Source organism: Phallusia mammillata, chromosome 2, assembly GCF_965637545.1.
Source record: "Phallusia mammillata chromosome 2, kaPhaMamm4.hap1.1, whole genome shotgun sequence".
Classification (NCBI taxonomy): domain Eukaryota; kingdom Metazoa; phylum Chordata; class Ascidiacea; order Phlebobranchia; family Ascidiidae; genus Phallusia; species Phallusia mammillata.
Window position 1 is genome coordinate 11,807,137 of NC_137253.1, and position 279,644 is coordinate 12,086,780.

At 36.9% G+C, this 279,644-nt stretch overlaps 29 protein-coding genes, 5 long non-coding RNA genes and 1 pseudogene across 47 annotated transcripts in view; 17 read left to right on the forward strand and 18 right to left on the reverse strand.

Moving 5' to 3' along the window:
• The window catches only part of LOC145214178 (choline/ethanolamine transporter flvcr2a-like), a 1,790-nt gene extending 1,470 nt beyond the window's left edge, over positions 1–320 (reverse strand). Inside the window, exon 1 of the mRNA XM_080082666.1 lies at positions 1–320. This exon is cut by the window's left edge and continues 1,470 nt beyond it. Within this exon, the coding sequence (XP_079938792.1) occupies positions 1–263 (263 nt within the window). The 5' untranslated portion in view covers positions 264–320.
• Positions 321–6,616: 6,296 nt separating this feature from the next.
• Positions 6,617–37,151, forward strand: LOC145214946 (C-myc promoter-binding protein-like). 4 transcript variants are annotated; one of them, XM_080083585.1, is made up of 40 exons: positions 6,617–6,888; positions 7,137–7,289; positions 7,671–7,765; positions 9,100–9,260; positions 9,476–9,545; positions 9,979–10,148; positions 10,544–10,788; positions 11,171–11,237; positions 12,071–12,129; positions 12,796–12,940; positions 13,376–13,551; positions 14,380–14,572; positions 15,650–15,767; positions 17,101–17,338; positions 17,797–18,019; positions 19,393–19,751; positions 20,159–20,451; positions 21,047–21,175; positions 21,771–22,067; positions 22,907–23,302; positions 23,728–23,801; positions 24,496–24,829; positions 25,257–25,431; positions 26,822–26,931; positions 26,998–27,114; positions 27,690–27,863; positions 28,429–28,568; positions 29,057–29,157; positions 29,405–29,579; positions 30,023–30,203; positions 31,054–31,134; positions 31,893–32,011; positions 32,506–32,627; positions 32,724–32,775; positions 33,338–33,711; positions 33,777–33,834; positions 34,296–34,520; positions 34,956–35,145; positions 35,517–35,726; positions 36,180–37,151. In XM_080083585.1, the coding sequence occupies exons 1-40, from the start codon at positions 6,731–6,733 to the stop codon at positions 36,320–36,322; spliced, it is 6,900 nt and encodes a 2,299-aa protein (XP_079939711.1). In that variant the 5' UTR covers positions 6,617–6,730; the 3' UTR covers positions 36,323–37,151. The 4 variants fall into 4 exon arrangements, with proteins under 4 accessions (XP_079939711.1, XP_079939713.1, XP_079939712.1 ...); XM_080083587.1 differs by having other exon boundaries at positions 22,907–23,020; XM_080083586.1 differs by having other exon boundaries at positions 20,159–20,397.
• Positions 37,152–37,212: 61 nt separating this feature from the next.
• LOC145214948 (uncharacterized) lies at positions 37,213–39,351 on the reverse strand. The gene is made up of 3 exons (XM_080083591.1): positions 37,858–39,351; positions 37,647–37,785; positions 37,213–37,587 (listed from the first exon to the last, which is right to left on the reverse strand). The coding sequence occupies exons 1-2, from the start codon at positions 38,444–38,446 to the stop codon at positions 37,673–37,675; spliced, it is 702 nt and encodes a 233-aa protein (XP_079939717.1). The 5' UTR covers positions 38,447–39,351; the 3' UTR covers positions 37,213–37,587; positions 37,647–37,672.
• A 599-nt stretch (positions 39,352–39,950) lies between these two features.
• On the forward strand, positions 39,951–44,804 carry LOC145214947 (arrestin domain-containing protein 17-like). The gene is made up of 8 exons (XM_080083590.1): positions 39,951–40,117; positions 40,177–40,299; positions 41,202–41,288; positions 41,489–41,625; positions 41,680–41,831; positions 41,961–42,216; positions 42,645–42,774; positions 43,452–44,804. Exons 1-8 carry the CDS (start codon positions 40,000–40,002, stop codon positions 43,667–43,669), a joined length of 1,221 nt encoding a protein of 406 aa, XP_079939716.1. The 5' UTR covers positions 39,951–39,999; the 3' UTR covers positions 43,670–44,804.
• A 1,350-nt stretch (positions 44,805–46,154) lies between these two features.
• LOC145214309 (argininosuccinate lyase-like) lies at positions 46,155–52,525 on the forward strand. Its single transcript, XM_080082809.1, has 11 exons — positions 46,155–46,211; positions 46,313–46,424; positions 46,498–46,681; positions 46,827–46,981; positions 47,048–47,202; positions 47,465–47,679; positions 48,102–48,301; positions 48,756–48,869; positions 49,491–49,601; positions 49,906–50,012; positions 51,671–52,525. The coding sequence occupies exons 2-11, from the start codon at positions 46,410–46,412 to the stop codon at positions 51,807–51,809; spliced, it is 1,395 nt and encodes a 464-aa protein (XP_079938935.1). The 5' UTR covers positions 46,155–46,211; positions 46,313–46,409; the 3' UTR covers positions 51,810–52,525.
• LOC145214310 (calcium homeostasis modulator protein 4-like) lies at positions 50,742–55,341 on the reverse strand. Its single transcript, XM_080082810.1, has 4 exons — positions 54,648–55,341; positions 53,923–54,100; positions 53,445–53,651; positions 50,742–52,881 (listed from the first exon to the last, which is right to left on the reverse strand). Exons 1-4 carry the CDS (start codon positions 55,028–55,030, stop codon positions 52,639–52,641), a joined length of 1,011 nt encoding a protein of 336 aa, XP_079938936.1. The 5' UTR covers positions 55,031–55,341; the 3' UTR covers positions 50,742–52,638.
• An 858-nt stretch (positions 55,342–56,199) lies between these two features.
• LOC145214618 (coiled-coil domain-containing protein 87-like) lies at positions 56,200–67,695 on the forward strand. The gene is made up of 22 exons (XM_080083176.1): positions 56,200–56,568; positions 56,927–57,097; positions 57,166–57,276; positions 57,568–57,707; positions 57,811–57,925; positions 58,127–58,258; positions 58,328–58,458; positions 58,652–58,730; positions 58,831–58,954; positions 59,343–59,502; positions 60,249–60,393; positions 60,508–60,637; positions 60,831–60,961; positions 61,344–61,475; positions 62,068–62,253; positions 62,615–62,715; positions 62,988–63,103; positions 63,318–63,450; positions 65,208–65,421; positions 65,822–65,936; positions 66,646–66,823; positions 67,418–67,695. The coding sequence occupies exons 1-22, from the start codon at positions 56,392–56,394 to the stop codon at positions 67,587–67,589; spliced, it is 3,093 nt and encodes a 1,030-aa protein (XP_079939302.1). The 5' UTR covers positions 56,200–56,391; the 3' UTR covers positions 67,590–67,695.
• Positions 67,696–69,551: 1,856 nt separating this feature from the next.
• LOC145214920 (uncharacterized) lies at positions 69,552–70,651 on the forward strand. Its single transcript, XM_080083543.1, has 3 exons — positions 69,552–69,789; positions 69,925–70,036; positions 70,094–70,651. Exons 1-3 carry the CDS (start codon positions 69,681–69,683, stop codon positions 70,266–70,268), a joined length of 396 nt encoding a protein of 131 aa, XP_079939669.1. The 5' UTR covers positions 69,552–69,680; the 3' UTR covers positions 70,269–70,651.
• A 13,890-nt stretch (positions 70,652–84,541) lies between these two features.
• On the reverse strand, positions 84,542–85,048 carry LOC145215514 (uncharacterized). The gene is made up of 3 exons (XR_013857319.1): positions 85,027–85,048; positions 84,822–84,912; positions 84,542–84,711 (listed from the first exon to the last, which is right to left on the reverse strand). It is a non-coding gene; the product is annotated as an uncharacterized LOC145215514 (long non-coding RNA).
• A 1,213-nt stretch (positions 85,049–86,261) lies between these two features.
• Positions 86,262–86,860, reverse strand: LOC145215375 (uncharacterized). Its single transcript, XR_013857290.1, has 3 exons — positions 86,750–86,860; positions 86,542–86,632; positions 86,262–86,431 (listed from the first exon to the last, which is right to left on the reverse strand). It is a non-coding gene; the product is annotated as an uncharacterized LOC145215375 (long non-coding RNA).
• A 1,188-nt stretch (positions 86,861–88,048) lies between these two features.
• Positions 88,049–88,523, reverse strand: LOC145212497 (uncharacterized). Its single transcript, XR_013856721.1, has 3 exons — positions 88,498–88,523; positions 88,293–88,383; positions 88,049–88,183 (listed from the first exon to the last, which is right to left on the reverse strand). It is a non-coding gene; the product is annotated as an uncharacterized LOC145212497 (long non-coding RNA).
• A 5,005-nt stretch (positions 88,524–93,528) lies between these two features.
• LOC145213925 (VWFA and cache domain-containing protein 1-like) lies at positions 93,529–102,281 on the forward strand. The gene is made up of 19 exons (XM_080082334.1): positions 93,529–93,621; positions 93,884–94,028; positions 94,169–94,240; positions 94,838–94,966; positions 95,030–95,091; positions 95,616–95,754; positions 96,078–96,227; positions 96,282–96,399; positions 96,642–96,753; positions 97,149–97,314; positions 97,760–97,896; positions 97,958–98,136; positions 98,681–98,791; positions 98,976–99,101; positions 99,626–99,815; positions 100,317–100,597; positions 100,734–100,849; positions 101,165–101,286; positions 101,619–102,281. The coding sequence occupies exons 1-19, from the start codon at positions 93,529–93,531 to the stop codon at positions 101,763–101,765; spliced, it is 2,595 nt and encodes an 864-aa protein (XP_079938460.1). The 3' UTR covers positions 101,766–102,281.
• Positions 102,282–102,310: 29 nt separating this feature from the next.
• On the forward strand, positions 102,311–109,443 carry LOC145212983 (VWFA and cache domain-containing protein 1-like). The gene is made up of 18 exons (XM_080081227.1): positions 102,311–102,466; positions 102,583–102,645; positions 102,718–102,879; positions 103,083–103,291; positions 103,461–103,620; positions 104,471–104,615; positions 104,953–105,027; positions 105,413–105,547; positions 105,982–106,043; positions 106,114–106,252; positions 106,769–106,918; positions 106,976–107,093; positions 107,569–107,680; positions 107,846–108,011; positions 108,176–108,312; positions 108,594–108,766; positions 109,133–109,249; positions 109,311–109,443. The coding sequence occupies exons 1-18, from the start codon at positions 102,311–102,313 to the stop codon at positions 109,441–109,443; spliced, it is 2,412 nt and encodes an 803-aa protein (XP_079937353.1).
• A 4,685-nt stretch (positions 109,444–114,128) lies between these two features.
• Positions 114,129–122,484, reverse strand: LOC145212984 (VWFA and cache domain-containing protein 1-like). Its single transcript, XM_080081228.1, has 18 exons — positions 122,475–122,484; positions 121,990–122,227; positions 121,536–121,698; positions 120,686–120,833; positions 120,169–120,240; positions 119,511–119,572; positions 119,311–119,449; positions 118,917–119,066; positions 118,589–118,706; positions 118,259–118,370; positions 117,884–118,049; positions 117,522–117,658; positions 116,931–117,109; positions 116,648–116,758; positions 116,237–116,365; positions 115,514–115,703; positions 115,005–115,184; positions 114,129–114,188 (listed from the first exon to the last, which is right to left on the reverse strand). The coding sequence occupies exons 1-18, from the start codon at positions 122,482–122,484 to the stop codon at positions 114,129–114,131; spliced, it is 2,364 nt and encodes a 787-aa protein (XP_079937354.1).
• A 10,324-nt stretch (positions 122,485–132,808) lies between these two features.
• LOC145212985 (putative aldolase class 2 protein PA3430) lies at positions 132,809–134,724 on the forward strand. The gene is made up of 6 exons (XM_080081230.1): positions 132,809–132,888; positions 132,947–133,059; positions 133,243–133,413; positions 133,797–133,937; positions 134,186–134,292; positions 134,566–134,724. Exons 1-6 carry the CDS (start codon positions 132,809–132,811, stop codon positions 134,722–134,724), a joined length of 771 nt encoding a protein of 256 aa, XP_079937356.1.
• Positions 134,725–134,903: 179 nt separating this feature from the next.
• Positions 134,904–145,080, reverse strand: LOC145212350 (VWFA and cache domain-containing protein 1-like). Of its 3 annotated transcripts, none has more exons than XM_080080457.1 (23): positions 144,900–145,080; positions 144,690–144,752; positions 144,388–144,549; positions 143,970–144,178; positions 143,254–143,416; positions 142,758–142,905; positions 142,548–142,619; positions 140,914–141,051; positions 140,697–140,758; positions 140,010–140,148; positions 139,778–139,927; positions 139,589–139,706; positions 139,278–139,389; positions 138,894–139,059; positions 138,622–138,758; positions 138,322–138,500; positions 138,134–138,244; positions 137,728–137,856; positions 137,334–137,523; positions 137,064–137,240; positions 136,725–136,819; positions 136,144–136,298; positions 134,904–136,022 (listed from the first exon to the last, which is right to left on the reverse strand). In XM_080080457.1, exons 1-23 carry the CDS (start codon positions 145,062–145,064, stop codon positions 135,931–135,933), a joined length of 3,132 nt encoding a protein of 1,043 aa, XP_079936583.1. In that variant the 5' UTR covers positions 145,065–145,080; the 3' UTR covers positions 134,904–135,930. The 3 variants fall into 3 exon arrangements, with proteins under 3 accessions (XP_079936583.1, XP_079936582.1, XP_079936581.1); XM_080080456.1 differs by having other exon boundaries at positions 136,144–136,304; positions 140,914–141,048; positions 144,900–145,079; XM_080080455.1 differs by having other exon boundaries at positions 136,144–136,304; positions 144,900–145,079.
• A 371-nt stretch (positions 145,081–145,451) lies between these two features.
• On the forward strand, positions 145,452–147,605 carry LOC145212354 (uncharacterized). The gene is made up of 4 exons (XR_013856677.1): positions 145,452–145,769; positions 146,097–146,225; positions 146,513–146,691; positions 147,087–147,605. It is a non-coding gene; the product is annotated as an uncharacterized LOC145212354 (long non-coding RNA).
• A 1,746-nt stretch (positions 147,606–149,351) lies between these two features.
• LOC145212353 (uncharacterized) lies at positions 149,352–151,399 on the forward strand. The gene has a single exon (XM_080080458.1). It carries the CDS (start codon positions 149,943–149,945, stop codon positions 151,014–151,016), a length of 1,074 nt encoding a protein of 357 aa, XP_079936584.1. The 5' UTR covers positions 149,352–149,942; the 3' UTR covers positions 151,017–151,399.
• Positions 151,400–152,121: 722 nt separating this feature from the next.
• On the reverse strand, positions 152,122–154,236 carry LOC145212355 (uncharacterized). The gene is made up of 4 exons (XR_013856678.1): positions 153,937–154,236; positions 153,474–153,602; positions 153,009–153,187; positions 152,122–152,618 (listed from the first exon to the last, which is right to left on the reverse strand). It is a non-coding gene; the product is annotated as an uncharacterized LOC145212355 (long non-coding RNA).
• A 2,769-nt stretch (positions 154,237–157,005) lies between these two features.
• LOC145212352 (VWFA and cache domain-containing protein 1-like) lies at positions 157,006–165,419 on the reverse strand (annotated as a pseudogene). The gene is made up of 19 exons (XR_013856675.1): positions 165,107–165,419; positions 164,392–164,539; positions 163,362–163,433; positions 162,827–162,961; positions 162,558–162,619; positions 162,120–162,258; positions 161,888–162,037; positions 161,687–161,804; positions 161,359–161,470; positions 160,986–161,151; positions 160,732–160,868; positions 159,776–159,954; positions 159,591–159,701; positions 159,056–159,184; positions 158,647–158,836; positions 158,366–158,545; positions 157,807–157,901; positions 157,372–157,530; positions 157,006–157,247 (listed from the first exon to the last, which is right to left on the reverse strand). The product of XR_013856675.1 is annotated as a VWFA and cache domain-containing protein 1-like (transcript).
• Positions 165,420–167,655: 2,236 nt separating this feature from the next.
• Positions 167,656–178,900, reverse strand: LOC145215149 (VWFA and cache domain-containing protein 1-like). The gene is made up of 24 exons (XM_080083804.1): positions 178,731–178,900; positions 178,510–178,572; positions 178,174–178,335; positions 177,316–177,524; positions 176,660–176,822; positions 176,242–176,389; positions 175,490–175,561; positions 174,368–174,502; positions 173,900–173,961; positions 173,522–173,660; positions 173,302–173,451; positions 173,101–173,218; positions 172,764–172,875; positions 172,331–172,496; positions 172,062–172,198; positions 171,777–171,955; positions 171,577–171,687; positions 171,344–171,472; positions 170,919–171,108; positions 170,208–170,387; positions 169,701–169,795; positions 169,170–169,312; positions 168,889–169,025; positions 167,656–168,664 (listed from the first exon to the last, which is right to left on the reverse strand). Exons 1-24 carry the CDS (start codon positions 178,884–178,886, stop codon positions 168,500–168,502), a joined length of 3,321 nt encoding a protein of 1,106 aa, XP_079939930.1. The 5' UTR covers positions 178,887–178,900; the 3' UTR covers positions 167,656–168,499.
• Positions 178,901–183,275: 4,375 nt separating this feature from the next.
• On the reverse strand, positions 183,276–194,098 carry LOC145214897 (VWFA and cache domain-containing protein 1-like). 3 transcript variants are annotated; one of them, XM_080083512.1, is made up of 24 exons: positions 193,870–194,098; positions 193,677–193,739; positions 193,159–193,320; positions 192,354–192,562; positions 191,544–191,706; positions 191,113–191,260; positions 190,149–190,220; positions 189,713–189,847; positions 189,228–189,289; positions 188,854–188,992; positions 188,598–188,747; positions 188,398–188,515; positions 188,186–188,297; positions 187,773–187,938; positions 187,524–187,660; positions 186,917–187,095; positions 186,680–186,790; positions 186,401–186,529; positions 185,943–186,132; positions 185,451–185,630; positions 184,821–184,936; positions 184,377–184,522; positions 183,970–184,106; positions 183,276–183,790 (listed from the first exon to the last, which is right to left on the reverse strand). In XM_080083512.1, exons 1-24 carry the CDS (start codon positions 194,023–194,025, stop codon positions 183,626–183,628), a joined length of 3,345 nt encoding a protein of 1,114 aa, XP_079939638.1. In that variant the 5' UTR covers positions 194,026–194,098; the 3' UTR covers positions 183,276–183,625. The 3 variants fall into 3 exon arrangements, with proteins under 3 accessions (XP_079939638.1, XP_079939639.1, XP_079939637.1); XM_080083513.1 differs by having other exon boundaries at positions 184,821–184,915; positions 189,713–189,850; XM_080083511.1 differs by having other exon boundaries at positions 189,713–189,850.
• Positions 194,099–200,729: 6,631 nt separating this feature from the next.
• Positions 200,730–213,354, forward strand: LOC145212486 (sodium/calcium exchanger 3-like). Of its 2 annotated transcripts, XM_080080617.1 has the most exons (19): positions 200,730–201,175; positions 201,544–201,853; positions 202,998–203,236; positions 203,571–203,662; positions 204,512–204,613; positions 204,828–204,932; positions 205,328–205,518; positions 206,190–206,210; positions 206,439–206,538; positions 206,996–207,143; positions 207,206–207,368; positions 208,013–208,136; positions 209,032–209,161; positions 209,705–209,804; positions 210,136–210,202; positions 210,733–210,931; positions 211,496–211,659; positions 211,974–212,132; positions 212,563–213,354. In XM_080080617.1, the coding sequence occupies exons 1-19, from the start codon at positions 200,948–200,950 to the stop codon at positions 212,687–212,689; spliced, it is 2,769 nt and encodes a 922-aa protein (XP_079936743.1). In that variant the 5' UTR covers positions 200,730–200,947; the 3' UTR covers positions 212,690–213,354. The 2 variants fall into 2 exon arrangements, with proteins under 2 accessions (XP_079936743.1, XP_079936744.1); XM_080080618.1 differs by lacking the exon at positions 206,190–206,210.
• On the reverse strand, positions 212,990–215,142 carry LOC145212491 (tRNA (guanine-N(7)-)-methyltransferase-like). 3 transcript variants are annotated; one of them, XR_013856719.1, is made up of 4 exons: positions 214,899–215,141; positions 214,689–214,796; positions 213,556–214,127; positions 212,990–213,356 (listed from the first exon to the last, which is right to left on the reverse strand). XR_013856719.1 is itself a non-coding variant. In XM_080080624.1 (4 exons), the coding sequence occupies exons 1-3, from the start codon at positions 215,076–215,078 to the stop codon at positions 213,657–213,659; spliced, it is 759 nt and encodes a 252-aa protein (XP_079936750.1). In that variant the 5' UTR covers positions 215,079–215,142; the 3' UTR covers positions 212,990–213,356; positions 213,616–213,656. The 3 variants fall into 3 exon arrangements, 2 of the variants coding, with proteins under 2 accessions (XP_079936750.1, XP_079936749.1); XM_080080624.1 differs by having other exon boundaries at positions 213,616–214,127; positions 214,899–215,142; XM_080080623.1 differs by having other exon boundaries at positions 212,990–214,127.
• LOC145212487 (ATP-binding cassette sub-family F member 1-like) lies at positions 215,133–217,695 on the reverse strand. Its single transcript, XM_080080619.1, has one exon. It carries the CDS (start codon positions 217,554–217,556, stop codon positions 215,487–215,489), a length of 2,070 nt encoding a protein of 689 aa, XP_079936745.1. The 5' UTR covers positions 217,557–217,695; the 3' UTR covers positions 215,133–215,486.
• Positions 217,696–218,659: 964 nt separating this feature from the next.
• LOC145212489 (S-adenosylmethionine sensor upstream of mTORC1-like) lies at positions 218,660–221,062 on the forward strand. Of its 2 annotated transcripts, none has more exons than XM_080080621.1 (7): positions 218,660–218,827; positions 218,919–219,049; positions 219,175–219,365; positions 219,447–219,561; positions 219,631–219,726; positions 219,923–220,104; positions 220,596–221,062. In XM_080080621.1, the coding sequence occupies exons 1-7, from the start codon at positions 218,758–218,760 to the stop codon at positions 220,816–220,818; spliced, it is 1,008 nt and encodes a 335-aa protein (XP_079936747.1). In that variant the 5' UTR covers positions 218,660–218,757; the 3' UTR covers positions 220,819–221,062. The 2 variants fall into 2 exon arrangements, with proteins under 2 accessions (XP_079936747.1, XP_079936748.1); XM_080080622.1 differs by having other exon boundaries at positions 218,662–218,827; positions 219,187–219,365.
• Positions 221,063–221,220: 158 nt separating this feature from the next.
• On the forward strand, positions 221,221–226,993 carry LOC145212488 (plasma kallikrein-like). Its single transcript, XM_080080620.1, has 13 exons — positions 221,221–221,799; positions 222,254–222,309; positions 222,553–222,657; positions 223,020–223,136; positions 223,210–223,368; positions 223,799–223,920; positions 223,992–224,077; positions 224,507–224,609; positions 224,818–224,983; positions 225,271–225,429; positions 225,763–225,939; positions 226,053–226,190; positions 226,515–226,993. The coding sequence occupies exons 1-13, from the start codon at positions 221,621–221,623 to the stop codon at positions 226,640–226,642; spliced, it is 1,695 nt and encodes a 564-aa protein (XP_079936746.1). The 5' UTR covers positions 221,221–221,620; the 3' UTR covers positions 226,643–226,993.
• Positions 226,994–227,058: 65 nt separating this feature from the next.
• On the forward strand, positions 227,059–230,557 carry LOC145212986 (uncharacterized). The gene is made up of 6 exons (XM_080081231.1): positions 227,059–227,713; positions 228,220–228,442; positions 228,502–228,623; positions 229,181–229,350; positions 229,690–229,916; positions 230,380–230,557. Exons 1-6 carry the CDS (start codon positions 227,593–227,595, stop codon positions 230,555–230,557), a joined length of 1,041 nt encoding a protein of 346 aa, XP_079937357.1. The 5' UTR covers positions 227,059–227,592.
• Positions 230,558–230,767: 210 nt separating this feature from the next.
• LOC145214202 (myotubularin-related protein 10-like) lies at positions 230,768–243,356 on the reverse strand. 2 transcript variants are annotated; one of them, XM_080082691.1, is made up of 19 exons: positions 243,079–243,356; positions 242,549–242,656; positions 242,325–242,432; positions 242,194–242,263; positions 241,520–241,656; positions 241,091–241,181; positions 240,887–241,004; positions 240,303–240,390; positions 240,010–240,146; positions 239,409–239,491; positions 238,350–238,499; positions 236,786–237,003; positions 236,202–236,381; positions 235,556–235,647; positions 234,691–235,151; positions 234,203–234,363; positions 233,513–233,717; positions 232,612–232,934; positions 230,768–232,386 (listed from the first exon to the last, which is right to left on the reverse strand). In XM_080082691.1, the coding sequence occupies exons 1-18, from the start codon at positions 243,130–243,132 to the stop codon at positions 232,645–232,647; spliced, it is 2,751 nt and encodes a 916-aa protein (XP_079938817.1). In that variant the 5' UTR covers positions 243,133–243,356; the 3' UTR covers positions 230,768–232,386; positions 232,612–232,644. The 2 variants fall into 2 exon arrangements, with proteins under 2 accessions (XP_079938817.1, XP_079938816.1); XM_080082690.1 differs by having other exon boundaries at positions 230,768–232,934.
• Positions 243,357–244,239: 883 nt separating this feature from the next.
• On the forward strand, positions 244,240–247,877 carry LOC145213897 (pro-cathepsin H-like). The gene is made up of 9 exons (XM_080082309.1): positions 244,240–244,415; positions 244,611–244,754; positions 245,226–245,398; positions 245,461–245,609; positions 245,703–245,784; positions 245,920–245,988; positions 246,059–246,165; positions 246,493–246,624; positions 246,872–247,877. The coding sequence occupies exons 1-9, from the start codon at positions 244,313–244,315 to the stop codon at positions 246,942–246,944; spliced, it is 1,032 nt and encodes a 343-aa protein (XP_079938435.1). The 5' UTR covers positions 244,240–244,312; the 3' UTR covers positions 246,945–247,877.
• LOC145213896 (fructose-1,6-bisphosphatase isozyme 2-like) lies at positions 247,547–251,666 on the reverse strand. Its single transcript, XM_080082308.1, has 7 exons — positions 251,494–251,666; positions 251,202–251,364; positions 250,856–250,948; positions 250,183–250,323; positions 249,786–249,923; positions 249,284–249,403; positions 247,547–248,659 (listed from the first exon to the last, which is right to left on the reverse strand). Exons 1-7 carry the CDS (start codon positions 251,664–251,666, stop codon positions 248,453–248,455), a joined length of 1,035 nt encoding a protein of 344 aa, XP_079938434.1. The 3' UTR covers positions 247,547–248,452.
• Positions 251,667–251,707: 41 nt separating this feature from the next.
• Positions 251,708–252,818, reverse strand: LOC145213898 (tRNA N(3)-cytidine methyltransferase METTL2-like). The gene has a single exon (XM_080082310.1). The coding sequence runs from the start codon at positions 252,735–252,737 to the stop codon at positions 251,754–251,756; it is 984 nt and encodes a 327-aa protein (XP_079938436.1). The 5' UTR covers positions 252,738–252,818; the 3' UTR covers positions 251,708–251,753.
• A 930-nt stretch (positions 252,819–253,748) lies between these two features.
• Positions 253,749–266,178, reverse strand: LOC145212987 (uncharacterized). Its single transcript, XM_080081232.1, has 41 exons — positions 266,134–266,178; positions 265,516–265,727; positions 265,245–265,317; positions 265,022–265,161; positions 264,830–264,952; positions 264,648–264,759; positions 264,504–264,580; positions 264,274–264,391; positions 263,882–264,084; positions 263,505–263,603; positions 263,272–263,377; positions 262,831–262,988; positions 262,648–262,768; positions 262,236–262,303; positions 262,080–262,164; positions 261,915–262,024; positions 261,161–261,262; positions 260,954–261,050; positions 260,701–260,810; positions 260,142–260,264; positions 259,964–260,081; positions 259,663–259,781; positions 259,449–259,571; positions 259,059–259,125; positions 258,887–258,996; positions 258,731–258,823; positions 258,470–258,584; positions 258,108–258,247; positions 257,577–257,756; positions 257,158–257,389; positions 256,923–256,969; positions 256,800–256,849; positions 256,632–256,672; positions 256,455–256,550; positions 256,010–256,132; positions 255,834–255,941; positions 255,517–255,572; positions 255,315–255,402; positions 254,940–255,016; positions 254,603–254,729; positions 253,749–254,056 (listed from the first exon to the last, which is right to left on the reverse strand). Exons 1-41 carry the CDS (start codon positions 266,176–266,178, stop codon positions 253,832–253,834), a joined length of 4,617 nt encoding a protein of 1,538 aa, XP_079937358.1. The 3' UTR covers positions 253,749–253,831.
• A 4,215-nt stretch (positions 266,179–270,393) lies between these two features.
• Positions 270,394–272,930, forward strand: LOC145212988 (uncharacterized). The gene is made up of 7 exons (XM_080081233.1): positions 270,394–270,572; positions 270,642–270,679; positions 270,747–270,836; positions 271,250–271,380; positions 271,454–271,609; positions 271,957–272,095; positions 272,779–272,930. The coding sequence occupies exons 1-7, from the start codon at positions 270,394–270,396 to the stop codon at positions 272,928–272,930; spliced, it is 885 nt and encodes a 294-aa protein (XP_079937359.1).
• Positions 272,931–273,883: 953 nt separating this feature from the next.
• On the forward strand, positions 273,884–277,868 carry LOC145212989 (uncharacterized). Its single transcript, XM_080081234.1, has 5 exons — positions 273,884–273,902; positions 273,967–274,056; positions 275,801–275,892; positions 277,145–277,283; positions 277,717–277,868. Exons 1-5 carry the CDS (start codon positions 273,884–273,886, stop codon positions 277,866–277,868), a joined length of 492 nt encoding a protein of 163 aa, XP_079937360.1.
• The last annotated feature ends 1,776 nt before the right edge of the window (positions 277,869–279,644 follow it).

The following is a 279,644-nucleotide window of genomic DNA, read 5'->3' on the forward strand; positions in this document are numbered from 1 at the left end:
ACAAGTACAAGTCCTTTTAGTCCAATTTTATCCTTGAAAATGAGAAAGGCAAGGGGGAATGTTATGACTATAGCGCTGATGTTTCTTGCGTTGGTGATCCAATCCACTGTTGCTGGAGTTGATTTGAAGAACTCAACGTAAAACCAGTTGATTTGTCCGTAACTGGCAAATGATATTCCGGCACAAAATTGTAGAACAAATAATCCGAAAAGAAATGCCCATCTTCGTTTATACAACTTAAATTGCTCTTGAATAACATCCATAGCTATTGAAATATTTAGTTTTATGAAAAATGCTAAGTCTATTTTCAGTTTGACCTGCAATTTCTACGAAGAAACAACTGAGCGTAAATATCTAGTAACAAATGAAACCTAACGTCTGACCTTTTTTCGCGTGAAAATCCAATGTAAATTCTGCGTTAAACAATAATCTGGCAACCAAATGCTAGATGGATATGGTTTGTCACGACACATGCAACTGAGAATGAATGGTTGTGAATGTTTACAGATTCATTTGTTAGCCTCTTCCCACAGGATGGACTGACAGCTAAAGATTTCCTTGAAAATTATCTACACGTGCTAGCGGATTTTAAGCGTCGCTCAACATTTGTTTTCATTTTGATAATTTTTCAGTCATTTAAGAAGATTTACCAAGATGAATTTATGCAACTTTTAATAAAAAAAATTTATGCAACACCAAATCTTCACATTGAAGCAAGTCTTCGAGAAATCATGGGAATATGCCAAAGACGTATTCGCATGTTTCGTCGACCTTGAGAAGGCATTTGATCGGATTCCTCGAGAACAGCTTTGGGGAGTACTACAGGAACATGGCATCAATGGCCAGCTGTTGCTGGCCATTAAATCATTTTACAATCAGCCCGAGGATTGTGTTCGCGTGAACGGCAAACAAACTAAACCATTCCATGTGGGGGTTGGTCTTCGGCAAGGATGTGTATTGTCACCACTTCTTTTCGTTATCTACATGAACTGGATTGACAAGTGCAGCCAAACTGATGATTGTGTCACGATTGGAAGCTTTAAAATTAGTCGTTTGCTTTTTGCAGATGATCTGGTTTTGCTTGCTTCTGCTGAATCTGGCCTCCAACACTCATTAAACAGCTTTGCTGCTGCATGTAACACCGCAGGGATGAAAATCAGCACAAGGAAAACTGAGGTACTCCGTCTTTCCAGAAAACCTGATCAGTGCGATTTACAAGTAGATGGAGTTTCACTGAAACAGGTAGAGAAGTTTACATATCTTGGGGTCACATTTACAATTGATGGGAGACAAGACACCGAAATTGATGTCAGAACTGGAAAAGCAAGCTCTGTGATGAGAGCATTGCAGCTTTCGGTTGTCATGAAACGAGAATTGTCGAAGAAGGCGAAGATGGCGGTATTTAAAACCATCTTCATTCCCATACTCACTTATGGTCATGAGGCGTGGATCATGACCGAGAAGGTGCGATCACAACTACAAGCATCTGAAATGAGGTTTTTGCGTAGGGTTGAACGGGTTACTTTACTTGACAAAGTACGTAGCTCCGAAATCCGCAAATCTCTAAGCGTCGATCCTCTACTTCTCAAAATCGAACGATCCCAGCTGAAATGGTTTGGCCATGTTCACAGAATGCCTCAGAAAAGGCTTCCCAAACAATCTCTGTTGGCAAAACCAAAAGGGAAGCGGCCCACTGGACGACCTCGAACTCGATGGTTAGATCAAGTTAAAAGCCTGGCCTGGAATCGCTTGGGAATTTATCCGGATGAACTGAAGGAAGTGGTGACTGACCGTGAAGTGTGGAGGCTCAATCTTGAGCTGCTGCCCCCGCGACCCTCAAAAGGATTAAGCGGGAAAGAAAAATGATGATGATGAATTTATGCAACACAAATGTGGCCGAGAATAAGGTAAGACCATAATTAAGCCAGTTTTTTTCCTAATTTGGCCGAACCAGAAAAACTCGACTTAAAGGTCTGGTCCATAGCTAATGAAAGGTTTTACAATTGTACAAAATCTTTCGGCTGCTCTTGCAAATATGGTCAGTTGCCCAGAAAAAAAGAAACAAAGCATTATTGACAACTCCAAAATTGTGCCCAATACTTTTATGGGGACAAGTCGAAGTCGTTATTTTATTGTTACTGTTGGCTAAATTTTTGATATCTAATCGCTGTGAAATTAAAATCAACTACAAAAAAAAAACGTTCGCCATAAAACGCGTCGACAGACTTCTGGCGCTTAGGCATCGGCGCGTTTTTCTTGGAAACAATGATGAGCTTTTAAGTTTAACAATGGAAAGGAAGAAAAGCAAAAACAGAGCATTAGTTCTTTGTTGCAAGCTAAGAAACTTTGATTTGTTGAAATCCAAACACTATGTGTTCTGTGGACGGATAAAATGTCTCTGATTTATAACATCAGCATTTCAATACATTTTATCAGAAATATTTTTGCAGCCTGTACTATTATTAAAAGGGCGTTTGAAGATCGGATTATAGTATTCGACAATCAAGGAAATATAAGATTTGGAACAGTGATGTAAACTACACAGCACCTGGAGTTATACAAACAAAGGGGGGCTGTTTCTATTTGGACTATTTGTTCTGCAGGGTTTTGGCGGAATATCATTCAGTTACGGGCAAGTGAATAGTTTTTACGTTAAGTTCTTCAATGCAACTCCAGCACAAGTGGATTGGATTACCAACGCAAGAAATATCAGCGCCATATTTATCACATTTCCTCTTGCCTTTAGCACTTATACTAGTCAGCGCCGGCAGTTTGACAATCGGTCTTCTGTTTGTTACTTTGTCTTTCATCCAACGTTCGTAGTTTGCTCTGATAGTACTTGGGCAAATCTTTTGTGAACTGTCAGCAACTGTAGGTTTGGGGGTGCCTTCCTCTTTTGCAGTTTTGTTCGATTGACTGTGACCTTTAAGATCGTTTTGTACTTCTTGACATGCGGTTGCTTTTCAGATGGCCTGTCTATAAATCTTTTACTGAACATTATTGGAGACTTGGGCGCTCGCTAACTGCATCCACAAGATGCTAATTACAACGGCCTGTAAGGACAATTTGTTTTTATGTGCAAACTGCCAGTTGCAAACTGACACGTGTTTTTTAAGATAAGGACTCTGAATCTGTCGCAAAACAAAATCGGGAACAAAGAAATGAATCTACAACAATATAAGTTAAAAACGCAATGGTTATTGATTAAATTTCAAATCACTCGAAAACCGGTAAACACAACAACAATATAAAAACGCAATGGTTATTAATTAAAAATCGCCAACTACTCAACTAAAGGATTTCTCACTAACTAGGAACTAGGATATAGTCTCCATTTTGGAATAAAAAAAAACATAAAATATATCTCTTCTACGTTTGAACATGTTCTGTTCGTACTGGTAGGATACAATTGCCTTGTACCCCCGTGAGTCGCATATAAGAAATCTCAATCTCTCTCGCAACAATTAAGTTTGGAGACTTGGGAGCCACTTGTGGCTTGCCCGTTGCATTTGTAATATACAAGAATTGAAGCTGTGAGATTGTGGTATCGGTTTTCTTGGCACCGAAGCACTCACCAAAACGATAAAAAATCTGGAAAGGCCAGAAAGGGCTATGTCGATGATCGTGTTGTATCAATGTTTTGAGTGAAATATGAAATAACACCCCAACCTGTATTCGTTTTGAAGTTGTCAACTTTTTCGCACATTGTGTATGTACGACTTTAGGAAATTGGTAACATTGATTTTCTGATTTTTTTCCTATGCCTATTTACTATGAAACTAATTTGTGGACTTCAGAATTTAATGTTACAAAACCTGTTTAGCTTAAGGCGCTTGATTTGTCGTGGAACAAGATTGGAGACGAGGGAACAAAATACCTGACTAACGGCGTCCACAACATTGAAAACCTCTCATCTCACTGGCCAAATGTGGCATTGGGTCGAATGGAGTAAACGCACTTTGCAGCAAAATCTGTATGCTGCAACAACCGATATGTAGCAGTTATTTACGTTTTGTCTCGTTTGATTTATCGCAGTGTTTCCCAAAATTTTTCTACACACGTACCATTTGGAGGTTTCATACAGTGTTCACGTGAAAAAATATGTTCGAGTACCACTCATATCCAGAAAAAACACTACACTACAGAAGTACAGTTCTCGTATTGCAACAAAAACGTGTGAAACGGAAAAATACTTATGGTGCAAAATTTCACTTTTCCTCATATTGCATCATTCAAAATTTTTTTAAATATAATCATCGCTTCAAAACGCAATTGTCTGTTAAAGTCATTTGCACTTAAACAACACCATTCTAAAACATGGCCTATGCAAGTTTGTGATATCAATTCTATGAAGAAGAAAAAACACCTCCTTTCGTTTAGGTGCAAAAATTGGACCTTTCGCAGAACACCGGTCTTGCAGACGAAACATCCCAGGCGTTGGCTGATTGTGCACACAATGTCGCGATTCTTGACATCAGCTGGTGTGGGTTTCAGAAAGCAGGCCGGAACCTAATCAAATGTAAATCACAAGGAATCGTTTACGACAAGTCGTTTACAGTTTTTTTTTTTACAAAATGAGCGTTATTTGTCGTTCGTCCGCTGTGCATGGCTTTGGACATGACTTTTTGTTTAGTGACGAATGTAACGGCCCAAAAAGACGTAAAAAGCAAAAAGTTTCGGCAAATGCTCATGCCCATGGTGGGATTCAAATTTTTGGTCAGCCGTTTCTATCACAAAAGTAATATTTTTAGTCGGTTCTGTTACGAAAAGTCCATTGACAGTAACCAGTAATGCTAACCGGTTCGCTGATCTCATAACATTTCGTGAGACGGTTCTATAGAACCGGTGCGAACCGCCTGAATCTCACCACTGCTCATGCCATCCTCAGTGATATGAGAGGTCACATCGGGTACACCCGAAACACTTAAGTCACATAAAAAGATTGAAAAAAGTGGGAAATATAAGCGTCGCGTAAAAATGATTTTATTGTTTTTTGGTGTGTGCATTTTACGTGGATAACACTGCAACAAAATGGATAAAAAGTGTGTTTAATGGGCACATGGTAGAGATGTTTCATGTGTTTGTTTCGTTATTAGTATCGTTGGGGTATATGACTACTAAATTTAGGCTACCGTGCGCACTCTAAGTTCGTCGTCAAGCTTCTGTTTAATAAATCATTGTTTGTTCATTTTTTCCGTTTTGGCTGAATAGGCTAGGTGTCATCAATGACACCATTCAAATTATTGGATTATCTTAGTCTGAGCAATGTCCCTCAATGGGATGGCGTTTGCAAACGACGTATACACAATTACAAACAAATTTTAGGAGATAGTTTTTGACAACTCAACGTCTAAAAAAATTAATTCAAAGAAACAAAAATTAGAAAGGAAAGATTAACCCGAGGCAAGAGTTTGTCTCTCGAAAGTGATTAAGCAGATTTCAAACCGGTTTGCAGCCCAAACTTTACTGTTTCTTAAAACAGAAAGCGGCGCTTTCACAAACCAAATTTTGTTATACTTTGTAGACACGCTTGCAGGCTGATCACACGAAAGCAGTCAAAAAGAAAGTTAATTTGAAACATTATTTTGGTATGTTTGTATTTTATTATTCAGTCCCAAAACAGCAGAGACTGTTGGAATTTTAAAATATTCAATATTTTGCCGCACACTGTGTACCAAGCATAGAAAACCTACTATAATTCACGCTTCGTTGCTAGATCAGTGTTCGTTGCCCCTTGGCCGAAAGACGTCACGCTTGGTGTATGTCTACTCAAGATTTCATCCGAAATCAAGAATGGAGAATTTTCTCCAGGAGAAACGACGTTGTAGTGATTCATTGGTTGGATGCATAGCTTCGATACTACCACGGAATATTGTTCTCACGATTAGTTAAATATTTTTTCACATTGTCTGTCACACAGTCACACTCATGAGGTACGGATAAGAGATATATGAATAAAATCGAACAACGCTTTTGACTGTATGTGTTATTCATTTGTGGTTATAATATAACATAAAGCCGTGTATTAGAAGATTAAAAAAATCTGTTCAGGATAATGTTTGTTTTTGCAATTGTGTTATTATTTTTTTGTTACTGTAATGGAATTTAAGTGAGACAGATCTGAGACAAACACAGAATAAGGTATTTGGGTTGGGTTCATGAAAAAATACTGGAACACTTGGATTGATTGGTGCACTATTACACTGAATGATGTTAAGGTGCACCAAGCACAAGCAGTTGGAATAAATTAATGTATGTTGTAAGGTTCCTGGTTACATTATATTATAATTATATGCAAAGTAACATTTTATTGCTTTTTCCAATATTCAGCATTTTTCAAGTATTGCTGAGTTAAAACACCCAATACTAAAGGTCAGCATTTCCTCTCTGTTTTACCAACATCGCTGTTTCAAGACTATTATAATCTGAGAAACAAACTATAGTTTGTATATGCTTTAGTAATGTATTACTCTTTTAATATGATGACAACAGCGATTGCGAAATGTTTGTTGTACAATGTATGCTCTATACTTATGTTTGTGTCTGGAGTTCCTATCTTTAGATATAGTCACTGAACATAAATTTATAGCTGGAATCAGACCTGAAGCGTTCACGATTTTGTATATTTGCGGATTACTTTTTAGATTTAAGCGACATAGCTAAAACAAAATATTAAATTTTACACCAAATTTGTGACTCTTCTGTATGGATTAATTTTACTGTTGACAAAATGTCTGAGGAATACCCGAAAATTGCTGAATATTTTGTTGTTGCTGGATTAACTGAAAGTTCCAAACCCTTGGAGGAAGATTTAGCATTTCCTAATGCCAAGCACAAGCTGAGTGACCAAAGAAAAGACCCAATAACGGACATTTCAGTGATTGACAGGTAAAAATCATGTTTAGTAAGGTGTACTGCACAAGAGCTGCTTCTGAGATTAGCAATGTTGCAGCATGTAGTGTTTCCATAAAGTTGTCACATCCAAAAAAGTAAAAATTTGCTGTTGTATGTGATTGTTGCAGTTGTAGGTCTTGTGTGATGCCATGGTTTAAGTTAAATTTAGGGATCACAGTGCATTACAATATATATTATGAGAAAATAACTGATAAGGCCTTTAATGCACATCATGTGTGTAGGACACTTGAAGAGACATGTCCACAAGGTTTCACATGCATTGAGCAAACACCAACTGGCCTTTTTGCTGATTTGAACCATGGAAGCCTAACAGCACATAATCTGTTGCTATGTTACCGAAGGGGCAAAGATAAGCCTCCTCTTATTGATCTTGGGTAAGTGTTCCATGTATCTACATGTTTCACAGCGTAAGATAGAATTTTTGATTGATATTTACCATTAGAAAAAATCACATGTCCCAGGTATACAAGCTTAAGTATAACTAAATCTGTTTTAATGTATATACTAGTATATACTTGTTCGAAACTAAAAACAAAGCAATGCAATATATAATGTTTAATGTTCAAAAAAATATGTAAAAAATGTTCATTGAAATGTAAATAGAATAAGTTTGAAACATATGACTAGGCATAAAGTATTGGTTCTGTATTGGAGAACCGATTTATTGATCAATTGAACATCCTGCTTGTGTTTTAAATCATTTGCATTTAATTAAAAATTAAAGGCTGACTTGGTGTTATTCAAATTTTTGACAGGGTTTTCTATGAGGGTTTGGAGACCGTTCGACCTGGTATAGAAATTCTGGAAACCACCCCTGCAGGAAAGTCTGCTAATGTCAACAACAAAAGTGGTAAGCTCATAAATGCACTAATGGCTTACCCTGATAATATGCAAATGAAAATCAGAGCTATAGGGCATTTGATTTAGGTGTACATTTGCTCCAAGTTATATATACCATTTTTGTTTAGTGTAACTTGGATCAAACTTTTTTTTAAATGTGTGAAAACATAAACTAGCAAATCATTTGAAGATAACCTGATTAGTCAGGTTAAATCAGTGATTCCCAAATTTTCTGTGATCATGTACCATGTTAAGATTACGCATCGCAATGGCGTACCTCTTATTCGTAAAAAGGTATTTTTTATTTGACTACTGTTACATTTTGAATCTAAAAATTCTATAACAACATCCGACTAATGTGAGGCAAAACGTCATTTGACACAATATTTTGTACATCATGTTTTTCGACATCAGCTATCACATTGTACAAAAAGAATTTAAAATTATTACATTTCAACACTTTTTGCACTTGCAGTATACATTAATATCCGGAAAACTTGTTTAATGGTGACAGCATAATCGTAGTTATGACAAAACAGTTTAAGACAAAACATTTTGTTTGCAAATAGTTACTAGCGTCCTAATTTTGCACCTGCATAGCATGTGATATGCAACCCAGTGTTTTAAGTAACAAACATTTAATGTCAGAATAAGTGATTTGTGTGCAAAAATATGGAATAATTTAATTAAATAGGTATTCCCGTACCACCAGGAATGGCATCACTAATGGTACACAGACCACCGGTTGGGTATCACTAGGTTATACAAAAGGGTACCCGACAAAAACGTCGTATTACATTTGAGACATGCATGCATTTACTAACGCTTCAACAAAAGCATGTGCAGAGGTGATGTAATGTCTGTCACAAAAACTTCAGTGACTTCCTGTTTAAATGTTCTGTTAACCAAAACAGTGCAGGGCTTATATATGAGCCTCTGGCACTGATGTGGTTACAAATCTGCGGCATTTTAACTATTTTACTGCAGTTAATGATATACTAAGTCGTTATCTTGGCCCAATTCTTGTTTGCCCCCAGGCTATTATGCTTGAGTAATTTGACATAAGCCACACTGGCTTTAAAATATGACACAAAGCATGTACTATTTGTACATTTGGATGGGATGTATGTAATTACCCAATTCATTAAAATCATTGATAGTGACACACACAGCAAAAATGTTATGTTGATCATAAAGGTTAATCCTACATCACAAGTTGTACATAAATCTACAGGTTAATATCTTTTGTAAGCAATTTTTTCACATTTTAAACGTGTACATTTACTTGTATCCAATGCAGCAAAATGGTGTAGTTTTAAATTGAAGCTTGTTTGTGATTTTCAGGCATGGGCAGCCACCCGATTTATTTAACGTATCGTCGAGCAAAGGAATCGGCCCCACAGAATGCCTTAGTTGTCACTGATATATGCATCATCATCACCAACAAAGGGGAAAAGGCACCATATGCATTCTGTCAGATCCCCAAGAACTTAAATAAAGGCCTGGTATGTGACACTTTTAAGTAAATCTAAGTTGAAGTCTTTTTTATAGTACAATTACAGTAGAAGTTTGCTCAGAATAATCAGACTTTGTGGTATATATAAAAGGAAACATGTATTAACTTTGTAAATACATTTCTGATGCCTAATTTTAGTCATGTAAAATTTTCCAACCTGACTGTGTTGTGGTTAAAATCAATGACACTTGATTCTCATTATAGATTGGCTCCAGTGTTCATCTGTGCTACAAAAAATCCATGAGACAAGTTGACTCGCTGCCATTTAAAGCCGGTAAGTTAAGCCTAACGGCAAATAAAATCCCCACGCAGTCAGCAGGTGGTTCTCAATTACGCAAGATTTCTTAAAGCTGTATCGAGACTCCCATTCATACTCATACAGTATTTATGGATGTGTTGCCACACAAAGTTGTGCCTCTTGGGCACTTGTTAATTTTGTGCTCTGTCTTTGGACCTCATCAATAATGCATGGACATAAACGAGAGGCTTGTCACTATCTGCCAATAAACTGCTGCTGCCTAAACAATATATTCTACACTCAGTTCTATCATAAACTATCAGAACATTTATTTACACAAGATTTTTTTTAAAAAGTAATAAAACTATAAACCGAGAAAAAAAATAGAACTGTTTTATCCAAATTGGTGAAACTTGTAAACTTTTGTTTGTGTTGGTTTCTGGCAAAAAAATATGTTTTGTTTTCACAGGTTTCATGGGAAGATATCCCGCCGAAGACACTGGTTCTTTTGCATTACCTGCCACTGTCCCTCTTTTCTGCCTACCTATGGGTGCCACCATTGAGTGCTGGTCGAGTAAAACTAGACATCCCCTGCCAACATTCTCATCATTCGTTTTAACAACTGAAACATCAGAAAAGGTAATTTTATTTTCTCAAGTTTTCAACAGTCAAGGATTGTGTTGGACTGGGTAGTTCAGTGCATTATATACTACAGCTAACCCCTTTGTCAGCTTAGTAACCGAAGTTTGCATAAATGCTAAAAGCCAAAATATTTCAAATCTGCATATCCTAATCCCCACTTTTTTGTTGTTAACTTTGTGTGTGCTGCAAGGTAAAAATTAAGATACTACTGCATGTATGATTGGTTCCAACTGACCCTGTACAATTATAGTAACATAAATATTTGTCATAGTATTTCAAATGACATTTAAGCTTACAAAATCAAAAATATTTTTTTGTGTTTGTTGCAATGCACCAAGTGCTTGGGACTGCTCTTAAATGCTTCCTTCATGTATTGAATCATTATTACACAGGTCTTTTGTGCTGTTGTTTCCTTTTATGAAAGTTATCCGGAAGAGAAACTGACCGATGAGCAACGCTACAAATTGGGCCTCCTTAGGGGTGATGGGCAAAGGTCACGGACCGTCAAAACTGTCCACACCAACAAAGCTATATGTCTGCTGTCTCGCTGGCCTATGTTCGCAGCCTTTAGGGATGTACTCATGTACTTATATCGACTTACAGTGTCACCTATCGCTCATCCTATTCCAGTAGAAAGGTAAATTCATTGGCTAAATTTTTATCTGTTATGGCACTTATACTGTGTGATTTTTATTCTTTTGGTTGATCTTTAACCAAAGTTAATCGAGGAAACTCAACTGCACAACAACTATTTCCTGTTTCGTACTACAAGCCATGGTGCTGTGAGTTTTATTTGGCAGCATAGACAGGAAATGTTGTAGCAATAAATTGCTTTAAGTTGCCTAGTGACATAAAAACAAGTTGAAATGTATACAGAAGATTTTATTTTCTAAATTTCTTGTACAACATATATTACAAAAATCTATCTTAAACATAAGCATTTTCAGCTCAAAATTGTTTTTTATTGATTGATGATATGTTCTTGTGAGGCTTGCCAAATAATATAATTTTCCTTTCAGACACATTGCCCATTTCATGCACAATGTACCCTTTCCAACCTCCCAGCGTCCAAGAGTCCAATACCAGGTAATCTATTGTACTGCAATGTAACATGTTTTGATATTGAATTGTTTGACATTAAACTATAAATACTGTGATGGATCCAAAAATTTTGTTTTTAAAGTTAATTTTAAAAGCTGTGAAACTATAAAAGGTGTAGTTAATCAACTTTTGTTAATATTATATATAAAAAAAATTCTGGTTTACTTTTACATGCTTGTAACCTGTTGACGTAGAAAATATATCTTTGCACCTGACATATGTGTTGTCTGCAAATATCTCATACCAACCCCTATTGACCATTTGCACAACAACCCGTCTAAAAGTCAACATTGTTATTAACTTTGTCAGCATTGTAAATCTGCATTAAGTGTGCAAAAGGACTGTAAACATGTCAATTATGCTTCAACTGATTGTTGTTCTCAGTTTTTATTGCTTTACAACTTATTGTATGTGCCATGAAAAAGGCAGTTTTTTTCCAGATGGTATGTGTGAATCACAGCACAGTTTGTCAATATTATTGGCACATTGTCCCCTTATATTGACAAGTTGACCTATTTATCAGTTTATAATGAACCAAGATGCATTTCTATGTTCTTATAGCATCTGGGAAATGGGTTGTAAAGCTTTACATAAACCTCAGTTCTTGAATTTGTTATATTTTTTGATAAAAGTGTGATTAAACCTGTCTGAGAAAAACAATTACAAAACAAAGATAAGCATTTTAAGTTTTTTTTCACTACAAGTTGACACAAACACTTTAACTAGATTATTGCAGCGTGGGTTGATTTGATCTAATAAAATTTGATGCTTGTAAAGACAAATTCATATACTCACATTGTGTTTTTTTTATGGTTTAGATGTCACCAATGCACACAACAATCCTAACAAGGCCACAGATTACACCAATTCCTTTGAGGTAAGATTAACTAATCCTATTAGGTCTTAATCCCCTTGTTCTTGTAAGATCATTTAACCCCATGTAATATCTTTAAACCTCATGTCACTGTCCAATTGTTCAGTATTTTGCTTAGTAGTGCCTCTGGCCATCTGGTTTGCTACATGTGGTATCAGTGTGTCAACAGGACACATATAACGTGATAAGAAAACCCTCTAGGCACTTCAGTTTGTGGTGTATTTTTGACAAGGCTAATTTAAATCCAGTTCTGTTGCATTTACAAAACAAATTGTCACTGTATATGTTTCATTTCCTAAAGTTTTGTTGTTCGTCTGTTTTCTTTGATGTAAGGATTGTAAAAATCAATAAAAATCCCCAACAAACCGAAATTTAATGATGAAAATAACAGCCCAAGAAGACATAAAAAGTGATAAGCTTTATTGTTTAAACGTTTCGGCTAATGCTCATGTCATCATCAGTAATACCAAGATACACATTGGTTGCGCCCGTTTATATCCATGTGAGACATGTAAAGATTGATAAAAAAATGTGAAACAAGATTCATTTAAAACGATAGATAAACTATTTGGGCCATTGTTTTCATCATTAAACTTATGAACAGCTCCACATATAGTGTTCCATATCTAAGTTTTGTCAGGAAATTTTTTAATAGATTTTGATTTACAGTGGTGCTTCATTTCTTGCCCTTCTTGATGACCTGGGACCAGAAAACACAATAACTTTACTTGTTCTGGCTTTGACTGAACACAAGATTGTAATTCATTCCTTGAGACCAGCTGAAATCACTTGTGTGGCTGAGGCTCTGATAACAGTGAGATACCTCCTTTATTCCTATGTTTGTCAATTAACTATTCCGTTTTTACAAATTGCTTTATCGCTGTTCATTTGTTACATATTTTAAGAACATTTATTTGCAAACCAGTGACATTTCCTGTACTTTAATCTCCATTTGGGTGTTGATCTGCTATAAATAAATACAAAACATGGATTAAACATGCTTATAATTGTAGGCAATGACATGGCAAATAAAGTGTTTTTCTTGCGTTAAACCGAGTTTTAAAAAATACACTTTAGGCTTTTATATCAGTGGTATGTAATGGAATTTTCTGTGTTTTTTTAACATTGACTTTATTTCATATAAATCACAACACCAAAAAGTCTTAAGATTGCCATTCAACAATATGTCATCAAGCATTTATAACTCGGTATTTTATTACATCTTTTAAACAAAAATATGTTTTTGCAGTTGCTTTTTCCGTTCAAATGGCAATGTACGTATGTTCCACTCTGTCCATTAGAGATGGGTTATGTACTTGAGGCTCCATGTCCATTTATTGTTGGTGTGGATTCACGCTACTTTGACCTGTATGAGCCCCCACCTGATGTAGCATGTGTTAATTTGGACACCAACAGCATAACAGTGTAAGTAGTAACTGACTATTACAGGGCTTGTGCCCCTAAGCGGCAATGTTTACAATTGTGCTTTACAGTCTCATTAACTTATGAGGGTTTTTATGGTGATGGACTAAATATATTTTGACTTATTTCTCAGAAAACTCATAAACTGTAAATGGTCTGAACGACTTATTGCAAAGTGGCCAAGTAAAGTGGGTAGAATGGGGACATATTATTGCCTAAAGCATTTAAAATATCTTACATAACTGTTTTACGCCAATGTTCTTTTTATGGCCCATTTTTTTATTAACAACTTTTTTAACAACTTTTATGAATGGTTTATTGGCAATAGTGGCGCACCTTTATCAACCATGATAGTGAGGTCTGACTAAACATGTTTGGCCTAAAAAGCACTTTAAACTGGATGAACTGAAATCTATGTGTACAAAAACAAAACGGTTATCCACAAGAAAATATTTCTGCTTTAATTTTCATTAAAAGTGATTATTGGTACTTATGACGTTTAGAGGTATTTGTGGATTAAAACTAACTTAGTTTTTTGCACTTAGTTTTGAACACCTATTTACGAAAATGTTTTGACAAATCACAGTATGCGAGGCCTGAATTGAGTCCCGGGAAGACTAATATCTTGGGTCCAACCCCAGGCTAGCCTATACCCTGTCATTTTCTAACCTAAATCTTGCCATATAGTGAAACCTTCACTGGGGCTGGTGAACTGTGGTTTATATTAGAGAGTACCGTGATCATGCATAGATGCTTCAGGGTTGATCCCAGTAATGAATTTATGTTCATCTTAACATTGTGACAAAATTTATACCATAAAATTTATTTCAGTATAGAAGAAAAACTCAGCTGGAAGGTTTTGCCCAAGAAGCCTGCCAAGTATTTGCGTTCTGTGCTGCAGAAATACTTTAAAGAAGTAAAGGAATGTCCCAGGGAGGAATCTACAGGAGCTGGTGGAGGTTCGATGCTTGATCCTGACATGACAAGGCAGGAGAGACACAGACAGCTTGACCTTGCTGTACAGGTACGATCTAGAAATTCAATAGACTTTTGAATAGCATAATTTACATATAAAGGACTAACTTTTATTGTTTTCACAAGTCTTGGTAGCAAATTCTTTTGTGTTTGCCTATTTGAATGAGGAAAAAAATGACAATCACAAGTTAAATGAATACCTTTTTGTTTAGAGAAAGTTTTAGCAGGGCTTTACGAATGGCATTAATTTTTCCTTTTTATGTAAGGCAGAAGTCCTGCATATTGCTTTTAATAGCCCCTTATGCTTGATTGTGTACCTTTGGTTTATGACCAGGTTCAAATCAAAGTTAGATTTCTAAAAAGTCTAGAAAATATTTAAGCCTACATAAGTTAAAAAATCAATGGGTGTTATGCTTTCTTTTCAATCTTCAACATTTTTTTATGATTTGATTAGATGGTGTTAAGTTAATGAAAGGTACTTTGGTGGTAATATGGTTAACAAATAGCAAATTAAAGCACATTCTTTACATGGTCAGTTACCAGTGGCAAAACTTGTTTTGTGTTACTTGTAATTTTCTATGTCGCTCAATGTGTAATGACTAGAGCTAAAAGAATATTGAATACAATAGCTTTCTCCAGACTGTGTAGTGTAAAGAAATGTTCCTTCACCCACTTTCATGGCTTTTACCTTTCAGTTGCCATGTTACTGTACTGTATAATCTTGATGTTTTAAGCCGTTAAGGCAAAAGAAAATTCGTCCAAATTTTTTTAAATTTTTTTTTGACTTCATTAAAAAAGTATGTTAAAGCTTTTTACTGTATATATTTAATTCCTAGGGTTAGAAACAGTAGTTTCTTGAAAACTTGTAATTACAACTTAGGACTGTGCTATGTTTTAGAATACCGGTTGTGGTACATGTTTATCCTTTTACTACAAATTAGGTTGACATAGTAGGCCATTTTCTCAACCTTACTTCACAGGAGTTTTTGTGTATCAAATCTTTTCTTTCAAATTTTGTTTTTCAATTAAAACAAATTTTCTTTCAAAATTGTGAAGGCATTTATCCCACTGTTTGGTATATCACACTACACCGTCATTGATTAGCAGTATTATAATCTTATTACAGGAAGCAGTGTTGAAAATGATGTGCGCTATTATGAAGGGTTACAGACAATTTCTTCTTCCCATCACTGAAGCACCAAGTGTGGGCACAACTGACCCCAGCTCTCTGTTTAACATCCAAGGCAAGTTTATGAGCCACAATCGCTGTGTCTAAAAGGTTGTGTAAGCTGGTACCATTAGAAACCAGTTAATATTGGGAGTTTTTTTGGGAGAATAATTATGTCCAAGTTTTCAATATAGGGTGTTTGCTGGATGTCTGTCTCTTCAAACAACAGCATTTTAATGTTTCTTCTAAACCAGTGGTTCTCAACCGGGGGTCCGCCAAGCGTTTTCAGGGGGTCCGCGACAACTTCTTAATTCCCGCAAAACAAGATTAATCAATCGCTATTTGAAAAAAATCGCTTTGGCATTTAAAAAATTGCATGAAACTTGTTTGAAAACATTCTTCATAGGCGACAAACCACAGTGCATTATGACATCTAAACCCCATTGTGATGCAGACGCAAATTGTCAGTGGAAAACAACGTCACATTACACTGTAATGGCTCTTTCTTATTGATTCCCGATGTCGCAACCTAGAAAAAGGGATTACAATTTTGGTCCAGAACGTAATGTGGTTGTAACTTTATGCAACATGTTTTGGTTGCTTGTTAATAAAAAAGGACAAAAATACCTAAAACTTCTAAGGGGTCCGCAATTAGACTACGGCACCGAAAAGGGTCCACAAAGGCGAAAAGGTTGAGAACCACTGTCCTAAACTATATTCAGTCAAAAAGCATCTTCCATTATAAAGCCACTGAAATACGTAGTTTTTGGTGTATTATAGGCTGGTTTTATTTCCATAGCTGCCATAAACAGGTCATGCCACTTTCCTTTTAGTTCCTTTTTACATTTCTAATGTATAATTCAGATGTACAGCAATACATCTCAACCACAATGTCATATTAAGAATAAATATAAGTGGAAATAATAAAATGAATCTCTACAACATACACCAGCAGTGTTTTTTTAAGGTGTTTTGGGGGACCGAAATGGTCCCCCAAATTTCTCCAGCGGTTTCCCAAAATTTGCCAGTAGCCTAATAAATAATTCGTTTAAGCAAATATGGCTATTTTTTGGTATTTAAATGAAACACTTGCGGTCTCTTAAAACTACTTAGCGGTCAACCAAACCAAACCTTAAAAAAAACCCTGTACACCAGTATTGCGTTTAACTTTGCCAAACAACACCTATTTTCTAAGCACATTTTTAACCTACACAATGAACAGACAAGCAAGTCAAAAGTAAAAAACAACAACTCTGACATGATTTCGATCAGAATCGTATGCCTTCTTTGTTTATAGTTAAGAGTTTTCACAAAACTGAATTTTATACCCATTTTGAAAAACTCCTTTCCTAATACCTGATTTTAAACTCCTACGTAAATGAGTTAAAATAGGAAGTTTTCGTTGGCAGAGTTTATTCGGAGTCGAGAGCGAGCGAGTCAACGTTTCTTTACTCAACTCTCGGGCACACAACTTTTTTCCTCTTTCATCGAGGAACGATCTCTGACGTCATTTGCCGGTGGGGAGGGAGACCTCGCAGCGGGTCGCTCATCCAGTTTGGTGTTTTTCGACGAATGCATCGACCGCTTAACACCTGAACACGCATCTGATAATGTTCGTCTTATTGAGGCTGATGACTCCTTGAAGAGGTAAAATGTATAGAAATTTTCGTTTAACTGTGTCTTTGAATGTTTGTGAGCTAAACAAATGCCGACAAAACATTTAAAGGCATAAGAAAAATCAAACCTACTAAGGTTTCTATTTCTTAATTGGAAAAAAACATTGCACGCTTCTGTTCTGTAGGCAATGTATTCTCTTGCACCCATTATCAGTTTACCCTTACCAAAGTTTGACCCCGGATGACCCAGCAGTTTACCTACAGGCCCCCAAAACGTAGTTTTTTGTAAAATAGTTGTACTTACTAAAGTACAGGATCTGGAAGTTTTATCCTTTGAAACTGGATGCTGCACTGTAAAGTAGAATTTTGCAAACATTTAGCTGGATTTAGCACCGATGTAGCCTGAAATACTCCCTTTGGGTTTACTGGTTTATGATATCAAAAACACAATCCCCCATGTGCTAAAATTTTAATATTATTTGCATACAGTGAACATACGGTGATGATAATGCCCCCGGATGAATACGGTTTACCAGCAGGGGTGGGTTACCAATATACAACTTTTCCTGAGCTGCAGGATGAGCTCTTTTTTCTCGGCGAGGACGAAGCCGAGAGCGATCCTCGCAACGGGAGTATGAGCAGACAAAGACGAAAATCTGATACCTTTACTTTTGGCCGACGAACGAAGCAGGAAGTGAGAACACTGCATAAGGTAAATTTGACTTGCTGTCAATGCTATATAGGCCGATACGTACGATGTAGAATTGATGAATCATTAAAGTGTACCGAAATACTGTATCCTGTTTTTACTTTGTCGAAAACAAAAACTGATTGTAGTGATACTGGAAAATGGTTACTATCTGACGCACTGTTTTGCGTTGTGCGTGTGTCAGAATGTTAAACAGGCCTGAAACTGGGACTCAAACCCAAAAGTACGAACCCGAAAACGGAAAGTTGTTTTGTGCATTTAGCCTCAATGTTGCTAAAATTGCGCCACAAATGAGGCTTAGTGCATTGTCGGGCCCAAATTAAAAGCAGAACCGAACCTGCCCGATTTACAAGCGTGTGTCGAAATTTGGATTTATGTAACTGTTTCTAATATTGCAACATAAAAACACGTGTAAGATACCACGTCAGCAAACACGCGAAATATGAATCAAACTACTGAATATGGCTAAACCTTATGCTCGCTTGTAAACAAATTGATTTTGCTGTGTGAAGCCGGAAGAAAATGTCTCGTCATGATTTTATTGTTACGATTTTTGCCGTCCTTCCGGATGAATAATGATTTACTGTTTACGTTTGAAACGTGGTTGTCAAAAGAACGCAATATGGGTCGTAATAACATTACAGAATATCTAGCAGTGATATCAACAAATTACAGCTAACAATAAATGGCCAGTAACTCGGATAAGCTGTTTCGTACTGAATATTCAATATATTATATGCAACTATTTCCAGTTTATTACCAAATAGTTAACATTCCCGAAAAGGCATCATGGACTCCAGTTGAGATCCACTGACATGCACCCAAAAATAAATTTAGCCTACAGTGCAATTTAAACCCACTACGTCAGACTATAATGTTCATTAGCGTTATGCAAGTACTACGTGGTTAGGGTAGGTGTCAGGAGACTGTGTGATCACATGTATTTAGAGGTGATAACATGGAAGGTTACGTAATGTGGCATTACGTAAACCAAAGAATAACGTCACGATGTAACGATCAATCAAACATGTTTCCCATCATACTTCCTCCCGAAAACACAGCTTGCCTGGATGAGTTGTTGTGTGCATTTGAATTTAAGGCGCCGAGTTGTCACAAAACAAGCTGCATTTGCAACGACCTTAGATCTTTTCTCTATAATATACCTTGTTGTATTTTTGATGACTAATGGTCTGTGATAAGTTGTTTTTCTGTTTCGTTTGATTTACTAAAATGCGTGAATTGTATTAAAACAAAATTTCGTTTTAAAAATATGCACAATCTTCTAGTTTACGCTGTGTTACATTCATACCTGCTTGATATTACATTTACCAATAACAAACCCCATACCTAACCTTACATTTCAATCCGTTTCGCAGCTCTCTCGTCTTCACAACGGAGACCCGCAGCTCTGGGCCCGTCTTCTCCTCAGCCACACATACGGCGGATGGTTCGCTTGTCTTCCAGCCTTTGTGCAGGGTTGCAGACACAAATCGGCTGCTCTGCGTACAGCCCACGATGCCCTATTCGCCCTGAAAGAAAAGGAATGCTTCCCGCTACCAGATGAAACCTACTACCGCATGTTACTGCATCTCTGTGCTGTGTACAATAAACCCGCGCTCGCCGTTCGAGTGTTTCAGTTCGTTAAGAAGTCGGGAGCCCAGCTGAGTGCGATTACGTATGGATTGTACAACAAGGCTGTTTTGGAAGGAACCTGGCCAACGTCAAATAGAGATGGGTAAGCCGTTTTTTTATATTTGTTTTGTTTAGTTTAAATATGCGATAAACGGTCCTAAATAAAAACATGATTACTCCTTACCATTAAAGTGAAATATATTTTGCATATTTGGCAGTTTTTGGGGCAAATGCGCTGCTCAATTTAAGAGTTTTGAATATAATGCTTACTCCATGTCCACCTAGTCCTATCTGCAAGCAATGCTGTTTGTCATAAAATCTAAAATTTCAGTAATTTTCCAGCGATCTTTTGCACTCATTGCGGGTCAAACATTACCAGTTTGGAATATTATAACTTCGAACCCATAGTTACAAACCTTTTTCACAGAACGAACCTTCTTTCAAAATGACCATAAGTTCACAATAATCTAATAAATTACGAGCCTAACACAGCCTTTATCAAAATCCTAGGTACATGCTTTGGCAAAAGCTGCGCAACGTGTTTCTCGCCACCAAGAAATTCCGTTACGGACTGAGGAGGCGCTCGAGTGCAGTTGGGAGCTCCGATGTCAGTTCAGATTTCGACACAACAAGCCGTACCAGCTTGGACAGCAGTCCGCCAGCCTCTTCCACTGAAAAATCTTCACCGGAGAAGCAAATGCCCGTGGAAAGGTCTGAGGTGCTGACGGATGGTCAAAACGCAGTAGGAGGCAAGTCTAAACTTTTCCTCGCTGACTCGCATGAAGAAGAATGCAAAAGTACAGGTACTTGCTGGTGGTGGAATTTCCCAAGTTGTGACCTGCATTTCAGGAACAGTGTAGAGATAGCTTTGTGTGATAACAAGTTATACAAGTATTTAAAGCCAGGAGATTGTCAGTTGCATTATTTTTGAAATCAAACGTATCCACAAGACAAAAAAACGTTCCCAGTCTTAAGTTATATAAAACAGGCTTGATTTTGGCCTGAATTTACATCCGGGATGATTTTGTCACAATGTAAAACTTCATGATGGTAAATCTAACTTTGGAGCCTTATTCCGGCTTTATTAAAAAAACGTTCTTGGGCTTGGGCGTTAGTATTCGTGTCCCAATTTCGTCCCGCTTATAAAACAGGTCGACTTAATTCAAATTTATTGTACCAGAATAGAGAAAAATAGCTTTAATAACGGCTTGAGGCTTTATGATAACAGAACTATTTCTGAAAGCTCCTCTTACTTTATATTTCATTGTGAAAATCTTTTACCGATTCTTTATGTGTGGGGTTTCATTTTTGTTTTTTTAAACCGAAATAACGTAACTAATTGTGCCATGGTGTTTGGTTATATGCAAACAACGTTAATAGCTTTTTTAACCATTGTAGGTGGCCAGAGTGATCACGGTTACAACTCGATGCCAAAAGACTTGATACGACGCGGATCGCCACATAAATATGTGAAACCTGAAGTAGCGAAGAATGAAAATGAGATAGCGGGGATCAGCAGCACAAAAGGTCGGTACATGTTGTATAATGACAAAATACCAATCTGCTTGTCTTCACCCAAATCATGTTCTAAAATAAGCTGCAGACAGTGCACACTGTTCCAAGGTGCACACTGTTCCACTGTTACACTGTTTCCAACACTGTTCGAAGGTCTCATCAGCGCAGCTGGTGACAAGAGATAGGCCGTATTGGCTAGTGCAGCCATCCAACGGCACTCCAGTTTGTTGGTAGTAACTGGTCAAAAAGCCATGCTGCAGTAACGAGACCTTTTATAGGTGGAAACAGTGTGGATTGTCAGTGTGACAGCTTATCATTTATTGACTTGATAATTTGTTCCAAAATGTTGTTTAAGCTGTTCGGGTTGTTTAAGAGCTACAAACAAAAGCATTACCATTAGCTTTAGCTTTAACTCTAAGTTCCACAGCGCTGGTTGGCCACCAAAGTAAGAATTTTCCATTTTCTACAAAAAGATAAGTTTCTTAATAACATTGTAACTCTGCAAGTTTGGCTAACGTCCATTGTTACGCAATCGCCTTTCGTATGTATGCTGGGTCAAAATCTCAAAGACACTTTAATTGAAATGAAGTTGATTTTTTTTTCCAAGACCTTGCCAACGACGAAAAATCCAGCGGTGCTGAAACAACAGGCAGTCTTATCAGTCTCACAGATTCGGGCGAAGTTCTTCATACTGTCGAAAATCGCCGAGGTGTGGCGCTAGAGAGGACGATGTCGGGCCGCATAGTGGAACCACCGACCACATTGGATATACCTTCAATGAACAGTGACACCCTGACCGTGCAACAATCATCAGATCCTGGCCTAAGAAGCGACGAGACTCTAGTTAATGGAGACGGCGGAGAAGCTTTTTTCCCTGTCCTGGATGTTGCAGAAGCTAAAAAGGGTAAGTGCTTGTAAATATATATGGCAAATTGGGGTAATGCTATGAGCGCAATGCTTCGTCCTGCAATAGCTGCTTAATTTTGCTAAATCTGTTTTGTTTTTGAACAAAAATAACTTATAGGTTGTTCAATATAAGCAACTTGTTTACACAAAAAAACAAGAGGCCTTTATTAGTAATTGTAAAGATGGTATGTAGTAAGGATACGTTGCTTTCGAGCAAATTAGCTGATAAATGTCCGGTGATGTACAAATTTAACAAAACTATTGGGGGATTCGAGTCTGGACCCTTAGTTAGTAAAATTTAAGCATCGATTTGACTTACTGATAAACCAACAACGGAATGTGTTTCTTTGTTGTAATGTGTATAGGAACATAGTGGTGTTAGAATTTAGAACGGTTGTGTGTTACAAGTAAATGTAATTGTATGTTTGATACTGGTGGTGGTTAATTAAAGTCTGTAAATATACTAAAACAATGCAGTACTAATTTCAATGCTGTCTAACCACAGAAAAAATATGTGAGCGACAAAAATCTTGCTGAAAACATTAAAACAAACTTGCAAAAATAAGATCAAATTCAGTGCAAAAAAAGATTCAAAGTTTCGACAAAAAAGCATAATTATAAATTTGAGTTATATATATGGTTAAAACAAGATCTTTGCTGTTCATTTCATTCCCGCAACCAAACCAGAATGCAAACATTTCCATTTTGCACGTGACCACCATCAACCAATCGTCAACCACCACATCACACCTACCACTGTTGCTTTGTTAACCCAAACAGCAAAAAACGCCACTAACCCTTACCGCGTTTTAACACCACTCACATATCACGGCGCAGACGGTATTGCTTCTCCACATCGACCTCGCAGCTCCCCAGTCTCCCCGGGAACTCATCGAAAACCCGGTCGATCAACTTCGATAGTCAAGTCGACAGGCAGCGCCTCCAACGGTGGTGGGTCAAATGAAGATGTCCCTGTTACGTGTGAACATGTCGTAGACGTAGTTGTCACTAACGTCCAGCCAGTGGACAACCCAGTACCGGTCACTAACAACGTGGTTTCAGTACACGCACGCCCCACTAACACTGATGACGTAATTTCACCTTCTCTGACGTCACCGCGTAATACTAAGCTTTTCTGGCGGTTAAACGCACCGCCTCCATTGTTAGAAGTCACCCCTTGCGATGACGCCTCATCAGAATCAAAAACAAATCGTGCTTTGCTTGGTGTTAAAGGTAGAACTTGCTTGGCTTGCTCAAATTTTGCATGGGCTTCTTGTTTTGCTTTTACGCTTTGCTGCTGTGGCATGTTGCATGTATTCACAAAAGTTATGCGAACGAGTTTTTAAGAGACATTAATGGAAGAGTAATTTTGCTGTTTCCTGGTCAGAAAAACAAGTACATTTCACTTTTCGGCATGACTTTTTTCAGTTTACAACGAAATTGTTTACATTTACAACGATTTTTCAATTGGAAACTACAAGATGGGTTGTGTATAGTGGTGTGAAATGCTTAAAAAACCCAATTATGATTTTTTTGACCAAACATATTTTTTGGAATTTGAGTTCAGTTTTATACGGATTGTGGTTGTTTTTGCGAGTGAGAATGAATTTTCACTACAAGAAAACTAATTGCACAACTAATTTAACTTTGTGCCTTAGGTTTGTCTCCAACTCCATTGATGTCACCCACACTTCCAGCAGACAATGTGTTCAACGACAAACCAGAAACTGAGGTAAGGTATACGGAATATTTTCTGCCAAGGACCAAATACGTGTAGTAGTTATTTGGCTATTGCGTAGTCAATTTGGAAAATTAAATGTGATTTACGGACTTGTGTACATGATTATATTCGGTGCATGAAATATCGTTTGGGTTACATTTGTTTTTTGGAAAGATGACCTTTAAACTTTGCTGAAAGGATTTTTGTAGTTACTGTCACATTAATATGAAATAATTGTCAATGGTTCTTATCGATTTTTTTATTTGGAGAGTGTATGTAGCACTTCATACCAATTCTCCGTGTATGCGTATATATAAATATTTCGACACCGAGTACGAGTATCGATACCACTAAAATCGTTCGATACCATCGATACTGAGTACCGAGTACTCCTCCTATCACTAGTAGTTGAGGACCAATGCAAAGCCGGTGTAAGTAATTTGCAGCTCAATTAAATTTGTTTAAAAGGTGCTCGATATATATATTGCGGAGATGAACCAACCTTTCGTTAAATTTGCATAGTCACCATAGTACGCCAGACCTATTAAAATCGTGATACCGTATTTTTACGTTTAGAATCAACCATTTCTTGTACTAATGCAAATCCACAGCTTGGCAGTTTTTAAGTGTTTTTGTACCGTTAGGTCCAAACGCACACCCTTAAATCGCCACACTTGGTGTGCATTCATCCCTTGTTTCATCACAGGTTGAAACAGCTGAAACTGAAGAAGTTAACCACGCGGACACAACAGAAGACGACAGCAACAACAAAACGCCAAACCAGGAAAGTCTATTAGACGTGGTTGGAGAACTGCCCAGTGCTTCTCCCAGTACACCAGAGATCGCCAACCATTTCAGCGGGGATTCAAAGTTTCTTTCAAGTCTCAGCGACTCCGACCAGAAGCGCTACCAGGAGCTCTGCTGCCACCGAGCGGCGAGTGTCGATGCTGAGCACAAGGACTGCAAGCGCACACGTCACGGCTCTTTGCTGTTCCAACAGAAAATGGCAAGAGGAAGGTCAAGCTCAGCCTTGTATGGTGGTAAGTTGCGTAAAAAAGAAAATTAAAGCGCCTTACTTTCATTAGATTTAAAGGCTCATAAAGAATTTTATCTTACATTAGCTTGGGCCCAAACTTATACTAGCTTGAAGGCCCAAAAACACTATATTCTTTTGTTGCGCAGTACATGTTTTTAAAATATGCATCTTTACTCTTCCTTAAACTGTTTACTATATTTTACCAACTTGACCGAAGTACTGTGAGTTTTGTAAGTGAAATCTTGAAGTTCGTAATGAAATAGTGTAGCTTGCCTCTCTATAAGTTAGAATATCAATAACCTTCCTAAACCGTGTACCACTTTAATGGAAATTGTCCACTAAACCTTGGATATAACATAACGCAAGGTTTTCAGTTCGTTTTTGACTTATTCCCAAACCAAATGTCCATGCAATCTTCCGTATATTCGCAGGTGGGGGTGGTATCAGTCCGTTAGTTGGACAGAAATCGTTTTCCGAGTTCAGTTCATCATACGGCGGCAACAGTCCACTCATTTCACCAACATCACGCAACAACTTCGATAATCTGACAGCAGAAGATATTGTGTCTCCATCAGGTTCGCCACGACACGCTCCTCTCGGTCCCAGGTGCGTTTAATGCAGGGGTCTCCAACTCGACCTTGTCCAGGGCCAATTTTCACTCTAGGTCAGCTGCTCCCCCACTAAAGTTTTTGGTTCTTTAGTGGTTGACGGCGCTGTTTTTGTTGACCTTTCAAGAGGCTATGTCTTTACAATCCTACTTGCATGTATTTCACCACAAATAACAATGAAAGCAATTGTTTGCGCATAATCCTAATCTTAGGTTTGTCTGTGATGTCACAAACTGCTCTTGGATTATTGAGATGTGTTACCATTACCAAGCAAATAATATTTAAGTGAAATAAATCCTAAATGCAGTAGTGGTAAAAGTAAAAATTACTTTCAGCAGCTTATAATATTTCGTAATGCGAAAGTGTTAATTGGTTCGGGCAGCGAGTTTAATTTATTTCTTATGGAAATGAAATGGTTTGGAAACCACAATCTATGCGGCCTACTCAAGTGTCAATAAAATGTTGGTTGGTCTTCATCAACGTAAACGTTCCTCATCCATAAGCTAAACCTATGCGGCAAACACAAAGAACTGAACGGATTCTGAAGTATACGCTTTGATGATTAGACTAAGTTCGCATTATTTCATTATAATTGTGTATCACAAAGGTTGATTTTTTTTAAAGTAGTGATATATGGGTGTGAGATAAAGTTCCATAACTTTTCCTTTGTTAAACACTCTACGGGTGAGTAAAACAAAAAAGTTTGTCATATTTAACGAGATATTAATATTTTTTTCTTTTGCTTATGACGCCGCGGGCCACGGAAAATTGCCTCGCGGGCCATTGCCTGGTTTAATGCATTGAATTCCAAACTTAAAAACACTTTTTAAAATTAAAACAGAGCGCTTCATTGGGCCATCAACGTGGTAAATGCGAGAAAACGTATTTTTAAAACCGGAATGCGTGATCGAAAAGTTCATGTTTAGTATATTTTTTGGATTAAACACTTAAGTAAGGTTGGGTACCACCTGAAAGTTTCATAGTTGGGAAACTGGTTTATTGTATTGCCTTTCACCATCATGTTTAGATGCATATATCCGGCGTTGCAGCCCATGTACCGTAGTTTTTGCATTTTGCTTTTCAAAAACTTTGCTTTGTGTTATGTTGGTAATTGTCGTTATGTTTGGTAATTGATGAGTAAACGGATAAGGAAAATCACTTGCAATAGGCTTAATAGTTACTCAGACCCGCCATAATGATCATTTTGTTGCGCCGTCATAGAAAACTCTAGTTTGCGGTGGGATTCGAACCCACGACGCATGTCTATGTAGTACATTAAAGTTCATATAATTTGGAATTTTTATGCAATTCCGTCCGTCTCTATTGTGAGAGAACAAAATGCGTCGTGAAACTTAAACTTCACGGCTTCACTTGATACATGTTTACAGATCTCCCAGTGGCAGTATTCTGAAATCGCTGCAATCTCCCAGTCGCCATCACGCAACGTCAAACTCGCCAAAGTACAGAAGGCGAAACACGGCATCAAGCAAAACAATAGGTAGGTAACAAGTACTGTGCTTAGTTTTACAACTCAGTCTTTAATCACATTGTTTTCTTTCTATAGGAACCAACTCGCTTGTGGTAGTGGACGGGGTTGCCATGCTAACGAGCACACCCATGAGGCCGGTTGCGGCTTCTGACAAGTTTGAGCAACACCCCTTACTGGAAGGAGACCAAGAAGGTACAACTTGTTTGAACTTGTAAATAAATACATCGACGGTGGAATGATCAGGACACCAAAAGCACTTTGGTTGTGCAGTTATCCTGACTGTACACTTTGTATTTGTTGAAAATTGTTGATTACGATGAATGTAACAAATTATACACCCTTAAAATTAACTTTACGTCGTAAAAGACGTTTTTTGACAAAGCATATACGTTTAGATAAGACCGTAAACTTCGGTTAATCCCGACCCGTTTGGACCAAACAAGTTGTCCGAATTAGGCGAAGATTCGAATTTACCGATGTCGATTATTTAAAGCTTACCGCATTACAAATGGTTTTCACTTCAAGTTTTGTCCCAATTACGCGAAGTTCCGAATTAACCGTGGTTTATTGTATTAAAACAAACTTTAACACGACGGTATTAATTTTTTTAATTAATATCTTCCAAAAACTCCTAGTTTTGCAATCTGCCTCTGTGTCAATAGCAGTTATTGGCATGTCTACACTCACTTATACCACAAATGGCTTTTTTATGTATCGTGTCTGATTAACTTAGATTGCCCAAATAACCGTGTATTGTATGAATATAGATGCTGATACCGGAGCTTTATCGAACAACATCGACGTTTCCACATCAACAGCGCCTAAACAGATAGTAGAGCGAAAAGATATCAGCAACTTAGACGAAGATCCGTTATCACCGTCGTACAATGAACCTAGTCCTCTTATGCTGGTTGACGAGGCATATGACCGACAAGTCAAAGGTACAGACTAATCCGGTTAATCGCATAACCAATTTTCCTCAGCTTATTTATGCAATTATCAGATTTAGATTATGCGACTAGGCGAACGATTTTATAACTGTTAGAGACTTTTACCAACTAAATGCAAATTAAACGGGTTATGCGATTAACCGATATGCAGTTAACCGAATTCGTTTGAATTTAATTCTGAATGCTATTTGAAAGTTTTTTTTCTTCTCTAAAATGCGTATTTCGTTGTGTCTTACATAGTTTTTCATAACCAGAACATATTTACTACATACTATAACCTCGGTTCATCCGGACCCGGTTGGAACAAAAAAATTGCCCGGAATAGGCGAAGATCCGGATTAACCAATGTCGATTAGTTAAAGCCTTACCACATTACAATCATTTGTACCTCCAGTTTTGTAAGAATTATGCGAAGATCCGGATTAACCGAATCCGGTTTAACCCAGATTTACTGTATATTGCTTCAAAACAAAAATTTCGAAAATAAAGTAAAAACCGTTTTAATTACAGACACTTTATACTTTTTCTTGCTAAAAGCATTTCTTTTGTGTTTTAGATCTGTCGTCTAACAACTTAAGTCGCCACTTGGTGGACGAGATTGAAGACCACTTGCAAAGAGACGCGATTATTCGAAGCGAATCAGATGCCACGAATCTTAAAGAGCAGCAAGAGAGAATTGCCCAACAAAGCGACGAAGTAAGTTTTGGGGGCTCAAAGACATGTTCCTTTAAATCAGCGGTTCTCAAACTGGGGTCCGCGGTCCTTTGTGGGCCCGTGAGGCAATTTTTGGGGGATCGCGAAGTGGTTAAAAGTATTTCTATAATCTTATTTAGCGTCAGTTTGTGCCACTGAATAAGTTTAAATCAAATTAGAATTGAGGATCGACTGTCTCCATTGCTAAGCAATAGCCTTTATTGAATAACAACTATCAAAAATACAATTGTTCACGCACAATCGTAATGCTTTTATTTTGTCTGTGATGTCACAAGCTGTCTTTGGATCATTATTATGCGCAATTTTGCGTAACTAGCTAAAATCCTGCAATCAACTTTCGTTTCTCTGAAATACACATTCCAGCTAAAGGACCGCGAGCCCTCGAAATAATGGCAAAGGGACCGTTTTGAAAAAATAATGAAAAAGTTTGAGAACCACTGCTTTAAATAAAAAATCATTGTTTTTCGCAGAATTTGTCGGAAGAAAAAGATCGCTCCCTGCATAGAAAGGCCAGTCTTCCTTCTCACAGCCCAAACATGACCAGGAAAAATTCACCTGTACCTCTTACTAGGTAACAAACGTAAATTTCTTCTACAGTGTTTTACGTGTTCAAATAGAGCAGTTCGATTTAGAATTTGCGACACAGAGTTTTACAAACGGATGCGTTCCACATAAACGGTATTTTTTTCAAATTTAAACAATTTCGGATATGTTTGTTGGTTCTGTTAGTATTTTATTTTTTAGGATGAATGCTTAAGGTTTGAAATAATTCTGCCAAAAATGTCAGCCTTTTGATTTTCAAAATTCTTTTCTCGTAGGTCATCCACTTTAGACAACACGTCATCGTGGTTTACCTCGGGGTCAAAGTTCAACAGCCTGCTTAAAGCCACTACGGTTGGCATGGCAACGAAGGCGAAGAAGGTTGCAAGTACCCTAGCTAAAGACCTGAACGAAACGATGCAAGCTAGTTTGGCGTATTACACCCCTGAAAAGGTCAGTGACTATGTTATCCGAGGAAGCAATGCGTGCTGAGATTGATCAAAACACGTGTTTTTCAGTTTTTGATTTTAATATAACTGAATTTAGGGAGAAAATCAGCGTTTCATCGACGTTTTAATGCTGTAAGAATTCCACCAAAGCATTTGTGCCTGGTTTGACATGTAAATGCATTGTCATCTATATTCATTCTAATAAGTCTTGTGGTTTTATGTGTTTCAAGGAACAGTACAAAAGAATCTGTTTGTAAATAGGATAAGTCTGGTCCATATTGCTCAAACGACTCGATTTTGGTTTTGTATAACGTTTAAAATCATAATGTCTGCTTTTTCCAGTGAATAAAAAGGAAACAAATTAACAGACCGTAAATAGTGTAGTTTTTTAACTTCTTTAAAAGCATTTTTGTTGAACTTTCATTCATGTCGTTTACTTCATTTCAGCTGAAAGATTCGTTGTCGGACCTGAGTTTCCGCAGTTCGCAGGAGGACATGATGCGTGCGGGATTGGACGGTCCAAGCAGCAGGAAACAGTTGCTGGGAGTGAAGGGTGTGGATCAGTACAGCAGTCAGACAAGTCTCCGAAGCAGTGAGAGCATTCACAGTGGTCTGGACGCTAAACCAGGTAAACCGACTTTGAATATGTTTAAAAAGTGGTTTCACAACTGCAGACATTGTGAAATGGAAAACTTTCTCAATTTGTCAGTAATTGGTTTGAAATATACAAACCTTGGTTGGTTCGAAGTTTGAATTGTGCCGTACATATTTATTGAGAAGTATCTGAATATTTATTGAAACCCGTTCGGCGACACCCCATAAAAGCATCGCTATACGTGCGTAGCATCACTGCAGGTAAGTGTATGGTCAGATACATGTGCTGGTTTAAAACGTGGTTTGGAAAACCCATTCCTGAAGGTGACTGTCAGAACACTCATAACTACACTAAATTAAACTGTGATAAAAATTTGTCGAGCGAAATCCGTACTCTAATGCAGGGGTCGGCAACCTTTTTTGTACTGCGGACCGTTTTTGAAACTAAAATTTTATCGCGGACCGGCCTCAAAAAACTACATATATTTAGCAATAAAAACGCCTAAATGAGTTTATCATCCCCGGGACACATGGGCAAAATGTTTAATAGCATTTAACCTGAAAACCTATACGGACCGGTAACGAAATCCTCGCGGACCGGGACCGGTACCAGGCCGCGGACCGGCGGTTGCCGACCACTGCTCTAATGCACAAAGCCATTTTTGGCTGGAGCTCGACAGGTATATGAATAACCTGAATAACTATTCCAGGCGATACCATGGTGATACACGGTATTTCCACAATCAACAAACCCCTATAACACCCATTGGCCCATAGATCTGTGACATCAAAATACTTTTTAACACTTATACTTGATACTTGGTGGCCCACTAAACAAAGCATATCTTGATGAGCAAGCTTATAGAGAATCGTGTATGTTTTAGGAAGCGAAAAAGTACAGAGGCGTAAAGGCGGAAGAAAAAATCCAAGGAGATTGGAGAGACCACTCAGTATGCCACATGTTGGTAAGTACAGTAGCACTACACTGTAAGAAAAATAAATCACAATTAGTAGTCTATAAAGCATATTTTATGGAGGTACATCAAGTACATTAAAAAATATCGACGCTTTATACAATACCATAAGTCACAAGCATTGCTTTTGCCAAAAACACACCTAACCCTATTATTATTATTAGTGATCAGTTATTATGGGTCCCCTTCTATGAAGAGGACACATTGTTTTTGTCCGTATTTTTTTTTCTTTTTTCTGTCTAACGCCGGTTTGTTAAACGCATTTGGTCAACTTTTAGTTAAGTTAATGCTTTGTAAACTTTTAAAGTTAAGTTAATGCTTTGTGAAAAATTTGTCCTTAAGAATCTAAAAATAACCGCAACATAGGTTTACCGTTTTACCCTGACATAGGTTTGCCGTAAATACGCGTGTGGGGACCCATTCGTTTTTGCTTGCAAAAACAATCATATATGTAGATAAAATTGTGTATAATATAGTAAATTGGTTAATATCTTATAGAATATATAAAATGGAAGTATATCAGAAAGCCACTTTTCTAGTGTTTCTTTGCACTTGTCATATACACCAATTGTAAAGTATTGCCGAATAGATTAAGCCACTTTTATGTTAGTCAGATATAAATGATGTTAAATAGTGCCCACATTCCGCATTTACAATCTTGACCTACTTAGCCGCGGCAGTTAACAAAGCATGACCAAACAAATGACGTAACGCATTCGTAACATTCCTCTCCATTCATTACCTCGCAGACCTTGGTGGTATGGGGATGAGAGCGCCTCTAGCGAGTTCGTATCTCTCTGTGCCCGATGGCAGCGCCACATCGCCAGATCCAAACATCACAGCTTCCATGCTGTCACTTAATACAAAGGTAAGGGTTTACTAATTTCTTAACGAGGCTACACTACTGTTTTGTTGGGTAGGAAATGAATTGGGCACTGCCAGATCATGATACAGCGTGAAACGGTACAACTGTCTTAAGGGACGCAGTTGTACTGTTTTAGTTAACCGGCTATTCATTTAACAATAATTTAACTCAAATAATGCAATTCAGAACAATATCAGGTAGAAGTTTTGAAAAGATGCTTCTTGCATAGCTCATTGGTTTACGAAACAATGTTTCGAAAAAAATGGCTTAATTTGTGACAAAATTCCTACCATACAATTCAAAAAACGTCGACAAAACTTGGCTATACGCCGTTAACGAAGTAAGATTGGCCTGGCCTTTGCACTCTTTAATAAGCTTTCAGATTTGCAAGCGTTTTGAGAACTCATGATCGTAGATGTATAACACATTTATAATATTTTCAAATAGTAAAATACATATAAAGTTAACATATGAAACACAATTGTTTTTTCTTGTAGGGTAATTGCGACGTTGATGTGATCATCAGCAGTTGCTCGAAGTGTCACAAATGTGGTTCGCTTATTTATGACGAAGAAATAATGGCTGGATGGATTGCCGACGAATCAAATCTTAATACCCAGTAAGTTTGCAATACTAAAATACACAACACATTTTTTTCTGCTATGCTAATCTGAAGTATATATCATATAAACTCATATTCTTTCTTTTCTTTCAGCTGCCCGTTTTGCAATTCGCTGTTCGTCCCGTTCCTTAACATTGAGATTAAGGTAAGTTTGCTGAGAAGTAGTTGTGTTTTTGTCTGCGAGTTTCGCTTTGACATGATGGAAGTTTGTTGTATCCATACGCCATGACAAATCTGCAGCACACGAAAAGTAGATAATAGTATTTTTATTGTGTCGATGATGCATGCTTTTTATACAGTAATAGTATATACCCACTAAGCCAGTGGTTCTCAACCTTATACTGATCGCGTTATTTTCTTGTGCTGCGCACCACCTAAACCCTGTTGGAATGGGTAGACCATGCGATAGGCCTATCCTTGTCGATTAGGACAACATAATTTTTGAAACCAGCAATGTGAGCTTTTCCAAAAGAATGTCCAAGAGACGAGTTTTAGCCAAAACCTGGATTATTCGGATTAGTTAAGTTGCATTTCATGATTTGACTATGGCGAAAAGCTACTCGCGTACCACCTCGAAAGCTCCGGTGTACCACTAACGGTACGCGTACCGCAGTTTGAGAACCACTGCACTACACGAAACAACTTCAAGAAAAAAAATTTGGAACTTCTGACCCCAGTTCAAAGTTCTTAACATTTTTGTAACACAGGATTACCGGGTCTCAGAGCAACGAACTTTATCCCAACAACACCTTCACCAACCAACATCACCCACCTCCACTGTATCTGAGCGTTCAAGCCAAGCTAGTGGGGACGCCCCTCGAACCCATACGGGCCCCACACGCTCAACAGAAAACCCCCCACTTGCGTCTGAACATTTTGCTGGGGACTTTGCTTTACCCCTAACCCCCGACCTCACCCAATCTGATAATGACCAGAGTGGGGTGAATATGGGCGCCAAAGGTGAGAAACCACAAACTGACCCTCTTCTTACCCCACCCCGTACCCCCGCTGAAGGACAAGTACAAAGCTTGAATGAAGAGGGCCATGAAGAAACAGATGCGACTACTCCACAAAACACTGGGTATGTAGTATATGTGACAGTAAACACAGCACCTTTTTTCTTCAAATCTTGTTTGTTTTTTGCAGTGATATGTTACCGGGAGGTGAAGTGAGTGATCTGTCCCACCCGCTATCTGCAAGCGAGGTAAATATCAAACACCAAATGTTGTTAAACCTATCTGGGGGGTTTTCTCTGTGTATTGTGTCATGCGTCTTAAATAATGCCAAAAACGCCAGTCACCTCCAAAAAATTGATGTTATTTGAGGGGGTAATTTACCTTATTACAGCAAAAAAACATTTTTCCTTCATTTTAGTAACTAAACTGTGGTTCTCAAACTTTTAAGCATGCGGCGCATTAAAGAATTAAATATTCAATCCGCGGCATACTTCACAGGTAAACATAACGAAAGTTGTGCAAAGCATAGTAATTTTCAACTATATTTTGGTGGGTAAACTGGGAAAATCTCTCACGGCACACTAGTGTGTCCCGGCACACAGTTTGAGAATAACTGGGCTAACAATTGATATTTTTAAATGACCTCTAAGGAGAGAGATTTTTGTTTTGGTGAATATACGTTACTTTATTGCTACTTTTCGTGTTTTAGGACCTACAGCGTTCATCCTCCAGTCTTAGTGACAATCCGCCATCTTCTGTCCAATCAGCGCCTTCCGCTATGTTGGCACCAGTCATACTCGACCCTGTTACCGTTCCCTATCTAAGCTCACTGGTCTTGCGTAAAGAACTGGAAAGTTTGCTGGAAAACGAGGGATCCCGTGTCCTTATGGAATCCGCCTTTGTTGATCATCATCCAATCATATACTGGAATTTGGTAAGCGCTGTTTGTTGAAAAATGCATACTCGCTATTTTAACAAATACTTAAATAAGGAAAATAATGGATTTTGTGTTTCGGCCGATTTTCAGTAACGACCTTACAAAACTGTACTGTGATTTGAATGGTATTCAGTAAGCCCGTCAGTTTAAATCTTTGTTTTCAAAAACGGTGATTTTTTCCTATTTGTTAAGGTGTATTAAGATTACAAGTTGTTGTAAGCTGTAACAGTTGTATTGTAAAAGTTATATTTTGTTGAAGTAGTATTTTGCATTTCTCAGACTAAGCATGTCCAAGGGTTTCTGGTTTGTGGGGGCTACAAAATATTCTTGCCTTTAATGTAAACCAATAAAAAAACTAGATTTTGCAGTTCTAATTTCACAAAACAGGTCAGTTATCCAAAAAGCAAAATTTATCGACATTCATTTTCTCAGGTGTGGTATTTTCGGCGTTTGAATCTTCACACAAACCTGTACAACCTTCTGCTCGAGTCGCAACTGCTTCGTGCGCAATCCAACGTTTCCAATAAAACGAAGGGCGTCGTCACTTTCCATCTGATGTGGGATAACATCAAGTTACACGGGGATGCAGAAAAGTCGCCCCTTTACTTTGTTTGGCACCAACGTAAGTCCTTGTGCTTTATTAGACCAATTGTAACTGCAAAAAAATCGTTTAACCTTGCAGAATTTAGACTAGTTTTCGCCACAGTTGCTTTTCCAAAAGATCATAGACACAGTTTTAAAATGTAAAAAATAACGCAACTTGACTATTGTGATGTCATATGTAAAGTAGCGTCCTGAAACCCAAGCATTTACGTAAGATATTCCGTTTAGCATTCCATTTTTTTTGTTTTAGAACTTGCGATTTTGCCAATCATTAACGAGTGTTTTATATAACTTACTACACCAATTGGACAAACACTGCATAAAATTGTTTTAACCCGATGCTATTTCAGAGCGTCCACTTACCTAAGCCTAATCGTTTCACTTGTTTAGTGGCAAACAACAGCGCTATGGATTCCTACCCACATTACTCAGTGTCGTTCCTCGAGAACATCCGGGACAGTATAATGCAAGATGATGTACGAAGTCCGCTGGTGGCAGTCATACACGAACTGAACGCACAGAGTGGAATCCGAAGGAGCGCCTACAGGGAGATCCTGTACATGGTGATCGTTGCACTCGGCAAAGAGTCCATTGATGTTGGTCAGTATCTACAGCATTTATCGTTGTTTTGGGGCCGGGAGTTTGTGTTTTTGTTAGTGTAACTCGATGTCAAATATGCAGTAAACCTCGGTTGAATCCGATTCGATTAATCCGGGTATTCGCCCAATTCGGTCAAAGCTCGAGGTACAAATGATTTGTAATGTTGTAAGGCTTAAACTATTCGACATCGATCAATCTGGATCTCCGCCTAAACCGGACAATTTGTTTGGTCTAAACGGGTCCGGATTAACCGTGGTTCACTACATTTGTTGCATTTTTTATGCAAAGAGTAATTTAATATGACCAAAAAATAAAATTACAGTTGGCTAAAGAAACCTCTGTCCCCAAAATTAGGTTCTCGAACCTTTGGGTAGTTAAATGTTAGGTTGTAGCAGTTACAAGCAACCGTACCACATTTGTATTAAAATCAACCAACGTAAAAATAATTTTCAGCCGCCTTTGATCGGGAATACATCCGTGCGTACGAGGCCCTATCACCTTCGGAGCGAGCTCAGGCAAAAAAATGCGACCGTCCTCCGAGCGAACACGCGATGAGCTGTCGAAACATCTTCGGCGAGTTAGATCTCTACGAATGATCCTTAACGGTGCTGAACATGCCAATTTAGCAAAGCTTGCAGTTAAAAGGAGTTCAAATGCTGATGGTTAGACAACCCAAGTGGAGCCAATCGTCACTGTGACGTACCTGGTGCTATTTCGCTGCGTCATGTTTTTTTTGTGTTTTTCATGTGCCAGTCATGGTCCATGCATTATCGCCGCGATTTGTTTTTAGATGCTAGTAACTATATTTGTGCATTCGTCCCATTTTTTGTCAATTTCTCGCTTATCTGAGCCGATTTTACAGTACCGCTTATATGCATTAACCCTTGAGCATCCATGCAGGGTGATTTATTGCCAGTCATTAACCGAAATTGCGCCGACGCATATGATCAAGTGCACAGACTGCCAGCTAACTGCCCTGTTTTTCTGCTCTGGGTGTCGCAACAGCCATACTGTACCCCATAAAACATCTTTGCAGTTTTTTTTTAAGTATTTAAATGTTGCACAATGAAAACACCTTGAGAAAAATTGGTTTCGTCAAATTGAAATCTAACATGTGATCAAAAATGTAAAACTACAATTGATTATGTAAACCGTTATTTGCTTCTAAAGTGTCTTTTTTGACCCTAACCAACATTACAGTAAAAACTAATCCAAAACGTTTTGTTTTTGTGTTGACTAAATAATTGCCTGGCGATTGATTGAATTTGTGTACTTTTCAATGCTGTATGGTGTAAAAATGCTGGTTAGTTTTTCTTCCTATCAATCGCAAAAAACAAGGGCCTTGACTGGCCATTGCTTTGCTTTATCATCTGTTCGCCACGCTGCTTTACATTTTTTAACAAATAAACCTGGAGGAATAGTGTGTCTGTGTGTACCATATTTTTTGTTGTACCTGCAGGTAGAACTGTGATGCAAATGATTACTGCTTGTGATTTAAATCAGGTAAAAAAGAGACCTGCAGTTATTATTTGACAATGTATGTAAAACTAGATTAAGCCTCTGAAAATAATTTGTGAAGACTGCAAATGATCAAGGTAATTTCATCTCGGTAAATACATTGCCATATTTTTATCGTGGTAATTCTTGCCGAGCAATTCCACTGCTTAATGTTTTATTGTGTAAATCACCCAGGAAACACAGACACCGTCTTTGGGAACCATATACTGGTCATGTAAGTGTGTACACAAATAGTGGGTTAGCACTAGAAATCTTTGTTATCAATTGGATCACTCTATTTCAGTACAATTTCTGATTTTTCTTAGTCCTCTTCATGATCCTTTATCAATATTTGGGTCATGCCCTGAAATAAAATGCCCAATTTTAATATTTGAGATAGATAGAAACAAAAATTGTAACGACCTTCCAATGTGATGGCAATTCTTAGATTAAATTTTTCGAAGATCAAGTTTTGCAATGTTGCATAGTTCCAATAAAAGATCATCACTAAATGACTTCAACTGGTTACCACACAACAACAAAACATAGAGCTGAGTTGCTCCTGTAGCAAAAAAAGAAAAAGTATCGTGGAACAGAGAAAAGAGTGAAATAATATTTATCCGCAACAATATACCTGAAAGCGTAGTTGGCATCACATCAATTTTATTGTAATTTAGGTTTAAGAACTTTAGCTGCTGTAATTGGCCAACATTTGGAAATACAGAAAATTCATTCTCACAGCAGTTCAGCCAGTTTAGGTTTCTTAACGAAAGAAACTCTTTTGGCAAAGTTTGTAGTTTGTTTTTCTTCAAACCGACATGCTGCAGTGCTATTAGATTGCCAACCTCTTTTGGTAGTTCAAAGAGTTGACATTCATTCAACCATAAATGTTTGAGGCAGCATAGATCGCCAATCTCGGGAGGAAGGACCCCAATGTTGTTTTTACTTATACTTAAAATCTTCAATGCTTTAAATCGACCAAAATCAGCAGGAAATACTGTCAAATTGTTGTCGTCTAATATCAACTCAGTAACAGTATTAGACAATGAAAGCAGCTCAACAGGTGGAAATAACAACTTGTTATTGTTTAGAAGGACAACTTTTATCCACTTTAATAATTTAATTTTGGGGGGCAGAATTCTAAGTTGTCTATGGCTCAAATTGATGCAAATCTGATGTTTGTTGATGTTGTCATTTATAATCGCTTCCACAAACTCATCCATCTATCTTCACAGTCTAATATACTCAACAGTTATATAGGTCATTTTGGTTAAAAACTATAGGTAATCATCTAAAAATTTTGCTTGCAAACTAAAAATTTCGAATGACAGAAATTTCCAAATTATCACACATATCACAAAAAGTTTAAACTGTTCACCAAACTACGGCTGGGAGGCCATTTCATTCCGCCCCCGACCACATTTTTTGGTTTGCTAAATCATATCGATAACTTTGTAACATTTAAAAATTAATCTACTCATACGTAAGTTTCCCTGCGAAATGTAGAATTGATATTACCTAGTTTCATACGATTACAATGCCAATGATTAATACAAAGCCAGTTTGCTACCTCACAGACAAGAATTGTGCGCAAGCAATTGCTTTTATAATATACAAGTGTTGCTCGTAAGATGAACTTAACTATACGGTTTAAAAGTCACTTCACCAGATTTTGAATAGGATTGTATAGCGCCCATAAAAAAATCGCCTCGCTGGCTAAGTTTGGAAAGACGGTACTAGGGCATGTGAACTATGCGGCCCGCATGAATCATTGTTAAACTTATCCGGCCCGCATAAAAGTTTGGTGAACCCTGTCCTTGGCTGTAAGAAAACTATGCACAAACATAATGAATGCATTTGCACTAGCTCTGAAGCTTTGTCATTTGTGGTAATGCAGCAGAAGTGCTTGCTTTTGTATTGTTTGTTTTTTTTGTAGTTAGTGCCGTCAATAGTGGTTAGCGTAACCGCCTTTTGGTTTACAAGCTTGTGGCTAGTGGGTTCTAAGTTCTAACCCTGTTTTGGTCAATTATTTTTCCCTGAGCAAGACGTTTAACTAGCGCTGCTTGAACCTTGTGGACCATTATGATTGCAATACCCCTGTTCGCATCCGATCTGGTGGTAGGTTTAAATACTAGAACAACACTGATCGATTAACAACAATAACAAAAACCGAGAAAACTCTACATAATGGTTTTGTAAATGATATTTTGCAAACAATTCCGAACTTTTTTCTTATCTTATTTTTGTTGATGTTAATTGTCATGGTAGAAACACTATATTTTGCTAAGTAGGAAAACACGTTTCCCACAAACAAATTATTATCGATCCGAAAATTTGGAATTTATATTTCGCCTGAAGCATTTTCATTGCTAGATGTCTAGTTGAATAAGGAACTGACGGTATGTGGATTTGACCACACATGAATACCACACAGGGTTAACGCCAACTTGTCCTGCACAAAACTCAGTTATTGTTTCTGTAAACATATTGTGACGTCATTGGTACTTTTCCCAGCGGGTGCTTTCCTTAATTTATTTACGTGTCGTTAGTGCATGGACAGCAAAGATTTTGATCAGTGGTTCTAAATTACTTTTTCAGTGCTAATGTCAAACATTTTTCTGTGCTAATGAAAAAAAAATGTTTTACATCATGTTTATTCTATAGCATAGGTTGTCATATAAAGACTAAAATAAAAAAATGAGTAAAAACTCTAGTTTTCCTAAAACTTAACTTATTTCTATTCTAAATAGTTCTATTAAGTGGAAAAAGAACAAATATGGGTAGGATCAGCAACATAGTGATTGCTATTGCAAATGGACGGGATACATTTCAACCTGGCAAGTTTGTAGAAGGGAATGTTTTGATCAAAATTACGAAAGCGGTCAAAATTTGCAGTAAGGTTTTACCAAAATATCAGTCTTAACTGATTTATCACATGTTTACTTGTTTGCAGAAATAATTATCAGAATGGTGGGAAAGTGCAAGACAAAATGGAAAACAGGATCTGGTGACAATGAAAAGTCATACAAGGGAAAAGAACTATATTGCAATTTAGATACTGTTCTTTGGGGCTCAGGTTTGTTCGGTTATCATTTAAGAAATTGTGGTGTATATTTTGGGAGATAATTTACCTGTTTAGGAATGTGTTGTTTATGGTCTTCTGCTATTGCCCACTGATTGTACCACAAAGTTTAATTGCATATAACGGGTGGTACTATAGTACTATAGTATTTATAAATACTGGATGTGACCGCATGTGACCACATGTGATTGCATGTTACCGCATGTGACCACATGATATTCCGCTTAAAATACTGCATTGTATGTGAAATGTGGAAATACAAGCCCAACAAGGGTAAAATAAACCAGTTTATAGTGTTATTTTATTTATAAACTCTTACCCAACCCGAATAGCTCTAACCGTTAGCACTTTCAAAAGTCCGCAAAATTATACTTTCGTAAAAGCATATTCGAGTTCTTTACAACTTCCCGTTTTGTGATAACATGCGGTATACCATGAGGTAACATGCGCTATCATGCGGTAACATGTGGTAGCATGCGGTGCTTATGACCAGGGTTGCCATTGACATGGACCCCAAAATAAGGACAACTGAAAAATTTAATTTTTGTAATAAATGAGACAAACATTTTAAACAAATTTTTGCATTTATATGTGCCATGACATATCACATGTCATATATAGTGCCTACTGAGTACTTGCAGTGTTAACTTTAACATATCCTTATGATTAATTCTTACAATAATGTCATATATATACAGCATCATTTCCTCAAAACAATTTACAATACAGATTCTTCAAATAATTTTCCGCATCCTCCATGATCGACTTGATATCAGTTCAAGATTAACCAGTCGATTGTGATCAACGATCATGTATTAATTGTAGCCCACAACCCTGTATATGCGGTGTATATATTTTGTCATCCACTGGTCATCAGTTTTGCTTTTATGGTGCAGATCAGCAAGAAACACAAATGGCAGCTGGTGACTTCAGCAAACCATTTCGTTTTCGGTTACCTCGTGACTGTCCATCAACTTTTAGCAGTAAGTTTTTGTCATGTACATTTTAAGCCATGTGAGTGCCATGATAAATCATTCCACATTTAAGCCAGAACCACATAGTATAATGACTTGATAAAGCAGATAGAGTTTAAAGTGCTTTCAATGATGTAATAGCAAATTTCTTTACTGTATTTGCAAGTTGCAATGAAAATATATATATTGCCTGTGTTTTCTTTTTGCAGCTAAACATGGTGATGTGTGGTATGTACTTGAAGTAGTGTGCACTTTCCCTGGCATTATGTCAGTAGACCAAGAACATACTTTGCCTATTCGAGTATATGACAATGTTAACCTATCAGCTGACCCCCAAACAGCAGAAGTAAGTATGTTTTTTGTACTTTAATGATGATACTGTTTTAAATTTTTTGTTTAGTTGGTATGTAGACCTCTTCAAATAAAAGATGAACAAAAAGAGGATTCATGTTGCTGCAGCGATGTTTCTGTTACCACAGATGTGACGTTGGATAAGAGCGCCTATGCCCCAGGGGATACTATAATTTTAAATGGATACATAGAAAATGGGTGGTATGTACTACAAATATATCATTTTGTGTTTCACTTCTTCATCTTGATTAAAAAATCAATTTAATCTGTTTTTTTTTCTCTATTGGAGAAAGAGCCAGCAAAGTTTTCACTTATTTCCTATGTTGTTAGCTCTTCGCCTATGCCATACACAATTGTGTTAAAGCAACAAGTGATTTGCTATGGCACACGCTCTGATTTTTCCTTTACCTCCTCTGGAAACCTAAAAAGCAAGGAGAAAACGGAAGAAGTGGTATCATGGAAGGGGCAAAAAATTCCCACTCGATCCAGAAAAGTTTTCCAAAATGAGGAGACAATGAAAATACCAGACATTGTGGCATCAGATCTTCGAAATTGCAGACTCATTACAGTTGGATACTATCTAAAAGTAAGTGTAGATTTTTGTTCTTTGTTCTTAGGTGATATATTGTCTCCACATTACCAGAGTATTTCTCAAGTAAATTGTGCAGTAATTGTGTTGATAATGAAATATATGGCTGATACTAGTACATATTTTACAAGATAATCATGTGAAAAAGTTAACAAAAATCATGAAACTGTTTTACTGTTCGAATGCTTCATACGTAACATATTTTTTTTTAAACGGCAATAATGATTAAAGTGCATGATCTAGTACTTTTTTTTTATATACTTTTTTGGTTGGTACATTGTAAAGTGTTTCAAAGAATTTTTGTAACTTTTAATTGGATTTACCCATTTCCACTTCGTAAGCCCCAAAATATTTGATTTTGGCTGTCTTTAATACCTTTTTATTATCAATTGAATACTATTGATTGTGCTGTATGCTTTTTTAAGATAAAAGGAATTATGCCAGGCTCCTGTTGCGATTTGACATTTGAGTTGAAGAAAGTTCCCATAGTGATCGGTGGTCGTCCAAGATTCCAAGGTCCTAACTCCAGTGTTCCTCCAACTGCTCCGTCTTTGGGTAAATGATCATTTTTTTAAATGGGAGGTTATTGAATGTCCCTTAGTTTGTTTTTAACTGTTTATTTTTACTTTGTTGCAGCTTTGCTTTATGCCATTTATTGTTGCAGTGGTTCTTAATCTTTTTGATTCTCTTAACCCAAAATGTGTGATGAAGTGTACCCTTTTAACACTTGACAAAAACAAATCAATTTAATAATTGTTTCCAACCTCCACCAGGAAAATTTACTTTCTCATAAATAAATTTAATAGGCAATTGTTTTAAAACCGTTTATAATATCCCCATACCTTGGTGCTTTGTACCCTCTGGTGGTACTTGTTATCCTTTTAAAGAATCCCTGTAATAATGACTTTGACCAAATGGTTAGTGCAAACACCTTGTGTATTTTGGCTGCTTGTGTTTCCCTCAGCAAGCATTCTCGAGCTTGCGAACTCGAGCGGCATTGCTCCAACCCAGTGCTACTTGATAGGTTGAACTATTTTCTGGGTACAAGTCGAAAAAATCAAATAAAAATTGATTTAACAAACTTACAATAAAACAGGCAACTTGGCGGCGGACTCTTTGTAAGCATAAAACATTCAGGTGTTGCCTGCCCACCGAGGATAAAAAGGAAACAAACAAACTACAATTTACTTTCCTTGGTGTGACATCTGTCTAAAAAAAATTTCGCTGTTCAGATCTCCCATCATATAATACACTTGAACCATCTGCCCCAACACCTGGAGATATAGTTGAAGTAAAGATCAATGATACAGAACCACCTCCACCAAGCTATGAAGACTCTGTAGGAAATGTGGCTTACACTGCTCCATCTCAACAAGAGATAACTCGAGATAACGTACCATCACAAACTACTTACTATGATTGGAGCCAATCAGCATTTACCTACAATTAATGGTGCTTTTATACCCATATGCATTTTTGTGCCAACGGTATATACAACTAGTTCATGCTTTTGTTTTTTCATATTTTTGGTTGGCCATGTCAGTTGAAAATTGCAACTTTAACCAATGATGCCTTTTGTTTTTGTAATTTTACAGTAGTAACCCTTCTTACATTGAAGAGAAGTAATTTTGAGTCTGTATCATATTGCAAGGCATTTTTTACCTGTCTACTTTTTATTTCTTAACGAACCGAGTTTCAACTAAGTGAATGTGTTTAATTGTCCTGTTTTCTACTCTACTGCTGTACATAAGTTACCTATCATGTCCATGACATCTACGCTTTGTACATCAACTTATTTGCTGCATGTTATCAGTGCATATCCCTTCATGTCAAACTATATTGCATTTCACATGTGTTGCATTATATAATGTATGTTTTTACTGTAGCCTGAAGTGTTGCCTTTTTTGCAAGACTAAAGTGTTCTAGTTAAAACCTGTTTTTTTAAGATATGTAATGTAATGTCATCCATTTATCACTCTTCAAACTGCTATCCAGAAGGAAACTTCATTCAGTTATTATTCTGTTTTTATATGATTTACTAGTTTTAAAGTTCTCAAGGTTTGTATCATGACTGAATTTGTATTCTCGGTCTTCTTTCATCACTTGTGAATTTCACAACTGCCTCTTTGTATTTTAGGCTGTTTGTAACAAATTGTATTGCATTAATAAGTCTTTTTCTGAACCCAATAAACATCCTATGTTGTATTTTGATCCTATACTTAAAACATACTCATCATTTCACATGTGATTCCACACACCGTCTATCTTATTTATGTTTAGCGACATTTTTCACCCATTTTAGTACAGTTATTTTGACAATTCATTTTCACATTTAATTGTTTTATTGTGATGCTTTCAGTTTCAATTGTATCATTGTAATCTTCGTAAATTTGTAACCAATTTCACCAAAACCTTAAGTTTATGATAAACTATTCATATGCCTACGATTATTTTTCATTTTAATTCTCATTGTTTGCTCGAATTCCTGGTGCCAAAATTGTTTGCAGCTAGATATTTTATTTGTTTTTTTACAAGTAACCGTCAACAGGAAGTTGCATGTCGGTGTCATTATATTTTCTCCATGACTTGCTTGTGTCTAAGTCAGGGGTGGGCAAACTTTTCAGTGCAAGGGTCGCATTCAAAGGTTTTTAATCTTATGGGGCCGCATAGTATTTTACCAATGGCTTGCTTGTTTTTTGTTTTAAAATAACTTGTGTAAAGAATGAGGTTTATATCATATATATATATACCATTTTAAGTCGCCTAATGCTCAGATTGATAATTTCTAACTTGGTTCATTAGTTTAGCTGAATGGAGCTAACTGTTTATGACGTCATAAACTGTATTGTGACGATTGCGCTGCCTGTTTTTCGCATTGTTTGCACACAATAAGCACATAAAAAGCCTGGCGCATATGGTCACTAGGCTGGTAATCTTTTTTCCAGTCTCACGAAATCTGTTTTTAGCAGTTTGAAAATCAAAATATTAGGCAATATAGTTTTAGTTACGTCACGGCCGCCAGTACATGTATTTTAACATACATGGCCACGACCGCACAAACTCGTCTCCGCGGCCGCACAAACTCGTCTCCGCGGCCGCCTGTCGCCTTACGGCCGCACGTTGTGTACCCCTGATTTAGCCCAAAATATTAACATAGTATATTTTCAGCTAAGTGCAAATACGTTTGTTGTCACTTTAATGATTGTACACACATTGGTTGAAACGCTACAATTGAAATTGTTTTAAAAAATAAACAAGCATTTGTTTCAACATAGGCTACACCACGTTTTTTGTTAATAAATTCCTTGCGCTAACAATTAACAATGCGAGCCGCTTTTAGTAGCCTTGTTTAAATGTTGGTTTGCAAAGAACTGCAACGACCTATAAACTTGATCCAAAGTGACCAAAGTGTTGGCGTCAAATTTTGACAAATACACACTTGTATAGGGATAGATTACTATATCAAGTAATTATGTACACGTGGCATAAATTATATGCAGCAGATTTGCGTCAACGATTTAATTCCCCGCACAGAAACACAACTATGAACCAATTTGTCCGTTTAAAATACATTAAAACGGCAGAGGCTATGGAAACAACACTGTAACGTAAACATTGCAAATATCGTTAAAGTCGCTTGTTATAGACATTTGCATCGACTATTCTAACTTTCCTTCTTGGGGCATTATCGTTTTTCAGTCATCACGTTTTTCGAGATTTTTTTTTTAATTTTGCGGTACTTGTAGCAGAACCGGGTTTCAAACAAGTTTATGAGCAAAATGTGACAAATGTTAGGAGTTCGGCGAGCATACATATAAATGCATGTAGGTATCACTTTGTGTTTGAAAATAGGTGAGGTTTAGTTGATGTAAATGGAGTTTATAATGTGGCTTAACGGTTGCACGTTGCTGGTTATGCACGCCTGATTTGGGCGATCTTATTGCTACTGATCTTTAACGAAATGTAACAAGCAGAGCAAACTACTGAACAAAGTGAGCTTTTGTTTATCACGACTGAATGCAAAATATAGGCGAACCCAGTGTAATAAAAAGCTGTACATACGAATAAATAATTACATTGTTTAATTTTTAAGACCACAACCGAAGTAATTTCCCGTTAGGTACTTTCCCTCGATTTAGTTTCAGGCAATCTTTGACAGTTCCCGTTTTATTTGGACAAAGAAATTTAAAATGTCATCACAAAAGGTTTGCAAAAGTTTATAATTTAGATTAGTATATTAGGAAAAGAAATATGTGGTATGTTTTTCCTTCTTGACAGCACAACAAATTGTGGGGAGGTCGATTCGATGGCCGAACAGACCAATTGATGGAAAGTTTCAATGCCTCAATTAGTTACGATAAACGTTTGTGGAAAGCAGATATTGCTGGCAGCAAAGTGTATTCCCTTGCTTTATCAAAATGTGGACTTATTTCGGAACATGAACAACTTGCTATACACGATGGTGAGAATTTAAAATCAATTTTCATTTGAAATATTGTTTAAATTGCGACTTTTCGTCAAGAAAAAGTTTTTTTAGATCCGTTTGTTATTTACAGTTTTTTTGTATTTTGTAAATTTTATTCTGTGTTTTGTGTGACTGCTTGTAGGACTGTCTAAAGTTGGTGAGGAATGGAGCGAAGGAACTTTCCAGATCATTGAATCTGATGAAGACATTCACACAGCAAATGAACGGAGATTGTCTGAAGTTATTGGTGCCAATATTGCAGGAAAATTACACACTGGTCGAAGTCGAAATGACCAGGTGGCTACCAGGAGATTAGAAAATTCTTACATGCACAGTGATAACTAATGCAAACAACTCTTTAAGGTAGCAGTGGACACTCGACTGTGGCTTAGAGATGAGATTGATAAAATATCCAAGCATGTAGCAACACTGATAAATAACATAACAAATCGAGCAGAGAAAGATGTGGATGTTTTATTTCCAGGCTATACGCATATGCAGCGTGCTCAGCCAATCAGGTTTGTGTTTAAAAAGCAGATTGAAAACGGCAATTTTGAAAATCATTTTAAACTGGACTATTGCTGTTTTTCTTTTTTAAATTAAAAATTGGATTTTAAAACTTGGCATGTAAAATTTTAAAAACAAACATTGTAAAATTTGAAATTGAATCTGTTTCACATTATTTTGCTTGATTTGAACCCATTTTGTATTCACATGAGATGTTGTTTTCCTGGCCAACAGCTTATTTTGCCTCGTAAAGAACATTTTTATATATTTTAGATGGAGCCACTGGCTTATGAGCTATGCTGTAAACTTTTTGCGACAACAAAACAAACTTCAGGAAATTCGTAAGCGAGTTAATATCTTGCCACTGGGAAGTGGAGCCTTGGCCGGAAATCCATTTAATGTGGATCGAGAACTAATGGCAAAGGAACTTGGGTTTGATGAAATTAGTTGGAACAGTTTGGATGCTACTGGTGGCAGAGACTACATAGGTAGAGTGTATGTGACTACTTTTTGTCAAAAATTCATGTTTACATATAACCTACTTGTGAAATGATTAAAAGTCATTACAAAATCACCTTGGGACACTACATACGGATCTGTTCAAGTTTATGATGAATATAACCAAATAGACTTAAAAAGCGGGATGCTTTATTTTTCAAACTTTTCGGCAAATGCTTATGCCATCATCAGTGGTATGAAGGCCACATCAGTTACACCATATACATTTAAGTCACATGAAGGATTGATAAAAAGGTAGGACACAAGCGTCACATAAAAACAATAGATAAAAAAGGTGCGCAGAACTCAGGTGTATGCCACCATTTTTATCCAAATAAAATAGAATTGTATTTGCTGAAAAACCAAAACAATGTAATAAAACTGATTCCCTGTCAATGTATCTTTCTAACAGCTGAAGTTTTGTTCTGGGCTTCACAAGTCAGCTGTACATTAAGTCGCCTCGCAGAAGACCTCATTTTGTACAGTACAAAGGAATTTGCCTTTGTTACGCTTTCTGATGCGTACAGCACTGGTAGCAGCTTAATGCCACAGAAAAAGAATCCTGACAGTTTGGAACTTATTCGAGGAAAAGCTGGAACAATTATTGGAAAGGTATTAATTACTGCTGACAAAATATAGTTTTTGTGAGTGCAATCTAATAAACTAAACCTAAATTGTTGTGCGATTCTTATGTAATGCACAATGCTTTTTATCGTCAACATTAAACTTGGTTAGCAATTGCTAACATATATATTATGAACCAAAATATGGATAAAATCTTGAAAAGACTAGCTATTATTGCTGCCTTATTATTTTGTAGCAAAGTTTTCTTTTTTAGTTTTTAATTCCTATATTTTGTACAATTTGTATTCAATCTTTTGTGCATGTGTGCTTTATTTGCTGTACTTTCCAAACATTACAACGTGTTACCTACAAATATGTTGAGCACATCATCTGTTTAGTTGCATAATCCTAAATATCATGAATTATTTATTTTGATTTGACTAGGCTTATTTGCCGATACCATATGTCACACATGTTCACACTCTATTTTTGTATTTACAAGTGCACTGGATTTATGGTGACAATAAAAGGACTTCCAAGCACCTACAACAAAGATTTGCAGGAAGATAAAATCGCTCTTTTTGAAGTTTGTGATGCAATCAGTGCTGTACTACAGGTGGATATCCTACTGTGTTAATAGAATGTCAATATGCTGCTGTATACATTAAAACAAACTTGTCATACAAACTATTGCATGTGTCACAAACATTTTTGGAAGGATGCTTTTCTCTGCTTGTCAATTTATATGAGTAGTGGATGTTAAAGAGTAATTAGAATGTTGTGATGCCACTATTTTATGCTTATTCATGTCTAACGAAGCTTGGGATTTCTCTGTCTTTGCCACCTTATAATCACAGGTTTACGGTTAAGCATTGTTTTGTTTGTTTGTTTGTATCATTTTTATCCTCGGTGGGCGGGCAATGCCTGAATGTGTTTTTCTCACAATGAGTCCGCCATCGAGCTACCTGTTTTATTGCAAGTCCGTTTCATTTTTTATTGGATTTTTTCGGTTTTAGGCAGTTGGTGACTCGAATTTAGTTCAACCCATTGGGAACCACTGGGTTGGAGCAATGCCGCTTAATTTTCTTAAATTTTCTTACCGAGATAGGATTATCATAGTCAAGCTTCTGCATAAATTGATTTACTATTACTTTTTATCCAATTTCCACATTTTTTTCCAAAAAAATACCGGAAACCAGTGTAGAATGTTGACAAAACATTTCCGTTGATTTTGCAGATATCAGCTGGTGTCATTGAAACTTTGTCCATTGATAGTGATCAAATGAAAAAAGCTTTGAGCTTGGGGATGTTAGCTACTGATGTAGCATACTACCTTGTTCGCAAAGGGGTAAGTCTTAGTACATCTACCAACAGTGTGCAACTTATTTAAATTTTAAACTGCAAATAATGACATTACAGAAGGATGATTTCATAAAACCAATTGATATATTCTATTTACTCCATGTCCAATTAACCTTTAGGGGACCTCTTTTCAGGTTAAGAACAACTGAATTAGATAATATTGTTTGTGTGTTTGTAATGATTTGATTTGAATAATATTATACCTAAACAAGAATGCAACAACAATTTTTGAGTTATTTTGGTTTATGATACACTTCAGTCTTTGCATAAAATGTACATTTTAACACTAGGTTCCATTTCGTGAAGCCCATTCATTATCTGGCATGGTAGTAAAAAAGGCTGAGACAGATCATTGTGAAATGAATGAGATTCCACTGACTGATCTTAAAACAATCAGGTAAACAGAGTTGTACCATACATTTTTCCATAATGAAGAATAACCTAGGGTGACTTCCATTTGTTTACTTATTTAATATTTATCTCTATAGCTCCTTTCTTATTTCGCCAATGATTGGACTGTCTAAGAGCTACCTTCTTATGGCATTGCATTAAGTTTTGTAAGGAGGATGGTTGCTAATGTGTTATCATGCAGATGCATTTCAGTTGTTTTTCGTTATGTCTCAATTGCACTTCTCAAGCAACAGTCATTCGTTGTGTTGTTTTTTAACTTGCAGATTTTAAGTTACCAACAAATGTTTTAATGTTTGTGGTGGTTTAAAGGCAAGGTAAAATACTCCATATTTTTTAAAGTTGATACTTCAACTTAGGATTGGTTTGACATGATTGGATGGCAGGCTGCTCCTTCATATATCACAAGTTCTTTTTACTTTGTTGCATTCCAAACACATATATATTGAAATAACCAGTAGGGATGGGCCGAGCCGAGCCGAGCCAGTACCCGAGTACTCGGTACCGAGCGTCGCTGTTTTTAATCCTCGGTGCTCGGCCGAGCAGTTGCACAAATTGACCCGAGCGTTAAATTTGCATATTCAGCTAACATATGTAACGAGCGTTAAATTTGCCCTGCTAACATATGTAACTAGTGTTCCAAAGGGTGTCTATAAACAAAAACGAATGATTTTTAAATGCACTCTGATGGTGGAAAAACGCGTACTTAAAGGGCATGTACAGCTTAATAAAACACCGCCGGTGACGTAAGAGGCCTTGTAGAGCTAAAACGTAGAAAGGGGATTTTTTGTGACGTCATAATGCACCGAGCATGCTCGGCCGAGCACCGAGCATTAAAGTGAGATGCTCGGTGCTCGACCAAACAGAACACTTGCAGTTTCGGCACATCCCTAATAACCAGTATTATTTTGAGCCACAATGATAACAAAAGATAGCACCAGGGCATTGATCTGCTCAGAAACAAAACAAGAATCAGGACTCCTTGCCGGCCTGGCACCAAAATAGCTTAGCCGACCACATTCCATTTAGAATTCGGCTGTGTGGGCTGCTTAACCTGTATTCGCATTTGGCCTGTTGGTTGCAGTTTTTACGTGCTCTAACTCAGTGTGTCCAACCTTTTTTAAAAGCGACCCCAAATTAAGAGAAAATGAAATCAGCATTTACATGCGACCCCATTTTTTTCGATTATTGCGCTCAAATGTTAGAACCCAAAAGTTTCATTTAAATTGGCCAATCTAATTCGCCTTAAAGCTCATGCAGAAATCAGTAAATTTATGTAATTTACTTGTGTATTTTTGCCTGTACCTGCTGTATTATTTTGGTCACAATATGTCATTCATGGGGCTCTATCACTTAACAATGGGTTGGACAACTTGTGTTTTATATAGATTTGGGTCGCAACCTATCGGTTTTTAAGTATTGCATCACAATAATTAAATTGTGACACAAGAGGTGCCAAGCTGTACTGCTAAACATGAGAAAAGGTTGCGAACTAGAAGAAAAACGTATCATTTTTGGGGTAATAAATTTAACCGCCAATAAATTGAATTTATAGCAACCCGTGTAAAAGCTTAGGGGCCCCACTTGGGGTCGCGACCTACAGGTTGAAGACTACTGCTCAACTCACTGGTATGCTTTGTTTCACAGTGAGCATTTTGATGAAGATGTTGTTGGTGTTTGGAATTTTGAAAATTCCGTAGAGCAGTATCAAGCACCAGGTGGCACTAGTAAGTCAAGTGTGTTGGACCAAATTGCCAAGGTGCGTCAAAATTTGGTCACACATTAATACCTTTTTCTATTCTGGAAAGTTCCTGTAGTGAAATAGTTGCAGTAAGAGTGTACAGCTGTTATCTCTGAGTGATTTTAAATGAATTGATTTTCTGCGCTTTAGTTACTTCCTGCTTTTTGCTGCAATCCATATAGTTGTTTTGTCGATTCATATTAATGAAATTTCTCATGTTAGCTTTTTATTTAGCTATTATTGTTTGCATATATTGTAATATCAAGTGCTTATCATACTACCATCTGCTTATGCTTTTACATACCGTAACTGTGTGTTAACTATTTTTACTTAACCAGTGTGATAAACTACTTGAATGTATTTGCACAAATGTGAAAATTTTAAAGACATTATGTGTAGGTGTGGGATTTAAACCCTTTTCCTCAATTAACGGCTTAAAATAGGCCTAAATTTTATTGGCAACATGTGTGTTATGCGAAACTTCCTACATTTAAAAAAAATACTTTGAACTTTTAGTTAAAATCCCAAATCTTATAGTGTACAATGTTTGATTTTTGATTTGCAAGACATTTTGATATAAAAGCCTGTTTTAGCATGAATTATTTTGTCAAAATGAGAATGTCCCTCATTAACGTAACTTTACAGTTTACAGGTATGTTCATTTACACTGTTCAAAAACGTGTGCAATGTAAATTGGTTTGTAACGGTTATTAGTTCGCCGCCAAGTAGTACAAACGCAATAAACTTCTTCATAATTGTAAGGTGTTTTTACGTGCAACGATTTGACCAACCGTATATTTGCTGGTAGAGAGCTCTGCGAGCCTGCTACCAACTTTTAAGCCTACCAAATGACTTAAAAACAAAAAACGAGATTTCACAACTTAAAACCGTTTATCTCTTCTGCTTTTGTGTGAGAGTAATCCTCAAGCTGTTCAACCAGAGTGTTGGTGCTAGGACTTGTTTCCAAAACTCCGAAATTGCTGTAGCGACTTCGCTGCACGATCACGTCGACCAGCGGTTTTCCCAAGCATTTTGCTTCGACTATTTTCAACCAGGTCTCGTCGTTAAATTCAAGGTTTTGAAAGTGATCTGTAATGCCACGTGTCTCCTCGTCAACCTGGTTAGGTAGAAAAAAGGTAAAATAGCTCAATTTTAAAACATTGAACCTTTACATGCAGTTTAAAGTAAAGTACAGGTAGTGTTAAAGTAAACTACAGGTAGTAAACTACAGGTAAAGTATCGACCTATAAGGTGTCATTAGTGCTTACGGCAAAAAGACGTTGATCGTATAGGCCAGGGGTGTCCAACTCAAACACAGCGCCGTGGCAATTTTGGTTTTAAAAAATAATCGCGTGCCAACGTTTGGTACTTTTTGCAAACCATGTCTTAAATGTCTCAGCTGTTCGGACTCAATCCAGTTATTTGGTCAATATGCACTGGTAGGACATTGTATGTTATTGATACGCGCATGTAGCTGAGACTATACGCGTGCAAATTGCATGGGTTTCCTTTGGCATGAAACCAATGATATTTTAAAGACCAAGTGCAGCATTCCATTAAGTGGGTCATGTCAGCCAGTTCGGTTAAATCAAACATTAAAATGTTATGGATTTACAGGCACTTCCATGGCTAATTTTGACTAAAATCCCGGCTTGCTGATGATATAACCAAGCAACATACCTTGTTTCTGATTGCAGCCTCCAGTTTTCGCTCCTCCAATTCCCTGTACATTGTGTCGTATCTGTCCCTGTAGTAGGTCTTCGTAAAGCAGCACCTCATCACACTGAAGACCAGAACCATAGAGACACTGAACATCACCACCAGAATCCAACCAATCAGCTTCGAGGCACTTTTCGCGCGACTGTACTCATCCGAATACGGGAGAGTCTATATGTACAGAAAAGATTTACAGGTAAATGTTGATTTTTAACCGTCAATTCTACGCAGGAATGGCCTCACTTTATTCCATGTCGGTGCCATTTCTACTGACTTGTATACTTGATTTTTTACTCCAAAGTCAAAACGGGCTATGTTACAGTGTAACATGGAATTGCTTCTCGAAAAGCTAGAGATACCGTTATTGGCCCTTTCGTAGTTCCGAAATAGAAGCATTTTTTTATAATACTTTTTGGAAGTGAATTTGGACGGTACTACTTACATCCTCGCATTTAGTGCCATTTGTTTTGAACTCATATGGAAGCGTCGACATTGCGCATGCGTAGTAGTCTCCTTCTATGAAAGTAACAGCGATCCAAGCTGATGGTGCGATAAGTGCGGTGAAGGTAGTCACGCTGAAACACATGCAAGTGAAGCCAGTCCAACCTCTCCAGCGCCCCCTGTCGACATGGAAATGTGTTGTAAAGTAGTAGACATTTATTTCGACATGTTATGTACAACTATAAAGTGGAGCAAAATGTTTGCAACCTCAGACCAGTTAATTTAATGTGCGCTCTTGGATTGCAGCACTCTATTTTCCTATAGATTTTATCCATAAAATGCATGGTTTTTTACTTTACTACGTGAAGTAGGTACGCAATAATCTAATGTCAGCAGTCATTCCTGTAGAGCAAAAAAAAGATAAGTCGGGCATTTCAAAAAAATTCTCAGTCACCCTGACAGTGCAAACAAAAGGGAGAGAGCAAGAGATAGAGGAAAAGAAAATAAGAGAGAAGTCTTACTCACACAGTGCCAAGTTAGATCTTTACGCCCGAATTAAACCAGTTAAAAATTAACATTTTTGAATAAATAGGATGTTTAGTAGGTTTTGAACCAGTTTTCTCAATACATTTTTATTCTTGTTTGTTGTCGATGCAGCTCCCTCAATAAATTAACAACGTGGCGCCATGAAGCATATCTGTCGTCTGGCTCGGCAAAACGTTTTACCTGTAACATTTTCCAGTGAAAACCTTCCAAACATCTGGATTCCACATCACTCCTACCACTAACAACGCCATCGCTGGTAAGAAAATGTAAGTCCAACCGAACGAGCTGTTTTTCAAATACTTGCACTGCTTCGCTGGTTTACCACAATTCTCTTCTACAGTACGTGGGGAAACGCATGGGCATTTGAAGTAATAGTGAATGATAAGTTCAAATGTTATAACTGTCAAAACGACTGCGGTATGTACAATGACCTCTTGAAAGTAGATTATCCTTTCTCTCATAGGTTTCAGTTCATACACTTTTGTCATTGACGGTTTCATTTTGTTGTTGTTATACACGCTTATGTTTCGAGATTGCCTGCTTAGATAATGAAGAAAAATCATCTGTTCAACGCGGTGTTGTAGACGCTTATGTTGTTTGCGAAAAAATCGATCTTGTTGACTAAAATATGTGCCTTATTCCGAACTGCGATTACGGCTTTTTAATGGATGTCCAAATACGGTTTTGCCCGGCAATGGCGATTTACCAGTGTAAACAACGATTTTTGGATTGTCAAACAATGTAGCAATTTTACCCCATAAAGATTTTTTAACAAATTTGTACATTAAAAGAATGGACACGTAGAGTTGGCATTATTATTCTTTTTATCAAAATATATGGCAAGAAAATCACAAAATGTCTAAACAATGCTGGAATTAAACACAACTAATAAATTGTGGCCTATATAACTTCTAAAGTGTAAATGTTCACAAATGGCACGAACACCAAAGATACATCTCAACTGACCTACATTTGTCTTTTGTTAGCCTACTATACATACCATATATCAGTAACTTTTTGACGCCTGTTTGCCTACAAACGCTGATATTTTGTAATTTCTATACTCATCGTTTACCTTCACAACCACATACAAGGCAGAAACCACTGCTTTTTCACCACTACGACGTCCATTAACAAACAATTCCACCCCGGACACAAAGTGTCTTTACACAATTTATGCCTGGCAACTATCCAGCAAGTTGACAAACTTCCACGGCAAATAGCCGAGTGGAAATTATTTCTGCATCGTGGACCTTACTTTGCAACGACCGGTAGCTCTGGCATTGGATATTTTTCGAAGTAAAAAGTAAAACAGACTGACCGAAACTTAAGTGTGCATATTGACATAAGTAAAGCTGTCAGGCATTGTCAAAAAGGCAAATTGATTTGGTAAACATTTTTATTTGTCAATTCGATGGAAGTCTATAACATTTATGAGCCTAAACTACCGTTTCGAACATGTATTTTTGATTAGGCTATAGTTTCTCCCGGAAGCGAGTGCGATTGTGCGAATCATTGCATTACCTCTACTATGCATATTTTCCCGCTTAATAGTTTTTTGGTCATGTAGCCTATCTGTTTAAAAAGTGCGATGTGACTGGGATGACACCGATTTTGTGCAACTATTTCCCCCTAAAAGTGCCCCCCACACTAAAAAAGTTTTTGGGATTTGGGAAATCCCCATTTATTCTTTGCTAGGTGTCACTAGAGGTGTTGTGGTCACCAAGGAGACATGACACCATTTTTAGGTAAGTTCTACAAACGCAAACTTGTTTTTCTTTTTAGAGAAATACCACATATGATGTGACATCAATTAGATTTAGAAAGAAAAAACAAAGCTCTTTTGTCTGCTAAACAAAGGCACCAAGGAGCCAATGACAAAATTTGACTTGCTGTTTTGGCCGTCAAAGTTTTGCACAAAATTATGACTACCACCAAAGATCCTGTTTCTGTGGCTGATTACAATGTCAATAAGAGACATGTGTTCCATGGAAGAAAACAACGTGGAATGTATGAACTTGACTACTTGCCAAACACGAAATTGGAAGAACAAAAGAAGTGTTTCAATGATTTGGGTTCCTTGTCACTATTTAAAGCAGAGGTAACACTCTTTGTGACATAAATATTTTATATCATTGAGTCCAAAACTTTTTTACTTGGTTTTGTGCAGTACATATGTACCACCGATATTCAGAAAGCTCTTGCATACCACACCAACATACATACTGATAAACATCACAATATTATCTCTATAATGCATCTGTTTAATAGGTGGAATCTATTTTAAGGATACATACACATTTTTGTAGAGATCTCTTCATTTTAAATTGATGCAAAACTATTTTACTAATTAATGTGAAATTGTGGCCTGACAGTTTGTCTGTCAACATAATTATGTGTTGGTTTAACAATGTCAGATTTGGCCAAAAATTAAACTAATGGTATATATATACAATTAGGCTCAAGAAAGTGTTGTAAAAGTTGATGTTGGAGAAAGACCAGTCACACCCATCAATGAAGCAATTCGCTCTGTTCCCAAAACTTTTACCATGTTATGCAAACATATTCGTCGAAGAATTAATCCAAGACCACAGTGGGAGCATATTTCAGTTGAGGATCAGAGAAGCCTCGTAAGAAAATACATTTATATTTATGCAAGTGTAAAATTATCAAACTTTCTGATGGGATTTTTTTTCAGGGTGCTGTAATTTTGGGTGAAGTGAATGCTGTATGGCCAACGTTTAGTAGACAAGTAGAAGACCCATTTTTGACAGATCGCCAAAATAAGGAACTACAAAGAAGAATAACGGTTAGTTAAATGTGTTTCTAGTTATCGCATGGATTAAATTTTGATTTGGCAAAAATATGAATCAAATAAACTAAAAAAGCTTTGTAATCGGTTTTGGTCATTAGAATAGTTTAAACCATAAAACATCTATTGGTTAATAATGATATGGTAAAAACAAGATTGTGTTTGTTTACAGTAAGTTGGTTTGTATTTTAAATGTTCAGAAAATATTTGCATTACCCTTTTCAAATTTTTCCCAGTATTAAACATAAAATGTAACCTCAAAAGTTTATTTTTTTACTTGTATTTAAGGTACATGTGGTCACTGTATGTGAACAACTTTTTCTTTATTATTGTGCCCAAGTAAAAGTTCTCAATGCAAGAGGAATTTTTAGTGAAGCTGCAAATCTATCAAGAATTCGTGGACAACTAGCACTTGATGCAGACAAATAGTAAGTGATGCCTTCCGTCTTAAGTGTACCATCAAAATATGTATTGATGTTTTATTAAAATCCATAATGCTGTTTTATTTTTGATAATTTTTGTTTTTTTTAGTTTGAATTTACTTTCTGTGAGGAGACACATAATCTCTGATCTAAAGAAAACATCAGGAGATGATTCAATGATGTTAACCAAAAAGAAAGATCCAGTTACACCTCTGCCTCCTAAAGTAAACTTAAACATAATTGCAACTTTGTTTTAACTTAAAAATCCAAAGTTGTGTAGTCACAAATGTAAAGGTACTACACATTTTTTGCTGACGTGTCATTTGAATCATTAAGTTTTTAAATTATTGGATTCAGCAATGATTTTTTAAATACAAGCTGGTCATCAGCAATGCTGCTATTAACACACACTTTTGTGTTCACAGTCTCCAAGTCACCTTTCTTTCCGTAGTCTATTTCGAAGTAGTCGACCTAAAGAACACAAACAATATGAATTTAAAATGGGGGTAGAGCTCAAGGACTTGAGAAGTAAAATGCCTGCTATCAATATGGACCAGGTAAAAACAAAATCATAACTGGCCACACAATTTATCTATTTTATTTTACACTTTTATAAAACCATTTAGGCTATTTCGTTATTGCCAAAACATCGAATATTTGTTGATGATGAAGAAGAGATTGATGAAAGTTTAATGGCTGGTTATGCAGATCAAATGTCAACCTACAGAACTGAAAGTCCACAACCCAATTATAAAAGGTAAATTTCTGCACGTATTCCATTGCTTATATTTGGCTGTAATGGGTTCAGTCATTCTTGGATTTTGCACACTTTTTTTCTTACTGCATGAGGCGTGTTTTGTAATACATTTATACTTAGGTTCAGTGCATGTTGAATTGCATATAAAGTTGAATAAAAAATGGTTAAATAAATCATTGTTTGTGGGTTGTAGTATTTTCAAGAAGTGGGCATCTGAACCTATGTTGGATATCCCAAGTTTGTTGCTCGATTCTTCCAAAAAAGACAGAGAGGTAATCTAAATTGTTATCACTTTTTATAATTTATGTGTAAAGTTTATCTGGTCCTTATAATAAACCATATTTAAAAAATCTAATCATAATTTTTATAAAGGAATTGGAAAGTCCTCTTGCACGATCCAGAATGCAGTTCAGTCCTCAGAATCCTCCTTCAGCTGCACAGAAGCAGATGATTACAACTAGAATGATTTCAAGTGCACCTCATTTCCGTGGAAAAGGTATGTCCATTTATTTATTTCTTTAATGCATAAAGCTACTTTATTTCAAAATAATATTAGTGTATTTTTCCTGCACAATATCTTGTCCATTAGTTGTTTTTTCTCACAATGAGTCCATAGTATTGCTGCTTGTTTTTTGCATGGTCATTTTATTTGTTTTTTTTGGAGTCAGCGACTTAAATTTATTTCATCCCTTCGTCTTGGAACAATGCAGCATAAGTTTTGCTCAGGAAAACACAAGAGGTAAAGATGGGCAAAAATCCATAAACTCGTGAGCACAAGGCAGTTGCTTTGACAACTCGCCAAATCATCTGTTGTTGCTCCATCACTTTTATAGTTTGGCATGAACCCCCGAAAAGTATTGCAGAAACCATTTGGTTTGTTGTAGGATCAAAGGAAACCACAGCACTTATGGCACCATCAGGAGTGTTGGATCCAAAACAAGACCTTGCAAACTTAATTGCAAAACAAAATAATGTTATGGCAAGTTGTCCCAGCAGTGATGATGAAGAAAAGGACATTCCTCCACTCATACAAGCAATCACAAGGTCAACTCTAAAACTTCACTTTTTAACTTTCTTCTGGTACCTGAAACTATTCAACAGTTTTTTTCCCTGTTAAACCCCACCCTCTTTGCCACGGGTGGTTAATTTTAGATCTCAACTTAACTGCTACCACCAACATCACATTTCTATATGTCACAGCCGGGCTATGGATGAAACTATAAACTTTGTATATATTATTGCTTTAGTAATCTACTTGTCTGGTTTGACAAATGTTCTCTGCCCAGTCCTAATTCTAAATGTGACAATCTCATCCTCCTACTTGAATCCTGTCATTTAACACCTAGTAATGTATCCACCAATTGTGCCAATCAATATTTTTTGATTTATAATGTCCCACATTACACAGCATTTTGGGGCTTGGTGATTATTGTTGCTTGAGTGCAATAGTTTTACCATGATTTCTTTTACCAAGCAAAAAAAAACTTAACTCATCTTACTATGGCAGTGGTTCCCAACCTTTGTTAACAACCTCATTACTTAACACCACAAAACATTTTTATTTTTCCCCACTAGACTACATAGTAGATGCTCAACCATGCAAAGTTGTTTAAAGTTGGGTCGTTTACCAACTTCATAGGTTATATTCCCAATGCTAAAGTGCCTTTTTACAAACCACATGATCTCGCTTGATTGGAAACCACTGTACTATGGTCTTATTATTAATGGAATTTCTTAGGAATTAGAAATAAAACACAGCGCATTTGACAAGGTTTTGATTTTCACTATAGGAGAGAGGAACAGGAAGAAAAAGTAAAGAAATTACATCAGCAAGAAGCTGATCTTGATGAAAGAAAACGAATATTTGATGAGGAGGAAAATCGATCACTCCCAGAACCAATCTATCCACAACCACCTACTGTGCAAGTTAAACTGGTGAGAAAAGTGCCTGACATTTGTTGATAGACCAAAAGATTTGCATATGATTTTCTTTTAAATGCTTAAAAATCTGAAACGTGTTCATTTTAGCCAAAACTTTTAATGTTTCAGCCTGGACATGTCAATCCTTTGGATCACAGTTCAATAACAATTAGAACATCGGATATACACATTCCTGATAAAGTGGACTTGCCTACTGTTGCACTGGAAATGTATGGGCCACTATATAATGATCTCACAGGTAGATATCAAGTTTTCTTCAAAAAATATGTCGCAGTGATCAAGTACTTGCATTTAGGAATTCTTTGCATCATATATAGTGTGTTTCACCTAGCAAAGAGTTGAAAATTTGGATTGTGGCTGAAAATCTTGTGTCATATTGTGAAGTAGGGACATTATATTCCCGTTTTTAATTTTTACCTTGTTTTTACCAGGTGAAATATCTCCTGCCACTGTAAAAGAATTAGATGCTAATCTATTCCAAGGCGAAGAATTAAAGGAAGTTTACGATGAGATTATAAAAACCGTCCCAAATCTTCACCTGCGTATGGATAATGATCCCATGGTTCGTTGTATGTTTCGACTTGTCATCTGCTTCAGGATGGCTTTAGGATGCAGGTCAAATGCAGCCCATTAAATAGAAGTTGTGGGGCTCGCGGATACGTTTGGATTTTAAATGAAGTGTGGTCCGCTAAAAGATTTCAATGCAGTGCTAGCAAGCGACCAATGCGTCTATTTTGTATGCACCCTTCCGCAAAGGCCAAATCCTGAGAGAATACGTTGCCTTGACCATTAACTTAATTTAATCGGAAGATAGATCAAGTTTTTCGACAAAAAAAGTTTGTTTTTTGAAAATAATGCGTCGCTTTAACCATTAATTGACCCTGTCTATCAACCCCGAGATTAGGTTTAAGTATGCCGACGTAATAAGTTGTTTTTCATGTCAGGTGATAAAACCGACAGAGGAAGTGAATCTGAGTCAAGTTCTTGCATCAAGTTCTCTTGTTCGTCCTCGGTCTCAGCAAATTATTAATCCCGACCTCACAAAGTTCGGTCTTCGTCCACCCTGGGGAGAAGAGGTTAGAGTTGAATAAAATACTAGTTCTTACAAATAAATATCTAAAATTAAAATGATAATTCGTGTGGGTAATAACGGCAACATAGTTAAATCGACCTTGCATGCTAATAAAAGGTTGAAATTTGGATTCCTGTAAACTTTTGCTTTTTAATATTCCAATGATTATTTAAAAAATTCGGATATCACGTAATTTAACTATTTTTTGAATAAAACAGCGAAAGTTATGAATGTATGTAAATCGAACTTCTGACAGTGCATGTTTAATAAGGTCACATCAGTGCAACTAGTGAAAAGATGTTGACATAATAGGCTAGTCATCTAGTGTAATGACATTAACTTCCAGTTTGTTGGGAGTATTACGCGAAAAAGCCACCCCCCACCAAACCGTTTGATGTCTCAAATGGGCCTAAATACACAAACACTGGAACAACAATAGCCAAATGCCTGCTCTGGAACGCGTGGTCGGCCAAATGTTACTAAATTACTAAAGCATTGAACCATTGCTTGATAATTATTCATCGTTCTGTAATGACACGATGCTGTAATACTTGTCAACCTAATAATATATATCAACCCGTGCATTTTTGTTGCAGGACCAGACAGTTTGGGAAAAGAAGGACCGACCTGCACTTTCAGCACGGGAATCTGCATCAACCCGAAGTCGTTTACCTTCACATTTCGCTTCAGCGGAGAAACCGTCCAGAGCTTACGCATCTTGGCTCGCTTGGTGGAAGGCTACCATCACCACAGACGATTACCTCAAATTTCTCTCCACACAGGTACTAAGGTTTGAAGTAAAGTTACCGACTAAATTCACAGGACTAAGTTCAAATGATTCGACACTTTTCAAATGCGACAAGTTGTTAGACAAGAATCCAAAGATTTATGTAGAGTTGTAAGGGGGATACAGAAAGCACAAAGCCTGAAACCTCGCTCGTATAAAAACTCGTATTTTTTAAATAATAAAGCGTTCCGTTAGGCCCGAATAAAGTCAGTTTTACACAGACTTAAAGCCAAAAACCGACCCGAATTACAATTCTGTGTTGTTATGCTAAACTATAAACTAAAATGTGGCTGTTTTATTAAAAAACACGATGTGCAAGGAATCAAACTTCTATGTTGTATGCGATTTTTGTGCAGGAGACAGATTTTCTTGGTGTTATTTTTCACTTCTACGACAGTGAAGCGAGCGAGTCAATTGCAGATTCCGAATCAAAACATGCAAAGTTGGAAGAGGAAAGGTGAGTAAATCAGACGTTTTTTTACTTTCATTTGTTTGCTATGTTTATTTCCTTGCAGTGTTTTACTAGTGGTTTACGTAAAATAATTCTAAAATCGCAACCCTCCAAAAAGAGTTTCTGTATTTTTTTAAGGGTTCTTGACTCTGCATCTATTTAGTTTTAAGGTTCTGCAAGTTTCCAGACCGTGTCCACTTCATAAATCGATTCAAAAACATATGTTTCCAAGGCCTTGTTACGGATGTCCGTACATTTACCACTCTATGTATTTTCAGGAAAAGGGAGAAACTTCTCGGAGAAATTAAAGCAAAGAAGGAACATTTTATTCGCGGAGTATGGAACGCCAACTCTGTTCTGCTTGGCGGGTTGGGCAAATACCCGGATTTGCAAGGTAGATAAATGAGTGTTTGAAACAGGCCATGGAGATTGCATAGGACGTCGAAACGTCGATTCTTTGCAATAAAACTGCTGGATGAGCAATACTTGGTTATACATGAAGATTAAGGTTGAACAGTGAAATCAGTAATAACGACTGTATTTTCTGCTGTTGCTTTGAATCTTAGATATAAGTATACAGCAGCATTTGATAAGGTTCATCTTTGTAGAATACGAGGAAGCTACGAAGGCAGAGGAAGAAGAAGAGGATATGGGCGCGGGGGACGGAGAACACTCACGTCCCGATGCTTTCCTCTTGTCACCCAGGGACTTTCCAAACTCTGTATCAGCTTCTGACGACAGGTTTGCGATTTGCGGTTCGACAGCGGCCATTGCAATTTGGCAGAGAGAACCTAGTTTTTATACGACTAAACCTGACTAAAATTTATTTTGGGTTTATAAATGTTGTTTAGTTTCTTCAAACTTAGTATTTTATTTTTTACATATTGAGCTAATGAGTTGAATCAAGTAATTAAGATCATGTCATCTAAAGATCGCGGAACTACATTTGACGTCATATCAATGTCCAGTAAATCGGACATTTTTTAAACCATTGCCCAATTTAAATAGGTAAATTAGCGTTACAAAAGTTACACCAAACAAAACAATGACATGCGTCGAATTCTTATGCCAGATTTTTTTTTTATCCAAGTGTTTAAAATTAAAACCTGTGAACTACTTCCGTACAGTGTCGGAAGCGAATCAAGCTTTCAACCTGAAACTTCTCCGCGTCGTAAGTCGGCCTCGCCTCGTCGGCGCCATCGGCCGATTATAACGATACCGAGCACATCTTCCGAGTCAACAGATGAACAGGGCACTTCCTCTGCTAGCCAAACAGCCACGAGTGATGAAATTTCTTCAGGACAGGTCGAGGTCCCTGTAGTGTCAGGCATGAGAAAGCTTGTTGATGTCCCAACGTACAAGGACAGTGGGCTAAGCAGTGTTGGAACCGACACCGATATAGTCGAGAGTGGTTTGAATAGAGATGTAAGAGTGTCCCACGACGAGCGTTCTTCAGGTGAAGCATGGTTGTCTGTCGTATTAGCTCGGTTTGTTTGGTATTTGCACGTTATTTGTATCAAACCCCAAGGGCAAGAAAATTCAAAACAGAGTATTCAGACAATGTTAGTTGTTAACCCAAGCCTGATTTAGGATTTCAGGTCTGATAAAAATGCACTATGTGATATAAGCTGTAGCCTGCAGGCCTGGCTTTTTACAAGGCAGTTACAGAAGTAGAGTGTTACAGATGTTCATATTCAGAAAAAATATTTTTTGAATTTTTGACTGGAAGCAAATTAGTTTGCACACTTTCGCAAATTAGCTATGCAGTTTTAAGACGTAAGTGGAATTGTTTTCGGCAGGTTACGTTTCAAAGGACGAAGTAGCTGCTTTTATGAAAAACATACGGATTACCAAGCACAGGAAGAGCGTCGCACCGCGAAGGACGAGTAGGCAAGGTGGCAAAATGCATTATATAGCTCTCTGTATGAAATAAAATAACTGCACATAATAAGGTTTAGAAGCAAGTTTTAGAAGTTTAGAGATACATTTTGTTGGTCAGCTTCCATTTTGCCGAAACAGAACGCAGTCACAACTGTAGTATACAAAGCTGAGTGGGTCCCAACCAAACCAGCGAAAACCCCGATCAACCTTCTAAAGGGATTTTACAAGTAGGTTGTATATTCGAGCAAGAAATATGTATTTGGTGGTGTTATTCACAGGCAGTTTATCTCATGTAAATTTCTCGCCGAATCGGTTAAGGTAAAAGGTTAGTTTGCAGAAAAATGAATTAAAGTTAGTGTACAATGTGTAGCGCCTGAATGCGCTATGTTGGTAACCTCAATTTAGTCCAGCCCATAAGTTTCAACTGGGTTGGCAGCTTTGGGGCAATGCCGCTCAAGTCTCTTGTTCAAGAAACGACAAGCGGTCGAGACAGGATTAGAACCCGAAACCTTGCGAACATAAAGCGGTTGCCCTAACTCTGTCATCTTAGAGATTTGATATTGTAACTTGCACGAGTCTTTGAACACTTTCTTTTCAATTGAAATCACCATTGGCAGGTCAACAAGTCAAGCTTTCTCTCCAACGTTAAAGAGCCAGTCTCAGCCTGATAAATCCACCGTTGCGACATCTGAAGGACAATCTCAGCCACCTCAACAGCCGCTTCAATCCCGCCTGGAGACAGTGTGGAAAAAACTGAGGATGTCAGGAGGCCAAAAACTGGACGCAGCTCTCAAGTACAGCTCAGATCAATATTTGCCCCTGCTTGAAGCGGTAAGCAATAATTTTGTAGATAAGCATACTGTCAATTTGAAACTTGAAGAGCTGTCAAGCTTTAACCTTAAAACAGGCAGGACGAAGTATTCTATGTGGAATAATATTGGTTTACTTTACGATTGATTAGTGTCAGTCAATAACCTTTCAACGGTACATGAGAGTCTCCCTTTGAACAGTTCAAATCATGATTTCTACATTCCTTTTGCATACATATATTATGTGAGTTATATATTACTCATCTAAGCCGTACGGAGACATTACTACGGAATTGTGTGACATATATTAGGCATCGTCTTTGATATGTTTACTACTGTTCCATGAATTACCCAAAGGGGTAAAAATTAAACTGTGCCTAGCCAATTGAAGTGTTTAAGTTTAAATATGTTATGTTTGGCAGAGTGTTACCGCGTGGGAGCGAGTAACCGAGTTGATTTTAAAACGAGAGAAAACCCTCCATGACCTGGAAACATTTGAACGCGATGCTTCGGATCCGACAAGGTTTTTTCAGAGAGGTAAGAAAAATGTTTGTAACGTTTATTTGCATGTTTTTCATTCAGATAAAGATCGAGTAATATGTAAATAAGCCAATGGTTTAAAATGCGTTTCTTTAATAACGTCATTGTGTAATGACGTTGTTCTATTATCACTCTTTCCATGAAATTTTTTTGACCAAATAAAAGATATTGAACCAAGCGACGCCTTTCGGTCATGATTTAAAACATATTTTTTCAAAAAAAATGTATTTATCGCCAAAGCGATTTGCTCGATATTCATGCATTTCGAGTAGTATCATTTCTAAAATCCGTTTTAGACTAGATGTTTAGACTTTTCAGCCTGTTGCTCCTGACAAACTGGAGTGCCGTAGGGTGACACTAGCTTATATGGTCAAGCTCTTGTCACCAGGTGAACGGACAGGGGGAAGGAACTTAGCCGCGCCTGACCCATATACAGATATAAAAAAATAACTTGATCGGCATTCGTCCCCGGGAGTGTCCTGGGTCCAAACCCCGTGAAAAAAAGGTGCACGGACAGGACCTTGCAGGTCGAAACAGTGTCAACTGTTTGCTGTTTTAATTCTGGTTTAAAAGATTGGCGGTTGCTTTAAAAGTAAACACGTTATTGGGTTGGGGCGTAAATTGGGAATGAGGCTAGTTGTTTACATGAAAACTACTTGCTTACCACTGACGCTTTTTGAAACCAAGACTGTTAAATGTAACACAGGGTCACGTGGCTCCTCGTCAACCAGACTTCGAGAGGCGAAATCTCGATCTCGTTTGTATCAGCGACTCGAGGGATATGAGAAAATTATTTCGGGAATGCTTCAATCCGTCCACGCCCAATTCAACGACGTCATCACGTTTGGTGGACGCGCCTATCAAGACAAAATGGCATGGGATAAGTAAGTACTGTGCAGTCAGGACTAGACCTAAGTAAAAGTGTCTGAATTAGCTTATTGCTACTAAGTGAAATAAAAGTGTACCACGAAATATTTATTTTTGCAGAAGAATTAGGTTGCAAGATTCCTGTTGTCTAATAAACATTGTTGATGCATTGTCATTTTTTAACCTTTGATTGTCAGTTGTTGGCAAACAAATTCGGAACCACTTGTTTAAAAACCGGGTTTCAGTAGAATAATGTTGTAAATGTGAAATGAAATCCATGAGCTTATTGTCACGTAACAGAACGAAAAATATTAGGTTGCAATGTTTCTGTTTTTCAAGAAAGTTTGCTTGTGTGTCCACACTTTGTTGCTTTCGATTGTCAGTTTTTGTCATAAATAATCATAATCACTTATTTATTAACCTGGTTTCTGGATGAAGATGTTGCAGCAAAAACGTAGATGTCGAATGTGACACTTGTAATGTCACGTAACAAAACGGAAAGGTTTAGACTACATTAAAAAGATTCCGGATATATTGACATTTTCTTAACCGTTGGTTGTCACGTTTTCTCAAAAACATTTCATAACCACCTATTTTACACCCGGTTTCAGGATAGAGATGTTATACTGGCTGCAGCAGGAACGTAGATGTCAAATGTTGTCTGACCACGGTTACCCGCAACAACTTCGGCAATTCATTCACGAAAACAACACGTCAGCAGCAGTTAAACCAATAACAAGAGTGCCTGCTCCAGTGCCAATCAACAACGTAACTATCGACTAAGAATTCGCACCAAGCATGTACCTACAGCCCAAGTAGCATGACAACCTGAGTAGCATTTTTTTCTATCTTGGACCATTTTTGCGTCGAATAAATTCCGTCTATAGATTAGCGGTTTGATGTATAGCCTAAATAGGTTTGAGACCGCGTATTTTTTTTAAATTCAGTTCTAAATCGTTGCGAGCTTTTTGGATCACGGTCGAGTTCGAGTTTTTTAATTCAGTTCTAAAAAGTTTTACTATAATCTTGGCATCATTGGTGTCTTACTTTTGATAATTTGCAGGCTTCATTCGTGTTTGTATTGAAAAAGTTGTATTCAGGCCGGGTATTGGGCTTGGACTTTGGGGTGAACTAAAAAGTAAAGGAATACTGTAAACAGTTATGATGCGTTTCGCTGTCTATGTGACTAAATTTATTACAACATGCAGGAGTTGATGATATTGTCACTTGACAATATATGTGACTGAACGCAGTTGCAGTTCATGGCAGTTCTTATAATTTTGCCATCTAATTACTAAATGAGATTGGAAAATCTACATGCAGTTTGCAAATTGTGTATTTCATCGCTTCAATGCAAATGGTGTTCATACAGTGTTATTGGCAACAATATCGTTAAGCTCTTTTTAGTACATTAATGGTTGGAATAACTTCCTCCATTCGTGGAAGGGGTAATTTATATTACCTATCGGTGCTTTATTTGGTGTCAGTTACGTACATTTCCGTTGTGCAGGGGGGGTTCTATCTAAACACTTAATGATCTGCCTACATCCGGATTTTCGCGAACAGTGACACACGCGCTGCATACAACAATACCTTAACTCAGCGCTCACGTTATAAACTTGCAGGACGGGAACTGCTGTTTAGCCATGCAGTAAGCTTGACTCGTTGAGCATATGCATTAGAACCATTTCAAATTATTAGCACAGATAAAGCAACTTAGGTAAAGTAGGCTAAGTCTAGAATTTCTTTGATTGGAAGTTCAGACATGGTTTTATACGCTCGGTATAGCCTATAGCAGTGGTTCCCAAACTTTTTCATATTTTTTTTCTAAACGGTCCCCATGCCATTATTTCAAGGGCTCGCGGTCCTTAAGCCTAAATGTGTATTTTATAAAAACGAAAGTTTATTGCAGGATTTTAGCTAGTTGTGCAAAATTGCGCATAATAATCATCCAAAGACAGCATGTGACATCACAAACAGGACAAAAACATTACGATTGTGCGCGAACAATTGCATTTTTTTAGTTGTCATTCAATAAAGGCCATTGTTTAGCAATGGAGACAGTCGATTCTCAATTCTGCTTTGATTTAAACTTATTTAGTGGCACAAACTGACGCCAAATAAGATTATAGAATTACTTCAACCGCTTCGCGGTCCCCCCAAAATTGCCTCACGGACCCCTAAAGGACCGCGGACCCCAGTTTGGGAACCGCTGGCCTATAGCTTGTAAAAACGACCATGAATCGGTACATAGATAATAGCAAAGTTTACATTGATTTAATTCTACCATACTGAAAGAAGATGCATACAATTACTCTGTTGCTTAATTTCCATTTTATGCAAATATTACAGGTTCTAACATAATGAAACTTCATGTTTTGTTTAACATGTAACTCAGCGCTGACAAATGCTGCTAAAAATCGCTATTAAATAAATCACAAGGCAATCAAAAGTAATGTATCTAGTCGGCACCGTTTTGCTAGCTACCACTGTAGCAGCCTCGTACCATATACAGAATCTCACCCAACAAAGCGGTAATGTGTTTTACACGTCAGTCCAGGATGACGTAATCTGGTCGTTCACTTGGGCTGAAAACAGAAGTGATGCATATCTGGTTCTTACTTCATTTACCTTTTTTGCGTTCAAATTCGGCGAAGGCTCGGTTGTTTTGCCGGACCGTAAGAATTTATTTTACTTTAACCCCTGTTTGTCAAATAAACAATGTAAATTGTTTCGATAGGTGTCGCTATCGCGCCCAATTATTTCGCGTGGGGTACTGACTTGCCAGTTCATTGCGCGACTTATACCAAACCAAACTCCACCTGCAATGGCGACAATGATGACCTCAAGTTTAATTGTGACGTCCTTTCGAACATGATGTCAAGTACAGTTTGGCCACCAGCAATCAATTCAACATTGCGCAGGGCTGCTATCCAGTTTTCTTACTATTTTCACAAGTGTTCCAAACCAGAAACTTTTTCTGGTAGGTCTGGTTTTTTGTTGTTGTTGCTTATTATTTTTTTCATGAAACTTATTTTTATCAACATATTTTTTGTTATGTATTTATTTTAGTCTGTTACAGCAAAAGAAAGCAAAGTTTGATTTAAGTTTCTTACAGTTTCGCCGTCTCAATCAAACAAAGTAGAAGAAAATGACACTTCGCTTCTTTACGTGGTTGTGGCGTTGGCAGTTGGTAACCTTCTCTGGCTAACCTTGATCATATTTTGCGGGTATGTAACCACACTTCAAACAATCTTTTTAGTTTTTTTCACCACTTGTAATTTTAGATGTTGCCGAAAAAAGAAAAAGCAACCTCTTTCCGTGAATCCAATTGTAGAAGTGCGGACTACAACTGATGCTGCTACTCACAATATCTGTAACATAGTAGAGGACGCTTATGCATTTGCGGATAACGATGACAACTTAGAAAACAGTCAGGCTTACTTGACTGCTGCTCACTGAGTTTACTGCTAACCTGCCAAAAAGCAAACCTTGCAAATTTTATTTAAAACTATGTGTCGATTTTACTGTCTGCATTGCCATTAGTCGGTAATAATAATAATTAATCAACATTTTACTTTATAATTGTAAAAAGCGTATTTTTTGTTGCTACTCGCAAACAATATAAATGCACTGAAATCAGTTAATTTTTGGTAAATTATCTAAAAAACGAATTAAAGTTTGTGAATAAAAACTACCAACAATCTCTGTTTTCAGGTTTATAAAGCTTCTAGACACTCCTGCCCTTATATGTTGTGTGCAAAAGACATTGCTATGATCACAAAATAAAAACACTGATGCTCGCCAAGAAGTTGCAACTTTATATTTTTTGTTTCAAAACTTATTTTTTGTAACCCATTTTGCAATTAATGCCACATTCAACAACTTTACCAATAAAAATACGTTTTGGGTATAAAACAGTAAAACATGTGCAAGATATTCTGCGGTCGACTGTTTTTTTTTCTATTCTGCGATAAGAAAAATTGCTTTGACTGCAATTTTATAAAGCATGATACAAGTATTCGTTGTGGTGCAGGATATGATTTGTTTAAAGTTTGGAGTGCAAAAACCTCTGCGATTATGTAACGTTCTTGTAGATTAAAAACAACACTATACTGTATTGCGATGTTTGTAGATTTCTACCACGACTAAGCTAAAATCACAAGTTTAAGTAAAACAAAATCACAAAGCATTTTAAAATAATTGAGGTTTATTTCGTTTCTAAATCATCGATCAAAAGTATGATCGTATAAATTAGGAGTCACATAGCTTTCAGTTTTCGTTGTCCATCACATCACCTGTTCCTTGGTTTTCATCTGCGACATAATCATTACTCTTGCGTTGCGTTTTTCCTGGTTCGCTGATGTCATCACGGTCTTCTGAACAGGTAAAATGTAAGCTACTTTTCAAAAATGTTAGTATGCCATACGTTAGACCAGTTGACCAATTAACTACCGTTTAACCTAGGTTTACCAGCATCACATTTCAAACCCTTTTTTAGTTTCAGAATACAACCGATATCCTTGTACGTCTTTCAACAGAAAAACACCCAACAAAAAGGCGACGAGAATGAACTTGTTCATCTGCAAAAAAAGCTTTAAGGTAAAATTTGAGCAATTCGTTTAATATGCTGTCGCACTTTCTTACACTTACTGCATTGTGAAAACCGTTTCAAACATGGATAAAAACTGAAAAGTAGCACCTACCTTACGTTTTTGTTTGGAGTCGACCTGTTGCCACGACGTGCTTTATCGAAACAGATTGTGTCGTTTTCAAACCCCCATCCAGATGTTTTACTTTTTCCTGTAGCTTCTTGTAACAGTTGCAATAAAAAACTGCAAAGGAAACAGTTTGTTTCCTCTTTCTGTTTTATTGTCCAGAGACTATGTTTTGTAGTAGAAAATGCGCGCGTTTGTTACCGCGGTGGCTATACGCTTTTATTGTACTAGTTGTTATCGTTACAACTGTTTTGCAGCACTATGAAGTATTGGACAAACTTTAAAAAACGAGACTTCTCCAAAGCACCGTCGCAGTTTTGTCAGTTATAACTTACTTAATATTGAAGCTGAAAAGTTAAAACGAAACATGGAATGCGGATTACAACCAACAACAAAAAAACATCGCTATAAGTATCCCCTTTGAGCTTGTTATTGGTTAATAAATGTGTAGGTTACTACATGAGTTACATTTTTATGCTCAACGTGAGTTGCACAAATGTGAACATCTGCAGTCCGACAAGCGAACTTTGTGGTTCGGTTTACGTTTTTACTTTGATGTTTTCTCCATTTTTTGGTAATCTGAATAGAGTCATATTCATAAAAATCTTTGAAGTGTGTCTTTGGTTCGTTTGGTGTTAAAGCGTGTTGTATTTTTTTAATATTTAGTTTTGCAATTGGTTTTATTTTTGATTTGTTAAAAAAACTTTATGAACAGTGAAAGGGCTTGATTTTTATGCCAGGCCTTGTGTTTTCACTAATTTATTCACCAATATATGTACGCTTAGAAACAGCGCTTAAACATCGAGCAAAACGTTGAAAAGTGTGCAAATTGGAATTTTTTAAACATTTCAACGTTGTCACTGTTTGAAAACATGCATCAGAGTCAGTTCCAAGTTTCCCACGGAGAAACAGCTGCGGGTTCTCGACGTTTTGTCGTGCATTCTAGGTTGTTGTCTGGGGTATCTTGATCGCTCTTGCGCGGCCGTTCCCCGGGCTCGCTCTCATAAGCAACGCGCTCATCTAAACAGGTAAAATGTAAGCTACGTTTTCAAAATTTTATCAATCCAAAACGTTAGACTAGTTGACTGATGAGCTACGATTTAAGTTTAAAAGCACCAAATTTCAAAACCTTTTCCAGCTCCATCCTCTTGACTTAGATCCTTGTCCATTTTTCACCAGAAAAATACCTAACAAGATGGCGACGAGAATTAACTTGTTCATCTGCCAAAAAGGTAAAATTTGAGCAATACGTCTGATTTGTTTGTCACACTTGCTAATACCATAAGCCATTGTAAAAAGGGTTTAAAGCACGAATTAAAAATTAAAACTTGCACATACCTTTTACGTTTGTGTTTGAATGTTGACCTGTTACGACGATGTGCTTTATTGGAGCAAATTGTGTTGCTTTTCAAACCCCTTATCCAGATGTTTTACTTTTTTCTCCTGTTTTTATGTAAAAACTGCAAAAGATCGAAAAGGAAACAGATTGTTTCTGTTCTCCGTTGCTTTTCACAAAACTGTATGTAACAGCTTGCAGCGAATGGACGCGAGTTTGCTATTAATTCGTTAGAATTTTTCTGTGGAAATTTTTGATCACATGGGTCGTAAGTTATAGGGATCTCATTGCAAGTAAAAAAACATGTGATTTATCGATTTTAGATTAAAAATTAGCCTTTGGTTTACCGCGACGAGATACACTTGTTTACCTGCAGGAAACCAAACTCGTTCAAATGTGAAAATTTGTCGGACTTACTCATAGCAATGATTTATGAAATTCACACACAGTCCATGAATTAAAGTAAAAATATAGAAACATTGCTCACATTAATTTCTGGTCGTTTTACTCGACTTGTTACGACCATGTGCGTCCGTGGAACGGGTTGTGTTTCTATTCAAATCCTAAATCCAGATGCTTTGCTCTTTTCGGTGAAAAATATCGCAGTGAAAACAGAATATGTTTCCAGTCGAATCTGTCGTATGAAAGGATGCGCTGTTTCCGCATCAGTTACAGGATTTTTTTCGGCGCTTGGGGAAAGTAAATTTACACGTCGAATTTTTTTCTTTTGTTACCACTTGATCCTGCTTTTTTCGAAGAAAAAACCGCTTTCTTGTTGAGTTTTCCAGTACTTTAAAAAGGCTGTCAAAAATGAATAGAAAACAAAACGAACACATGGTAATCCCCATAAGCATGGGCCAATTACGTTTTTTGGTAGGTTTTTTTTTACCATTTTTATGAAAATCAAACGAAGTTTACAAACTGTCAAAATTCGTTGTGTACAAATTAAACATATTTTATTGTGTAATTTAGCTTGTTACAGAAAAAGAAGCCAATGTTTGATTGAAGTTTTTTTTCAGTTTCGCCGTCGAAATCAAACAAAGTAGAAGAAAATGACACTTTGCTTCTTTACGTGGTTGTTGCGTTGGCAGTTGGTAACCTTCTCTGGCTAACCTTGATCATATTTTGCGGGTATGTAACCACACTTCAAACAATCTTTTTAGTTTTTTTCACCACTTGTAATTTTAGATGTTGCCGTAAAAAGAACTAGCAACCTCTTTCCGTAAATCCAATGGTGGAAGTGCGGACTACAACTGATGTTCACAATATCTGTAACATAGTAGAGGACGCTTATGCGTTTGCTGATAACGATGACAATTTAGAAAACAGGCAAACTAACTTGACTGCTGCCAACTGATTTTACTGCTAATTCCTGCCAACAAGCAAACCTTGCAATTTTTTTGAAAAAATGTTTATCGATTTTACTGTCTGTATTGTCATCAGTCAGTAATAATAATCATTAATCAACATTTTAATATGGTACTTTATAGTTGTAAAACGTGTCTTTTTGTTGCTACCCGCAAACAACATAAATGCACTGAAATCAGTTGATATAGAGAAAATCATCTAAAAAACGACTTTAAAAACTGGTGAATAACAACTACCAATAATCTCTGTATGTTGGTTTATAAAGCTTTTAGCAACTCCTCCCATTGTTAGCACCAATGTTGTGTGCAAAGACATCGCTAATCACAAAGTAAAGATATGATATAACACTGACGCTCGCCAAGAAGTTGCCACTCTATATTTTATATTTCATAAACGTTTTTATGACCCATTTTGCGATTAATGTCACATGCAACAACTTAACTATGTGAAAAGAACGTGTCGGGTTTGAAACAGCGTATACTACGGACAGCAAGTTTACGCCTTAGCAAACTTTGCAAGTGTGACCAAATAATCTGGTCATGCACAATAATGTTTTTTTGGACACTTTGTTTTCCTGATTTGGCACCATCACGTGCATTTCTTTTCTTTGGTGTTATTTGGTTTGTGGCACGTTGTTAGCATTCCCTCCCTTTGCCTGACGATTATGAAACAGCATTACGGACAGCAAGTACAGAATACCCCTTAAAAACATTGCAAGAAGTGACGATTTTTTGTTTGTTTTGCCTTTTTTTTTTAATTTTAGTGTTGTTGAATAATTTATGCACTAAACCGTAAAAATATCTGTAATATATTTTGCAGTTGACTGTTCTTTTTCTTCTGGTAGGAAAAAAATGCTTTAACTGCAAATTGGTGATTTAAGTTTAATTAAAGTTTTCGTTGTGGTATAAGATATGATTTGTTAAAGTTCTTGTAGATTAAAAACAACACTATTGTATTGCATTGTTTGTAGATTTTTACCATGACTGAGACAAAATCGCTAGGTTAAAATAAAACAAAATCGCAAAGCATTTTGAGATAATCGAGGTTTATTTCGTTGCCAAAATGATCGATCAGAAGTATGATCGTATAAATTAGGAGTCACATAGCTTTCAGTTTTCGTTGTTTATCACATCAGCTGTTCCTTGGTTTTCATCTGCGGCATAAACATCGCACTTACCCGGCGTTTTTCCGGGTTCGCTTTCATAAGCAACGCGGTCCTCTAAACATGTAAAATGTAAGCTTCTTGTCAAAAGTGTTAGTATGCTATACGTTACACCAGTTGACTGATTATCTACCGTTTAGCCTGGGTTTACCAGCATCACATTTGAAAACCTTTTACATAATCGATATCCTTTTCCGTCTTTCAACAGAAAAAACACCCAACAAGAGAGCGACGAGGATTAACTTTTTCATCTGAAAAAAAATGTTTGAGGTAAAATTTGAGCAATTCATCGGATGTGTTTGTCGCACTTGCTTACACTTACTGGCACTGTGAAAACCGTTTAAAACATCGATAAGAACTGAAAACTAGCACCTACCTTACGTTTTTGTTTGGACATCTACCTGTTACGGTGATGTGCTTTATCAAAGCAGATTATGTTGCTTTTCAAACCCTTGCAGATGTTTTACTTTTTCCTGTAGCTTCTTTTAACAACTGCAATAGAAAAACCACAAAGGAAACAGTTTGTTTCCTCTTTCTGTTTTATTTTCCAAAGACTATGTTTTGTAACACCGAGTAGCAACTGGACGCGTTTGTTACCGCGGTGGTTAGGCCTATATGGTTTTATTGTAGTAGTTGTTATCGTTACAACTGTTTTGCAGCACTAAGTGTGGAAAAAACTTCAAAGGACGAGACTTATACAAAACACCGTCGCAGTTTTATCAGTTATAACTTACCTAATATTGAAGCTGAAAAGTTAAAACCAAACATGTAATGCGTATTACACCCAATAATCGCTACAAGTACCCCTTGATGCTTCTTATTGGTTAGTATATGTGTAGGTTACTGTATGAGATACATTTTTATACTCAACGTGAGTTGCACAAATGCGATCACCTGCAGTCCGACAAGCGAGCTTTGTGGTTCGGCTTACTTCTTTACTTTGATGTTTTCTCCATTTTTTGTTGATCTGAATATAGTGTCATATTCACAAAAATCGTTAAAGTGTGTGTTGGGTCCGTCTGATGTAATAACGTGTTGTATTTTTTTCATATTTCGTTTTGCAATTTTTTTTGATATGGTTGAAAAAGCTTTCTTAACGGTTTAGCAAACTTGCTAAGCAAAACCAGCAAAACGTGCAAAATAGGATTTGCTGAGCATATCAACGTTGTCACTATTTGAAAACACGCATTACCCTATGGTTAAGAAGGACCTAATCTAATGTGTTATTTTGCAGTTGACCTGATGGAGCTTGGAACAGACCTAAATTATGATGAAAAAAACGCTTGAAGAACAATCTCATAAAGCATGGGCTATCGTTTTAGATGTGAAATAGAATAAGATTTAAGTCTGTTCAAGTTTGCCTTGCAGAAACATTTGCCGGTTCGTGACTTTTGGTCGTATAGTATCCGCTGATCGTAAATAGCACTGCCTTGTAATGTTTGTAAATGACGGCGTTGTAGATTTATATCATGAATGAGCTAAATTCCCAAACTTACAATACAACAAAATCACAAAGCTAATTGAGATAACCGAATTTATTACGATTGCAAGTCATCGATATCAGATGATTGGATTTTTCTCGGCGCTTCGGTAAAGTAATGTTAACGCGTCGAAACAATATTTCTTTTGTTACTACTTGAGCCTGCTTTTTTCTAAGAAAAATCCACGTTCTTTGTTGTTGAGTTTGCCAGTACTTGGCAGTTAAAAAATGAATCGAAAAAACACGTAATTATTGGGATCCAACTGAAAACGAACTATCCCCATAAGCATTTGCTAATGTATCCCTATTGATTCGTTTGCAGGTTTTGCAAGGTATACTGTGGTCCATGATACATTTGTGGATTATACAGGGGTGCAGTTTCGGTTTTGGTTAATTAATTTGATGTGTTTAATTAGGTATTGTTGATGCTTAGTCAAGCGTGTCTGCATTGTGATGCTTGTAACTGACGGCGTTGTAGATTTCTATCATGAATGAGCTAAATGCCCAAGAATGGTGGTTATATGCTTTTATTGTACTGGTTGTTATCGTTACAACCGTTTTGTCACACTATAAAGTGTAGAAAAAACGAGCGTTCTACAAAACACTTTTGCAGTTTTGTCAGTTATAACTTACTTAATATTGGACCTGAAAAGTAAAAACAAAACTTGTAATAGGGAATACACCCTACAACACAAGGACACATAGCTATAAGTATCCTCTTTGGGCTTCCTATTGGTTAATGTATGTGTGGGTTACTATATATGAGGTACATTTTTATACCCAACGTGAGTTGCAGAAATGCCAACATGTGCCGTCCGACAAGCGAGCTTTGCGGTTCTACAAAATTTTATCAATGTCAGATGCCAAACAAGTTAACTAGTGAACTACGATTTAATTGCAACGGGCCCGATTTGCAGAACCCATTCCATCTCCGTCATGAAGTTGTGTTTGTCCGTCTTTCACCAGCAAAATACCAAACAAGATAGCGACGAGAATTAACTTGTTCATCTGCCAAAAAGGTTAAATTTGAGCGGTACGTCTGATTTGTTTGTCACACTTGCTAATACCATGGCATTGTGAAAAGGGTTTGGGACGGGCCTGATATAATATGTTATTATGATGGAGCTTGGAACAGACCTAAATCATGATGGACAAACGCTCGAATAGCAATCTCATAAAGCATGGGCAATCGTTTTAGGTGGGTGTAAAATAGTATATGATTTAATTTTATTACTAGTTTCTCATGCAGAATCAGTTGCGGGTTCGTGACGTTTGGTCGAATAGTCATCGCTGATCAAAAACAGCATTGCATTGTAATGTTTGTAAATGAAAACGCTGCAGATTTCTTTCATGAATGAGCTGAATTCCCAAAGTAAAAAAAAACAAAATCACAAAGCTAATTGAGATAATTGAAGTTTATTACGATTGCAAGTCATCGATTATCCGATGATCGCGTACGTTAGGAGTCACACCGCCTTCAATTTTCGTTGTCCAACACTTCACCTGTTCCGCGGTTGTCCCCTGGGGGGTAGTTATCGCTCTTGTGTGGCCGTTCCCCGGGTTCGCTCTCATAAGCAACGCGTTCATCTAAAAAGGTAAAATGTAAGCTACTTTTCAAAAAAAAATTCTCAATGCCAGACGTTAGATTAGTTGACTAATGAACTGTGATGTAATTGCAAAGGGCCCAAATTGCAAAACCTTTTCCATCTCCGTCAGGAAATTGTCCTTGTCCGTTTTTCACCAGAAAAATACCTAACAAGATGGCGACCAGAAGTAACTTGTTCATCTGCCAAAAACGTAAAGTTAAGCAATACGTGCGATTTGTTTGTCACACTTGCTAATACCCAAGGTATTGTGAAAAGGGCTTAAAGCACAGAGAAAAACTAAAAACTACCACCTACCTTACGTTTCTGTTTAGATGTCGACGTGTTACGACGATGTGCTTTTTTGCAGCAAATTGTGTTGCTTTTCAAACCCTTATCCAGATGTTTTTATTTTTCTCTCCTGTTTTCATGTAAAAAAACTGCAAAAGACCGAAAAGGAAACGGATTGTTTCTGTTCTCCGTCGCTTTTCACAAAACTGTCTGTAACAACTTGTAGAGAATGGACGCGAGTTTGTTATTACTTTGATAGAAGTTTTATGTGGAAATTTTCTATTATGTTGCTCATTTAAGTTGAGGGATCTCACTGCAAGTAAAAACCACGTGATTTGTCGTTTTAAGATTCAATATTTTAGCGTTTGGTTTACGGCGATACACCTGTTCACCTGCAGGAAATATATTTATAGCCAACCTCGTTTAAAAAGTGAAAATTTGTCGAACCTGCTCATAGCAATGATTGATGAAAATCACACACAGTCTATTAAAAACCGGTAAAATATAAAACCACTAATCACATTAATTTCTTGTCGTTTTAGTCGACTTGTTACGACCATGTGCTTTTTGGAACTCTCTTTTCGGTGAAAAATGTCGCAGTGAAAACCGAATGTTTCCAGACGAATCTGTCGCATGAATGGACGCGGTGTTTCCGCATAAGTTACAGAATTTTTCTCGGCGCTTGGTTAAAGTAACGTTAACACGCCGAAACAATATATGTTTTGTTACAACTTGTTCCTGCTATTTTCGAAGAAAACCACATGTGCTTTGTTGTTGAGTTTTGCACTACTTTCCAATAAAAAGGCAATTAAAAATGAAAAAAAGCACGTGATCTGTTTGGATCCAATAGAAAACGAACACGTGGCTATCCCCATAAGCATTTGCACAGAAAAAGGGCTTTGTCTTTATGCTAGGCTGCTTGTTTTTATCGGTTTTGCACGAATATAATATCTTAACGTTTACAAACGACGCCTAAACATCGAGCAAAATGTTGAAAAGCAAAACGTGCAAAGTAGGATTTTTTTAACATTTCAACGTTGTCACAATTTGAAAACACGCATTATCCTATGGTTGGGACGGCCTTGATCTAATATGTTAATTTGCAGTTGCGTGATGGAGCTTGGAACAGACCTAAATTATAATGGACAAACGGTCGAACAGCAATCTTAAAAAGCATGGGCTACCGTTTCAGTTGTGAAATAGGATAGGATTTAAATATGTTCAAAGTTTGTCGTGCAGAATCAGTTGCGGGTTTGCAACGTTTAGTCGCATAGTCTTCGCTGATCATAAACAGCAATGCCGTGTAATGGTTGTAAGTTACGACGCTATTGATTTCTATTATGAATTAGAAAAATTTGAACAAAATCACAAAGCTAATTTAGATAATCGAAGTTTATCACGAATGCAAGTCATCGATTAACGGATAATCGCGTATGTTAGGAGTCACGCCGCCTTCAGTTTTCGTTGTCCATCACATCACTTGTTTCCTGGTTGTCTTTTGGGGTATAATTGTCCCTCTTGGGCGGCCGTTCCCCGGGTTCGCTCTCATAAGCAACGCGTTCATCTAAACAGGTAAAATGTAAGCTACTTTTCAAAATACTTTATCAATGCCAAACGTTAGATTGGTTGAGCGATAAACTACGGTTTAAGTTTGAAAGCACTAAATTTCAAAACCTTTTCCAGCTCCATCATACAATTTGACTCCTTGTCCGTCTTTCACCAGAAAAATACCTAACAAGATGGCGACGAGAAGTAACTTGTTCATCTGCCAAAAAGGTAAAATTTGAATAATACGTCTGATCTGTTTGTCACACTTGCTAATACCCAGGCATTGTGAAAGGGTTTAAAGCACAGAGAAAAACTAAAAACTACCACCTACCTTACGTTTCTATTTGGATGTCGACCTGTTACGACGATGTGCTTTCTTGGAGCAAATTGTGTTGCTTTTCAAACCTTCATCCAGATGTGTTTACTTTTTTCTCCTGTTTTCATGTAAAAAACTGCAAAAGACCGAAAAGGAAACGGATTATTTCTGTTCTCCGTCGCTTTTCACAAAACTTTGTTGTGCAACAGCTTGTAGAGAATGGACGCGAGTTTGTTATTACTTCGATAGAAGTTTTATGTGGAAATTTTCTATTATGTTGCTCATTTAAGTTGAGGGGATCTCATTGCAAGTAAAAACCACGTGATTTATCTTTGTAAGATTCAATATTTTAGCGTTTGGTTTACGGCGATACACTTGTTCACCTGCAGGAAATATATTTATAAGCCAAACTCGTTTAAAAAGTGAAAATTTGTCGAACCTGCTCATAGCAAAAAAATAATTTCTTGTCGTTATATTCGACTTGTTACGACCATGTGCTTTTTGGAACCGGTTGTGTTGCTATTCAAATCCTTAATCCAGATTCTTTGCTCTTTTCGGTAAAAAATTTTGCAGTGAAAACATATAGTGCTTCCATTTGAATCTGTCGAACAACTGGACGCGCTGTTTCCGCATCAGTTACAGGATTTTTCTCACCGCTTGGGTAAAGTAATTTTAACGCGTTGAAACAATATTCTTTTTGTTGCCAATTGATCCTAGTTTTTACGAAGAAAACCCCACGTTCCTTGTTGTTGAGTTTTCCTTTGGGGCGGCATTACGAACACATCTCGCTAAGTTTAGCGAGCTCGGTATTGACGCACGAACTCGTTAAGTTGAGATTTGGTATTACGAACCCCCGTCTCGCTAACCGGACCTAAACTCCTCGCTAACTACGAAGACCTCAGACCACTCGCTAACGCCAAATTGTTGTTGACAAAGTCACACAGTCACGTCGGAAATCAATTGTGGCTACGTATTATGCTGGTAAAAGTTTGTACAAACGAAGAAAAATTGTAAATGTCGGTTTTAATTTAATTTTAAAATGGCGTTTGCGAAGAATAACTGTATTGGATTGATGCCATCAATTCACGAGGATTTACACATTTTCCAGTTAAAATAAGTTGCAAAAAATCCGGTAAAAAGTATCTGATGCTGGAAGAACAAGTCCTTATTATATACTTCCGTGTGCGCAATACAGTTTAAGAAATCTAATTTGGGCAAACACAACATTTAAGCCATTGTACCAACCGTCCGTGTGGTAGTGACTCAAAGTTGTTTACACCCTGCATATTTTCTTTCAGCACTCTAGATATAAGATGAACGTGTCAAGATAGGTTGTTTTTATTGATCACAGTAGTTATTTTGTGTTAAATTTATAACATTGTCATGTATTTTTTAGTTTTTTAAATACTTGTCCGTTTTGAAGCACCAACGTTTTCTTTTAATAAAAAATATACCAAAAGATGTTTTGCACCTTTTCTAAGATATGAAACTTCCATTTCAACTGTTGTCCACGTTTCAATAAATTCTTGCAATGTTTCTTGATGTTCTTATGCTACTTTATCAAATAAACAAATTCCAAGCTGTCCGTAAATTAGGAAATCCAAACATTTTGAGGTTATATTGCAAATTTACATTAAAAACAGCATAAATGACAGGCGAAAATTGTTTGTCGCAAGGTGTCGCATAGCGCGGCGTGACGATTTTGCTGAGTCAGACGTCTTTTTTCTTACGATTTTGACGCATTCTCTCGTATTTGCGCCAGGCTTTCGCGAGGCGTTTGCGAGGACACTTTGTAATACCAAATACTTTACCGAGTTCCTCGCTCGTTAAGTCCTCGCTAAAGATGTTTTTACCGAGCGAGGAAGTGTTCATAATGCTGCCCTAGTACTTTGAAAGTGCACTTAAAAAATGAATAAAAAACATGTATTTGAATAAAAAAAATGAATAAAAAACATGATTTGGGGTGTTTAATTAGGTATTTTTGATGCTTAGTCAAGCGTGTCTACATACTTTGTTTAAAATCCTAAAACACTTCACCGTGCCATGCAGAAACATATGCGTGTTCGTGACGTTTTGTCGTATAGTCTTACTGATCATAACAGCACTACATTGTAATGTTTGTAAATGACGGCGTTGTAGATTTTTTTCAAGAATGATCTAAATTCCCAAAGTTAAAATGAAACAAAATCACAAAGTTATTTTAGAAAATCGAAGTTTATTACGATTGCAAGTCATCGATTAACGGATGATTGCGTAGGTTAGAAGTCACACCGCCTTCAGTTTTCATTATCCCACCAACCATCTGATTCCTGGATGTCCTTTTGGGGAGAGTTATCGCTCTTGTGTGGCCGTGGACCGGGTTCGCTCTCATAAGCAACGCGTTCATCTAACCAGGTAAAATGTAAGCTACTTTTCAAAATACTTTATCAATGCCAAACGTTACATTAGTTGAGCGATGAACTACGGTTTAAGTTTAAAAGCACCAAATTTCAAAACCTTTTCCAGCTTCATCCTCTGACTTAGATCCTTGTCCGTCTTTCACAAGAAAAATACCCACCAAGATGGCGACCAGAAGTAACTTGTTCATCTGCCAAAAAGGTAAAATTTGAGCAATACGTCTGATCTGTTTGTCACACTTGCTAATACCCAGGCATTGTGAAAAGGGCTTGAAGCACGGAGAAAACTGAAAACTAGAACCTACCTTACGTTTCAGTTTGGATGTCGACGTGTTACGACGATGTGCTTTATTGGAGTAAATTGTGTTGCTTTTAAAACCCCTTATCCAGATGTTTTACTTTTTTCTTCTGCTTTCACGTAAAAAACTGCAAAGGAACGGAAAGGAAACAGATTGTTTCTGTTCTCCGTCGATTTTCACAAAACTACCTTTAACAGCTTGTAGCGAATGGACGCGAGTTTGTTACTACTTTGTTTGATTTTTTTGTGGAAATTTTCTGTTACATGGGTCCTAATTTGAAGAGATCTCATTGCAAGTGAAACCATACAATTTATCGTTTTTAGATTCAATTTTTTTAGTCTTTGGTTTACGGCGACGGGATACACGTGTTCACATGCAGGAAAATTATTTCACCCAACTCGTTCAAAAATGAAAATGTGTTTGCTCATAGCAATGATTTATGAAAATCACACACAGTCTATGAATAACCGGTAAAATATAAAACCACAACTCACATTAATTTCTGGTCGTTTTATTCGATTTGTTAAGACCATTTGCTTCCATGGAACAGGTTGTGTTGCTATTCAAATCCTAAATCCAGATGCTTTGCTCCTTTCGTTGAAAAACATCGCAGTGAAAATGTTTCCAGTCGAATCTGTCGTATGAATCGACGCGCTGTTTCCGCATCAGTTACAGGATTTTTCTCGGCGCTTGGGTAAAGTAATGTTAACGCGTCAAAACAATATTTTTTTTATGCCACTTGATCCTGCTTTTTTCGAAGAAAAACCCACGTTCTGCTCTGTTGTTGAGTTTGCCAGTACTTGTCAGTTAAAAAAATGAATAGAAAACAACACGTAATTTGTTTGTATCCAACAGAAAACGAATACGTGGCTATGCCCATAATCATGTGCCAGTGTCTCCCTACTGATTCGTTCGCAGGTTTGGCAAGGTATACTGTGGTCCATGATAGATTTGTTGAATACAGACGTCCAACTTCGGTTTTGTTTAATTGATTTGGGGTGTTTAATTACGTATTTTTGATACTTAGTCAAGCGTGTCTACATACTTTGTCACTTCACCGTGCCATGCAGAAACATATGCGTGTTCGTGACGTTTTGTCGTATAGTCTTGGCTGATCATAACAGCACTACATTGTAATGTTTGTAAATGACGGCGTTGTAGATTTCTATCAAGAATGATCTAAATTCCCAAAGTTAAAATAAAACAAAATCACAAAATTATTTCAGAAAATCGAAGTTTATTACGATTGCAAGTCATTGATTATCAGATGATCGCGTACGTTAGAAGTCACACCGCCTTCAGTTTTCATTATCCCACCAACCATCTGATTCCTGGATGTCCTTTTGGGGAGAGTTATCGCTCTTGTGTGGTCGTGGACCGGGTTCGCTCTCATAAGCAACGCGTTCATCTAAAAAGGTAAAATGTAAGCTACTTTTCAAAATACTTTATCAATGCCAAACGTTACATTAGTTGAGCGATGAACTACGGTTTAAGTTTAAAAGCACCAAATTTCAAAACCTTTTCCAGCTCCATCCTCTGACTTAGATCCTTGTCCGTCTTTCACCAGAAAAATACCCACCAAGATGGCGACCAGAAGTAACTTGTTCATCTGCCAAAAAGGTAAAATTTGAGCAATACGTCTGATCTGTTTGTCACACTTGCTAATACCCAGGCATTGTGAAAAGGGCTTGAAGCACGGAGAAAACTGAAAACTAGAACCTACCTTACGTTTCAGTTTGGATGTCGACGTGTTACGACGATGTGCTTTATTGGAGTAAATTGTGTTGCTTTTAAAACCCCTTATCCAGATGTTTTACTTTTTTCTTCTGCTTTCACGTAAAAACTGCAAAGGAACGGAAAGGAAACAGATTGTTTCTGTTCTCCGTTGCTTTTCACAAAACTACCTTTAACAGCTTGTAGCGAATGGACGCGAGTTTGTTACTACTTTGTTTGATTTTTTTGTGGAAATTTTCTGTTACATGGGTCCTAATTTGAAAAGATCTCATTGCAAGTGAAACCATACAATTTATCGTTTTTAGATTCAATTTTTTTAGTCTTTGGTTTACGGCGACGGGATACACGTGTTCACATGCAGGAAAATTATTTCACCCAACTCGTTCAAAAATGAAAATGTGTCGAATTTGCTCATAGCAATGATTTATGAAAATCACGCACAGTCTATGAATAACCGGTAAAATATAAAACCACAACTCACATTAATTTCTGGTCGTTTTATTCGATTTGTTAAGACCATTTGCTTCCATGGAACAGGTTGTGTTGCTATTCAAATCCTAAATCCAGATGTTTTGCTCCTTTCGTTGAAAAACATCGCAGTGAAAATGTTTCCAGTCGAATCTGTCGTATGAATGGACGCGCTGTTTCCGCATCAGTTACAGGATTTTTCTCGGCGCTTGGGTAAAGTAATGTTAACGCGTCAAAACAATATTTTTTTATGCCACTTGATCCTGCTTTTTTCGAAGAAAAACCCACGTTCTGCTCTGTTGTTGAGTTTGCCAGTACTTGTCAGTTAAAAAAATGAATAGAAAACAACAAGTAATTTGTTTGTATCCAACAGAAAACGAATACGTGGCTATGCCCATAATCATGTGCCAGTGTCTCCCTACTGATTCGTTCGCAGGTTTGGCAAGGTATACTGTGGTCCATGATAGATTTGTTGAATACAGACGTCCAACTTCGGTTTTGTTTAATTGATTTGGGGTGTTTAATTACGTATTTTTGATACTTAGTCAAGCGTGTCTACATACTTTGTCACTTCACCGTGCCATGCAGAAACATATGCGTGTTCGTGACGTTTTGTCGTATAGTCTTGGCTGATCATAACAGCACTACATTGTAATGTTTGTAAATGACGGCGTTGTAGATTTCTATCAAGAATGATCTAAATTCCCAAAGTTAAAATAAAACAAAATCACAAAATTATTTCAGAAAATCGAAGTTTATTACGATTGCAAGTCATTGATTATCAGATGATCGCGTACGTTAGAAGTCACACCGCCTTCAGTTTTCATTATCCCACCAACCATCTGATTCCTGGATGTCCTTTTGGGGAGAGTTATCGCTCTTGTGTGGTCGTGGACCGGGTTCGCTCTCATAAGCAACGCGTTCATCTAAAAAGGTAAAATGTAAGCTACTTTTCAAAATACTTTATCAATGCCAAACGTTACATTAGTTGAGCGATGAACTACGGTTTAAGTTTGAAAGCACCAAATTTCAAAACCTTTTCCATCTCCATCCTCTGACTTAGATCCTTGTCCGTCTTTCACCAGAAAAATACCCACCAAGATGGCGACGAAAAGTAACTTGTTCATCTGCCAAAAAGGTAAAATTTGAATAATACGTCTGATCTGTTTGTCACACTTGCTAATACCATAAGGCATTGTAAAAAGGGTTTAAGGAACGAAGAAAAACTGAAAACTAGCACCTACCTTACGTTTCTATTTGGATGTCGACGTGTTACGACGATGTGCTTTATTGGAGTAAATTGTGTTGCTTTTAAAACCCCTTATCCAGATGATTTACTTTTTTCTCCTGTTTTCATGCAAAAAACTGCAAAAGACCGACAAGGAAACAGATTGTTTCTGTTCTCCGTTGCTTTTCACAAAACTACCTTTAACAGCTTGTAGCGAATGGACGCGAGTTTGTTATTACTTTGTTTGAGTTTTTGTTTGTGGAAATTTTCTATTACATGAGTCCTAATTTGAAGGGATCTCATTGCAAGTGAAACCATATAATTTATCGTTTTTTGATTCAATTTTTTTAGTCTTTGGTTTACGGCGCGGGATACACGTGTTCCCATGCAGGAAATATATTTATAACCCAACTCGTTCAAAAATGAAAATGTGTCGAATTTGCTCATAGCAATGATTTATGAAAATCACACACGATATATTAATTACCGGTAAAATATAAAACCACAACTCACATTAATTTCTGGTCGTTTTATTCGATTTGTTAAGACCATTTGCTTCCATGGAACGGGTTGTGTTGATATTCAAATCGTAAATCCAGATGCTTGGCTCTTTTCATTGAAAAACATCGCAGTGAAATGTTTCCAGTCGAATCTGTCGTATGAATGGACGCGCTGTTTCCGCATCAGTTACAGGATTTTTCTCGACGCTTGAGTAAAGTAATTTTAACGCGTCGAAACAATATTTCTTTTGTTACCAATTGATCCGGCTTTTTTCGAAGAAAAACCCACGTTCTGCTCTGTTGTTGAGTTTTCCAGTACTTTGAAGGGGCAGTTAAGAAATGAATAGAAAACAACACGTAATTTGTTTGTATCCAACAGAAAACGAACACGTGGCTATGCCCATAAGCATGTGCCGGTGTCTCCCTACTGATTCGTTCGCAGGTTTGGCAAGGTATACTGTGGTCCATGATAGATTTGTTGAATACAGACGTCCAACTTCGGTTTTGGTTAATTGATTTGGGGTGTTTAATTAGGTATTTTTGATGCATAGTCAAGCGTGTCTACATACTTTGTTTAAAATCCTAAAACACTTACACTTCACCGTGCCATGCAGAAACATATGCGTGTTCGTGACGTTTTGTCGTATAGTCTTGGCTGATCATAACAGCACTACATTGTAATGTTTGTAAAGACGGCGTTGTAGATTTCTATCAAGAATGAGCTAAATTCCCAAAGTTAAAATAAAACAAAATCACAAAGCTCATTGAGATAACCGAATTTATTACGATTGCAAGTCATCGATTATCAGATGATCGCGTACGTTAAGAGTCACACTGCCTTCAGTTTTCGTTTTCCAACCCTTCTTCTGTTCCCCGGTTGTCATCTGGGGGAGAGTTATCGCTCTTGTGTGGTCGTGGACCGGGTTCGCTCTCATAAGCAACGCGTTCATCTAACCAGGTAAAATGTAAGCTACTTTTCCAAATACTTATTAATGCCAAACGTTAGATTAGTTGAGCGATGAACTACGGTTTAAGTTTAAAAGCACCAAATTTTGAAACCTTTTCCATCTCCATCCTCTGACTTAGATCCTTGTCCGTCTTTCACAAGAAAAATACCCACCAAGATGGCGACCAGAAGTAACTTGTTCATCTGCCAAAAGGTAAAATTTGAGCAATACGTCTGATCTGTTTGTCACACTTGCTAATACCAAGGCATTGTGAAAAGTGTTTAAACCACAGAGAAAAACTGAAAACTTGCACCTACCTTACGTTTCAGTTTGGATGTCGACGTGTTACGACGATGTGCTTTATTGGAGTAAATTGTGTTGCTTTTAAAACCCCTTATCCAGATGTTTTACTTTTTTCTCCTGTTTTCATGTAAAAACTGCAAAAGACCGAAAAGGAAACAGATTGTTTCTGTTCTCCGTTGCTTTTCACAAAACTACCTTTAACAGCTTGTAGCGAATGGACGTGAGTTTGTTACTACTTTGTTTGAGTTTTTGTTTGTGGAAATTTTCTATTACATGAGTCCTAATTTGAAGGGATCTCATTGCAAGTGAAACCATATAATTCAGGGGTGGGCAACCTGCGGCCCGCGGGCCACATGCGGCCCTTGATTAAAGGTTGTGCGACCCGCGAAGTCGCTTGGACTCCCAATGTACTGGCAAACAAGTCCAATTATTATATATTTTTGAGCAGATTAGTGCGCCTGTGCTATTTTTCTACGATTTGGCAATATGCTGCGAGAATCAAATACGAATTCTACTTGTAGTAAGGCATTTTTAATATGCAACGAAGTAAAATCATTTTGTGTTATATAAAGGTGCGGCCCGCGATCCCCACAGTGAAAAAGGTTGCCCACTCCTGATATAATTTATCGTTTTTAGATTCAATTTTTTTAGTCTTTGGTTTACGGCGACGGGATACACGTGTTCACATGCAGGAAAAATATTTTTACCCAACTCGTTCAAAAATGAAAATGTGTTTGCTCATAGCAATGATTTATGAAAATCACACACGGTATATTACCGGTTAAATATAAAACCACAACTCACATTAATTTCTGGTCGTTTTATTCGATTTGTTAAGACCATTTGCTTCCATGAAACAGGTTGTGTTGCTATTCAAATCGTAAATCCAGATGCTTTGCTCCTTTCGTTGAAAAACATCGCAGTGAAAATGTTTCCAGTCGAATCTGTCGTATGAATGGACGCGCTGTTTCCCCATCAGTTACAGGATTTTTGGCGTTTGAGTAAAGTAATTTTAACGCGTCGAAACAATATTTCTTTTGTTACTACTTGATCCTGATTTTTTCGAAGAAAAACCCCATGTGCATTGTTGCTAAGTTTTCCAGTGTTTGTCTGTTAAAACAAATGAGTAGTAATCAACACGTAATTTGTTTGGATCCAACAGAAAACGAACACGTGGCTATGCCCATAGGCTGAGTATGCCCCTATTGATTCGTTTGTAGGTTTTGCAAGGTATACCGGTCAGTGGTGGGATTCATTTTGTCAGCCGTTCTATCAAAAAAGTCATATTTTTCAGCCGGTTCTGTTACAAAAAGTCCGTTGACAGTAACCAGTAACACTAACCGTTTCGCTGATCCCATAAAATTTCGTGGGACGGTTCTATAGAACCGGTTCGAACCGGCTGAATCCCACCACTGACTGTGGTTCATTATACATTTGTGGACTACAGAGGTGCAACTTCGGTTTTGATTTAGGGTGTTTAATTGTGTATTGTTGATGCCTAGACAAGCGTATCTGAATACTTTGTTTAAAAACCTGGAACACTTACATTTCACCGTTAAATGTCCCTTGTTTGTCAATTACTGAAATCGTATGCTTATGGGCCAATGTAGATTTCAGTAATTTATGTTTTGTCATAATAATCCTATTTTAGGTTTCTTTTGAAGTTTGTGTTATACTTCTTAAAATTGAACTTTTTAGCCCAGCTATGAGCGTTGTAATCCCAAGATACACAAACACATATACGCCAGCGTGGGTTGGATAAACGTACTAATTTTTTTCGGCTTGTTACTCTTGACCGGGGTAAACTTACGATTTAAAGTATACCTGGCACAGTTTGTAGGCTTTTATGAAAACAGCATCCTAGCTGCTTTGAGTGAACAGCACTTTACCATTGCGCACAAGAGCACAATGGCTGAGACTGTTAAATCGTACATGCTGATCTTGTTACACAACCCGGGATCCAGTTTCAAACGCTATTGTTATCCCACGCCCGACCTCTATGCGCAATACCACAGTACAAGCAGTAATATTACCAAATGCCATCCAGTACTTTTCCTGTAGAAGTTAGCTTTTCAGTGGCAGCTTTTATAAGTGCCTGTTTGTGACGTGATAACAGATCATTGACGCGATAAACATGAACACCGCAGTCATTTTTTGCTGTGTTCTGCTGGTTTTTGGACATGCCAAAGGGCAGAATTTAAATCCAAGCTTGTTTGCAACAAGAGTAAATGAAATTGTTGAGGATTCCCTTAAGTTTTCTGATATGCAGGTACAAAATATATGTTATCAACCAAATTGATTTTTTTTCTGTTGCCTTACACAGCAGTAAACCGATATCAACCTTTATTGCATTAATTATTCCGTGTATGCTTTTATTTTTAATAGTGTCGGTGTAACTAGGCAGGTGTTAATATTACACGAGTTGTACCTAACGGGTGGCAAATTGATTTGACTAAAATCTGTTTAATGAAATTCTTTAAATGTTACTGAATATATACCTTTTTCACCCAGAGTCATCTTGATTCACTTAGCTACAGCACTCAGACGACGGATGGTACAGCTTTATTGAGTGAGGTGGGTTAACATTTTGTAAACCGTTTACTTAAAATGGAAGGATATTTTTGCGGTAGTACAAACACAAGCATAACAAATACTTTAACACCTTGGGTTGCTCTCAAGCAAAACCAACCAACTAAGGTTATTGACGGTTTAGACCAGGTTTACCAAACAATAGCACATAAACCTTCAGACATAATCGTTGCAATAACAAACAAAAAAACAAGGGCTTAATACAGGGATCGGCAACCTTTTAGGCGACGGGTGCCAATTGACTTGTTGCGTGATAAAAACCATAAACTAGTAGTGTACCAGGTACTGTTACTTCAACATAAACACGCAAATCGGTTGGCGTGCCATGAAAAAGCACCTCGCCTACCCCTGGCTTATTGTCTACAGCAGTGCTCTTCAACCGGTGTGCAAGGGTACACCGTGCACACCGGTTGAAGAGCACTGCCCTAGGGTGCACCAAAATATGCATGGGGTGCACCAGTACGAAAAGGTATACAAGGGTACATCACAAACTTTTAATGCACCATTAATATTTGACTTTCAGGATATTAGAAATAAGATGTAGGCTTCAACTGATGCCTAATCCAGGTAAACTTTTTCAAAGTTTTATCCCTGTGTCAAGTTTGATGGTGTGTGGGTTACATTCGGGTTATGTTAGAATATCGAGTGTTGGCTTTTTCGCCGATGTTTCATAGAAAATTCGCGAACATATGCTTGGAGTTAATTGACATGATGATATATACATAATGATTTTTCATTTTAAGGGTTCACAAAACCAAAAAAGGTTGAAGAGCACTGGTCTACAGAAAACACGTTGAGGCCTAACATTTATATAATATTAAATGTTATTACTTTACCCACTTGACCAAATGCAAATACTCAATCCAAGTTATAAAAGCAGCTCCTGTACGCCATCTATAGTAATCTGAGCTTCTCGACCATTGAACCGACATGTCAAAACAGCCCTCATTGCAGCACTTATTCTTCAAAAGATCTTATGTGCCAACCTCGCATATAATAGGCCTACTACGTTTTGTAGTTGAGCGTAACACTTGGAAACAAGTTCCGGAGCCGCATTGCTACTGTACAAAGTGTGCGTGAGGCGGTGGTTTCCGCGTATGGCGGCAATTCAGCCAACCAGATGTGTTGCAGTCTTTCATCAAACATTTTGACACAAGATACAAGATTCAATCAACCGGTAAGCTTGAAAAAAATGCGCTGTTGTTTAAATAACGATATACTTTAAAAGTGCAATTCAACATAATTTTGGATGCCAAGTTGTAAAAAAACTCAACAAAGAGTTGTAAGTGGGCCTGAAATTCGAACCCTAACCCGGCCGGAACCCAAAAGTACAAACCCGAAGCCTGTTTAGGTCCGAAAATTTGATTAACAGGCCTTTACATAAAAGCCTGCAAAATGTACTTTACAAAATAGAATATAGAAGACATATACAATGACTTAAACAAGACGTTTTTAGTTCTGTTGAGCAATATGTAAGCCAAGAAGCCATTAGATAATAAAAACTACAGACACAGAATTTCAAGTCAGGCCCCTAACCTGGCCCGACTTGCAGCTTTGACTTAATATATCGAAAGTTGCATTGTTACAATATAATGTAGCTAACGTTTGCTAACAGGATTGTATAACCAAGATTCCAAATAAGAACTGAGTTTTTCGTTTCAAACACAGTTCACCATAAGTATCAAGCAAAGTTGAAATTTGTTTATTCTTTTAATACTATTATCAAATTTTCAGGTCTCGGATTCTCACGTGTGCGAACGTGTTTCATCCGCTGTATCAAGCGAGGCTGTGCGTCTCTCAGAGCTGTTTTTGGCGCAGTGCATCACCAACCTTCAGAACACACCAGCTTTAAAATGGCAGTACTTTGGCAGCGAGCAGGGCATTACTACCATTTTTCCTGCCGCTTTATTCACCGATTGTTCTACTTACGACAACCGATTCAGGTTTGGAACTTTTTGGTAGTTTTATTTGAACCTAAAGTTTCATAATTAGACCTTCGTATTAATATATCCAAATGACTGCCTAGGAAACATGTGTAGCTTAATTGCAAAGTGCTTTCCCAAATCTGTTTAGGGTTGTATGTAGTCCTATCTTTTAGGCTTGAAATTTAAGTTTACCATATGAGTTCTTTTGATAGACAGATCCACAGAAAAACCGCGAAATCTATGAGTGTATAAACATTCTTTACACATGCACTTTTATGCGAAAAAAGTAAAATACTAGGTAGAATTTAAACAACTTGAAAATTTTGATCAAATTTTCCACAAGTCTAAACCCGGTCCGAAATCCGAACCAGATTTAAAAATCCCTACACGACTGACTCAATGGCAATGTCAGTGTCATTTTTTTCTTTAGTTCATATCCCTCTATTTTCTATTGATTTCAGACCATGGTACGTGGAAGCCAGTGTGCCGGATGCGAAGCAGGTTGTGATAGTGATTGATACAAGCGGTTCCATGAGTCAAACGGACAGCAGTGGTGTGTCGTTTCTATCTCTGGCCAGAGATGCAGCAAAAACCGTTATCAACACATTGAACCCATATGATAAGGTTTGTTTTGATTTGTTACTTTCAATACCAACTATACTAGGGGTGGAGTATTTTTTGCGTTTTATGTTTATGTTTTGCTTTAAAATGGTTTAAACATATCCTTGTCCCAACTTATCTTGTACAAAAAAAACCTACAATAAAGTACAAAAAAAAAACGTAACGTTACAACGGTAAACTTAGTTGTAAAGACATAACTGCCCCAGCACACAAACTAACTAAAAATTTACCAAAATCGAAAATCTTACTTAATAATGCTTTACAGTTTGCGGTGGTGACATTCGCAACAACCGCCCAAGTTTTTTCGTCCACTATTCCAAACGGAGATTGTTATTCATCGAGTTTTGCACAAGCCACACCGCAAAACATAGCCAGAGTAGAAGAGTTTATAAATGGCATTCAGGCCTCCGGTAAGTAAATCCATAAAATGTGGTCATGTGGGCTGTAGGTAAAATGTATTGCAGGTGATATTTACGTTTTATGGAGTATTGTGTATTTTATGTGTGTTTTACTAATGACTGATAATTCCAAAATAAGTTTTGTGATTCAGGTGCAACTTATTACAGCAGGGCCCTAAACAGTGCATTTGCATATTTTTCCAACAACCCAACAGCGGATCGAGGTACGTTGATAAAACGAGCATCTGCGAATACCTAACAGCTAGGGCATATTGAAATTGATACTAATAGCGTTCAAATACCTTCCACGACGTTTGCAATTGCATGATAAATATTTCCATGTAAGAGTAAAATAGGTTCGCGCAAGGCAAAGTTTGATAACAGACCACGAAGCTAATGTAGAATTTGGAATTTTCACAAACCTGTCTACGTATTGTTGCCGAGAGACAATTTGTAACTTGATCTTCGTCTGTGATTGTTCAGTTATGTAAGATACATGTGTTTCGTAACACGAGATATCAGTCACATGATGTTGTCATGTGACTTAACAATGGCTTTGGTACTGTTTTATGCAGTATAATTGTTCAAAAAGTTTAAAACAGATGTTTTCTTTACCATGATGTTAAACGGTGTAAAACAGAGAATAAACTTCCAAACCCTCACTCTCACCCCCAACATTTAAAAGCGACTAAAAACAATACTAAATTTTGTTCCATGGATGCATCGAACCTATGCATGATAAGCTGCAGACAATACACAACTGTCCTATCTGCAGCGTATTGCATAGGTTTGTGAAAAAATTCCTCTATTTGTTTCTATAGATCGGGTGATACTGTTCATGTCCGACGGCGAACCCACCGACGACACAGCGATAGAAACACTCAACACACTTAACGACAATGTGGGCAACTCAGTTGTGCTTCTAACATACGGAATGGGATCAGGAACAGGTTGGAAAATATGATGTAACGTTTTGGTATTTTTTACACTTAAAATTTTCGCTTTCATTGTAGACTTCTCTGTGCTTCGAAACATGGCAAATGCTACAAGCACCCAAGTCGGAACAATTCAAAAGGTTATTGTTGCGCAGATATTTTTGTGTTCAAAATCCTGCTGTTTATGTTTCAAAATGTCTAGTTCAGCGGTTCCTAAACTGGGGTCCGCGGTCCTTTAGGGGTCCGTGAGGCAATTTTGGGGGGGACCGCGAAGCGGTTGAAGTAATTCTATAATGTTATTTGGCGTCAGTTTGTGCCACTAAATAAGTTTAAATCAAAGTAAAATTGAGAATCGACTATCTCCATTGCTAAACAGTGGCCTTTATTGAATAATATCTATCAAAAATGCAATTGTTCGCGCACAATCGTAATGTTTTTTGTCCTGTTGTGATGTCACATGCTGTCTTTGGATGATTGTTATGCGCAATTTTGCATAACTAGCTAAAATCCTGCAATCAACTTTCGTTTTTATGAAATACATATTTAGGCCGCGAGCCCTCGAAATAATGGCAAAGGGACCGTTTTGTAAAAAATATAAAAAAAGTTTGGGAACCACTGGTCTAGTGGAATTAAGTATTAATTATGCGTTACGTATGATCAACAGAGAGGAATCTTTACCCAAATTACCACTCCGTCAAATCTTCGCAACGAAATGGCTTCGTACTACACGTTTTTCACTGTCACTGGTCAAGTTACTGATGTTCCGATTTGGACTGTACCTTACCTAGATGCCTTTGGTCTCGGTAAGTAATGCAAACTGCTTCAGGCTTGTTTCAAAAATCACTAAAAGAATTTGGATAATGTTGATATAATTGGGACATCGGATAGGCAAAGATTCGCTCAAGAACCGATTTAGGACGGTTATTGTCTTGCAGATTTTGTAAATAAAATAACGGTTTGTAATGGTCGCAAAAATAACGAGTGTTGGGTGCTGCAATTTATTTTAATTGTACTTATTTAATAAGGGTGAGACATTAAGTCTTTATCCACTTGACACCCATATTGTAAACGTTAAGTTGATGTAAAGTTTAAACGCACCAAAACTAATTGCAAAATATGTTCCAAGGTCTTTTAATAACTGCAAGTTTGCCAGTCTACATCAATGACAATCTCGTGGGGGTGGCAGCAGTCGATCTTACAATTGAAGAGCTGCTCGCCGATGTTAGTTTCTTCAAACCAACTCAGACTTCATATTCATTTGTAATTAACGATCGAGGTAAGGGACGTATTGTATTTTATATATGCAAGTTCTAACAACGTTTTTATATAGGTCTGATTATAAACCATCCCAACTTTCCTTACATCACTAACAATGATCCGCTGTTCGTCGAAGCGACAGCATTTGAGCGGGATGAAAACTTTCTCTCTGTTTTCGAATCAATGAAAAGGTAAGCTTACAACTTATAAATCGCTAAGTTATTATCGTTTGTTTTTAGCAATGGTAAAACAACTGATATTGTCGTATATTTTACATCAAAATGAACTGTCATAAAGTATGACGATATAAAAACTGTTCTAGTGACTCAATCTTTAGGTTAATTTCGCCCAAAAAATGTTTTTTTTTTATAAATTATTATCTTAAACTAACAAAGCAGAATAACAAACAAATATTAAGTTTGGTTGTTTATAGAGGTGATTCAGGAAATAAAACCTTCGTATCCACCAAAGTTCTTCCACAAGGTGACAGCACAATGTACGGTGTGAGAGAGGTTACTGTGAGATCGACATACTTCTGGCAACAAGTAAGGCCAAGAATTTTTGTAATAGTCCACACATACATCTGAATGCTGAGCCTCGAAATTTTGTGCTCGATACATCTTGTGATAAAAAGAAGCAAATTTTCAACTGTAACTTGAGATGTGAAAACACAAACGACCCCCTTTCATACTAAAACAATGATTATTATTATCAATTCGATACACATCCTGTGCATATGTACGTTTGTGCAGTGAAAAAATAAATCAATGTAAATGAGGTAGAGTTACAATTTTAACACGAGTCTTTGCTGTAAACCTTTTAGCACTACCCGACCCGGCCTTCCACTCTGTTTTGGTTCACTTTTCCTAATGCCTCCCCATAGAGTTATTTTTTAAGCCTTTAAACATTCTACGCGTTGCAATATAAATCTCTTTTGTAGATTCCTGAAACAACATTTTCTCTTTGTTTGGTGCTGGTTGAGGAACAAACCCAAGCTCTACTTCAGAATCAAGGTTCAGTTTCAACTGGAGGTTTCCTTTATCATCGCATTGATCTTGTTCCACCTCGACAGGCCTGTCATCATTCCGAGAACTACTGCTCCATAGGTTAGAAAACAATTTTATTGGCATTTACAATATCGCGGAATTTCACGACCCAAATTAATGTTACTGTTGTGACCAAGCACCAATTGGAAGACATTTTTTTGCATACTTCAGATAAAAAAAAATTTGAATTTGGTTTGCATCTTCTTTTTAACGTAATTGTGTGTAGGTGTTGGGTTGTAGCTTTTTGTGGTAAAGTATATCTCCATCAGATTTATAACCTTTAAAAGTTCACTACCTAAGTTTGTTCTGATATCAAATTTATGTTACACACTTGAAAGTGCACCACATACTTATGCCTCGCAGTTGTCTAATTGCAAAAAACTAATAGTCACAATTTTCACGTAAATAGTCATGGTTTATTCTTTAAAGGTTGATGTTAAATAAAATAGAGTTTTTTGGAAGAAAGCAATCAACCATTTCAATAACCAACATGGTTTATGTGTAGGTGAAAGTTCTATAGCACTGGCAGCAAGATCGTTTCAAGACCCTGAACTTTATCTGGCAACTGAAGAAACAGCTGGTGACGTAAACGCAATAGTTGACTACATGGAAGGCAGAAGCAATAATAGAGTCAATATAAAGGTGAAAAAAAAACTAACTAATCGCTAAAGTTTTGTCAACCTTAAATGTGTTCTTTTTGCAGGAGGGCATTAAAAATGTGGTTGTCGCTACCCAAATAGCAAACCAGTTTTGGAATTCCTCTAGCGATGGAGAAGTGAATAGACGTGTTCTGTGGAGATACATTGGGACTTCAGATGGGATTTTTCGTAACTTTCCAGGAACACAGATGCCAAGCAACTTCGACCCTGTGTTGCGTGACTGGTCAGTAGCCTTAAGCACTTTGTTATTACTACTGATCAGATGTCCTCTTTATGATGATAGCACATACACCCCTTGCCTAGTATTTGCATAAATGACAAAGGTTGTTTACTGGGCAAAGGTTGTTTACTTGTGTAACTGGGGTCACTAAGGAATATTACAATGTGATAACACATGCAATTTTTCACCAATGCATACATAGTGTTTTCAAAGTATGAGTATTGACTATGCCAAAGTTGAAGGCTATGGAGTTTAAGGTGAAGGCTACATCACGTTCAGTTAAAACCTACTTGATCGTATAAAACTAAAATAATAGGGTTTAGGAAAAATGGTAGGGTGCAAAAGGCTGATGTCAACCAAGATAAGAACGATAAAATATAAAAACAAATACAAGGTACCGAAAACAGACCAACGTTCTGCTTGGGGCTGTAATCTTGTGAAGTGACTTGCATGCCAAATGCGCGACCGATCAGAGGACCTGGCGGTTTTGTTCAAATTTCTATTCAAGTCTCAGTTTATAGTATTGGCTACACTGACTTGTTTTAAGGTATGAACACGCTCAAGCCAACCCGGGCAAAATTGCCATTACGCCTCCGTACAGCGATGCAGCAAGCGGAGAAAGCGTCATTACTTTGACCAGAGTATTGTTTGAAGGACAGTAAGTTACTGTGGCAATTATGTTTCCTATCAATAGGGGGTTTCATAATATCTTTCTACAAAAACGCATGCAATGAGTAACAAGACGTTTGTGATTTACTGGTATATTGTCACTTGAAAGTGATATTTTTTAATTTTGCCGGAATACAAAACAGGGTTATGCAAAGGTCGCTTGTTGTTTTCAGGTCAGGAGGTAACCATGATGCGCTTACCGATGTTTCGATTGGTGCAATGGGCGTCGACATCGTTACAACATACTTCTATTATTTGTTACAAACTGAATATCCAGCATGCGGAGACGGAAGTTACTCGTGAGTTTAAGTTATTGGATTTTGTGTCGCTATTTGTCCAATTATGTACTTATTAACTCAACGTAAAATTATTACGTGTTCTCCAGCAAGTTGAAAAAAAACTATGCGACAATTGTCTATGGCATAGAGTCTATGCGACAAAAAATATTAATATTATTTACATAACTTACATATTAATAGCAGTTTATTTGAGATTTTTGACTGAGTTTAGCGTTCAATTAAATCATGCGTTAGCCCAGTTTGATGATAAATTTTACAATATATAATAATTTCGGACCGACCATAAGTGCAAACAAACGTATACAAAGCATTGATTCACATTTCACAAAATGATGGATTCTTATGTAATGATTTTTGCTCAACAAACAAATGTTATGCGGCTAACAACCTTCCTCAGACAGTTTAAACTAAACTTAAACCGTTCTGCGAAAAATTGAAGTGGAATTTGTACAACTGAATATTTATTAGTCCAATGCAGCAAGGGGACCAATAACTTAAATTCTTTGAAACATTTTCTCTTTAAGATGTTTACTGATCGATCAAGGAGGCTTTGTTATAATTGCTCCACAATTCCTCGACGAAAATACTAACCATTACGACCGACACCTTGCCGATCTTGAACCGTCTGTTGCCAGCGTGCTGATAGACAACAACGTTCTGCAAACAAAAACCTGCACGAACGTTGCAAGCGGTCTTGTTCAAAAAACCTATTTTGTAAGTATTGCTTGTTGTATTTGATAAAAAGCTATCATTTTGACAAATTATTTAGACAATTTAGACAGAAATGGGCCAAAGTGATTTTTTTATTTTGTCACAATCCACACAATTCACACTATTTGCGTCAATTTGGCATAACAATAGACTCTTATTTTTAAAGAGCGAGTATTTTTGATTTCAAACTTTCAAAAAAGATATTTTGTTGAAAAAAATAGCCAGTTACAAGTAGAAAATGTAAGTTAAATCTTCTAAATCAACTTTTTTCACTGAACTATGTTACATTACGACAAACTTATTACCTATGAAATGTAACTTAATAAGTACAGAAACTTTTTTTCTACCAACTGAACTTTTTCTAATGTTGTACCGGTCGGGAGCGCAAATAACATTTGACAAATTAATGATTTTCCTTAACATTTGACTCCTATATTTGATTTTAGCACAAAACACAAAAGAGTCGGGTTGACAAATTAAAAATAAATATTCTTATCATCACAGATTTCAAGCACTCAAGCGTTTTACTCAGGAACCACAGGAGAACTTAATTGTCGAATATTCGAGCTTTCGCCTCTCAGTGGAACCAATGCATTTCTGCTAACAATCGGTACAACTGTCGTCCCTTGCGTATCAGTTATCCACAATTGCGATTGCAACCTCGTCTCATCACCGTCCGGTGCAATTGCAACCCCGTCCTGCCCAAGTGCAACCCTTTGTACTTGCCCTTGCACAACTTACAACACTGAGTTCCAACCTTGCTACAATAATTACTCGTTTACAAGGTATTTCGTTTGTGTATGTGCGCGTGTTAACAAAATAAGCCTCTTGGCTTTAGTATACTAAGATCGACCGTTTTTTACATCTTAACGTTTTATAGTTTTCTTATTAACTTTTGTTTTGAAACGAATTTAGTTCTAGTCCTCAGCCCTGCACGCCTGAAACACCGGAGTTAAACTTAGTGGCAACGACAACAGTTGATCTTAGCTCTTTGCCAGTTTGCTACGAGATCGATTTTAATTCGCCAGGAACATCAGGTACAACGATTATTTTTGATATTTTATAATTTGAATTTATAAACGTGATAAATGATGCAAATGTTGTTGTTCAACCATTTTTGCTTACTCAATATGTTACTGTCTAGTTACCATGACCATATTGTCAAATCGGACGGCTATACTACTTGTCATATTACCAGCCGACATTTGCTTTACAGGCAATTGCTAGCTTTGGTTATTAAAACAGTTTCTAATTAAATATTTGCTTTAATCTCAGTTTGCAATGAAAAAACCTTTGCAATATCCACAATAAAACAGTTTTGTTTCACCTTGAACTTATTATTTTTCATATAGGTTCTGTATCCGTGGGGCTAATCGTGGGTTGTGTTCTTGGTGGGATTGCTCTTCTGTTTTTTCTTGGTGCATGGTACGATCACCACCAGCGGAAAAAGAAATCGTCAGCATTGCCATCCCAAGTGTGTTGTTAGTCGAATAAATAGTTATTTCTTAATACACTGGGTTGTTAAAAATGTCAAATGTATCAAATATCCAAAGTCTCTTGGGAGTAAAGTCTTTGACGGTTTCCAAAATAGTCAAATATGCAGCATTACATTATGCAGCACGATTTGTAACTGACCAACCCCTTAAACATTCAAATAAAAAAACGATTAATATATCACATATGACAGTTTTTGGCAGATTTAATAGGTTGTTGATTGCATTGGTTAAATTATGTTTCTATATGTTGGATGAAACTTAAACTGAGACAAATAAATCTACTAGCTTTTTAACACACACTGTATCAAAGACGCAGACGCAGTCGAGACCACCGCCACCACCACCACAATTCACCGTGCAACCAACAGCACCCCCGACAAATCATTATCAAAATGTTAACTTTGCACCAGACCAAGTGAACTACGTACCTCCGCCACCACCATATTCATCACTTTAGCACTGTACTAAATAAGTGATGATACTTAAGTTCTTGTTAAATAATACCGGTATAATACTGGAATGAATGCAATTTGACTGATGTAAAGACTCTTATTAGTTTAAAAGATTCGGTTTACTTTTATTTATCGTTTGGACAATGTTGACTAGATATTTTATAGGTGTTCTAAAAGTTCTTCCTGTACGTGACACTCATTTGTCTTAAAATTTCACTGATTGTTCAAACTATATTGTTGATTTGAAAAGTTATTTTGTATGCGTATTTGTTCATAGAACATGAAATAAAAAGATCGTTTATTTCATTGTACAGTATCCTAACCTTTTCTCTATCTTTTAATGTTGAACTGTGTTCTTATCTGTTATTTGTTTTAAATCTGTTTGACGATGCGCCATGTACAATACGAATCCATTTTTATTGCAAAGTCATTTATCATTGTTTATTACGTCACAAACACTGTTTTACCATACATTATGGGTTTTGTGTTTAGCGTGCCTGCCAATAAAATTAGTGTGCATAGTTTTGTGTTCTTTTCGTGTTCGTAAGACATGCGCAAGGGTCTGATTCTGACTGCAGTATTAAGTTGCCTGATTTTAGAATGGCCGGTTGCAAAGGGTTCACGGTTATCTGAAATTGACCCTACGTTACTTGAGACTGATTTTACAACAATATTGGATTCTTCTCTTAAAAGCAACGAAATTCAGGTTAAGTATCGATAAAAGAGGTAAATAACAACATGTCAGTTGCATAAATTGTATATGTGTTTAATATGCTTTATCTTGTCTACTCGCTTAATAAATTACCTGCTTTTTTTGTTCAGAACCATTTGGATACACTTCCATACAACCGACGAGGTTTACAAGGCAATGCTCTACTCAACTTGGCAAGTTTTTGTGCATAGATCACACCCTTTTCAGCTCTCGACAGAATCAATATAGGTATACCTTGCTTTTAGCTCAGCAGCTCATTCAGCGCAAAATTTCAAAGTCGCATTTCTGTTGTGAAAAATCTCCGAGACGCAGTTGTGACGTCATATTCCGAGTTTTCTTCTGGTGCTGGACAGTGCTGTAATGTCGCAGGCCAAACACTCGAATACGATTCAAGGTTTAAACAACCGGTACGCGTATGTACTGTATATTATGTGCAATGGATAGTTACTATAATGTGTAAGTAATTTACATGTGTCTCCTATTATATAGCGATGTGTAATTGCAACACTATATTAGATATTGACTTGATTTTAACATTACCAGCAATAAAACTGATTAGCTTTTTAACCACTTTTGGTCTGTTGATAAACAATGTTTAAAGTTCTGATAGGTTTCCTTCAGCGAAGTCTGTGAACTTGTATCATCAAGTGCGGCTTATGACGCAGCGCGCTTGGAGCACGCCTTTAGAGATGCTTGTATTGAAAACTTGCGCAATGTTCCATCTCTCAAGTGGCAATATTTCGGCAGCGAACAAGGAGTCACCACCACGTTTCCAGCCACAAAAGCAAGCAGCTGTGGTTCCTATGACAACAGATTTAGGTAAAACAAACCAGCACGTATAAGCATTTTGGTTAACCTTGCAACTTGCTAATCATCGTTTTGCTCGATCTGAACGCTATAATCGAAACACAGCCCTTTTTAACTTATTTATTCCCATGAGCAAGAGCGTAATCGATTTAGAGAAGTTACTGAGCCTTTGTTTTGACAGATCTTGGTACGTTCAAACTAACGTTCCAAAGCCAAAACAGGTGGTTATTGTGCTTGACAAGAGTGGTTCTATGCGCCAAACATACAACGGAATGACGTACATATCACTCGCCAAGACTGCAGTTAAAACCGTCATTGATACACTTAACCCTTTCGACATGGTAAGGATTAAAACACGCATGAGAGTAACTTCTCTAATGTCGTTGCATGGATTGTTAGGAAAATATTGACATATTTTTGGGGCCATGCAGATTGTTTGATGTAAATCAGTGGTTCCCAACCTTTTTGTAGTCACGGACCCCTTTTATAAATTTGATATGTCTGCGGACCCCCTAATTTTCCGTAAGTCTCTCTATGTTTTTCGTTTCTTGCATTATACGTTATTGTACTTAAAGTGGGTAGCATTTTAATCAACCTTCACAATAAGCCTTACATCTCATTGAAGTTCTATACTGTAGCAACAAAGAGATAGATTTTCTAGTGTACAAGATTGAAACAAAGCACTATAATTTCCATTGTTCATGTGTGTTGTGATGTCACAATGGAGATGACAATCACAAAATGTAATTTTTGGTGACCCGAAGGTTTGATAAACAGTCTGCACGTGTATGCAGGATTGTAAACACGCTTCGAAAACTTACAAATATTTTACTGTTGGTTTATGATACTAAAAATGTTTACCTCCACGGACCCCCTGAAGCCATCTCACGGACCCCTTGGGGGTCCGCGAACCACAGGTTGGCCACCACTGATGTAAATGATTAGGTTTAGGGTTAGTGGTGGGTGTGGATAGGCGTTTTTAAAAATCATAAAGTATGATTTTTCATGCTTTTACCAAGGAGCGTTTTTGACTTTGTTTAAAAATAAATGAAAATTAGCCAACGGTATTATAGACCCGGTGGGTCGTACTTTGGAAACCCCTGGACAAAGACGAACTAAAAGTTTACGACTGTCGACTATTTGCAGCAAAAATTACAGATACAGTTATTTACGTTGTCGTGTGTATTGCAGTTTGGGGTGGTGTCGTTTTCAGACGTGGTATTCACCTTCAATGCTGATATTCCAAATGGCGCCTGCTTTTCCGAACAACTAGCACAGGCCACTCCACAAAACAAACGCTTGGTTAAGGCTTACATTGATGGCGTGCAGCCTGGAGGTAAGTATAGATCATGTACAGCGGTTCTATTCATTATTTTCACAAATTTCTAAACAGGGCAGTTGTACCTATATGTCTACCTATATGTTGTATTGAGGAAAGGCGGACATAATCTTCTTTAACTATACCTGGACTTAATTGTCAGCTTGTTTAAAAACAACTACACAAGGGAATATATCAATTCAGCATAATTGTGTCTTTTCAAATCAATATCGTAGAATGGTGCAAGCAAATTGTTTTTACTTCGCTTGGTTGTCAATTATGTGGTTTACAACTGTGCAATTTATCACCCCACTAAAAAACGAACCTATACTTTGAAATGTGATTTCACGCGCAGGAGGCACCTTTTATTCAAGAGCATTGGACCGGGCTTTTAAGTATTACGACACCACTTGGCAGAGATTCCTTGAAGGTAACAACACAGCCCGAGATTACAGATCACACACATATGCTTCTTGATTTGAAGAAATTGATTTTGGCATACGTAAATTTGCACTGCAAGAAAATACAATAGCAAAAATAGACAACTATTCCAAATAATAAAAAATAGTGTGTAACTTAATCTTTTCCATAAATTATATCCTTCACTACGTATTAGTTTGAAGTTTGGATAGTTCAGTGCTAGATAAAGTAGAACGGTGTAGTAAAGACAAAACTTGCATATGGGATAAGTTTTTACAAAAAGTAAAGAACGATATCATTAGAGATAAAACTACAAATTATTGGAAAGTAAAGTTGCAATGAAAGTATGACAAAATACATAAAGGAGTGTCAAACTCACTGCCAAATATTAGCAGACAGAGTGTTGCTGTTTATGTCTGATGGAGCCCCTACGGATTCTTATCCCACAATCATGGAAACTCTTTCGAGAAGAAACAACGCAGTCAATAACTCAGTTGTGGTGATGACGTATGGATTGGGATCCGGTATCGGTATGACGTATGAGCTGTTTTGTGTTTAACGTCAATCCCTTTCACAGTCAAGGAAATATTGCATGTCCCATGGCCATCATAGAACAATAACATCATCAATGGATCCGATGAAACTTTGCCAGTTGATATATAACTAAGCTACGATAAAACGCAAGCATGTACGACAAATATTCACAAGTTACATTTTTAGCACAATGATATTCCAGCCGATAAGGGCGTTTTGTTACGATGGTTGCTCTAAATGCCTAAAATAGAAACAGTTATTTGGGGGCATTTGATTCTTGTTTCTTTCTGCAATGAACCGTCACCTGAGAATCGTTTTTGCTACTTTTTGTATTTTGCATCATTTTGGCCTCGTTCAATATAAAACTATGCCGCTGTCATTTCATTAGGCAGCAAATTCAATTTAACTTAACTTTTAAATATGATTTTAGATTTTTCAGTTTTGCGCGATATGGCGACATCGACAACGGCCGAAGTGGAATCATCATTAAAGGTTGCATTATATACCAAAGTGCGATCCGAAAACTAACAATCTGAAGAAAAATGTCTGAAACTCTTTTTAGATTGGCACTTTTACGCACATAAGCAACCCGTCACAACTTCGCAACGAGATGGCCTCGTATTACAATTTCTTTGCTACCCGAAGCGAAATTGTGGACGAACCGATTTGGACTGTTCCTTACTTAGACAGCTGGGGTCTTGGTGCGTAAATTTACAAGAAAAAAACTTTTGAATAAGTATCATAGGTATGATTAAATTCCAGTGACCCAAATCAGTTTCCAAAATAATACCCCCACAAGCGACTATTTGCTTCGAGTGATTACATTACCGGTCAGAAACAATGTAGCAAATAGACAAAAGAAAGAGTTTGCACGTCACGCGTTTTTTCAATCTGTTTGAGATCAGCGAAACAAAACAGTACTTTACGAACACTCGTATTTTGCTCTAACCTGTGCCCGAATACTGTTTTTCGCATGTTTAAAAAGTTTTGTGAAGAACGACCTAAAATAAAATTTTGACAGTTGGTCACAAAAAATGCTTGTAAACACGTGACAGTTATGATTCTGCTTAACTCTTTTGAGACATAACGTGTAGCACTACCCCATATAACCTAACAAAGATTATGCAGCTTTTTTGTAATAGCAAACTCGATCAAACTTTTGGGAATATATTTGTACAGCAAGTTCCTACCCAAACCGGCTCTTTCTTTCTATTTAGGTTTAATGATTACCGCAAGCTTACCAGTACATGTTGATGGTCAATTGGTCGGGGTTGCGGCAGTGGACATTACGATTGAAGAACTTCTCGCAGAATCTAGTTACTTTAAACCGACCGAACTGTCGTATTCATTTGTAATCAACCACAAAGGTAAAAGATAAGCGGCCCTTTTTCACAACACTTAATCTAAATATCCTCCTATCGCAGGTCTTGTCATCAACCATCCATTATTTCCTTACATCAGTGACCGTGAACCGCTGTTTGTGGAAGCAACTGCGTTTGAACGTGACCAAAAGTTTCTGTCTGTGATTAATTCCACGAAGAGGTGTGTATTTGCATATTCTGGTAAATCGTATACGGGAAATATTCCTTATTTTATTGCAATCCCCGTAACGATTTCCACCTCTTATACTATATACTACAAGTAGGAAAAAGTTGTTTAAGGGTTGAAAATTTGGAGGTTGTTTAGTTAAGTAAAATACATTCCGCTGCAATACAATAGTCGATGTCTGCAAAACCACTACAAAGGGGATTAAACAAGTTTTTTTGCGACCTATATTCTACACAAACTGCCACACTATGGCGCTAACAATCAAAATATTAAAAATTATCACTGTCAAAGAAAAACTTTCCTCAAACTCTAAAAAGCGAAGTTCAATTTACTTGAGTAAATTAACATTTGCTTTGAGCGCATTTTGGTCCCATAATAAAAAGGATGAGGGTAATAAGTGATATGTCATGTGGCTATGTGGCGTAAATCGGATGTTTTGCAATGAAAATACTGTATGTTCACGTAACAGGGGTGAATCAGGTTCAAAAACGTTTGTGTCGACTCGTATTCTTCCGCAAGGCGACAGCAAGAAGTACGGGATCAGAACAGTACGAGTAATGTCCACCTACCACTGGAAGCAGGTTAGAACATTATTTCAAGAATAATGTGCAAAACGGGCTGACAAAGTCAACAATGCATATTTTTGGGCATGAAAACCGCGATGCGAAAGTAACTGGTAGTTGTAGATTTGAAATTGTTCATTGACTGTCTGCTCCGTTTTTCTGCTTAGCTTTTGTGCTGTTTAGATCCCTGGAACACGTTTTTCTCTCTGTCTGGTTTTGGCAAACGGAGACTCGGAAGCTGTTCTTCAGCCATTAACCCCTCTTCCTTCTGGATCATTCCTCTTCCACGATCTTGACCTTGTTCCTCCTCCGGAAACGTGTCACCATGCCAACACTTTAAGTGCTCGAAGTAAGGTTGTGATGACTAATATCTTTGTTTGTTGAAATAATTGCGTGTAATGTTGGCATAAACCTATGTCTCAAAATCACATTTAAAATGTCAAACTAGTTTTAAGCCCGAACTGGAAAAATCGTATTTGTTTTGTTGACTTCAACCACATGGATTGTACGCAGGCAAAAGCGCAGTGGCGCTGGCTGCAAGATCTTTTCAAGACGCTGAACTATACATGTCTGAAAAAATGACAGTTAATGACGTTCAAACCATTGCAAGATACATGGAAGGACAAGCTACCTCAAACCCAAACTTAAGGGTATGCAAGTTCCTTTTCAAAAGTGTGATAATGATATCCGTGAAGAGTGAGAGTCAATTTCAATTTCTTAGAACTACCATATGGTTTTAAGTAGGCTAGAGTTTGAGGGCCAACTCTAAAGTAAGCCCGTAAACCGGTCCGAAGCCGAATTGAAAATAAAACAAAAATTGCCGAAAATTGATTAGCCACGGTAAATTAAAGGCTGGCATCAGTCCGATATTAATATCAAGTCCGTTTTTTGTTAAATTATTTGATGATGAAAATAAAGACGATTGATACAGGAGGGTGTAAGAGACTCAGTGGTTGCAACGTACAAGGCTGAGGAACTCTGGAGATCGACTGATAACGACAATTTGACCAGACACGTTTTCTGGCGCTATGTTGCTACCAATGATGGGATGTTTCGCATTTATCCTGGCACGAAGATGCCGCTTAAATACGATCCTGTTGTTCGTGGCTGGTAAGTAAAACAACCCGGGCGACGCAATATATTTTGTCTTTGTGTTGAGGTGAATACTTGTAACTCAGGTACGTATAAGTTGGTACATTTCTATTAGGTTGTAAAGTCTATAACGGTATTAGTTGTGCAAATTTTTTTTTCAATCGTTTGATCAGGGTCCGGTAACCAATGGCTTGGGTGCACCATATAAATCTAGATCACATATACAGTTGTAAAATCAAAGTGCAAAAATATTTTTGTATGACTCTTAGGAAAATCCACTTTAAAAGAGTTTACTTTATTCACTATCTCAGCAAAAAAAAACTTCGATACTTTTTCTTGGATTGATTTTCTATTCGATTAACCATATTTTCCTTTTTTGTGCTGGTATACGAACGCGCAAGCCAACCGTGAAAAGTACGTCATAACACCACCCTACCGTGACGCAGCAAGTCGAATCAGCGTTATAACGTTAAGCAAAGCTTTGTTTGAAGGAAGGTAACAAAACGCAGTTGTTTCAGCAAAGCAAACTGTGCCAGACTGTTGATGATGTTTGTAGGTCAGATGGATTTCACGAACCCATCAGGGACAAACTAATCGGTGCAACAGGCGTCGACATTGTTGCTTCGTATTTTCATGAACGTCTGCTACAGATTTACCCTATTTGTGCACGAACTGCCAATTATAAGTAAGCCTACTGGCACAGTGCGTGTCAGGATACAAATTAACTTTAAAAAGAACTGTTGTTTCTGCTTAACAGAAAATAATCTAAAAAATATTTTTTTTATGGAAAAATAGTTAAATAAAAAAAAAACCTTATCACTACCTTATCAGAGAAAGTACTGCATAATAGATTCCGGGTGTAAAAACAGGCTTGAACTATGCTCCTTTATTCAAAACTAAGTTCGACCTAACTTCAACTTTAATTTGCTGTATGTTGACACTTAAATTCACAGATGCTTGCTTATAGACCAAGGGGGGTTTGTAATAATTTCTGAAGTAATCGGCGTCTCTTCGATGTCAAGCAACCAACATATTGCGAAGGTTGAGCCTACGATTGCAGAAGTCCTGATACAAGATAGAATCCTTCTCCCGAGAACATGCGCCCACGTGGATCGTGCGCTCACGCAACGAACATATACGGTTCATTTCCACTTATTTTACATTGTTCTCGAAAAGTCAACGCGAGGTCACGAAGGAAGAAGCGTATTTGGTGTAAAACCTAAAGGAATAGTATTTTTAAATAATACCTATTTTGTGTTTTCATTAGCAAAAGAAGAACACACACACTAACATAACAGTTAAATGTCATGGATGCAATAAGAAAATTAATAAATTTTTAAAGTCATCGAAAGACATCCGGTTGTAGTAGCGACAAACTTCTCTTTAATGTTATTGAAATTTACTTACAGTATTTTTCTTTATAGTTTAATAAGATACAATTTTAAACTCATAATTCACGTCAATTGCATCAGCATACGTACATTAACAATTGTTCCTACTAGATTGCCGAAACACAAGGTCGTTATAGTGGCATCACGGCCTACCCCAATTGTCACACGTTCCAGCTTATTCCGGTAGGTGGCAGCAACGCATACCTGGTAGTGCTTGACAAGGGGTGGACGACATGTGGCGACAGTTATCATGAGATGTGCTACTGCAACGAAATGTCAACAAATAGTTTTGTAAGTTGAAAACACATTAAATGCCTTATTCAGAGATGCATTACTTTCCTACCAAATCTAAATGTTTTAAGGGTAAAATTTATGAACCTGCATTTTTTATGGCTATTCTAGAACCGAAATGTTTTTTGTATTTGCTATGATAAGCTTTACCTGAGGCACTGTTACTGTAAAATTTAATATTTGAAATTGTTTGCTTTTAGACGCCTACGTGCGATATACACACAGAGAGAATGTGTGAATGTCCTTGTACCAACTACACCACTGAGTTTCACCCGTGCGAAAACAGCTACCATTTCGCCAGGTTAAAATATTTTTCTTAACCAAAGCCGTATTTTTTGTATTCTTTGTCGGATCGTGCCGGGTTCGGGCTTGGGTTTCGTAAAAAGCGGGCTTGATTTGGGCCTGACTTTACACTCTGTTTTAGTGTTTTCTCAATAAGTTTAACTAGCCAAGTAGCCAGTTGCTGGACCTGACCTAACCCCAAACAGCCCTAAAACGCCTTGTTTAAGACCAATTGTCTATCGTGTTGGTTGTCTTGGTCTTTTATCAGGCTTTGATGTATACGCCTGTCTATCAAACGTTAAAGCCGAAACAGGCTTTCCCAAAACGATTCGGGTCGGGTTTCGGGCTTGTACTTTCCCGTTCGTGCCGGGTTTCGTCTCTAGTTTCAGGCCCGTTTACAACTCTGCTTTGTCTTACCCAATTATACATTTAAATGTCTGTTCATTATTTTTATCCTAGCATACTTTTGATTTCGTTTCATTTTTTTAAATTCAATTCATCAAACTTAAAACAAAGTGTTTACTCTCGCGATATCCAGCAATTCCCCACTCCCATGTACCCCAGAAGCGATCGACTTGATAGCTACTCCCAGTCCTCGTCTCGATGTCAGTTCTCTTCCTCCATGTTACGAGATATCGTTCTCACCATCAGATGAACCGGAGAACGAGAAAGGCAGGTTTATTGTGAAACGTTGTAAACACGGATGTTTTGTCACATCACTCAGCTTTTAATAATCGTTGAATGGTTGTAAATTACTTAACAGCATGTCCTGTCATTAGTGTGATATACGCAGGGTGTACATATACGTACACATCTTCTGCACAACAGCGCAATAGAGAAGTAGATGAAGTGGGTAAATTCTTTTCCACAGAAAATAAGAATCAGTAACTTACAATAAAAATGGAATTTGAAAACACTTAATAGGCTTCGAACAACGAAAAAAATATTTTTATCTATTAAAACCAATTCATTCTGCTGAGTTTGATTTTAGGTTTTTGATTCGTAATTCTGCAAACAAGGCTTTTATGTCTTTGAATGTAGGCGAATTCTGCTACACACAATAGTGACTAACTTAATTTATCGTTGAGCAATCTATTTATCGACCTACTTCTTTTCGACCTAATCACTTTTTGTTGTGTTCGATGTTTTGTCAGATGATGAAACTGTGGTATCTGTGCCTGCTGAAGCTATAGCTGGAATTGCGGCGGGGGTATGTGCTATTGTTGCTTGGCGTTTATATACTCAGCACCGGGCAAGGGGTCGTACTCAAAACACCAACAACAACACACAACCACTGTCGTATCCACCATCTTCTGTGGTATGTATGTTTGCTATAATCTGTTCAATGCTCTTCAACCTTTTTAGTGATCCGGAACGCCCAAGTTGTTTTGTCAAACTTTGCGGAACCCCCCATAAAATTATTTTGAATGAATGTAACTTAAGTAGGTTACAGCAAAAAAAACATACTTACGTAACGCACCCCAAGCATATAACAAATGTTGACTTAATTATATTAAACGAATTACTGAAAGGCATTGTCGTGTTATTTAGATTGGTCTTTGGTGGCCTTAATCTTTTGTTGCCACAGACACCCGCCTCACCTACAGTACAGCCTCCGAGAAACCCCAACTACGGTTACGTCGCCCCCGGTCCTTCCCCTACAGCCCCTCCCCACCCACCACCACCAAACAACGTTGGTAGTTACGGTTATGGGGCTTCTCCATCGGCTCCCCAACCGCCAACTCCTCCAACTAAATTCGGAAATTATGGATACTCACCTCCTAACTCGACGTATGACCCCACATCACCGATGGCATCAGCACCCCCACCATATTCAGCCGCGCAAAAGTTTTAGTTTATCCAGTTACCTTTTCGAGTATTCAAGTTGACTTTTTAATGAATCTGGATTTTCTTAGCTTGATTAAAGGGTTAATGATGGGCAGCACTCACCGAGTGGCCTCGATCAGGATTTTAAAATCCGTATTTGGATCCAGGGTTGCTATCCCAGAAACTGCAGTATTTGCTATGTTATTGCGAATTTTATTACAATTTATGTAATACGCTACACATCCTAAACATCAAGGCGCTAGATCATAAAAAAACGTTTTTTAAAAACCATTTGTTAAGTTTCAGTTTGCGTGTTTACAATTTATAGGAAAGCAACGTTTACAATCATAAGAAACATTTGTAACAGCGGTAAAAACAACGCAATGAATATATCATTAGATTTATTTGACATAAATAGTAGCATTTACAATTAAATAACCCACCAATTGACAAAAAAACATTTATCGTAGTAAATCAAGTTGGTTGTAAACAAAAATCGCTGCTTTCAACTCCTATTCAGTTTATTAAAAACAGTTACAACGAAGAAGCAAAAGTTAATTTGTATTTTTGTCAATTTGTCCTAAAAATTTCTTTGGCATCTATTCATTCTTTTTTTACAAAAAAATATCCAACAGGGTTGTAAAGAGTTTTTTCACCAATACATTCAAGGTTGCATAACCGGCATTTTCAATTACGAGTTTTATGTATTTGTTAATATTATTAAAAAATTATGTACTTATTTAGGCTTTCAAAACGAAAACGACAACTATTAATAGGAAGATTCCCAAAGCTCCGCCAATAGATCCCAAAGTCGGTAATTTCCAGTCATCTGAAAATATACATTTAAAGTCAGATGATATACCATATTTTATTTGTCAAAAATTTAGTTTTGGTTATCAATTAGAACGCATGGTAGTTAGTGTGCAACTTTTAATGCAGTATGTTAAGTTTTAATCATTACTAACAAAACACAAACATACCAAGATTAGCATAGGCCTACGAGAGTTTTTCACGACATATAATTTAAGTACTTTTTGACGTTAATTCAGTGATTGCGATCGAAAATAAACAACCTATTTCAAACAATGTAAATTGTTACAACTTTTATTTAGAATGTTTTGGGATATAGGCCGAATCTATTTGCCCTAAAACCCAGCCTATGAACGCGTCTGTCTGCTTTATGATAACTCTGTGGTTCTCAACTTTCATCGACGAACTCCTTCCGTAACAGTTCAAAACATTTTCATTCCTAGCCAATATACTGCAAAATAAATTTTTAACCACACAAGGATCGGTTCAAATTAGGTCTTTTATCAACCTATGTTCCCAGAGCTAAAGTGACGAAAAATATCAGTTGATAATAACCTACATTTCACATAAAAGTGTTAGCCCACACTGTCATTGCCCCTTCGGCAAGCGACGTTGGAAAGATGTCTGTAGACATATATACGTTCCCCTGCATTATAGGAATACTAAACCTACCGCCTTTAAAAAAGCTTCCCACGTCTGTTTCGTTTGTCTGTTTGTTCTTTGTCAATGGACCAAGAAAACTAATGTCATAGCACTGTTCCAAAGTGTTTAGCTCAACGGGCGGTGCTCCAACCTGAGAGAGGGTTATGATCTTGGGTGTACACGGGGGCTGACTGTTAGAATAAAAACATCAACGAAGCACATTGTTATGGTGGCAATTTTTTGGTTTAAAAAGTGTAACTTTTTAAGTATAAGACTGGATCGGTAAAGTCCGTTTGTTCATAAGGTGTTAGAAACGAAGTCTTACTGGTAAGAAACACGTAATATGAATGATTCCTTACTTGTACCATTGCGGCATTTTTTAATATGTTTTGTTATAACGCTTAGTAAGGTCTGAACTTTTGAACAAGTTTTTCCATGAAAATGTGTTGTTAGCAATTCAAATAACCTATTATATTTACAAAAGTGTAATACATATAACAAGTTTTTTTTATGGAGTAAAACTCAACTAAATAACTACTTTTAAAACACTAAAAAAACACTAAATAACTATTTTTTTTTCAAACCACGATACTTTACGTAGGAGCCTTTTATGCATGTAACTCGCCCAATTAAGTTTGGTCTTTTATGTTGTATTTGCTCTTACCCTACTACCAAATACTTGTTGGAGCAGGGTTGGTAGCCTTCGTAGCGTGAAGTACACGGACAAGAACACGTGGCAGAGTTTGAACAGGTCGGGGTCTGGGTAAGAATACGTAAAAATTGGGGAGATGGAAAACAACAGTTTTGTTACATATGACTGTGTTATGACTGTGTTCGTCAAGATTTTCATTTTGGGACGGATATAATTGTAAAATCACAGACAATATAGCCTATTATAGGAAAAGCTTTGAAGCATTGACTTAATTTACAATTAAATTGTTAACAATTATATTTTAAAACAAATTAAAATGAATTGCCACAATCACAAAAACGTTAACATAAATTACGTCTGTAGTTGATCCAATCCCATTGCAGCCACACCACCATGGTGAACTAGAACCGCAAGAGCCAGCTTGTTTACTTGCAACAATTAAGTATGTGTTCGTTCCGTTGACAGGCAGTAACTCAAAATATTGGCAAGCAGGATATCCGGTAGTTCCGCCAAATCTTGTCTGGTTGGGCAAAATCTAAAATGGCGTAAATACAAGGACTGTCCCAGTAATCTGCCTTTTTAAATACTACAAGAGGCTATTTTTTCTATTCTATTTTTCTTTGTCGAACAAGAAATCAGAGAAAAGATCTGATTGTTTTTTGAAAGACTTAAATATTTTGTTGTGTATGGCTTTTCTCTAAAAATATTTTCGTGCTTACATCAGGCCAAACATTCAAACTTGTGATCCTATTGATTATTTGAAAGATTTAAATAAAAAACTTATCATTGGTAAAACTCATCACAGATCAAGTTTTAAACACGTGTATGTGCACTTATAACATGTTTTTTACAAAGAAATCTCACCTGGAATGTTTCATGTATAAGAGCGTTCTCGATATTGGCACATTTTTGTGACAGTAGTATGTTGCTAGTTTGTAGTCTGTGGGCAATTTCAGGTTCAATACCGGCAATATGTTTGTTAAATGCGTCCATTGGATTGGTGACGAATTGTTCGGCTGTAATCACGAAACCAGCATTGTCGATAAGAATGCATCTGAAAGTGTTGCTCGTTAACCAATAATGACAAAATATCAATCTTCATTTGTCCCTAATTCATGAGCAGCTTGTGTTAACTTAATAGTAAAAATAAGTCCATAAACAAGAGTATAATAGGCTGTAGCTCATCATTTTTCCATTGGATGCTTTTTATGGGCAAAAAATGCAAAAAATGGCAATTTTTGAACACAGGTTTTAATATTTTTTCCTTATTCTGTTGATAAGATCCCAAATTAAATGAACTACTACGTACCGTCTGTTGTACTACATTATCTTTTCATGCCATGCAATTAAACGAAAAAAAGTAAAGTTTTATATGTCATGTCAAACTGGTTAGTTGTAACCGTTGTTGATGCAAAGATAAGTTATATGTTGTTGCCTGAAATAAAAATGTATGAATACACGAAATTGTTAAGTCACTGTTTAAAATTCACTTTTTTTTTCACCTTTCACATTTTTTAATTCACTTTTGAATTTTACTATTTGGGGTTCAACAACAAAACTTTTGCTGTTGAGTGACCACCTACGTACTTGTATAATGACGTTTGATTGCAGATGGGGTACAGTTCCAAAATTACTTGCCGGAAGTATGACGTCACAATATCGGTTCCCATGACACCGATCGATTTGTCAGTTGCGGGTTTGTGACCTTCACCTCTTCTGCACAAAAATATTATTGAGAGAGTGAGCCCGACAAATTAAAATAAACTTTCAAAAGGATTTAAAAATGGAAAAAAAGTTTGTCTATGTGTTTTTACAATTTTGATTATTATTATTCTGCATTCAATGTCATATTTCATTGGCTATACTCTGATCTTCTATTACTTCTTCACAATAGGTTCATGTAGTTTAGTTTTGACGCATATTAATTGGCATAAGTTTGTTTAACTTAATGACAATGCTTTTGGACTGGTATCATTTTAAAGAGAGCTTTTAACATACCTTCCTTCCATGAGCGTCTTGGCCAGAGTAACAACGCTAACATTACTTGCTGCGTCACGGTACGGTGGAATGATGACGTATTTGCCCTGGTTGGCTTGGGCACTTTCGTACCTGCAAAAAAGCAAGCGAGATATCGAGTACCCGTTTTGAACCAAAAAAAGAATTTAAATCCCAAACCTAGAAGCAATAAATTGAGAAAATTTATACTTAACTATGGTAAAAAAGGCAAACAAGCAGGGCGTTGTATAAAACTATTTATTATGTGTTGATAAAACAAACCTACCAAGCTCTTTTTACTGGATCGAAGTTACTAGGCATTTGGGTTCCGGGGAAGATACGAAAGAGTCCTTCCTCAGTGGCGACATAACGCCAGAAGACTTGTCGATTCAATTCGTCCGCTTCAGCAGCTTTCCATAGTTCATCAGCTTTGTAAGTTGCTACCGCAGCATCTTTAACTCCAGGCTGTAACACAGATTTCATGAGACGTTGTGCACGTTAAGGGAAGTTTACCACAAAATTACCATTAAACCTCTGGCACTTTTTAAAATTTGTATGCCTCTTTTGATCCGAAATTTGGAGGTACATATATAATGTTATTATTTTAAATGCTTTAGGCATACTTTTATAGACCATCGGGTATATTGTTTGTTTGTTTTTTAAAACGTTAAAACGCTTCTGGGTAAGGAAGTTCGATGCATGTCGAAAAAGGTATCGAAAATGGTCTTCTTTAACCATCCATCAAAAACCAGTGAAAGAAAATTGTGTCTACCACACAACACGTATGTTTTGTTAATGAGTCGAATACTTTACAGAAGGTTTGGACGTAGAAAACGGACTGTAAATTCGGTACATGTCTAAATACTATGATGCTTACTTTGATATTTACTGCATGTAAGCTTTTTCCTTCCATGTAATCCATGAGTGAGCGAACATAGCTAACAGAAGTGTTTTGTGACATATAAATCTCAGGGTCCTTGAAAGATCTTGCAGCCAAAGCGATTGAACTCTGATCTGCGTGTTTGAGAAAAAGTAAGGTTAAGGAATTATTTTTTCAAGTTTTATCGTTTTTTTTTTCAAGAAAAATATAAAACAAATGTAGCCTATGTAAATATTCATAAAATAATAATTGCCCTTTACTGTTTTTTTGACTTGGCACAAATAGTAAATGTTGTATTTAAAATAAACGTTATAACCCTAAACTAAATAAATTCTGGTTGTCTATTCGGATGCATTTACTTTTAGCACAGAAACTTCTTCCGTGGTAGCACTGCTGAGTCGGAGGAACGAGATCGAATCGGTGGTAGAGAAAAGTTCCGGATGCAAGAGATCCTTGTGAAGCCAACACTCTCTGAGCATCTTCATCAGCCAGCACCAAGCAAAGTGAGAACTTCGTACCTGGGATCTAAACGCATAGCCATGTTTTAAATGGAAGTTGAAAGACTTGGTCTGTAACTTAGTTTAGGAAAAAAATAGAACCTATGACTGTTGGTTTTGCTACTTACCTGCTACCAGTAGTAGGTTACGTTCAATTTGGTTGGGCAATTTTGTTTAAAATAAGGGTCAAGTGATATGGTCCACTTATGTCTTATAAACCACTGAACCTGTTCTTACCTGCTTCCAGTAATAAGTTGATTTCACTTTCATCTCACGCACACCGTACATCTTACTATCACCAGCTGGTAGAATACGAGTCGATACGAAAGTCTTATTGCCTGACCCGCCACTGAAAGATAATGTTTTTGGGAACGTTATACTCGTCTGCACACCATTTTGATTTTAAATCATATACCACGCTTTTTTGTACGTGGTTAGTAGAGTCGAAACTCGAGGGGAATAACAAAATTTTAAACTTGTGATTTGTGCTGCTTTGAGTCACTAAAAAGCACAAAGAGTACTGTAGAGTTTAGGCACCTTTCTATGTGTCTAATTGATTAACTGTACCTTTTCATAGAGACAAACACTGACAAAAATTCCTGGTCACGCTCAAATAAGGTAGCTTCAACTAACAGCGGATCCCCATCGGTGGCGTAGGGAAAGTTTGGGTGGTTTAATACAAAACCTGGAATTTAAATGAAATTCAGATACGTAGAATAACACGCAGCACTCCAAGCTAGCAAAATAAGTAGTAACAAACGAAACTAGTATCCTAACCATTTTAATATGGACAAGTCGGAAGCTAGAATAATTTTCTGTGGTGCAAAATTGTTTTATCGAAAATTAACTCAAACCCTAAAGACTTTTACATTTCACAAGCAGCAGGTATACAAACCTTCTTCGTTAATCACAAATGAATAGGAGAACTTAGTAGGTTTAAAATAACTTGATTCCACGAGCAGTTCTTCGAGTGTCATGTCGGCTGCTGCCACGCCCACCAAACGCCCACCGATGTAAACCGGTAAGCTAGTTGTCAATATTGTACCTGAAAAAAACAGATAAAATTTTAAAAATATGTCGCAATAAATTTTGATCACAAAATCGTTACTGTGAGTAACTTAGAACCATTCTTTTAATGTCTGTACATAAACATATTTTACATCTATATTTACAGCGGTTTAGGTCAGAAATATATGGAATCATATTTTTTTTGAAACGAGGGATGCTGTTTTGTTGTAACATTCAACTTAAGAAAATTGTTAAAAAATTTACAAAAAATATTTTCATACCAAGTTCCCAAATGTCCAAATGTGGAAGGGACCAATTCGGAACGTTAGTGGTTTGGCCCGGAACTAAAAAGAAGTAATAATATGAAGCCATCTTGTTTCGCAGGTCTGAAGGGTTGTAGACAGCCGTGTACGTTCCAGTCTTGAAAAGAAATTTGGAACATAATGTATGGGCTACAAATCAAGTAAAAACACAATGTTACCTTGTTGCTTGACCCAACTTTAATCGTAGTAGATTGGGCCATCTGACTTAATACAGTTCCATCTAAAAAAGATTTATTGTTGTTCAATAATACTTGTCAGCAGCAGTGGTATTACAGTGCTTTGTAAGCTTGCAAAGTTTTTATTTTCTTTACTCAAGTTACGAAATTTTGCAGTTTTAGAGGTTAATAACTTTTTTCAGAAAGATCAAAATGCCAAAATGTCTTGCTTTGAAGTGAATGCCTCGGTTTATGCCTTACCAATCTGTCCTAAACCGTAAGTCAAAAGAGCTACTGAATTGTTGAGGGCGCTGTTTCTGGTGTAAGGTTGACATGATAAGAGAAGGACTGTCGGTTGGTTGTCCATCCGACAAAAACAATATCGCTCTGTTTGCTGTTTCAAAATCAAAAATGAAAAAATGTAACGTTGAAAAAAATAAGTAGCTTTTAAAAAAGTATATTTCAAATACGTTTTGTCAGACTGCTTTACAATCATACTATTGATTGGTTCTATTTTTTACTTTCAAATTATAACACTGCAGTTAGTGTCTTGATTGCTGGATAAATGCCAGGATTGTAAAACAGTTTATTTGGTATTATAATCGGAATTGTTGTTTTGTTGAATTCTTACGCAAGGTCCATAGAGCCGACAGCAATGTACCTGGTGTTTTGCTTGATATGTTGCCAAAAAAAGTAAACGCCATATTCAAAGCTGATGCATACGCGGTACCACCTGTAATGGAAACGTTGCTGTAAAAAGGATTTCACTCGTAGGAGTATAACTTGATAGATGGGTAAATGCCGATGTCCGCCCAATTAGGCCGCATTAAACAGTTGTGGTCCAAAACAAGAAATATCCTTTATGTATTCAAAAGTGCCCCAAAAAGATTAAACGCATTGAACCACTGTTATAATAGACAACAAACATCATGGTGTATGGCAACGGAAAACTTCTTTGTTAAAGTTAAATTCGAAATATTAGAATCTTTATTAATAAAACTTTTAATCGTTCCATGATTTTTGCTGTGAGGTTGTACTATTTTTTTCATATTTTTTTCTGTTAAAACATTGTTAAAAGGTTCCACACAGTATAAAGTTTGCAAAAAGATGGAAAATCTGTACTAGTCTTAGGAATGTTTAAACAAAAAACTTAATAATTGGTTTACAGCAGAACTCACCACTTGCCGCGATGCCACTCACATAATCTTTGACCAACTTCTTGTTTTGTGGGGTGGCCAAAGCGAAAGTATTACTAAAGCATCCGCCGTTCGAAATTTTAAAATTGTTGTAGACGCTGGCGTAAGTCGAAAAATCAACTACAGCAAACTACAAAACAAAGCAATCAGCTGAATTTGTAATTTCGGTTCAATAGCGTTGCTAGGCGTTTTTACAAAATGTAGTCTGTTACTTAGGTTAAATAAGCGTACAAATTGAATTGGCTGAGGATGACCTAAGGCTCATCAAATTTAATGTTTATGAATCGGTTCAAATGTTATTTGTAACTGAAAGGAGATGTGTAAGTGAAAAAACGCTTAAAATAAAAAAAATGTTGATAACTCCACGATTACAACAACGGGGAATTGGAGACGTGAGGGCTTTAGGTCACACAAAATTGGATTTAAAAATTGGAGGGTTTTGACAACCCAAACGACACCGGTTCGAGGTTCGGTAGGAGGTCAAAAGCGGTTAGAACCAGTTTGTTCTTGGATAAGTCTGGCTAAAAGCCACCCAAAACTGGATTTTTCTTTGATTTTGTGAAAACAATCGAAGAAAAATCCGGTTTTTGAGAGATTTTCGCCGGAATATTCCAGTTTCAAACTGATTCTAGCCGGTTTTAGCCTCCTACCGAATCACCAAACCGGTTTAAACCAGACTCGAAAACCTGAAATTTTCAACCGATTTTCGAAAAAACCTAAGGCTATAGTCTTCCGGTTTTTTTAAGTTTTAGAGGTCAAAAAATCGAAGAAAAATCCGGTTTTGTGTGGGTTTTTGCCGGAATATTCTAGTCCAACGTTTCACATTACATACCTCATCATAAGCATTGAGAGTATCTATTATAGTTTTGGCAGCTTGTCTTGCCAATTCCATGTAGCTCACGCCACTGTTGTCTGTTTGCGCCATAGATCCACTTTTGTCAATAACGATTACGATTTGTTTTCGTAATGGCATGACACTTTGCACATACCATGGTCTGAACAATTAAGTGCCAGAATTGAGTTAGTAAGACTTTTATTTAACTGATGAACTTCAAATCAATTTCGTGGTGAAATTTAACATTTCTCCAATACGGGATCACGTTTTTGATTTAGGCTACAATGTATAGCAAATTATCATACTAACGTGTAAAAACGCTCTTTAAAAGCCCCTATGTCACACAGAGGGTCACACATTAAAGAAACGTTGAGAACCAGTATATTGTCTGTAATCGAAAAATCGAATAAGTAAAAACCGATTTAATGATTTTAAATTGTTTACACTCTACCTGAATCTGTTGTCATAGGAACCACAGCTGCTTGCTTTTGTGGCTGGAAACGTGGTGGTAACTCCTTGTTCGCTTCCGAAATATTGCCACTTGAGAGATGGAACATTGGACAAGTTTTCAACGCAGGCTTTCTGAAAGGCCCTTTGAAGTCGAACTGGATTGTATTTGGCGTTCGATGACACAAGCTCACAAACTTTTGTTGTAGACACCTTTTTGGTAAAGTTTAGAAATAAATTTTCTGCTCAACAGGTATTGTAGCTGTACGGCATTTTTATTGGTTTTGGGTTTAAATGAAGCAACGTATACAGACGAAGTGATTTACAAAAAATCCGTTGAATTAAATTTTCAAACAAAATTTAAAAAAAACTACATGTATTCAGAAGAGCGATGGAATATTTTTACATTGCTGCTTTCTAAAAAAAGTAAATATATTATCCAAACAATTGTGAACTTACAAGTTCTGCATGCTTACCGACTGTTTAAACCTTGTGTCATATTCCAGTTGGGTGTTTGATAAACTACAGCACAGTTGAGCACTCGTATTGGTTTCGGAATAAGACTTGATCACTGCGTCTCGCAAACGTGTGACCGCCGCTATGCGGGACTGAAACTTGTTGCTGAGAGAATTGCTAAGCTAAAAAAACAACAAAAAACAAATAGATTGCTCTGAAATTACCCCTTTCAGAAGTAATGAGGTTTAAGTTTTGTAAATATGTATACGACTTTGATTTAGCCAACACAGTCTTATTCTCAATTTTATGTAGGCCTATAGTAATAAAATTTAAACATTTTTGCGTCAGGCGATTAGGACGAAGAAAAACTTGTTTGCCTTACCTTTATTTTGATAGCCTACTTAATCAAATTTAGCTTTTAAAAAAAAAAATTGTATTACAAAAAATAAAAATAAATAAGTAAAAATCAAGTGTAGAGAATAATTTTTTTTGTTTGATCATACTTCATCTAAAAGTGTCCCGTTCAACTCTTCTCTTTGGTACTTTAACGTATCCAAGTGGTTCTACACATACAAAATGTTATTATAACATCGAAATACCTAACAACGATTTACAGCATTGCCACAACCAAATTTTTTTTTAAATACATTCATCTAATAAATCGTCTGGCCATCCATATTTTATGTAGATACCTGCATCTCTTGGTACTTTAGCGACTTCTCTGTTATTTCTTTGATCTCCGTTGCTAAGGTATTTGGATCTGTGGTGGTGATATCAAATGATCCTGAAACGCCATGAGCAGCAAAAAAGACAGAAAGACACAAAAAATACATTGTAATCTGCATCATCGTGAAGTTCAGGCATAAAAAAGATAGTTTACTAAATCCAATCAATTGCTGCAAAACAGATACAATTAATTTGGCGTTACACCGTAAAATAATACACTTGCACAATACCCCTGCACAGTTCTTGTTAACCTTTGTTTGAAATGGTACACCCTTCTAACGTTCACTTAAAAATTGTACACTCTAGTCAAAATTTTGTTCAACAGTTAATACACTCAATTTGTAGCCCCATCAGGAATACAAACGAGCACAGTGTTAATCTATTATTATTAATTTTGTTCAAACAACTCAATCTGTAAAAACTGTAATTTGTAACTGTCTTTCTACTGCAAAAATAACTATCCTCAACGATTATCAAGAGAAATATCAAATTTGAACGTTACGGAGAGAATATAGTAACTTAGCTACGAACACTTGAGTTAGGCTACAGTTGTACCATGTACTGTACACTTTAGTCAGCCTGGTCTGAAACGTAAACTGGCCTATTGTGATAATTGGTTACAAGTTTATTATTTTATTGTATCTAACTTAGTAAAGCCCGGTAAACCCCATCAAAGAGGTACACCCTTTGAAACATTGTACTTCCTAGAGTCTACGAAATGCCATGTTAAGATTTGCAATTTTCATTATTTCTGCAACTTTTACGTTTTTTTGTTTTAAACAGCAAACAGCTAATCCATATACTCTGCAGACTACAAAAATAAGGAACATCATTCTAAATCCAGCCGACCGGTTTATAACACACATAACGAATTTAAACAAATAGGCGGAAATGATGGTTACTCATTCCAAAGCATATGTTCGCGTCACCAATTTCAGTTATTCCTCTCCTATTATCAAGTTTTGTTTCGACGTCATATTACGTGCGCTTAAGCTAAGGGTCTTTCCTGTACGCGTGCTTGTAACCATTATTTTTTGAAGAAATAAAAATTTCCCAGTTACAGTTAAGAAACTGAAAATGCCAAACGGAAAGTTACTCTAAAAAAACTGTTGATGGAAAAACACAAACGAAAAAATGACCACAAACAAATGCATATTATGTTTAATTTTCTGATTTAGCGTACTGATTAAAATAAGAAACAAAATCGATTTATACCACAAACGATTTGGCAACATTATGTGCCATCATCGGTGTTAATAAAATTAGGACAGCATGTATTCTATTTGCTCCAATCTGCATCTTAATACCACACCTGACCAGCAGGTTCTAAATGGCGTTTAGCTTCACTTTGACAATTTGTTCAGTTACTTTGCGCTAAATATTATTCAAACACAAACAGTGTTTATTTACCTTGTTATTTACCTAAAATTTAGTTGTACTCGTACAGGAATAAGTGTTTTGGAATGGTACAGTTGGTAACTGAAGACCATAAAATTTTTGAAATATAAACAAGCCTAACGAGATCATGTAGTGAACAGTTTGACGTCAAAGATGTTCATTTAATGCCATTTTTATCATTACTTTTTACTTTTGGTTTCAACCAGTCACGAACGAAAAAGGGGAAGGTAGGCGAGGGACGGTTTTCCTGAACATTCCTAATAGGAGAGAAATTTCTGCTTACTTGCATTTAGTTTTCGTTTTCTAAACCATGCCAATATGGTTTTGTACGCAGGTTGGAAATCGGCCTACTTTTTAAGAAATTTATCCTTTTAGCAAAACAGTAACTCAGAACATTTTTACATACTATTTTTTTACATTTTTTACGTATTTTCATATTTTTTATAATGTAATGTGTCTAATGTTTTTAGTAGACCTTATTTGAATATTATTTAAAATAGCAAGGGTACTTACCATCCAATACAAAACGACAAAAATTGGCCTCTTTTTTCACCAATTCTCTCGTTTTTGGCTTCAATATGAACAAAACACGCCCGAAAAATATTCTTTTTTATTTGTGCAATTCCCCCCCCCCCCCCCCCCCCCCCCCCTAGGACCACTTATTCAAAAGCATCATAACACAACGACGCAACTGAATGGGTCTCTTCTTAACGTAAAAATTGAGATATTTCGCAATCTACAGCAACGTTTTTGAACTTAAAAGCAAACAAATATTCATGCAGAGTTTTTCCTTTACATTTTTACTTTTATGTTTGTGGGATATCTTAAGAATTCATTGCGGCGTTTGTCACCTGTCGAAGCTGAACACTAGTGGCGTTTTTCCGTGATTTTCTGTGTGACAAGATAACTGTTGCTTCTTAGCGGGCAGGAAGTTGGCCGAATGGTCCAGCGCACCTGACCCACATAGAGACATAAAAAAACTGATCGGGATTCGTCCCCGGGAGTGTCCTGGGTCCGAACCCCTGTGAAAGAAAACTGTTGTTTCTTATCTCCAGTTATCAATTTACTCGTATTGTTTTGAGCTTTGTGAAAAACGAAAGTGAGTTCAAACTTTGTCACAAGTGATCGATCAATCAATCCAACATGTTGGTTTTTCTTTCTTTAGAGCAGTGCTTTTCAACCGGGTGTATTGTACACCCCAGGGTGTACCATAATTTTTAAAGGGTGTACCATTTTGATGGGGTGTACTGGGGTGTACCAGATACAAAATATAATATACCTATGACCCAGGCATCACAATAGGCAGGTTTCAGTTTTAGAACAGACTGACTGGAGTGTGCAATATATGGCACAACATGCATCTCAAGTGTATGTTGATTTTAAGTTACAAAACTTTATTTGTGACATCATAATTCAATATTTCACTTGATAATCGTTGTTAATGGTAGTTATTTTTGAAATTATGGATTATGGCTTGTTGGTGTTGTGCTCATCATCATTATTTCTGTTGGGACCACAGATTTAGTGTGTTACAGGGTTGAATAATTTTTTCACTAGGGTGTACAAATTTTGAGTAAACGTTAAAAGGGTGTACAGTTTCAAAAAAGGTTGACAAGCACTGCTTTAGAGTACCCTGCGTTGTTTACATGCAGTGGCAGCTCGTGCCTAAATTTTCTCGGAAAGCTGCTCCAAGTTTTTACCCTTTATACAACATATAAGTTAGAAATATATAGAAAAGCCAACTTCTTTTGTGTAGAAAAACAAGTAATACAAATCTTAATTACCAACTCCATTGTGACGTAATTTTTGCTACGCAATAATGTACACTTTAAACTTGTAGATTTGCATGTTTAAAACAATACGATTCGGTACATCTAAAACATGTTTGAACGGAGCTGAGTGCCAAATTTCACTGAAAAACGTGTTTCAGTGATGCAGTTTGGTCTTGTTAATTGCATGGTTTTGTGCGCTTTGGTTACAAAATGCATGCTCAGATCACATGCCCAAAAGTGCCATTGGACAAACTAGCGATTTTGGGAAAACTGTGAATTAGATTAGAATTAGAATTAGAGCTTACTCGATAATTCTAAATTAAATTAGAACTAGAATTACCGCCATTTCGCTCTAATTTGCCCAATTAGACAACTAGAATTATCTAGTTGTCCAAGTCTGTATGTTTGGTGTTCACTACTATCTACCCTGTAGTGGGTTCATTTTTAAGAAACATTTTCTGTGAAGCAATTTAGCAGCTACTGGGTGTTTAGCGAACAGTACATGCCCGTTATATCAATACATGGTTGCACTTGATGGCAAATATTGTTCGCGTTAAGTGTTACAAAAAAACTTGCTATTGCATCTGCACTTGTTTGTTCTGCATTTAATGTTGCCGGATGTTCAGTGGGGCGTTTAACTTCACACTTCACAGCCACCAAGCCATTTTTTCATTGCTACCATTTAGAATTAAATAAAGTTTGCGCATAAAGTTGTGTAGCTTTTATGACCTTATTGCCGCAACTATCTCACGGACATGAACACTAATCTGCTTTTTGTTTTGCACGCATGTGACGTAATCACTGATGATGTCATCTGTCATCTAGGGTATTTCTTGTTGTTGCTTATTACTGTCTGGCATATTTAAAATAGCCTTTTTTGTCTTTTTCAATTTTTTCTTTGCACTTTTTAATTCAAAACCTTTTTCACTATTTAAACCCTTTTTCACTATTTAATTCAATTATAAGTTTATAACTGCAAAATCTTCAACTCATTTACAGTCACCTTGAAAAGTCACAATTAACCTTTTAAAAGATGGCAAAATTTTTCTCTAATTGTACTCACTGTCGAACTTAAGAATATGGTACACGGGTTTGGATTTGGACCATAATACCCGAGGAGCAGACAATACAACTGCCGCCACCTCACGGGTGGAGCTACTCGAACAACTCCTTGTCACCTATTTCGCCAGACATGTATGCGCACAACTGTATAACGTCATGAAACTGGAGTTGAGAAGCGCACAGTTCCACCATAGATAACTCATTGATGTCATACGATTTTTTAATGGCGACCAATACTGAAATTATGCTTGTTATAAAATGCTAAAGAATAAAAAACATGTATAATGAAAGTTATCTGTAACTTTATAGTAGGAATATTAGGTAAAACTATCTAGGGGGTGTTGCAGCTCCTATGCACGACCCGCCCCTGTTTACATGTAAGATAAAGGAACAAAAACTAACACGAACCACAGACTTTCCAGGAAGAACTACAACGTGGTGAAACGAACGTGCACCATATGTATGACTTACCTTTGCTCGAAATTTCCAAGTAGACCGCTCGACATTTATGTTCGTGTTGACATCGGAATAACCTCAAAATATCGTTTCATGCCCAACTTGTTATTAGAAAAAAGTCTTAAAAATACGTGTTACTGGTGTTACTTTTAATAATTTTCTTTTTCATCTTCGACCAATTAACGCAATAAGTTTACATTTGCATTACCAAGTTAATTGTCAGTTACTAACTTATTTGAATTCCTAATGTTAATTGACTCAAACGGCACAAAATGTTTTTTTTTTTGTATATTTTTGCTGCATATTTAAGGTTCCAGGTTTGCATGTTAAACGTGTGTGTCATTTTTTGCGAAACAAACATTTTGTTTCTTCTATATTAGATAAAGTGAACCATTTTTGGGGGATTTGATGCCAAACACTAAACTGCTGCCCGAAAATTTGCACGTCAAATTTGTTCGGCCCACCCGGGACCGCAATTCGCTCAAAATTTTTAACATGATGTCGTTATTACACAGAACAAATCTCTTTGTAAAAAACGACTTTATCAAATACAATCTTTATAAACATTGTCGTGCAAAAAATGTTCATAATTTTCGATAAAGTGTCATTATTCTATTAGATACATGCCTTCATTTGTTTATTATTGGGCCATTTTTTGTACTTGTTTTATAACACATCACAAAGTTTACCAATGCAATGAAAACGTCTTTTTCTATTACCTTGGAACATAAAGTGACGGCTAAGGAGGTCACGGTTAAGATGCGATTCAAGTACATTTCTCTTCACAACTAGATCAAAGGTATTTTATGGATCGAAGATAATCTCCTAACCTTCATAATTGTGTACAAATGTAGTGGCAGCGCTCACAAATAAAGTTTTTATTATATTTGATATTGCCTGTGAAATACAAACCACGTTTAAGATTAAATAAAAAGTTCTTATGCACGAAGTTTAACTTGTTCGTGCCACCTTCTGCGCGACGTTTGATTGGTTGTTAGTGTAAATGCTTGTGAACGTGCAATTGGACGGGTCGGAAACCCATTAGGAGTCCCAAAAAACTGAAAAATATTCTTTGCTCGAAATTCCAAGTAGTCGGCTCGACATTTGTGTTTGTGTTGACATTGGAATAACCTCAAAATCTCGTTTCGTTGGGGGGTTGATGACCCCGAGAACTTGCGGCCAATCTGCAGTGTTTACAACTTAAAAAACAGCCAAGGGTTTCCTTGAGATTCTGTTGCGGCGTTTGTCACCTGTCGAAGCTGAACACTCGTGGCGTTTTTTTGTGATTTTCTGTGTGATAAGAAAACTGTTGCTTTTTAGCTCCAGATCTTAATTTACTCGCATCGTTTGAACTTTTTGAAAGGCGAAAGTGAGGTTTTCCTTCAAACTGTATTAAAAGATCGAACATATCATTCCTAATTCTTTGGCGTATCCTGCGTCGTTACATGTAAGATAAAGGAACAAAAATTAACACGAACCACAGACTTTCCAGGAAGAACTACAACGTGGTGAAACGAACGTGCACCATATGTATGACTTACCTTTGCTCGAAATTTCCAAGTAGACCGCTCGACATTTGTGTTCGTGTTGACATCGGAATAACCTCAAAATATCGTTTCATGCCCAACGTGTTTTGAAAACTGTCTTAAAAATACGTGTTACTGGTGTTACTTTTAATAATTTTCTATTTCATCTTGGACCAACGCAAGTTTACTTTTGCATTATCAATTTAATTGTCAGTTACTATTTGCATTCCTTATGTTAACTGCCCCAAACGGCACAAAATGTTTCATATTTGTTTGCATATTTAAGGTTCCAGGTGTACATGTTAAACGTGTGTGAATTCTGCGAAACAAACATGTCGTGTTTGCGATCATAGGCGACGAGTTTTTCAAAAATGCAAGGTGGCGGACGTAATTATGACGGTACTTTTATGACGTCACCAATGCGTGCAACCAAACGAGCTCCAGCTCAAAACCCAATATACTTTTAATAGAATGCAACGTTCGTCAAATTCTTACAACGTTCGTCAAACGTTATTAACCCATTATTGGTTTAGCAACGTTTAGAAAATGTTTCGTCAAGTTGTTACTCTTGTATCACCTAAATTAACCATTTATTACAGTACAATCGCGTTGTACACAATAATGGCCAAACATTTACTGTCAACAATTGTGTGTTTGACGTCATAAACAAGGTACTAACCCAAACTGTTTGCAGTTTCGGTACGTTTTGTTGCTATATTTCGCCAACACGCTTGTTTAAAAGCAAAATTGATCCCAAATTTCTTCAGATTTTACGACATTTTGTACGATACCGCTACAAACTAACCAAATTTCCACGGTGGCCGCCGAAAACACTCCGTAAGGCCCACCCGATACCGCAATTCGCTCAAAAATTTTAACATAATATCGCTATAACACAGAACAAACCTCTTTGTGAAAAACGACTTGATTAAATACAATCTATATAAACACTGTCATGCAAAATAAATGTTCCTAATTTTCGTTAAAGTGTCATTATTCTTTTAAAAACATGCATTTATTTGTTTATTAAGAGGTAATTTTTTATTAATTTTATAATGCTTTACGAGGTATATCTGTGAACTGAGAACGTCTTTTGCTATTACTTTGAAACATAACGTGACGATTAAGGGGGTTCGCGATTCAAGTACATTTCAGTTCACGACTAGATCAAAGTTATTGTGTGGACAGAAGAAAAAGTCCACACTTTAGAATTGTGCACAAATATAGTGGCAGCATTTACAAATATGGTTTTTAATTTTATTTGATCTTGCCTGTTAAATACAAACCACGTTCAAGATTAAATAAAAAGTTCTTTTGCACGAAGTTTGACTGGTTCGTGACCACTTCTGCACGAAGTTTGATTGGTTATTGTAAAAGCTTCTAAAATGTGCACTTGGGCGTTTCGGACATCCATTAGGAGTCCCAAAATACTGAAAAATATTCGTGCAACGTTGGGGTTGATGACCCCAAAAACTTGTGGCCAATCTACAGTGTTTACAACTTAAAAAACAGCCAAGGGTTTCCTTGAGATTCTGTTGCGGCGTTTGTCACCTGTCGAAGCTGAACACTAGTGGCGTTTTTTTTGTGATTTTCTGTATGATAAGAAAACTGTTGCTTTTTAGCTCCAGAATCTAATTTACTCGCATCGTTTGAACTTTTTGAAAGGCGAAAGTGAGGTTTTCCTTCAAACTGTATTAAAAGATCGAACATATCATTCCTAATTCTTTGGCGTATCCTGCGTCGTTACATGTAAGATAAAGGAACAAAAATTAACACGAACCACAGACTTTCCAGGAAGAACTACAACGTGGTGAAACGAACGTGCACCATATGTATGACTTACCTTTGCTCGAAATTTCCAAGTAGACCGCTCGACATTTGTGTTCGTGTTGACATCAGAATAACCTCAAAATATCGTTTCATGCCCAACGTGTTTTGAAAACTGTCTTAAAAATACGTGTTACTGGTGTTAATTTTAATCATTTTCTATTTCATCTTGGACCAACGGAATTAGTTTACTTTTGCATTATCAATTTAATTGTCAGTTACTATTTGAATTCCTAATGTTAATTGACTCAAACGGCACAAAATGTTTTTTTTGTATATTTTTGCTGCATATTCAAGGTTCCAGGTTTGCATGTTAAACGTGTGTGTCATTTTCTGCTAACCAAACATGTCGTTTCTGCGATGTTTGGTGACATTTTGTGACAACTCGTTTCTTGGATTTGATGCCAAACATCTGACTGCTGCCCGAAACTTTGCACGTCAAATTTCTTCGGCAGTTCTGTTTACGGCTAGATCAAGGTTATTGTATCGATCGAAAACACTCTAAACCTTCGGAATTGTGTAGGGACAGTGACAGCGTTTACAAACATGGTTTTTATTACATTTGATCTTGCCTGTGAAATACAAACCCCGTACAAGATTAAATAAATAGTTTTGCACGAAGTTTGACAGGTTCGTGCCTAATTTTGCACGAAGTTTGACTGTTTTTTGGCAAAGCTAGTGAATAGTGCAGCTGGGCGTGTCGGACACCCATCAGGAGTACCAAGAAACTGAAAAAGGTTCGTGCAACGTTGGGGTTGATAAGTCCGAGAACTTGTGGCCAATCTGCAGTGTTTCCAGCTTGCCGGTAAACACAGCAGAGGGTTGCTAATTCGGTGACAGGCAAACCTATTTTGATATGTAAGGTGTAAAATTTGCTCTGTCTTCTTTTAAATCAGCGGTTCCTAAACTGGGGTCCGCGGTCCTTTAGGGGTCCGTGAGGCAATTTTGGGGGACCGCGAAGCGGTTGAAGTAATTCTATAATCTTATTTGGCGTCAATTTATGCCACTAAATAAGTTTAAATCAAAGTAGAACTGAGAATCGACTGTCTCCATTGCTAAACAATTGCCTTTATTGAATGACAACTATCAAAAAATGCAATTGTTCGCGCACAATCGTAATGTTTTTGTCCTGTTTGTGATGTCACATGCTGTCTTTGGATGATTGTTATGCGCAATTTTGCATAACTAGCTAAAATCCTGCAATTAACTTTCGTTTGTGTGAAATACACATTTAGGCTTAAGGACCGCGAGCCCTCGAAATAATGGCGAAGGGACCGTTTTGCAAAAAAATATGAAAAAGTTTGGGAACCACTGTTTTAAATGATTGGAAAATAATTTGTCATTTTCAACTTCGCAATATCACCTGTTTCATGTTTTTGTAGTGCGGTGTCGCTTAAAGTAGCAGTTGTTCGGAAATATAGGCACTTTGCGGAGAACCGCAACTAACGTTCGATTTTATGTCAGACCGGTTCTTTAAAAAACATAATTTAAGAGAAACCAAGCGTAGTTCTGCGTTCGTGCCTCTGAACTGTTGTTTTTTTTTTTGCTTAAAGGCATTAGCTCTAACTGAGAATAAACTTGCCTATACTAGCTTTTCATCATGAACAAGCCAGAAAAACCTTTGGGAAGCAACGCTTATGTCCGGAAGGAGCTTGCTTTGGCTTGCCGTGCCCTGGCCGAGTAATTTCATGGTTTTATTTCAATAAAACTATATTTTTATCTGCCCTCCTTTCCACAGCTATGGAATCGGAGACATCGATCGTATCTACAACCACGTTTGCGCTCTTGCCAAATCGAAAGACGGCAGAGGAAAAGTGATGCTGCTCGTTCCGTTTGCAATGCCATGGAAACGTATGAATAAAGAATTTTTTAACCCCTGGCGAGCCTTGTTTTCGCAAAACAACTAACAGTTAATCGATTAATGGCCAAATTATTTAAATCGATTAATTGGCAAATGTACTATTTATTTTAAAAATATTTATGCTTTTTAACTGTTTTCTTTATGTTGTTGGTAAATTGCTTGTCGATTCGCAGTGGTTACACCAGAGGCGATGCTCGAGGTCGACATGGCTTTGGGAGAGGACGGTTTTTTAAAACTCGACGAAACCTCTGTAACCGAGGTCGAGATTGTGAAGGCAATGGTGAAAGCAAGACCGGATGCCAGAGCCATGTTTCATTGCCATCCTGTGTACGCTTCGTGCCTTGGTAAGTGAAGGTTTCTAAAAAATACGGAAACGGTTGTGTGTTTAGTTTGGTTGGTGTTTAATATATGTCGAATATTAAATACAGGAAAAATGGTTTAAATTTTGTTAATATGTGAAAAATAGGTGTTTTAGGTTTAAAACAATTTTGCAAAGTGTTTACAAAAAAACGTGAATGCAAACACTTTTGCGTTGAATCGTGCGTAACCCCGTCACTTGACCTTCTAACAGCCTAATATAGCTCTGATTTGATCAAAATCATTGTATTTTATTTGCAAAAATATGTTTTGTCTAACAACAAAATATTTTTTTTCGTTTGGGCTCGACGCAGGACAGCTTGCAGATATGCTGTGAATGCCAAAAAAATTCTGTTTTTTGTTTGCTTAGGTTGCATCAAAGACGAAGATGGCGTCATCGAAGCTGTCAACGTGAGTTGTATGTCGGTTGTTCGTGACGTGGAATATTACAGCAACACTGGGAAGAAACATTACGACTCTGAACTTGACCGCTGGTTTAACGCTCTTGGACGTAAGTATGAGCAAAGTGGTTGTGTTGGTTGTGAACATTGTTTTAACCATTTTTTAGAAATGTAATTAAAAAATGTTTCAAAAAATGTTTTACGTGAAATTTTACCGAAGACTTGTAAATGCGTTTTTTCATTCAAGCGTTTTTATTTTAAAATTTTGGAGACTAATTTGATTGCTAATTTCAAAGTGTGCAAAACATGGAGAAATTTTGGGACAAAAAAAGTCTTTGATATTAATTTCTTTGTGCAGAAAAAAATGTGCTGATGTTGGAAAATCATGGTGTGACAACAATCGGACACTCGGTGGCGCAAGCGTTCGACAAGATGGTGGCTGTTGAGCAAGCTTGCGAATTGCAGGTAAACGCATAAAATACATAACATTGTCTTAAAATCATAGTTTTAAATATCAGATTTAAAAAAAATAAAAGCATTAAGTCAATACATGATAAGCTGCAAAGAGTACACACTGTTTCTGTCTTATCAGTGCAGCGGCGACGAGAGATCGGCCGCATGAGTAATGTAGCTCTTGTTAAATTTGCCACAATGACAATGGATTTTTCATTTATTAACACGAAATACCACAGCAGTTTGATGCAACCGTCATGTGACGCGAAATCATCTACTTTGCAGGTTAAGTCTCTCAGCTGTGGCAAGCCGATTCGTCTGCTGAGCAAAGAAAGGGTGGATAGATTCATCAAGTTGATCAAAGAAAGCTACAGCGATCATGCGCAAGTGCATTTGGATTCATGTCGTCACCTCATGCCCGGGATACAATGGCCCCAAAAATAAACAGAGTGGATGAAACAACGCATCGGAAATTGAATTTTATTATCATTTCATTGCACCATTGATCATTAAATGCGATAGGTTTCATTATAAGCTTTACATTTTGTATCTTAAATTTAAAAACATTCATATATCTTAGGTGTAAACTGATGACTTGTATAAACTGAAACATTTTCAGGAAAGTTTTCATTTACCTTAACTAATGTGAACACATTTCTTGTTTTTTAAATGAAGATTACGCATCGTTCAATAAATACACCACATGCACAATGATTCACGTTGCCTTATTAATTGCCACTTTTTGTTTTCCAAATTCCCTTGATGAATGGTAAATTAATGGTATAGAATAGATTGACAATAGTTGAATTGAGTTTATTTCACCTGGTGAATGAAGACATAGAGTCATAAATGCACTACGTGACTAAAAACAATCACCAAGCCGGAAACAGCTGCACAACCCTAAAACTTTTTCAAATAAATTTGGAGAGAAGGTTTTGTGACCGTGGAAGTTCCAATACTAATCAAAAGATCTTGCAAGGTTTCAGACAAAACAAATCAAACACACAATATGAATAATATGTAACTTTTAACAAGAACTAATTATGTAAAGTGTAAAATAGGTGTTTAATATTGTTTAACACCACGGTTTTAAGAAATGGAAAGTTTTAAGCGACATAAAAAGTGTAATTATTGATTGCAAATAAAATGTTAAACTTCACTTATGTTTGTAAAACAGTGGCTTACAAGATGCAATGTCATTCAATTTACGACGTCTATTTCTAAAATATTGCAAATGGCGTTCGTGTACAGATTTGCGGTACTAGATGAAAACAAAAAAAAACATTAAAAAATGCGAAAAGGTAATGATAAAAAAAGATAAACAAATCAAATCAGCAAAGGGGAGTAAAGTAGACTCCTAATGGTTGTTTATTACTTTTTAGGCTCACGTTAATTAAAAGGTTTACTGGACAAAGTCACTCAATCCATCTTGTAACGTTGGAGCCCGTCTCCCAAACTTTAAATTTGCACGCATAGGGGTTTAGTTTGGATCAGAGTTTTAGAACCAATCGGTATGAGGCAAGAAAACGTTTGGCTCTACCTCTCAACTGTACACCATTGTTGAGTTTGAACAACAGACATTTTTAAAATCCGGGTCTGCACTCAAAGATCACTTTGCTGCAAATGCGCTCGTATTCACAGACGTTGTGTTTAACACTTCTTTTTGCAGACAATAACAATAATCACCAGCGCAAAGAATCCTCCGATAACCCCTCCAATTATAGCTCCCGTATTTGAACTTTCTATAAGTTTTGAAAAAGCATCAATAATGAAGAAATATAGATTTTTGTGATCCAAATTGATTATGCCTGTTCAATGAAAGTACAATCACACGAAAAAAACTTCATAATATTGATATCATACCTTCTTTGACAATGCAATCGCCATACACTGGCTGACGCACAGTTGTCAAGGGAACCGGAAAACTGATTTCATAGCACTTTTCCAGATTGTTAAGATCAACGGGGGAAATTCCCAGCTGGGTGAGGTCCCTAATCTCGGGTGTGCATGGCTGGGGACTGTAACTAGTTTATAAATAAAGTTTGATTGAGTTGTGGGAGGATGGACGTTATTCTGTTTTGCTTTTACTTCAGCAAATAAAATTTTTACTTCAGCAAATACAACTTAAAAGTAAAAGATTTTAGGACGTTGGATCAGTTAATGATCGGATATAATGATGTGACCGGTGCCAAAAAGTTAGGAGCATGTCTGATCTTTGAATTATTTTAACCACTAGGATCCTGAAAACAATTAAACACATATCGTTTACTACATTTATTTAAAAATATGTTAAAAAAGTTACGCGGGAGCGTAACTGCTTCAAAACATATCAATAAGTTACATTTTACGCAGTTGATTGTAAACTGTAGTGCGAAAAACAATCAATAATGTCATGTTGTCCAAACTGAAGAATTTAGGATATACATTTTCATCTACATCTTTACCTTGCAAACAAATACTTGTTGGTGCAGGGTTGGTAGACTTCATTGTATGATGTACATGGACAAGAACAAGAAGAAGAGTCCAAACAGGTCGGGGTCTAAAAAACATGAAAAAAATGACATGAAAAAAAAAACAAGAATAAGAGACACTTGCTGAAAAAATATTGTATCGAGACTACCATCTGCAAAACGATTATTCAATTTATGAAAAAAATATTTTATGCCAAAAATTCATAAAAGCGGCAAAAAAAACGAAAGTCAAAGAAAACAAATCAAAAAAACTGAATTCTTCAGGAAAAACCTGTATTTAACACATTTGGAAAGGCGACTTAAACGACTTACATTGTTGCATGAACTGATCGCAGCACATTGGCATGTAATTGGAGAAGTAGAACAAGTTCCAATTTGCTTTTCTGCCAAGATCAAATAAGTGTTTGTTCCAAAGACAGGCATTAACTCGAAGTAGTAACAAGAAGGACTGGCTGTTCTGCCTGTAAGTCTTGTCTGGTTGGGTGATATCTAGACAAAAAACTTCTTTTGGCATCAGTTTGTATATTAGCTGAAGTTTTAGTGTACAATAACCGTTTAACAAATAATAGTGTACAATCTTACGTTGAATGTTTCATATATAAGAGCGTTCTCAATATTGGCACATTTCCCTGGCAGTAGCACGTTGCTAGTTTGTAGTCGATGGGCAATTTCAGGTTCCAGACTGGCAATATGTTTGTTAAATGCGTCCTTAGGGTTATTGACAAATTGTTTGGCTGTTATCACGAAACCGGCATTGTCGATGAGAATACACCTGAAAAATGCTGTGTGTTTGACAAACTGTTTTTTTTTTGCTCAAAAATTGTCTACATAGTTATGGTAAAAGTTTTTACCATGATAATATTATTGAGTGGCTTTCAAGTTTTCAAAAAGTTTTTCAAGGCAATGTGCATACAAACCAAACAATATTCATATAACAGACTGTCTGATTTGACAATCTGCAAATTGGCGTAAGTACGTGTATAATGATGTTTGCTTGCAGATAGGATACAGTTCCGAAATCACTTGCTGGAAATATGATGTCACAATATCGGTTCCCATGGCACCAATCAGTTTGTCTGTTGCAGGATTGTGGACACCATCACTTCTACACGCAAAACAATTTCAAATCAGAATGTTTAAATATTTTTTCAGGAATTTGATCAAGCTCAAGGAGTGTTCGGTAACAAGCTCTTTAATTTTATAAGATTACATATAAAAAAAACAAAAAAACAAGCCAGATAATGGATTGTTACTTGTGTCAAGAGTTAAACCTGCACAAAATTTTAGATTAAACCTTTTTGTATGAGTAACAATTATAATCACCATTTGGGTCAACTGCATTAAAAACAAACGTAATTAACAAAAATATTCCTCAAACTTACTTTCCTTCAAAAAGAGCCTTGGCAAGAGTGACGACACTCACAGCGCTCGCTGCGTCACCGTACGGAGGAGTTATGACATATTTGTCACGGTTGGCTTGGGCATTTTCATACCTTTAAAGTCAATTCAAAAGTAATGCCAACTAGCCTATTTACCCTCAAAACGAATTTTTGACTGACTAAACTCCTACCAGGCCCTTTTTACTGGATCGAAGTTACTTGGCATTTGAGTTCCGGGAAAGATACGAAAGAGTCCTTCCTCAGTGGCGACATAACGCCAGAAGACTTGTCGATTTAAATTGTCTAATTCAGCAGTTTTCCACAGTTCGTCAGCTTTGTAAGTTGCGACAACAACATCTTTGACTTCCGGCTAAGTTTAAGTCGTTTATAAAAAACGTAAAAATTGTAGAAAAAGCAAACGTGTTTTAAAAATGAATAAATACGTGTTAGCTTATAACACTCTGTACAGCGCAATGATAAAATATATTTACTTTAATATTTGCAGTGTCGAAACTTTTTCCTTCCATGTAGTTCGTGAGCGTGTGAACATAGTTAACTGAAGCGTTTTGTAGGAGGTAAAGTTCAGGGTCCTTAAAAGATCTTGCAGCCAAGGCGACTGAACTCTGATCTTAGAAGTTTCAAGAAAGTTTAGTTCACCATAACATTATCAAAATTTACTCTGTTGTTCTTTATTACTATTCCTTAAGTTAACAATTTGCATGATTGGAAAGTTGTGTTTGACAGCTGATTTTGACATAAATACCTTTAGCGCAGAAACTTCTGCCGTGGGAACACTGCTTAGTCGGAGGAACGAGATCGAATCGGTGGTAGAGGAAAGTCCCGGGTGCAAGAGATCCTTGTGCAGCCAACAACGTCTGCGAATCTTCATTAGCCAACACCAAACACAATGAGAACTTCGTACCTGGGATCTGAAAACGAACCAACAACAAAGTTATAAGTACCATTGGCTACAAAATGTCTTTTTTAAATTAACAAGATCTACCATAATAAATAAAACATATAAAACAGAATTAAACAAGTTGCCCTAACAAGTTTTTTTATGGAATCCAAAAATATACAGATTTTATGCTTAAAATTAACATAGAATTTTTATATTAATCCATGAGCATTTGTGGCGATTATTTACCTGTTTCCAATAGTAGGTTGAATTTACTTTTACCACTCGCACACCGTACATTTTACTATCACCTGCTGGCAGAATACGAGTCGACACGAAAGTCTTATTACCGGATCCACCACTGAAATTTTTAATATCGCATATCTTAAATATACGAAGCATTCAACATATAGGTTACAACTGTGGGCGGAAAAATCGCCTTGCATTGGTGAAGCCATTTGGACGTAATAGGCTCTTGGGTATTACAACAAGTTTGAATGATTGTTAACTTGTTACAATTCATAGCAGCATTTTATAATGTGAAAATCATTTCATTTAACCTTTTCATAGACACAAAGACGGAGGTGAATTCTGGGTCACGCTCAAACGAAGTCGCTTCGACAAACAACGGCTCTCGCTTGGTGACGTATGGAAAGTTTGGGTGATTGATCACAAGACCTGGAATTTTAATCAAAATTAGAACTATACTAGTTGTAACATAACATGACCAACATATGTAATGTACAAACCTCCTTCGTTAATCACGAATGAGTAGGACAACTCTGTCGGTTTAAAATAACTTGATTCCGCGAGTAGTTCTTCGATCGTGATGTCAGCTGCTGCCACGCCCACCAAACGCCCACCGATGTAAACTGGCAAGTTTGCAGTCACCATGAGACCTAAAAACGTGAAAGGAAATGACAATGGAGTCAAATTTCGGCTCTTGCGATACGGTTTTGTGCCAATGTTACTTTGCCCTACCAAGTCCCCAACTGTCCAGGTAGGGAACAGTCCAAATCGGAATGTTTGTGGCTTGACCAAGGATTGAGAAGAAGTTATAATATGATGCCATCTGATTGCGCAGATTCGAAGGGTCGGTAATCGCAATATACGTACCAATCTGTTCAATAACATGCAAGATTAAATTTTGTATCTGGTTTTACAAACATACGTTTTGCTTCACACAAAATTAATGAAATATGCGATCAATTTGTTTGTTTTTTGCTTCACACAAAAAAAACGATCAAATTTTCTGTGGGAGTCAATAGTTAACAACTGCAAACGTTCGGCATTCGAAACACGGCCTTACAAGGCGTTACATGCGGCAGGGAGTGTTAAATGGCAGTGTTTTCTTTTAGCGAGAACCAAATAAGTAAAGCATCATAATTCACAGCTTAAATTTTGGCAAAAGTCGCTAAGATATACATTGTTTTACATATTTTAGACAAACAAGTAGTAATAAGCTGAAATCATTTTGCCCAACAAGAAGTGTATAGACTTCGAGTTTAAGGGCACATTTGTATTAAGTTCTTACCTACAGCAGGTATCGAACTTATTGCAATTGCATTTTACCGCCACTGAACTATACAAGCGAATAGCACGTTAGGCCCAAAAGTTGTAAAGCGTAAAATCATATAGGTACAGCCGAATACGTTTTCCTGTTCATACCTTGTCGCTGGATCCAACTTCAACGCTAGTAGATTGGGCCATTCGCCTTAATGTTGTTGCACCTGCGAAAAATTACAACCAGGTTTTGATTATGTTTTTCTTTGCAAAACTACTCGGCATTCGTACAGTTCTATTTGTAGTTGTTTAACTTTTAACACAACTTTAAAATCAATCACTGCCTGTGAATTATTCAAGCTTTGTTAATATGTTTTCTTACCTGCACCAGACCCAAGGCCGTAAGTTAGGACAGCAACCGAATTCTTCAAAGCAGTGTTGCGCCGGTTTAAAGTGGCCAAGATAGAGGAAATGCCATCGTTGGGCTCTCCATCCGACATGAATAAAATCGCTCTGTCTGCTTTTGAATATACGAGGCAGGCAACAATTGTAAAAAATATCCTTGCGTTAAGGCAAAATGAAGACACGTGCATGTCCATGGACTATAAACAACCAAAAATTGGTGAGCATTTTTTTACTTCTAATGCAGCGGTTCCCAACCTGTGGGTCGCGACCCCAACTTGGGTCGCCTGAAAATTTGCCTGGGGTCGCCTAAGGGAATGGCTCCCAACTCATTTTAGGCCATAGACTAATTTAACAAATAAAAAATAAAAAAACAGGGCACCACATTCCTTTCCTTCATTGTTTGTTAAAGTATGTAAACTAGTAACTACATCTGGGGTGGATCTTTAATTCTCGAAGACTTAATTGTTTTCACAAAATGCTAATTATTGCCTTGTATTACGTAATAATACTGCATTCACATAATCATAATCATCAAGTCAGAACCTGCCAACTTGTTTTGTATTCTCGCGATAATATCACTATCCTCCAATTATAACTTAATAGTCAACAGAACTAAAATTTAATTTGTAAAATTTCAGGCTGTTAATGATGCATCGAAAGACAAGTATTAGGAACAGAAAGTATAGTGAGAAATATATTTTGCGGTATTTAGAAGTCAATTTTAATGTATAGCCTACTAATTTTATCCCTGGGGTCATAGGCGCCGTATAGGCCATGGCTGGGTGGTGGCGAGCACCGTGGGTATTTGGGTTTGTTTGTGTCGGTATCTTACGAAACACCGTAAAATCTGAACAAATTTGGGAACAGTTTTGCTTTTGAACAAGCGTGCTGACGAAAAAGCAACTAGTTTGGTTGGTGCCTTACTTGTATGACGTCAAACACACACTTGTTGGCAGTGAATGATTGGCCATTATGGTGTACAATGCGATTGTTCTGTAATAAATGGTCACTTTGGGTGATACAAAAGCAACGACTTCACGAAACTGTTTCTAAACATTGCTAAACCAAAAATACGTTAAAGCGAATTGTTCCAAATCAACATTATTCTAAAAACGTTTTTTTGTTAAAATTGACGAACTTTGCTTTTTATTATATTAGGCTTTGAGTTGGAGCTCGTTTGGCTGCACGCATTAGTGACGTCATAATTTAAATCCACCACCTTAAATCCACGCATTTTTGTAAAACTCGGCGCCTATGCGTGGGGTCACCGCAACTTGGGAACTGTTTTAAGGGGTCGCGGCACTAGAAAGGTTGGGAACCGCTGTTCTAATGGATCACACACATCTCGCTTTTGAGTTTAAAATACGTTAATGATTATTCAATGACGATAATAAGCCAATATGCCCTTCGTACTTGGTTTGACCAAACTCTATCACCAAATCCACAACTTAAAAAAAATCTAACTAAGATAACTCAAAAGTTATCAGGTAAGTTTTTACTCCCTTTGTGCGCTATGTGATTCTTATTTCAAAAATGTGATTAAAAACTCTGTTTCTTGTAAATAAATTAATACTATGTAATGGCATTGTTAAAGATAGTGATCGTTTTTACCAAGAGTGGTGCTTGGAACGTTGTCGAAAAATGTGAAGGCCGCATTCAAAGCTCTTCCGTATTCCGTTCCACCTTTCAGGTAAACAAAGTAATAACGTAAGAAAAACCAACAACCTTACAATTGATTTAACACAAACGCCATCAAAATGTCAAATATAGCATATTTTTGACACACGCCATTTCAAATAATTTTTACATTACAAGACCAACCTCCTGCACTGATGCCACTGACGTAGTTTTTGACCAGCTTCTTGTTTTGTGGAGTAGCTTGAGCAAACGTGTTGCTGAAGCATTTGCCGTTGGGAATTTCAAAATTGCTGTAGACATCGGTTGAAGATGAAAACGCAACCACTGCGAACTGGATGACAACATTTTGAACAGAGTGTGAAGAAACAAACACAGTTTAAAGCTAGCATAGGCTACATATGCAAAAAGGCGTTAAAATGCAGTTGAAATGTTGCGATGCTGTTCTGTCGAACAAAGTATGTCTTTCAAACGCACTACGCTGTGAGTATTTTGACCAGGATTGGGAAAAAATAACTAGTCTGTGACATTGCCTACCCTATACAAAGTCATTTGGCTTGCACATTGCTCTATCACGGCTTTAACTCGAAAACTTTCAACTCAGGATGACTTCTAGGACGTTGCCAATGGTTCTGGAGTACTGGAAGTATGTGACAAACTTATCGAGAAAAATAGTCCATACCTCATCATAGGGATTGAGAGTTTCAATCACAGTTTTGGCAGCTTGTCTTGCCAATTCCATGTAGCTCACGCCGTTGTTGTCAGTTTGCGACATAGATCCGCTTTTGTCAATCACGATAACGATTTGTTTCGGCTTCGGGACATTGCTTTGTACATACCACGGCCTGAACAACCGGAAATAATCTGTTAGGTTAACTAAAGGATAATAAAGAAGCAAAATACATGGAACTCAAAATTAGTTGACAATTTGTAAAATCGAAATATATATTTCGACTATTCGTTCATCGTTAGTCTCTAAAATCTGCAAACAACCGAGGTTAAATAAGGAGAACAGATCAAAAAGCCAAAATGAAAAACTGTTAAAACAAGTAGGGATTGAAGCCCAATACTTTACTACCAAGCTTGTTCTACAAAGAAAACTGCATGCAACCAATCAGGCAATGTGATAAGAAACGCGCAAGCGAAGAAGGGAAGAAAGGTGGCAAGCGTAAAACGTAAACGAGGTAACTAGGAATTCGGCAAGTATGTTTTTCTAGTAAAACTTTTGAATGACAAAGCCTTCTGTAAAGTTCTGAACGTTTGGGAAAAAAAGAAACTTGTTCCGACCCATTGTTAAAGTTACGAATTACGACCATTTAACAACAAAAATGTTAATAAATTTGTCGTTCAACTGGTGTAATGCTGAACAAAATACTGTGGATTTGTTATGAACTGTACCTAAATCTGTTGTCATAGGAACCACAGTCGGTTGCTTTTGTGGCTGGAAACGTGGTGGTGACTCCTTGTTCGCTGCCGAAATATTGCCACTTGAGAGATGGAACATTGCGCAAGTTTTCAATGCAGGCATCTCTAAAGGCGTTTTGCAATCGAACTGGATTGTACTCGGCTGTCGATGACACCAGTTCACAAACTTTGGTGGCAGAAGCCTGAATTTCAAATAAATCTTCAAAGCACAAACCGACTTTCGCATGACCCACAAGTAAAAGCATTTGTTTCGATAAAAACAGTTGAATGTTTTACTTTACATCCGAACAATAGTTATCAGAATACTTATGCATATTTGTGTAGGAAATAATACATAAAAAATGTTAAACGATTTTCTTTATTTTTTATCCAATTCTTGACTTTGTCTTACCGGTTGTTTAAATCTTGTGTCATGTTCAAGTTCACTGGATGAAAGGTGACAGCATTGCTTGGCGCTTGACGTGGTTCCCGAATAAGACTTGATCACAGCGTCTCGCAAACGCGTAACCACTGCTATACGGGACTGAAACTTGTTGCTGAAGGAACTGCTGAGCTAGAAATGACAAGATATTTGTGCAGGTTAATTACACAGCCTGGGGCATATGGTAACGAAAAATTTACGCAAATGAAAGCCAGTCCCTTTTTTTCCAGACTGTCTGAACTGGCACGTTTAGCCCTAAATTTACTACTTACCGCATCTAGTAGAGTTTCTCCAACCAAGGGCTGTCGTTGGTAGCTCAACGTGTCCAAGTGATTCTATAAGAAAAACAAACATGAAGTATATGAATGTGCCACTCTTCCGTTCGCATCAGTACAAGTACAACATTTGCAAAAATCAATTTACCAAACCATTTTTATGCATATATATATATCAATAAGTTTACAGCACCTGACTTTAAATACCTGCATTTCTTGGTACTTTAGCGACTGCTCTGTTAGTTCTTTGATTTTGGACGCCAAGATATTTGGATCGACACTTGCTATCTCTTGTGATCCAATAACGCCCCGCAAGACATACAAAGTTAAGAAATATAAAAATTGCGCTTTTACTTGCAGCATTCCTGACATTTTACGCCTAATATATTTCAAACAGATTCTACTCTTCAGCTGTAATTGAAATATAAACGCAGTGACTGTACATTATGTATAAATCACACCGTTACGAGAGACAGCTGGTGAAAACAAGAACAACTGCCTTGCACTGGCTATTGCGACGACTGACTACATTTGCACGTCATCACTGCCCCGTTTGCCATCAACGAGTATCGTTATGACGTAACGTCACGTGCTGATACAAACGCTGTACTGTTTTGAGTATTTTTCCATCGCGCTATAACCTGCATGTTGTTCCATGATTTACATGCATTTGGTGTAAGTATCATTTTTTTGCAATTCTAAGCCATTACGGTTGTTAGCAGGCATGAGACTGATAATACGTAATACGTATGTTATGTCATGTACAATTCAGGATCAAGCACGTAGTATTATTCACCCGATCCGTCTACTTTTAGGCGCTTTAAACTGTCGAATTCTGGATAATCCCGGGCCTTTATGCTGTCGTATTATATTCCATATTATGGATTCTGCGCTTTAAGCGACATGGTATGCTATTGATATTACGAACAGCTTAGGGGGTTACCCTAGGTGTTGTTTTCGTTGGTTGTGGCTGTTTGTTGACAAATTAAATCAGCTGAACTGAACCTTACAGTGCGGTAGGAAGTTGGAAGTTAGAACACTGACTTCAATTTATGGAGTTTTTTCCTAAAATTGGTGGTAAGTTTAACTTATTTATTTTGTAAATAATAGAAAACCATTTTAATATAGAAAGACATATCACATATTTGTCTGACCTGAGGACATTAACTGGGTTCACACACAGGAAGTAGATTTTGAGTGAAGCAGCATAGTTTTACGAGTTTGTCAGCCTTAAAAGTGACAAGCATCTGTGCCCCTGCAGGGTTCTGGTGTGTATTTGATTTGGACAAAAACATCAAGGTGTTGGAAGTTTAAACTCATATGGGCAACACTTCCATCGATTATAAACAAGGCAGCTACATAGATGGTGTATTTTTGATTAAAGGAAGGTCCTAATTGTTTCAGAAAAAAATGCAACCCGGACAAGTCTGGAAATGTTTGGGCTGGTGGTGAAAATTGGAATGTTGAAACCAATACACTACAAGTACAGGACAAGTGACAGAGAGACAGATTTGGTGAACCACAGATGATTGTGTGAGTAAACAGTTGATCTAATAAACTTAAGGCAGATTAATATAGCATGACTTTGATATTTGGTATAGAAGTGTTTTACACACCTTACAAACTATTACCTGAAAGACTGCGATAGCATGCCTAGTTTTATTGACTGATTTTATTTGGTTGCCTCCAGCACTTGTAATATTAATGACTGGTAAAAACACTAAAATGGGTTCAAAATTGTTTGCGATTTTGAATATATATTGTATGTTTTGTTTAGTTAATAGTGAATTGAAATTTATTATTATATTGTGCAATTGCAGCTAAAGTTATGGGTGAATCCTCCAATGCACCGTACAAACTCATTTTATGGTTTGCCATGAAGGTGTCATTTGACAACAATTGCAGTGTTGGATTTCCTGACTAAAAACAATTTAAAGCATGCTTTTTGTCTTTAAAAGAAGCAAATGACACAAAGGCTATGGACTGAAGAGTAGACCAGGTAGATATATATACAATTAGTACAAAATAGCTTACATTGTTTAACATAAATCAACTGTGTTTGTTCAAATTAATATTGCACTATTGCTACTAAAATAAGCTCTACTTTCACAGTGAGATTTCCTTAGCAGATATCTCCAATTGTTAACAAAATGTTTGTTAAAAAATGTTGCAGATAGTTTAGTTTGCAGCTCAGCTATTTTTATATTATGACCATTACATAGCAGTACTGTCATATAGTCATTTGATGGTAGCATAAAAAGCCTTTTTAGCAACTAACCATTTGGTTATCAAGTAAAGATTGTAAAAAAACAATTGCATTTAATTAACTCCAACGTTTCAAAACTAGATTTTTATGGTGTTTAATTATTTCATCAAATTTGTGTTTTATTACAGGACAAGGCAAGGAGATGTTACCCTTAAAATCTGGAAAAGTTAGATGCAAGGGAAGGATATGTGTACTATTTGAAACTTTAACCTTTACACAGCTATAGATTGCATGCAATCTGCTTTCTGTATTCCACATCCAGCACATTAACCAAGATATGACCAAAGGTTCAACATAATAAGCAAATCTGTCTATTCCAATTGTTGGGTAATATTTAGATTGCTATATATGTCCCAATCTATTTGTTAATTTGTGGTGCTTTTTGTGCTTATTTTAATGCCAATTGTATTGTTTTTTTGTTACACTGCATTTTTAGTCTACAATTTTTATCCGCATTTAATACTGAGTAAAAATCCATGACCACTTCCAAATGTTGAACCAGAATTATTTCACTGGATGTGAGGTGTTTTAATGCATTATTGCTGAGATACATTTGTGGCGCTTTTCATTGCGAGTTCTTTCAAAAGTTACAAAGTAAAGCCTCACGGAATTGGATCAATGGCTTGAATAAAGAATGTACAATCCGTGTTTCATTTCTACAGACTTGTTGAGGAAAGTTTACTCCAGAGAAACAACAGGCGCAATGGGTTACCTTGGTAGAAATAGTAAAATTATAGTCAAGAGATAGGGGGCAATTCAGGGAGCGTAAACTTGCTTGAAAGGAAAGCAAATCAACGTCCTGTTGTTTCAGCTTTTGTTAAAAAACTTAATCACGTCACGCTCCTTGACTCGTTAGTTTGAAACTTTGTGTTGCAAGCAAGCTTTATTGCGTCACTATCTGTTGTTTCACATCAATTAGAAAACAATGACTATTCTTTAGTGCTAGACGATACAGTGATTTACCTACTTCAGGTTTTTTTGCATACCTTGGAAGTAATTAAGCATACGAAAGTTGTGTGTCTAATACAACTAATTCAACATTAAGTTTCACATCCTACAAAAAGCAAAAAACAAAATAACAGTTTATGGTTTGTTTATGTCTTCGGTAGCTTACGACGATAAACACATGGCTTTGCATAAGGTCGCTAAAAGATTAAACAAACCTTTAGTCTTCAAATCTTACTTAACAAATGCCGACATGTTTAAAGAAACATAAAATAGTGTAAAGGCGCCAAAAACTTTTTGTGTGCTACTGGCGTTCGTGCTCCAAGTCGTAAAATAAAATGGCCTGCAGAAATTAGCAATATCAGTCACAAGCAACAATTCAAAAAGCTCGTTTGAAAAACCGTTTTGCCTGTGAAAACCGAATGATTTTATCTCAAACCGTTTGTGTTTTATGGCCGGCAATCTTTATCCCTGTGCGACCATTGTCGTCAGTGCGTGGACGGTTATGCCCTTCGAGGAATGATGATGCACGCTTCTTCTTTTCGTTTTGCTTCTGGCAACAAGCTGAAACTTTGCAAGCTGTTACAGATTACAATTCCACGTTGGCCTGTGAAAACCGTTTAATTTTATCTCAAACCGTTCGTGTTTTATAGCCGGCAATCTTTATCCCTGTGCGACCATTGTCGTCAGTGCGTGGACGGTTATGCCCTTCGACGAATGATGATGTACGCTTCTTATTTTCGTTTTGCTTATGGCAACAAGCTGAAACTCGGCCAGCTGTTATAGTTTACAATTCCAAGTTGTCCTGTGAAAAACGTTTAATTTTATCTCAAGAAGTGTACATCATCATTCGTCGAAGGGCTTGACCGCCACACCATACCATACAATAATGTCGCACAGTGATTAAGACTGTCGGCTATAAAACACGAACGGTTTGAGATAAAATTAAACGGTTTTCACAGGCCAACGTGGAATTGTAATCTGTAATAGCTTGCAAAGTTTCAGCTTGTTGCCATAAGCAAAACGAAAATAAGAAGCGTACATCATCATTCGTCGAAGGGCATAACCGTCCACGCACTGACGACAATGGTCGTACAGGGATAAAGATTGCCGGCTATAAAACACGAACGGTTTGAGATAAAATTAAACGGTTTGCACAGGACAACATGGAATTGTAATCTGCAACAGCTTGCAAAGTTTCAGCTTGTTGCCATAAGCAAAACGAAAATAAGAAGCGTACATCATCATTCGTCGAAGGGCATAACCGTCCACGCACTGACGACAATGGTCGCACAGGGATAAAGATTGCCAGCCATAAAACACAAACGGCTTGAGATAAAATGATTCGGTTGTCATAGGCAAAACGATTTTTCAAACGAGCCTTTTGAATTGTTGCTTGTGACTGATATTGCTAATTTCTGCAGGCCATTTTATTTCACGACGTGGAGCACGAACGCCAGTATCACACTGTCACAAATATTCTAGAGTCTAGACCGCCCCATGACATCATCTCGCAACCCAGTTCTCAAGCGACGTTATCCCGCAACCGCTTGAGGTTTACTGTGTGGGTCAAGTCTTTTGTTGCGAATCGCCGTTCACACTACCACTTCTTTTGTTTATGTGTTCAATGTGCCAACTTATCAGGTCGCGCTGTTACGGGGTGCAAGTCATCATTGTTTTATCTGAAGGAAATCGTCACAGCGAGTTAACGCTTTTTTCCCCGTTATTGTTACGCATGCTATATAAGAGCGCCCATCTAATAACATAATATACATAGAATGACATAGAATATAGAGATAACTGCGAAGTAGTGCTGGATTGTTTGTTTGTCGTTTTGAGTACGTATGGTTGTACGTGAATAAATGTAAAAGGAAAGGGTTTGCTGCCGATCAGAGTACACGAGTGTTAGCTGTTAAAGAACTTCCGATAGTCAGTCCCATCTTTTGCGTACCCGTGAAAACGGAACGTGACATCTGGGGGCTCGTCCGGGAACTGACTTAAAAACGCGAAGTTGAACACTAACCCCTGTAAGATCGGCAATGGCGTCTGGATTGCAGTACGTGCAATTAGGGAAGCAATTGGGGCTCGTTGACGAAGAGCTACGCAAGTATGTAGATGATCAGGTGAAACAGGACCATGAGAATGAACGTGAAGAGCGAAGGGCTAATCGTGAGGCTGAACAGAAAAAACGTGAGATCGAGCAAAGAAACCTTGAGGCCGAAAGGGAAGAACGGCAACGAAGCCAAGCCATGGAGCACGAGCTGGCGATGAAGAAGCTTGAGCTTGAGCTGGAAGCTATTAACCGCCGTGCAGAAAAAGCAAACACGGTGACATCTAATGTGGCCGAGTGTCCAGAGCACCTGACGTACGCGCATAAGCTTTGTGTGAACAAGTCAGTCGACCCGGATCGTGTCCACCTGGTGGAGGATGAACAAGAGCACATTCCAGGGCCAATTAGCAAAGCAGCGGACAGCGCCGAGGCTCATGCTCTGTTTAACCAGCATGACGAGGATGCTTCGCAGGGATGCATTGAAGAGGAAATGCAGATGTGTGACAAAGAAGAGTCGGCTTCTGCGACACAACAAGCGACGAAGCAAAACGCCACGCCTGAGACGATGACCGTTGGGCAACAAGCAGAGTTATCTCAGGAGCTGGTTAACGTACAACTGCATTCAGTGGAGGGAGGCGAGACGGTTTCTTCAAACCAGACGACGGAGAAGAGCACCGTTACACGTACTGTCGTGGCGCCGACCAGTGAGAGTAACGTGTCAAGCCCGTTTACCCGTCTCCCGTCGTTCTTGCCAACCCGCCAACAGATGAAACAACAAATGCAGTCAGGAAACGAATTTGCGCAATCGTCCTTCCGAGATTCGAAGCCATGTCGCTATCAGGGGGATTTCCACACGTGGTTCCGGTGCCGACGTAAGCAGGGAAAAGGCAACGAAAGAAAACATTGGATAGGAAAAGCGATATCTTCAGTAAGCAAGAGCTTTGACTTTCGGATGGCACTGATGAGTTGTGGGAACATTTGTGTCAGATTGCGCGAGATTTTCTTGTTTGAAGAAAATCTCCTTTTAAAAACGGGGTTGTGTCACAAATATTCTAGAGTCTAGACCGCCCCATGACATCATCTCGCAACCCAGTTCTCAAGCGACGTTATCCCGCAACCGCTTGAGGTTTACTGTGTGGGTCAAGTCTTTTGTTGCGAATCGCCGTTCACACTACCACTTCTTTTGTTTATGTGTTCAATGTGCCAACTTATCAGGTCGCGCTGTTACGGGGTGCAAGTCATCATTGTTTTATCTGAAGGAAATCGTCACAGCGAGTTAACGCTTTTTTCCCCGTTATTGTTACGCATGCTATATAAGAGCGCCCATCTAATAACATAATATACATAGAATGACATAGAATATAGAGATAACTGCGAAGTAGTGCTGGATTGTTGTTTTGGTTGTTTTGGTTGTGGTTGGACGTGAATAAATGTAAAAGAAAAGGACAGCTGCCGATCAGAGTACACGAGCGTTAGTTGTTAAAGAACTTCCGATAGTCAGTCCCAAATCTTTTGCGTACCCGTGCAAACGGGAACGTGACACACACAAAAAGTTTTTGGCGCCTTTACACTATTTTATGTTTCTTTAAACATGTCGGCATTTGTTAAGTAATATTTGAAGACTAAAGTTTTGTTTAATCTTTTAGCGACCTTATGCACAGTCATGTGATACCAAAGAAACTACTTCATCGTCGTAAGCTACCGAAGACAAAAACAAACCATAAACTGTTTTTTTTTTTGCTTTTTATAGGATAAGTAAGACTTAATGTTGAATTAGTTGTATTAGACACACAACTTTCGTATGCTCAATTACATTCAAGGTATGCGAAAAAACCTGAAGTAGGTAAATCACTGTATCGTTAAGCACTAAAGAATAGTCATTGTTTTCTAATTGATGTGAAACAACAGATAGTGACGCAATAAAGCTTGCTTGCAACACAAAGTTTCAAACTAACGAGTCAAGGAGCGTGACGTGATTAAGTTTTTTAACAAAAGCTGAAACAACAGGACGTTGATTTGCTTTCCTTTCAAGCAAGTTTACGCTCCCTGAATTGCCCCCTATCTCTTGACTATAATTTTACTATTTCTACAAAGGTAACCCATTGCGCCTGTTGTTTCACGCCTGTTGTTTCAAGTAAACTTTCCTCAACAAGTCTGTAGAAATGAAACACGGATTGTACATTCTTTATTCAAGCCATTGATCCAATTCCGTGCAGCTTAACTTTGTAACTTTTGAAAGAACTCGCAATGAAAAGCGCCACAAATGTATCTCAGCAATAATGCAGTAAAACAACTCACATCCAGTGAAATAATTCTGGTTCAACATTTGGAAGTGGTCATGGATTTTTACTCAGTATTAAATGTGGATAAAAATTGTAGACTAAAAACGCAATGTAACAAAAAACAAACAAACAATACAATTTGCATTAAAATAAGCACAAAAAGCACCACAAATTAACATATTTTACAACAATTGGAATAGACAGATTTGCTTATTATGTTGAACCTTTGGTCATATCTTGGTTAATGTGCTGGATGTGGAATACAGAAAGCAGATTGCATGCAATCTATAGCTGTGTAAAGGTTAAAGTTTCAAATAGTACACATATCCTTCCCTTGCATCTAACTTTTCCAGATTTTAAGGGTAATATCTCCTTGCCTTGTCCTGTAATAAAACACAAATTTAATGAAATAATTAAACACCATAAAAATCCAGTTTTGAAACAATGGAGTTAATTAAATGCAATTTTTACAATCTTTACTTGATAACCAAATGGTTAGTTGCTAAAAAGGCTTTTTATGCTACCATCAAATGACTATATGACAGTACTGCTATGTAATGGTCATAATATAAAAATAGCTGAGCTGCAAACTAAACTATCTGCAACATTTTTTAACAAACATTTTGTTAACAATTGGAGATATCTGCTAAGGAAATCTCACTGTGAAAGTAGAGCTTATTTTAGTAGCAATAGTGCAATATTAATTTGAACAAACACAGTTGATTTATGTTAAACAATGTAAGCTATTTTGTACTAATTGTATATATATCTACCTGGTCTACTCTTCAGTCCATAGCCTTTGTGTCATTTGCTTCTTTTAAAGACAAAAAGCATGCTTTAAATTGTTTTTAGTTGGGAAATCCAACACTGCAATTGTTGTCAAATGACATCTTCATGGCAAACCATAAAATGAGTTTGTATGGTACATATGAGGATTCACCCATAGCTTTAGCTGCAATTGCACAATATAGTAATAAATTTCAATTCACTATTAACTAAAAAAACATACAGTATATGTTCAAAATCGCAAACAATTTTGAACCCATTTTAGTGTTTTTACCAGTCATTAATATTACAAGTGCTGGAGGCAACCAAATAAAATCAGTCAATAAAACTAGGCATGCTATCGCAGTCTTTCAGGTAATAGTTTGTAAGGTGTGTAAAACACTTCTATACCAAATATCAAAGTCATGCTATATTAATCTGCCTTAAGTTTATTAGATCAACTGTTTACTCACACAATCATCTGTGGTTCACCAAATCTGTCTCTCTGTCACTTGTCCTGTACTTGTAGTGTATTGGTTTCAACATTCCAATTTTCACCACCAGCCCAAACATTTCCAGACTTGTCCGGGTTGCATTTTTTTCTGAAACAATTAGGACCTTCCTTTAATCAAAAATACACCATCTGTGTAGCTGCCTTGTTTATAATCGATGAAAGTGTTGCCCATATGAGTTTAAACTTCCAACACCTTGATGTTTTTGTCCAAATCAAATACACACCAGGTCCCTGCAGGGGCACAGATTCTTGTCACTTTTAAGGCTGACAAACTCGTAAAACTATGCTGCTTCACTCAAAATCTACTTCCTGTGTGTGAACCCAGTTAATGTCCTGACTCCTCAGGTCAGACAAATATGTGATATGTCTTTCTATATTAAAATGGTTTTCTATTATTTACAAAATAAATAAGTTAAACTTACCACCAATTTTAGGAAAAAACTCCATAAATTGAAGCCAGTGTTCTAACTTCCAACTTCCTACCGCACTGTAAGCTTCAGTTCAGCTGATTTAATTTGTCAACAAACAGCCACAACCAACGAAAACAACACCTAGGGTAACCCCCTAAGCTGTTCGTAATATCAATAGCATACCATGTCGCTTAAAGCGCAGAATCCATAACATGGAATATAATACGACAGCATAAAGGCCCGGGATTATCCAGAATTCGACAGTTTAAAGCGCCTAAAAGTAGACGGATCGGGTGCATTATTAGTCATAGCACCGATTCAATTCAATCAATTTGAGAAGTGGAAACTGTAATCAAGTTGTGTGCGTTTAAGTCATAACGCTATAATCATATTGCTTATCATTTGGATCTCTTGTTTACAATTATCTACAACTTATTTGTAGCACCACGTCACTTACTTTTATGCAAGCATTTATCGATGTAAAATAGTCGCTCATGCAGTCAACAAAACAAAACAAAACAGAACCCTTAGGTGGAATTCTTTCGATATCTTTCAGTGGTACGCTGTGTATAATATTTTTGTTCACTTTGCCGTGTCAATTATGGTGCTTATTTTGTCAATGTAGCCGCGGGCTGCGATTAACATCAAAATATATTTGCACTATTTTTACACCGTAAGTCACAAAGGTTTACTTTGATTAAAATAATGAAATTAAGGCTTATCAAGCTGATCGCTGTTTTAAAGTCGTAATAGAGCCCGAAACTGAAATCCTGCCCAAACACAATCGTGAAACAAATGAGTTCCAGTGTTTGAAAGTCGGGTCCGAATGATTTAAACTAAACCTCATCTTGACCGGTGACCAGTAATGTTTGAAATGCGCTTTATAAATTACGAAAAACTGACTTTTGCCATCTTACTCAAAAATAGTCGAAAATACTCGGGTACAGGTATACTGTAAGTATATGAATACAAGAACATAAATGTTGTGGTATACTGTAAGATTAAGGCCTTGCAACCTTGCGTATTCAGGATCGGATATTAATTGCTCCAGAAGTTTGGTTGTTTTTGTAGTTTATTTCAATACTACTCAGAGCGAATCCACGAACATCAGTTTAATGCAGTACAACAGAATATTGAACGTTGATGTGCAACAGAAGTATTTGGAATAGCGCTCGGCATAACTTACTACGTATATGTAGATCTAAACATAGCGTCAGTAATTTCAGTTATAACCTAGCAACGCTCAAAACGTGGGTACTAACGCTCAGAAGCTATTGTGCATTTAATTAAGCGTCCAACGTATCAGCTGTCCGACTGTCCAACGACTGCGATTACGAAACCAACGCGATCTGAATAAAGCAAACACTTCATACACAATGACTTGTTACCAAGGGAATTGAGTAGTACCAGGAAACAAATGAGTACACAATAAGTAGTTACCAAGGGAACAAAAGACTGCAGTCAATACAAAAGACGTTAGTGAACAAGCAATATTTAGGGCGTGGGACTGGATTCCAAAAGGGCCATACAAATTCGAGCGGTTCGTTGCTAGTAAACAAAGTCCAAACATTTGACTAGTGGAAATTCCATAAATTAGCACCATTGATAAAACTCAATATTAATACGTTACAATACTACGTGAATAAAAGTAAGGTATGAAAACACTAAAGATAAAAGATAAGATATAACACCAAATGGGGTGAAAAAAATAAAATCCCTTGTCAACGGGAAGTGGCGTCGGTGGCGCCGGCATGCAATGTTTTTTATTGAAAAAAAATTGCCTTCCATAGCTATATCCACTTTTATGAGTATTTATTAAACACATAAAAAGTAATACAGTTGGTGTCAAATGTTACTATTTCCAAACTAATCAGATTCGTCCAATCCCGGACCTATAATTGGAGGAGTTGCGGGAGGAATCTGTGTGTTGGTGATTGTATCCTTCGTTTACCAAAAGATGTTGCAAAACACAGTAACAGCCCCAGTGATGGCTAGTGCCGCTGCACCAAAGGTAAAAAATGTTCAGTTTGATGCAATGTTGAGCAACTGCTGCAAAAACAGAATTCAAAAATGAAGGTTGACAAATTCCAAACAAATTCTTTTTGAAAGTCTTCTGTTAAAACCCGTGTTTTTTATTGACTGCCTGTCACAAGTTCTGTTCTTTAACAGGTCGTCTCAACGGTACCCATCAATCCAAACCATGGGAACAGAAAAACATTTCATAGAATTTTTCTAGAGTGTTCATACAAAAAAGCAGTTAAGTTTACATACAAACGATGTCGGTAGCTGAAGTTGACAACTGCCTGCGGACTCCTGCTATCGTGTTTGGTCTTATATATTTTTTGTAATATAGCTATAGTTCAAATAAACAAACTATATATCTAATCAAGCAACTGACCAAGATAAATCATGAAAAACGATATATTATTTGTTATGTCTGTGACAAAAAGTAAAGGAAACTTCGTAACATAAAAAAAACATTTCGGTCGGAAACATAAACAAATTGAATATGTACAGTAATTTATTTTAAAATTTTAGGCAGTACGGTATTACCATTCTTAAACTCAGTGCATGCAGCTTTGGCATACTTCGCAAGGGCTTAAGATTGGTCTATTTTCGAACCACATTAAAACCATTTATTCAAATACTTGTTGGTGCAGGCTGGTAAACTTGATTTGTATGATGTACATGGATAAAAACAACTGCACGAGATTTAACAGCTCGGGGTCTGGAAAGTATTAGCGACACCTGCTCGAAAATGAAACAACAGATATTGTTTTACAATAATGTTAACATAAAAGTCATGTTAAACTGGCACTCAGCTCATAGTAACTACATTCGACAAATGCACTGTGCACAACACACAACACAATGCTATGTTTTCAACAAATGCCCAACTGCACCTTGGACAACACTGCACAACGTAACAAAGACCAGGACATATATACATAATCTGTTGGCATGACGCAAGAAAAAGCGAAGCACTATTACAGGAGATAATCAAGACATACACAATTACATAAAATTAGTTTATTTCGCTTGGTGAATGAAAACATAGCAACACAGTTGCACTTTTGAATCTATAACGCGAAGTTTTAAGCCCAATCAGCATGAGCCAAGAAAATGTTTGCCTCTCCAAACTGTACACCATTGTAGAGTTTTTACAACAGACATTTTTGAATTATGTTTCTGCACCAAAAGACCCCTTTCTCCATTGTACTGAGGTTGTGTTTAACGCTTCTTTTTGCAGGCACAAATGACAATCACAAGCGCGAAAAATCCTCCGACAACGCCTCCAACTATTGCTCCCGTATTTGAGCTTTCTATAAGTGTTAAAAAAGCATCAATAGTAAATAAATAAAGATTTTTGTGATCCAAAAATTGTTTACTGCGTGTTCAATAAAAATACAACCACAGGAACATAGCTTCATAATATTGATATCATACCATCTTTGTCAATGCAATCGTCATGCACTGGCTGACGCACAGTTGTCAAGGGAACTGGAAAACTGATTTCATAGCACTTTTCCATTTTCAAGATCAACGGGGGAAATTCCCAGCTGGGTGAGGTCCTTAATCTCTGGTGTGCACGGCTGGGGACTGTAACTAGTTTATAAATAAAGTTTGATTGAGTTGTGGAAGGGAGCATTTGTTGTTTTGTTTCCCAATTTAAACGTTATTCCGTTATGTTATATTAATTTTTACATGAGCAAACACAATTGTGAACCAAATGACGTGGCAAAAAAAACAACTTTTAAAGGTAATTTTTTTTCAGGCGTGAGATCAGGTAATGCTCAGATATAATGCTGGGACCGCCGGCGAAAAGTTAGGGGCATGTCTGATCGCTGAATTAATTTAACCACACAGATCCTGACAACATACCTCTTAAACAAATACTTGTTGGTGCAGGGTTGGTAGACTTGATTATATGATGTACATGGACAAGTACAAGTGTAAGAGTTCGAACAGGTCGGGGTCTGAAAAACATCAGAAAAATGTCTACCACACGGATAAGAGCAGAAGTGGTAAAAAATAAATACATTTTTTGTACTGTGACTTGTGTAATTTTTATCTACTTGGCTTCACCAATCTTTGTGGGGGCTGACTGTTAAAGAAAAATGGTTTGAGGTGTGTGGCTGAACTTTTGGATGTTTAGTGTAGTAGTGGTGGTGTAATAATGCAGAATAGCCATTTGCATAGTGCAACAAAAATGCATAAAACTGAAAAATACCTTTTTAATATTACACGTTCAAAGCAAATGTTGAAATGTCAAGACTATAATCTGTAAAACGTTTATTCAATTTATGAGTATTTTATGTCAAAAGTATAAAAACAAAACTGCAAAAAAACAAAAGTCAAACAAAACAAATAAAAAATATCTGCCATCTTCTGGAAAAACTTACATTCAACAGAGTTGGAAAAATAAGTCCAAACGACTTACATTGCTGCATGATTTGATCACAGCACATTGGCATGAACTTGGAGAAGTAGAACCACAAGTTCCACTTTGTTTTTCAGCCAAGATCAAATAAGTATTTGTTCCAGTGACGGGCATTAACTCGAAGTAGTGACAAGAAGGACTGCCTGTTCTGCCTGTAAATCTTGTCTGGTTGGGTGATATCTGGAGAAAAACTTTCTTTGGCGTCAGGCTGTTTATCAGTTGAAGTTCACTTTTTTAAATAAGCCAATAGTCGTATTACAAATAAGAGTGTACAATCTTACGTAAAATGTTTCATATATCAAAGCGTTCTCGATATTTGCACATTTTCTTTGCTGTAGCACGTTGCTAGTTTGTAGTCGGTGGGCAATTTCAGGTTCAAGACTGGCAATATGTTTGTTAAATGCGTCGTTTGGATTGGTGACAAACTGTTCGGCTGTTATCACGAAACCGGCATTGTCGATGAGAATACATCTGAAAAAATGCAATTTGTTTAATAAACAGTTTTTTCATAGTCGTTTACTTAAAAATGTGTCTAGTTACGCTGTAAGTTTTTAATACAATAAAATTGACTTGTTGTTTGCAAAACTTAAAAATAAAAAAAATCAATTTTATTTTAGACAAGGTGCATATGAACCAAAAAGTGTTGTTAGTGATAATCATATCTGACAGCCTGAAAATCGACGCAAATACTTGTAGAGTGATGTTTTGTTGCATACGGGATACAGTTCTGAAATGACTAGTTGAAAGTATGACGTCACAATATCGGTTCCCATGGCACCAATCGTTTTGTCTGTTACGGGATCGTGGACTCCATCACTTCTACACGCAAATCAATCATGGTAAGAACGCCTTTTGTCAAGAATGATACCGAGTTTGTTGTAGGAAATTGATTGTTCTTATGTGTTGCTTACTTGCTTTTTAATATCATCTCATTTTAAATGTTGAATTTTTATTGTTCGTGCAGATAATTTTGCAAGGAATTGGGTCCAGCCGAAGGCAGCATTTGGTCCCAAGCATTGCTAATTTTATTGGACTTTATGTTGAAGAAGAAGAAAAAAACAACTAGCTTGATACACTATACTGTGTCACAAGTGCTCAGTGCGCGAGCAAACAGAACAATTGCATTTTCACCCGTGCAAAATTTCAGACAACAATTATAATTAACATTGATGTCAAAAGCATTAAGCAAATAAATGTATTTGACTAAGAATTTCCTTAAACTTACATTCCTTCAAAAAGAGCTTTGGTAAGAGTAATGACACTCACAGCACTCGCTGCGTCGCGGTATGGTGGAGTGATGACGTATTTGTCACGGTTAGCTTGGGCGTTCTCATACCTTTAATGACAAATTTAAAACTAATTCCAACTATTTACCCTCAAAATAGATTTTTGACTGACTAAAAATCTTACCAAGCTCTTTTGACTGGATCAAAGTTACTAGGCATTTGAGTTCCAGGAAAAATACGAAAAATACCTTCTACAGTGGCTACATAACGCCAAAAGACTTGTCTATTTAATTTGTCTAATTCAGCAGCTTTCCACAGTGCGTCGGCTTTGTAAGATGCGACCACAACGTCTTTGACTTCCGGCTGGGATAAAGTTGTAAAAATAAAAAACATAAAATCTTGGAAGGCGTCATAAATAGGGTTAGTTCGGATATCAATAATTTCTACTATCCCGATAACGGATATGTACAGATATCCGGTTAACCGGATAATAATAAATCTATTACAACATTATCCAATTGTGGCACAGATTTCGTTTTAGTGTTTATAATTGTCCAGCATATATCAAATATACAACATTTACCCGAGCAGTGTATTTCTACAAAAACCGCATGATACATCAGTTGTTTCACATTTTCTCCTACAGTCAATTTTCTGAGCGAAAATTTCTTTTTAAAATCTCAAAATTTATCCTTTCGAGCAAATTACCTTACAATGGATGCATTTTCTAATTTATTAGTGTTTCTTTGTAACCTAAAATGTTTTTAATTATCTCGTGAATTTTAACATTAATAGGAAATATGTGCAACAAAGTGAATATTTGTATTAATTAGGATAAACATGAAGACGTGCGTTACATCACTGCACATTAACTGTGCGTTTTCTACAATTGTGTAAAAATGCATCAAACGCTTAAAAGGCACTATTAGTTTGTTATCCGGTTGACCGAAACAAAAATATCCGGATATCGGATAGCAAAAACTCTTCGATTAATCGGTTAACCGGTTATCCGTTATCCGGATATTTCAACCCCAGTCATAAAACGCGTCACAGAGTTATAGAATACACAAACGCGTTATTTAAATGTATCAATTAATTTTGCTAATGACTCTTTGTAATTCAATGATGAAAAATATTTACCCTAATATTTGCAGTGTCAAAACTTTTTCCTTCCATGTAGTTAGTAAGCGTGTGAACATAATTAACCGAAGCATTTTGTAGCAGGTAAAGTTCAGGGTCCTTGAAAGATCTTGCAGCCAAGGCGACCGAACTCTGATCTTAGAATTTTTCAACATTATCAAACTTTACTGTGTTGTTCATGACAACTTTTGCTTAAATATAACAATTAGCATTATTGGAAAGTTGTTTTCAACAGCTGATTTCGACATAAATACCTTTAGCGCAGAAACTTCTTCCGTGGAAGCACTGCTTCGTCGGGGGAACGAGATCGAATCGGTGGTAGAGGAAAGTCCCGGATGCAAGAGATCCTTGTGGAGCCAACAACGTCTGCAAATCTTCATTAGCCAGCACCAAGCATATTGAGAACTTCGTACCTGGGATCTGAAAACGAACAAACTAACCTTTTTTAAACTATTTAAGAACCATAGATGAGTCATGCAGAAAATTGCAATTCTAATCTACTTGGATAAATGTTAGTTTTAAATCAAAAACAAAAACTAATTACAATAAGATGCTCAAACAAGTTTCTTGATAAACTTGAGAACATTTGCATTGCTAATCAACAGAGAAATTGTGGCTGTTATTTACCTGTTTCCAATAGTAGGTTGAATTCACTTTTACCACTCGCACACCATACATCTTACTGTCACCTGCTGGCAGAATACGAGTCGACACGAAAGTCTTATTACCAGATCCACCTCTGAAATTTTTAATATCGTATCTTAAATATCGTTTTAAATCACTCTTCATTTCAAGAAAGTGCATTGATCGCTCTTATTCTGCCACTCGAGAGACTGAAAGATGTAATTTGCAAAAAGCTTGAGTTCTACAGTAAATGTAAAAATTCCAACTGCATGTCAGACAACATATTCATAGCAGCACTCTACAATCTAAAAATCATTTCATCGGATTTAACCTTTTCATAGACTTAAATACTGAAACAAATTCTGGGTCACGCTCGAACGAAGTCGCTTCAACGAACAACGGCTCCCGATTGGTGACGTACGGAAAGTTTGGGTGATTGATCACAAGACCTGGAATTTAAATCCAAATTTGGATAATGCTAATAACAAGATTTAAAAACATAACATGACCAACATCTATGTACTGTACAAACCTCCTTCGTTAATCACGAATGAGTAGGACAACTCTGTCGGTTTAAAATAGCTTGATTCCGCGAGCAGTTCTTCGATAGTGATATCAACAGCTGCCACGCCCACCAAACGCCCACCGATGTAAACTGGCAAGTTTGCAGTCACCATGAGACCTAAAAACGTGAAAGGAAATGACAATGCAGTCAAATTTCAACTGTTGCAATATGGTTTGGTGCCAATGTTACTTTGCCCTACCAAGTCCCCAGCTGTCCAAGTAGGGAACAGTCCAAATCGGGATGTTTGTGGCTTGACCATGAATTGAGAAGAAGTTATAATATGAAGCCATCTGATTGCGTAACTTTGAAGGGTCGGTGACCGCAATGTACGTACCAGTCTGTTAAACAACATGCAACATATTAAATTTTGCGTACCTAATGTCACAAACAATACGAAGTCAAATATTCCACAGCTTAAGTGAGTGAAAGCATCTGAAACATCGCCTTGTTAGGCTCAAAATACGCCAAGCAAGGTACGTTGGTATTAAGTTGTTACCTACAAACGTAATTTCATCGAACGTAATTTCATTACTACTCTCACTGACGAGAATACTACGTTATGCCCTACAGTTGTAAAGCGTATAAATGAAGTTGTTTTTTAATACAACTGTACAGACGAATGCGTTTTTCTTTTTACCTTATCACTGGATCCAACTTCAACGCTAGTAGATTGGGCCATTCGTCTTAATGTTGTTGCACCTGCGAAACATAACAACTACTTTTTGATCATTTCATTCTTTGCAAAACAAACTGGCATTCGTACAGTTCTACTGGCAGCTGTTTATGCCTTTTAACACAAATATTAAATGAATCACTGACCCAAAAATTTCCTTCTTACAAAAGCAAAGAAAATCCGACTAAAACAACAACCTGTGTATTATCAAAGTTGTTTAATATGCTTTTTACCTGCACCAGATCCGAGACCGAATGTAAGGACAGCAACAGAATTCTTTAAAGCACTGTTGCGCCGGTTTAAAATGGCCAAGATCGAAGAAATGCCGTCGTAAGGCTTTCCATCCGACATGAATAAAATCGCTCTGTCTGCGTTTCAATATGGGAAAGGCAACAAGTGTCAAAAATAATCTTGCGTTAAGGCAACACTCTTTTAAAATGAAGACACAAATGGACTTTATTTGTTAATGAGCATCCAGTGACAATAATAAGACGCTATGTCCTTTTTACTTGAATTCTGGCTTGGTTTGACTAAACCCCATTACCCAATTCACAGCATGACAAACAAGTTATCAGTTCAAGAAAAGTTTGGTATTGTTTTAAAAAGCAACTTATCTGCCCAGCATAAATTTTAGGTTCTTGTAGTGAAATTGCACTCTCGTTGTGAATTGCTTTGATTATAATTTCTGAAAGGTGATCGACTTTCTTGATGTTTGTAAATTAAATGATGCTATGAAATGGCATTGTAGTAAACAGCGTTTTATCTTACCAATAGTGGTGCGTGGAACGTTGTCGAAAAATGTGAAGGCCGCATTCAAAGCTCTTCCGTACTCCGTTCCACCTTTAACGTAAACAACGTAAGTACGTAAGATAAGGCAACGTAACAGCCCTAAGGATGCAAGTGATTTAACACAATCGCATCCCAAAATGTCAAATACAGCAGTTCATATTTTTTTGAAACACCCACTAGTTTTTAAATTAGTACTTCAACAATCGCTCTTCATACCTTGTTACAGTTCGAAACAACCTGAATAGTTTTCACAAATTTAAGTTTTTGAGTTGACTGTCTATAGACCAGCGATTCTCAAACTGGGGTCCGCGGTCCTTTTGGGGTCCGTAAGGCAATTTTGGGGGGACCGCGAAAAGGTTAAAGTACTTCTATAGTTTTATTTGGCGTCGGTTTGTGCAACTGAATCAGTTTGAATCAAAGTAGAGTTGAGAATTGACTGTCTCCATTGCTAAACAATACCCTTTATTGTATGACAACTAAGAAAAGTACAATTGTTCGCGCACAATTGTAATGTTTTTTGTCTTGTCTGTGATGTCACAAGCCGTCTTTTCATCATTGTTATGCGCATTTTTGCATAAATAGCTAAAATCCGGCAATCAACTTTCGTTTTTCTGAAATACACATTCAGGCTGATAGACCGCGAGCCCTCGAAATAATGGCAATTAAAGGGACCGTTTTGAAAAAAATATGAAAAAGTTTGAGAACCACTGCTATAGACAGACCAACTCCAACAGCTCAGATACAATAAAGCCATCGATACCCATAATACGATAGCCGAAAGGGGCAACGCACGAAAAAGTTTGGAACAACAAGTGTATTTGAAAATCTACATTTTTCTATGGTCCAACTATGTATAGTTTTATAATATAACACACAAAATCTAAAAATTTGTAGGCCTTAGCATAAGTTTTATGTTTATCGCATTTAGTAGAACTTTGTGTCAAACTCACAACAGCCAACGTGCCAAACACACAACATTTTCAAATTGGTTTTACACTATAAGACTGACCTCCTGCATTGATGCCACTGACGTATTTTTTCACCAGCTTCTTGTTTTGTGGAGTGGCCCGAGCAAAAGTATAGCCGAAGCATCTGCCGTTGGGAATATCGACATTGCTATAGACATAGGCTGAATACGAAAACGCAACCACTGCAAACTGTAAAACAAAGAGGCTGATTTAATTTGAACACTTTTAATAGAATGTGAAGGAACGAACACAGTTTAAAGCTAACATAGGCTACAGGCGTAAACAATGCAGTGAAATGCAATTGAAGTTTTGCACTGCCGAAGAATAAAAACGGATAGATTTTTAAAAAAATTTATCATTTTATATTTTGATTTATAATTTCCTGTTTAGGACTGATAATGCCATATTTTGGGCAAAATCGATATCCGCAGTGGTTTGTTATAAGAAATACACAGACTGATTTGAGTGTGCTGAATTTCTCAGCTAAGTAATGTCAACATATGTAACTGGAATCGTCTGTTGAGCATCGTGCATCAGGGCAATTTCTGTATAAGTACATCTTTATTATATATACACCAGGTTCGGAAAAGCCTTTTTGTTCTGTGACATTACGCAAACAAAGTCACTAGCCTCTTCCATTGTCCAAACGCCCCCCTAACTGGAAAGTTTCAAAGTTATGATGACTCGTAGGACGTGACCGTAACGTCTGGAGTGTTTGAAGGCATGTGACAAACTTATCGACAAAAAAATCCATGCCTCGTCAAAGGGATTGAGAGTTTCAATCACAGTTTTGGCAGCTTGTCTTGCCAATTCCATGTAGGTTACGCCGCTGTTGTCTTTTTGGTCCATAGATCCACTTTGGTCAATAACGATAACGATTTGTTTCGGCTTCGGGACATTGCTTTGTACATACCATGGCCTGAACAACCAAAAAACGTTGATTTAGAGAATAATAAAGCAGCAAATGTTTCTGATTTAAAATCAAATAAAACGGAATTTGTAAAATTGAGATATATATTTCGCCTATTTGAGCATCGTTTGACTCTACAATCTGCAAACAACCGAGGTTAAATAAAGTAGAACAGATATAAAACTAAAAACGTAAAACAGTAAAACCAAAGGGGGTTTAAGCCAAACACCTCACTAGCCAACTTGTGCTATAAAGCCTACAACAGAAAACAGCATGAAACCAGCCAGGCAACGCGATAAGAAACGCACAAGCGGTAAAAGGAAGAAAGGCGACAGGCATAAAGTGTAAATGAGATAATTCGGTATTGGGCAAGTATGTTTTCAAAACCGGACTTCAAATGGCAAAACCCTCTAGTCCTGAACGTTTGGGAAAAGAAAATAAAACTTGCTAAACTAACGAACATTTCAACAAAATAAAATTTTTGGTTTTGATATGAACTGTACCTGAATCTGTTGTCATAGGAACCACAGTCGGTTGCTTTTGTGGCTGGAAACGTGGTGGTGACCCCTTGTTCGCTGCCGAAATATTGCCACTTGAGAGATGGAACATTGCGCAAGTTTTCAATACAGGCATCTCTAAAGGCGTTTTGCAATCGAACTGGATTGTACTCGGCAGTCGACGATATCAATTCACAAACTTTGGTGGCAGAGGCCTAAATTTTGAATACTTTATCAAAAACACAAACAGATTTTCGCACTGTCCACCGCTTTCAGCAAGTAAAATTAATGTTGTTTAGAAAAATACAGTTAAAAGTTTTACTTTACATTTTATATTTCCGAATAAAGATCACTAGAGTGCATACCTATAAGTTACTTTTTGTGAGAAATTAAACATGAAAAAAATTGCAAAACGGTTTTATGAATTATATAAGTCAAGTCTTGTCCCTCGTTATCCTCACCGGTTGTTTGAATCTTGTGTCATGTTCAAGTTCGCTAGATGAAAGGTGACAGCATTGCTTGGCGCTTGACGTGGTTCCCGAATAAGACTTGATCACCGCGTCTCGCAAACGCGTAACTACCGCTATACGGGACTGAAACTTGTTGCTGAAGGAACTGCCGAGCTGGAAATGACAAGATATTCGTGCAGTTTAATTACACAGCTTAGGGCCTGTGGCAACGAAACAATTACGCAAATAAAGTCAGTGGCTTTTTTCCAGGCTTTCTGAACTGGCACGTTTAGGCCGAAATTTACTACTTTTCTTTACCGCTTTTAGTAGAGTTTCCCCAACCAAGGGCTGTCGTTGGTAGCTCAACGTGTCCAAGTGATTCTAAATAAAAATAAATTCATGGAGAATATGGATGCGCTGCTCTTTCGTTCGCATCAGTATAATTACAATTTACAACAATTGTAAAAATCAATTTACAAAAACATTTTCATGCATATATAGATCAATAGGTTTATAGCACCTGACTTTGGGTACCTGCATCTCTTGGTGCTTTAGCGACTGCTCTGTTAGTTCTTTGATTTTGGACGCCAAGATATTTGGATCAACATTCGATATCTCCTGTAAATCAACAACCACGTACAAGACACACAAAGTCAAGAAACATAAAAAGTGCATTTTTATATGCAGCATTGTTGACTTTTAACAGATTCTACTTTACACCTGTAATTGAAAGATAGGCAAAGTGAATGTTCATCATGCATAACTCGTACTATTCGACAAAGACAACTGAGGACTGAAACTGAATCAAATAATAACCGTTTGGACTGAAAACAATAATAACCGCACTACACTGGTCGCTGCATGCATCGACTGGCTATTTGCTCGTCCCTCTGTTCAGTTTAACTTTTTGGCAGCAATGTTCCAAATGCGCTTTATAAATGGAGAAAAACTAATCGTTGACACAGTACTATTTATGACAATTATTTTTTTTCTGTGTTGAGGCCCCTCCCCGCCTCAAACAGTGACGACCGTCCGATCGCAATTAATTTTCGTCGTCTCCTTCCTATCGAGACAAAAAATAAATAAAAAGCAACAATAGGCCGAAAAAGGAAAAAAACAGGAGCGCTGGCAGGCAATGAGCCGGGAGGGAGGCCTGGAGGAGTTCTTCGTAGAAAGATGGTGCTCCATGGCTTTCTCCTCCGGCGCCGCGAGCGGATACGGAAGCACATACGGAAGTGTTGTAAGACAGCCTACCCTATTTAAGTAAGAGCGTAAAGAATTAAACAAACAAAGACACTTGTGGGCATCTTTGCGCCATAAATACCACGCCTGTTGCGTCTAGCTGACAGAACAACACTGAACTATCACTGGTTTAGGTTGGCACTCCAAAAGCATGCAAAATAACACCAAAAAACGTGCAAACAATTACATGATTCTATTGAAGCTGGTACAAATGCCTTAAACTCTTTTAATTTTAACAATCAAGCAAGCAAAAAGACTGTAAAATAATAAAAATTCTAAATTTACTTTTATGGGTAAAGGCAACTGTTTTGAAGTTGGGACTCGGGTATTAGTAGATCAGTTTTTGAACTTAAGCGCAAAAATACATGCATGAAATCAATAAACAAGAACATAAATGTGGTGGTACTGCATGGGTAAAATGTATGAAAACATCAAAGATAAAAGATAAGATACAAACAAGGAAAGGGGATGAAAACAAAAAAATAGATACAGCAAAAGAGTAAAGTAAGGCACAGCTTAGTTAAACGACAGTATAGGCGCTCATTAAAGGCACAAAACAACAAAAACGATTTTTCCTTTTAACTCGCTTATAGCCAGGGTTGCCATCGACAAGGACGCAAAAATAAGGACAACCGAAAAATTATTTTCGTGCAAAGCGAAACAAACGTTTTTGAACAAATTTTTACTTTTATATGAGCCATGACATATTAAATGCCATATATTTTAAAACAATCTGTTCCAGCAACTCCTTGTTCTTACAAAATACTTCGTACATCTCACGACAGCTCAGATCCTGATTTACTTTTACTTGTAGCAGGGATTTGACTTGTCATTTCACTAAGTTTGTTCCTTGTAATTGTTGAAAATAAGACAAAAAAAGGACTCAAGTCAAAAACAAGGACATTTCTTAGAAATAGGGACAATAAATTTTACTAAGACATCGCCCTTCAAAATAAGGACAAATCTTAAAAATAAGGACAGTATGGAAACCCTGTCTATAGCACTTCTTCGTTTATACATCTTCAACAACATATAGGTGTTCAACACATTGTTACAGATTCATTGCTGTGTTGTAGGGGGGTGGTGCAGAAGCAGTGGAGTAAGAAGCCCCGGTTGATAAGGTAACCTTGGGTTTGTTTGCGTATGGGTTTGGAATGGGTTGGGATGATGTAGGGGGTGGACCGTAGTTTGGGTTGGTGGCTGGCGTTGAGGCGACCTACGAAAGAACAAAAAAATTGGCGCTTATGCATTGTTGTGTAATTGCTGCTGACATGTAGTCAAAACACAGGTTATTACAAGGGTTTTTGCAAACCATGTGTTTGCACAAAGACACTAAAACGTTTCTTGGACATGTTGTGGAATTTGTCAACATTCGAAGGTAATTAAGTTCTTTTTTGATTTATGTCTTCGCACCTTGCATCAAATTAAAAACTTTTTTACCGTCGGTGCAGCGGCATTCGCCACTACTGGAGCTGTTACTGTGTTTCGACACCTCGTTTTGATAACGGAGAACACAATCACCAGCACAATGATTCCTCCCACAACTCCTCCAATTATTGGTCCCAGATTTGACGAATCTAATCAGTTTGGAAAAGTAACATTTGCCATCAATTACATTAGATTTTATGGAACTGTTTTTTTTTGCATTTAATACATAACTGATAAAACCAGACTTCAACGGGATATAGCTAAGTATAAAGTTCATTAGAAACATGACATACCGCTACTGCCAACACCACCTCCCGTTAACAAGGGAACAGTAAAACTGATTTCATAGCATTTTTCTAGGGTGTTAATATCAACGGGGGGAGTTCCCAGCTGGGTGAGGTCCTTAATCTCGGGTGTGCACGGTTGGGGACTGTACCTAATTTATACAAAAAGCGGTTAAGTTTATACAAAAACAATGTCGGCTGTTGATGTTGACAAGTGATTAGAATGACTCCTGCTATCGTGTTTCTTTTAATATTTGGTTTTTAATAAAATATAGTTACTGTTCAAATAAACAAACTAGCTGTGTAATTATTCAACTAATTAAGATGAATGGGCCTACTGTTTTTTTGAAATTGTGTCGTTACTTCTCAACATATAAAACATTTCGGTTGAAAAAAATGTACAAAGGAATATGTACAGTAAATTTTTTTAATTTAGGCAGTACAAGACAAATTCTGTTTCATGAAACACAGTGCATGCAGGTTTAGGGAAAAACGATTGACGATTGGATTACTTTTGATCAACATGTAAACCATGTTTACCTTGTAAACAAATACTTGTTGGTACAGGGCTGGTAGACTTGATTGTATGATGTACATGGACAAGAACAAGTGTACGAGATTAAGCAGGTGGGAGTCTGCAAAATTTGCAAAAAAAATATGTTTGCCAATTACTTTCACTATCTATATGCGATCATACAAAATCGAGAAGAAAACTTTTATGGAAAAACAAAACTTAGTACTCAAAATTATGTTGTCATGGTTATAATTAACACAACACCATTAGCAGAGAAGAGGAAACAAATACTGTATCTAATTTATTCAAAGAACAAAGTTATTTAGATAAACTTTAATGTATTTTTTTTCGACATTTTTACATTTGGGGCTAAAAAAGAGCAGTGCATGGGGCAGCTAAAATGCAATGCTAAGTTAAATTTTTTAATGTACAACTATTGCTTTCTGTTAACATGTTGAAACGTTAAATCAAATTTTCTCTTTTGTAACAGTCATAATATGACTTTGAACTAAACTGAAGGGCCATAGACTTACATTAGTGCTTGATCCCGCAGAAAAGCAACTGCATGATCTTGGGGAACTGGAACCACAACTTCTACTTTGCTTAGCAGCTATGATCAAGTAAGCGTTGGTTCCAGTGACAGGCATCAGCTCGAAATACTTACACGCAGGATAACCAGTGCTGCTTGTAAATCTTGTCTGATTAGGTAATATCTGGGAAAAACAGTCAGACCTAAAAGCAGCTTCCGTAATTTATGTGGACAGCACTACCCATTAGAACAGTTGTTTTCAACCTGTGGTACGCGTACCACTAGTGCACAGGAGCTTTTCAGGTGGTACGCGAATAGCTTTCTGCCATACTCAATTCAAATTAGAACAAGAACTGCAGCTGACCCACGAAATCGGCCCTGGTTTTGGGCAAAACTCGTGTCAAAGACATTATTTCAGAATTGCTAACCTTGCTGGTTTGAAAAGTATACTGGCATATACCTATATCTTGATATACCCATCCTTACAGATTTAAAAAAAAAACATCAGTTGGTACACTATCAGAAAAAGGTTGAGAACCACTGCGTAAGCAGATTCACCCACCCGTTTTGCCAAAGCAGGTAAAAACAGGCTACTATCGAGGGTTCAAATCTGAGCATGCAATTCTAAAACTATGTCAGCAACCATTCTTTAGGAATTACCCATAACACTGGGAGGTTACCTTAAAATAAGCAAAAAAAAACGATATAAACTCACGTGGAATGTTTCATGTATTAGAGCGTTCTCAATATTGGAACATTGTCCTGGCAGTAATACGTTGTTAGTTTGTAGTCGATGCGCGATTTCAGGTTCAAGACTGGCAATATGTTTGTTAAATGCGTCCAGTGGATTGGTGACGAATTGTTCGGCTGTTATCACGAAACCAGCATTGTCGATGAGAATGCATCTGAGAAATGCAGTTTAACTTTTTAGATATTTATTTGTTGACTTAAAATATTATTTTTTAAACTGTATGAACATTTCATTGGACAATAATATTTAGTAGTTGCTAAATAGACGAAGATGGTATTTGCATTACTTTTCTTTAATGCGCATGACGCAGTGGTAAAAGTTTAAATTTGTTCGATCGATATTATCAGTTGGTAATAAATATGTTTGATACAATCAAAAACAGGACTTACTTGTACAGGAGTGTGTTGTTGCACATGGGATATAGTTCTGAAATCACTTGTTGGAAGTATGACGTCACAATATCGGTTCCCATGGCACCCACTAGTTTGTCAGTTACAGGATCGTGAACTCCACCACTTCTGTAAAAAATAACTTTAGCATCACCACATATATAATTTCCAAAATATGGGTGAGCACAATCCACAGTCAAACATAATTGAGACGTGGAATTTCTATGACTTACTTCCCTTCGAAGAGAGCCTTAGTAAGGGTGATGACACTTACAGCACTTGCTGCGTCACGGTACGGAGGTGTTATGACGTATTTGTCACGGTTGGCTTTTGCGTTCTCATACCTTTGCAAACATAGAATAAAATGATGGTATCTCTTCCTTAAAACATAAGCAACAAAAACACGAAAGCAAATGATGCCTAAAAATTCTACCAAGCACGTTTCACTGGATCATAGTTACTAGGCATCTGGGTTCCGGGAAAGATACGAAAGAGTCCTTCCTCAGTGGCGACATAACGCCAGAAGACTTGTCGGTTTAATTTGTCCGATTCGGCAGCTTTCCACAGTTTGTCAGCTTTGTAAGTTGCGACAACAACATCTTTTACTCCAGGCTGAGAATATGATGTGTATATAATTCATTCATAATGCCGTTAATTTCAGTTCATCCGAAACAAGTAATGTTAAGTAAGTTTCATGGCATTTTTTGGTGTTGATTACCTTAGTATTTGCTGGGTCGAAACTTTTTCCTTCCATGTAGTTAGTGAGTGTGCGAACGTAGCTAACTGAAGCGTTTTGGGACAAATAAAACTCAGGGTCCTGGAAGGATCTCGCAGCCAAGGCGACTGCACTTTGGTCTAACAAGTTTTAAATCATGATTTTATCAAACTTTTTTCTTGGCTCATTCATATCAATTGGGGTTATTTTGTTTGCGAAGCTATATAGTCATAGAAATATCTTTCTTGAGTTGGAGTTTGACATATACATACCTTTAGCGCAGAAACTACTTCCATGGTAGCACTGCTTAGTGGGGGGAACGAGATCGAATCGGTGATATAGAAAAGTCCCGGATGCAAGAGATCCTTGTGAAGTCAAAGCCGTCTGCGCATCTTCATCAGCCAGCACCAAGCATATTGAGAACTTGGTACCTGGGATCTGAAAACAAATTAAGAATTTGTAATTAAAACTCAATGGTTAAAAAATACTGCCAGCATCTTAATGCATTGAGTCAACACAATAAAAAAAACTTCACTCGTTTCGGTGAACACTCTAGAGATCAATTTGAATCAAACAACAAGTTTGAAAAACAAGTAATAAACACGTTCAAATTCTTTGGACAATTTTGTTTAAAATATTTCTGTCGTTTTAGGGTCAAGGAATATGGTTTACTTATGTCCTATGGACCACTAAACTTGTTTTTACCTGCTTCCAGTAATAAGTTGATTTCACTTTCACCTCACGCATACCGTACATCTTACTGTCACCAGCTGGTAGAATACGAGTCGATACGAACGACTTTTGACCTGAGCCGCCACTGAAATTTTATGGTTGTAGGTGTAACATAGATTTACGACGTGTAGTCATTTTGTATGAGACATTTGGCTTGTGCATCAAAATATTTTGAATCCTGACAATGACAGTCGACAATTTTTAAGATAAGACTATGAGTAAAACTGCAATACTGTTGACTGCTTAAAAGATGAACTTTACATTTAGCACAAAATTAATAATGAACTTTTAGGATAATTTTTGAATTAACCTTTTCATAGATTGAAACACTGAGACAAATTCAGAGTCACGCTCGAATGAAGTCGCTTCAACGAACAGCGGCTCGCGGTCAGTGACGTATGGAAAGTTTGGGTGGTTGATCACAAGACCTGGAATTCAAAACCGGAATAGTCACAAATGATTTTTAAACTTACATGAACAATATCAACATATGTACTGTTACTGTACCAACCTCCTTCGTTGATCACGAATGAATAGGACAACTCTGTCGGTTTAAAATAACTTGATTCAGCTAGCAGTTCTTCGATCGTGATGTCAACAGCTGCCACGCCTACCAAACGCCCACCAATGTAAACTGGCAGGTTTGCAGTCACCATGAGACCTGAACGTAGAAGGAAATGATGTTTTAAACTTTTGCAACATGGTTTTGTTCCAATGTTGGTTTTCCTTACCAAGTCCCCAACTATCCAGGTAGGGAACAGTCCAAATCGGAATGTTTGTGGCTTGATCAAGGATTGAGAAGAAGTTATAATATGATGCCATCTGATTGCGTAGGTTTGAAGGATTGGTGATGGCAATGTACGTCCCAATCTGTTCAATAGCAAGCCAATTCAATTTAGCATCCGTTTTTTCACACACATATTGTATTCTTTTCTTTAAATCAGTTTTGAAAATAAGTCGTCACAAATTTTTGGTGCGATTTGTAAGTCTTTCGCGTTTGAATTATTGTGTAATGTAATAAGAACAATGTACAAAAAATCATTGAAATCGCAAAACTTTCAAAAGTATAACGCATAAAAGTGACAAACAGCAAACTCTTTAATTCCCACCTTATCGCTGGACCCAACTTCGACGCTGGTAGATTGGGCCATCTGCCTTAATTTGGTTGCATCTGTCCAAAAGTAAACCAATTGCTTGATGTGTTACAAAGTGTATGGCAATAAACGTGTCATCAGCATTCTTAGTTTGTTACAGCTCTTGCTGGGATTTTATCTGTTCGGTTTATGCTTAAACTTTTCTCAAAATAATTCACAGCTTCAAACATTTCTGAATCTGTGACTAATATTGCTAGGTGGTTGGCGCAGTGTGTCAGAAGCGTGTGCATTTAATCTTGTTTCGGTCCCTTGGGTTACTCTGAGCTAGAAAACCTAATTTGTTAAAGTCTTCTACTTTGAACTTACTTGAACTTGAACTGTCAAAGTTATCGTAAACAGTACTAGTGGTTTCGCGCACCGAGGACAAACATGCAACAAACAAACAAAACGTTTAGTTTTTATTATAATATATAGTCCACTTACCTACACCTGATCCTAAGCCATAAGTAAGGACAGCTACCGAGTTGTTCAATGCACGGTTTCGCTGGTTCAACGTGTTTAGGATTGTAGAAATATGGTCGTTGGGCTCTCCATCGGACATGAATAAAATCGCTCTGCCTTTTGGAAGCAAATGTGATCAGGTAAAAACAGGTTATTAGATGAGGTTCTATTAAGAAATAGGAATGTGAGGGACATGTTAAAAACAAGCCTCATATTATAGCAAATACATTTTGTGTTTGTTCGGTAAACGAAATGTAAAAGCAAATAATTTGTTGCAAACGGTTTGGCACCTTAAGCAGTTGTGGGATTCAGTCGGTTTGCACCGGTTCTATGGAACCGTTTCACAAAATTTTATGAGATCAGCGAACAGGATAGCATTACTGGTCAATATAGGCTTTAACAGAACAGTCTGAAAAATATGACTCTTTTGATAGAACCGATGACAAAAAAATTGAATCCCGCCACTGACCTTAAGTTACTTTTAATACAAGAGCTCGACCACTATGTCTTAGAATGAAACATAAAGTACACCACTATTGTCTCATGAATAGTCACCAATTATTGTGAGGATTATTTAAACCAGTGTGGTCCAACTTTATTTTGTTGCGGGCCATTCAAAATCGTTAACTTACTACGCGGGCCAAGGTTTAAATTTTTGCTGGAAAGACTTTTTTTCTAGGTCAAACTCTAGGGTAACTTTACATCTTTTTTATCAAAAGATAAGTTTATTTTTATATTTTATAGTTTTACTGAGTAGAAGCTGTCAAAAACATTTTAAACACAGTTTCCACTCTAGCGCAAAAATGCCTCTGAACGGTTTATAGAAGCAGAACCCTTTATTACATAACAATGCCTTGTCATGCGTCACAATATGAGATTTAGCAGTATTTAGTATGTGGTAATCCTCACATTTTAAAAAGATTGAATTATTGAAAACAAAACTTATAGTTGTCATTAAAATGTTGGGACTTTCGCGGGCCAACAAAATTATCTCGCGGGCCAAAATTGGCCCGCGGGCCTGCAGTTGGACCACGCTGATTTAAACTAAAGCTTAGAAAAGGGACAGAAGAAGTTAACGCTCAAAAGCATCATAGTTTAGCTTACTTAGTGTGGTGTTTGGGACGTTGTCAAAGAACGTGAAAGCAGCCTTCAAAGCTTCTCCGTACTCAGTTCCACCTGCAGAACAGCAACTGTAGCATTTAAACAATTAATATAATTTCTTTGGCCTTATTGCAAATTCGTTTGATAAATGATAATATGATTCTGACCGCAAAAACATGACACTTCATATGGGCGTTAATTGGTAACCTGTCTTACGTGTATCCCATGACACCATATCCAGTGGTGAGATTCAGCCGGTTCGCACCGGTTCTATAGAACCGCCTCTTTTTATGAGATCAGCGAACCGGTTAGCACTACTGGTTACTGTCAATGGAATTTTTGTAACAGAATCGGCTGAAAATATGACTTTTGTGTGATAGAACCGGCTGAGAAAATAATGGAATCGCACCACTGACCATATCGTTTATATACCTGTCCTGCATTTCAACAGTATTAATTTGCAGCTTATTTAAATTTGAGGCTCGGGATTTAAACGAGCCAGCCTATTTTTAATATTTAAAGTTATTTTCTTAACTATGTCGCGCCATAGATGACGCATACAGTAAACCTCGGTTTATGACCAACATTGAAAAAAATCTGATTAAATAAAAATGGAGCGAGGGATGTTTTTATGTCAAAATCAATACACAAAATTGAAAGACTTTACAAAACTCACTCGAAGTCCAAAACTGATTTACTTACAAACTTTGAAATGTTACAAAAATTACGGTTGTAAACTGTCGGGTAAAACTTACCGTTTGCAGCTATCCCACTGACAAATTCCTTGACCAGTTTCTTGTTTTGTGGAGTCGCTTGCGCGAAAGTGTTGCTGAAACATCCCCCGTTAGGAATTCTGTTGTTACTGTAGACAATGGCGGTAGATGAAAAAGGAACCACAGCGAACTGCCAAAAAAATCAACATATTGCAAATCAAAAATATTCATTTCCTTTAAATACAATACAGATATGTTCACATGGAATCGGCCCTTTCGTTACACTTGGCCATATTTGACACCTAAGTAGTGTGTTCAGTGCTAAATTGGAGATGTCAGTTCGTAACCAACTACAAAACATTTTTGGTAATCTCGGACAAAACAATGTTTTTTTAATTCCAAGCTGTCCACGGTTCAAATTTAAGATATTTTTGGATTATGGAAAGTTAAGGGCATATACCTCATCATAGGGATTGAGAGTTTCAATTACAGTTTTAGCAGCTTGTCTTGCTAATTCCATGTAGCTCACGCCGTTATTGTCTGTTTGCGCCATAGATCCACTTTTGTCGATAACGATTACAATTTGTTTCGGTTTCGGGACATTGCTTTGTACATACCATGGTCTGAACAAGAAGAGTAGAAACTTAGTAGGCTAATATCGATGGTTGATTCCTGCATTTGTCAAAAGGTTATGTTAACTTTAAGACAAGTTATCCTGATGCTAGTTATGTATTAAACTCTATGGTAGTGAAGCCTTTAAAAGTCCCATAAATACAAAAAACAGAAGTGATTCGAACATATTTTTTGTAAAATGTTTTGCGCTCCATACAGCTTGCAATCAGATATTGTGTTCCATGAAACAAGCACGACAGTGACTAATTATAAAGAAATTCTGCAAAGTCATTTCGATGATTAACACGATGTGCATGTTTATCAAACCAAATTTGGCTTGTACATGATAGTTTATGCATGAAATGCCTTTTTGAACGTTGGTTTTCACTGACATACTATTATGAAATATTGTGCAAGCAAATACATTAGGATTCCAACCCTTTATATGAGAGTTTAAAGTTTTGATGAGAACAATTTTTCATTTCACATTCAACAAAATATTACCTGAATCTGTTGTCATAGGAACCACAGCTGCTTGCTTTTGTGGCTGGAAACGTGGTGGTGACACCTTGTTCGCTGCCGAAATATTGCCACTTGAGAGATGGAACATTGCGCAAGTTTTCAATGCAAGCATCTCTAAAGGCGTTTTGTAATCGAACTGGATTGTACTCGGCAGTCGATGACACCAGTTCACAAACTTGGCTGGTAGAAGCCTAAATTTTTAAACTGTAAATATATTTATAAGAACCTCGGTTAATCCGGAACCGTTTAGAGTCTAAACTTTAGACCAAAAAAGTTTCCAGATTATACTTAGATCCGGATTAATCGAATCCGATTTGGCCGAGGTTAGCTGTCGTAAGTCAACACATTTATATGACAAACACATGATGAAGCAAATAATAACAATTTTTTTGTATACCGTTGTCAGGAATAGAGCTATCAAGAAACAAAGTGGACGTCAAGAACTCGAAAAAAGAGAAGAGTGTCAAAGGTCATAAAATTATCGTGCTTTTCCATGGATAGTGTGTGTCGATCTATGCACTGAACGGATATTTTTTATGTTTACTAACTAGTTCATTAGACTCCAATAAACAAAAACTGCCCGTTACCGGATTGAGTAGCAAAGATCTAATTTATATTTGATCATATTTAATGCCTTTTTCCAGGAAGTCTCATGCTTTGTACCAGTATATGTGCCAGACAGTGTGCGCAAAGTGCCGAAGCGCGTACCACAGCAACAAAACACAATACGGAGATGCAAAACATTCCGCTTGTTTACATTACACTGAGCTCCAAATGTAATTTTCATTTTAAGTTAAGGTAAACATTTAACTGCACTGTCTTGTATTTCGTTATCCTTACTGGTTGTTTAAACCTTGTGTCATGTTTAAGTTCACTGGAGGATAGGCGACAGCACTGCTCGGCACTTGGCCATGTTCCCGAGTAAGACTTGATGACCACGTCTCGCAAATTTCTAACCACTGCTATACGGGACTGAAACTTGCTGCTGAAAGAACTGCTGAGCTAGAAATGAAGGAACGGGTTAAGGAACATGTAGTTTATTAATACCAGTCTCATGGGTTTGGCAATTTTTTGGTGGACTGCATTTTCACAAACTTGAGCAAACCAAAATTTTACAATACAAATTTATGATCTTTTAAATGTAAATAGAAAGAAACAACGTATTTTTATGTTTACCGCATTTAGTAGAGAGTCCCCGACCAAGGGCTGTCGTTGGTAGCGCAATGTGTCCAAGTGATTCTAAATGAACATACATAATGGTGTAATTTAACGGTTAGGTTCAGCCTACATCAATTAAAAATCTACACTATGTCATAATTTCCTGTTACAGTTAGTAATTATTGAATTACATATATGAATAAAAACAGGTTTCGCTCATATTAGCAAACCTAAAATACCTGCATCTCTTTGTGCTTTAGTGACTGTTCTGTCAGTTCTTTGATTTTGGACGCCAAGACCGTTGGATCAACATCTGACATCTCCTGTGATGCAATAACGCCGCGCAACACGTACAAAGTCAAGAAAAATGAAAAGTGCATTTTTATTTGCACCATTTCAACACCTCACGCCTGACAGATTTTAAACAACAACAATTGCACTTGGCCTATCAGCACGTTTACAACGTTTCTGACCCCAGGGCATTTCGATATGACGTAACATTTCGTGCTGTCGCAACGCAGTACATTTTTTTGTATTTTTTCCATGGCACTGTAACCAGTTGTCCTGTCATTTGTTGGAAAAGGTACTAACACTATAACTTACGTCAGTCGCACAGTTAGCTAATTTTCAAAATATGGCGTAAATAGCACAAAACTTATTGAAAGCGGTGTATCTTTAAATATGCCTGCGGTTAAGGCTATTACGGTTAAGGCATTGCAGAGGATTCCAAATCATTAATCACAGCACTATGGTGGCCTATGAGTGCCACCTAAAAAACATGACATTAAATTAGAAAATTAACTTAAAATAGCGAAGTAATTTGAAAACTCAAATGAAAATTCAAATAAAATTAATTTGTGAATTAAAAGTGATTTTAAAACGAAAAGTGATTTGAAAATACAAAATGATTTTCAAACGAAAAGTGATTTGAAAACGAAAAGTGATTTGAAAATAAAAAGTGATTTGCAAACGAAAAGTGATTTGAAAATAAAAAGTGATTTGCAAACGAAAAGTGATTTGAAAATAAAAAGTGATTTGAAAACGAAAAGTGATTTTCAAACGAAAAGTGTTTTGAAAACGAAAAGTGATTTGCAAACGAAAAGTGATTTGAAAATGAAAAGTGAAATGAAAACGAAAAGTGATTTGAAAATGTTTTTCCGCTGTCTCGACGTGGCCGAGGCGTGCCAGTGCCAAGTGTTTCCGAAAACATTTTTAACATTTTTGATACCAGTATGATAACTTGGAAAGCGCATTTTTGGACTACAATTACTGATTTGATTTACAGTGCGAATAGCTGTACATGAATTTGCCACGTTTTGATATTCATGTGCAAAGTAATTCACCACGTTTTAATGTGTATGTGTTAAGTTTGTTTGTAAAGTTTGTTTGAAACACTGTGATAGTAGGTGTTATTGTTGGGTACGCATTACGCGGGAATTTGTTTCGTTTGGTCAGTTTTAATGTAGCCTTATTGTGTATCTTACCGAAAACAAATTATTCCAAATGGCTGAAGCATGGGGCAAATTTAAAAATGAAATGAAACAGAGGCGGTCTAAGGATTCAGAAAACAAAGCCCCCAAAGTTAATTTTCGCAGAACGGTACAAAGATTCGGGCAAAGCCCAGAAATATTCTAAGATTGGAGCTCGTCAATTTGTTCCATTCCTATTTGACGAGATCACCATTAAAAATATTAAAGAGGCGTGTAACAATCACTTCTCATTTGAAGACCAAGGTTTGACTTATGACATTCTGGCTGGAGAACAAGGTCCATCCTGTGTGTTACTAAATCAGCTTCCTAATTTTAAAATGCTACATATAAGAGCTATTTGCAAACAAAGTCAGTTGTTTTTCCTCTTTTTTGATTGACTTTTTGACATACTCTTGTAATGCTGTGGCCAACGCCATGTCGTCTTTCCACTCACAAGACATTTCCACTAAAACGAATTGTTCTACCAACTAAACAAAACACTATATTTAAATAGGCATGCGCAAATTCCATTTTCTAAAAGTTATTTTATATTTTCTACCAACAATACCAACTGATTATAGCGGACTTTTCATAACTCCATATAAAGTGCATCTAAACGTAGCACTGCATTGTGTTTCACAAACTATTTTATGAATACTATTTTATTATATGTTATGCCATTAAAAGCATCATATATTTTACCTAAAGAATTGATGTAAGTTGTTTTACATATTTGGCCTTTTAAAAGCAAAAACTGTAGGAAAAAATGTTTTAGGAAACACTTGGCACTGGCACGCCTCGGCCACGTCGAGACAGCGAAAAAACATTTTCAAATCACTTTTCATTTCACTTTTCATTTTCAAATCACTTTTCGTTTTCATTTCACTTTTTATTTTCAAATCACTTTTCGTTTTCAAATCACTTTTCGTTTTCAAATCACTTTTCGTTTGCAAATCACTTTTCGTTTTCAAATCACTTTTCGTTTTCAAAACACTTTTCGTTTGCAAATCACTTTTTATTTTCAAATCACTTTTCGTTTTCAAATCACTTTTCGTTTTCATTTCACTTTTCGTTTGAAAATCATTTTTTATTTTCAAATCACTTTTCGTTTTAAAATCACTTTTAATTCATAAATCAATTTTATTTGAATTTTCATTTGAGTTTTCAAATTACTTCGCTATTTTAAGTTAATTTTCTATTTTAATGTCATGTTTTTTAGGTGGCACTCATAGGCCACCATACAGCACCCATTCAATAACTCCATTATTCAGCGTAAAGGAAACTATATCAAGTTTTTGTGCGTTAAACAACAACTGTAAAACAAATCTGTTGCAAGCTGTAATCATGCTGTATCATTTGGATCTCTTGTTTACAGTTATTGCCACTACCTGTCTGTAGCACTTCGTCACTTGCCTTGACGCACGCATTGTTGATGCAAATTAGTCACTCCTGCTTCAGAAACAAAACAGAACCCTTGTTGTTGAATTCGTTCAGTATATTTTAGTGGAACGCTGTGTAAAACTTTTTTGTTCACTTCCCTGTGTGTCTTACGGACAAATGTGTTTACAAACATTTGGTTTCTTGCCCCTAGCGCAGGGGTCGCCAACCTTTACTACTCAAAGAGCCACTCGGACCAGTTTCACATAGTAAAAAAACACTGGAAGCCACAAAGCCGTTTTAAAATTTAAAATAAAATGCAAAACGTTTTTTAGTCTTATGACTTTCGACTTTTTGTTGTTAGCAATAGTGTTTCATTGCATATTATACACAATCGTAAACTAGTCTCGTCAGCAGAGAAAACAACTGTACGTAGCGTTGCATATTGTGTTTTTTCAGATTTTTATTCCTTTGTTTACGCGTTTGTTGCATAACAATTAATAAATAGCTATTGTTACGCGCGCACACACACTGCAAACAAAAACAGTATTGTCTCATATTGCGTGTTAACCTGTGCGCCGTCAGGTTGCCTCTTTTAGGCTTCACGTTTTGTGGTATAGAGACGGGGTTGCAGGTAACTACAACAAGCGAGTACAGTCATGCTACTGCACTTCAATTTTCGTATTCGACTTTTGTGTTCGGCATAATCGTCACATTATTTAATCAAATGTACAACATTTGGTAAATTCAAAAACTGAGCCGCATCAGAGGGATCCAAGAGCCGCATGCTGCTCCGGAGCCCCGGGTTGGCGACCCCTGCCCTAGCGTGTTTCGCCTCGTGCAAAAAGCGTGCGCGTAATCGGTGGCAGTTCGGTAGCGCTTTGCGCTGTACTTCTAAATCAGTGGTTCTTAACCTTTTTTCTGTTGTTACCCACAAAATGTTTTGATGGATATCAATTACCCCTTTTAAGAAAAACATCACCTAATATAGCTTACTGGACTACACCGTCAATTGTATACGAAACAGATATTTACGCGAGACTCTTTCTAGTTTTATGACATCACAAATAGCATGGCTATGAGTGAAACATTGAGACTTTTAGAGTAGAAGCGCATAACAACGTTTGCCATCGAAGTTACTTCTTCTTTATTTTGAAAATGTGGCAGGACGCCGAGAAATCTATTAAGATTGACTTTTTATTGAATTATTTTGAATAAATTTTATACCCTCATTACAAAATGTTTGGTTACAGTAATGATTATCAAGAATCTCAAGACAACTATGACAGAAAATCTATGTTACCCCTTTTAAAATGCCAAATTACCCCTTTTGGGGGGTAATTACCCACAGGTTAAGAACCACTGTTCTAAATGGTCCGTATAGTTGTGTTAAATAGCTGAGTTGTTTAAAATCTAAATGTATACTTTGGCTTTTATTAACGTGTAACCTTTGGAATTTATTTGAACATAGATTTGTGCACCAAAGGTCACATATTTTAGAAATGTGACCCGTTACGTAATTGCATTTTTGGATTTAAATTTGGATTAATGTTCGATATAATGTGTGATAAAGAATAAAAGAATACAAAACGGATCTGAATTTTTATTGACCCGATAGTTATAAGTAGACCAAAACAAGTTTGGAGGCCACAGTGTGTTACATATGGCGGCGTTTTTGTCAATATAACCACGGGCTGGGAATAACATCGAGGCATATCTGCATATTTTGTACCCCACAAGTCAGACGGTTTTAATGTTGTAATAGCACCTAAACCCGAAACCATGCCCGAACACGATTTTTTGAAAAACAAACCAAGCCTGAATTAGGTCTGAAAGTTGATGCAATCGCAAGACAAATGAGCTCGAGTGGTTAAAATTCGGACCCGAATGATTGAAACTGAACCTCGACTTGAATATAAACCTGGCACGACTCATAACTCTGTGCAAAATAACTCTGTTTTTTGCAAGTACTGTTTCAAATGCGCTTTACAAATGGAAAAATGAAATCAATATCTAAGAACATAAGTGTGGCGATACTGCATCGGTAAAAAAGTCTAAGATATACATAGGAAAAACCAAACACATAAAAAGTGAAAAGATACAATCAGTAATGGAAAGGAAACAAATAAATAAAAGTCAACAAAATAAAATAAGTAAGGTAAAGTAGAGAAACTTTGGGCTACAATAGGCTCTAAAAGCCACAATCCCGTCGAACAGTCTTATTAACTCGCTATATAACTTTTTTTCTTTTATACATCTTCAGTAATCCATTGGTGTTTAACACATTGTTACGTATACATTGCTGTGTTGTAGGGGGGCGGTGCTCCGGGAGCGTTGGAGTAAGAAGCTTCAGGTTGATATGAGGGTTGGTTTGCATTTAGTTTTGTAACGGGTGATGTTACTTGTGGATAGTTGTAACCATAGTTTGGGTTGGTAGGTGGCGGAGAGACGACCTGCAAAAGAACACAAAATTAAGCATCATGAAGAGGTTAAACAAGTGTCTTTAATGGCAAGAAAACGTTTCCGAAACATGTTTTGGAACTTAGCAACGTCAAAAAGGCCATTTCTTTATTTTAATTAAGTCTTCGCACTAAATTCTGAGCTTTGTATCCAATTAAAAAAAAATTTTTACCGCCGGTGCAGATGCTGTCGCCACCACTGGAGCTGTTGCTGTGTTTTGACACATGCTTTTGATAACCAAGATTACAATCACCAGCACGACGATTGCGCCCACAACTCCTCCAACTATTGGTCCAATATTTGACGAACCTAATTAATTTGGAAAAAGCAACATTTGTAGTACTTTAGTGAGTCAGTTATTTATGTGTGTTAAATAAATAATTGTTGGAACTCTATTAGTCAAATTTTGCTAAATAGTTCAATAATATATTTTTTTGCACATTATATTTTCACTGATGATGACAATTGTTTTTGTCAAAACTTTTTACCAATAAAATGAAGACGTTTTATTCTATTGTTAGGAATTCTGTTTCAAAGTAAGGTTGCAACTAATGTTTTTCCATAATAAACGTTACATACTGTTTGTGTCACCATCACCGCCTCCTGCAGACAAGGGAACAGAGAAGCTGATTTCATAGCACTTTTCTAGGGTGTTGAGATTGACGGGGGGAGTTCCCAGCTGGGTGAGGTCCTTAATCTCAGGGGTGCACGGCTGGGGACTGTAACTGGTTTATAAAGAAAGCGGTTAAGTTTATACACAAACGATACCGCGGTTGCTGAAAATTGGATGCTGAAGTAAACAACCGATTAAATTAGCTTTAATGTATCAAGCTCCCAATAACTTTAATGAAAAAAGAGATTTTGGTCGCAAAAGTGTGCAACTTGAAAGTGATATCTACAGTAATTTCTTTTTAAAAAATAATTAACTGTACGATGATTTCAAAACGTAGTGCAACTTTAGGTGCAATTCGAATGGGTTAACAATTGATCTATTTTCGAACCAAATCCAATCCAAGTTTATACCTGTTAAACAAATACTTGTTGGTGCATGGTTGGTAGACTTGATTGTACGACGTACATGGACAAGAACAACTGTACGACTTCGAACAGGTCGGGGTCTGGAAAATATTAGCGACAACCTGTTTAAAAATCAAAAGTAAAAATGTTTTTAAAATAATGTTATTATGAAAGCCATGTTTTGCTTTAGTCTAAACATGAAATTGACCAGATTTCCAGCAGATAAAACTGTCATCTTTTGGTTTGTGAAATTGATTTGTTTCAAAAAAAAAAAAAAAAAAAAATATTTTAAAAACAGTAATGACTAATGGTCTGAATACAAATCAAGTAAAGTGAACGAGAAGAAGTAACTTGTTTGCACTATCAACAAAAATTAAAGTAAATGTTATTTTTTGGCCTTTTTACGTTTTTGCCAAAGTGGAGCAGTGGGGTAAATAACTAAAATAGTCGAACCTGAATCAAACATTAAAGTGTACAGCTGTTGGTTCCTGTGTAAACCAACTGTGCATTTAAAAACTTTAAATCACATTATCTTTTTAAGAAAAACAAAGTGGCAATTAACATTCGACAAGTATGAACAAACGTAAAAAATACAAACTGCTTTTTGAAGTAATACTGAAGTGATTTTAGACTTACATTAGTACTTGATCCCACAGAACTGCAACTACATGATCTCGGGGATCTGGAACCGCAACTTCTACTTTGTTTAGCAGCCATGATCAAGTAAGCGTTGGTTCCAGTGACAGGCATCAGCTCAAAATACTCACAAGACGGATAACCAGTGCTGCTCGTAAATCTTGTCTGATTGGGAGATATCTAGGATACAAACACTCTGGTCAGGTCTTGTTCTGTACTTAGTAAAGTTTGCTGTTGACAGCACTAACAGATCTAACCAATCCCTGTACCACAACAGGTCCAGGCTCCTATCGTGGGTTCGAATCCCAGCATGCCCAAATTTGAACTATCTGACCAAAAACTGCGTACATACCGGGTCAGATACGTAATAATATGTACAAATAGACAAGGTAATGTTTGCGTTTTTTTTTTAATTCGCAGCTGTAGACATTAATTTGACTTGCAATCTATTGGGAGGTCAGCATAAGCGAAGCAAAGGTAATAAAATATTACCTGGAATGTTTCATATATTAGAGCGTTCTCAATATTGGAACATTTCCCTGGCAGTAGCACGTTGCTAGTTTGTAGTCGATGGGCAATTTCAGGTTCAATACTGGCAATATGTTTGTTAAATGCGTCGTTTGGGTTGGTGACGAATTGTTCGGCAGTTATCACGAAACCAGCATTGTCGATCAGAATACACCTGAAAATTACAATGTGCAGTTTGATCTTTTATTATGTTTACATATATTTGCTCAAAGCATGAGCCGTTTATATTGTACACTTGACATGTGATAATATTGTATAATAGTTGCTAAATAGAGTGGTCTTTATTTGTCTTTTGTATTACTTTCACTTTATTGCATGTTCAATGTTCACTGCTGACATTTGTTTGGTCGATGTTATTAATCAGTATTATTTTAAAATGTATTATTTGAAAAACGTTGATGCAATGAGATCAAAATACGTACTTGTAAAGCAATGTTTGGTTGCAGATTGGATACAGTTCCGAAAGCACTTGCTGAAAGTATGACGTCACAATATCGGTTCCCATGGCACCGATCAGTTTATCGGTTACAGGATTGTGAACACCATCACTTCTGTAGGAAATTGGTCTAACGTTAATATCCTTAATATATTATATATACGTCAAACGACCTCCTGTTTATGAGTAATGCAAAAAATGATGAAAATACAATTGAGCACAATCGACAAACGTATGATTTACATATAGATTTTGTATGACTTACTTTCCTTCGAAGAGAGCCTTAGTAAGGGTGACGACACTCACAGCACTTGCTGCGTCACGGTAGGGAGGAGTGATGACGTGTTTGTCACGGTTGGCTTGCGCGTTCTCATACCTTAAAACCATGTAACATAAATGGCAATTAAACAGCTTGAAGCCAATAACCAAAAAATTGAGAAAAACAAATTTTGCGTTTTTTTAAACATAAACAACCATGCAAATCGTGGCTAAAAAAACTTACCAAGCTCGTTTCACTGGATCAAAGTTACTAGGCATCTGGGTTCCAGGAAATATACGGAAAAGTCCTTCCTCAGTGGCGACATAACGCCAAAAGACTTGTCGATTTAATCCGTCCGCTTCAGCAGCTTTCCACAGTTCGTCAGCTTTGTAAGTTGCGACAACAACATCTTTTACTCCAGGCTGTGAATATGACGCAGTTTATTTAAATCATTCAAGGCGTAAATTTCACAAGAGTTAAGCAGAAAGAAATGGTTAAGATGATCCAGTATTGACTAAAGTGGTGGTTCTCTACCTCCAACTCATCGCGTACCACCTGGCGACTTTTTCTATCGTCGCGTGCCACATAAACCCTGAATCCAACAAGTTTAGCAACGCAGAAGAATGTCCACTACTCGAAATACCATGGCTGATCAATTAGGTCAGTTGAGTTGCAAATATTAATGTGACTTAAATTGATACAGGGAGAAGATCCGCTACCATCTGAAAAGCTCTGGCGGACCACTAGTGGAACGCGTACCGTGCATAGGTTGCGAACCACTGTACTAAAGGGTGAACCAAAGCGCCTTGTTTGCGGACGAAGACGCTTTATATTTTTCCGTGACGATTACCTTAGTGTTTGCGGTGTTAAAGCTTGTTCCTTCCATGTAGTTAGTGAGTGTGCGAACGTAGCTAACTGAAGCGTTCTGGGATAAGTAAAGCTCAGGGTCCTTGAAAGATCTCGCAGCCAAGGCGACCGAACTCTGATCTAACAAGTATAATATATCATAGGCATTTCAAGCCGGTTGTCTTGACACATTCAAACTGTGTATTTAGTGTTAAATTGTTAATTGGTTACGAAGCTTGTGAAAATGTCTTACCTTTAGCACAAAAACTTCTTCCGTGGTAGCACTGCTTAGTTGGGGGAACGAGATCAAATCGGTGGTAGAGGAAAGTCCCGGATGCAAGAGATCCTTGTGGAGCCAACACCGTCTGTGCATCTTCATCAGCCAGCACCAAGCAAAGTGAGAACTTGGTACCTGGGATCTTTAAACAAATTATTATCAACAACTTTTTAATTAAACTGAGCAAAAAAATCAGAGCCAGTGTTTGCGTATGAAACTACGTTTCAACAATTACTTTTGTTATCATCAGGTCGTCAGAATTAAAAGCAACAGAAAGTAATTTAAAAGAAAAAGAAAATTGGCACGCGTTACTTAAAGGGTTGCCGAATCCTGTTCTGAGATATAGTTACTCTATATTCTTGTCGTGTAACCGCTAGACTTGTTTTTACCTGCTTCCAGTAATAAGTTGATTTCACTTTCACCTCACGCACACCGTACATCTTACTATCACCAGCTGGTAGAATACGAGTCGATACGAACGACTTTTGTCCAGAGCCGCCACTGAAATTTTATGGTTGTAAATTTAGTATATTTATTCATTTTTAAATAGATATTTGGTCATACGATTTAACAGATGATTTAGGATAGTTTGTGATTTCACCTTTTCATAGATTGAAACACTGAGACAAATTCTGGGTCACGCTCGAATGAAGTCGCTTCAACGAACAACGGCTCGCGATCAGTGACGTATGGAAAGTTTGGATGATTGATCACAAGACCTGGAATTTAAATCGAAACCAATATATACATACATTAGGATTTAACCTTACATGAACAACACAACATATGTAATGTACAAACCTCCTTCGTTGATCACGAATGAATAGGACAACTCTGTCGGTTTAAAATAACTTGATTCAGCTAATAGTTCTTCGATCGTGATGTCAGCAGCTGCCACACCCACTAAACGCCCACCGATATAAACTGGCAAGTTTGCTGTCACCATGAGACCTAAAAAACGTAGAAGGAAATAATTTCACATCCAAGTTAGTTTACAGTTGTGCCAAAGTCCAAAAATGATGGAAAGAAAGACCATAAAATATTACATTATACCTACCAAGTCCCCAACTGTCTAGGTAGGGAACAGTCCAAATAGGAACGTTTGTGGCTTGGCCAAGAATTGAGAAGAAGTTATAATATGATGCCATCTGATTGCGCAGGTTTGAAGGATTGGTGATTGCAATGTACGTACCAATCTGTTGAATAAAATGCAAAAATTGCTTACAAGCGCCTCGTTTTTCACACACAAACATTTGGTCTATTCTTCACATGAGTTTCAAAAGTAATACGTCGCAATATAGGATATGTATTGAAATTCTTTCGCTCATGAATTTTGTTTAATACGATTAAATGTTGAAATATTGCTAAATATTTTTAAACATTCGGAGGTTTCAAATACTAGAGCTAAACAGCAAACGTTTTGCATCCTACCTTGTCGCTGGAACCAACTTCGACGCTAGTGGATTGGGCCATTTGGGTCAATTTGATTGAATCTGTCAAAAAATATACAAGTTGTTTTATTTGTTTAACAGTTGTCACAAAATAGTTGTAAACAGTCACATTTATTCGGAGAGTTCTTGCTGGTATTTCATATGTTTGGTCTTTGGTTAAACACAAACATTTCTGAACAGGAATATGTGGCAAATGTTGCTGTGTTGTTACATCAGCAGCAATTGTGCGACAAGGACAAGCATTCTAATCTTGTTTTGGCCTCTTGAGTTTATCCGGGCTGAAAAAACTAATTTGTTGAACAGTCTTCTATAGTTTAAACTTTGAACTTGAAGAGTCAAAATAAACAATAACTCTTATAAGTCGAAAAATACAACTGAACAACAGCAAGTTCCGTACACCGAGAAAAACAGTACATCAAACAAACAAAACGCCTTGCTTTTTGTAACAACATGTTGTGCACTTACTTACACCTGATCCGAGGCCGTAAGTAAGGACAGCTACCGAGTTGTTCAATACACTGTTTCGCCTGTTCAACGTGCTCAAGATCGAAGAAATGCCATCGTTGGGTTCTCCATCCGACATGAATAAGATCGCTCGGTCTGCTTTTGGAAACAAATACGAAGAGGAAAACAGCGGGTCATTAGATGGGGCGTTTATTTGACAAGGATAAAGCACCTTAAGGTATGTGATATAATAAATTATTATAGTGGCAAACGTTTATCACCTTAAGTTCACAGTTATACAAAATCTGCAGAATTATCTTATTATCTAACAAACGTTGCATCAGTTATCTTTAAAACAGTCAATACTTCATTTAATATACGAAAGCCTTTAAGGGGCCTGGAAATGCTTCAAAAGCAAATGATTTTTAAGTTAACAATGAAAGCATATTTTACTCACCAAGTGTTGTGTTTGGGACGTTGTCGAAAAACGTGAAAGCTGCATTCAGAGCTGCTCCGTACATAGTTCCACCTGCAGAACAACAGAAGATGAGCATTTTATGTCAGTTAAATGCGACAATAATTTGGGTAATTACAGCACAGTAAAGCAGCTACATTTTCCAGCTCATACAGTTATAATTGTGCTGGGCCTGAGATCTTAAGTATTAGAAACAAAATACATGCAAAGTTAAAATAACCCATACAGAAAATGTTTTATATATATTTCGTGATAAACACATTTACTTTACAAGGCCTTTGTTACGGCATAGTTTACGAATGGTATTGTGGCGACCTCTCTTGCATGTGTACAATTGTGTTTATCGAAGCGTGCATTTTGCATTTTTCTCGTTGTGTCGTTGTCGCCTTATAAGCGCGTTTTCAGTGTTGCGCGCCCATCTGTTATCGAAATGCAATGAAATAAAGCATCCGCTTTACTGGTGACCCCGACGTGATGACCCCGCTTTAGTATCATGTTTATGACCGCAACAATATTAAACGATCGTTTATCTTATTGTTACTTCACGTAGGCGGTTGTATAAGCTGGTGTGTATAAAGGGGGTGTAATGATAATAGAGATGGGTTTATTTTGCTTGGTGAACAGAGCAACACAATAGCAGTAAAACAATCACCAAGCCGGAAATAGCTGCGCAACGTTAAAACGTAATGGACCGCCAAAAAGTGAAGGGTACAATGGTGAATATAGTTGAACGCGCTGCAGCTACCCCGTACCGTATCAAGCGTCAACGTTTATTGCATGACACCACAATTTTTACAGACCTATTGTCATAAACAAGTCATGAAACTGAAAGGGGCTATGAAGCTCGAATACGGATTTCAAAACTGATTTTCTAATAGGACATAGAAATAATCTTTCAAATGACTGCAAAAAAGGCCGGTTGTACCCTACGCGTTTCTCAACTAACCGCTTGCACTAATGCCACTGACAAAATCCTTGACCAGCTTCTTGTTTTGGGGAGTCGCTTGGGCGAATGTGTTGCTAAAGCATGCCCCGTTCGGAATTCTGCTGTTGCTGTAGACACTTGCGGAAGATGAAAAAGGAACTACAGCAAACTGCAAAACAACAAAAGTTTATAGGTTTAGTATATCCATTTTGTAACATTAAGTATGTATATCCATTCAATTATCCATTTTATTTCACTGGATCATATTTGAAACTAAAGTAGCCCGTTTAAAAGTCTTTGACAAAAACTTTTATTTACTCGCTGTACTCCATAGGGGTCCCACAGTTCCATCTTAAAATAAGTTTTGGATCAATAACTTCGCTAAAGATTCCTATAGGACCTCGAAACGTGGGTAACTTTTCCGAAATTTGATTTGTGAGGGTAGTACATACCTCATCATAGGGATTGAGAGTTTCAATTACAGTTTTAGCAGCTTGTCTGGCCAATTCCATGAAAGTTACGCCATTGTTGTCTGTTTGGTCCATGGATCCACTTTTGTCAATAACGATTACGATTTGTTTCGGCTTCGGGACATTGCTTTGCACATACCATGGTCTAAACAGGAAAAGCATAAGCTTAATAATATCGATGGTTGATAACTGCACATGTGAACCCGCCGAAAGTCGAATCAAATATGGGAATGCTTGAGACCGGCTTGATTTTGGTAAAAAGCCTTGAATGGGCCTGGCGTACTATGAATTATACAAATAGAGAAGTGTTTCAAACATTGCATTTCTCTGAATTGTTTTTCTCTCCACGCAGCGGACAGTCAGATATTTTCCCCATAAGACGGGCACAACAATGACTAATTATAAAAAGTTCTGCAACGTCATTAATGACCGATGATTACACAATGGATGTGCCTTCAAAGTCGTGTACGCTTTCGAAACCAAACTTGGCAAGTTTTTTGAATGACTTTTTCTGGTTTTTCATGATTTAAAATAGACAAAATGAGTTTATATTCCTTTTAAAGCATTTGCTTTTTATTGGTCTGTGGTACTTATTTTAAATCACACAAAACAACATCGTTTCATTTAAAATCACATATTATAAATATTGTGTGAGCAAATATACAATAGGATCATAAACTTTGTACTTAAACTCAAGGTTGTAATAAGAAAAATTGTTTATTTTTAAAAATGTATACATTGTGCAACTCCCAAAAGTTTACACTTCTCCAATAGTGAAACGAGAAATATTACCTGAATCTGTTGTCATAGGAACTACAGTTGCTTGCTTTTGTGGCTGGAAACGTGGTGGTAACTCCTTGTTCGCTGCCGAAATATTGCCACTTGAGAGATGGAACATTGCGCAAGTTTTCAATACAAGCATCTCTAAAGGCGTTTTGCAGTTTAACTGGATTGTATTCGGCAGTCGATGACACAAGTTCACAGACTTTGCTGGTAGAAGCCTAAATTATTAAATTGTAAATATATTTTTAAACAGCAAATTTGCAGATTTATATGACTTATACAATATGAAGCAAATAACTTACACCGGTGACAGAAATAGAGTAATTAAGATACAAAGTGGACGTTAGTGAAAGAGGACGAGAACTTCACCACAAGGCAAGAGTATAGAGATTTCGCCTTATCATTATCAAGCTTTTTTATTGATAGTGTGCCGATCAATACACTTTAGGGAGATGATTAATGTTTACGTATATCCCTCGCTCATATGACGTTAGTAAACAAACTATTTAAGTAACTCATTACCCCATCGAGTTGCGCAGTTTTGTTAAACCCAACAGACCTAATTTATATGTGATTGTACATTTTCCCGGAAGTCCCATGCTTTACAATTTTACATACGTCAGACTCTGTGCGCAAAAGGTCAAAGCATTGCCTTTCCTATCATTGCATCACACGTATTATAGACACAAAACAAAACATATGGAGATACACTACACCTCGTATGCATACTTACACACCAGGCTCTAACATACATACATAATAGTAAACGTTAGTGTGTAATTATAAGTCTGGTGTTGTATTTCGTTGTCATTACCGGTTGTTTAAACCTTGTGTCATGTTCAAGTTCACTCGACAAAAGGATACAGCATTGCTTGGCACTTGACGTTGTTCCGGAGTAAGACTTGATCACTGCATCTCGCAAATGTGTAACCACTGCTATACGGGACTGAAACTTGTTGCTGAAAGAACTACTCAGCTGTAAATGACAAGACAAATTTGCATTAAATCGTGAGGACTGTAGACTTGTAGAGTACGTACAATGCCCCAGGCTAAAGGCAAGGAACTAGTTAAGTAACATTCAGTTATTTAATTCCAGTCTGTCAAGCCTACCACTGTTTAGTTCTTGTTTTCAATTTGTGATCCTGGGTGTGACGTTAGATGCATTTAAGCAAAACCACATAAATAAGAAAGTTACGAAGTATTTCCAAACAAACTCTTTGCAGTAAGCGTTTTTGGGCATCGTTTCAAATCCTAACAGTAAGAAACAGCGTGGAGACCGGCCAAAGGTGAATTATTTATGTACAAACCCAAAAGTAATATTTTTATGTTTACCGCATTTAGTAGAGAGTTCCCGACCAAAGGCTGTCGTTGGTAACTCAACGTGTCCAAGTGATTCTAAATGAAAAAAAAACTGAACTGATTAGGGTTGAAAAGGTTACTTACTTTGACAAAATATAAGCATTATGTTGTTAAATCCTGTTACACTTAATTATCGAATCAGTTTAAAGCTGCTGGCTTAAAGTACCTGCATTTCTTGATACTTTAGCGACTGCTCTGTCAATTCTTTGATTTTGGACGCCAAGATATTTGGATCAGTATTAGATATTTGCTGTGATCCCAAAACTCCGTTTAAGGCACACAAAAATAAAAAGCCCAAAAACTGTATTCTTATCTGAAGCATTTTTTAATTTCACTCGCAACAGATAGTAAATAAGATAGCCTATACTTCACACAGCTGCAATACAGGAAAAGTGACGTTAAAGCATGCATAAATCATTCTGCTTGAAAAACATTGCTCACAATAACAACAACCACACTGCACTGATGTATCAAACGACTGAGGGCGTTTGGGCCTACACATCTGACTATAAGCACGTCAGAATAATTCCCGGTCTTCGTCGCGTTTCGCTATGACGCAACATCACGTGCTTTCATAAACTCGGTATATTTTTTGTAGTTTTCCGTGGTACTACTTGGAATTTTATACAGTCAAGTAACTTATTTTATTTGCTTTGCTATATACCTCCCGTTTTTAAACAAATGTAATTTAACTTGGCATGCATGATAGCGACAATACGTGCTGTGACACTATGACGTAACTGCTACTCCGGAAACTGACCGCACATGAAACAAACATCGCAGCGCATAATTGTAATCAACACATTGTCACAGGAAATCCGCCATGTCCAAATCAATGAAATTATACCCAATGAATTGTTATGTGTTGAACACATACAATACCAAAATACCCGAGAAACACTGTCACATGAAATCCGCCATATCCAAATTATTTAAATTATACCCAATGAATTGTTATGTGTTGAACACATACAATACCAAAATACCCAAAAAACACTGTCACATGAAATCCGCCATATCCAATTTTTTTAAATTATATCCAATGAATTGTTATGTGTTGAACACATACAATACCAAAATGTCTGATAAAACAAGCCATATAAGCTAAATCCACGTAAACTATTTATCATAATACTTCGGTTTTAAACATTCTGCCAATTAATGTTACTTTCATTTCCAAAAGTTTGCCCTATGCTACATAGTTCTTGTTTTGTAATAGTTCGTCACTTGCCTTTACGCACTGCCTAAACGTTACGTGACGAAAAAAGTCAACAAGGAACATGCGTCACGTGCAGACAATCATCGCTCAATATGACGTCACAGAAAAGCACCGAGTTCCGCTCGAACGCGTTTCGGGGTTAAGTAGGGTCGGCTTGTGGTAACAACAGAAATGTTGTTCACAAAAATTAGTCACTGATGTTGTAGCAAAACCTCAAGAGGAATTTACAAACCATAAAATCCTTGCTGGGGTCATTCGGCAAGCATAGTGATTTTTTATTTTGGTCGTAAAAGCGTTTAGATTTTGTGGCACTTTTATATTGCCTATGTGACCCCAGGTTATATTGACTGAACCGTTTTCTTTTTTTACAAGGCCTCAACTTGCGTCTATGTTTCACCTGTACATGTTTTGGTAACTAATATATATATATTACTAAGAGACCGATATAACATCTGTTTATAAGTTTAAGGACAATTATAACGGCCCAGATAGACGTAAAAGGCGACATGCTTTATAATTCAAACGTTTCGGCAAATGCTCAAGCCATCATCAGTGATATGAGGGGGCACATCAGTTATACCTGTTTATAACCACGTTTAAAAAATAAAGCATGTAGCTTTTGCGTTCAGTTGGGCCGTTATGTTTCTCGTTAAAGATCCTGATGATAGAGTGAATTAAGACGCAATACATATATCTTCCAATATGAAACATCAACAACCTGATGATTTTCATGAACTTAAGTTTAAATTTAATCTACGTACATAATGTTACATCATTTTTGACAGTAATTGCCGATTTCTATTGATTCCCGCTTTTCTTCACTACAACTTGTGTTGCAATCTGTTGCGTTGTGTAACGTAATAATCGACTGCCAGTTTTGTGTGATAACGCATCGTGATTCGTGGTTTAGTTCTTTTCCTTGCTGATTTCTGTGGAGCACTGTGCTGAGTCGGTTGTATCAGAAAAGCCGTTTATTGTCGTGTTGACGATTAGTGATAGGTCACTTTGTACATATATGTTTAATAACTCCAAAATGTGAGTGACTGTCGTAAATGCGAACTTAACTGCAATGACTTAAAATTTCGTTTTGTAATAGTTGTACTGTACGTGTAGTTGGGTTCAGACAAGGTGCTTGAGTTGGATTTTGTTTACCCAGTATTCCTGTTTTATTCTCACGAGAAGTCCCCCTGTCCCCCAACATAGCTTGGTAAGAACTGTGTGTGACGTCATAAACGCGCATTGTTGTGATATATGTTATTGTGTTTTAGGTGTGTATGGTATACCAGTAATTGCTGCGAGTTGAATATCCGTGCCATTTAAGCTCTCTCCGGTTGCCACAACAGTTAAAACCGTTTTCCGTCGTCCCATACCGTCCTTTTTGACCTGCATTTAAAGAATTCGCCTAATAAGATCAGCAAAACACCTATATGTAAGGAATGCTTGTTAGAGGCCTTTAGGAATCACGTTTTAATTCTATCCTCGTGTGACGTTCCGTGCAATAAATGGGGCGCGTTCACGGGACGTTACACATAACGTTCATTATAGTCTTAAATCACCATGCAACTAATTGGTAATTCTACTGTTTTGTTGGATGTACGAGTATTGAAAACTGAAAAGCGATACAAACTGCTTTTTGTAATTCCATTTCGAAATAAAGCTCCTTATACATTCAACATGGGGTAAAACCAATGGCTTCAACGGATGTGTTTGGTTTAACGTTTTGTTGCTTTTCTGAGTGGTATTAGAATATTGTGTAACTGCAAAATGTGTTTGTATTGCCTACACAAGTGAGCAATAGCGTGTCGTGTATAGTGTATGACGATATTCCGCCTTATAAATAAATGATTTTCTGCCTGGTGATTTTAAACCGTTAAATATTGCAGTCATTTTGTCTTTTCACTCACATTCATGAGTTGGCTACAGTCATTGCGTACGCGTACCTTCTTCTATAAAGTACATCTCAATTCAGTAAACATTCTTTATGAAAAGAAAGACATGTAATGTTAACAACAATATTTTTTAACTTTTGGGGATACGATTACTTGTTCATTCTTCACCATCGGTTTGTCGATTCGTGATTTTAGTTCGCTTTCACTGCATCGAAAGTAATAACCCTGGTCTCAATATATTCTGAAAGTAAAAACTACTACAGTATACTGTTTAATTGAAAAATAAAAACAATTGGTCTTCACATTCCACTACTGCTGTACCTATTTTGGTCCACTACCGCCCCTTGGTGGTCACGACTAGGTAAATAAACTAAGTATTTTAAATTTTCTTCCTTTATGAGGCAAATAAAAGTTACACATATTTCTGATTATTACATATGTGGAAATAAGAATATTTTTTTTATTACTATCAATGCAATTTTTTTTTGATAAGTAGTTTTGTTTTATTTCAAACAGTTATATATCAAACGTTAAATAGCCCTGTTTTCTTTTTTTATGTTTTTTGGATGCGTGTCAGTGTAGAATGATGTTATAGATGGCCACTAAATACAACAGAAAATAAGCTGGTCTTTTAAATAAAAGGTAAAAATTCTGCGTGTACCACAGGTTGGGAAGCACTTAACAATGGCAACACACAACAACCGCTAGAAGACGCAATTGCTCTTTTTGAGAGTCGCTCAAGCTTCTAGCCCAGGGGTTCCCAACCGGTGGTATGCGTACCACTAGTGGTACGCGAAGGTTTTTTAAGTGGTACGCGAGTAGCTTTCGTTTTTTTTTTTTCACAAAAATTTGGATTCACAGCTTTCTATTTTGTTTATCTGGTTTTGTTTACAAAAAAATTTCCCCAAGCTTCTTCTTATTGTTACGTAACTATTTCTGTTGTTTCGTATCATTACGATCTACAAACTACAGGTCATGTCAATTGCCAACAAGAAGCACAGTTGCTTTGAAAAGCCGTACAACGCTGTGGGACAGTGGGCGTTGATTACGGCAAATGATTGCTCAGCCAATTGGTGGACAGTAAACAAAAGCAAAAATATCATTAAATTTGCTTTAGTGTTATTTTAGTAGGCCAATATTATTATTCTTAATAAAATATGTTTCGATTAAATAAGTTGTTCTGCAAGAAGTGGTACGCGTGGCAGTACAAAGCGTCGAAGTGGTACGAGATCGAAAAAAGGTTGGGAACCCCTGTTCTAGCCGAATGGTCCAAAGCGCCTGGCGAATAGGCACAAAACCTTATCCGGTCCTCGGGAGCATCCTGATTTCAAACCAGGTGAAAAAAGCATACTACTGCTTATTGGGATAATATAGTGACTTTCGATGATAAGTCCTTGCGTTTGTTATCTGTACGTTTAACGGGTTGTTGTTTGCGGTCTCGCCGCTTTTCGTTTGGTTCATTTCGGGTTTTATACATTTGAAGTGCTATTTATGTGATGAGAGCAACTTGAAATAGGGCGTTGAAACGTCGGTTAAAACGATACATTTACATATTTTGGCGAATCAATTTTACCACAAAAAAAACGAATGCAGTTACAACTATTTAATTAAAACAGTGTTTTCGAGAAAAGTTTTAAGAGTGAGTTTCACATCCATTATAAATCTGTATTGTATAGAAGCATTCAGATTTGGTGAGAATAAAACATGTATTTTTTCGCTTTTATGCATTTTTCGCTCATGTGTTTATTCTGTATGTGTGTTGTCAACTTTTTTTAAAACTTTGTTAAAAAAAGCGTAATTCCACTTAACTGAGAATTCGGAAGGCTACAAATAACCTTCCATACATATCCGTACAAGTAATTTCTTTCACTGGGTAAAATACTAATTTTAACTTATATCTGCTGAGTTGCAAAAGAACTGTGGGAGATGAACATTGCGATTAAAAAAAACCCAGCACCAAGTCTAAAATCGATATTGTAGTATATGCCAATATCGCATCGGTTGTCATACACACATGATTTTGGGCAGTACGAATGCATATAGACTACGTTCTTGCGACTGACAACATTAAGATGCAGGTTTTTAAGTTTTGTTTCTCAACCAGGACATGTAAAGAAAACTTATGATTAAATTTTATTTATCTTTAAAGTAACATTTAGATTTTAAAATGTATTGTAAAAAACAGGCATATATGCGCTAAGCTATTTTTAAGCAATACGAATATGTTTTGTTATAGTCGTTGGTGTTTTATTCAGGTCATATATGAAGTAATATGCTTTTATTTATTCATTGCGTGCCAAAAAAAAATAAATTATTAATTTTCCATCAAAAGTCAAAAACAGAGATTCATGCATATATCAGCTCTTACCAATGTTACACCGGCCCGGTATCGGAAAAGAAACCGAGCCACGGTGCAGTGTGCACTCTAACAAATGAAAAAGACGCAACCGATTAGTACACCCGCCGCCTTCGTGCAGCTCCTATCTCTCAAGCCGGGGCACATTGTTCGGGGTCAGGCTAATACGACGTAATGTCGAACGCTTGGAAGCGCTAAGCCGATTGTCGATTGTCCCTCAGAACGATTGCTGGCCACTCGCAGCAGAGCATTAATATTCCAAACGAGAGCAGGGATTATTCTTTGGCAATTCGTATCTCGTAGAGACAAGACGGTCATCCCTCGAATTGTTCCGCAAAGGTTGTAATCTGCATCAAAGAGCATTATACGATCAATGCCCATGCTGTTTGTGCAGGGGGCAAGCGTCAGTTTAGCGATTTTACAACGTAAAGCGACGTGGTACCGTAGAACATGTTAACATTAATCTGATTTCAATTATCCTAGGAGACGTATCGTGGATTCACAATAATTTTTGCTTGTTCTTCTTCAGCTCTGCATTTAGTTGAGGATGTATTGCGCAGTGCCAATGTTTATAAGGTAACTTTCACCTTACGTTTGAGAGATAGGAACAGCTAACGCAGTTATGGTACAAACGCAATTTAGATTAGACGTTTTAGAACGTTTTTACAGGTGAAAAGCAAAGATTTATCAAAAATTGGCGGATATCCTCTGGCTGAAAGAAAAAACTTGATCAAAACAGAGAGAAAATATTAAAACAAAAGTTGTACAGACTTCGGAAAAAATCTTGCAAACATATCAATGGTCTTCTGGAATTGGAACTTTAAAATGCCCACAAACGAGATAAACCTGGCGGGACAATATGCTATTGATGGGACAATGTCGACGCGGCGCGAGTCCTATTGTGATGCGTTCTCGGGCCGTATAACATTACCAAAAAATCGAAACGTCGCTGTAGGAAGCACATCTTCACCTTTATACCAATGTCTTGTGCGTGTGGTGCGTTGAACTGCCTTTAGGTGAGAGCTTCAACAACCGTTTGACCAAGAAGACAGATTGCCAACTGTCAGTTACGCGGGTGTAATTACATCGCACCATGTGTATATGACTCTTTAATTTAACAGTTTCGCGTAGGAGAGGGCCTAAGATGCAAGACAGTACTGGATTGTTTCAAAAGAAAGAGTTACGACAGAGTTTCGGTGTTGGATTTTCCCAACGTGTTGGTTGTAACATCAATAGTGATTTTAAAATGAAAATCCCCGAAGCGTCGAGGATTTTTTGACCAACCATAAAATGTTGCAGATTGACAGGTATGATGCATTAGCGTGATAGATTTATGGCGCGATTGATTTATGCACAAAGAGCAAAAGGTTGACTTCTGTATTGCAATAGTTAACTGTGGCTAATGTGACTAGCAAGACTATCTTGTCTACTTTTGGAATAAAAGCAGAATATTAGTGAAAGAAGGTGGGACTGACATAAGTCACCGGCAGATATCTCTCATATGCCCAGTGCAGAAATATTGATTTGCGATTTTTCTAGACATATTGTAGAAGATAGAGATAGTGCAAGACCTAGAGAATACTGTTACCTTGCTTTGTGGTTTTGTTTGCTGATGTTATTTAACAGTTTGTGTTGCAACCGGAAATAACTGTTTTGTATGTGTAGGTGCGTTTATACGTGCTATCACATACTGAACCGGGCCTATAGGGGCATCGTATTACAAACTTAGTTGAGACTAGTGGAAGGCCTTCGTCGTCTTGGCTGTGTTAGACGTCCAGATATGGCGACAAGGAACATTACCACCTATTTTCCAAATGGTTTCATTGTCGAATATGCCCCTATCGATGAGACCGGAAATTTCACATCCGCTTACTGTGAAAGCTGGCTCCTGCTTCCGGCGGAAAATCTATGGCCTGCCGCCGTTCGCGGAGCACTGTATGTAATTGCGATTATCTATCTTTTCATTGGAGTCGCGATCGGAAGCGATGTGTTTATGACCAGCATTGAGGTAGGTTTACCTTTCCTACCGATCTAGGTGTGCAAATACTTACATAACGGCTAATGTTTACTTTTAATCGCGTGCGGTTGTCGCGATGTAAAGCAATGTATACACATGTATTTAGATCTGATTTGTTAGAGGACGGACTAGAGTTGTAGGCGGGCTCGAAAATGACCCGAATATTAAAGTCTGATACCAACTTTCGACTTAAAAAAAGCTTGAATTAGCCCCCAAAGTTTACTTTAGGAACTTAAAATTACGATAAAATCCAAACAAAACCCGACTTACGAAAAGGCAAAAACAAACGGTTGCTTTGCAGTTTTTAAAGCTAGAGTGCATTTTCTTCCTATACCATTAACGTTCCTTCCGTTCATCAGGTCATCACAAGTAAGAAGCGCACAATAATTATGTGGGACGAGGAACGTGGCGAAAGTGTTAACAAGGAGGTTCTAGTTTGGAATGAAACTGTTGCCAACCTAACTCTTCTGGCTTTGGGTAGCAGCGCTCCAGAGATACTACTCGCCACCGTGGAAGCTATAAACGAACTGTTGTCCGGTTCAAACAAGAATGACGGTGGCCTGGGCTTTTACACCATCGTGGGCAGTGCTGCCTTTAACTTGTTGGTCATCACGGCCATATGTATCCTGTCTGTGCCTTCGCCGGATGTAAAGAAAATTCGAGACTTCGGTAAGAATCTTTTTTTTGTGTGTGAGGGAAACGCGCAAGCGATTTAAAGGTCATTTCGGTTCAAATCTTGACATATGAGCTTTCATTTGTTTATTTTATTTCCAACGGCATTCAATAGAAGAAGAAATGAAAGACAAATAAAAAAAACATTTTTCGGCTATAAAATGGCAAAAAGTGTTCAAATTAGACTCACTGGTTTGCTTGCTTAAACTCGAATACAAATATCACAAGTTGCTAAAAATCGTTTGGTTAAGGTAAAACGTTTAAAATCATTTAATCAAGGTTCACGTTAGGCTATTTTTGCGGTGCCCCAGAAAATCAACTTATCCTCTACTGGCATTACACGAAATATCGTTGATATCGATTGGAAAACGAACGTTCTCCTTTGTCGCGACACCTGGCTTGACAATTTCGGCTCTACACCAGAAGTCGTATGAATTACCGCCGCATCAATATAAATACAAAATGACGCTGTACGGATAAAATTTAACTGCTGGTCGTTGTGCATAATTTATGGCGCTATTTATAGGACCCGGCTTAAAGTTAAGTTCTTACCAAGAAACAATTCAACGGTTTATTATCTGCAGAGCTCATCAAGCGAGCGACGAATTTGCATTTCCCTTGTGGCACTGAAACAATGCAACTATTAGGGCTTCGTCGCTCGTTGTATGCATCGCGAAGCTAATTCGAACGCAGCTGCGGCGCACTTTGATTAAAATATTAGCGACAAACCGCGTGCAAATATGTCTGTAATGAAAGAAGGTATTGTGTTCAATTATTTTGTCAATAGCGGTCGGGTGAGTAACGACTCGAAATTATGATAATCATTTAAACATAGGTCCGAATTTCCAAGAACACTTAGTAATACGTACACATCAATAAATAGAGTAAAATCAATGCAAATTGTTCCATTTTTGAAGGGCCTGATTCAAATAGAAATACATGCCTTTTTCTTTCCGCAATCTCAACATACTGTTTTATTGGAATAGTAGACATTTCCTGCACGGCGACTACATCGTGTGAAAAGATTGTTTCTTTCAGCAATGCGCATGATGTTATTTCTGAAATAAAAGGGCGATCAAACTACTTAAACCCATACACCTTTGACTTTGAAAGTCAAGCCATGTTTCCTTTCTTTTAACAGGAGTATTCATTCTTACATCGGTGTGGTCACTTCTGGCCTATGTTTGGCTACTCATGGTGCTCTTATGGAGTTCTCCGAATGAGGTTGAACCCTGGGAGGCATGGGTAACACTTCTTCTCTTCCCTGCTCTTGTACTCACAGCTTACGCACAAGATAGTGGATGGTGGCTGAAAAAGTTGAAACCGACGCCAAGTGTTGATATAACTAGCATCCCCACACTCCCTACAGCAGATCCCCCAGTGAGTACAAATCAATGTTTATTTAAGATTTTTTCGTATACAACTCTTTGAATAGCCATGTTATTTAGGGAAAATTCATACCACATTTTTCTTTACCGCTGGTATCAAGACAGTGGATAAGGTCGAAGCAATGTGCACCAGTTTATATCATACCCTTCTTAGGAAAACATTCGACCAAATCAACTAATTGTAACACAGAATTTTTGAATGGCGTTTATTGCGGTCAAATGACTTTTCAGGTCACCTAGGGCGTTATAGGAAATTAGATCTTTCAGAACGCGTGCGCCACACCTAGCATTTACTAAACCCAGTTCTTGTCATTCCTCGTCCGTAGGTGTCAAATGGAATCAGTATGGGCAGAAGAGGATCGATGACAATAAGAAACCCGACCTCTCCGGAAAGACGAAGGAAGGCCCATGGAAACAAGTGGGTGATACGTTATGTGGATTGTGTTTGTGTATACGTACAACGTTGTCGCGTTTCTTTTTGAAGTTATTTTGGTCGCGCTGTTATCTTTCCCTATCCGGTTCCATGTTACGTCCTGACGGCGACAATGGCGCTTTTTGTACGCCACGCGATTGCGCTTCAAATCGAATACAAAGCATAAGTCTGTTTCATCATAATTACAAGCGCGATTATTCAAGTATAAAGCGCTCGTTTGCTGACTGCCTCGTCTAAAAAATGGAACATTTTTGTACGATAAATGTTTTCTGTTAAGACCTTTATGACAACTAGTAACTATAACTGATTGCGGTATATAGGACAATGGTCGGTGGCATTTCGGAAAAGTCCCGGTTTTTTTTACTTCAAGGGGGAAGTTGCGTGTCATTACTTTGCCAGTTCATAACCTTAAGGGCATGTCGGGAATACCTATGCTGGTATGACCTGTCTTGTACTGTTTTGTGGAACCGAAAGTACTGTAATACCCGGTGGTGTCATTTCAAGATTTTGTTCCCTGGGATTTCGGAGAAACTTGAATTCAGTACCTGTTGGGATCATTTACCATAGGTTGTTGTGTGCATAATTAAGACATGGAAACTTTTTTTCCTTAATAGCCCTTTTGTATGCTGAAACAATTAGTTCAGTGATGCAATCAATGAGTTACAAACTGTCAGTTTTGTTTTTCGAAACACTTAACAGTGGTATGAAATTTTGTGTAACCAGTGTTTCTCAAACTTTTTCGCAAAGTTTCTTTACTGCCCCCAACAGCCTGTTGGTTTTAAAACACTCCCGTTAAAAAAGTCATATACTGTAACCAATATGTTTTTCTTTCAGTAATGATTCTGTGTGCACATTGAACGGTGAGATTCATCACTCATCCAATGCTGGAACACCCAATATGCGTCACATGAGGAAGGTTTCAATTGCCGATCCCAAGTAAGATTACACTTTACAATAAGATTACTCAAAGCTGACCAACGCCAGCCCTTAATCTAAAACAAACAGTCAACACGTTTCTTGAATTTTTAATCTTTTAACGTACGATTCTCCGAGGACATACTCAATACGTACAGTTCGAAAGGCATCAATGCAAACTTATTTTTGAAAGTAAGTTATAACTGTAAGTTTGTAACGACTTGTGTTTTTTCAGAGATTTCGAAGCAATCTGTACCCACAAATCAGATTTTCATCACTTGCCCACGATATCTTCCCAGCACACACCAGAACCAGAATATAAACCTTTTGCAAGAGCGCGGTAAGTTAAACACACAAACGTTTTTATATGTAGAAAAACCATTAAATGTTTAGCTGTATAATATTTGTTGGGTTGGGAATAAAATTCAGGCGATTTAAGTCTGGAAGGCAAAGATTGGTTAAAGCCGAAATAAAATTTTGCATGGTTTTGAGTTTAAACCAGGCCCCGTGAGAGGGGAGATGCAGCACGCAGTGCACCGCACAATGGCCGCAAAGTGTTGAAGGGGGTCATAAATAACAAAGTTTAAAATTAAAATCAGTTAAAACGAATATATTTTTTGTTGTTGCCTTGTATAGCATGTTGGTTGTTTTCCTTTCCAAAGCTCTGGTTTATACTGCAAAGCATTGTAATATGTGGTAACTTATCATATTGGATTTTTTTTTGGTTCTGCACAGTTTTCGACATGCAGCGATTCGATCAATTGGTGGTCGACGAAAACTGCCACACAGTATTTCCAACTTGAGCATCAACAGCACGACAAACCGAAACAAAGTGGCGCCAAACAGCAAAGAAGAACCGCGTCTCCTAGCGGTTGTTTCAAAGCTTGCTTCCATCCGTAAATTATACGCCAACAATGCGATACAAGGTAGAATCATTTTTTACCATCTAGATTCTAAGTCAGTGGTTCTTAACCTGTGGGTAATTACCCCCAAAGGGGTAATTTGGCATTTTAAAAGGGGTAACATAGATTTTCTGTTACAGTTATCTTTAGATTCTTGATAATCATTACTGTAACCAGCAAACATTTTGTAATGAGGGTATAAAATTTATTCAAAATAATTCAATAAAAAGTCAATCTTAATAGATTTCTCGGCGTCCTGCCACATTTTCAAAATAAAGAAGAAGTAACTTCGATGGCAAACGTTGTCATGCGCTTCTACTCTAAAAGTCTCAATGTTTCACTCATAGTCATGCTATTTGTGATGTCATAAAACTAGAAAGAGTCTCGCGTAAATATCTGTTTCGTATACAATTGACGGTATAGTCCAGTAAGCTATATCAGGTGATGTTTTTCTAAAAAGGGGTAATTGATATCCATCAAAACATTTTGTGGGTAACAACAGAAAAAAGGTTAAGAACCACTGTTCTAAGTGAATCAAAATCTTCACAATACAACGCACTAAACCGTTTGGAAAGATTTCTATAGTTCAAACCCACTTACATTGCAGTATAAAACATTACATTGTAATAAATTTTAACTTAACTTGTTGTAAATTATTTTAAGTAAACCATTTTTTACATAATACTTTTCCGCAGCATTTCCACTGGACACGCTAGGTAAGGCAAACGCGCACATAGCATGTAGTGAAGCTTCATGTTTGTCGCTGTCCAAACGTGTTTTATATCGCTTATCTAATAATCTGTGCATGAAATGTTGTGTTACTTACCACTACTATTTCTATGGACACCAATTCTTTCTTTGTTGTCTGCAACCGCTACCAATAAGGAAATCGAATTTAGTAAACCAATGCATGTGCAATGGATTGTTAAACTTAAATTTTGCAGACGAATCGAGTGGAAATATAGCCTTTGCATCATCGACATATGCCGTGCTTGAGAGCGCAGGGACTCTTAACATTGATGTTTTACTTCACCGCAGAAGACGGTCAGTATAGACATGTAAAAGACTTATTGACTATACTAGCCTGACAATACTACATTTCAAGCAGCAATTGTTTTCCTAAATGTGTTTCCTGGTAACTGACATTTTACATAAGAAAGAATACGGGTTAAAAAGGCACACAGCTGCATTTTGTCAAGCAAGATTATAGATTGTCTGACAACACTAGCAAAAAGCTTAAAACGCACACAAAATAGTAGTTGTGATGATAAATTATACACGCGTATATATATATATATATATACTTCGGTGAGTCCTTACTGTTGTTACAAAGTGACAGTATTGCGATGTTCGCGGTTTGTCTAATCGACAAAAAGCGGCATTGTCAAATCAGCCCACGCATTTTTTTCTTGTCACTGCGCATGTTTAGCTTATATAACAGCGTCAATGCGCAACCTGAGCCCAAAAGCAAACGTTAAACGGCCGATATGTCGCCACGCAGGCCCACGGGACAGACGGTAATACCGATAACGAACGAGGACGGAAAATTCGACACCCAGATTGTCACCGGGGTGATCTCTGTCGATTACGAAACTCGAGAAGGGACCGCCAAGATCAACAAAGACTTTAAGTACACATCCGGCACTTTGGTGAGTTTCAAGTGCTAGAAACCGCTGCTAAGATTCTTGGAACAACGTTTGTTGTGTTGCAGATTTTCACCGAAAATGACTTCATGCAAACGATCACCATTCCGATTATCAACGACGACCAGTATTACCCTGATACCGATTTCTACGTTATACTAAAAACACCAAGCGGCAATGCTGGTCTGGGCGACCCAAGCGTCACCAGAGTGACAATAATTGATGACGACAGTAAGTAAGGATAAATTATGACTCAACAAGTTTTGTTAATAGATAACATAAGGTCCATAAGCTGGAAATGATATGCCAAAAGGTCCATAAGCTATAGAAATATTATGCCGTGATAGTTCCTTTATATTATATTGGAATACCCATATATGACGTTTGAATAGTGACGCTATGGTAGTCCTAAAAAATCGATATTTTAGTGACGTAGGGACATACGTCGCGACTTTGGATAAGTGCTCCTTTACCACTATAGAAATGTCTGCTCAGTGATGTAAACCAGTATCAGACGTCACAGTTTTATTGATTGCTGCTTTACTTGCTATGTTCTGTTAGCCAGTAACATAGAACAAATGCATGGAGGTCATTTTGCTGATTGTATTTTTCGGGGAGGTATCACTTAAAATAACTTACAATGAAAAAAATAGCAATCCATCAAATTCCAATTATTTCTTTTCGTGTTTGTTCAACATGTCGCCTGAGAACCACCTGATTGATTAGGCTGCACGTTAATATAGGCATATGTCTTTGAAAGGTTAAAAACGCCATTTAAACGTCTATAGATTTTGACTGATAAGAGTGGTGGGGATAAATCGGTGTCTAAAACCGTTGCTATTTATGTTTATCTGTTTCATTGTTTTTCAACACAGAACCGGGAGATTTTGTATTCGAGACTTCACAGTGCTATGCGGACATGAACTTGGGTGAAGTTCATGCTACGGTTTTGCGACAGGGAGGCTGTGACGGAAATGTGTCTGTCAACTACGCCACCATGTGAGTGCAAGCTTTTTGCTAACTTTCAACCTAAATTTTGTAAACAACCGATTTTTGGTTTGTAATATTTCTGTCCAGCTCCTGAATTGGTTATTTTATTTAGTGGTCAAAGAATAATGCTGTGTTTCTTCTAGTTTATGGTTTGGCAACTACTGGCACGCGTGCCAAGACAATTGATGCACAAACTATTACAGTACTTGTTGTTATGATACAGGAGTCTTAAAACCCAGCCTATACCCACAAATCTGTCTGCTTTTTTTGCTTTAAGTTTAAACTATTCAAATCAGCTGGCTCCAAATTGTTTGCCGAAGCCATTAACATTTTTAGAAAGAAGTAAATAGGCACACGGCGTTCAAAAGGTTGCCAGCCCTTAGTCTACTTTGCGCTAACATACAGGTTTGTTATTCTTACAAAGTCAATGATAAATTTAATGATGGTAGAAATATTTAACGTGTAATCCATGTTTTTGCAAACTGGTCTGTGTGCCCAAGACCACAAACTGTCAATATCATAAGATACGCCCTAACACCTTGCCTAACGTACCGGAAAAGCCATTGATCGATAACAAGTGTCCTTCAAACTGATTACTGCATGTGCAATGTACTGTAAAGCAATGCAACGTACCTGCCTAGATTCTTAAAAACCGCATTAAACTCGAAACCCGCCAGCATTCAAATTTAGCAATTCAAATATGGTACTAAAAAACAGTGCTATTTTTGTTATAAGACATGCATTTTTCTTAAACAGACAATGTTTAATCAACTGTCGTTATTTTTGCACAGATTTTTACTGTTGCTTGTACATTATCTAAACATATTAAACATATATAAGTTACTTCAAATTATCAGGCGTTTAATCGATACACATATATGAAACGTAGTTTGTGTTTGTGCAGAGATGGAACAGCCATTGGAGGAACTGACATCGAGCCAGCGGTCGATTACGTGCACACTAGCGGCGTGCTTGAGTTCAAACACCAGGAAACTTCAAAAGCGATAACAATTGTCCTAAACAAGGACGTCAGGGTAAGGCTTGTTGTTTGTATTGTGGGTAGAGATACTAACGTAAGAACTCACATCACACAAAGTATGCTAACTACCCATAAGTGGTGCAAAAGGCACAGTTATTTATAAAAAGCACAACACAGGGATAAGGTTGCATACTATATTTAGAGTTAGTAACTAACTTAATTTTATAAGTTAGTTTCAATGTTTGTTTTTATAATGAACCCTCAAGCCAACCCTGATAGCCCTAACCGTCAGAATTTTGCTTTAAATATTCACCAACGCTCTTTGCGCCACCTATCGGTATTTCGCAATATGCACACGATTTAAGTTCTCACTTTGGTAGAATATACTATACTAAAGGCTAATGTCCATCATGCGGGAACGTTTAGGACGTTACAGACCGGAAAGTTAAGTAATATGTCTAGGAGTACATCCCATTTTTAAACCGTCTCTTGAAGTCAGCGTTAAAAAAGTATAAAAGTGTTCTTAAATCAAACGGGACCAAAGGTATATAAAATAAATACGTCCTCAAAACAAATGCTTTTCATGTTAAAATTGCAGGAAACGAAAAACTTTGTGGTTGTTTTGAGAAACCCAAGTCAGGGATCACATCTTGGAGAGCACAGCGCAGCAGTTGTCAACATTAACCTTGACAAAACAGGTGAAGTGGTATCTGGTCGATACGTGTTATTGAAATCTGCCACAAAACTGTAGCGAGAATGGTCAATTAAAGCGTCAACTTGTAGTCTATACATCTATTATTATGACATTATAAATCGAGTTATTACATTAGCGTTAGAGAATAAACTAACGATGCGGTAACCATAAGAATTGCTTCGTGGTTAAAGTAAAGGAGTAGTGTGACTCAAAAACATTAAGTCTGAAATACATTGGGTAACTAGTCAAGGGCTGTTGCCTTTGTGGTGAAAATATATAAGCAGTCCGACATGAAATCAATGCTTTAGCAGTGCCTAACCTTCAAAAAATTGCAGGAATGAATGCTCTTAGTCGTGTCCTCATTCAAGAAAATGACACATCATGGGCTGGACAATTTAGAAGGTGAGTAATGTTTTGTTGTGCTGGGTACTTTATTATAGCAAAACTTTTACACTTCATTGCTTTGGTTGTTCGTAAAATTTTACAATGCCCTTGAAAATATCAAGTTGGAAATATTACAATTGCAATATATAAGCTATTGCTGCTAGGCATAATATCAAGTTTATAGAGCTCTTCTGGCAAATGTATTTGTACTCCGATTTTACCCTGATGAAGGCGGCATGTATAGGACGTCGAAACGGCGGAATACAAATACATTAGCCAGAAGAGCTCTAGAAACTTGACTACAAATGCAACTTCTGCAACATAAACTAAAATCTGCCTCTGCTTTTGTTTACTTCGTGCATCAACGTGGGTGGAAAATGTATTTTAATCGTATTCGCTCCGGTTGTCATCACAAATCCTTTTTGTGCCCTGATTCTATTTGAATAAGCTTAGTAAATGAAATGTATTACGTTTGACACATGCATTTGACAATTTTCAAATGTAAAAGATATTTGCCTGGCTTAAAACTTTCAACGTGCTTTTTTCAGTGCTATGACTGTTGGTGGAGACGTAGATGAAAACGGATTTGAAATTCCGCCTAGTACATTAGACTTTGTCCTTCACTTTTTGTCAATGCCGTGGAAAGTCTTGTTTGCATTTTCACCCACCAGGGAAATGTGGGGAGGATATCCATCATTTATAGTATCTCTGTTTCTCATCGGAATGCTAACCTCTGTGATAGAACAGGTACGCCGTTTTACTGTACACATTGCCATTTGAAAGTCCATTTTTAAAATGTGGACTCCTTAGGACTAATACAGTATATAATCAGTTGTCTGGATAGTTCAGTGGTTCCCAAACTATGCGCCACGGCACACTGGTGTGCCGCCAGATGTCATTAGGTGTCATTAGCCTGACCCATATACAGACATAAAAATCCTGATCGGGATTCGTCCCCGGGAGAGTCCTGGGTTCGAACCCCGTGAAAAAAAATCAATCAAGTAGAGTTGTAGTACCAGGTGCTTAGACCACTAGGCCAACATGCTCCACGTCTTTGAGATGTTTAACTAGGCTATTTAACTATGAAAGTGACCTGTATAGCGGCTTTATGACCTCATAGTTAGTGCCTTTGTCAGCTAAAAAAATTATTCAAATGTTCGAAGTGCGCCAAATAATTTTTGTTTTTTCTAAAATGCGCCTTAAAAGAAAAAAGTTTGGGAACCACTGGGATAGTTTGTTGTTGTAAACGAACCAAAATAGGTCAAAAAAGTGTTTTTCTTTAACACTGATTGAAAATATATGTTTTGTCAGCTTGGACATTTGTTGGGATGTGTGGCGAATCTGAGGACGCAAGTTACTGGAATCACCATTATTGCGCTTGGCACGAGTTTGCCTGACACTATAGCTTCAAGAACGGCAGCTTTGTATGACGATTACGCTGATGCTTCCATCGGAAATATCACAGGGAGCAACAGGTGAAACAATTGTCACATTTGACAAGTTTGTTTATTTCGTCGAAACAGAACAATCATATTCAGCCATTATAAATTTGAATCACAACAACACTTGTGTGTAAGCCTTGCAGTAACCTCCAAGTTTATGTAGGGTTATTTCAGTAAATACTCTTCATTGGTGTAATTATGTGCACACGAACGGCTTTCCAAGAAACTGGTTTAAAGATAAAAACCGATGATCCGCGGTTCGATGCTCAAATGCTAAACAATACCAACTAAACCAAGATTATGATTGTTTTCATTTTTTGTCTCTATAAACTTTTTTTCTGTTTCAGTGTGAACGTGTTTCTTGGCCTGGGGTTACCTTGGGTCATACGAACGATGACGTCTTGGGTGAAGGGGGATGTGTACAGAGTGGATACGAGTAGTCTGGACTTTTCCGTGATCCTGTTCGACTCGTTTGGGGCCGTCTGTGTTATATCGCTCATTTTCAGGTACATATCAGTTTTAATATATAAATAGGAATATTATGAGTATAACATCTCCAAAGAACTTCTTTGACTTGAACTAATTACAAGTTTGGAAACTTTTGTTAGTTAGCTCTCGTAAAAAAATGTATATTTTGTTTTGTGTAAGCATTTTCGGTGGTAAAACGGCAACACAAAGGCGTCTAATAGTGTCTCAAACACGACCAACCCTCAACTGAAAGCCTAGCAGACAAAACTGCCTAGAAACAAGCAGTAAACGATAAGAAAAAAGGATAAAAACCTAAATCTTGACCTAACTATATTGTTTTTGGTTAAATAACAAACCGCCTTTTCTAAAGTGAGGACTCAAAGAGTTCCTACTAGGTAAACGGCAAAAAATAAAACCTTTGTGAAGCTTAGCATTTTCAGTTTTATTAAATGATCTAATTTATCGCAGGAGGTTCATCCTGGGTGGAGAACTCGGCGGAGCAAAGGGAGGCAAATGGATCCACGCTATTTTTCTTTTTACCCTCTGGTTTACCTTCATTTTAGTCGTCTCACTTAAATCGTACAACTACTTTTAAACTCCATTCAATAGCATTGGAATTTAAGCTGATGGATTCGTGCTGACCAGCAATTATGGCGCATGGCGTGTTTGACTTCACAAAGGTGTACAGCAGAGGTTGGAATTGAGTTTAGATGCGCCAGTGTCAGAACGACACAGACTATTTGAAGTTTATTTTTCAAATTTTATTTATTGCATGTTTTTTTGCGTTTTGTTCCGACTGTGCCAGTGTCCAATTTTGCTGTACGAAACACTCCCACAGTTTTGGGGCGACATCCACATTTGCTGCAACACTGCTGGATTGAACGTTACACATAAGTAAAGTCAAATTCATGTTTCACAGATAAAAAGTAAATTCATCTTTTTTACTCTGCCCGACTTTAAAACAAGAATAGAACGAAAGTTGAAAATTATTCACAAGATTTCCAAATGCAAAGTACACTTTTTGTCGTTACTGCCTGAAAAATTAGGCTATGTTTGCCGCTTGTTGGTGATGGATCCGTCAACTGTCAATGCAAGGCTGGCTTGTCATGCACTGGAGATTTTACGATGGCATTTGTCACATCGAAAAACGCTTGACATTGATTTTTTCCATATCCCTTTGTCTCACTGTGTAAGTGGAGATTATAAGGCTTGTTTATTAAAATGGCAGTGTCGGAAAATACATTCGGGATCGTGAAGGAATGCTAGAAATACAAGTTAAGAACCAATTAAACATTCGCAAAATTAGTGATTCATTCTATGTGTAAATCATAAAATCTCCTAATATGTTCAAACCAAGTTTCTGCATGTAGAATAATATTGAAGACGGACAGCATCAGGTATTACTCACTGCAACTTGATGAACAAAAACAATATTTTTTGTCATATGTTTTAACACTCCACCTTTCCATCCCACTCCCAGAAACAACAAACCGGTTTTCGCACAGATTAGTTTCTCCATACCAACTGTATTTCAACCAAAAGATCAGCTTGTCAATACGCCGTCACATAGGTGCTTCGATGTTTGCTCGGCGAAAAACGGCAGGAAATTTGTCTCCTTTGTTCCGCGTGACCTTTTGACCTTCCTCGGTAGTCGCAAAAATCGCCTTATAGCATGGATCGTCTTTCAAATCCAGCTCGACAACACGCTCAAACAACGGGTGCTCTGTAAAATGTTTCACCATCCATTCGTGTACCTCTGCCACGTCCGTTATTGTATACATCAGTGCGCCAGGACGCATGACGTAGGCATATTCGGCAAGCAATGTACGACTGACAATGCGCCATTTGTGTTTTTGCTTTTTAAAATGAGGGTCTGGAAAAAGTATGAAAGCCTTACGGAGTTGCCCTTTGCGAAAAAAGTTAGGTAAATATTTCATGGCGTTTGTACGTATACAGGCTACGTTTTGAAATTGTGTTCCGTCCTCTGTTGTGGAACGCAGTACCCGAATGCGCTCCTGCACGTATTCTGAAACCTAAATGACAAAAAAGAACTTGGTTGATTGAAATTGACCAGCGCACAACGAATATATGTCGAAAAACAAAAACGATGGGATTCGGAAATTTTGACACTGTATTTTATGCTTTTAAATCATTGATCATAGTTTCAAAAAACTTTTAGTAATAGTTTGGAAATGTTTTAATTATTATTTATCGATGCATTAAGGAGAAACGAGTTACCAAGAAATAGAATCAACCAATGTAAGTAAACTAGGAACATGAAGTTTACAAAAATGGTTTTGGCAGTTACTTTTTTGAAACCAGGCAGCAATACAACCGATAAACTCCATAAAAGTGTCATCATTTGGGCAAATATCTATATTTTTAAATTGTATAGATTAACTTTGTTGAAACAGTGTTTTCATACTATTACATTTACGAAAAAAAAACTAATTTTTTGTGTGATAATGTTATCTGTTGGATAGACAGATACTGCTTATTTAAAAAAATGTTTTGTCCTGGTAAAATAAATGTTGCTTAAGTATACTATGAAATCTTGAATCCACAAATACCAATTAGTGAATAGGCTAAACCACCTTAACACGGATTTCCATTCCCAGTATAAGAGTTTCAGGTAGTAGAGGTGACAAGGATATTAGGAGACCACCATACCCACACCCAATGTCCACGGCTTCAACAGATTTCTGTTTGATAAACAAAAAAAGGACATTGTATTTGGGTTTAGATCAGATTCACTATATGTATTTGGTACCATCAATTTTTGCAGACATAAATTCACATCTCACCTGTTTGTTTACATCTTCATCTTTTGTAGAAACGTATTTGGGATAGTGTGCTGACCAGTCCATTTTATCAGGATGCACTGGATAGTCAACACAATGATCACCCAATGGGTTTGAATGAGCTCTTTGGCGAAAGTATTTTTTTCTTGGAAGTCCAGGCAATAACTCAGCTTCAGAAGCCATTGTATGTTTATTTATTTATCTCAAACTCTGCACAAGTTATGTCACATTTTACTATCTGGAACGATAACAATAAGTCATTAGCTCAGACACCAAAACCGGTATAACTTTCAACACTGTATGTGCATTCCTTTTCTAAACAACAAAAACAATTCATTTCATGATTAAGTGTAATAAGTACACCAGCAAGAAATCCAATGTAGTTTCTTACAATCCAAAAAATCATTGTTATAATCTGCTTTAATATCAAACCCAATATATTCCAATTTCCAAACACACATAATCCTGTAACAATATACATTTGCATAAATTGTATGTATCATAAAAGTATATGTTGTACACCACTTGTTTTTTTTCTTTAAAGAGTGCACAGTCATTGAGAAACAAATAAAGACAAAAAATATGGAATTATTAGGCCTTGGTCACTTCTTCGCCAAGAGACTCTAAGATCTCCTGCTTATAATCATCAAAATCGCCCTCAATTTGGTTTACAGTCTGGTTTTCCACCACCCATAAAGTGCATTCGGTTTCAGTAATAAGTCTGGCATCATGAGATACAATTAAAACACCACCTTTGTACAAATTAATTGCATCTCCAAGGGCATCGATAGACTCTAAATCCAAGTTGTTTGTAGGTTCATCAAGTATAAGAATATCGGGGGCTGAAGATATCAGTTCAGCCAAAGCCACTCTTGCTTTTTGACCACCACTAAGATCCCTAATTGGAATTTCATGGGCATAGCTGACAAGACCAACTGAGCCTAAACGTTTTCTTGCATCTTGATAACCCATGTTAAACTTGTCCCGCAGATATTCTGTAGCTGACTTGTCAACATCTAGTTGGTCAGCAGAGTGCTGACTGTAATAGGCAATTCTAAGGCGATGATTCCGCCGCATTTCCCCACTCAAAGGCTCGATTTCACCACACAAAAGTTTAAGAAGTGTGGATTTTCCAACCCCATTCGGGCCAACAACTGCAATTCTTGAATCTAAATCCAGTCCAAATTCCAGGTTTTTGAACAACAATGGCTGATTAGGGTATCCAAAGTTAACATTGTGCAGCCCCAAGATAGGCGGACTTAGTGATGGAGGGTCAGGGAAATTGAACTTGACAATGTACTCCTTTGGTTTCACAATTAACTCTGTAGTTGTTTCCCCACTTTCTTCCATTACAGCTGCACCACCCCTCATACCCTTTTGCTGTTTTCTTGTAAGTGCTTCTTTAGTCTTTTTTTCTGCAACTTTTTTTGATGCACCATGTGCTTTCATCTCCTTCAACCTCTTTTCCTGCTTCTCGTACTCCTTCCATTGCTCTTTAACTCTTTGAACATACATCTTCTTAAACTGCCCATAATTTCCCCTGTACAAATGAAGTTTCAACTGGTCCAAGTGGATAATGTCTGAACAAACATTGTCCAAAAAGGACTGGTCGTGAGATACAATGAGCAACGTTTTCTTCCAATTCTGCAAGTAGTTGTCAAGCCAAATTACTGCATTTAGATCCAGATGATTGGTCGGTTCATCAAGCAGCAACAACGTTGGTTCCAGAAACAAGGCTCGGGCAAGTGAAACTCTCATTCTCCATCCTCCGGAGAAGTCTTCAGTGGCCCTAGCCTGCATAGACACTGTAAAGCCAAGACCAGCCAGTATTCTTCTTGCCCTCGGCTCAGCAGAGGCAACACCATGCGCATCCATATCCTCATAGAGCTTTTTCAATTCATCCTGAACTGCTAAATCACCCTTTTCCTGTCTGGAAATCAGTTCTTTTTCCAATTTTAACAATCTTAGGCGTTCCTTATCTGCATTAAGTACAGATTCGATGGCTGGAGTTGAGTCGGCAATAACCTCCTGTTCACAATACAGTATGTCAATATGTGCAGGAATGGCTAGCTTTCTAGCTGCAATATGTCTCAACAAAGTAGTCTTTCCCTTTCCATTAGGCCCCACCAAACCATACCTCCGTCCAGCTACAACAGTGAGATTTGCATTCTTAAACAAATCCTTTCCTTTGGCTGCAATGGAAAAATTCTCTAACTTGATGTCCATTGTATTTTCCAGGCCTTCCATTTTAGTGTTTGAAACAGAAACTGTAAAATTACTAAGCTCATCATTTGCACGCTGTGTCTCCATTTCTGCCATTTGTTTTTTAAATTGAAACTCTTTGATGTATTTTTTCTTTTCCTTGCGTGTCATGCCTTTCATTAGTTCTTCATCAAGTTCAAATTCTTGCACAACAGGTCCATCTTCATGTGAAAAATCTTGTAACTCTCCTCGGTCAACTTGATCACCATCTGCAGGTTTTTGTCGAGCTGATCGACTGGTGGGGATTTTTGGTTCTTCCGTTGACAATGTTTGGACATTTTTGGTTATTTTTTTCACCTCTTTCTCGGTTGAACCAATTTCATCCGCCTTGGCGTTTTCTGATTCAGCAAGCTCCTCAAAGAAGGCTTTTTTGGAACTCTTTTTAGGCTTCTTAGGCATAACTACTTCAAAGTAATTCCAGATGGAGTAAGTCAAGGTCAACAAAATTTATGTTTGTTTAGTAATACAACTTTGGAACTACGAGCTTATTTACCACTTTAGGTTCAGTCCTGCAGATTCACATTGGTGGTTAGTAAGTTGTATCTGGTGTTGATTTTTAATGACAAGAAATGACAAATGCATTTTTTAAACAATATATACTACTGAACAAATACCAAGGTAAATCCAAATTACAATTACAAACTTGTTTTTTTACAACTGTTGTGTTTCAAACACAAGACAAGGTTACACTATACTGCGCCAACAGTTTTCACCACCAAAGGTTTGCCATTCTGTTGCCCTACCAAGAATCGTTTAATGAGATACATTCTGTTTCAGTTTCAGCTGTTTTGACTGAATGTATTTTACACTGTTATTGCCCAGACTGTAAGTAACCCGGTAGCGATTGCGATATTACGTTGAAAAATAACCTGTATAAAATGTTGATTGTTGGGACTTTTTTTCAAAAATATTGCGCAATACCTATAAACAGTAAAGAAACACAAATACCAGTCGTACTGTAAAACAGATAGAACAGCTAATGCTGGCTTCAATAATTTTTTGAAACGGCTATTGACACTTAAACGTTTGGCTTGAAATATTGCTAATCCTAAAAAGCTGAAAAGCAGAAATTACAAGAGAAAGAGAACACATGTACCACGTGACAATATAACAATCCGTTGCGCTTGGGTACATCTGCTTGTATTACAAATTCAAAACCAAACTAATCAAACGATTCAAGAAACTCATATCGTCTAAAACACGTACAAGCACAAATAAAACGATGCACTGCCGCCACAGGTGCGAGTGACTGTGGAATAGACATTTTAAAATATTTACAACGGCACAAGTGGCCGCAAAAACAAAAAAACATCTGTAAAGGGGATTACCCTGCGTTAAGCATGGACTAGATTACATTATTGTAGTTTTTAACTTTACAAGTTTTTGCAACGTTTTCTTTCAATCGGATATGAAATTTCTAACTTTTAATAGCACTCTTTTTACAATGTAAAATCACAAGATTGGCATCACCTTAAATCGTTTATACTGTTGGATGTTATGTGTCATTTTTTGTGATAAATTTGTAGACACCATCTTTTTGCTATCAACTGCAACTAGAACTACATGGTAAAAAAATGTTGTAAATGATACAGCCACGGTCATGGATCAGAAACAATCTGTGGAAATAATTCGGAGCACACATGAACAACTGAGAAAACAACTTTCTAAAGGTATTTTTTTTGCACCAAAAGTGTTATTGTGTAACATGTTCAGGAATTAGATACATAAACTTAAAAGCATTTTTAAACACCTTTTTGTCAGACAAAAATTTTGATGAGACATGGGAAAATCACTGCAAAGATGAAAGCCAATTACAACAATATGCTAAAGCTATGGAAAATTTGGCAACAAAAGTTTGGGAGGTGGATTGTGATGGCACAGACAGAACAGAGGTACAACAATGCCAGTTGTGTTCGTGTTAGTGTTGCTTGTGTATTTTTTTAAACATTTTTAAGTTATATGTCTTATTTAAATGGTATTTGTTTTACATGGATAAAATATCTAAAAGCAATAATAGTATACTTTAAAGTGGTGCAAATCTGTCCTCCGAAGTTACTACACAAATGGAGGAAGATTAAAACTTTTGGACAAAGATGATCGTCGTAAACGACATTATGCTGATGAGTCATCAGGTTCTACTTTCTCATGTGGTCCTAACCCTTACTGTATGTACAATGATGAAACATCAGAACTCAAAGTTGATAAGGGGTATATTCAAATTGGATGCTGTTTTTGACCTTTACTCACTTAAAGTAATTTTATTTTACTTAATACACAATACATTTTTAGGATTTGGGAGTCAGGAGATAAAATCAGAGTTCTTGACGTTGGATCTTGTTACAATCCATTTAGGGGAGCAGATGATTTAGAAACAACACCTATAGACCTTGCTCCTGCGAATCCTGTAAATGTTACTGATTTTGCAAACATTTTTGCATTTTGTTGAAATTTATTGTTTTGGTTTGCTTTATAGGATGTTTTTAAGTGTGATTTTGTCAATGTTGCTGTGAAAGATGATACACTTGTGACCAAGAAAAGCAAAAATGTGAACTCTGAAATGGAATTACAGGTATATACAGCATAGAACTGGATTATCAGTATCAGTGACATTTGTTATTGTGTTTAAGATTTATAAGTATTGCAGCTAGCTCTTTCATTGTCCAACAAATAAATGTACATGTGAAATTTAAGTTGTAGGTTACATTTTGAGGTAGTTTTGACACCATTTAGTATTTCCAGTACTTCCTAAATATGTTGTTTTATAGGTTGAAGGTGATGAAATTACTTTATTGCCATATGCTTTCTATCATGCAGTGGTGTTTTCACTGTTACTCACATATATCCCATGTCCAAAAGTGAGATGGTGTTTGTGCGAAAAAGCTCACAGGCTTCTTGCAACAAATGGTTTGCTGTTGATTGTCGCACCTGATTCCTGTCATCAAAATAGGTAAACTAAATTTACGAAACAATGTTTAAACTAAATTTACGAAACAACGTTTTCCATGAATCATAGGTGATATCCATCACAATTTTAGAGTTTTTGTAATGTATGTAATTGTGTGGGGTGATTAAATAAAACCATTGGAAAAACTTGTACACATGCTTGCTAGAAAAGGTGCAAGCATAAATGTGCACACACTTTTCAAAGATGTGTTAAGGACAAAATATACTTTATACTTTCCAGTTTTGGCAATTCATTTGTATGGACAGGTTTTTTTTAAGGTTTGGTTTGGGTGACCGCTAAGTAGTTTTAAGATACCGCAAGTGTTTCATTTAAATACCAAAAAATAGCCATATTTGCTTAAATAGCCATTTTGGGAAACCGCTGGAGAAATTTGGGGGACCGTTGTACTTACATTGAACCTCACCTGTGTCTTGGCGCCGTTGTACTTACAGTATTTGTGCTTATATGTAACAGTATATTCTGCACTCTTACAGACACGCAGCGTTAATGAAGGAGTGGAAAAATGCAATCGAAAGCATCGGCTTTCAACGAACTATTTACTCAAAAGACACTCACTTACATTTAATGGCGTTTAGGAAAGTTCCTTCCGACTTCATATGGGACAAACGAAAATTTGATCTGGACCAAAACGATATAGTGAAAAAGTTGCATATTCCGCAGGACTTTCATGGGATTGACGGGAGTAATGTTGAATAAAAAAGCTCTTTCTGCTGTTCATGTTTATACTTGTGTCCCAATATGAGTACTGAATTTTAAACTATGTGTTTTAACTTCATCCGTTTTTACCAGTTTTTAAGTTGCATATGTTATTTGTTAGATGTCTGTGCAAACTTTATGTGCATTTCATGTTTGTGATTAAAACCATATCGCGAAATTTTCCAACCGACCTATTATTGTTTATTTTTTGAACGTTTGAAATAAACTTCAAATGTGGATCGGGCTGGGATGTTATCGATATAAAATAATGAATTGTGCTGAGTAGCAGTTGGCGTCATCTTCCAAAAACAACTTTACATTGACAAACTTTTATGGCGTTCACGTACATCACGTTCTGGCCTGGGGGCTACACATGATATTTACCGACTAGCGCTTCACTTTAGACAAAAAATTGCCAGACTTCAAACTGGACAAGGAAGCTGGTGGATAAAGTTCAGTAAAGCCCAGGTTTTTAAACCTAAACAACAGACACGGTGTTTTACATTTAACCTAGCTATACTTAATCGCGTTATTATGTTGCAAGATGAGTCCATGTCCACTAGCAAGGGTTCTGTGTTTACGTGAAGTTAGCATAGGGAAAGTTTTGCTGGTAACCGCGCACTTAGGCGAACCTGCGATTATCTGTGAGTCAAGAGCTCTTCCTTTGTTTTGTAACAACGGTGTCAGGAACGCAGTTGCTGCGCTCTGGGCTGAGGTAACGCAAAAAGTATTATCTTTCATTTAACTGCTTACCTGCGTATGCCGTGCTCAGGCCCTACATGGTACAGCATTACAGCTAGTTATGCTTAGAAATTTAGTTGTGTTTGCATATGTGTTCGGGTTATATATAGGGCCATTTTGCAGAAGCCAAGTAAAAGCAGTTTGCAGAACTTTAATTCTGAATTGTGTTAACTATAAGTTGCAAATGCAGCCGCAATCTCTTCCAAGCGCGCAGGACGTATTTTTTATTATGCCTTCAAGGTACGTTAAATTGTTTTATAATTTATGTTAATGCGTGTTTAAAGACTATATACCTTACTTCACTAGATCCTGTCAAAACTTAATTTAAAGTTTGTTTGTTGACTAGAAAAGCACATCTTTGACAGACGTTTAAATATGCATAGGTTCGCTTTACTTAATCAACTTTTTGGTTCTAATTTCTTGTCGACTTAATTGTATGCAATGATTGTTGCCCTCAGACCCTGTACTTATTTGCAAATACACACTTGGTGAACGCTGTTGCGCAAAATCAGTTGCTTCAGGCAGTGTCATTGTCCGGATCGTGAGTTGAGCCAATATGACTCACGTCAATTCCCGGGGTAAACCAGTACCTTAAATGTCTTTGCTTGGTATGAATTGCGAGAAAGATGGTTCTATAAAAAGTTGTTTGACGTGTGTGGGGTACAAAATTGACGACCAGGCTTCATTTCAACAGATCCACACTCGCTTTGTTTGCGGTTCTACTAACTTGGCAATTCGATACAATTAAAGGTGAGTCAATTTAAACGAAGCGGTATGCAACAACTCCCATGCTTGCGCCAAGCAAATTCTATTTGTGTCAGAACAGCGGATTTCCCTGGGCATTTTTGTAACAACCCGTTATCTGTTCAAATTTTGTTGTAGCGCTTGTGTATCAAAGCTGTGGTTTAGCTGACGGTAAAATGCTTTGCCATGTTACGTATACCACGACCCAGCACAGCAGAAGCTGGTGGTAATTTATGTACCTTGTTTAAGGTGCATGCGATGACAAGTTCACGAGATGTGCCCAGTATCCTGCGTTGTGTGCTTCAGCTAGCATTAGAGAATCCTGCCCAAAAACGTGCAAGACGTGCGAGTCAAGTAAGTTCCATATAAAATCCCAAAAAAAGTTGAGGCTTATCTTGCTTATTGCATAAATAGAAACAATAAGCTGCTTGTTGATGTGAACTACTTGTTTGTTTTCCTTTTCCAAAACATTATCGGCCCTTAATGCAAATCAAATTTTTCTCTAAAGTCAGGAGCCGCCAACGTTTGAAGGCATACTTTGTTCAATGTTTGGAGTCGCACTTTTGCTTAAGAAAGCCAAAATATTGGTGCCAGCTTTCGGTGGATATAGGATAATGTATGTTTTTTATGAACCTTTTTTAATACACTTGCCACTAGGCCTAAAAATGTTACTCCTCGTCGTAAAGTTTATTTTGTGAATATTTATTTTTTGGCAGATCTGTGCACTGAAAACAATGGCGGTTGCGATCAAGTCTGTACGTGGGCTAACGAAGCCGTCAGTTGCAGTTGTAGATCGGGATTCCGCCTTGAAAATGACAACAAGACTTGTGTGGGTATGTTCAGCAAGAAAACAGCAAAATAGGCTGAGAACCACTAATTACGTTACAACTGAATTTACGATTTTAGATATTGACGAATGTACGGAAAGGCCCAACCCATGTTTCATCGGACTACCTGTGTATTGCGTCAACACACTGGGCTCATACTCATGCCAAACGTACAAGTGCAAACTGCCTGGTGAAATGAACTACTACAAGAGTCCAAAATGTTGTAAAGCTACCAACGGTAAGTTGACCAACTTCCGTCTCCTGTATGTACGTTGTTGGTGGTAGCATGACATTTTACTGTTTTGGCGTGCTTTTTAACGCAATTTTGATGACAAAATAATCATCGAAAAGTTATATTTTTAACGTTTTAAATGTATATTTTATCGGTGTTATTACGATATGCATGTGTAAAAAACCAATACTGTACCATTTACAACTGGACACATTCCTTCCCCCAACACGAAATGATTCAAAAAATTGCAGTGATAAATCAGTACCACTTTTCCAAGCCAACTTTGAAATTGTACACCATTTAGAAACTACAGTCTTTAAAACATAAGACTGCTTTTAGATGACACACATATAGTATCTGCTTCTCACAGTTGTTTACGAATCCCGTCAGTTTAACGTCTTCTCACTTATTTTACATACCGTCAACGTATTTGTAGGACGTTGTGGGACAACTGAAAGCATCAGGGATCGCTATTTAGAAACCAGACTCTTAGCGACGCCGACAGTCACAAGAATTTTTGGCGGAACCAACGCAGGCTTATCATCATGGCCGTGGCAGGTATACAGAAATCGGTTATAACACTTATTTACTGCCAAATTTGAAAACAAATGTATACTTATAATTAACAGGCACAAATCCTCAATAACGGAGCCCCTCACTGCGGAGGATCACTTATCACAGATCGTTGGGTTTTGTCCGCTGCTCATTGTTTCACGTTAGTGATATGCAGAAAGCGAATTTGTATTATTTCTTATTGTATTATTCAAATAGAATCAAGTCATATATAAACGCAAAAACTACGACGGTTAGAATGGGAAATAATTACAGGAAATGCAACTTTATACCCGAAGTAAATACATACTGACGACAACTTATGCATCTTGTCACGTGTGCAAAATCAGTCATGTGTTAAAATATGTCGCATAAGTTATACACAAGATAAAATGATTAGCCTCTGTCAAATGCAATGTCAGTATGCTGATTTCAGTTTCTTTGCATCGGGTAAAAAGTAGTAGACTAATTATCTTAAACAGTGCATTTTTGAGTTTATCTTCAAGGCCAATTTAGGCAATTGACACACAAACTTAGACCCTTCTCAAAATAAGAAAATGACCTAATCATTTTTTTGTTTGTTGACTTACAGGTCTTCAAGTTACGAGAATATGTTTGTTTACCTCGGACAAATCCTAAGTGCCAGTTTGGACTCGGTTGATATCACACGACGATTGCAGCGAACCATTGAACAGGTGTGACGTCATAAACCAACAAAAATATAAACCTCTAATGCAGAATAGTTGTGTAAAATTTTCAAAGCAAACCCTTAAATTAATTGATACATCAAGTTCACATTATTTTATTTCAAACAGCTATCCTAATTATTACAACTTTAGCCCAAAGTATTTCACTATTTGTTTAAAGGCCTTTTCCCACTTACATTTTGTGTCTTTTTTGTAGTTAATTACTCACGCCGAGTATTCAGCGGACTTTCGCAACGACGTGGCACTTCTGAAACTGAACTCTCCTGTGCAGTCCAATGACATTATCAGCCCAGTGTGTCTGCCTTGTGGGGAAACCCCTGAACCGGGAGTAAAGTGTTGGGTGACAGGATTTGGCAGAACAAGTAAAAAACTAAATAACTTATTCATAAGGCACCCGGCATTTCAATTAAAATTTTCACATAAATCGAAAAAAATAATAATGAGGAAATTCAATCAGTCAGCAAGGGGAAATTGCCTGTTCTGCCGGGGAAAAAAACAGTAACAAACACCGTATAAGAAATTTGGGCATTAGAGCAAAATACATATTGTTTTATGTGTTAGTTTTGGTGAAATTGTTGGTTTGTGTTTAATAAAGCGTTTAGTTTTTACATTAGCAAAATTACCAATTTGTAACACTCTGTGCTTGCAGATCCAAGTGATTTCTCCGGTTCAGAAGTGTTGCAAGAAGTCGATGTTCCAATTGTCGATCCAGAAAAATGTAGGAAAGCTTATGCCGGACACGCTACAATATACACCGACAAAATGCTGTGTGCTGGGTACGACGCTGGAAAGAAAGATGCCTGCAACGGTATATGTCTTCTCCTTAACCATCAATACCATACATTTTTTCCTAAAAATGAGTCTGATGTTCTCCGCTAAAAAATAGTAAACACAAACTTCCAGGAAGAGGGTTCATACATACACATTTCCCTATTAAAGGTTAATCCAAAACTGTTCAACACGCAACTAGTAAACAAAAAACGAACTATAATTGGATTCTGTAACTTATAAATAGTGCCTTGTTTTGAGTCAAAAAGGGAACAAACTTTTGCAGAAAGCCCGAAGGTAAATTGTCATTCAGAAATGACTTCAATATCAAACCGTTTTAATGCTAACAACATTTGATAACTTGCAATTACAGGGGATTCGGGTGGTCCACTCGTGTGTCAACGTGCCGATTCCTGCGAATGGTATGTGTCTGGAGTTGTATCGTTCGGAAAAGGTTGCGCCCTTGCCGGGTATTACGGCATTTACGCAAACGTCATCAACTACGAGGCTTGGATCCGCGAACAGCTTGGCGATGACTCAGCAAATTTATGTGAGTTTATCATAACGGTGCAAAATATCACAAAATTTTTTAATATTGAAAACTTATTGTCTTTAATTATTTTGCATAAATAAAGAATATAATTATTACTTACATGTTTACAGGTAGCAAAATCTACAACCAGTGTCGTGGTCGGAAAGACAAGGACACAGATTGTGAAACGAAGCTAGATAAATGTGAAACTTTTCCCAAATACATGAAGGCCAACTGCGCCCTGACTTGCTGTAAGCTTCAAATTGGAGGTAAGGTTTACTCACACACATATGCTACATTTTATATGCGGTTTATAATCTTATAGTATTGTTTTTCACTGTTGTTATGTAAGGTTGGTTTGTCAAATTTAATGTTATTTGTACCCATTGGACTATATTTGTTTATAATGGCATCAAAAAACGATTACAAGTTGGAAGAGTTTAAAACATATCAGAGAAACCAACTGCGATTTATGAATTTAAAGTGGTAAATTGAGTATATTTAGCGCTCGAAAAACATGGTTCTGAGCTGTGTTTATAGCCGTGTCTTTAAAGTGATTAATTCTGAGTATTTTGTTTTTGTCTTTTGTGTAGAAATATCCAATTGTTTCGACAACTCTGGAATGACGAACATTTGTCACATTTACTCCAACAAGTGTCGAGATCCTACGTTGCTCACTTTTATGGAAGAAAACTGCAAAAAGACGTGCAACTTCTGCTAATCAGGAGAAAATCGTTCACCGGTGTTGCTAATGTCCCTTTTACTTTACGCAATAGTTCCAATAGTGTTTTTACAATCTTTTTATCGCTTTTGTTTCTCTTTTTCAACACCAAACTTGCACATTTACTCAATGGTATTTGACACATTCGAACTAAATAATTAAGCCTTAGAGATTTAAAATGGGGTAAGAAGTGAATTCTCGTGCCCTGAACAATTGGTGGTGTTTCGCCCTCTTTTAACAACCAAAATATTTTGATATATCGTGCCTTTACAATTAACTAGTTTTTACCTTTGTACAACTGTTTTATGTACTTTTCTTTCTCTAAAAGGCAATAAAAAGAAGGCAACTAAATTTACAAACTTGCCGCTGTTACTGCATCTACGAAGCAGTGGCTGGGCCTAAATTTTAAGCCCGAACCCCACATAAAAAGCCCTTCCAGACTCAACTCGTTATTTGCTGTTAACACCACAAGGGGAGTTTTTTAAGTTTACTGGACAGTCGCTATATCTATGTCGATCGCAAGTGGATATATAGCTTTATTAAAGCTGTGCCTAATGCCCAAAAACAACAAATAGTTAATGAAAGGTTTGCTTTCGAAGTATGGAACATATTATACTCAAGAAACATGATCTGTTATCCCAAATGACAACACACTGTTTCGTTATGTTGGTAAGAAATGCAATTCATTCTAGCCGTATGTTGTTTTACTTTTGCGGGAGACTTTTCTCAGACCGCACAGCTTGCACCTACAAGATTATATTGCCAAAATCGAACGGTAGGCTGCACAATACGGCCAGTGCACTGTTGTGGAACGATTGAGTAGACATTTTTCTTCAAATGAAAGGAAACCAACCTTACTCGAATTGGCCAATTCTCGCTTGTCAAGCATTCGTATTTGAATAGTTAGTCAAGGGAGTTGCTTTGTCGCAGGATAGCTGAATAAATTTGCAATGAAATTGATATGGTGTGTCGTTACCGCAGTTTTGGTGGTCGCGCATTTGCACTCTGTTTTCTCGGGAAAAATTTCTTCCTGTCCCCCAAAATGCACATGCGGAGATGCCCTGTGCCGCAGTAAGTACAAGTTTTGTAGGTTGAAGATACAGTGCGCAAAATTGGCTGCGACGGGGCAGAGTTGTTAGTCGGGCCAGGTTTGGGTTTAGGTTTCATAAAAAAACGGTCTTGATTAGGGTCTGACTTTACACCTTGCATCATTATTTTTTTGAATAAATTTAGCCAGTTGCTGGACCTGACCTAAATTCAAAAAGTCCCAAAACGCCATGTTTACGACCAATTGTCTATTGTTTTGGTTGTCTTGGTCTTTCCTAACGCTTCAATGTATAGGCCTACCAATCAAACTTTCGGGCGTAAACGGCCTGTTTAAAAACGATTCGGGTTCGGGCCGGGTTTCGGCTTGCACTTTGGGGTTCGGGCCAGGCTCGGGCTACAGTTTCAGGCCCGTTTATAACTCTATGCAGGTGCGCATATCCTAAAGTTTAGCATCAAAGCTACAGCTTATATATCAGTTGACTCTATCGAATATATAAGTTGACAGCTTTTGGGCCTTGTTTATTTTGCAGGGCGACAGGGGCGAGTGGTTTGTCGCGGGATCACGGTGAATTGCTATGCATTGGGTTTAACAGAAGTCCCAGATGGGATTCCATCAAGGGTTACCGGAATATTTCTTGCCCACAACAGTTTTGCGTATATAGACCTCAATGATTTTGCGTCCTTTAATCGCCTACAGACTCTTTTGGGAGACAACAACAACGTAGCTAAACTGATGATAGATACACCAGTGAGGTTAGTCAAGGGTTTGTGTTTGAGCCTATATTCAAATAAAATCCTGGTATTTCTTGCAGGCGACTCCGAAAGCTGAGTTTAAAAAACAACCAGATCTCATTTTTGCCACCAAGGAACCTAATGCTACTTAGGTCTTTAGTTGAACTCTACCTACAAGACAACAACATTCGCGGTATCTCAGGTGTGTTATACAGTAGCTTGCGTGCTTAGCGCCCAGCACGCAGTTTTTGCTTGAAATAGCTATGCGTATGGTTTGCGACTTTGGTCCTAAAGGTTTAGGACCTTCTTGCTATTACAATGTGATGCAACGGGTATTAACGACTCCTCAATAAAGGACATTTGCTTTAACGATCCATGAACAACAATTCCGTATAATGTTGAACGAATTGGGTTTTGGATGGCAAACAGATTTTTTTGTAGCAAAGCATCGACTTGTTTTATCAAATAGAGCAGTAGTTCTTAACCTGTGGAGTAAAAAGCTAAAGTAGTAATTTGACATGTTGTAGGGGATAAATTATGTCATAATTTTTTGGCTCCATGACAGCATCCTTTTGTGACGCCATAGTTGATCATTTTGTTGTTGTTTTTCAAACGTAAATGAAATTCATCTGGTTGTTTCCAGAGGTAAAAACAATAGAAAAGAACCACTGAAGGGCATATTTTCAACTTAATCTTCAAGAAAATGAATTTCTAACATGCTAAACCAATAGAGTTAACAAACTTTGCTTACTCTTTCAGAAGTTCGCTTTCCAGCTAAACTTGAGCAGTTGATTCTAAACAACAACAATTTGACGGAGCTGGCGCCTGGTAGTTTCCGCAAAATGAAGAAACTCCGCGTTTTAAAGCTGAACAACAACTACATTGCACATATTGATCAAAATTCTTTCCGCGATCTACAAGGCCTCGAGGTAAGAACAAAAAATATAATTTATGTCTGGTAACTACAATCATGCCCACTCAACTTATAAACTATTTGCAATTAATGTTTAATTTAATTATCGGCCGAGTTTAGTTCAGTGGAATTGTATTAAAATTCATTTTAGCGAAATTGTTAGTTTTGATTAAATCTATAACAAGCACCCAATTTTTCCAAATCACACCAGATTCCAATTTCATTGTTACTGATTGTCCGATGTTCATTGTTCGGTGCATTTTTGCCCGTGTCCACTTTGTTATTAAAGTATTTAGACTAAACTTCCACTAATGGATCGGTCGAAGTGCACATAACAACAACTGTTTGTTGCAAGGTTCTGGAATTGGCTGGAAACCTGATTACGGAGGTACCAAATGATTCTTTCAAGTTTCTCAGCAAGGGATTTTATCTCAATTTGAAAAACAACCGATTGAATGAAATTCACCCCTACAGCTTCCGACTGTTTGGCTTCAAAAACGTTCACCACCATCAAATCAGACTTGATTACAACCAACTTCAATTTCTGTCAACTGATTTGTTTACGGATCTACTAAGTCGAAAGTAGGTTGAATGTTTTTAAATGCACCAGTAGTGTTAACATACTGCAAAAAAACAAGGCACATGAAATTTTAAACTTTTACAACAAAAAAATACAAACCATGGGGTGGGGAATTCTGCGTGGCGAAAGAGATTAACTGCAACCTAAAAAAACTATAAACGTGTAGGTTTGTGGGCCAAATTCAGTTTTTACAGTGGATAGTTCAAAACCATTATCTAACTTGCCTTACAGTTGTCCTAAAAATCAGTTTAGCAATTTAGCTTATGATTGTGATGTCTTTAGCATTAAAAAGTAACTATAATATTAGATAGCCATCAAATTGAACCGTTTTTGCACTCTTTAAACCAGTGGTCGACAACCGCCGGACCGCGAAGAGTTCGTTATAAATTTTACTTTCAAAAACGGTCTGTAGTGCAAAAAGGGTTGCCGACCACTGCTTTAAACCACGTTTTTTACTGCCCTTAGATCTTCCTTCTCCCTTTATTTCGCTGGGAACCCGGTATTTTGCGACTGCAACCTTCTTACATTCCGAGATGAGGCAGAAAGAATGATTGCCGATCAAAACAGGATTTTATGTCAATCGCCAGTCGAATATGTTGACATAAGTGTGCAAGACCTTAACATTGAAGACTGTTGCTTCTAAACTGGTTTTAGTTTCCAAAACATCATATTCACCATGTACACCATATAATGATGTTTGTCTTTGTAAGATTTAAGCGTGTCACAACCCCACAATAAAATACATTAATGTACTTCATATTTACAATGGTGGTTTTCGCCTTTTAAGGTAAACGGTTGCCTAAATACGTTATGTAAGTCTCTTAACAGTAGGATATAAAAACAACCACTCCACTTTGAGATCAAGTAATTGAACGTTTATTAAAGTCCATCTGGCTGGCGATTCGAGAAAAACGGAAAACATAATCACCCCCAAAGGTCAGGAACGACCATGGGTCATTGGAAACTTCTAAAGAAAACTTGTTAAAGATTGTACCGGCGCAAATCAACCAAATGAAAGATGCGGCTTCATATGCGATAACATATACAAAGAAATGTTTTGGCAGAATGGGAACAATACAAAATATGCACAGCTCGAAGTCTTAAGCAGCTCTTGTTTGCCAAATAAACCAAACAACTCGAACATAATTTTATCTTCTATTGTTATTAAGCGTCTTAGATGTATACAAAAGGATGCCTTTTCAGACTAAATCTGTTTAGTATTTAACATGATGTGATAACACCTTTTCTCATGAAATAACATTTTTATAAGCAATGTTATAACATATGTGTTGTATGTGCAACTATTTTAGGATTAGTATGTGTAAATGCGACGGCAAAGAAACGTTCGTTATTTTTAAACGAAACAATTTTATGATAATGCTCCAAAGACAAGTGAAATCAAATCCAACAACACTTTTAACGATTATAATCGTAGTCGTTTAATTATTAGCATCAAAATAAACGAATATTCGCGCATACCATAATTTACATTTAATTTCAACATAATATCGAAGCTTCTTTAAACAAAATCAGATATTAATGAGCACAAATGCTATTGGAACACAACACACGGATCTGTTCATAAGTTTAATGAATATAACAGCCCAAATAGCGGTAAACAGAGACATGCCTTGTTATTTAAACGTGTGGGCAAATTCTCATGCCATCATGTTTAAAACGTTTAAACAATACATCATGTCGCTTTTTACCGCTATTTGGGCCGTTATATTCGCCATTAAACTGATGAACAGATCCGTTAACAAAGACTATTGTTTCGAAAAGTTTTACGCGCTAAGGAATCAGTTCTACACACATATACATATTGCGCCTTAAAAATGATTAGGGATCACCTCATACTAGTATCACATCACAATGAAAATCGAGAAGAAAAAACAGAACAGCGAAAAGAGCAACAGAATAGTCTTTAAGGCCCACGACATAGTTTCAAGTGCATTTTTGAAGTCTTGCATATTCACACAACGGTCGCTGCACAACCCATAGAAGACCACGCGAATCGGCGTGACGATAAGACTCCTGGGCTAAGTCACACATTTTTAGCTCAGTGAAACTTCTAAAATGGTGAAAGAAAATGCAGCTTTTCTATCAATTGAAAAGAAAACAGCAGCTTATGAATACGATCCAAGTCCAGAATGCACAAAGTTTGTCCATTTTCACGATTTCCACGTAGCTCGTTTTGAAATCCACTTGAATGCCACCTCTCAAACACCATATGACGGTGCCGATTAGTACAGGTTAAACCATTCGCATTAAACAAAAACAGAAGGAAAAGCGTAAAAACTAAACAATTGTCGCCACTTTATACCCAGCCTGCTTAATATGCTGCCAATTGCACAAAAAGAAAGTGAATTATGAAACGCCGAGAAATGAAAGTCAAAAATCAGAAAATCAATTGTCATGGATGTGCTATTTAAGCCCTAAATTTCAAGGCTTATCAGGCATGGCGTTTTAGGTCTGTAATGAAAACAACATACTAAGCAGCGCAAAGATCCGAAAAAGCTGCAATAATGCTTGACGCTGAAAGAATATTTGCTTCTTAAACCCGTGTTTTTGGACACTTAAGTCAAACCGCAGTTGACAACAATTCTACGTTGTGTTAAACATATTTAGGATTTTGGCTTAGTAATGAGAAATATGTGTAGCACTAAACATTATGGCTACAGAAACCATACTACATACCAATAAAGGGAATTCTACGACTTTTTGACACGGCTACACTGACGAGATGTACGTGATCCGCTCCTTAGGTGGCATCATTGCCTTTTTAGGATGGTGACCCTTGACAGGTGACGTGTGCGTTTCGTTTTCGTCCGGAGCAGCGTCGAGGCTGTTAGACGAAGCCGACGAGTTGGCGCCCCCAGCGGCGTTGCTGGTCGAATTTTCGTCACCGGACGGTGTAGTTATGGAGAGGTCTGAGGGGGAGCGGTGGTGTTTATTTGAACGCGAATTCTTCGAAAAGTTGAAGATTGAACCACCGCGAAGAAAGTTAGCGATGGGGCTCCCTGTAAAAAATACCTTTTATCATAATCGTATGTTGGCCTATATTTGCAAGTGACAGATTTGAGTCAAACTTCGGCAAGATAAGAAAGTATTCCTGCCTGACAGACGTTGTAAATGTTTTGTTCAGTCGAAATACCCAGATTTATATGAAAATGCAATTAAGTTTGTCCGCGCATTTCCAGTTTGAACCAGTGTTTCTGACAACAAAACCAAACAATTTCCAAATTTGTAGAAAATAAGGAACGTGCGATCTGTCTGGTTAAACTTTTACCGCAGTTTCGCTGTACGAAGTCGCAACACAAAAAATATATAAGTGAAAATAAAACTACGTAAATTAGCCGGTGTAACAGGGTGGTGACTGACGGATCTATTTTCACATCAAATATTCAAAATATAATCCACAAGAGCGGCAGACGATCAGCGTAAGTGTAATGTTGTACAAATAAAAGATTACACTGATGGTGATCTTATATTTTGAACAAAAAAAGTAAAAAAAAACCTAGAGCAAATTGTAACCCACTAAATACAAAGTATAAATTTTGGAACACAAAAGCGGCAACGGTAAGAGCGAAGTTCTTACCTATCAACGATTTTCTGCCTAGACCCCGTACTGGCGAATAGGGAAAGTAGCTTGGAATAAGACTGGGAGTTTCAACTGTGTAATTATTCTGTGGCATACTGTCCGTAGGTGAAGGTGTGTGACAGAAATACATGCCACTGTCGTCGCTCGAGAAGCTGGTCCCGTTGATGTTCGATGAATCCAGCATAGAATCAAGTTTCGTCAACTGTAAACACGATAAATGGAACGTTTCTTTTTATGTGACAAGACTTTCAAAATTTCACCCATTATAGGGGGGTAGTAGGGTAACCGATGGGATTGTACGGTAAAACACAATGATCTTTATCTTTCAATGCCACATTCCAAAAACTATCCAAATTTCCCACAGTTCTGACATTGTTTGATATTTACCCATTTTAGGAAACTCGTGAACACAACTTAACATTTGATTTTATACCCAAGCTAAGAGTTTTATTTCGGGTCTTAAAACGGTCCCAAAGATATTTAAAATATGCGTTGAATGAAAAGGTATGAGTTTTTTTGTTTGTTATCTTGGGGCTTTAATGCGCAACTGCGACCAATCAAATAGGTTGTCAAAAATTTAGTTACTCCTTCCAAATCCCAAAACCCTGCCGCTTGTTGATGTTACGACCAATAGCTATTTGGATGATAGTTATAATCCTATATAGGACCAATGTTATTTAAGCATACCTTGGAGTGTAGTTGATAGATTTCGTCAAAAATCATGGATTCGCGTTCAAGTTGTGCAGCCGGACCTCCACCGAACGACTGTGACCACGTGATCCAGCGTAAGTGACTGGAAGACCAAAACTTCATGTTTGCGACACCACAGTTCGGCCTCAACCTTTCACCTTTAAGTTGTAAGTTCAAGATAAAATTGAAAAACAAAACAAGTTAGAATATAGTTGGTGTAAGTACTTTATACAAATATGCTTAAACTGAAGAAGTTAGTAGGGATTTTCAATCAAAATGTAAAACTGATCTACAGAATTAGACAAATTTTGCAAAAAGGCACCTATTGTTTTTTCTGCAAAAGATATGTCAGGTTTGGCTTCTAGTTTTGTTCATGTTGTTCATTATTAACCTATGGTAAAAATGTCAAAAATAAATAGTGTTACATGTGATTGTTTTACAGTGTGTAAAAATAACAATGATCCACACATAAATCCAGACATTACTTGTTTCTTTCAATATCTCCGGCCTTTTTGAAGTCGACAGCGTCCTCGTGTGGAAGAAACCGCTACTGGAAACCGACTCCGTGATGTCATTGGCAACGGCCCCAGCAGCGGGCGACTGACTTGGACCTTTAGGCCTCTTAATCCGCAAAGAAAATTTCCTCTTCTTCTTGTCGTTATCAGGCGTTTCGGTACCAATCAACATAACACCAGTCTTGCTGTTATAATAGACCTGGGCCTTGTCGTCAATCTCATCGCTGCCATCTGCTGTTGGCACCTCGAGAAGAGAGTGCTGGCTTGGACTGGTGGCTGGAAACGATGGTGCCGCCCCGCTTGTAGGTGAAAGGTCAGATGAATTTTCGTCGATGACGTCGAGCGAGTGGGCGGAGCTGTTCCGCCGAGGGGCGTGGTTAGGCGAAGTTAATTCGGAGAAATACTTTGGCGAGATGCGGAGATGCTGCAACCTGAAAAAGTGAGAATGTTTTGGAAATTAAACATGTTTTTGTTTGTGGCAAGTAGTCCAAGGAAATAAAGAGATACATTACACGATTAAGCAACATTTTAAATTAAGTTCTACCAGACAAACTTTTTTTCGAATTCATCCAAACCAGTAATCAAGTTGACAAAGCGGAAACGTGTTTCTGAACAAAATGCGTAAAAATGTCACTTTTTCAACAGAAATATAGTCCAGATATACTAATATAAAACGGGACTTCTGGCAAAACATTGTGGAAAAAAAGTTGCGAAAACTAATTTGTAATGCTGATACACTTTCTTGAAAGAATTTGAAGTCTTTCTCAAACGAACTAAAATGTTATACAGTATAAGAAACAATCTTCAGTAGGACGGTCACCCTGAGTGTACTTACTTGTAGAGTGGGTTGTTGAACAGTCGCATCTCACTCTCGTCGTACTGAAGTGGCCAGGCCCAAATCGGTAAAGTGTCAGCCTTACGTGTTGGCTGAAACATGTACAATATTACGTTTAGCCTACAGCGTCTTAGCAAAGTAACTATCGTATGTCAAACTGAATATTGTGTTACGTCTGAAAACAATTTTTTTTTTCTTGTAGATTTAGTCTTCCAAAACAAAAATTTACAAATACCTAAATAAAACTTTGAAATCGGAAGTTTATATAGTACCACTGGTTACAATTTTACCATACTAAGTATTACAAAACCGAAAACTCAATGTGACAAAGAAATTTCTTCATTTAAATGACTGTCGTGGGATGTACTTAAGAAATAGCCAAGTCAATATAATGGTAAAAATACATAACGTTTCGACAATTTATAAGTGATTTTAAACGTTATGTAAAGCAAGTACTTCTGCTTGGGTTTTACATTTCATTTCCTGTCACAAACTTCAAAACCGTAAATTGTGCAGTCATATGCTTATTCTTTACGTAATTTTGCGAATAAAATGACGGTCGGTACAGTTTTGAACGCACAATTCACTTCCACTGTAACGGTAAAATATTAAACTGTTTAAATTTATAGTATGCGATGTAACATACGTCGGAAGACTTGATAGTTCTGATTCGTTGCCTCTCGTTGTTAAAGAAGAAAGTGTCGAATGCGGAGTTCCTTGTACCATCGTACAACACAGTGAGAAACGTAGGGTTCATCTCGAATGCACATGGATACTGACGCATTAACTGATAAACACAATCCAGGAAAAGAAGAAACACTGGAGACTGTAAATGTAAAAGCAATGTTTTTTGGCACAGCGATATGTGAACTTTCAGTGGTTACATATACTTATCATTATCACCTAACATAAGACATGTAAAATGCACACCAAACGTTAAATGTGATTTAATTTGACTTGAAGGAATTTTAAAATAAGACCCAAGTACCATTCCAAGAATCATATGAAGGTAACGTTACAATTGTGAACAAATAAATGCCACTCTAATTGCCAAGATTTAATTTTAAACCTTGTTCCATTCACATTGAACCAGATTTGTAAATAATTCATGTAGCACATTTAAATTCACAAAACACGCCACACAACCAAGCCGTTTATCAGAGCAAAACCTTCCACAAACTTATTTTTCTGTATTGGTGGCTCATCAAAAACTCATCCTGTCAAACTTACCACACTTAATGCAGTTTCACTTTCCGAGTTTAGAACACTGTTAGGGCCATGTTTGGATGGTTGTACAAGATGTCCCAGCTTGTCAATGAAAGGGTGCCCACCAACCACCCATTCTCGCTGAATGAGAGATTGGAAACCAAGCAATGTTCGGGCATTTTTGTCCAGAAGGATTTGAATTAGACTAGTAAGAAGGGGTGTAATTTCTGTACCGGAATTTTCTGGAAAAAAACGCAATAACATTATAACAAATGTAGCTAAACATTTTTTGCTATTTATTTGGTATACAACTTGTGCTCTTGTCAGTAAATGGAAATAAAGAAAATTGTTCCATTTGTTTGTTGGTTTCATTTACATTTTTGGTGGGAGGGCAATGCATGATGCATAATAAAAACAAAGGAAGTCACCAGTTTTATAGCATGTCTATTGAGTAATTTTATTGTAAGTTATGTGGTTGGTAACTTAAATGTAGCTCAACCCATCAGGTTTCACTGGGTTGGAGCAATCCCACTCAAGTTTCTTGCTCGGGAAAACACAAGTGACCAAGCCAGAATTATAACTTTTATTTGAACAATTATACCACCAGCATGGCAAAAAATACATTTATTCAAACCATATTTAAACAGGATTTTTTTCTGTTATTATTAACAAGTAGGAGTTTGAGGTGAGGGTTCAGGCTACCCGCTCCCCAGCACTTGATTACACAGGTTAACCAATTTCAAAATTCTCAGTAAAAGGTCATATTCATCAATGTCAATTTCCACTTTTACTGTAATTCATCAAGGAGCATGTTCTGTGTATAGAGTATTACCAATCCCATCCCCATGTACTAAGCTTAATCATACAACTCAATAGATGACTAACAGTACCAGGTCAATAGCTAGACAAGGCTTATATGTAAAGTGACATTAGACCACATATGCTGTGTATGCATGCAGGTTTTTTTTAAGGTTTGGTTTGGGTGACCGCTAAGTAGTTTTAAGGGACTGCAAGTGTTTCATTTAAATACCAAAAAATAGCCATATTTGCTTAAACGAAATATTTATTAGGCTACTGGCAAATTTTGGGAAACCGCTGGAGAAAAAACGGTCCCCACAAAACACCTTAAAAAAACACTGTATGCATGTACTCAAACATATAGACTAGAAATATCCATGAACATATCCTTCCCCCCCAAAAAAACTTTGTATCAATGATTTTAATTTTGCTGATAGCAATTAAATTAATAAATTCATTTGAATAATATAGTAGTAGTGCATGATTTCCAACATACTGCACTAGTAATATTTTAGCAGAACTATATGAATACTTTTTTTTCAAATTAATTTAACCCAATAGCCCTTTTCTAACCAGCCTATAAAAAGTCATAAAAAAGGATATTCACAAAAAAATCATGTCATTTGACAGAAGTTCACAGCAGTGGACATGTTTTTTAATGATTAAAACAAGAGGATATCAATTAAGTTCTATTAAACAACAGGAAATTATACACAAAAAAACAGTGTTAGCATTCATGTAACTAGTGGGCCTATTACAATAAAAGGTCACAGCACAAAAAAGTGATTACCTCTGACTATGACATGATGGTCTTTGTTAACAATCCATTCTGTGGCCTCTACAGCTACCGACAACATTGTACCAACATGATGATACCACTTTGAATTGTGAACTGAACTGAACCAATGTCGATCGGTTTCCCAATAATCCTCCTCAGTAGCTAAAAAACAGAAACATATCAATAGACAAAAGTATACACTGAGAGTGATTTTCTGAGAATATAAGACCCTCCAACAGGCAGCATGGCCATTGATGGTCACTGTTTTTGACAATAGATAGATAAGAATGAAAAATGATTTCCGAGCACAGAATAAGCCAATGAATTTACATGAAATATATAAATTTCGCCGAACTGGCATTTTTAGTTCCTACGGAACCACAGGATAAAACATAACTTCTTGTCATCATTTATTTTGATAAATTGGCTTTTAATTTTTGTTAGAATGGGACTTAAGGCATAATGGTAAGAAGCCAAAACACTACAAATGGTACTATACAGGAAATGTTCCACGCAATTGGATGCAGTACTAGTCTAAAAAACAGTTCATCTGCTGAACATTACTTTGAATAAATAAAAGACACTATATTTCCTAAAATCAATACATTGCATATGACACATTTGTTAAATAATGTATACACACTCTATGACACAAAACATGTTCAAAATCTGCTTTCAAAGCAGGGTCACCTAATATTTTGGTATAAAGACTATCTTGTCTTTTATAGGAGCACGTTATAATACTTTTCATGTATGTGAAGTGACTCAGAACAAAAGGTGAAAGCAGAAATATGAAGAGACAGTTGAAAGTCTATGATCACAAAACCCTATCTCTGACAAGGAAGTCACCCCTAGAAAGATAGATGGACACTAAATTTGGCATTAACATTTTGTAAGCATTTGTTTAACTAATATTTAACCATGTCTCAGTTCCCAAAGTTGCAAGATAAAATATGAAAAAATAAGTAACCTTAACCCATTCATCGAACAACATGAAATTCAGAAGTGCACAGAGTGATCTAGATGTAACAATAAAAATCATACCCATTGAAAATCAAAAAATAGTCTTACCTGGCATACACATTGATTTTAGCTTTATGAAGCTTTGTTGAAGTTGAGAACAGTTTGGACAACTTTTGCTCACCTCTATTATTCTACAAGTAAATAAGGAGGAATATAATGAAGTATATACTGTATGACACAGGTATTACATAAATACTGTATACACAGGATTTGTCCAATCAATGCATGTAGATATTATATGTTAGAAATGAGCAAAGTCAAGACAGCAGTAACACACAATACACTCTTTGATGTTTATGCCCAATGAGTATTACAAGTATTGCTTTGGCATAAGCAATATCTACTAAAGATTGTGTAATATACATGTATGAATATGAAAGATGGGCATTTTTATCTGTAATTGACAATAAGAGCCTAATCATGTAATAAAGTCGTCTTTAGGTTAAAACTAAAAATCTTATTGTTAATGAGCAAATATATTAATCTTTATGTATGTATATCTTTGTCCTAAATGGTTATTTTTGTACTACTCACCATTTACCAAGATTAAAAAAATATACTAAAACACATTTTTATACTTTTAACAAAAATAATAAGATTTTCAATATATATATGTTCAAAAAGTAGTTATGAATGTTATCAGACATACTTAAAGGTTCTTTTTTTCGGGTCAGTGTTTTGAATGGCATTGTGGAACTTCTTTTCCCATTCCACCATATCAACTTCAGGCCGTACTTCAGACGATCGAATTAAATGACATCCCATTGGGGTTGTCCAACACCAGACCTACGCAAGTTGTTAAATGTTACTGAGTTGTTACAAACGTTGCTCCCAAATGTCAAATGATGTGTTATATATTGCAGATGGAGTTGACTTGGTCAGATTTTAACAGTTTGTTACATTAGAAACGGTCTAAAACTTTCAAGGCATTATTTTCTTTACCGGAAGTCTGCCGTTGGTAAATTGATTTGCAGCTTCCATCAGTTGTGTTCCCGTAAATGCAGCTGGGACAATGAAGTAAGCACCCATCCTGAAAAGGTTAAACAATGCCGTGGTCATAGAAAAAATAATGATATATACATTCATGCACACAAACGAATACAGAAACAATGGGCAAAGTAGTTATGAGCAGAAAAGCTAATGACATGTTTATGTGCTTTCGCTCAAAAAGCATGCCAGACATTTTATCAACAGGATTGAAAAAAACAGGTTCTCGTTACAAAATTTGGTTGTTTGTAAAAAGAAGTACATGTTAATTTTTGACTACTCAATATACTTTTTGTAAGTGCCAAATGAATTTAGACCACCGGTTGGTTAGAAATTAAAACCACATAATTAAAACCTTTGTAAGCCGGAAGGTTGGGATTACCTTTATATATTAATATGTAACATTTGTGTTCGGAAATTTTGAAACTTTTTTGCCAAATTGGAGAAACAAACCCATGTTGGGAAATAAAACAATAGGTGTCCTATTTATGAAGGTACACCTATATGTAAGAGAATTTACATTACAAGACTAAACCTACGTGTCTAAAACAGTGAAGTTTTCATTCACGGCAGAAACTTGCCACTTCTCTTCCAAACCAAACCTTCTTATCAAATTATCCCAGGCACTGTAAGTTCGATAGAGTGGCACACGGCAAACTGTAAACAAGTAATATGTAAAACATTGATTGCCAACAACAAGCATTATATGTTATGGAAACTGTACTTATGATTTAAGTGCTTACTTTCATCAATGTTCGTCCTGTGGTTAAAGTCTAATGCGAAAAGGAGAGATACCGTTGTTGGATATGCATGGTGAAGAATAGATTGTATAACCTGACAGTAATAAAGGCAAACATTTAATGGTGAAATAAACGGGCAATTGATCCTAGTTTTCAGCAGCATTTTTTTTTAATCTATCCATGCTGTTGGCACAAATGCACGCACTATAAATTGCTAAATGTAGCTAATAAACTTCATCAACAAATCAACAAGCTATGCAGACCCTTTACACATAAAAGCGCAATGGTAAAAAAGCTGAGAAAGATAAAGTACACTTTACTATATACTAGACAAATTGTAGATAATGATGGTGTGAATATCAATGCGAAACAATATTACTTAGGAAATTTCTACACAAAACACATACTGTACATCCTATGTAAAGTACTTACACCGATTTCTTCTGTTTTGACAGTAAATTTAAAGTTAAAGGCGACCACTCGAAAATCTTTGCAGTGAAGTTCTAATCTCAATACGCCTTCTTTCACCTTCGATTTAGGAAGAAGTTTTTTTCGCTTGTTTGGATATTCTAAAATATATGCAGAACATGGTGAAAAGCATAAACAAACCTGAACTAACACGTGACTGGCAACCAAACACTAAACCACCCACTAATGGTATTCACTTGCTCAATATATACAAGAATCAAAATCAAAGTCTCTGTGAATGTGCACTCAAAACAAGTTTAGTCCTTCTAAAGACAAGACTACCAGTTTGCATGATTTCATAAATACAGTAAACCTTGGTTAAACTGGACCCGTTTGGACCAAAAAAAATTCTGCTGATTAGTTCAAGCCTTATCACATTTCAAATCTTTTGTTCCTCAGAAAGTGTTGTTTGAATTATATGAAAAAACAGATTAACCGAATCCGGTGTCATCAAGGTTTACTGTATAATGTTCACTAAATATATTCTGCTTATATTAATACTAGCTCATGACGATTGACCTAAAACAAAGATTACATTAAAAACAGTGTATCACAACACTTCCACTAAATTAACTACTCCAGCTTAAACAGTTATTTTTTATTGGATTACTATGCAAAATCATATTTATTGCACTTACCAACATAGATCGCATCAATGTTGTTCAAGGTTATATCCTCTTCACCTAGCATTTTGTTGTGCATTTCAATCTAAAATACGAAACAATATTATTATCTCAATTAAACCTCATTTTCCATCATTTGAACTTACCAAGTCGAAAGTGGGTTGTTCTGAAGTAATAAAACTAACTCGATAATTGGTGCAAATCAGGATGCCTGAAGTGCCTTTTGATGGGTCATGTGCTCTATATTTAATAACCTGCAAAACAACACAAACACTGTTGTAGCTAAATGTTTGGCTCTCCATGTTCGTTCTATTTTGGAATTACACTTGTTTTCAAAGCAAACAGTAGAAAAAATAAATCAAATACCTACCTTTTTAGCATGTCCAATAGTAAGTTCACCAGGTAGTAATCGTGATTGAATTTCATCTTCTGGGCGTTCAAAGACCTTGTTATAAGCCAAAGATAGTTTTTTGTCTCTCTGTGAAAAGCCATGTAAGTTGTTGATCAGTAAAAGCAAAGTATGGTGAAATTGCCAGGCCTACTGAATGATAGAGCAGTTTGACAGTAACTTTTTGTTAGCAGTCCGTAAAGGGAAATGAGACAAGCTATTCAAACAAAGTGTGAAATGCTTTTGAATGTCATATGTTTGTTTGGATTCTGTGATATGAAATTAAACAGTTTTAAAGAGCCCAGTATTTTAGCAAATGTGAGTTCGACCTGGCACTCCAAGAAACGAATACAAGCATCACATACAAAGAATCAGGTGGAATTATTGTTTAAAAGATTATAATACTGTCACCAATAACAAACACAACTTGGGTGGGTCTGGTGTACTTTCTTGACCAAACACAATACCTTCCTAATATGACGCCATAACTTAATCATCTGATTCATCTTTACCTGATAGTCAACTTCTGCTTGGTCAACATAGGATTTGAAAGAACCATCAGCCATCTTACTGAGGTATGAACAAAAATACTGGAAAAATGGAGTTTCAACGATAACGTTACAAATTACAATAATGTGGATGAATAAAGGCAAAATAAAAATATTTTCCGATTCTTGCACACTTGCAAGTGCTTAAAACAGTCAGGTCATTGTTGTGTTTAGCTGGATTTGTCCTGAAAATACCTTCATTTGTAACCATAAATGAGTATAATTGCAAATAACGACTTTAAAATATAAACGTTTTACAAAACAAATCATTTTCCTGAAACTCGCTGAACCTTCGCATTTTGCATCGCCACGGTCGAGTAAACAACCGATAGAAATCTAAAAATATCCTTAGTCATGTGTGGAAATATTTTTTGATAAAGGAGCAAAAATAGGGGAAAATAATAGCCAACATAAAAAGTGTGAGAGAGTGTTAAACTATAAATGTAGAAATAGATTTACAAAATCTAGTGCTTTTTCAGCACGAAATTCTTTCACGTAAGTTCAGTATGCTAGACGTGGCAATACGAATTAAGTAGCCTCGTTTCCGCTCAGCTTTGGTGCGGCCCTACGGTTGTGTCAGCTGTCTGTAACCAGTATTGCAAATGGTTTGCAAAACTAATATGTTACAACTATTAGCCACAAAAACAGTGCGTTGCTATGCTTTTTGTTAGAAACAGAAAAAATATGCTGAGTCATGTCAGTTTGCCATTAGCCTCAGCAATGGTGCTGTAGTGTAGAGTGTAGACATCAATGGTGCTGTATTGGAGGTTCTCGCGTGGTTGAAAGTTACAATGTACAGGCAAACTGATGCTCCAGGTATAACACAATAGTTAAAGCACCTCGACAGAAGGGCAATTGTTTAGACTTTGTTCCAACACAAAGGGCGTTCGATTCAATGTTCAAACAGGAACTGTGTTTGTGACACTGTTTGTAACTTTGTATTGTTGCAGTATTTTCTTTCCCGTGCTTTGTATCATAGGGTCGTTAACATTTTACGGCCGCAAACAGATCACATGTTCGTGGAAACATTAATTTCGAAACAAACAGCGTCTGGCACGCATAAACAAGCCTCACATGACCAGCATTGTGCAGTGTGCACAGTGCAGAAGGGTTTTTTTGACGAACAGTTTTTTTGTATTTTTAGTGGTGATTTTGTATTACTTAACTGTGAGGGTGAATCTTGCGCAAAATTGTCGATATGAAGCTGGTGTTGTTTACATTGTGCCTGTGTGTGTTTGCTGTTATCTGTTTAGCCGACAACCAGCCGGTTTTAGTCTTCAAGAAGGGAATAAATCCTCGAGGTAGGCTACTGTGCAAAGCTGTTCTGGTTTGGGTAATTGCTATTTATTAACTTCTGATCATTGGAAAAGTGTTTTTATTTGCCAAAAATGTGATGTCATAATGCTAGGACTTCAATAATAATATCCAAATATAGTCTGATTTGAATGTATTCGGTCCGTCCATGTTGTTTTAATTTATTTTCGTTTTCGATGCAGAAATAAGTGCATTCAAGTCATGGACCGTGCAACAAGGTATGGATTATGAAAGTCTCGAGGACGAACAACAGAAAATGGAAGTGTTTGCGAACAACATTCGAACGATCGAGGAACACAACTCAAAAAAAGAAGGAACGTGGAAAAGTATGACAGAAACCGTACATGTAGTAACAGCGACACCCTTTCACATGTATATTTGTAGCAGCGACTTTAAAACCGCAGATTTTTTCAATTTGGCGGCTGTCGCTACGGACTGGTCTAAGTCGTACACAATGTTTCGAATTAACCATACAATTAATAAACTATAATGTTTGGTTCATACCTACTGATAACTTACCAATTATCATCGCAATAATTACCGCATTAACATACTTTCATTTAGAATTTAGATGGGATTGTCGTAAATTACATCCTTGCAATGTACATCGTCATTGTAATGTATTTGATTTAATATCGCAGCACAGTAACAATAAAGTCCATTAAGTACCCGCACCGACGTCTGGACTAAGAAAACCGTGTCTGTCTGTTTTCGTCGATCATTTGTCAAATTTTAGTGTTACAATTATACAGGTAGTCCTGCATATGGGTTTACAGAGTTTTATTTTTTGTACACAGTGGAAATAAACAAGTTTTCTCATCTGAGTTTTGAGGAGTTCAGTTCTTTGTACCTAATGTTGGCGCAAAACTGCAGCGCCACAAAAGGTAATCACGTGATCTCATCGAAGGCCGCTCCTCCTCACAAGGATTGGCGAGATGAAGGAAATTTTGTGACCCCAGTTAAAAATCAGGTATGTGCAAACCTCTAGGTTTGGATAAGTCTTTAACTCTCAAAAAATAACTCTCTCTGAAGAAAAAATGCGGAAGCTGTTGGACGTTTTCTACCACTGGTTGCATGGAATCAGCAACAGCCATTCACGTTCAAGGACACCCGCTTTACTCACTTTCCGAACAACAACTGGTCGACTGCGCACAAGCTTATGATGACCATGGATGTGAAGGGTAAAAAAGAATCAAGTTTGACAGTCTTACAACACAAACACTTTTCTTACCTTTGACAACTCAATGCCGCTTACATTGTTTTTATAATTCCAGAGGTCTACCAAGTCATGCGTTTGAATATATTCGCTACAACCATGGAATCATGAACGAATCGGCATACCCATATGTTGCCGAGGTATAAGCCATCTAAGAGATTTGCAATTACATGCAATCTTAAGTGTTTTGCACCCTATATGTTTTGTTGTAGTAAAAGCTAACGAAAGTATTATAACGTATCTTGTGGGCACTTATTAATAATGTTTTATTATAGGACCAAAAATGTAAATTCCAAGCATCCACAGCAGTTGCCTTTGTCAAGAAGGTTGTAAACATTACTCAAGTACGTATAGGATTTGTTTTTATTTATTTTTTCTGATTACCGGTATTTGAGAAATTTAAATTCGCTTCAGGGCGCAGAGGGCGATATTGTGGATGCAGTGGCTTTTCAAAACCCTGTCAGTATTGCTTTTCAAGTGACTCCAGATTTCCAGGGATACAAATCAGGAGTTTATAGCAAGTAAGGACATCTATAGTTTTATACGTGGCACTTTTTTGATAATGCCAATTTGGAATTTAAATTTCATCGTGGGCTCGATTTTAAAGTCAATCTCTGCATTCTTTATATTTAGAATTTTCTCTATTCCACCGATTCAAATTTCACAGTAGCAGCTAATTGGCCAAATTACCATACAGGTTACCAGTTAGTTTAACTCAATGACTCATGGTGGTATATTGACCCTTTTTACGGACGCAACTATCACATGCAGTGTTTATCCTACTATTTTAGGTTTATCGCAAAGGAAGTGCCGAATTATATGGGTTATATTCTTTATTTCTTTTTTAGTCCAACATGCGGAACGAAGCCTGATCAAGTAAACCACGCTGTTCTTGTGGTTGGATATGGAACGGATAGCGCTACCAATATGGATTACTGGCTTATCAAGAACTCATGGGGCCCGGACTGGGGAATAAATGGGTGAGTCCTCGTTATGATCGCAATAAGTCCATTTTCGAGTTGTCTGTTTTAATACAAGCCCGATGGAACATTTTTGTTTGATTTTTTCGAATTATAGAGTTGGCGACTTTATTTTATCATTTTAGTTCAAAGACTAAATTCACTGGACGTCAGGTTATTGTGTTTCGAAATCGTACAGATCCAGCGAAATATTTACACGGCTGGGTCAAATAGACTTGAAGATTACTTCACAATTTATTTTCTACAGGTATTTTAAGATGCAAAAAGGAGTTAACATGTGCGGGATTGCAACATGTGCGTCCTATCCCATAGTGGTGTAAGGGCGAAACCTCAAGAAAATGAATCTCAGAAATTCTAAATTACACCACACCTCCACATGTACACGTGCTTTATGTAAAACCATTTCTTATCTTTCACACATGTTTATTTGTCAAATAAGGATTTTTAGTAATATATAAGACACGTGTCCATATCTTGCAGTAATTCGGATATAAAAGGGCCGATTGAAGTTAAATTTCTGTAGCCGTACGTGCACTTTATTTTTCCATTATAAGCCATATTTTGACATTTCGCTGGTTTGAATAAGCTTTAACAAATTTAAGAATAATTCGTCTATATTTGATAAATCAACTGGTATTGTTCAGGCGGGCACCTTGATCCGCTGAAACTATTGATCTCAAGCATTACCTAATCATCCATATGATAAGCATTATTATATTACAGACTATTTCGATTCGGTTTTTAACCATTTTTTTCTGTTCATTGATCTGCATCTACCAAACGTTTATACAACTTACTATATTTTAGAATTTTCATGTTATTTTCATTTCTTAGCAACAATAAATTATTTCCATACCAGAACAAACCGATACTGTGTCATTGTATCAACTCTGTGTCTCTACCCACAGACCGAAAACAACAATTTGGTGTATAAGATATAGTGTATTGTTTGTACATTAGGCACTATGATAAACTAGAGTCAAAAGAGCAACACAAACCAACTTTAACTGAGATTAATGGCGATGTTCATGGGAAACAAGTTCAATAAGCAACAAACGTAGGTTTTGACAGACAAACTGTTCGTAGCGGCTTTATGAAAAAATTTTGTCTCGGCCAATTCTACAGATATATATATCGAACAATTGCATTTATTTGTACCGTTGCTTTATCAAACCAGACCGTGTAACACATGATCACATACAAGTAGCAAATGTTTTAGCTATTAATCCGCCAATTTATAATCACAATTCCGCTGAGTTATAAAGCATCTGCACTTTGTTCGAACAGCCGGAAGCGTACAGGGTACTTGGCAACAACTGAATTGCAACAAATTAAGCATTTTCCTTTTTGCACAGCCAAAGGTGTTTGGTGCAAAAGGAATAGCTGAGAGAATTTGTTTTGCTTTTTTAATATTGATGTGACTAAACCACCGTAAAGAGGCCATAAAACGCACTTTGTGGTAACAATGAAATTTGCCGATTTAGGCTTCGTAGGTGGTTAAATAACGAGCTTACCACAATCCATTGCCATTGATTTACAGAAATTGTCCCAAAACAGCAAAACGACAAGTGCATTGTTACACGACATTACCCAAAATCAATTAAAAATTTTTTTTATGAGCGAGCGATTGGGAACACCTGTTTTAGGTGCTGTGCAACTTAATATTTCACTTTGACTAATGTGTCGTTATAACAACAAAAATGCTATATGGGCAATTTTACAGTCGGTCAACTTGATTGTGCTCGAAATACAAGGCAGTTACTACCCAAAAAAGAGATTACATCAAAACATAATTGTACTGCATAGCTGATATACAAACCAATACAAGTTAATCAGAACCCTTGATGTGGTTCTGATGCTTTTTGACGATTGCCAAATATTCGTCTACGTCATCGGGCGAGCCAATAAAGATCGGAACACGCTGGTGGATATGCTCAGGCTGGACATCTAATACATCACACTGACCAGTAGTGGACTTCCCCCCAGCCTTTTCTATTATGTAAGACATTGGCGCTGCTTCATACAGAAGGCGAAGCTGTGAAACAATAAATTGTATGTTTAAACTTGTGCTATCTTTTGGCCTATTGTATAAGATTCAGAACTCTTTAGTTTAGGTCAACATATACAGAATAGCTCTTTAAAAACAAAGCATTTATTTCCGGAACTTGTGTTTTAACAACACACACTTGATACCTAAATATTTGTCTGAGCAGCACAGTAATCAAACTTTTGCATTTTTTAAATTATAGAATCGTTGTAAACGTTAGTTAAGCAGGTCATGCTTTGGCTAAAGCCAAAAAACGTGAAGGTAATCTGGGTATACAGACGTTTAACACAGTCACTAAAATAAGGCTAACCCATTAATACCTGACACAATTTTTTAGATCAATGCACACGGCAATATGTTTGGTATTGGTACTGTGAATGCCAAAGTCGACAACAATTTGTAAATGACAGGCCTCTAAGTTCACACAAGACCACACACCATTTAAAAGTTTAAAGAGAAAAAAAACGTTGCTTTTGTTTTTTGAGTTGTACATTCCCTTTAAAACATGTGTTTCCTTGTCTGTGCATAAACAAGGTACACCTGTCGGTCCATTAATGTTTATTGAGAATTCTCATAGTGGAATAAACCAGCAGGCGGAAAGAAACAACTCACCTTTCCGTTTGGACTTTTACTATGCGCAGGATACCCGAAAATTCCTCCATACACTAGTGTGCGATGGACGTCTGCCACCATAGATCCGATGTAACGGGCATTGTACGGAGAACTGCCGTCCTGTGGTGAAAAAACGACATTTCAGAGTTTCGCTTGCTGGATTGCAGACTAGCTTCGCATGTAACTGTGGGTTTGGGCTGTTGTGTAAAACACGTGGACTGGAACGGCGGGTTTTACCATTGACGTGAGGATAGGAATGCCGAACGAAATTTTGTGATAAAATCACCTCAAAAAACGGATTGATACGAAAAATGTGGACAAACGGAAAACTGATTTTAAGAATGTGTACACGCAAATTATGTCTATGACAGAAAACAAACAAACCCAAAAATTTAAAAATCAACTAAAAGAGATTGAAAATTGGCATTAATTTTTATGGTTGTTTAGGTTTGGTAGAGAAACTGTACGTGGTTTGAAAAAAGGGAAGCACAATAAAAATTACCTGAGGAAACTTTTTTCTGTCAATGTATTCCTTGATTGCCGGGTCCCAAAACTTAGCATAACCTTCATTAATGCTGAAAATTTTGCCTTTCTTTTTGATAGTAAGATCCCTTTCAGTTAAAACAAATTCTCCAACACTCTGAAATGTAAATGCAAGGTATCAGAAAAGTCACTGAGTTAAAAGTATTTTTGAGATTTTATATTTGGATTCAACTTTTAAAAACAAAACATATCCCGATTTAATAACACAAATAAAATAATCATGCAGCAAGAGCATGAACATTGTAAACTTTTAAGTCAGCACAAACATTTATCAATAAATCATGCACGCATTACTCATGGAACAATATAGTAGCAGGAAAGGCAATTTGTTTTATTGGTTAGTAATGGGCTCTTACCGGATCCAACATAAACATATCAAGCGAATATTCTGTAGCTAACACAATAACAGTGGCACTTCCATACAGGGCATAACCAGCTGCAACCATTTGTCTTCCCTTTTGCAGCACATCCTTGGCAGCTGGTGGTCCATCCCCAGTCTAAAATAATCACTCACATTAGTTGGAACATATAGTATGGAATGAATATGTTTCAAGCTGTGTCGTGGGTTGAAACAAGGGAAATAATATTCAGTGGTATATATTTGAACATTATATTATTTCCTCTGGTGTGGGTAATAATATCAGATTAAAAGGTTTGCATTAGCAGTTTTAATCAGCTTTGTTTACAGGTTTTTTAATTTAATAAAATTTAAATCACAAAAGTTTTTTTTTTCAGTTTTGCCACATATACTTAGTTTGCTAACATGTTCCAGACAGTGAAGTATGCTAACATTTTTTGACGAAATAGAAAAAAGGTAAATACAAGGTGCAATGTCTTTAATATGATGGTGAACATTAAAAACAGGTTTAAAGTAATCTGTTGCTAGTTCAACAAATAAACCAAACTTCATCAATTGGCAACTATAGTTTGTAAATCCCATTAAAAAAGTAGCAATGTACAATGCAGAAATAACATATCACAGATAATACAGTATATACTGTGAAACAACATTACCACTTTATAGCTTACTTTTTTGTAGATTCCAAAAATTGTCCCAATTGACACAAGGCAGTCAATGTTGGAGGATCCATCAAGGGGGTCAAATGTCACAATGTATTTCCCCTTGGAAATAACATGTAATGTTAAGTACTCACAATCACCATATGACTGTACAAATGGATGTGCAAACAAAATACAATTTGGAAAAAAATCATTGTCAGCAGATACTGTTGATCTTGGCAGAAATAAAATGAATGTAAGGGCACACAGTGTACATTGCAGAGCAAGTTTCCTGCCACTTGAAATGGGTATGTCACACAAAACAACCTGTTAAACCAATGTACATCATAGCTGCTAAAAAATTGCACAGTCATACTTGCTTTTCTGTTTCCACTACAATGACTTCTTCATTTTCCTCTGACACCATAAGGCATGTAGTAAAAGATGCACGAATCAAGTTGATGAATACAAGGTTTGATATGACATCCAACTTTTTCTGTTCATCACCAGTTGTGTTTGTGGACCCAGCAATTCCGTACCTTGTGAAATTGAATAATAATTATAAGTACTAGAAAAAAACTTTTAAATGACAACAATGACAAGATTTCAGTTGCCAACTAAGCAAATCTATTGGCACCTAATTTTCACTAATTAAACACAGTACTTACAAGTTCATAATTCCTGCTCTTCGTACATTAGTAGCAATTGACTTGATAGCTGTGCAAATTGCATTTAATAGCTGGGTTAGTTCACCGGTTGCTGAACCACACTGGCGGCCTCTTTCAGTGATAAACCTTGTCAGGGTGCAAATATCTCCTTGCGCAATGTTATCCAAAGACATGTTGTTTGAGCACTAAATTATGCTACAAAAATATTTGGTTCTCTGAAAACATTAAGACACAACTTAGGTGGTAAAACAATATCCACCTTATAGTGGTTTTACATATTTTGCTTGCACCCAAACACGATACATTTTTAACTGTCTGGCACGATTTACTTGCAATCTCCTATCAACGATATTCTGGTTTTCTACCAGACCAGCACTGGTAAAAATGTCTCTTACTTCATCTTGAGTAAAAAAATAAACCAAGGTACCATCACCTCTGGTATAAAAGTTTTCAGACAAACAACGATTTTTCTTGAAACGCAACTGTGCCATATCATAGCGGCCATAATCCCTAAACAAGAGCTTTCCACCAGGTTTTAGAAGCTGAACAATTCTATGCACTGCAGCCTTCATTTTGTCAAATTCCAATGCTGACAGCACAAAAATCATCACAATTATATCTAACGACTGTTCAGGAAAAGGAAACTTTGCATCACTAGTTATGTCATGTGCAAACACATGGCAACGACTATCATCAAAATCTCTATGCGATTTTATAATGTCAACAGCAGTTGAGGAATAGTCACAACCATACACAAACAATTCATTAGATGTGTTAACTTGCAACAAGGGAAAAATGGTGTTGCCTGCTCCACAGCCAATTTCTAATACACAAGACTGTTTAGAGCTTCCTGGAAAATGCAATCCATCACTCTTGTTGGAACAAGGTACATGCCCCTCATCATCATTATGACTACATTCAGCAGTATCATCTACACTGCTGGCACTTTTGGAGGTAATGCTTAGCAACTCTGGGAATTCGGTAAACAACCAATGACGGTCTTTAAAAAACTTGTTATTGTGTTTTTCATAAAACTTATCCCAGTTGGATGAAGCATTGTTAAGAAGGTTGTCTTTTTCATCTTCGGGCAGTGGTTCACATGAGTGACCTTGTGTGATTTTTCTGGCCTCTGTATCTTGCTCTTTGGTCCATTCCACATTGTCCCATGCATTATGCTGAAAAACGTTGTCAGTTTCAGATAGAAACCTGTTTCCAAACACTGGTCGCTTTGCTTCTTCATCCATGTTAATTACGTTTCTTAATTACATTACAAAAATGTTACAGGACAGCTAGTTTTGTGGCCTAATCAAATTGAACACATATATTTATATATATATTGATAACACCAATTTAAATATTTTATAACAAACCTGTTAAGAATCTTTCTGCTTTTAACTGAATGATTTGCTCTCGTTGCAATGACATTTAAGGCATGCTAAAAAATGCCTGATTTGTACATGTGCTATTGCTAGTTTGCTACCAAACAAGAACTACTCAACAAACAAAGACACGAACAAATTTCGGTTGGACAACTAACACATAGTATACCAGCCATCCCGAGTTTCGACAACGCATCTAAACAAGATAGCTATGGAGTACAGATTACAGTGCATGTTACAAGTTACAACGCATCTAAACCAGATAGCTTTGGAGTACAGGGACTACAGTCAGATTACAGTGCATTTTATAACAGTTACTATTTTTGCTGACGCATTATTACAGGTTACAGTGACATATTTTCCAGTTCCCTGCATAAGCCGACAGCCCAGTGGTTGTCACGCTATTCACGCACAAAATAAATGTGTTCAATATTCACGATCCACCGGGAATCAAAACAACGTGACGCTAGTCAGCGAAGCAAGGCTAACGGGACTGGCCAAATGAAAAGAAATATTCCCGCAGGCACCAGCTACGTGTTAACGTGACCGGCTTTTCGTGCATCTGATTGGTTGACACCGGACACACCTTTTCTTGTGCACCAATCGTAAGCTTGGTTGCAGTTAAGTTGCCGGCCAAAGCAAACACATCTTATCACATCAGCAAGTAAAAGTGTTTTCCAACCATTTAATGCATCAGACTATATTATTCCAAGCGCAAAAAGTCTCCACCGCCGTCGTTGTTAAAATGTGTGTTGCGGCACCTGTTCGCGCCATTTAAATTTTCTTGGTACGTTGCACAGTATTTATTATCCTGGTTATTCAGCGTCACAACTAACACCAGTTTCACCTAATGTTATATCGCATCAACACAAGTTTAAGAAGTACTGCGCTTAAAAGCAAACTGTTTTACCCACAGCGGACTATCTTTTATTGAACGAAATTTCATTTTTTAGTAGCAATCAGTGGTCAGCAATTTCAACTTGAATACCATGCTCCTGATGAATACGTTTTAGCTGTTCCTCGTAAACTACAGTCTGTTGGACAGTTTTTTCGTAGTTGTAGCGAATGTCATCCATTTCCGAAACGACATATTCGTCAAAGTAGCGCAACTTCACTTGCAGTTTTGCATTTTCTTCCAACAATTTCAAGTTTTCTCGATCTATTTCTGCACAGGCGACACATTCCTGCAAAAACGACAACAAGACATAATTTGGAGATTACCAACTATGCTTTTAACCAGCAGAGCATAAAATTGCTATTTATGTTTGGCAAATCCGGGTAGCATGAGTGGAGCTGGAGGAATAAGGTATCTCGCCTATTACTCCTAATGAAAACGAAGATCTATTACGTTCAACGTAATACGGCGAAAAATAATATTTATATTAAACTAAAATAATATTTAAGTTTGAACTTAGGCCTACCTCTTTTTAAATCATTAGCCTACCTAAAATCAGGGTGTTAGCATACTTATGTGTTTTAATATTCCTTTCATACTATGAAATTGGGGAAAGTTTTTTTTTTGAAAGTATTGTTATTTTGTTTGAAATTGGGGAAAGTTTTTTTGAAAGTATTGTTCTTTTCGAAGCCTATACAGCGGTTCTCAATGTGGGATTCGCAATGCAATCATTCTACAATCCTAATTGAATTACTTCGATCTGGGGAAAGGAAGGTAAGAGAACTAGTCGTGGTATACAAACACAACTTTCGTCATGCTCCATTGCACAGTCTACCTGGGCTGAACCGGAATGTTGATTTTCATTGTGTTTGTGAGGTTGAAACGATTTCATCTTTTGTTCCAAGGATGATATCGTGGCATGAGATTCACGAACTTTTTCCTCCAAATCCAAATTTATCAAACTGCCAAACGTAGATGCATAAGATGAAAAAAAATGGACTCAAACAATTCAACAAAATATGCAATATGAGTAAAGATAAAAGAATATTACTGGCAGTCGTTGCTTTTTAAAGTGTAAACGTTGTATTCTGTTACGAAACCAAGACTTATTAGTCAAGTCAAGCCTTTTTAATAGATGTATTTTAACAATTTATATGGCATAGAGATCATACCGCATTTCTTCCAATTTTTCCACCAGTGGTTCTAGTTTTTCTTCTGTCCGCAAAAGTTTCTCCTTCAGCTTTGCGATCTGGAAAAGGTGCAAACCCACGTTTTGTTACAGAATTGTTTAACGAAATGTCCTATGTTGATTAAAGTGAAGTAAATTTATCTGTGAGACAGCACTTTTATAATCATCTATTTGTTTAATTGATGCAGGTAAAACGTTGTCCAATTCTGAATGAAAGCTATACTGTACTTAAAGTTCGTCAAAACTGACGATCTTTATTCACTGTTAATATTGTGTTTGTGGATATGAATCACTTATTTGTTTTTATGCTTTTGAACAAGGCAGCGTGTCAGAAGACATCAAGTAATGACTTTTTTACTTCTTTTCTTAGGTCTCGATTTTCTTCCAGCAATTCAACCTTTTGTTCTGAGTCGTTTTCATCTCCAGACGTGTATCGATGAGAAGTCCTGAATGATAAGACGGAAGGTTCCTAACTGATTTATGCACAAAACTAAAATTAAACAGAAATGGAACTTTTAAACATGTAGGACATAGCATACAGTTAGTTAGGTTGTACTCACGTAAATATTTCTTCGGTTGTAACTTTAACCGTTACACTTTCAACTTCAACTTTGTCCTAGAAATTATAACACAGTAAAGTCGCAAGGATTTAACTGCAACGCATGTGAAAATACTTAAAAAGCAGACATTTAGATTGAAACAGATTGACTTAAATGTTGCTCACTGAAAAAAAATAACGACAAAATTATCAAAACAGTGTTTTTTGCTGTACGTGCTGAAAAAGTAATATACTTTACTGACAAGATAAAAGCAGTAACAATTAATGATTTTAAAAATGCCTATTAACAGCGCTAATTTTTTACACATCCGCTCTTACCTCAATATTTGCAACAGGAATACCGACAATTTTCTGCATGTTATCAATTTCCATTTTATGTTGAATTTCACTTGATTTTATTCTTTGTTTTAGTTGATCAAGTTCTGTCTGCAAATGAAATATAACTTCAGTGTTCTTCATAGAATTTAGCACATTTTAGGTCTGGATCGAGTTACCTGCAAAGCAGCGCATTTTTCTTTAAGTTGATTTTCAGTTTCAGTAAAGCCTTCAAGCTGTTGTAGCTTCGTTTTCAGCTTTGTACGCTCCGCCTCTAATGAACTGCATTTCTTTTCCAACCTCTACAAATATTTTATAGTACACAGTGTTAATAAAATTCCACAACTTTGGAAAAAGAGAAATGAGGTAAGAAGAGTTTGTGTGGATTTGATAAAAAACATACAGCTTCGTAAAATGAGCTTTACTACCAGGCAAACAGCGCATGTTACCACGAGACAATAGCATCGATTACGGAAAGGTTGTGCACATAATGTAATAAGCATTTAAAAATTGCATTTAATAAACAAAGATTTTGAACAAACACGAAATAATGTTTACTTATGGAATGAAGTACTTTGTTAAAAGTAATTAAATTGTAAATATACTATGCTATTATAAAGGTACCTCTTGCGCAACTTCCAGTTCGACGAGGCAATTTTTCTTCTCTTTGTACCTTACGCGCAAACGAAACAGTTTTCCATTCAACTTCTCATTTACTTCCTAAAATCCTCATGTTAAACATATTGTAATGTATGTTATATAAATGTCTTTCTATGACTTTTTTCGCCACTACCTTCTCACCTTTATATAAGCAATATCACCATCGTCCTTCGAATTGTCATCTGCAATAAAAATCTCAATAATTAATAATGACGTCTTTAGTTGTATCATTTTGTTCATACTCTTTTTTAAAGAGGCTATCTAGTCTACATTATGTTTCTATTTGAATTATTCATTTATTCAGCTTACCCGAATTGGAGGATTCAGCTGAAGCTTCAACGGTATTAGGAGAATCAGATCTAAACACGTTTAAAATTAAGTTTATGTTAGTTAGTACAGTATTTAGATATTGTTGCTTGACACTTGACAAACCTGTGAACGTTCTTGTTTGGCGTTACCCTCTGTTCAAATAAGTCGACCTGCAAACAAAAAAGGCATTTGAAGAGCGAAAATTTTATCCCTTGTGTTAAAAACATAAATATGTAGCGCAAAAACAAACAGTATATACTATAATTGTGTTATAAAAAAGTTGGTAATTGATTGAAAGGCCTTGTAAACGCGAATATAATCACAATGTAACCGCAAATTGATTTGGAAAAACTTTTACCTGTTTGTTGAAACTTGGGTCCGTCTTATCTTGTAATAGCTCGTCACTTTCAGGGCTTTTCGATTTCTCTAGCTCCAGAATGGCCTTGTGCAAATCCGTTTCCAGTTGTTTACATTGCAAGGCAAGACCTGTATTTTCAGTCTCCAACTCTTTAATCTTGATAATTTGTTGCCTGTTTTCTTCCATGGCCGCCCCAAGAGCTGCCTCACGCTCTTCGTTGGATTTCAGGAGTCTACGATACTGATTAAATTAAATTCCAAATTCGATATTTATTAAACATCGCACCGTTCATAAAATCCGGGTTGGCGTAAGTGAAAAATATACAAAAGATAGTTGTTTACTGCTTAGAAGTGTATTAGTACAATTTTGAATTTTATGTGAATTTTTTTTAAGTCAGGTTATATACCAAAGCTAAATACCTTTTGTTTTCGTTCTCAAGCTTTGCCGTTTTGTCGTTAAGGAATATAATTGTTGTTTTGTCGGTGTTCAGTTCCTCGGACGTGGAGTCCAACTTGTCTTGTAGTTTCGATATTTCACATTCAAAGCGTTCCTTGGCAAGTTCGAGTTCTTTTGAAACTGCATCAGATTCTTGTTTCAACCTGCTTTGGTTCAATTCGTTATTGATAAAAAACATTGAGTACTCTTTTACAACCGTGTTGAAGATAAAGCTGCTGCGAGTTCAACATCTTTTGATATCGTTTTAACATTTAAGAGCTATCGACAGGCAAAATCGTCAACTGAGCAATATTAGCATTTTCGTTTCGGAAGAACAAATACTAAACCAAGTATTAAAACCAATTCGAAAATTCAAAGACGGGGTGGGCTCGAAAAGCTCGAAAGCTAAAAGCCACGGAGTAGTGATGTAAGGTTTTCGTAGAAACAGAAGACTTTCAAGTTGCAGGGCAAAAGACTCTATATTTATAAATTACTCATTGAACTTGTGAACTTACCTTTCGACTTCAGAGATATTTTCGTCGTGTTGATGTGTTACGTTCTCAATTTCGAGTTGCAGAGATTTCACCTGATCTTCTGAAGAATGCAACTCAGACTCCAGTTTATTTTCGTTACTGCGTAATTGATCAACCTCGGCCTGAGTGAAAATCTTTTTAGTGCAGTAAATCTCGGTTAAACCGGGTTCGGCCAATCCGGATCTTCCTATATTTCTGACAAAACTTGAGGTACAAATGGTTTTAAACGTGATAAGGCTTGAACTAATCGACATCGGTTAATCCGGATCTTGGTCCATTACGGACATTTTTTGGTCAAAACGGGTCCGGATTAACCGAGGTTTACTCTATGTTTAAGTAAGCACCTTTGTCTTTTCAAACTTTAGAACAAGACTTTGATGGGATTTCGAGAGCTGTTCAAATTGTTGATGTTCCACTACAACTCTATGAATTTCGGATGTGATCCAAGTTGTCGTGGTTCTGCAAACAAATGAAAAGTTTAAAATTAGATTGAGATTAGTTTACATTCTTTGAACAAAAAACAACAGCAAATTTTGTGTCATACATTAACAACATACAGCCCATATTCGATTAAAAATTTTAGTTGAGATCAAGCATTAACTTACATGCAACTTTCAATCTCTGTTACCAATACTTTCCATTCATTCTCTTCCAAACGCAAAAATTCCTTAACATTTTCCTCGGACGTTGTTTCAAGTCTATGCGTGAAACAGTATACAAGTCGTATATGTTGGTATTCTTGTTATATTTAAATGTGGTACCTTTGTTGAGTAGAGGAAAGACGCTCTTGTGCGGTTTTAAGCTGTAGAGTCAGACGTTCTTCTGCTTCCTGTCGCTCTTTTAGTCTTTCTTCAAGTCTGGTCACTGCTTTCTACTCAAAAGGTAAAATTAATTGGGAAGCAACTTAGATGGAATTATTTACTTTTGACATACCTGGTCGTTCTGCAGAATCTTTACTAAATTGGCTTTGTTTTCTTCCTCAAGTTGTCGTACTGCGGTTCTGCATTTTATCGCAGTAAAATAACCGTTAGATTATTTTGTCTGAGTATAAAACAATTTCGACACAAGCTTTCGAAACATTGATTCATGAAAAACACATTTTAATACTGGTAGTTAAACATTGTTGTAAGCTGGGTATGTAAGGCTTTGTAATGATCTGGCGAAAAATCTAAAAACGTAACCAATGCAATTGGAAAAGTCTGTAAGATACTGATTATGTAGAAAACATTGGAATGACGCTTTACAGCAATAATGAACGGTGAAGTTGTTCATTTGCATGTAATGCGGTAATTAAATGTTTTTCAATGAAATTGAAAATGTTACCTGTGGACATCTATTTTAGCTTTGTAATCTTCCACCAACGACAGGTTGATTTGCGACAGATTTTGAATTTCCAATTTAAGATTCTCAATTTGCTCCAAGTAGGTGGCTTTATCCACATAGTGACTGTCATTTAAATACATTACAAAACGACATAGTTATTTTTTGTAATTCATTATAAAACTTGAAAGAAAGAATCTACGATATTTCGTCTTACCTTTCACGAATTGATTTGGATTCCTTTATTTCTTGACTCAGTTTCTCCGTAATTTGGGTTTCTTTTTGAAGTGCTTGTTGGAGTTTAATTTCCAAGTTTTCAATTTTTGCAGTCGAACTCTACATGAGTTAAGGTAACATTCTTTAAGTAAAAATTGCACAAAAACAAAGTTAGGGTAAAAAATGTAAAAACAACCCCAAAAGAAACAAACAGACATCGCAACACAACTTTTGTTTGGGTATTAGAAAATATTAAACTGAAGAAAAAGTTTATAAAGCAAGTTGTGAGCATTTTTACTCACCTCATGCTCTTTGACAATTTTTGTTTTTTCTGTCAAATGACTTCGAAGACTTTTCTTTAAACTGGCGACTTCTTTTTCCAATTCGCAAATTTTGTTTTCAGATTCAGTAATTGTTTTCCTACAAAAAGTTTAACTGACTTAGTAAGCTGTGACAATCGCTAAAACTAAAGCAACTTACTTATAGGTGTCAGATTCACTTGTAAGTTTGCTTTTTGACACAATGCTAATTTTGTTGGATTCATCAAGTTTGTTTTGAAGGACGGCAATTTCCTTCTTCGTTTCATTCAGCTCAACAATCAACCTTCATGTTTAAAAACATTTGTTATACCTTATCATATTTTTAAAACAACCTTTGTTAACTATTTAGATTTCAATTTAGATGGTCAAATCATAATACGCCGGGCCCATAGAAGGCGTCAAACCGAATCAGTCGGCTAGGAACAGGCTGGCTTGCTGCAGGATTCGAACCTACGAAAGGAGCCTTTCCGGGACTGGCGCTCTATATCAACTGTGTTACAAAGACTGAGCGGTGAGCACGTCGAAAGTAGAAATTCTGCACATATCAGCTTCGTAGTAAAAGATCGCTATTTCGACCATTGATCAATTTAATTTGAGACTATTTAGTCGGTTTAGTTATGCATGATTTTTGTTCAACATATTTTCGTTGCTAGACTTTTGCAATTAAAGATCTTTTGTGTTTGCGCAAAGCGCTATGTGAGGTTATTGAATATGTGTACCGTTCTTCCACAGAAACATGTTCGGTTTTTGATTCCTGATGTCGTTTATTAAACTCTTGCTGATTTCGCTTGCTTTCGTTCAGTTGCTCGTTTAGTCGTAAAATTGTAACCTACAAATGAAATTAAGGGTAAGCATTTTTTAAGCTTTTCCCGTAATGAAAAAACAAGGATAAACAAATACGCCGTCTGTACAATGCAAATTTGCTGTGTGTCAAACCTTGAATAAAAAATAAGAGACAAACACATGTTATACCTGGGATTGATTTTTGTGACTTTCGAAGTCAACTTTGATGACAGACATCTTTTCCAACAGATCTTGGTTCTCCGATTTTAGTAGTTTGATCAAAGTACTACAAAAAAGTAGGCGAAAATTTATACGAGGATACTTCGTGATATTATGGTGGCAGAAGTTTAAACAAAAGGAAATTTAGTCTTTTAGAAACACAGTGAAGCTACCAACCCGTATTCTTGAAGTTCATCAGTTAGTTTGCTTCGCGATGTTAAACTTTTCTCCTTTGATTCGCTTAACTGGGATTGCAGATTCGCTGTAGCGTTCGCGAAACTGGCAAAATCAACATTATTGTTGTTGAGGTATAAGATAAATAGAGCAATTAGAACACATATGGTTGTATGGTGAACCTATTTTTTTTGTCTTGGATATGTGTATGTTATAGGGATGCGCCGAGCCGAGCCAGAACCCGAGTACTCGGTACCGAGCATCGCTGTTTTTAATGCTCGGTGCTCGGCCGAGCAGTTGCACAAACTGACCCGAGCGTTAAATTTGCATATTCATGCACTTCTAACATATGTAACTAGTGTTCTAAAGGGTGTCTATGAACAAAAACGAATGATTTTTCAAATGCACGAGATGGTGGAAAACGCGTACTTTATGGGCATGTACAGCTTAATAAAACACCGCCGGTGACGTAAGAGGCCTTGTAGAGCTAAAACGTAGAAAGGGGATTTTTTGTGACGTCATAATGCGCCGAGCGTGCTCGGCCGAGCACCGAGCATTAAAGTGAGATACTCGGTGCTCGACCAAACAGAACATTTGCAGTTTTGGCACATCCCTAGTATGTTATATTATTGTTTTTTTCATTGTGCCACTTTTCTACGCCTAATCTGCAAATGAAAACATACTTTATTTCTTGCAAAAATATAACAAGTTTATACATCACTGCATGTCCGTTAACTATATTTGAAAATATGACAACCTTTTTTTCAGAGATGCTTCCCTCTGTGTAAGCTGTTTAATTTGAAGATTCAATTTGTCTTCCCGATTTCGAAACTCTTCCAACTGCAACTTCTTCTCCGTATTTAAACCCTATGAAGATATTTTTAAAACAAGTCATTATTTTAAACCAAGATGTGTGCATTACTTTTAGAGTTTCATTCAATTTTAGTTGCTTGGTAAGTTCCTTCTGCATCTCAAGAAGTTCTTCTTTCAGCTTTCTGACCACCAACCTTTCAAAACAGACATAGTAATACTCAAATAAAGTAGGTTAGAGACTTCTATATTGCAAGAAAGCTCATACGTCTGGGCTGTTTCGCTTGATTTTCGTTCATCAGAATTCTTTGCCATTAAACTTTGAAGCTCCTTAATCTGTTAATAAAATAAATTTAAAAATTATCTATATAGCCCAGGACAGCAGGCTACAAAGATTTGCCCCCTAGACCTTTTTGCACAGAAGTTGTTGAAAACGTTTCTGTTTGACATTACATCTATTCTACCCAATGAGTGTCACGCGGCATAGTTCCGCTTTGTGACTACTTTTACCAAGAAATATTCTGTAACTTAAACGTGGTATTGTATTCACCGCTGTTGAGTCGCAAGCCACAACGACTTGTGCACAAAAACGTCGCTTAAAATGAAGTTTGAAAAGCACTGCCCAAGGCATTGGAATTAAACGAAAGTCATTTTGCAATGTAGCCCATACTCCTGTTCACCTGTGCTTGCATCCGACTTCGTTCATTTTGAAGTTTTTCGACAAGAACTGACGCACGCGAATTGTCGCTTGATTGTTTCTGAATCTCGGCTTTCGACCATTCAAGGCGATCTTTTAGGCTCCTTAGCTCAACAATTCAAAGATAAACTCTATATGTAAACTGTAACAAACCTACAACGCTTACTTTTCCAGTTCAGAAGCATTGTTCACGTGACTTAGCTGCTGGGCAACCATCAACGACTTCTTTAACTCACGAACTTCAATTTTAAGTCGCTTATTTTCAGCAGCAAATTTCTGAAGATTTTTTTCCAGAATGGTATAATCAGAGACGGAGGATTTTTGCTTTAAAAAAGGTGTTGCAAAGTTACCTAGGTGTAGAAATGTATCCATCTGTCATGTTAACTCTACCGTGGACACGTATAATCGTTTTTGATTAACTGATAAGCAAAGATTAGTATGTATAGGTTATTTTAAAAACGCAAGAGTTAGCGTGTTTGGGGTTTTGGAAAGGTTTTGTTTAAAGGGGTTATGAAAAAATGTGATCAAAATCTGGTCAGATAAACGCAATGTTTATAAATCCTGAATATTTTTTACTAAAAAATACAAAAATACTTGCATAATCCACCTGATTTTCCGTTTTTATTTGATGAGTCGATGCAAGTTTGTGTTGTACAGCTAGGAGTGCCGTGTTAATTTGCTTGTTTTCTGATTCAAGCTGTGCCACCTCATTTCTTACAATAAAAAATATACGATGAGCTCAAACACCATCACATATATGGCAAGCAAAGCATTTTGTTTTACCACGTAAAATCCTCTTATACAAGTTAACTTTAAACAATTCCAGAAGTTCTGTTTTACCTCAGTCTTACGAGTTGAACCAGTTCGCCATCTAGTTTGGATAGTTTGGTTTGTAGATTGTGATTTTCAGTGGTACGTTGCTTCAGTTCCGATCTAGTCCTGAAAATATTATTTCGTGAACGATTTTGCCACTGGAAACACAATGCTGAATGTTATAAAAGTTACACGCTTTTCCGCATGGTGCTGCTACAGATAACATGAGTTAAAATGCGAAAACACTATAACATGGGCTTTTTCCAAATTGGTAAATTTATAACTTATAATTAAACTTAGTCGAATCTAGAACCGTGTTAATATTAAAACGATACTCTCTAACAACTGAAAATAATTGAAATCTGTAAACTTGAATGTACGCAATTTGCAAGTGGTAAAATCACTTTTCGATAATCTGCATTTGTTCCTTGGACTTTTCGCGGGTGTCACGAAGTTCTTCAAATAGTTTTTTCTCCGTCTCCTGCAACCTGGCGATTTGTTGTTGTTTCTCTGCAAGATTTTGTGCCTGCTGTTGCTTATCTATAGCAATTTGATTTTGAGTTGCCTCCATCATCGAAAGATTTGATTTGAAATTTTCCATTTGACTCTGAATTGATACAAATGGTGGTTGGATAGTGTTCTGGTAGCTTTATTCCATATAAACGACTATTGTCCAACCAAGTCAAAGATTTTTGCTTTGCCACAAATGGGTGGAAAATTATTATGGTACTTGCAACTGTGCTTGCTTATTACGAGACGGAATGTTTTCGTTCAGATTTATTTAACTTAAACTTACTAATGCTGTATTAACTTTGATCTGTTGCTTTCGTTTTTCTTCTTTACTTTCTTTGTGAAAGTGATTAAGCTGAACTTGCAGATCTTCGTTGGCTTTGCGCAGTTCTATTATTGTTGAACTAAAAAGAGGTTTAAAAGTCGTTGAAAAAAAAATCGTTTGTACAAGATAAATTTGTTATTATTAGTAGCTACTTCTATTAGAACAGTTGGTAAAAACATAAACAGAGTAACCTTTGTTGTTGTGCTTTGAAGTTTAGTGATGAAGTCTGTTCTTTCGATTGGATTTCAATAGCTTTTAGCCTCTTTGCCTGTTTATAATTGAATCTAGTTGTTGACCTGGCATTTAGGCCGTTGTTATTCAGAACGTTTACTTACTTCTTGCTCCACAAGTAATAGCTTTTTCTGTGCTTCGGTAAAAAACGTTTTATAATTGTTTAACTTTTGATTGAACTCTGCTTCTTTGGATTCCAAAATCGTTTTCTGTTTACTAAATAAAGCATAACTTTACACATAAAATCAATGAGTAAGTTGTCCCCAATTATACCTAATGCACTAACCTACAGGTTGTTTTAAGATCTAAAAGCCCTTTGTCTTTGGAAACATTTTCATCTTGTAATTTCTCGTTTGTGTTTCGAAGATCAGAACACTGCGTCTCGTATTCATACATCTTTTCCTTAAAACTGTTTGAGGTACCATGTTGAAACACCGTAAACGATTTTTAAATAATGTTAGTATTGGCGAATGAGCACCTTTTTATTGTGATGTCTTTTTCACTTAAACTTTTGTGAAGATTTTTCCAATTCTTCGTGTATTCAGCTTCCTTTTGTTTGTGCTGACTTATCTCTGCCTGGAGTAACTCAATGGCGCGTTGCATTTGCTGTAATCGTTCCTATATACACAAAAGCATCATATCGTTAAGTCGTTAAGCAGATTGGTATATGAAATAAAATACAATATCTTTAAACTGATTACCTGTTGCTCTTTGGTCATTTGTCGACTCAGACGAATCTTTAGAGTTTGTCCGTTGCTTTCTAAATCACCTGCCCTAAAGTATTATAGTCAATGAACACTAGATTCATGCGTTTAGGTTTCTTATCTACAGAAACTTATCTCGGAATGAGTGATATAATTAGGTCATACTAGGTAAACAAAGCTAAACTTGATGATGTATGTTAACACATTTGTCACCACCAAAGTTGTTTCAGTCTTAAATGTGTACCGCTTTATGTGAGTATTAAATTACCCCTCGGTTGAATGGTTTGTTTCTGTCGCTGCTTCCTCGATAACGATGTTCATTTGTTGTGTACAAAACTGCACTTGGTCCTTAAAAGTTTCTTGTGACCGGCGGTCTTTGCTTTCACTGCTTGCTATCTGTTCCATGTCTTTAAATTCCATCTTGGCCGGTGGTATCGTTGGCCTGAATGCACTTTTTAAAGCAAGCGGCTTTGACACTATCTGAAAACCAAGAAAGCCTCATTTTCAATCTACATTAGTAGCAACCTCATATCTAATATACGTTGAACCTAAATAACGTTTTTTGTATTTGTTGTTTAGTTTTCATCTTGTTTTAACCAAGTCAATATTTGATGTTTACCATGTGCCTTAAAATCTATGTAAAATAGAAATTTACTTGTTGGGCTACACGGTTGTGTTAGTAAATTGATCCCAATACATTTGTTCTTCTGCCTTTGGTATAAATAACAACACATTTGAGTAAAATAACAAGTATACTACGTAAACATTCAATATACCGCTAATTTGCTATAAGTTCTGCACTCCGCCTGACTAAGTAGACAATAACTAATTACCCGAAGTGTCCGTTCGTTAATTGGGGCGTTTACATTCAACACCATACGCTTACCCTGGAGCCTTTTCCAACTGGTTTGATTTCACGTCTTAATTCCATGCCTAAAACTGAAATAAGGCAGAAAGCATCAGTTCAGATAGAATAACTGGTAGTAACTATCATACAGTTCCAGTCCTGTAGTCAACACTCCAGAATCAAAACAAAGCCTATTGTTACGCTCGCTTTGTTGCGCTTTGGAAGAAAACAACGCTAAAGATAAGATCTCTCTTGCTTTCGAAGCCGATCATGTTGCACTGTGATAAAAAAATCATATTGAGAGAAAGGTTTCAAACAAATTGCGTGCATAATTAATTTGTACCCAATATATTCCCGTCTTATTTACTGACAGGCGTTTGTCACAGGCCACAACTTAACTAGACGAAATTAGTCTGTAAATCATCAATAAACATATTTCGCAGTTAACGAGCAAATTACTTGTGAAGTATCTTTGGCTAAATATCTTTTACAGCCTAAGACTTTGACTATGCATAAAAGTAATAGAATTTTGGTACGGATAAGTTAGGTTGGGATCAGGTAAGGTGCATGATTTGTTAATACAACGCATGACTTTTCACAAACTAAAGGTTGTCAAACATTTTATCGGCAAAGCATGAAGTTGTGCACCTTAATAATGGTTTACCACTCTCTGCGCCGAAAAACAGACTTCAATTCGTTACCTTTGGTCGGTTTGACACAACGAGGCGTTGTCATTTCCTAAAAGTGGAAGGGCGCAATGAGACAGCAGTCATGCTTGCTAAATGTGATTTCACGCATTTGTAACCACATCAAAGTAAGTATATGTGTTATTCAGCCGTAACAAACTCAGACCTTAGGCATTTATTCTAGCAGTTATTGTTTGTTAACATAGTGTAATTGTTTCACTTCAAAGATAACACATGGCAAGCAATGACTTGAAATAATAGATTGATGTACCCACAGAAACACAAATAAGGTTATGCGTAGCTAAATAACAGAAAATCGCATATTACTTTAAACGACAATCACATAGACATCATTTACTGCGTTTACATGTCAAAATTTTGGGCCTAGTACTAGGCCTAACTTTCCAAATATGGTCATCGAACCATGACTCAGCAAAATTACTAGGACCAAACCGACGATTTTTTGGGCCTACAAAACCCGGTGGACTAAAGCGTTTAGGCCTAGCCCAAAAAGTGTCTGTTTTGTTTCATTCACCTTCTTGATTCTTTTCTGTGAAAATTTCGCAAGCGAATCTTGATTATTTTTAAATTTTGCTAACTAATTAAAGTGTGCACTACAATTTGCGGTTTGGAGGCGATTGTCGTCTGTGGAAGTTGCCAATTTTAAACTGCTTCCAAGTTTTATGCTAGCCGGAGCAGATATGTGATCTACTTGTCGCAAGTAGTATCAGTTATAGTTAGGTAGTTATTTTATTCCTACTAGTGCTGTGAGCTTACAATGGGTGTTTTCTCACGTATTACTTTTGTAAGCAGGGTGATGAAAAACTTGCCTTAACATTTCACGTCTTGCGCCAACAACTATTACCTGATCGACAGGTTCAAATGGTGAATTTTAAAAGCTAAAATTTTCCGAAAACCTACAAAAATGCTCGTATGGATAATTAACGGCCACGAACGCCTGTGAACGTGGTGCTCTGATACTTGCATGCAGACCCCAGACTTTAAAACCAATAAACCGAGTCTCGGGAAACTCGCCAATCCGGTCACGCACCATTGCGCACATGACATGTAAACGCAACGGCTTTTTGGCCAATAAAGTAGGCTAGGCCCAAGTTTAGGCCTAGTCTATTTACGGACATGTAAACGTAGTAATTGTCTTCAGGCTTATGTCTTCATCCATTTCCGCTTTGGTTGACGTCTTAGTTCAGGGGTGGGCAAACTACGGCCCGCGGGCCGCATGCGGCCCGGCAAAGGAGTTTGTGCGGCCCGCCAAATGTTCGCAAACTTTGAAGAGAAAGTGACCAAGCAACGCTGAATAGAATTATAAGCACAGGCGTAGAGTTTTAAAAATACCGGGGATGGGACTTGCCTAAACGCAGATACTTTTTACGTGCTTAAGCCGGTTGTTTCTGCCACGTTATTATGCAAATCGTCACTTGACACAATTTCTTTGTTCGATAAAGTAAAAGCGGTTTACGTTTTCAAATACAGCCCACTTTGCAATGTTGACGCCAAAACTTTGGTCACTTTGGATCAAGTTTAGGTCGTTGCAGTTCTTTGCAAACGAACATTAAACACGGCTATTAAAAGCGGCTCGCATTGTTTAATGTTAGCGCAAGGAATTTATTAACAAAAAAACGTGGTGTAGCCTATGTTGAAACAAATGCTTGTTTATTTTTTAAAACAATTACAATTGTAGCGTTTCAACCAATGTGTGTACAATCATTAAAGTGACAACAAACGTATTTGCACATAGCTGAAAATATACTATGTTAATATTTTGGGCTAAATTAGGGGTACACAACGTGCGGCCGTAAGGCGACATGCGGCCGCGGAGACAAGTTTGTGCGGTCGTGGCCATGTATGTTAAAATACATGTACTGGCGGCCGTGACGTAACTAAAACTATTTTGCCTAATATTTTGATTTTCAAACAGCTAAAAACAGCTTTCGTGAGACTGGAAAAAAAGATTACCAGCCTAGTGACCATATACGCCAGATTTTTTATCCGCTTATTGTGTGCAAACAATGCGAAAGAACAGGCACCGCAATCGTCACAATACAGTTTATGATGTCATAAACAGTTAGCTCCGTTCAGCTAAACTAATGCACCAAGTTAGAAATTATTAATCTGGGCATTTCAGGCGACTTAAAATGATATATATATGTGATATAAACCAAATTCTTTACACAAGTTATTTCAAAACAAAAAAACAAGTAAGCAATTGGCGTCCGTTGGTGAAATACTATGCGGCCCGATAAGATTAAAAACCTTTGAATGCGGCCCTTGCACTGAAAAGTTTGCCCACCCCTGTCTTAGTTGAATTCATTTAACTTATTTAGATGACGAAAATATAATGTCATTGTTTTCCACATCGCAGTTCATAATTGCCATTTCAGCGTTACTAATATTGGGAGTAAATTGCAGGTTGATGATTTGCTGTTGCACTTGTTTCTAGTTTCTACGCCGAAAGACTAACTACCTTTCCATCTCCTCTCAGCTCATGGTTCAGAATGCTCCTGACTGGTGTTGGTTTTGTCCGATAAAGGAGAAGGCGTTTTGACGTTAGTTAAATTCATTTTATCAAATAATTTTGGTTTTGTTTAGGTTGATGGAAGTTAGGTTCGGGTAGGGTATTGTTATATAGCGAGAACAGTTGTTGATGACGTAAGAACCAATGATAGAAGTACGAAATGTCAAATACTTTTTAAGTTAAGGCGTTTAGGTCTAGCCTTGGATAATCCTCAAAAAATACAACGTTCACATAATCACGTGTCTAGTCGCTCAAATGTAAGGTTTGGTTTATGTGTGATGTTAAAACACGAAACTCGACATGTGTGTTAGACTAGCGCAGGGGTCGGCAACCCTTGGCAGGTGTGCGAATCTTGCCACGCTAAGTGATTTTTCATGGCACGCCAAACGATTTTTCTGTTTATAGTGAAGTACTAATTTAACCTGCTGCACTGCTTGTTTTCAGTTTTTTGTCTTTAAATCCAGCATACAGGGACAAAAAACTCTGCTTTCTGCTTACTATTAAGATCACCTTGCACAAACCACTATTACCCAAAAAAATGTTGGCACGCGAAGCCATTTCTACATGGAAATAACAAGTAAATGGGCACGCGCCGCTTAAAAAGTTGCCGACCACTAGACTAGCGGTTCCTCGGGTAAAGAACTTGAAGTCATCAAATTTTTATGCCATGCCACATTGTGAGACTGAACAAAATAAATATATGCAGACAGTGTCCATTGCCGAGCAATGCTTCTTTATTTCGAAACAACTAAATATTTATATGCTGCGTTTCGACCGCAAGTGCTAAATAGTGGAAAATACAAGGGGGTTGTTTTTAAAATGGTGGGAACTACTGTATTAGACGATATTTACACGCGGGATTCAGTCACAACCTGATTTGTTTACATTCCAAACTGATTGGTCTTTAAAGCTGTGCGCCGAGGACTCGTATTTAACAGCGACACGTCGCGCCATTTATTATTATGCCGTTGCAGTAGAAGCCAAATGTATTGATATTCATACCTAATATTCAAACTCTAATCTAGTTTTTCGCAACTTTTTAACGCACAACATTTTTCTTCGAAATGTTCCTTGAGAAATATGCGATGTAGCTACATCACAACAGTTCCTTCCGCTTTATCAAAAAGCAGCTCGTACAACAAGTTAGTGTACCACCAATCGTTTATCACAGCGATGTCCGAGGCAGTCCACGCCGCGCTTGCTGGCCCATCCTGCTTGTCAGGAAATACTATAAATGGGGATATTGATCATTTGTATCGGTAGAAAAAAGGTGCGCCCACGATCAACAAATTAAGAATTGCCATTCAGCAGTATTTTGTGTTGTGCAGTTGCGTGGAGGATTTAGCAATGACGAGCACCGAAAAGGGTATGTTCATCTTTGTAGGTTTTCTATGTTTAGTGTTTTACTATTGATGTTTTACTCGCTCTTGCAGTACCGCTTTTGTCAACTGCCAAGACTACTGCTAGTTCTACTACGGCAACAACTACCACATTGAGCACAGTTAAATCAACCTACACCACGGGTAAGAAAACTTAAACGCTAATGTTATTGGGTCTACTAAGGAACGATTAAGAACAGGTTCAAGCAGCGGTTATGACCAGATATTTTTTGTTTTGCCGTTAAAAGCATTCGTGAAATACATAATTTTACCGAATAAAATGCGTTGACAGAGTAAACGATATTTCAGAGATCCAAATGTAACACTACTTTTGTCGCTCTATTTTTAATGTTTAATACTTTTTTTCTGCTAAAAGCATATATTTTTATCAGTAGACCTTTTACTTTGACGAAGTCATTTCCTAGTTACACTTTTACATCAGTGCTACATGAATATCACAAACCGTAAAATGGCTAGCCTTCTGGTTTGTTGATATAAATGCCTTTAAATCTATAATTCAATGTTAAAGGTAATGCAAAAATAACTTTTTTTATCAGCGACAACATTAGCCACAACGAGCTTAACCACTAGCACAGCGGCCGCCACCAAATCAACTACGGCCAAAGCATCTAAGGATGGAGGTGGGGCGAAGAAAAAGCAACCACCGTTCCTCGAGCGAGAAGTTAAGGTTAGTGTCAAAATATTTACTGAAATGATAGATGCAGCAGCTGTTAAATTTTTCTCATACGTTACATTTTTAGGTAACCAATCCCGAATCAGTGGATCACAATGGATTATTGCGCAAACTACACGATCGATTTCATAAATCGTTTCTGCGTTGGAAGAAACGATCTGGAGTTTTTAAATTCGCAAACCTGGTCGTCACCCTGTTTATTGTTGCTGTACAAGTAGCCCAGGTAAACCTGCATAAACATTACAGGCCTGAACATATGTCACGATAACGTGGCTGTTTTAAGAAGCTTTGTGGAAGCATGTTAAAAACACATAAATTGGTGCGGTTAGTGTTATTTGAATGAAAGATAAATATCCCTTACAGCATAGTCCTAAGTTTACAATATTTTCCACTGTCAATCTGTAGTCCCAGTCCCAACTTTTGTCAAGTAGTAATCATAACTTGGATACTAGCCCAGTCATATGAACAGTTGCTTTACGTTTCATACAACGCACGGCCCTTCTGCAAAGTGTTATATCAGTAAAACGTTTTTGCCGGAAGAACTTAACGATATGTTTGTTTTCATTTCAGGTGGTCGTTTTTCAACTTAATGTTATTCCTACCGTCACAAAGACGGCGATTGCAACTATACTTCCCAGCATTACAAGTGCGGTGCTCGCGATTCAACTTAAATTGGGTTGGGGTGAAAAAGCGATCAAGTGCAAAAAGAGTAAGAACATTAACGTTGTGTTCCGTTTTTATTTTGGTGCTTGTGTTAATATGCATTGTAAACCCGTTTTAGTGGAAGCAGGTTTTAATTGAACACAATTTAAAAGATTCTAAAATGACCGTCTTAAAATTATATCGTTTTTGACAAGACTGTAACATGCAGTAGTTAAATATTTGGTTGTACGTATGCTTTAACCTTCATACATTGGCTGTAAACCTATAGGTGAAAAAAAATGCCTCATTAATTTTCCGGTACCCGTCAATGCAACCTCGGCAAAGCATTGGCGCTGAAAGTGGCGTGACCAAAATTAACCTGACAACACAGTTTTTTCATAATGTGTACAAAGATCATATAGCGGTGACGTTCTCGGCTTTTGTTTATTACTGAGGTAGCTAAACTCCCGGTTGCTATATATAAGGGTTAATGGACTTTAAGATTGTTTATAGTCTCCTCGCCTCCACGACTTGAATAATTATGATGTGTTGGATAAGATAAACATTGTATGCTACTTCATAATTTTGTTATTTAACGATGTTGTTGTATCACACCATCCAAAAATCGTCTGTTTAAATGTGCTTACTCGCTTTTGTATTTGGCAAAGGCGACAGAACATTTAAATGGGGAAGTTTTTTTATGTTTGTAAGAGTGTAGCTAACTTATGCTTACATGTTTTATTTTTTTAGGTGCTAAACTATACAACACGCTGGCCACTCATGCTGAATACAGAATGGCGGTCGCAGAGGCTGGTGGTGAGCTTAGCGATTCAGTTAAAGTATGGAACACCGCTCTTATATCAGAAACCACCCAAGTTCCGGCTTTTCTATCAGCCTATTAAGCTGTCGTATTTGAAATATTAACTGTTGATGCTTTTTGTCGGTTACGACAATGTTGTGAGAACATTTGCTTTAACATGAAAACTTGTACAGACTTGCCCACTTGTACAAATTTTAAAAAAGCTTACTGTAGTAAACAATTGTTCAAACGTTTTGTACACAAACTACACACTGAGTACTGTTTTACACGAAAACCTTGAGCATTAAACCTGATTACGCAAGAAATTTAATCTAACAAGGAATCGAGCTGACATGTCCAAAATTCAAAAGTCTACACTTGATATCAAACTGACGACTTCTTTACCTAACAAGACGCCATCAGTATTGCATAAACCTATCACGTTTGGTGTAACTTATACGTAGGATAAAGTCGGCAACTATACCTTCTCAAACAATGCCGTTTGTGTCATATTTTTGTGCAATTTACACAAATCCTATTCAGCGTTGTTGTTGCATGTACAAAAAGAGCCGAACATAAATAAACGCTTCATTCAATGTTTTTTTGCTCAGTATATTTATCGAGTATGTTTTTGTTTTAAGTTGTAAAGCGTTCGGTAAAAAAAACTTTGCTCGGGCTTTATCATTACAGAAGGGAAATTATATTCGGGATGTGATGCTGCTGAAGGTAGGAATTTTCGTAATCCAGTTTTAGGCAGTGACTCACAAAGTAATGAATATTCCCACATCCTGGTCTGCTTGGTTTGTTTGCAGCAGATGAACTTTAAAAACGCATTCATCTTTACCTGGCGTCATCGCAAAATCTTTATAGGCGTTCTTGGGGAGATATTGTTTAATCGAAAGTGCTCTTGCTGGTCCATCCTGCCTGTCAGGAAATACCAAATTGGGGAACTGATCATTTGTATCAACTGGGAAATAATACACCTGCAACCAACCAATAAAGAATCGCCAATAACAGTATTTTGTTCTGTGCAGTTGTGTGCAGTTGAATTTAGCAATGACGAGCACCGAAAAGGGTATGGGGTTTTTTGTAGGTTTATATGTTACATGCTCAACATTATTGTTCGTTTGCTCTTGCAGTACCGCTTTTGTCAACTGCCAAGACTGCGGCTAGCCTTACTACGACAAAAACCACTACATTGAGCACAGCTAAATCAACTTTTACCACGGGTAAGCGAAAAAAACAAACGTTATTGGAAGTCCTAAATATCAGATGCTTATGATAGTGCTTATGATAAGGACAGATGCTTATGATAGTGGTTATGACCAAAGAATTTTATGTTTTACAGTCAAAAACATTAGTGTAATACATAATTAAAGAGTGAAGGGAATTTCAGAGACTCTACTGTAACATTACTATTGATGTTTTTTTTTTTGTGGTTTTGTTTCTTTAATATTTATGTTTTACTTGCTCTTGCAGTGCCGCTTTTGTCAACTGCCAAAACTACTGCTAGTGCTACTACAGCAACAACTACTACACTGAGCATAGTTAAATAAACCTTTACCACAGGTAAGTAAACTCACTTAAACACAAACGTTATTAAAAGCCCTAAAGACCTATGACTACAAAATTTTATGTTTTACAGTCAAAAAGCATTTGTGAAATACATAATTTTACTAATTAAAGTGCGGTGAATAATAAATGGTGTTTCAGAGATCCTATTTTACCGTTTTTTTGACGTTTTGTTTACTTTAGTTGTGTTTTTTTCATGTTAGTGACATTTTACCTGTTTTATAAGCTTAAATGTTTTTATCATTTTCCGTTTTTATTGTTGACGAAGTCTTTTTCTAGTTTCGCTTTAACATTAAAATAAAAAGCCCAGCCTTCTTCTTTGATTTAAATGTGCCTTTATAACAATATTAAAGGTAACGTCTAAAAAATACCAATATGAAGCATTTAATTATTACCAGCGACATTATCCAGCATTATCCACAACGAGCTTACCCACAACCACAGCGACCGCCATCACATCAACTACGGTCAAAGCACCGTTTCTCGAGCGAGAAGTTAAGGTTCGTGTATTTACCTATCCATTTGCAATATACGTTCATGACAAATAAGAAAGCAGCTGCTAAAAAAAACGAAAGCATGGGCTTGTCCAAACGTATTTAACGTTCCTTCATTTAGTATTTATTTGAAGCAATCTTCTAAAGCGTTTCAAATGTAATACCAAATTCCTCGCATTTGGCATAACAAATGTCATCCTTAGAGTATGAACAACAGAACATGCCACTTCAGTAACATAAACAAGAAATGTTTACTTAGTGTTAGCTCTAATGAGTTATGAACTACTATTCGTACAATCAGTCTATTACCCACAATGTTATCCAAACTAACGTTAAAGTTTGTAGGTAACCAATCCCGAATCAGTGGATAACATTGGACTGTTGCGTGTACCAGACTTGGACAACTAGATTTTTTTTCGGTTTTTCAAATTAGATTAGAATTAAAATTAGAGCATCTTCATTTTTGCAAATTAGATTAGAATTAGAATTAAAATTTTCTCAAAATCTAGAAATTAAACTAGAATTAGATTTAAGCCAACCAACTTTAGTTTGTTTGCACATTTAAAACAATGCGATTCGGTGCATTTAAAACGTGTTTAAACTCGTGAGTGGCAAATTTCACTGATAAACGTGTTTTAGTGATGTAGTTTGGTCTTGGTAATTGCATGCTTTTGTGCGCTTTGGTTAAAAAATGCATGCTCAGATCACATGCCTTAAAGTGCCATTGGACAAACTAGCGATTTTGGGAAAACTGTGAATTAGATTAGAATTAGAATTAGAGCTTACTCGATAATTCTAAATTAGATTAGAACTAGAATTACCGCCATTTTGCTCTAGTTTGCCCAACTAGACAACTAGAATTATCTAGTTGTCCAAGTCTGGCGTGTACTCCATGCTCGATTGGCAGAATCGTTTTTGCGCTGGAAAAGGCGGGCTGGAGTTTTTAAACTTGCAAATCTAATCGTTACCTTGTTTATAGTTGCTGTACAAGTGGCCCAGGTACCTAAATAACTATTACAGCCCGTCATGCAGGCCAATGGTTAAGTCCAGGGGTGTCCAACTTTTTTGGCCAAAGGGCCATACGCGGTTTACGAATGATTGCGCGGGCCACTTGAGTGTTACTGCTAATTTGGAATCTTAGAAATAGCTGTCTTATAATTTCTAAATAAAATCCTCACACCGAATTCTAATCTTAGAAATGTGTATTATCCTTGTTTATAGTTATAAGAACAATAAACACACCAAGATTTAGTTAAGTCAACAGAGTTTTTCCCACACGTCGACATTTCAACGTGAAGTTTGGCACTGTTTTTCTCTTATAAGTTTGGCAATATTCAGTGAGATGGACGATGGAGCAATGCGAAGCGATTTTTCCATGTGACTGTCAGAAATTGCTGATCTTACAGGGGTGTCAACCTTTCTTGGAAAGTTCTGTTAGCGTTACTTGCTTTTTGTTTCCTCTTTGGCATGATCTATATCACTGCAAAGTGCAAGAGATGTTTTACTGCTAAATGCGTTTTGCGCGAGTCTCTGATACCAGCAAAAAACATTACTTACTAACTCTTGAAGCAGGAGTCAGGTTGTGACGTAACAATGTAGAAATTGTGATGCGTAACAATGCGCATTGTGACGTAATAAAAGTAACTTGAACAGTTGTGTAGTAGTACTCTATTAACAAACAAATAAAGCAAACAATAAATGTCATTTTTTCGGAATGAAAGTTCGCCATAAATTACGTAGGTGATGAAGTTGCCAATATGAGTCATTTCAAAAGATACCACGCGAGCCACTCATAATCTTCCTGCGGGCCACGGGTTGGACACCCTCGTTGTGTTAATAGGACTCATAATGATGTGTTTGTAGGTCATAATAATGTGTTTATAAAAAAGGGTAAATTGTCGTTTGTCAAGTCTAACGAAAAGACAATATTTAAATACACGGGTCATTAACAATAAAGTTTTCTATTAACGTGGCTGTTAAATCGCAGAAGCTTTGTGGAAGCATATGTGGAAACACACCAAATTAAAATAAGTTATTTGTTTCAAAGCCATTAATTCCCCACATTATATCTGTAAACATGTGTTCCCAAGACCTTTTAACCAGAAATAATGATAGTTTATTAGTGTAGGCCAGTGATATAATCACCTTCATGAATTATATACAATTAGAAGTGAGGACTTTTAATCCACGTTTTGCACAATGGTATTGTGCTTTTTTATCGCAACATGGTCACGATATGTTTCAATTTCAGGTGGTCATTTTTCAACTTAATGTTATTCCTACCGTGACAAGAACGGCGATTGCAACTATACTTCCCAGCATTACAAGTGCGGTGCTCGCGATTCAACTTAAACTGGGTTGGGGTGAAAAAGCGATTAAGTGCAAAAAAAGTACGACTACGAACGTTTTTGTGACAAAATGCATTTTTTTTTTATAAAACATACAAAAGAACATATAGCAGGCCAAATCTTCGTTTATTAATTAAGCGTCCAGTTACCATGGGGTAAATGCATTTGGCGACTAATCGGTCTCCACTCTTTTTTGAATTGTCGGCAATTCAGCCGTGTTGTTTATCACGCATTATTTTACCGATAACGAGAATAGTTTGGTCGAAAGATTTCAAGATGCTTATCGTATACTACTTTAAGGACAATTTCCTTCTTAAACTGTTTTCATTGAGATGCACCATCCTAAACTGTCTGGTTAAATGTGTTTATTCGCTTTTGTATTCAAAAGTGGAAGTACATATAAACGGGAAAAGTTAATCTTGAGGCGCGGCTGAATTTTTATGTTCATGCCTAAAGGTTTATTTTTTATTTTTAGGTGCTAAACTATACAACAAGCTGGCCACTCATGCTGAATACAGAATGGCGGTCGCAGAGGCTGGTGGTGAGCTAAGCGATTCAGTTAAAGTATGGAACACCGCTCTTATATCAGAAACTACCCAAGTTCCGGCTTTTCTATCAGCCTATTAAGCTGTCGTAGATGATAAATTAATTGTTGATGTTTTTTATTGGCCTTTGCGGAACTTGAAAATAGCCTCTTTGTAAAAATATTTTTGTAATCTAGTTTTAGGAAGTGACGTATAAATTAATTAACTTTTCTTCCTACCGGTCCGACTACTCAATTCGCGGTAAAAATGCTTTTTGAAACACCGTCATCTTCATATGACTTAACAGGTATTTTCGCAGGTGTTATATTAGAACGTTATTTGTTAATAGGAAGTTATTCTCAGTAACGACTCAAAAGATGATTTTAAAACCATGGGGATTTTAAAGTAAAATGCCAGAAATGCAAATTAGTTCTATAATTTAGGCTTGGTTTAATCTCAGGTTTCTTGACATTGAAAGATTAAATCACTGTTCGTAATAATAAAGAATCAAATTAGTTGTAAAGTTTTACTGCGTTTGTTTTGAAATATAATTAGCATACAGTTTGAAACATTAAGCATCATTCCAGATCTCATCGGTGTCTTATAGAATATGCAACAACTTATGAAAAGTTATTTTACGTACCATATGTAACGGGTTACTGACTAATCTATTTTGGTAGGCCGCAATTTGCAATGTTTGCTTCGTTTTGTTTACTTTTCCGCTTCTGTCACAATCAGCAAATTGATCATTAAATATTTCTGATTAACGCTAATGGTATTTTGTTATTGTTTGGGTTTTGTAGGACTATCCCGGCAACCACAGTATGTCAATTAATCTAGTTAAAAATGATCATTTTCTTACTTTGTCCACTGTTTTTGCACACTGAAGCGCCTTTGATTGGTTTCCTTTCACTTTAAACGTTGGTTTTATTTGTAAACATCCGTAACATGATGGGGGTTTTGTTAATTACAATAAAACTAAAACAACTGTTAGCAACATAAGGTTTTGACTTTGCTCTGTTTGAAACTTCTCGGGGGAATAAAATCAAATTTTAGCATTACTTGTTCAAAAGCTTTTATATGTTGCTTGTTAGTGCCACATTTCAAAGTTTCATTTCGATTTTTAAATATTATTTTCACATAAGCTCATAAGTACATTTTCAGCGGAATGTCTCATACAAACACAGTATATGAATAAGGCTTTCTGGTGGGGGTAGGGTCGGCTTAAGTTTGAATGAAGGGGCTTTAATTCCACTAACTGAGGCACTGGGCCACTTTGTGTTGAAGTTTGACCTTGGTTATCTAATATTGAATCTATATTCCGGGCAGCCAAGGGCTTAAACAATACTTGAGCAGCTTCTAGGAAACCTAGCGTCAGCAGTTTTACACATATCTTGTTTACGCTTTGATTTCAACTTGTGTACGATTCTCCAGCGCTGTTTGTTGTTTTCAAAAAATAAAGATGCATATTACTTAGGTTAAATATATATATCTCAATTAATTGATGGATGTCAGACTTCAAAAGTTTTTAGTTTGTTGCCCTATTTAGGCATATTTTTTTTTTAAATCCGAGTTTCAGACTTTTCGGTCAATATCCGCTTATAACTGTGACAACATTTGTGACAATTTCTTTATTTCGCGTACATACATCCTAGCTAAGTTAAAAACAGACAGACAGGTCACATTGAAAAACACAACTTAAATTATCAAGTTCTTGCTATGTTGTGTAATGACCCTTTCACGCCTCCCAGCCTCTCTGCTGCGTACGTTTCGGTGCAGGCGTTGACATCAAAATTATTGAGATCGGGAACGCGAAATCATTGAACGCGTTGACATCAAATCATTGAGGCTTTTACCACTGTTTCCTGCTGTGCGCAGC

Bases quoted from the DNA above. Each gene is read 5' to 3' on its own strand.
- LOC145214946 (XM_080083585.1), top strand. From the start codon at position 6,731: ATGTCTGAGGAATACCCGAAAATTGCTGAATATTTTGTTGTTGCTGGA. The intron at 12,941-13,375 runs GTGAGATACCTC...ATGTTTTTGCAG, and splicing joins TGGCTGAGGCTCTGATAACA to TTGCTTTTTCCGTTCAAATG. The intron at 23,303-23,727 runs GTAGAACTTGCT...TTTGTGCCTTAG, and splicing joins TGCTTTGCTTGGTGTTAAAG to GTTTGTCTCCAACTCCATTG.
- LOC145214948 (XM_080083591.1), bottom strand. From the start codon at position 38,446: ATGGATGAGTTTGTGGAAGCGATTATAAATGACAACATCAACAAACAT. The intron at 37,786-37,857 runs GTATATTGTTGC...TTTTTGCTACAG, and splicing joins GATGCCAACTACGCTTTCAG to GAGCAACTCAGCTCTATGTT.
- LOC145214947 (XM_080083590.1), top strand. From the start codon at position 40,000: ATGGGTAGGATCAGCAACATAGTGATTGCTATTGCAAATGGACGGGAT. The intron at 40,300-41,201 runs GTTTGTTCGGTT...TTTATGGTGCAG, and splicing joins TACTGTTCTTTGGGGCTCAG to ATCAGCAAGAAACACAAATG. The intron at 42,775-43,451 runs GTAAATGATCAT...TTCGCTGTTCAG, and splicing joins TCCAACTGCTCCGTCTTTGG to ATCTCCCATCATATAATACA.
- LOC145214309 (XM_080082809.1), top strand. The intron at 48,870-49,490 runs GTGGATATCCTA...TTGATTTTGCAG, and splicing joins CAATCAGTGCTGTACTACAG to ATATCAGCTGGTGTCATTGA. The intron at 49,602-49,905 runs GTAAGTCTTAGT...TTTTAACACTAG, and splicing joins ACTACCTTGTTCGCAAAGGG to GTTCCATTTCGTGAAGCCCA.
- LOC145214310 (XM_080082810.1), bottom strand. From the start codon at position 55,030: ATGATTTTTCTTCATTATCTAAGCAGGCAATCTCGAAACATAAGCGTG. The intron at 54,101-54,647 runs GTAAAACGTTTT...CCATGTCGACAG, and splicing joins TTCACTGGAAAATGTTACAG to GGGGCGCTGGAGAGGTTGGA. The intron at 53,652-53,922 runs GTAAGTAGTACC...CTGTACATATAG, and splicing joins ATGGCACTAAATGCGAGGAT to ACTCTCCCGTATTCGGATGA.
- LOC145214618 (XM_080083176.1), top strand. From the start codon at position 56,392: ATGACTACCACCAAAGATCCTGTTTCTGTGGCTGATTACAATGTCAAT. The intron at 63,104-63,317 runs GTAGATAAATGA...TCATCTTTGTAG, and splicing joins CAAATACCCGGATTTGCAAG to AATACGAGGAAGCTACGAAG. The intron at 66,824-67,417 runs GTAAGTACTGTG...ACCCGGTTTCAG, and splicing joins GACAAAATGGCATGGGATAA to GATAGAGATGTTATACTGGC.
- LOC145214920 (XM_080083543.1), top strand. From the start codon at position 69,681: ATGATGTCAAGTACAGTTTGGCCACCAGCAATCAATTCAACATTGCGC. The intron at 69,790-69,924 runs GTAGGTCTGGTT...AGTTTCTTACAG, and splicing joins CAAACCAGAAACTTTTTCTG to TTTCGCCGTCTCAATCAAAC. The intron at 70,037-70,093 runs GTATGTAACCAC...TTGTAATTTTAG, and splicing joins ACCTTGATCATATTTTGCGG to ATGTTGCCGAAAAAAGAAAA.
- LOC145213925 (XM_080082334.1), top strand. From the start codon at position 93,529: ATGAGTCAAACGGACAGCAGTGGTGTGTCGTTTCTATCTCTGGCCAGA. The intron at 93,622-93,883 runs GTTTGTTTTGAT...AATGCTTTACAG, and splicing joins CATTGAACCCATATGATAAG to TTTGCGGTGGTGACATTCGC. The intron at 95,092-95,615 runs GTTATTGTTGCG...TATGATCAACAG, and splicing joins AAGTCGGAACAATTCAAAAG to AGAGGAATCTTTACCCAAAT.
- LOC145212983 (XM_080081227.1), top strand. From the start codon at position 102,311: ATGCGCAAGGGTCTGATTCTGACTGCAGTATTAAGTTGCCTGATTTTA. The intron at 105,548-105,981 runs GTATGACGTATG...ATATGATTTTAG, and splicing joins TGGATTGGGATCCGGTATCG to ATTTTTCAGTTTTGCGCGAT. The intron at 106,919-106,975 runs GTAAAAGATAAG...CTCCTATCGCAG, and splicing joins ATTTGTAATCAACCACAAAG to GTCTTGTCATCAACCATCCA.
- LOC145212984 (XM_080081228.1), bottom strand. The intron at 118,371-118,588 runs GTACAGTTAATC...ATTATCTTTCAG, and splicing joins GTGTTTGTCTCTATGAAAAG to TGGCGGGTCAGGCAATAAGA. The intron at 117,110-117,521 runs GTAAGCATCATA...TCTGTGTTACAG, and splicing joins TACATGCAGTAAATATCAAA to CCTGGAGTTAAAGATGCTGC.
- LOC145212985 (XM_080081230.1), top strand. From the start codon at position 132,809: ATGAACAAGCCAGAAAAACCTTTGGGAAGCAACGCTTATGTCCGGAAG. The intron at 133,060-133,242 runs GTATGAATAAAG...GTCGATTCGCAG, and splicing joins GTTTGCAATGCCATGGAAAC to TGGTTACACCAGAGGCGATG. The intron at 133,414-133,796 runs GTAAGTGAAGGT...TTGTTTGCTTAG, and splicing joins TGTGTACGCTTCGTGCCTTG to GTTGCATCAAAGACGAAGAT.
- LOC145212350 (XM_080080455.1), bottom strand. From the start codon at position 145,064: ATGTCAGGAATGCTGCAAGTAAAAGCGCAATTTTTATATTTCTTAACT. The intron at 142,906-143,253 runs GTATGGACTATT...GTTGTCATCCAG, and splicing joins CTCTCAATCCCTATGATGAG to TTCGCAGTGGTTGCGTTTTC. The intron at 140,759-140,913 runs GTAAGAAAACAT...AATTTTTCGCAG, and splicing joins CGGCCTTGGGTCTGGTGCAG to GTGCAACAACATTAAGGCGA.
- LOC145212353 (XM_080080458.1), top strand. From the start codon at position 149,943: ATGGCGTCTGGATTGCAGTACGTGCAATTAGGGAAGCAATTGGGGCTC.
- LOC145215149 (XM_080083804.1), bottom strand. From the start codon at position 178,886: ATGGTGCAAATAAAAATGCACTTTTCATTTTTCTTGACTTTGTACGTG. The intron at 176,823-177,315 runs GTAATATTTTGT...CTTCTTGTTCAG, and splicing joins TCCTATGACAACAGATTCAG to ACCATGGTATGTACAAAGCA. The intron at 173,962-174,367 runs GTAAGTGGACTA...ACTTTTGGACAG, and splicing joins TGGCTTAGGATCAGGTGTAG to ATGCAACCAAATTAAGGCAG.
- LOC145214897 (XM_080083511.1), bottom strand. From the start codon at position 194,025: ATGCTTCAGATAAGAATACAGTTTTTGGGCTTTTTATTTTTGTGTGCC. The intron at 191,261-191,543 runs GTATGTACTACC...GTTGTTTTGCAG, and splicing joins CTCTCAATCCCTATGATGAG to TTTGCTGTAGTTCCTTTTTC. The intron at 189,851-190,148 runs GTGAGTAAAATA...TGTTTCCAAAAG, and splicing joins CGTCCCAAACACAACACTTG to CAGACCGAGCGATCTTATTC.
- LOC145212486 (XM_080080617.1), top strand. From the start codon at position 200,948: ATGGCGACAAGGAACATTACCACCTATTTTCCAAATGGTTTCATTGTC. The intron at 201,854-202,997 runs GTAAGAATCTTT...TTCTTTTAACAG, and splicing joins AAAGAAAATTCGAGACTTCG to GAGTATTCATTCTTACATCG. The intron at 209,805-210,135 runs GTGAAGTGGTAT...AAAAAATTGCAG, and splicing joins CATTAACCTTGACAAAACAG to GAATGAATGCTCTTAGTCGT.
- LOC145212491 (XM_080080624.1), bottom strand. From the start codon at position 215,078: ATGGCTTCTGAAGCTGAGTTATTGCCTGGACTTCCAAGAAAAAAATAC. The intron at 214,797-214,898 runs GTGAGATGTGAA...TTTATCAAACAG, and splicing joins ATGAAGATGTAAACAAACAG to AAATCTGTTGAAGCCGTGGA. The intron at 214,128-214,688 runs GTGGTTTAGCCT...TTTGTCATTTAG, and splicing joins GAATGGAAATCCGTGTTAAG to GTTTCAGAATACGTGCAGGA.
- LOC145212487 (XM_080080619.1), bottom strand. From the start codon at position 217,556: ATGCCTAAGAAGCCTAAAAAGAGTTCCAAAAAAGCCTTCTTTGAGGAG.
- LOC145212489 (XM_080080621.1), top strand. From the start codon at position 218,758: ATGGATCAGAAACAATCTGTGGAAATAATTCGGAGCACACATGAACAA. The intron at 219,562-219,630 runs GTAAATGTTACT...TTTGCTTTATAG, and splicing joins ACCTTGCTCCTGCGAATCCT to GATGTTTTTAAGTGTGATTT. The intron at 219,727-219,922 runs GTATATACAGCA...GTTGTTTTATAG, and splicing joins ACTCTGAAATGGAATTACAG to GTTGAAGGTGATGAAATTAC.
- LOC145212488 (XM_080080620.1), top strand. From the start codon at position 221,621: ATGCTTAGAAATTTAGTTGTGTTTGCATATGTGTTCGGGTTATATATA. The intron at 222,658-223,019 runs GTAAGTTCCATA...ATTTTTTGGCAG, and splicing joins GTGCAAGACGTGCGAGTCAA to ATCTGTGCACTGAAAACAAT. The intron at 223,137-223,209 runs GTATGTTCAGCA...TTACGATTTTAG, and splicing joins TGACAACAAGACTTGTGTGG to ATATTGACGAATGTACGGAA.
- LOC145212986 (XM_080081231.1), top strand. From the start codon at position 227,593: ATGAAATTGATATGGTGTGTCGTTACCGCAGTTTTGGTGGTCGCGCAT. The intron at 228,443-228,501 runs GTTAGTCAAGGG...TATTTCTTGCAG, and splicing joins ATGATAGATACACCAGTGAG to GCGACTCCGAAAGCTGAGTT. The intron at 228,624-229,180 runs GTGTGTTATACA...TTACTCTTTCAG, and splicing joins CAACATTCGCGGTATCTCAG to AAGTTCGCTTTCCAGCTAAA.
- LOC145214202 (XM_080082691.1), bottom strand. From the start codon at position 243,132: ATGGCTGATGGTTCTTTCAAATCCTATGTTGACCAAGCAGAAGTTGAC. The intron at 242,433-242,548 runs GTAGGTATTTGA...GTTGTTTTGCAG, and splicing joins CTATTGGACATGCTAAAAAG to GTTATTAAATATAGAGCACA. The intron at 240,147-240,302 runs GTAAAGAAAATA...CAACTTGCGTAG, and splicing joins TTACCAACGGCAGACTTCCG to GTCTGGTGTTGGACAACCCC.
- LOC145213897 (XM_080082309.1), top strand. From the start codon at position 244,313: ATGAAGCTGGTGTTGTTTACATTGTGCCTGTGTGTGTTTGCTGTTATC. The intron at 244,416-244,610 runs GTAGGCTACTGT...TTTTCGATGCAG, and splicing joins GAAGGGAATAAATCCTCGAG to AAATAAGTGCATTCAAGTCA. The intron at 246,166-246,492 runs GTAAGGACATCT...TTTCTTTTTTAG, and splicing joins AAATCAGGAGTTTATAGCAA to TCCAACATGCGGAACGAAGC.
- LOC145213896 (XM_080082308.1), bottom strand. From the start codon at position 251,666: ATGTCTTTGGATAACATTGCGCAAGGAGATATTTGCACCCTGACAAGG. The intron at 249,924-250,182 runs GTAAGAGCCCAT...TTTACATTTCAG, and splicing joins ATATGTTTATGTTGGATCCG to AGTGTTGGAGAATTTGTTTT. The intron at 249,404-249,785 runs GTAATTTTTATT...TTTTCACCACAG, and splicing joins ACAGAAAAAAGTTTCCTCAG to GACGGCAGTTCTCCGTACAA.
- LOC145213898 (XM_080082310.1), bottom strand. From the start codon at position 252,737: ATGGATGAAGAAGCAAAGCGACCAGTGTTTGGAAACAGGTTTCTATCT.
- LOC145212987 (XM_080081232.1), bottom strand. From the start codon at position 266,178: ATGGAATTAAGACGTGAAATCAAACCAGTTGGAAAAGGCTCCAGG. The intron at 264,392-264,503 runs GTTACTCTGTTT...ACCTCTTTTTAG, and splicing joins TTCAAAGCACAACAACAAAG to TTCAACAATAATAGAACTGC. The intron at 256,970-257,157 runs GTAAAAGTTTTT...TTTTGTTTGCAG, and splicing joins ACCCAAGTTTCAACAAACAG to GTCGACTTATTTGAACAGAG.
- LOC145212988 (XM_080081233.1), top strand. From the start codon at position 270,394: ATGCGATGTAGCTACATCACAACAGTTCCTTCCGCTTTATCAAAAAGC. The intron at 270,573-270,641 runs GTAGAAAAAAGG...TGTGTTGTGCAG, and splicing joins GATATTGATCATTTGTATCG to TTGCGTGGAGGATTTAGCAA. The intron at 271,610-271,956 runs GTAAACCTGCAT...TTTTCATTTCAG, and splicing joins TTGCTGTACAAGTAGCCCAG to GTGGTCGTTTTTCAACTTAA.
- LOC145212989 (XM_080081234.1), top strand. The intron at 274,057-275,800 runs GTAAGCGAAAAA...CTCGATTGGCAG, and splicing joins TAAATCAACTTTTACCACGG to AATCGTTTTTGCGCTGGAAA. The intron at 277,284-277,716 runs GTACGACTACGA...TTTTATTTTTAG, and splicing joins AGCGATTAAGTGCAAAAAAA to GTGCTAAACTATACAACAAG.